Source organism: Balearica regulorum, chromosome 7 (genome assembly GCF_011004875.1).
Source record: "Balearica regulorum gibbericeps isolate bBalReg1 chromosome 7, bBalReg1.pri, whole genome shotgun sequence".
NCBI lineage: Eukaryota > Metazoa > Chordata > Aves > Gruiformes > Gruidae > Balearica > Balearica regulorum.
Window position 1 is genome coordinate 27626343 of NC_046190.1, and position 282340 is coordinate 27908682.

General features: G+C 40.1%; 6 protein-coding genes and 1 long non-coding RNA gene across 13 annotated transcripts; 5 read left to right on the forward strand and 2 right to left on the reverse strand.

Annotated features, from left to right (window-relative positions):
• The first annotated feature begins 24234 nt into the window (after positions 1-24234).
• On the forward strand, positions 24235-33953 carry LOC142602503 (uncharacterized). The gene is made up of 5 exons (XR_012836246.1): positions 24235-24558; positions 24935-29242; positions 30700-30794; positions 32504-32615; positions 33778-33953. It is a non-coding gene; the product is annotated as an uncharacterized LOC142602503 (long non-coding RNA).
• A 3016-nt stretch (positions 33954-36969) lies between these two features.
• On the forward strand, positions 36970-65250 carry ANXA11 (annexin A11). 3 transcript variants are annotated; one of them, XM_075758658.1, is made up of 16 exons: positions 36994-37120; positions 47884-48008; positions 49937-49997; positions 51180-51292; positions 52671-53048; positions 53579-53666; positions 54053-54147; positions 54597-54710; positions 55854-55944; positions 56063-56142; positions 56279-56335; positions 57208-57301; positions 58052-58147; positions 60724-60782; positions 62360-62482; positions 64523-65250. In XM_075758658.1, exons 3-16 carry the CDS (start codon positions 49946-49948, stop codon positions 64580-64582), a joined length of 1500 nt encoding a protein of 499 aa, XP_075614773.1. In that variant the 5' UTR covers positions 36994-37120; positions 47884-48008; positions 49937-49945; the 3' UTR covers positions 64583-65250. The 3 variants fall into 3 exon arrangements, with proteins under 3 accessions (XP_075614771.1, XP_075614773.1, XP_075614772.1); XM_075758657.1 differs by lacking the exon at positions 47884-48008 and adding an exon at positions 39509-39578 and having other exon boundaries at positions 37005-37120; XM_075758656.1 differs by lacking the exon at positions 47884-48008 and having other exon boundaries at positions 36970-37120.
• A 945-nt stretch (positions 65251-66195) lies between these two features.
• Positions 66196-80095, reverse strand: PLAC9 (placenta associated 9). The gene is made up of 4 exons (XM_075758659.1): positions 79712-80095; positions 68869-68969; positions 67805-67925; positions 66196-66386 (listed from the first exon to the last, which is right to left on the reverse strand). Exons 1-4 carry the CDS (start codon positions 79767-79769, stop codon positions 66376-66378), a joined length of 291 nt encoding a protein of 96 aa, XP_075614774.1. The 5' UTR covers positions 79770-80095; the 3' UTR covers positions 66196-66375.
• A 13032-nt stretch (positions 80096-93127) lies between these two features.
• LOC104630806 (L-threonine ammonia-lyase) lies at positions 93128-127519 on the forward strand. 4 transcript variants are annotated; one of them, XM_075758654.1, is made up of 12 exons: positions 93572-93878; positions 98329-98355; positions 101635-101977; positions 106569-106685; positions 107581-107822; positions 112048-112213; positions 112690-112786; positions 113696-113771; positions 114465-114590; positions 115822-115989; positions 116302-116359; positions 124222-127519. In XM_075758654.1, exons 1-12 carry the CDS (start codon positions 93778-93780, stop codon positions 124318-124320), a joined length of 1620 nt encoding a protein of 539 aa, XP_075614769.1. In that variant the 5' UTR covers positions 93572-93777; the 3' UTR covers positions 124321-127519. The 4 variants fall into 4 exon arrangements, with proteins under 4 accessions (XP_075614770.1, XP_075614769.1, XP_010298782.2 ...); XM_075758653.1 differs by having other exon boundaries at positions 93574-94072; XM_075758655.1 differs by lacking the exons at positions 93572-93878; positions 98329-98355 and adding an exon at positions 93128-93494.
• A 4970-nt stretch (positions 127520-132489) lies between these two features.
• Positions 132490-139595, reverse strand: TMEM254 (transmembrane protein 254). The gene is made up of 4 exons (XM_075758660.1): positions 139217-139595; positions 137390-137493; positions 136248-136307; positions 132490-133927 (listed from the first exon to the last, which is right to left on the reverse strand). The coding sequence occupies exons 1-4, from the start codon at positions 139322-139324 to the stop codon at positions 133807-133809; spliced, it is 393 nt and encodes a 130-aa protein (XP_075614775.1). The 5' UTR covers positions 139325-139595; the 3' UTR covers positions 132490-133806.
• A 12644-nt stretch (positions 139596-152239) lies between these two features.
• LOC142602629 (uncharacterized) lies at positions 152240-155135 on the forward strand. Its single transcript, XM_075758662.1, has 2 exons — positions 152240-152692; positions 152793-155135. Exons 1-2 carry the CDS (start codon positions 152357-152359, stop codon positions 153732-153734), a joined length of 1278 nt encoding a protein of 425 aa, XP_075614777.1. The 5' UTR covers positions 152240-152356; the 3' UTR covers positions 153735-155135.
• A 2051-nt stretch (positions 155136-157186) lies between these two features.
• BMS1 (BMS1 ribosome biogenesis factor) lies at positions 157187-180791 on the forward strand. Of its 2 annotated transcripts, none has more exons than XM_075758663.1 (23): positions 157187-157310; positions 157814-158054; positions 158450-158640; positions 160123-160202; positions 161691-161879; positions 162378-162520; positions 163826-163947; positions 164639-164835; positions 165534-165670; positions 166230-167050; positions 168090-168191; positions 169321-169478; positions 170001-170082; positions 171066-171142; positions 172171-172353; positions 174042-174230; positions 174853-175033; positions 175543-175601; positions 176629-176751; positions 177704-177851; positions 178764-178939; positions 179405-179566; positions 180256-180791. In XM_075758663.1, exons 2-23 carry the CDS (start codon positions 157879-157881, stop codon positions 180490-180492), a joined length of 3933 nt encoding a protein of 1310 aa, XP_075614778.1. In that variant the 5' UTR covers positions 157187-157310; positions 157814-157878; the 3' UTR covers positions 180493-180791. The 2 variants fall into 2 exon arrangements, with proteins under 2 accessions (XP_075614778.1, XP_075614779.1); XM_075758664.1 differs by lacking the exon at positions 157187-157310 and adding an exon at positions 157604-157721.
• The last annotated feature ends 101549 nt before the right edge of the window (positions 180792-282340 follow it).

A 282340-nucleotide genomic window follows, 5' to 3' on the forward strand; every position in this document is an offset into this window, starting at 1 on the left:
TGTGTAAGCGCTCTTCAAGTTATGAGAAGGCATTTCAGCAGAGTTGTAAACTGTAAAAGTACATCTGCACGCAGCACTTCTGAGTTATGGACGTTACAGCCACTTGTGCTTGCTATGTAGGTACAGTGGTTCTGCTGCCAGCAATGAAACATAGCATAAACCAAATTTTGTGAAAGTGAGTCTAGGAAATGCGTGTGCTGTTACACCACATTTTTGCACCTATCTAAAGGCTCAGCTGCAACCTAGTGCTCAGGTACAAAAGTCAAAATTACTGTTTTCTTCCTCTAAGCTACTCTTCCTCCTATAGCTTTGACATAGAAAGTTCTGGAAATGGATCATTATGAATTTATAGCTCATTTATATGTAGAATTTTGGTAAATATATACCATATGCAGTAATGATTTGCTGTGGGTAGTGTGTGAAGCGCAATTCCTGCAAGGCTGCCTCAAACCACCAAGGAGTAGTTGGTGTAACAGATCATCTTGGATCACGCGGGTTTTGCACCTGGCCAGTTTACAGTTTCAGGTCTTGGGGCCTCCTCACTTGCTCTATGTTAAGATGTCAGTGCATTGTGGAGTAATTGCATGAAAGATACCCTGGATATGAGTAGTTGTGTGAGAAATACTGGTTTGATTTTTTTGCATTGTGTTGCAAAGCTTTCTGCAGACTCTTCAGCTGCAGCACAGGCTTCTGAAGTATTCTGTTATTTCAGTGTTAAAAGGCACTAGCTCCTTGCCTGTACTTCTGATCTAAAAGGTCAGCATCCCTGTCCAAAACAGTAGCTGAGGCATCTCATCCTTTTTACTGAGCTCATTCTAGCCCTTTTCTCTTGCTTGACCCAGGAATCTAAGAGAGGGAGTCCAAGGAAGACAGCAGAGCAGCAGCGGTGAGGGAGAGGAGAAGCGGGTGCAGGGGCAGCCTCTCTGCCTTACCTGGAAGTGTCCACATTGAAACCACTGCTGCTGCTGGCTTCACCAGCCAGAGAAATGGCAGGTGAGAGGGGAGGCCCAGGGAGTTACTGTCACCTGGGAATTCTTCTAACCTGCCTTATGCTGTAGGAGACACTTTACTGAGGGCATTTCTTAAATATCCTCAGTGCTTTGTAAGTGCCTACCAACTGAAGAAGATAGGTGCTGTCTATGAAGCCCTTAAAGACCTTGGTGTTAAAGCATGCTATTAAAGTACTCAAAAACTGCCCAAGGAGGGGAAGGATGACTCTTAAAAAAAAAAAAAAAAGTGGAAGGTTTCATTTGTACCTTTTTGTGTGTGCCTTTACTGCTTATAGTATCTCTGCCCATCTGCTTCTGTCATTAAATCCCTTGGTACAGCAAGCTCTGGGAGCCAGATAATAGTGTCTACTGGTCTGCCACTTCTCTGTGCTTCCCTGGGAACTCCACCAGATTCTTTCTTCCAATAACTATAAACTCTCTGAGTTTGCTTGCTGAGGTACAAGGCTTTGAGAAAATAAGAGTTAGAGCAATTGCAAAAACCGGAAACGAATGACAGAGATAAAGATAAATGAAATGATGATTAGTGGATGGCACAGGTCATAGTGGCTCATAGGAGATGAAGAGGACAAGAGGGGACTGGTGGAACCTGTGAACAGAGTGGCTGTGGTGGGATTGGAAGCTGGTATTGTATCTATAGTTTGCTTTTGGTTAATGTAATGGGTTATTTGACCACTTTTTGTGGAAGTACTGATAGTCCTCAAGTCAGCTCAGGTCTGGAAGCTATATTTTATTCGAGGTTTGGGAATCTGCTTGCACCACAGCTGTCACAGAGAATATTGCTACCACCTGCTTCAACCTTGCACACTCACTGATTTCTTCTTAATGCCTTCTTTGCATACACACTATTATCTGTAGGTTTGCTTTTTCTGTTTTATCCCCGCTGTCCATTAGGCTAGATAACAGAATGAGTATTTCATCTGTTTGTGAGTATATACATCATATCCATTCTGAGTTGCCAAGTTGATTCTGGAGCGGGCATTTCTCTTAGTTAGCACTAACCCTGCTGCAGGAAAGCTTGTTTCCTAGTTACTTTGTGTTGATACACTCTTTATATCAGAACTGGAAACTCTCCAAGGAGGATTTAGGTAGTTCTTTACATCAAAGAACTGCAGATGCCTGAAGACAAGAGATGTTTATTTTCATGTCCCAAAACCTGGACCTCTGTCTCACATGAGAGCTCAATTCTTGCCTCGGTCAGCACACCTCACATGCCTATGAAATTCTCCAGGATCATCTAGAACTTGTCTTTGGGTATCACCTGGTTTTGAGTCGTCTGATGCAGGCAATATGGTGACAGTAAGTACCGATCCATTTATAGCTCCGGACAGGAAGAAGCTGTCACCATCCCATCAAGGGCCTTAAAGTCATCAGCTTTTATAACAGATTCGTGGTGCATAGGTTTTGGATCAGATTTAGTACATCACTTCTGGTGCATGGTTTTATGACAACTATGATATTGGTGCAGGCATTAATATGGACTAAGCTACCCTAGTAAAAAAAAACTTTCCATATACATATGTTTATCAATTATAGAGAAAAATCATGGTGATATTACATAAATTGTCACTGCTGATCACATTAAAATCTGTCCTCTTCCTTTTTTAAGCCAGGTTGTTTTTTCACCTCAATTAATACAATTGCCAAACATCATTCTTTCTCACATATATGTCTTGTTAGTAAACTCACTATAGTCCAGTCTCTACGTACTGTAGTCCAATTGCTCAACAAGAAAAATAAAAGATTCACAAGGGAAAAAAGTGCTGTTCTAAAGCCTGTGTAAAAACAGAGTTCTTGGTATAGAGTTGCTTGTCCCTGATCAAATTCACATTCACATTAGCTCTGTTTAATTCAACCAAAAGCAAAATGTGAACTTCTAGCAAGACGTGTTTTCTTTGCTTCTTCAATACAATCCTAAATAAGAAAGATGAAGTTGTAGTGGAGATTACAGTAAATAAACAAACTGGAATAGTATAGGCATTCATGCTTTAGGGAAGAAATATACTCCACTCTTTGGTGTAAAACTGCAATATTTTGAGCCAGAATGGTATACTCTTCTGGAAATTTTTTCTTGCATGCTAACCTGAAACTTTATTTTTTTACTCTCCATGTTGGTCTAGACACTACTGCAGACCAATGAACCTCCTAAGTTAAGCCTGGTACCAGTCCAAAAGTACTGATCTGACCCTTTCCCATTTAGTGAGGCAAGTAGCTGCTTCTTGTATAAAGGGCTGAACAAGCCTACTAGTGTCTCTGTCTTAAAATAGGTGTTAATTTGAAGGTGTGAACATGTACCACCTGGTCCTGTGAGGATGGGATTAGCCAAGGGTATCATTAACACTAATAACTTGTTGAATGAAAAGTAAAAATGAAAGCTGAGGAAGTCTGCAAGGGTGTAATTGCTCCAAAATTAACCTTCCAGTGTTTCTATCTTATGGAATGTCATATTTGCTAGGAAATGTGAAGACCCAATGAACAGATGATATGTTTTCTGATGAACTAGTGAAAAAAGTGTGGAGTTTACTTCCTCACTTTTAATATTGATTGCACCTTGGTTTTTTTCACTTGTCTTAGCCCAGGTTGTAGGCCAGGGCCAGCTACAGAAACAAATTCTCCAGCTGACATGTGTCCATCTCGCAGTTTCTGCCACAATGTCCTTGTAAACCTCTGAGTGAAAAACACTCATCTCCATCAAGCCTGTCAGAGGCACTCCTTAAAAGTACGTCAAAACTGAATTGCTAGGTAAATAAGGACATTGAGAAATGGGTGGATGTCCCGGTATGGACATCCCTAATGTTCACCTTACAAACCATAGAAAAAGGTCTTGCATGTTTTTACACATGAAAATATAAAGGAAAGTATAGAAAATCACATTTTAAATCTTTTTTTGTGATGGCTTCCCTCTACGCTGGTTGTCTTTTATGCCTCCAGGTGGAACATCTTGCAGGAAGGTGGCTTCAGCCCACCAGCACAAATGCCATACCAGTGATGTCAAAGGTACTGCGTGTTCCTGCCATTGCCAAATTCCAGCTTTGCTAATGGCACAGTTATGTATTGTGTTCACCAAAAATATTTTTCCCATCCCTGAGCAAAGATTTTAATAAATGAATGCTACAGCGTAATTTATTGGTTCTGGGGAGAAATACAACAGTACTTGAGCAACCTGAACTATTTTTGTTAAATTCTTTTTGAATTGGTAAAAATTCTCATAGAAAGTACTCTGTCTTCGTTGACAATCTTTGCATAGAAAAACCTAAATTAAAATCAAATGTGTTGAGTCTGTGGGTCCCAAAAACCAGCTAGATTTTTCCAAAAAGCAAAAAAGGTGAATTTTTATTTAGTATTTATTTATTTCACATGTGTGGAATATGCAGTTTGCTACCACTTCTAGAACATATGAAATTATTGAACCTTTCCTCTGTATCTGTAGCTTGTTTTTACTTAGTTGTTGATGTATTTTGAATGAAGGACGTGGTGGTGAGTGGGAGTTCAACTGCTGTTAAATGGTCTGTGTTCATCTCTCCTTTCTTGGGTTCAAAGAAAAGGAGAATTAAAAAAAAAAAGCTTAAAATCTTAGAAATGGGTTATTATTTACTGTTTTAAGAATTAGGGCTCTGTCAAGCACAGATTACTTCTGAAGCAAATTCTGTTTTTTCTGGCCTGAAAGTAGGGGTGCAGGGTGTTGTCCCTTGTTAGTGAGAACTAGAGGGGTCCAGAGCAGCCATAGGTTCTGCTGAAAAAAGTTCATGTTCTGCTTCATTGCTGATGTAATATTATACATGCTAGTCATTTTGCCTCTGGTGTAAGCATGTGTATTGTGACTATATTCATATCAAAATATAGCGAAGTGGGGATGACAAATGGTAACATCCACACTGAGGCACAGCACGAGAAGGGATCATGCTTTTCAGTCAGATTATTTCTAGGTCATGAGTGACTTGAATGAAGATGTCAGTATCCTGCATCTGTTTTCCTATCTTGCCAGATGTCTTGAGGTGAGATAAGAGGATTCATGCAGCTAGAAAAAATCCTACTTATCTGTATTTTGATTTTTGCGTGTCAGCAGAAAAATATCAGGCATCCCTTGGCAAACCAACTGCTACCAAAAAGTTTCACTTCACTTAAACTTACCTATATGTAGTAAAGAATATAACAATATATTAGAAAATAATACCCCTTTGTTTAACTTCTCTTAAACTTTTCCCCATGATGAACTGAAAATATGACTGTGCTGCAAATATTGCCAAACTTATGATTCTTTTACAAATCTTTTGAGAAGAACTGGCAATGACGACTAATATTGCCAGTAAGATGTTGTGGTTTGGCTTTGATTTGTGGTTAACTGTGGCTGGGGTGTCAGCTGGAGGTGCAATTTGGTGAAGCACTTCCAAAATAATAATTCATTTTTGGTTGTAGTTGGACAGTCTGAACTGGGTTCAGATTTGGTTCAATTCTCTTTTTTTAAAATACCTTTATCTTGTACTGTTTCTGCACTTCAAAGATTCTCTTGTTGTCTCCACGATCGTAGTTATGTGATTTTAATTCTTTCATAAAGAATGGCTCTAGAAGGCCAGTAAATAAATAATTCATGCTATGCCCCCTAAAGATCTGTTTTCTGGATAGCTTGAAGACTGTATGTTAGCAGGAGGCTTGGGTTACATTGGGACGTTTTTAAACTGACAGTCACACTTTTAACATGAATAATTGCTTTTGATCATAATAGCAGCTAGTCTGCAAGGACTAATAAATTCCACTGAGTTACCCAGAGATATAGCTTAGTCTCCTTGGAATCTATAATGCATTTTTAATCGGACTATTATGGCTCTGTGGTACCTGCATATTCCATTGAAAGCTTGAAAACCATTCAGTTATAACTCAGTAGAAATTGAAAGAGTCATATATCCTGCCTGGGTTTCCTAAACTTATATTTTTGGCTTGTGGTAATTCCCAGAGATTGGGGGAAAGGCCTCATTCTTTTCAACCTGCTTCTCTAATCATCCACTTTTCCTTACTGAATTCTTCTTTATCAGTAAACTTTTCTTTCCCTTTCTTGGCCTGTAACAGTTTGGGTGCTGATTGTTTTGAAAGTCTGTTTGGGGAAGTAACAGTCCAACCCAAGTGGTGGATAGCATATAGAGGTATTTATGCATGAGTGAGGACTGTGGCCTCATAGCAGTGATGATTTTTTAATTTTTTTTTTAAAGGATGATCAATGAACCTGGCATCCACACTCTACTTGTTTCAGGTTTTTTCTCCTTAGGGCAAGATCTAGTCTTGCCGTTTAGACCAAATATCCCTTCAGCAGTCAGACCATGTTTTAGCACAGATTTGTGTTTAAAGCATGCTGTGTGTGCTCCGAGATGTGAATATAAACAGAGCGAGGGAGAACAGCCCCAAGATTTATGACAGGAGCATGTTCCTGGTCTGGACTAAAACGTTGATGTAGATGTTCTCTAGGTGAGCCTACTGGACTGCTGAGCATGAACTAGACTGTTCCTCTGGCTTTCTTCCTTGCTCTTGAGGAAGATGAAGTATACTTCTATTTCTTCTATGCTGGTTTCAGGACTCAAAGCAAATTCCTGCCTTTCCCCCTTCCATCCATTTAGGACGGATTATAGTATCATAGCAGTTCTTCATCTTGTGTGTGTTGGGTGGATTTTGTGGTTTTTTGGGGTTTTTTTCTCCCCAGTTACGTAGCTTTTCATGCTTTCTCCTCTGTGGAGGTGTGAAAGAAGGCTCTCAACTGAGCATTGCTGTTAGCAAGAGAGTTTCAAAATGGTAAGGTGTCCCTCCTGTGTTTTTGAAGGGCAAAGAATATTATATGAATGCTTGCCATATTGGCATTTCGGTAATCGCTACGTGTTTTCATGCTGTGATACCCTGAATAGTTTATTTTCACTCATACTTTTATATTTCTTCCATTATGTAGCCTATTTATCCTTTCTGAGGCTTCCAGAAGGATCGATGCCATGAATAGTGGCCCAATGTAGTTCTGATGATCCCTTATTTGCTTGGGATGGAATCAAAACTATGTATTATCTGACACAGGACACACACAGCCATCAAGTCAGGATTTTATCAGTGATGTGAGCCAAGTTTCAGCCAGCAGGGGAAGAAGAAAATGTCCCTATGTCACTCTCTTCAGGCTCTAAAAATAATGTTTTTCATTAATGACCCTCAGCTGAATGGTACTCCAGAATTACTAAGTACTTTATTGATAGTAAATAAGGGAGAGTGCATCCATTTGATAGGTGTTATTAAAGCCAACTCTGTAGGTATATAAACTTGGAGCAACTAAACAATTTGACTGTGGGTAACATGAACTCCCAGCAGGCAGAGCCAGCCAAAGCAGTGACCTCAAATTTCTTATTCCAACCACTAACCCGCATAGCAGGGATTCAATGTGTGTGCTTTAACAGCAGGTACTCTGGAAATACATCCCCTCTCTTGGAAAAATGTTCTGCATTTGGGATGCAAAGTCCTATCCTGCGTTCTCCTCTGAAACAAGAACAATGTTCAGTGGAAAAAAAAAAAACCAACCAACCCCTAGCCAGCTAGCCCGCTTCTGAAATTTATTTGTCCCACTGTATTTCATCCTCTTTAAAGGGCTGACTAAAATCAGGACACTTGAAGAGTATTTCTCCTTTATTTCATCGTCTTGTTTACCTTTGAGCTAGTTTCTGCCTTTTTCTAATGAGCTGACTTGGCTGCTAAAGCTGCTGGCATCCCCCGGGGCCCGGGAGCAAGGCGGCCGTCTGAACCCTTCCCTTTACTCTGCTTTGCAACATGAATTTCAGGGGAATGGTTTCCACTGTTTATTGGAACTGGGATTAAGAGTGGCTGTGTTTTGAGTGACAGACACTACTGGGGAACTGTAAAAGCCTTCATTTCACTTACTCCTTTCTTTTCACACTGCTCAGACAGCGTTGTAAATTTGCACCACTATTAAGAGTGAGAACAACCCCACTGCAAAGCAGTGACTTTAAAGAACCTGGCTGCCTTTTGGCACCTAGGCATTCAGGCTGGGATAGGCTTAAAACTTTAAGCCCACTCACTGCCTATGGAATACTTGTGGAAAACAAAAATAATGCTTTTCCTGTTCTTCCCAGGACCGGCTACATCTGTTACAGTCACTTCACTGCACAATGTCATCTAACGCTGATATCCCTTCAAGCTAAACTGATCACCAAGTGAAGGCAATGGAAACCCAAACTTTCAGCGGTGGCTTTGGATCTCTGCAGTAATCTGGGTTTGTTTGGCCACGTGTATGTTTGTGGCTTTTAAGTGTCTGCCCAGGCCCTGAAGTTTCAAGCCCAAGCTAGTAATTTATTACAAGCTTTGCACTTCAAACATTTTTTTTCACTTAAAGTTCTACTGTTACTGTCCAACTTCTGCTCATGCAGTAATGTAGGTACAGGCTAAACTGGGATATTGGTATTTCTGGAGGATATTGTTTAGAATGAAAACAAAACGAAACCTGACAAAAAGCCCTAGTTTGTGGCGAGTCCTCTGTTTGCAAACCATTTTTGCTACATCTTACCTGGAATATCTCCAGCTCCCTTTTTTCCACTGGCTGGTCATGACAGATTCCCAGAACTAATAAGCCACCCTTTCTTCTAACAAGAGGGAAGGCTCTGGGTCTGCCATAATTGCTCCTAGCATCCTGGCTCTACCTGGAGTGCTTCCATCTCCTGGAAGGAGTCCGGTGTCTGCTCTGCAAACCACAGTGCATAGCTTTGGTTGTTAAAAATACTAAAGATTTACTTTCTCAAATATACCGGTATTAAAGTTGAAGACTTAACAGTTCCTACTGGTATATAAAACAGAGTTATTTGGTTTTGACTTTATACTTGATGCCCATTAGCATTTTGATTAAGAAATTATATTTTACAATCATTTCTTTAATAACCCTAAGCTCTGCCTTTTTGCCTAATAGCATTTTAAGTATTTATAGTGTATATCAATACAGCATGACACAGAATGTACTTTTCCTCTTGATCTCCCTTGTTCTTCTCTTTAGATGAGAGTTGTTTTGTGTATTTATTTACCCTGACAGATCTGGTATAAGTATTTCCAGATTTGTATTTGCATTTTTTTGGGTTTGGTTTTTAAGAACAATAGCAATTTTGAAATCCCAGGCAAAAGTGCTGGGTAGTTGAAAAGCTTGTTGTAATTTTATAGCAGAGAAAAACTGCCAGCTTTTCTCTCAAACCAGGAGTTTGAAAAATGTGAATGTGTAAGTTACAAAAGGTATTAGATTTATTGCCTCCACAACCAGCATACTTCTGTGTGGCTGAAGAAGGTACAGCAGTGTGTGGCTGCAGTTCTGAGGGGTCCCTGCTGACCTGGCTGTTCTCCATCTCCTCTCTGCTTATCCTCCTTACTTTTGGTAAACTCACTGAACTTCTGATAACCCTGTATATCCATCCAAGCATGGGAAATGGTTTCAGGCACTTGGTCTCAAAAATCTCTTTCTCTGAAAGATGATAGGTAACTCTGAGAACATATTATATCATTACCACTAGTTGCAGGCTAGATGTGACCCAATTACCTGGCTCACAAGTTCAGAGGCATTGGTCTTATTAAATGTCATTGTGTTTTGCTTTGGCTTTTTTTAAATGGTACAGACCAAAATGAAAAACAAAATTTAGTAAGCTGTCATTGCTTTTATATGCTGTTTCACTAAAGCGTTGAATTTGTTTAATTTTCATATTTGCTCTCTTTGATTTAACTGCCGCCTGCTATGTTGTTGTCAGCATCTTCATTGCTGTAGGAGACTTCTGGCCGCGTGGTGTACACGCTGTAGCTGATGGGAGCCTGATCGTGCGGGGCACGCGTGCGGTGTGAACCCATCTGCCTGCACAGGCCATTCAGGATGCTTGCTATTTTTCTGTCAGCTGGGTGTGAGTCATCACTTGCACATAGTTTCTGCTGAGAAGCCTTGGGAGGGAGAGAATGGAACCGAAATGCACTTTTTGTCAATACTCTGCATATTTGTATGAACTCCTATGCATTTACGTCCTCAGAAAAACTCTCAGTGATCTGCATTGCCAACAAAGCCAGCTGTATATAATGAATAGCCAATCCTTGTAATATACTGCTCTCACATGATCTACAGTGTAAAAATCATTTGTAGGAAGGACTTGCCAAATAACTTTTGAGAAATTAATCAATCTGCAAAAAACTATGACAAAACTTAAAAAATGAAGATTGGAGTAAATGACTGAGTTTTCCTTTGGAAATCCTTTCTTTCAGAACACTTGAATTTCCTGACTCTCTTGTGCTGCTTTCCAATCTCTAATAACTGTAACAATAATATAATTCATAAACAGAGATTTGGTTATTACAGTATTCATTTTTCTTCATCTGTGGAAGAATAGATTTTAGTTTTATATTATTTCTCCCCTAGCAGGAATATGCATGCATGTCTCTGTTTACATGCATGTGTGCTCACAGCTATTTATTTTCCTTGTTAATATTTGAGACAGCTCTTCACAATGCCTTGTGAAAAAGCACATGAATGCTATTGTTAACTTATTAGCATTGTCAAATTGTTGAGGGAGGGAACAGATTTTCTTTAAAGAAGCCACACAGCTTTGAGCAGTTGATTCTTTTTATCTTAATGTTGGACTATGCTGTCCTTAATAACTTTTTACTAGTTTCCCACTGAAACGTTTATGATTATTATAAAGGAATGATTTATTATAGACTACAGTTAACTATAATTTTTCAAGTATTGTATGCTATAAATCTTTGAATTGACTGAAGGTATATACTCTGACAAACTTTCTCCAAACAGACATCTCTACCTGATGCTTTCCGCCCCCTTTTTTTCTCTTTCTGGTTCCCCCCCCCTTTTACAATTTATAAATGAAAAATTTCAAACAGCTGCTAAATTTTAATGTGCATTGTTAGGATAGGTTTGGTTTTTTTTTTTAAATTGTGTTAATTCCTTTCTCTAAAAACTTGTATTTTCCTCTGCTTTTGAAGTAGCATATTTTGAAATACCTGAGTTTGCTGCCTCCTACTTCAGGCTATACCTGGCTTAAGGATAAAGTGAGAATCACTCAGGCTTTATCCAGCAGAAATTATTAAAATTAGCAATTGCAAATTTCTTTGTTTTCAGGCTTAAAAAGTGGCTATTGGAATGGTGCCTGCTAGTTATAATGGGCTGTGGGGTTTTTTCATTTTTTTAGTAACTTATGATTAGGTCAGATTCTGTGGAAGTGATGTACAAATATGACCAGAAAAAAAAACAAAACAACTTTCTAATTTTTAACGGAAAAAAGAATATTTTACCATGGACAAATTTCTTTCATATTATTATTCTTTGACTCTTGTCCAATATCTGACACATCACATGAGATTTTTGAGATTTAGCTCAAGCTAGATTGTCTTGCAGAATTTGTCCAAACCCCCTTGCATTTGCTGTTAACTTGGGGATCTCTAGGGATACATAAGGGAATTCTTCATTCAGATGACTGTGCATGACCTTTTTTTTTTTTTTGTCTTGCTTTACTGTCTTGAAAATAGTCACTGGTTAAAGCTCCTCATTGCTACAAAAGCCTGAAATTTTAGCTATAGATTTGAAACATTGTTAAATTGCATAGCTGTTGAGATGAAGCAGATTAGTTTAGTTTAGCCTCTTGAGCATATCTGTCAATGGACACTATGTGTTGGTATAATAGTAAACCCATATATATCTATCCTTTGGCCGAGCATTGGCCACAATGCAGCTTATATAGACAGCAACACAGCATTTTTTTCCAATCAGTAAACCACAAACCTTAGTCCTACTCTTATAGGACCACATTTCCGCAGTCTGAAGAGAAAGGCATGTAATTCTAACAGTGTTTGTTACACAGCATCCACACAGCCATGTGACTGTACCTAATGAATGCATGGGCACTTGTGTTTTGGAGTTCTGACCACTTGTTTTTCTTAAAATATCAATTCTTAACCTTAGCTATGGTAGCAAATAATCAACTAATATTTGCATTTAAATAGTTTGGCCAAAAATACTGCATCTATTTCTACACCCCTATTAAACGCACTTGCAAAATATTTGCTAATGCAGTGTAATCCTCTTGTAATTACCTATTGGGACTTGCTGATGCGTTCTTTCTCTACAAAAGAAGAAATTTCTTTCTTACTTTTTAGTTTGCTGTAGAAATACAAATTACTTATGTTTGTAAGGAAAACAAGGGTGAGTATAGATCAGTAGCTATATGATGTGGAGAAGTGAATGTTGGTGTCAGTACGATGTACAACGGGCCTCTGATAAATGACAGTGCTCCTATACTGCTGCATTAAAAACAAAAATCCCTTTGCTGCTCTGCAGGATGTTTAAAGCATTGTGTGTTAGTAAAGCTTGCTGTTTTCAATGAGTTTCATATCAACACCAGAAAATATTTGACCTGAATTTGTTAGGTGTGCAGCAAAAGTCAGGCTTTGGGAATGCTATCTTATTTGTACCTTGGATAACTGATCTGCAGGGAAAGGGCCATGTGTACCTACCTCAGAAGACTGTTATAACTCTAGATGTGTTATTGTCTATAAAGAAATGTGAGATCTTGTGAAAACTCAGAGAGTGCTCCTACAACTCGTGTTTGGGCCATTTTTCCACTTTCTATTCAGTGCTCAAACTTCTCCCCTTCTTTGGGGAATGTGTTTTCACTGCTGCACCTGCCAGTCTTTTCTTTTTCATCCCAAAGAGCTTGGAAAACTAAGAAATTTTAAACCTTTTTACCTGCTGAAGTATCTTCTTGGAAATGAAACTTTGAAAAGTATGTTACTGCTTGGATTAAGAAGGGCTGCATTGTTGCTTAGAGAGCTCCCATAAATGCTGTGCTGAAGCATCTCATAACGAACAATGGATACCGGGAAAGAAATTAACAGTGATCCATTGATTTCTTACTACACTTCTGAACTGTTTGTCTGTTTCCAGCTTCTAAATAGTGAATCAATACACAGTAAAGTCTTCATCTTGAATAATAATTGCTGGTACATAGCAGCACATCTCGTGGTTAGGGCAATAGACAGGACTTGGGAAGAGCTGTATTCCTATTACTTGTTCAGCCACTGAACTACTCTATGGCCTTAGGAAAATCCCTTCACTCCTTGCTTTACACTTCCTTTGTCCATTTTCTTAGTTAGATTGTCTGGCCCTTTTAGCAAGGGACTATCCTTTGTTTGCTGTTTTGCCAAGCTCGGCACAAAGCCTGGCTGGATAGTCCAGTTACATCTACGTAGATCCATCTACCGTGTCCATTGCTGTTGTCCTGTATGTTAGTTTCTAAGATCAGAAATGATCATATCATGTAGTTTGGTGTTGATCGGATACATAAAGTTCACCATTCTCCTGCTTACCTTGATCTGTAGCTATTACACTCTCTTGCACTTTGTTTTACAATGAAGAGTAAAGTTATTAAGTGCCTTTATAGTTTAAATTTTCCTCCCTACCTTGAGGCTGGACACAGGGGGTTCAAATAAGGTCAGATGTTTGGGAAGACTAAACATAAAACCTGCCACTGAGAACATACCAGTTTTAAATCAACTTCATATCTACCGTGCCTAAAAGTCATATGCAAAATGCTGCTGTGCATTATCAGGCACACTGATAACAGTGTGACAGGTTTGGGGTGAAATAGGGCGGCTTTGTGGTATTCCTCTTTGGGTCAGAGTTATTGTCAATGAGCTTTAGCTATGCCATGTGGATTGCAAATACTTTTCTTTTAAAAGAACCAACCTGTCGGGGGGGGGGGGGGGGGGGGGGGGTCTTCTAATCTGCAGTACATGCAACAGGTATTTCTTAGCAGGATCATGAAAAGCAGGGTAATAGGTTTCCTTCACTGTTATATTGGTTGTAGTGCAGAGGAATAAGAGGGAAAAATTAATTGCTCTTTTAAATGTTTTCAAATTAATTCCTTGGCTTGACAAATGTTGCTGAAGTATTTTCATGGTGTTTGAAAAACATAGTCTATGGTGAAGAGCACAAAAAAGTAAAAGGTGTTCCTCGGAGGGGAGGGGAAGGTGAATCAAAAACTTCACCTGAAAAAGCTGTCCTGGTTTTGGCAAGGATAGAGTTAATTTTCTTCCTAGTAGCTGTATAGTGCTGTGGTTCGGATTTAGGATGAGAATAACATTGGTAACACACTGATGTTTTAGTTGTTGCCAAGCAGTCAAGGACTTTTCAGCTTCTCACGCTGCCCTGCCAATGAGAAGGATGGGGTTGCCCAAGCAGCTGGGAGGGGACACGGCCAGGACAGCTAACCCAAACTGGCCAACGGGATATTCCCTACCATATGATGTCATGTTTTGTATATAACTGGGGTTTGGCCAGCAGGCAGTGCAGCTCAGGAACTAGCTGGGCATTGGCTCCAGATGGTGAGTAATTGTGCTGTGCATCACTTGTTTCATATGTTCTTTTTTCATCATTATTATCATTGTCTTCCTTTTCTGTCCTATTAAATTGTCTTTATTTCAACCCATGAGTTTTACCTTTTTCGATTCTCTTGCCCATTGCACTGGGAGAAGGGGGGCAGTGAATGAATGGCTGTGTGGTTGTTTTAGCTGTCAGACAGGTTAAACCATGACAAAAGTCCTACTCTTCACAGAATTTAAAGCTGGCAGAGACTATGGAAATGTTTATTCTGACCAACTCTAGTATGCAAGCTATTGAATTTTGCCAAGAATTGTATAATCTTTGGCTAAAAAGATCTTCTTGATCTGAAAAACACCCTTGCAACAGGTAGGGCATCAGCTCCAGTTATTAAACACCCTCTGCATTAAAGGTAGCCTCAGCCACTGGTTATCAGTTCGATTTTTTTTTTTTTTTTTCCCTTCCTCCCCTCCCAGGTAAAGAGGGTTTTTTTTAATTACACAGTGCTTTCTTTCTATAGAGGTTCTCTTGTCCCGTAATCACATTGCCTTTTTATTTTGCTATATTAGTTTAAGGCCTTTTAGTACTAAGTAAAAAAAATAGTTCAAAAGCTTTTTTATTTTAATTTCTTAAGTGTTTCATTTCTGCTACCCTGCTCTCTCATTAAAACATGGATGTCAGCTGTACACGGTATTCCAGTTCACCTCGCCAATACCATATATAGAGGTAAATCACTTTTCCACTAAAATTCAGCACATCTACTCTTGATTGTATATCCAAGAAATTGGATTGCCTGGAGCACGTGGAAGGATCATGCTGGTTTCAAATTCCTTTTAATAGGAATTTGTCAGTCCAACCAAGTTCGTTGCTTTTGAGTATCAAAGCTTTGTATATCATTTTGGACTTGCAGGAATTTTTTTTATTTTTTAATTTTTTCTACAGATAATATAGTGGATTGGGGGAAACAGGGTTTTTTATTATTTGCCTTCTCAAAAAGACATCTTAAAGTAAAACTTGAAGTTAGTCTCTAGAATCTGAATCCTTTAACAACTTCCATATACTTCTCTTCCCTGTCTCTCTGTACCCTTAGTCTCAAAGCAGAGGACAGACCTCCATGTTACCAGTTTAAAGCCAGGTAGCAACAACAGTGCTGTATACCACACCTGCAAGTCATCCACGGAAAGACAGGAAGATGAATGATGTGCTTGCAGTTGTTAACTTTTGACTTTGTTATGTTTATGTTGAATCAAGACAACTCTTAGAGAATAAATTGACCAAATGATCACATACATGGGTAGCCTTCCTCCACTCCAGGTGGAAAGCAGCAGTTGGAAAGCGATAACGAAAGGCTCAGAGGGTAGAGCAGTAATATTCTACACCTTACGGGAAGATGTTATCAAATGTGCTCTCGCTTTTCAAGATGCTTCCACCTCACTCTACCTACTCCATTCCTCTCTTTGCATTTGGTGCATATTATGTTTCATGACAACTTAGCTAATGATCAATATGATTAGCTTGGTTCTTGCTCATATTTTGAGGTGGCTTCAGTTTCCATGCTTCTCCAATAAGACGGTTTTTACAAACTTATGTTTGAAACAAGGAAATGGGCTAGACTTTTCCAAGCCTCACTGTGTTGTTCTGTAGGTTTCTATTGGGAAAGTTCATCTATGCAATAATTACACTGCTAAAAACCATAAATGGAAAGAAAAGCAAGACTGGAGATATCAAGTGACTAATTTGGATAAAGTGTCTTAATAGCTTCAGGCTACAGGAAGATGATAGAATAATGAAGACTTTTTTTTTTTTTTTTTTTTAAATACTTGCTCCAGAAATTCCATTTTATCAGCTGAAAAAAGCAGGAACATCTTTTTGAACACTAAACAAACTAGACAGTGCAGGCTCGTATTGCAGTGCAGAAATTTAGGCCTTTAGCACTGTACTCTATTGATTTTTGGTAAAAAAAATTAGAATAGCAAGCTAGATACTATAAAGTTTCCTTTAAGGAGAAATTAGCATAAATTATCAAATGGCACTTAAAAATTTTCAAGCATTTTTATTCTTTTTGATATAATTTTTCATACTGCTTACACACAGAGTTCAACTATTTGATGTATATGAAGAAAAATATCAAGCAAAGCCTGCCTGTAAACGTTCCTGCTGCAACAGCATTCACTGCTGCTAACCGCCATAGGGTAACTATGCAAGTGTGCCCTGAGGTACTAGGCTGTGAGTTACTACTGTACATCCCAGCAGCCCTACTGGTGAGGTGGTTTTGGGGGGAAACCCTAGTGAAAGACTAGTTCAAATATCTCTGAGTGGATATTCATAGAAGCAGGACTTTGTCTAGCTCTTCTAACTGTTGGCTCTTAACAAATTATCAGAGGTAATTTGTTGATTTTTTGTTGAGTATTTAACTGGTTGGGACAGGAATACTGGAAAATGTAATGCAAGGGAAAAAACCACCACCACAGCTGTGCAAACAATGCTAAGATGTTCTTCATACCCTCTCCTCATTGATTTGCATCCCGCACCTTCCTTCATGTGGTCAGAGAACACAGTAAATTGTATATACTTGACATGCAGAAAATAGATACACTTGTAATGTGGATTGTTATGGGCATAACTTATTAACGATTGTTTAAAGAGCACACTGAGATGCATTCTGTTACAGGCCCTAGGGCATCAGCAATAGTTTGAGGGTCTGAGAGGATTCTAAACTATGATCAGCATGGCACATACCAGTAGGTGTATCTTCAACAGAGGAACTGCCACGGGGCTATTTTTAGTGTAGCTATCAGATGTCCTAGGGTGGAAAATTGCAGAGCTCTGTTCCAAAAGATCCTACAGAGCCAGACAGGATGACCTCAAAAATATAAGTAGATTTTTAAGACACTGTCAAGCATGTATACGTTCTCAGAAGGATGAAGGGCAGTTTTTGCTAGTTGTGCAGGATAAATTCTTTAAAATTTTTTCAGGGTTTGTTTCTTTTCCTCAAAGTTCATGGGCCCTAGTACTAATACCTTCTTAATTTATACCTGCACATGTAATCCTCTACCTATTTTAAACCTTGGCTGTCCAGACGGAGCTAGTACATTACTGCCACATAGAGTTCAGTGCCAGCTACTGTATGTTTTTTATAATAATTTACGCAGTCAATGGTAATCAAGAGTTCCTTACAAAGGACTGCTTTCACTAATCATGCAAATAAATGGATGCCATTTTTTCTTCTCTTATATGCACATTCCAACCAATAAAATATGATACTATCAGTCATGTGCAGCTAAGGCTGAAATAAGAACTCCAATAGCAGGTACATATGATAACTGCCACATTTGTTTGGAATATAGAATGCATATGCATTTACAAATGCATAGACGCCTACTCCATGTAACTACACCAAATTGCATACTACTGAAGAAGCATATGCTGAAGATTGTAATGAGAGAAGTAACTATGCTGCAAAGCATGGCATGTGGCTCCATGTTCTTAATTTTAGTAGTATCTAATCTCTCTGTGGCAGTAACACAGCAGCTCAGTTTCCACAGTCAGGTGTAACTTCTTGTTAAAGCCAGGCCTGATTACATGAGAGTAGAAAAAGCCTAAAGATGTTTCTTTGAAATTCCTTCCCAAACCAACACCAGCATATTCCAGAAAATACAACCAATGACATGGTACTGGAAGCAAGAGAATATTAAGTTCTGTTCTCAAATAAACTGTCATTTTTCTTCATTCCAAGCAGGCATTCTTACATGTACTTTTATATGTAAGAAAAAAGATTTGGTTTACTTTTGAAGTCATAGTTGTAACAATTGAGTGGCTGCATAATTGTAGTTCTGCATAGGAGTCTTAATAACTTAGTCATATTGTTTTCATGCAACAATTAATACAAATTTTATTTTAATCCAGGAAATAATTGAACAAAGCCTAGATATTGGTGACCGTCAGCAAAACATTACCTGAAAGTGTCTGTAGTCTGATATGTGCGCATCACGCTTCACCGAGTGAAGCTATTTCCTGGAGTTTACAGGTGGTAATCCATAAAGGGTGCTTGTAGGTTAGACTGTGGAGCATCTTAACTCCATTTCATACGTTACATTTTTTACTACTCATAGTATTAAAAGGGGTTATAGGATTGTAACTGTTTTATTGTCTATCTGGGCCCTCAAAATCATACGTTTTGATTGATGGTAATGTGATATCCCCATTTCCTGTTCAAAGTCTTTTACCGTGCTCCCCAGCTGGAATTTCTGGCTCTTTGCTGTTTCAGAGTGTTCTGTGTACAGTGATTGTTGGTATTTGTAAGTTTGCCGTTCCCTACCCTGAAGATTTTGTTGTTAAATGTTAGTGCTTTTCTGTTGCTTAATTTTCTTCCCTCTCTTTTGGCAGCTTTCCTCAGCTCTTGGCAGTTCCAGTTCTTCGTCCAAGCTATCCAGCAGGAGATATTCTTATTCTGGGTACATTTCTCAGAAAGGACAACTTTTGTTGCCTCTCACAGAAGCCTCATAGAAATCCACACAATGTTTTCTTTTCAACCAACAGCCTATGTAAATTTGTAGGATCCAAAGGAGTCTTCCTGCTATCAAACTGTATCAGAGGTGAAAGTCGTCTCTTTCACCTTACCCTCAACCTTTCATTACACACCATATTAAGCAGTTAATTATCAATTTATTGCAATTACATTGAGGACTGAGATTTTATTTAATTTTTTTTTACTGCCAAAAGTGCTGTGCCCCAGTCTTGAACTGCAGACATTAGATGGCCTGTTGAATTGAAACCTCAATGCTTGTGGAATTATTGCACATATAAAGTGGCTTTTGTACCTAACCAGTAATAGGATCAGAAGCTGTGTCAATTTAAACGATAACTTATTAAGGATAGGATTAGTAAGAGCTCACTTGATTTTGGGAGTGGAGTTAGAACCTTGCTCAAAATCCCACCTAAATCTCCCTGTGACTTCTCATTAGCTTGTCCTTGTTTTGTTGTGTCCAGCTGGTCATTCAGCAGAGGTAAAATTACCCACACTGAATTAGGCACTGAATTAGAGGTTGTGGTTTTTAAAGTTGGTAGTGCTTACTACTCCCTTGCAACTTTCAAGCTGCCTTACAAGCAGAAATGCATCGCAGTTATAGTAGCAGCTGCTATTTTCTCTTGTTTTAAGCATGCATTCTCTGCTGCCCTATTCCTATCGGTCTGCATATCCAGTTTCCAAGGGAGAGCTGTTAAAGGGTTATCTTGAGGGGAGATCTCCCCTACTTCACTGGGCCTTTCCTGACTAGAAATCCAAGTGGATTTTGAATGTAAACTTTCCTTAAAAACATCAGGAATTGTTTTGCAGAATATTTTGAAGCAAGTACTCTTACCCACAGAACTCAGCTTGGGTTTAGTGTGATTTGGCGACGTTAGTCTATTATTACCTATTAGACACTGGTATCTAATATGAATGCTAGATTGCTTTAAAAATAGTGTCTCATTATATATCAATAAAGAAGGTAAGTAACTCCTGTTAATAACTTGTATCTAGTAACCTGGCTGCACTACTAAAGCCTCTCGCCCCGCCCCCCAATCCTGGAAAAAAGATTTTAAAAATGAAGTTGCTCAACTCTTCTCTTTCTGATCATATAGGTAGAAGTGAGAGTCAAATTAGACACAGATGGTAAGTAAATGGTTTCTTAAGCTTCCACTACTAGGACCATAGAGTTTCAATTGATAAGATTCAAACAAATTTTTAAATCCTAGATTATAATAAATTTAGAGTTGAACTCAGGGTTAGAAGCAATAGATTGTAAATGCAAGGTATAGTGGGAGATAACACTGAACAAATGTTTATTCTGGTTTTTTAATCTCGTGTACATAGATGATCTATGGGTTTGTAAAAGCATGAATTGAAAGTACATCATGAGCCTACTGTAAAAGAAAACAGGAGCAGAATATTAGTAAAATATTCAGATAATACCAGATCGCGAGGAAACTGTAAAGGTTAGAATGGGCTGAGAAATAACTATGGAAACAAGATGCTTGAGTAAAAAAATGAACAAATTTGATTTCCCATGGATCATTGCAGCTTATATGCTGTCTTTCTTTTATGGAAGGATAGTTAGAAACTAAAAAATACAGGAGGGTGGCAATAATGTCATAGCTTAAATATGTTTTTAATGTCATAGCTTAAATATGTTTTTAATGTCATAGCTTAAATATGTTTATTCAATGTTCTGGCAATGAAATACATATGATGCAAGCTTGGGGTTGTAGGTGTAGAAGTCAGTGACCAAAACTGGTCATTGAATTGTTATTCAGTGCCCAGTTATTATATTTGGATAATACGGATGGACTAGAAAATATATGCAGAGTAAGGATTTAGCACTCAATTAGCACTTCATTAGTACATTAGTAGAGCCATGAACAGGGAATTTAGGTTTTTTCAAACCCTCAAAGAGTTGAAGTCTCTCTGCAGAGAATTCAAGGTAAATGCTGTCAAATACTTGACATACACAAACATTGGCGAGTGAAGTGAGTAATGAAAGGGTGGTACAATAGAGACTAGCAGGTTGTAGTCAGGAAAGGGAAACTTTTCTGCTCTGCTGAACTCTGTTAGACTGTAAAGATGGAGGCAGTGGAACCACTTTTTCAGATACAACAGTAGTTTGGCTGGAGCATGAGTAAACGTACAGTTGGGATCAGTCTTGTTTTGGCATGGAATGCAGCTAGATGAATCAATATTTCTTCCCCACTTCTAGCATCTATGATGTCACTCCTGTAAAAATATTTCATTATATCAGAGGAGAGATTTTAATCTATTTTTCTATATTTCCTCAGTGTACTGCAGGGGTGGAAAGTCACCGTGCTGAGCTGTCAGAGTGCTGAAGAGTAAAACCTTTCTTCACTATGCATCATAGGCAATGGCAGGCCATGATGTGGGCTGCGATGGTAATTAGGTTTTATAGCATGTGTATCTGTGGTCTTTTTACAACCTATTGCCAGAATGTACTATTTTAAGAGGTGAGCACGTGCCTGTTGAGGATTGATCTGAGCTCACCAGCTAGGGTCTTGCACGCTACCAAACAGCTGTCAGAACAGAGAATTCAGCTCCAGTCTTGTACTGAATTTCATGCAAGCGGCCCCTGCACCCTGTTTATGGATCTGCCGGCACAGAGCTCGCTGAGGGATTCAAGCAGGCATCAGGTTGCACCCTGTAGCTGTTTTTCATTGTGTGTGAAGTGAGATGGTCCATCTTTGAAGCTGGATACAGGCTGGTGGCTTACTGATTAAATACTCTGTTGCCAGGATCCTTGGAAATGCCAGAAAGAAATGATGATGCTTCTACGTATTTTCTTAAATTCTTGCTTTGATTCAATTTTCCAAACATTAAGTTTAGAGAAGAATGCTCTGCAGGATGATGCACTGGTTCTGGCTCAGCTTTGTCTATGTTCTCCTTTCCTGGTCGCAGGAGCAGGCAAGCCAGGTGCCTCCAATGCAGAGCTGCCTTTGGGGAGATAAAAATGCCAAAAAGCACTGTGAGGGAGGAGAGAGCAGCCTTTGGCCCAGTCCCTGAATGGCTGGGATGCCCAGCTGGCTGCAGGAGCTGCAGCTCCCACAAATGAAGGCTGCCTTCATCCCCTCCTGTCATGCTGTCCTACGTACTGCAAGAGTTTTCTCATAGGAAAGAGTTTTGTTACTTATGCATAACAATCCCAATTTTGGGGGCTATCAGATTCTATCAATTAGTCAAAAGTCCTGCCTTATAATTCAGTTTCATGTCCAGAGAACAGCTATATTTACAGATCATGTCCCACACTGGGACAAACCTGACAATTTTGGACAATTGTAAGATGCTCCAAAGATGCTCTGTGGCCAGATGACGACAGAAATGCATGTGAGGGATGGATCATCCTGGTTTGAACCGTGATACCAGCAGTCTTGGAAGAAGTGAGACCTGTGCTAAGTCTTCAGACGTAATTTCAGTGATACTTTGCTGATATAAACCATCTTAAAATCATAGCCCTCTCCTCTGCACCAGTTTCACAGATCACTATCAGGCCTTTCAGATGGATGTCTAAATTGCATCTCCACTCAAACTGATGAAAAAATCCCCCAAAACTGTCTTTCTCGCTGGTTGTTTCCTTTACGCTTCTCTTCATAATTTCCATGCTTTTGGTGTTGCCTTCTCTTTAAAAAGATCCTTTTAAAATACAACATGTTAACAGAAGAGTCTTGAAGATGTTGGTTCCTTTGAAAACACTACTTTATCTGCAATATAGCAGAGAAATGGAGTTATGGTAAATCAGTGAAGATGTTTGACTTCTAAATAACTTGGAACTTTGAGAAAATTGTATGGGGTGAGGAGCAGCTTGCTGTTTTGAGCACAGGTGAGGCAGTTTGTGGAAAAGAAATAGTGATGCTGGTTTTTAACAGCTGTTTCAGGAACTGCTGCCTGAGTACCTCTGGGTTCGTTAGAAAGGATGTGTCTATACCGAGTCTGTGGTAACTTCATATTACCAAACTCAACAAGTACTAGTGGACCTACTCTGACACAGTGAAAATCACTTTGACTAGAAAACGGACAAAAGACAAAACTAAAATCAGTTTAAATCCTGAGGTGGTCGCTCTTTGAATTCAACTTGTTTCAGCTGCAGGCCTGAGTTCAGGTTCTGAAGGACTCACTAAAAAGATGACAAAGGTTTCAGTCAAGAGTGCTTTCCTTTGGCTTTGTACTGTCTGACTCTGTTGCAATAGTACAGTAGTAAATCAGCTCAGGAGGCTTATACATACAGCTTGTCTCTGAAAAAGCTTACTGTGTTGTCATGTGCAAAACAGGAAATGTGTAATGGTATGAACCCCAGAGGAGCCGATCCAGGGCAAACTCTCCTGACCTTGCAGAAAACACATATACCCAAACCTTGTGGTGAAATGGGAAACATACAAGTTAACCACAGAAGTTAAGAAATATCCTTGTCTGCATTGTATTGCTTTGACGTGGAAAGTTTTTTACATAAGAAGCTGAGCAAGGAGTAACGCAGCCTGCAAGCTGATGCCACCATGCAACTCTCTTCATGTTGTTTTTCTTTTCAGAAGCAGTATCATACCCCAGTTTGTTTTCATTTTGCATGCAAAGTGGTATTTTGGAGTGAATGACATACTTCCAGATTTACACACTGTTAGATATTGTTGCTGGCCCCAAAGAGTAAGAAAAATGTAAATGCCAAGGAGGAAGAGACGTGATTCAAAATAACCTGAGCAGGCAAAAGCTAGATCATTAGTTAAAACTGAGTAGAGATTTAATTGAGAACAAATATTTTGCTCCAGAAATGATCTCTTCTGGACCAGACCAGTTCTCCACTCTATGTAATTTTGCACTGGTCAGAATGAACACAAGGCATTCTTAAAACCAAGTGACATTTCACTCTTGTCCTGCATAGGTATAACAATAGGATCCAAATCCTGTTTCTAGCAATATCTTAGGCCATGTTCCTTAAAATACAAGGCCAAGGTTTTATTTCATATTAAACTAAAATTAGGAGAGCAATACGCTATTTGAAACCCAAAAAACTACATTCTAGTTTTCATATAAACTAGTAGTTATAATTATTTTCAAAAAGCCTGGAAATAGATTTAAAGTTAGAAACCATGTAAACTTTGTAAGTTTAATATATTCCACCGATAAAGCCTACTACATACACGTGTGCTAAATATTTATGGATAGATGAGTACTAATATCTTCCTTTAAAGTTTTAGTTGTTTCAGTAGTGTGTGTCTTCACCTACTGATTGAAATAATATTACTTTAGCAGCCTTTCTGTTAAATACAATGCTGAAGTTATTCAGTGCAACATAAACATTTAGCTCTGCAGTTTAGTCTTTAAACACTTAAAAGGTTGGAATGTTTATCTAAAATGGCCAGACATCCAAAACTTGTGAAGCTGATCTGTTTGCAGTGTTAACAAGGAGTAGAAAATGAAGAGTTTTACTCATTTGAAAGTGAAGAAGAAAAAACAAATCCTCCTATTTGGCTCCCATCAACAATTTGGTTCTGTTTTGTTTCAGTTCTGAGTTTCCTTGGTGCTGGTTTGCCTGTCATGAAATGATTTCAGAAGAGACTTGGTTTGGATTAGGACTGCTGCTGAAATCTCAGTGTAAACCCAGGTCCCAATGAAAGGAGGGGAGGGGACTGATGCAGGTAATACTGCTTTTCTATTTTTATCTTTATTTTTTAAAAGGCTTTCTGTGATATGTCAAGCTGAAAAAAAATCTCAGAGGTTTAAGAGTTGCTTCATGAGCACTTAAGTCTTAACTGCCGTAAAAATGCCAATTTCTGTGAGAAGGAAGGGGCTACTGTAACATGATGTGACTATAACCTCATATTTTTGTCCTTACGATACTGCTAGTAAGTTACCACACCTCTAGGAAAGCAAACATGATTGCTTTCATTACTTAATATTTCCACAGAACTCTGCTAGCCCTAGCAATACATTGTAGTTGTAAAGAGTTTACTTTGGTGTAATAAGTATAAATGTTATTTCTGCTTATTTTTTGTCCTCCTTCAATGCACTAAGATGCTGAGTCCAAGCTAATCTGGAACATGATTCATATCATCATCTGATCAGCTCTTGAAATCCTCCCATCAAGTCAGAAGGGAACTGGATGCTTCACGTAGAGGGTAAGCAGCAGAAACAGTAATGATCCAAACAATGGCTCCAAAATACTAAATTAACATTTTGATAGCTCAAAAGAATGGTTTGTGTTGTGATGAAAGGGCAAGTGAAGTTGGGAATGTCTGACTATATATGAGTTAGTTTGGTTGTGATTAAAATTGCACAATATTTTAATGAAATTACAATGTAGAAGAAAGATGGTATTTTTTTAATTTTTATTTTTTCCAGACCACAGCAGGGGTTAACTGAGTAGCTGCTCTTCAATATGCTCCGACTACAACATCAGGAAAGAACTAAAACGAATTTTAAGGTTAAATATTGATTTGCCAACAGAGGGGAACTATATAGTTATCTGACATAATTCTTCTCAATGTGTTTAAAACTAATGACTCTTATAGAGGTTTCATAGCTGTGCCTATAGATATAATTGCTGTAATGACACCAACGGCCACTTGAATTCTCCAGTGCACTTCTAGTGATTGGATGGCTGATATTACCCCATGTTTTGAGCTGCTAAATACCCTGAGGTGACTTTATTTTGCAAACCTTTTTCATTCTTGCTATTAGTGCAATGATGGTTGCACAGCAGGGACACAGTCATTATTTGAAACCTCTGTGAATATTGACTTGGATAAAGTTTTGGTAGACAGTAAAAGGACTCCCTCTATTGGCAAATCTATGTGTAACTATAAGATAAAATAAGAATTATTGTGTGCATAACCTTGCTGGGATACTTGAATTATTTTGTGAAATCTCAGCAATTTTATTAACACAGTTGAGATTAAACAAACAAACTAAACCAACTAGCTACAATCTGCAAATGAACTGTAAACTTTGACACCTCTGTAATTCTGGTCTATTTACATCTGAGCATCACATACAATATTTTCTCTTAACACATTTTTCTTTCCCTGCTTTAGGATTAAATTAAAATTGAAGGAAGCAGGTAAGTCAGTGGCTCATTTTTGTGGGTGTTAAATATTTGTGGAGGTGAAATAGCACAACTATTTAAAGAAAAGACAAAAATGTCTTTCCCTGTTTCCAGGAGAGGGCTCTGACTCACCATGTAACGTATTTTAGTAAACTAAGGTCTAAATCTTACATGTTAGTATTGGCCTGTCTTTCCTTTGTGCTTTGAGCTACCTCAGATAATAGGTTTTGGTGATGGCAACTGCTGTGTAAAAAATCAACAAAGCTTTTTTTTCGTATTGCTCCTAAATATGAAAACGCAAGTCTAGTTCAGGATATAATGAGGCTCCCTTTCTTACGACTTCAATCAAAGGACGTTTGCAGGGCTTAAAGTAAGGGTGAAAGGTGCAAAACAACAAGCAAAAAAGCGTTGCAGGCCAACTGTAACCATCTAGGGCTGGCTGAGTTGGAGAGAGAAGGGAAAAGAGAAGACTGCCTTGTCAAGGTGAATTGCCATCACACCTGAGCCTGTATCTTTCACATGTTCCCCTGGCTCCATGTGCAGAGCTGTGGTGATAGGACACTGTTGGGATCCTGGGTGAAGCTGCCGAAGGGACCTGTGCGACACAGCATGGCCATCCAATGCTGTACGGCTGTGCTGCTCACTAGCCAGCAGGAGACTCTCGCTGCCTGCGATTTAAAGGCAAGGAAAGAAGTGTGTTCTCATTCAAAGTATCAGCTAAGTAGGCACGTTTGTTGGAAAAACTCTCTAACTTTAGATCTGAATTCACCCTCTTTCCTTTATAGAAATACTGCCTCGTTGCTGTCAATACCCAGAATGTAAAACTGATTTTATTCAGTTTCAGTTAAATACTGTGTCATCCAGCTCTCTCAGGATCTGGTCTGTAGTCTGTGGTTAGGGTGCTTACCTGGGAGACTGGGACACCTATGAAAGGCAATCTTTCACTGCTTGTTTTTCTTAATGGTTGCAGAATATTTGAGCAATCTTGGGTAAAAGATCATCTGTGCTAAAGATGGCTTGAATGACATGGTCTTCCATGAATGTGGGAAAAGCTCCTCAGCGAGTCAGGGCTGAGTCATGGGAAGATTATGCTACTTCTACGTATGAGACCTAGCTTATTTGTGTTCCAAGAGTTATGCCCCAAAGAAGTGTTTTGCCACAGCAGGACGCTGCTGCAGCTGGAGGCAAGTATTGAGGAAGTGCTGACCCGTATCATCACAGAGGTGATGGAGCCCCTTGGAGCCTGCTATGCATGGATGAACCCCACAGGCTTTCAATTCAATGATCAGAAGGTCTGTGAAGTTACACTTTTTAACTACAGTTTGAACTTTGTGTTTTGGTAGTCTTGGGAATTTTTTTATTAAGCCTTTCAATTTTGACTATTACAAAGAATTGTATATGTAGGATACTTATCCTTATGTAGTCCTCTTCGGTTTCATCCTGACACTGAGGATAGAGGAGTGATATTTATGTCTAATTTTAGGGAAGAAAATCTGAAGCACAGACAGGCTGAAGTCACACACTAGGCCTATAGTGAGCTAAAATTACCCAGATCTTGATGTTCACCAAGTAGTCATATTTTCAGCTCCATGATTGTTTTGTCATACTTAATGTATAAATAGCTATAGAGACTCCTTCCCCCACAACATTACCACACAAATGAGAGAAAGAGGAGCATGTAGTAGATGAGGGAATGGAAGGATAGTTCAATATATAGTGTATCCTAACGTAGGATTTAAAGGTGAGGAGAGAAGAGCAGAAGATACGGGAGAGTTTTCAGGTCTAGCAAATAGCACTCTAAAGGTGAAAAGCTGTGGATGCATGGCCCGACAGGAGCTGTAAGGTGTCAAAGCCAGAATCAAGTCTAAACAGAGCTTTGTGTGAGTGAGTGACTCCAAATCCCATCTTCTTTTTCTATTAGAAGTGCAAAGTGATGAGAAAGTAAGGAGGAGGTAATCATAAAAACATTGCTGTAAGACAAGAGTATGGAATAATTACATAGGAAGTAAGGGGATATAAGAATTGAGATATTTGTTTTCCACAACTGTTTCCCAAACTGTACAGTGTGACAGGTGCACCTGCTCTCAGTTTAACAGTACTTCGGTTCAGGCATCACCCACAAATAGGCCTGGCTGAAGGCAGCCTGGCTGCGCAAGCCTTGAGGAACTGTATCTTCTCAGGAACCTAAGGAATTTAGGTCACGTCTTATCTGGGGCTAACAGTACCAGGCTGAGCTGGGACTAGAGGAAACTGAAGCTGCTGCTACAGAGGCACACCTGCACGTACACCAAAGGGGAGATTGGCTACGAGTCAATCACTTCACGCTACAAATACCTGTTGCCCCCAGAGCCTGTTGAGCTCTCCTCATGGCAGCGGGCCCGCTGCACGGCGGTGATCTCCCCTTAAGCAGGGACGCTTCTTGGGCCTGCTCCGTGAGGTCAAGAGACTTCTTGCATGGCATCTGATATCTACAGTGAGGTGAGCAATGTTTTATATTAGATCTGAAGCACATTGTATACAAACTAGCTTAATTATTAGAAGTGTAGTTAGTAGAGTGTTTGATCACCATTTAATTATTGTTTAATAATTTAATCATAATTCAATCATTGTTTAATAAAACCTTTTGGTTAACCCCACAATGATGACTTCTCTTAATAATTCACCTGTGACATATGGAAATCAAGGTCAGTTAACAGGACAAAAGGTCACTTGCATGACTTCACGAAACACTGGCACTTTTCCTTTTGCTAGTAATTTGTTAATATTTGTGAGTAATAACCTTTTTCTTCTAAACCTCTAGAAATATGGAGTATGATGTCTGTAAACACAAGGATTGTCAAGTCTCTGATATCCTAGGTTAAGGTACTTGTAACAGCTTATGCTTTCTCAGTTTACATACAAGTTATAATGAAAGTCTTTGCTTAGTATTTTAACCTGTATTTGCAGTATGGAAAATCCCAAAGAAAACGGTGCTGCTTGAGTAATATGAAAAGCAGTGCAATACCTTGCTATTTAAAATAACTGAAAGACCAGTAGTAAAGAGCATGAATCTAATACAGGTTATTAGGGAACAGTGGCTGGGGTTACCCACTGCCAGCTTAGTACCAACCTCCTGCCCTGTGCCAGCTATAATGGAGTACAGGAAGTGCTAGAAAAACGTCTTCACTCGTATTTTGTTTATATTTTCTCAGAAATTCTGCTGCAAACCAAATAGTCTTCAATTGAAAATGCAAAGGACATGTTTCGAAATGTGCTGTTGAAATACAGTATACGGTTGGGTAAGTCTCTTCAGCTTCCTGTGAACCTATCAGAGAACCTTGCTTTTCTTCTGCCCAAGAGGAGGAAATCCTCTGCTCAACTACTGACCTGATTTGAAAACTCTCTGTGATACTGCTGAGCGTCGGATTGCCTGAGTTGCTTCACACTCCATCTCCTGGAAATGGGGGAGGAAAAAAAGGAAGGTATCTGTGTTTATGTCATATGAAGTTCCACTCAGAAATTTTGTGGGGCTGGAAAGTAATTTACAATGAAGAATTCAAAATGGTATTGCAAACTGCCACAGTTGGCACGTAGGGATAAATGGCTGATCTAGAAGCCATTCAGATGGGTTTCCCAGTCACCCAACTGAATTGTATTCGGAAGTACTTTAAAATACTAGCAAATATTTATCTATTTTCCCATATTGGGAGTTTAAACTCTGCAGGCGTAGGTGCAGTGTGCGTGCCAGGGCCAGCTCAGTCTGTTTCTGTGAGCTCCTTTTCCTGTTATCTATTACTTGGAATTAGATGTTAATTGGAGTTCAGAATTCAATTTTGTACAAGATACAACCCAAAGCAGAAGACCTAAACAAACTGTAGAAAATCTGACCTGCTAAGGGCTGAACTAGTGACTTCTATGAGTGTGTGTTGCAAGATGCCAGCCCACCAAAGTAAGCCGGGTTATGTCCACTAAGCAGTAAAACACAGCGCTGTTCAATTGTAATGCTTTAGGAGTTTAATGACAAGTTTGTGTTAATACAAAATGGAAACTAAAGCCCTTCCATCTGTTACTCCTTGATGAAACTGTTTATTTCAAAACTATATTCTGCCGCATGTGAATGGTAACGGTTTACATGCAAATGCATGCTCAACACTCCATAACTTGTATAGCCTGGAGCATAGAATTAGCTCTTATCTTAATTGGAATTAATTTTGTAACAGTGCAAGGTGTTCAGATAGACAGCCCCACAGATCAAAGCTCACAGCATGATTGTTTTGGGAAAAATGCAAAATACGTGCAAGAAAATTGTTTCAGCAAAAATCCTGTGTACTTAAGGTAGGTGCCCTTTGATAACGCAGTCTGTACAGTCCATCACAAGTTCTGGTTCAGTTTACGAAATGGCTGTATTATTGCATTCCTCAGCATACATCAAGTCAAGCCGTAGGCTGTATCACATATATTCCAGGCTAGGAGCAATGCAGAGTCATTAAACATTGCTGTCTCCCATTGCAACACGAATGCACTGGAAAAATGAAGCTGGACTGCAGAAATCAGTTCAGCTAAGCTTGCCTCCAAGCAATGGATTTTAAGCAGTAAAATTTTGTCAGGAGTGTAATACAGATCGAGGGTAATGCTACCTCTTAAATATCATCAAGCCTGATACACTAGCAGTACAAAGAACCTGTAGAGGAACAAGCAAGGGAAAGAAATACAGGTACATGATATTGTCTTACAGGTACATGATATTGTCTTGCAGGGATCTGGTTTAACTGAAGGCCCAGCTATGAAGAAGGAAAACAGGTGAATAGAAGAGTTGCAAACTGCATGACTTGGAAACCACATGCAAAAAAAGTAAGTATAAAACCTGTCCAGGTTTCAGCTGGGGTAGAGTTAATTTTCTTCCTAGTAGTGGATATAGTGCTGTGTTTTGGGTTTAGGATGAGAATAACGTTGATAACACACTGATATTTTGGTTGTTGCTAGGCAATGTTTACACTGTGTCAGGAACTTTCCAGCTTCTCACACTGTCCTGCCAGCAAGGAGGCTGGGGGTGCACAAGAAGCTGGGAGGGGACACAGCCAGGACAGCTGACCCCAACTGGCCAGTGGGATATTCCATACCATATGATGTCATGCTCAGTATATAACTGTGGGGAAGCTGGCCAGGGGTTTAGACTGTGACTTGGAAACTAGCTGGGCATCAGTGGTCTGTGGGTGGTCAGCAATCACTTGTTTTGTATATTCTGTCATCATTATTATTATTATCTTCCTTTTCTGTCCTATTGAACTGTCTTTATCTCAATCCATGAGTTTTAACTTCCCCCTTGCCCCGATCCTCTCCCCCCATCCCACTGTGGGAGGGGAGTGAGTGAACGACTGTGGGGTGGTTTTACCTGCTGGCTGGGTTAAACCACAACAAAACCTAAGGAATGCTGAGGAGTTGTAACAAAACTGAGGAAGGAAAATTAATGCTTTTTGTTGGCTAAAAGAGAGTGAAAGCATTTGGGAGACAAAGTCTCCATCAACTAACAGGACTGTAAAAAAGTGAACTATAACCCAGAATGACCGTGAGAATTCCCTTTCTCATAAGAGAGAGTTGACAAAGGATGTGTATTCGTTCCTCAGGGCTCAAAATCACCGTAGGCTGTATGTACGTGTATCTTCAGAGGATCTGAACCTGATCAAGTCCAAGCAGGAAGCCTCTGGGGTAACCTGGACCACTCAGATTCCAGGCTAGCACTCCCAAAAATGTACCACAGGCTGGCTGGTATGCTAGGTTCCTAGGCTGCCTGAAAGACAGTGTTACAATACTTGCAGAAATTTTTTTTTGGTAGTTTCTGCTTGTTTTTAGTGTGTAAACTCTCAGGTATTTTATCTTTGAATTTTCACCAATGGAATATTTTAGTGATGGAAATGAAATGCTGAAAAATGGATATGGAAAAAGGAAGAAGACAGCACCTGTGAAATCAGGGGTGCGGATGTTTTATTGAATTAACATACTAGTTTCCATCACTCGGTTTTGATTTGTGTGCTGTTATGGCACAAATCCACTTGGAAAAGTATGAAGTTGGAACTGAAGTTTGGAAGAGGCACTAGGAAAATGCAGTGCTTGCAGGAAATGCTGCTGTGATTTTGTGGGTTCTCCCACAAAGACTTCTCTGTTTGAATTGGTACCGAGTCAATATTGGCACAATGTCAGAAAGCAGTATGACCATACTTGAGATGATATGCAAACTCACACCTATCCCGACACCAAGGATTCTAGGTCTCATTTGCTGCTGTCTTACCCTAGCTGTGGCATGACTCTCCATGTGCACTTGGTTTGAAATCCTACTGAATTCCTATTTGAAATCCAGAATGACAGATGTTCATATGAGCAAAAGTAAACCTCAGTTCAAAATGCATACATAACACATGAGGTTTGGGGGCTCTATCCTTGCTAAATACCAGATCAGATATTAAAACCTTAAAGACTAAAAAAAAGAAAAATTAGATATGAAGCTGGTAGGCTTCCTGTAATTTTAACTGGAGAAAATATCATTGTTTTCCTCTCTGTATCAGCTGCACAGCATGGCTTCTGTGCTTACCTTAGGAACTGCGTGCTGGAGTGGCTCCAATTCCAGGCTGGCTTTAGGTTTCCTAAACTGAGCTGACTGAAAGCCAGTATTAAAATGTATGTATGTAATAGAACACACATATAATAAATATATGTAATATAGTATGTTGTGCTACATGTTTCTGCATACTTTTCCTCTTGTAAACTCTTAAGGAAGATGGCTGCAGTTATATTCTGCTCTAGAGAAGTAGTCAGGCAAATTGTGACTTAATTTTTACTTTACCAGTGAACTGTTTTAATGTACTTTTGATGTGAAATGTGTTACAAAGATATAGAGAAGAGTCCTAGTCGGAAGTCTTCAGGCTCTTATATCTACCTTCCTGGTAGGAATTCATGCTACGGCTAAGGTGATCTAACAAGGATCAAAGAAAGCCTGGCTGGAAGCGAAGGGTGGAGAGAATGGCCTTGTCCCTTTTTGGCAGGAGCTATACTGTGAACCTCTCTATGGGAGTATCAGATGTAATGCTGCTGAAGCTGAGCAGAAGTGGGCTTTTTATGGAGGGCCTGTTAACATCTCTATTTTAATAAACTCTAAAGGAAGCAATAATTTCATGTGCAAGTTATGTCTAGCTCTGTAACTTAAAAATTCACATATCCTCCCTTTGAAAATGCTTTCTATATTTAATGTAACTGTATATTTTTACGTTTGGGGTGACAATAATTAGCACTTTTCAGATTAAGCTTTGTCACTTGTTTGAACCAACCACCTATGAGGTATTATATAGAATTAAAGGAAAGAAATAGTGGGTTAAGGAATTACATAAATACATTGCTGGAGCTAGATCTTCATCCTTGCATAGAATACAAGAGAATGACTTCTTAGTAGTCAAGTTCACTTGTGAATGTTCGTTTGTGAGACTTATGACTACGTAACTGTACATACCCACAGAAATGGGAATATAGTAATATACCAAAACAGGTGACCTCTGTTTTTGTGGGGTTTTTTGGTGGTGGTAGGTTTTTTTAATCACGAGCCACTTCTTTATGAGGGACATATCAAAAGCATGACCAGTATTTACTATTGCACATGGGCATCCTGTTTGATATTTCGGAAACTGTTACATCTGTGCCATGTAATTCCTTCATGCATGTGTCTATGATATATGGTCCACATGAAACTATTATTATTTCTTCATGTACTTGTTCTTGTGATTCTCACCATCTCAGATTTTTGTCCAGGGATGTTGTAAAATTCAGTGGCTTTTATGATTTTTGTCAGGTTGAACAAAGGCAAGGACAAGGTTCACTGCTCTTTTCTGAAAAAAAGTGAGTGCCTTCTGTCATCTACTTTCTTCTTCAAGAATGGAGATATGTGTCTTCCTTCAGGAATGGAGACATGGGTGTCCTTCTCTCCGAGAGTGCCAGGAACCCCTTTCCCTGTGGAGGCGTGAGAGAAGCAGAGCAGGTAAGAACCCCACAGCCAGAGAACGTGGCGTTGAATGAATAATGAAGCCTTAATCGCAACATTCCTATTGCTAACAAAATTTCACCCAGTGCTTATTTCTTGTCTCAGAGGCAGTTTGGGAATTCAGAGTCCATCAAGATGCCTGTGGAAGTCAAAATTATTGTTTTGGGCTGCCTACGTTTCCAAGCAGGCTATACTATGTTGCTTACACTTGGATCACTTTTTAGGTTTTCATTTGTCTGTTTTCATAACCAGAATAACTACATATAAGCTGGGATTTTGATGTAACAGCGTAAATACTTTCATCGGAGGCACATGCACAGGCAAGTACAGGGATTTGATTTCTTCCTGACTTGGTTTCAGTGGAATCTCTTTTCCTGTTTTAAGGTCTCCAGTGTTCAAAATTCTACCCTTCTCTAACAAAATTATAAATAGTCTCACAGATACTCGTGCAAATTTACAGCTTGAATCAAAACCAATCTCTCTAACGAAAGACTTCATTTGTCTCGGGCTTATTACCTCAGCTTCACATGGATCTCCAAACAGTTCCCCTTATTCCACTGAAAGGGAAAGAAACTCACTGTAACCATTTACAAAGTGTTTTCAATATATTAAAAAGTTCTAATCTATCACTTAGTCATAAACATCTGTTTTTACAGAAAATTTTCCATTAATGGTGGTGTTATGCAACTTGGTGAATTTTTACTGATAAAACATGCTGCCAAAGCTACTATGCTATGATTATCTTTTTCTTTTGCTGACAAGACCATTTGCTGCCCATAAGAGCTTTTGCAGGAAGAGGGATTTGCTCCAGACAAAGCTCCAAAAGAGCGTGGGCTTGGAGGTTATCATTCCTGTGGAAAAATTTCCAGAAATTAAATATGTTAAGCAAATGCCTTGTTCCCTGACTGTCTGAAAATGGCAGCTAGTAAGGTTTCCATACAATAGTTTCCTTGTCAGAAAAATATTTCATGTGCTGCCATAGCTAGCCCAGTTTTCTGTTTATGAATGCAGTGTCAAAGGTGTGGGACTTCTATGAATCCATCTATTTATCCAGCCTCAGTGGCTAGAAGTGAGCCAAACATGGACTTTAGTTAAATCCATGGAACATTCTAATTGACTTCAAAGGGACCACAAACCGGGTCTGGAATAAATACTGGGCTGGTTGCAGCAGTACAAGTTTCCTCATACATCTCTTCCAGCCTGAGCATGATACTCAAAGGGCTTTTCTACATGAGAAAATAACAGCACTTAAGTTGCAGAAATACATTATTTTCCAAATCCTGCTGGAAGAAGCAACCATTTGTAGAGGTCACTGTGTCCTCATTGGATGGGAGTAACAGCTCCTCTGAATGGCTCCTAACCTGTTTCAGTCAAAATTACTCTGGCTAACACAGCTGTCCCGATAAAGCTTTAATGTGGCCACTTTTGGCTGGCATGAGCCAGGGAAGTTAATTCCCAAGAGGAGCTCTACCGACATGCTGAGAGCTTAGTGGTCCCCGGCTGCCTTTGTGTGTGAGGTACTCTGTGGGCACATCTTAATTTTTCCATCTGCCCGCACAGTGAGCATCAACTACACTCTGCATCAAAACCTGTGCTGATGTTTAGCTTTGCCTATTAATCAGAAATGTCTTTATCAGTGAGGCTTAAGATAGCTGGGAATAAACTTCTAATTTATGCTAAACCACAATAAGCCATTCTTAAATTGAAGTATTTGTGTTCACCTGCTTTGGACTACTTTGTTTAGCTTTCTCCTATGGGTGCAGCCTTGGCTTCTGTGGTCTGAGTTAAAATTTTGATGGGGGGGGGGGGGGGGATAAAAAAAGGAATTTATTTTCTTTAGTTCCATCACAGCTGTTGTATTTCAATAACTGGCCATGACGGTATGTTAAAGCTGTAGGGTGGAGAAAAAAAAAACAGCCCTTGCGCTGAAAGGAGTTGGTGAGTGAATAGGACGTATGCTTTAAGAATCATGAACACATCCATCAAAATTAGTTAAGTTCAAAATTGCCTGTTACAAAGCATACGTATTACGTATGAGGGAAGCAAGCGTAGGAAAGGAGGTTCTGAGACCCTATTCACAGCTGCAAAGAACAGTCCCCGCCCAAGTTGTATAATGGTGTGATTCAATCGGTAATGTTGACAAGTGTCTCGGCAGAAAAAAAAATAATTGGAAAATGCTAAACCTTCTTATTTTTCATTTTTATTATTTTGTTTTGTCTCTTTAAATGCTTCCATGTGAGCAACTTCACTCATCTTCAAAGAATGCATGTAGGAAAAAAGATGTTTAGTGATGCGTTTAGCTAGTACTGCTTGCACTAGGAAAGGTCAACATGAAAAGATATCTTTCCTCTAAACTTTTTGTGTAATTTTATTGAAGGAAATGTGTATTAGAGGCAACAAACCAGAGGAGTTTATACCCCACCTTGCCTGGAAAATATGTTTTGTGAATGTTTTATGAATTCCTGGTGAAAACAATCAGTTTCTGGTTTTAAAACTGATGTTACGCTGAACGCTTACAACCTTGGCTTGGACTGTAACTTCCTTGATTGGGTTTTCCTGCCTCCGTGTCACCCAGTCCCTCAGGAGACGATGCATCGCAGGCGAAAGCCCAGCCTGCCCACGTGATGGGTGGAGTCAGTTTTTTTCCCTGTTTGTTTTGGTTTTTATGAAACAGCCTTCTCCCTGGAAATCGCCTTTTTGTCAAACCTGTTTTGTGGAACCCGATGCTGTGGTTCCAGGCAGTAGCCGCCGAGGCTGCCCTGCCGAGGGCCTCCCCGGGCGGCGCAGGCTGCTCACAGCTGCCCCACCGGCCCTCTCGGGCCGGGTCCCCGCGGAACGCCGTCTCTCTCACGGCCGCGGCGCCGGGTCTGGGCCGCGACGGCGCCTCCCGCGGGCCGGGGCAGCTGCCGCAGCGGGCTGGGCGGACCGGGCCGGGGTCCCGCCGTAGCCGTTAGGTTTTCCACTGCCCGGGCTCGGCCGGCCTTTCCCCGCCCCCGGCCCTCCCTCGCACCGAGGCCGGCGGCGGGGCGGGCAGAAGGAGCCGCGGGTGCAGCGGCTCCTCCTCCTGCCGCTCCCGCCGGCCCCGCATCCGCCTTGCAGGGCGACTGAGCTGTCAGGAGGGGCGGTGGCTGCAGCGGCTCCTGGGGACCTGCGGGTAGGAGCGATCTCCGCGGTGGGACGGGAGAGGGGTGAGTGCCACCGTGTGCCGCGGGGCTGTGGGTCGGGCTGGTGTTCCCGGGTGGCGGGGAGCTTGTGTCCGCCGGGCCGGGGCGGCGGGGGCCGTGGCGTCCTCGGGGTGACAGACAGCGGCCCGGGGTGACAGGCTTCGGCTCCAGGGCTGCTGTGGGGGGAGGTCGGGGCCGCAGCAGCTTCGCGGTTTGTAGAAAGCTGCTCTTGTTTCTTAAGCAGATGAGGTGGTTTCAGAGGAAAATACATGTTTTGCTCTTGTAGTTGTAGTTCGGTACTGTATCCTCAGTTTATCTTGAACTTTTTTTTTGATACGTGCGATTAACAAGAGAAGGAAGCCTAAAATGGTAGTCTTGTTAGAACTGTTACACAATGCTTTTTTTTTTTTTAAACCAAACATCCCTTTCTACAGACTGCTTGCAGTGTACTTTACTTTTTCTAACACTACATGTACTTAAAGTGTTTGAAAATCAGAACTCTTTAAACTCTTGCTATAGCTTAGCCGTGTGTAAGATAGAAAACAGCATATTCAATTTTCAATATTCAGATATTTTCAGAAAATATTCAATATTTTAAATATTCAGAAAAGCAGAGTTCTTCCCTGTCCCCATCGTGCTTATGGAGAAGAGAGACTGGGCAGTGGGGAATATCTTCTTGGGATATTTTTTCCTCATTTATCAGGTTAATGGTAGTTCCTGGAATTCTCTTCCTGGTAAGGAGAAGCAGCTGAGGGCAAAACGTTCTGAAGGGAGCAACGGAAGCATGGAAAGCAGCTCAGCCAAAAATGGGGACAGATGCATTGGGGCAGAAAGACAGAGGCGAAGGTGTTCAGAGAAAACAGGCTGACAAGAGGGAAAAGAAAAGTGCTGGTGCGTGTTTTGATGAAGGAGCTGATTAGTATGTTTTTATGCTTCTAAAAGCCTGGCTGCTGTAGGAGGTGGGGAGTTCATCCCCTGAAAGCCCCCAGCACACAATATTTTCTGTTGGGTGAGTCAGTGCTCTGACTAGTGCTAGTGTATGGTTGCTATAAAGCTCGAGTGCATGACTGCTTTCCCTACAGCTTGGCTATTTCTGTAATTTCCTGGTTTTAGAGCTGCTGTAAGAGTCATGCGGACCACTCTCCTCCCACTGATGAAGCAGATAGCTTGTACTGGGCATTGCTTATTGCTTCCCATTTCATCTATGGCCTGGTCCCCACTGTATCTCTGCTGAATTTTTTTCCTGAAAGTGCCTCTGTAGCTACTCCTGTGATTCCCCCAGCACCATAGATGATACTGTGTACCATATATAATAAAGTTTCAGCAAGATTTTGAAGAGCCTAATGATTTTATGTCTATGTCAACAATGATATTTGTGTACCTTTCTCTTGCCTGACCTCAATATGAGGTTAGGAGCCAAAACATCTGTGAATCTGGACTTAAAATTTCTGGAGTTGTCATCACACTTCTTTAGTTTGTTCTCTGTAGTCCCAAGAAGTTTTGACTGGTCACACCGGAAATTGTGTGAAATGTCAAAAATCATTAAAAAATATAACCAAACCGTAGTGGGATGGAGCTATTTTATGGAGGCATTTATATAGTCAATACAGTATATTAAAGAAGAAAATTGTTAAGACTGTAGTGTTAGATAACAAGTTAAAACTCATAGTCCTATATACTGTCTGGTTTAAAGGCTACAGGAGATGCTGTTTCCCAGACCTCGAGCTAGTTTCAGAAGATGGAGCGTCCAGAGGGTCTGTTCAATAACATTGCATTAATCAGAGCTAAGGTAAAGCCTGGTTTAGTTCTGTGATAGTGATCGAGGGGATAAAAAAAAGGAAGCTATAGTTAAAGCAGAGATGTAATCAAAAATAGCAGATGGTTTAATGGTGGCTACAGAAATAGCAGAGCTTTTTAACAAATCAAAAGTTTCATTTCTTTTTAGCTAAGGCCCTGTGTAATCTTGCACAGAAACTTCTCTGTCAGCCTCGTATTGCAGTTAGAGGCTTCCCTTGAATTAAGTATACAGCAGAGTAACAGCACCAATGTATTTTTTTTTTTATTTCATACATTTATGTCTGCTACCTTGAAACATATGTTTCTTATTGGATACATTTTAAAATTATATTATATAAACTATTGGAAATAAGGACAGAGACTTGTCAGCTGTATGCAGTGACTTTTGGTTTGGGTTGCTTTTGAAGAACGTAGCAAAAGCCTTTTTTAAAAAAGGACTGTTTATGCTCCTGTAAGCAACACTTTCACCCATTTGAAACTGGAGTTGTCATGCACTGAAGGTGAGGTAGTCCCTTTGCTTTTGCTGTTGCTAGTTTATTTGAAAGCAGATGTGTTTGATGTAAATGCTGAATTTCCTTCAGGCAGTTCCCCGCGCTGGGAAGAATGTAATGCAGTACCACAAGTGGCAGATAAGTAAGCCAAAGGGCAGCAGTAAGTATTTACAGTGTATTATTCTATTGTTGCTCCATGTTTGTTACAGATTTTATCAGAGCTCACCACAAAATCTTGATAGGAGGTTAGATCCTGGCTGGGGCAAGCCTGGAGTCAGTTATGGGTCAGAGGGGGGACTTGGTGGTGTCCTTCTGAGAGACAATTTTATTATGTGCTGGTGATGACCAGGCAGCCAATCCTGCCTATGCTTAGCAGCTGTTTTTTTGTGTGCATGTGTGAAATTGTATCCATACTATTCAGGTGTCACACATGCCAAGTCTGGACCGGTGCTAATCATTAGATTGTAGGAACTTAGACTGAATAGGCTTCATGTGTTGTTTGTTTTTTTTTTTAAACAAACTTTTTTTAAAAAAACCTTAGAGAGTCCTGCTACCTGGTTGTTTCTTGTACAGTGCAGAGCATCATTGTGCTGTTCAATCAATAGCAATATTCTTTTTTTAAAATATGCAAAGAAACGAAAAGACGTCCTTCCCAGACATTGCTTCCATTTTTCCTTATGTGTTGACATTTTTGGTTTTGTTTTGGTTTTTTTTTGTTTTTTTCACTACAAAGTGTGGATGGGGTTTTTTTTTTTTGAGGGCATTGGGAGAGTGTCACCAGTAGGTCACTCTGTTCTAGCTTTAGCTCAGCTGTTGCCTCGAGGAAGCTTCAGTTTCCTTCCTTCCTTCTTTGGAGCCGTTAATTAGTATTCATTTCATCATTACAAGAGGTGGGCCTCTGATTCAGGCTTTTTGGATCCCAGCTTCTGGCAGGCTTAAGAACTATCAACGAAATTAATCCCATATTAAAGATCCAGATGAGTTTTAAATCTTCGCAAGGCCTCTGTGCTAAACCTTACTATTGCCATTCAGTCAATATGCATGTGAAGTGATACTCAATGGTGATTAATTTAGGAATCTAATCGCCATTGCCGAACACCTTACTAAGGTAAAAAAATATTTTAGATTTCTAATTTTGGCCTAGCAAGTTGCTGTAAATTAGATGCTAAAGTTGCCCAAAGCAGGCAGTGTGAATATCCCTTTTATTTTGGCTAGCGAGGACAAGTTTGGAAAATTGTGCTCGTTCTGTAAACATTGCACCTATCTATAGTGCAAATAACCAGTTACTTGCTGCACTTGACAGTGTTTTCCATATAAATATATCTTAAAAACATTCAGATTTAGGGGAAAAAAATGTTTCTTTTTCAGTAATAAGCTTTAAGGACTAAAGTTTGGTGATCCCACATACAGACTAGATTTGAAGGCCTTAGGCTTGCTTTCTTTTAACTTTGCTTGTTTACGGTTGCTGCAAAATACCTGGCTGTCTGGTTTATGACACTAAATTATTGTTTTTTTCTTGAGTAAGTCCATTCCTGTAAAGAATTAATCGATCAGCTGAAAAGGAGTATTTTGTTATAGTCAGGAATGATCAAAGGGTGTCTGTTAGCTCATTGATGAGTCATAATCTTCCTAGCATTGCTGGACAGCTGTGTGTGTAAGCCCTTCACTGTCTAGAAAGCATGAATGTGTCACCTTTAAGAAACAGTTGATGTATTTGCACACTCATAATTAGCTCTTTTTCAGCTGGGGAGTCCCAAGGCCGTCAGCCTGGCACAGAGCACGGAGGTTTTGTGCGCAGCATTAGGGTACATCCCTACAGCTTTTAACTAAGGTCCTGTAAGTGTGCCTTTCTTTGGGGAGGTTTCACTTGAACAGCTTGGTGTTATTTGGCTGCTTCTGCAGCCCAAACAATGTAGATGTAGGAAGTACTGGCAGAGCACCTCATGCAAAATTTTTGTCTGCCTTTTGTTCCTGTTGCCTTGCAGGGCCACTCCCTGGCTCTGCGCTTCAGGCTTGGGCACAGCAGCTAGTGACAAATCCGTGGGGTGAAATCAACAGCCAGGTATTTTTCTAGTAACTGTGTTTGAGTACTGAATGTTACACTATTGCTGTAGTCCTGTAGGATTTCCCACACGGACTGTACTTTGTAAAATGGAGTGATTAGTATTTACCTATTCTGACTTGCACTGATGATGTAAAAATTTCTTCTTATGGTAGAACTTAAAATAGATAATTATAAATCCCTGAGGCATTAGTCAGTTGAGAACATAATTCAGACTATTTTATAGCATGACTGTTTTTTACAACAAATTATTTCATATGACAAGTTCTGAGTTTGAAATAGAACAACCTCATTCTATTATTTCTTCAAACATCTCATAAACCTATTTTGGTATTATTTCTTGCTTGTTGTGTTGCAAAGAAAGTATCTTTATTTGTGTTGTCATATATGTTCTGACTGTCTGTTTTGCAAATATTCCAAAGAGAACATTGCAAGAGTGTACTACAAAAGGAAACACTTGGATCAGGGCAGAGTAGGAAACCAAAGTGAAGTTGGCCTCCTGGAATTAATTCATGCTCTTGCTGCACATGGATCTCAAGAGTCCATGCAGCTCCATTAAGTTCTTTGGGTTTTGTTGCCATGAGTATATGTGCAGGGACTGATACATAAAACCAAAGAGGTTTGTGATCTTCCCAGAAAAGTCGCAGATGCTGAATGAAACCATATGCTGGGGGAATAAATGTTTAGCTACATAGGCAGGATCTTCACGACGATGAAATGCTGCCGCTGAGTGGTAGCATTATACTACCTTTTTCCCCTCTCCCCCGTTGTCTGCTGTTTGGACCACTAAGACAAAGGTCGGTAAAACCAAGCATAGAAGTGTGTTTCTGTTCAACCACTTGCCATTTCTGTGTTTCAGTGCTGGTACGCAGTGTTACATAGCCATCTCCAGCAGTCCCAGCTCTGCCGGCAGCTGGAGTACGAGGTTGGCCTACTTGTCCGTTCAGAATTGACCCTCTGTGAAGGATGTGGGTCTTGAGTTGTCAAGGAAGTGTACCAGTGAGAGGAGAGTACATTTAAGTTGGTATGTGCTGGTCTCGTGATGGAGAGAAAGGGTCTGGTTATTGGAGCTTTTAGTCGCTGTTTGCTCCTGTGTATGGCAGATGCTGGTTGTTGTTACTAGTTGTTTAAAGAACTTTGTCATGAAGTCACCGAATTGCTTGTTACATCAGAATTATCCTTTGCAGGCTTCTGAGGTCTTACTCGAGTGTGGTGTCATTTTTGTTTTGTTTTTTCACTAGCCAATAAAAGCAAGCAATGAAAGGTACTAGTTGTAGGTTAGAGTGAGTCATCTGGGAAATTCCTTGTGGACAGATGACCTCAGAGGTCCCTTCTAACCAAAATTATTGTATGAAATACCAAATTTGTACTAGTGCAAGTACCATCAAAACAATTGTTTCAGTATCTTGGAGAATCTTACTTTGGTCATATATTCTCATGCATTTCTTTGTTGCAGGAAGTGTTTCTAATGCTGTTCAAAGGACTCTTCAAGTAGTGTTTAACAGTATAAAATATTTGAAGCAGGCTAATATTATACGTAATTTAAATTATGAGCAGTGGTTTTACAATTTAATTTCTTATTGCTAGAGGATTGAGAATTGCAATGTGAATATTTGTACTTTTGGCTAGAATCCATGACACAATTACCTCGTGTTGGCATCTCCTGCAGTGGTACAGCTGTAATGTCATGGTTTGTGCTTTTGTCACTGAAAATTATCAATTATTGATTTATGGATTATCAATTATATGAATGTTCTTATTTAACCTTTATACAGCTGGGTTGTGGCTTATGGGTCCATCTTCCCATTCAGCTGTTCTTTGTTGAACGTAGCATCTCTCTTCCCTTTTTGACTGAGGCTTGTCAGTGCTCCTGTTCTGATGCTTCCCCCACACACACTCTGCTTACCTCTGCAGGTCAAAAAAATGCTAGATTATCTTCCAATAAAGTATTTCTGTATTAATAATAAAGATATTATTGAATTAGAGGGATCATAAAAACGACAGTGTTCCTGACTCATAATACTGGCAAGGAATTCAAATTGATAGTTTTAAAAGGCCCCTTTTTTTAATCTGTTTCTGTTTCGCCATCTATTCAGACTTGTGGGTTTTGTTTTTTTCATGAAGCATCTTTTTGTAGGAAATGGAGGGTGTGTTGGTACTCTTTAAAGATACATTTTGCATGAGGAGCAGAAAAGGTTCCTAAAGGCAAGCTATGGGTGAGAAGTTCTGTGTAAAAGAGGTTTCCTGAGTTTGGCTGGCATGAACTCAGCTACGTTAAGCCTTGTTGGAAGGCGAACCCTTTCTATTAAATTAGTTTTTCCGTAGTGAACGGAAAGCCAGCCAGGGAGGTGCGTACACAGAAGGCTTAATGGAAAACCAAACTGCAGGGCTTTTTATCTGTCAGGATGAAGAACATTACACCTGGAATAGGAGAGAACAACTTCTATGCTGCAGTGCGTAAGTGAAAGATAAATCTTGCTCAGGCTGATAAACTGGTAACATGGCAGTTAGCTAGTATGATGCTGACTGTGGCTCGTCCTTGTCTTGCAAAAACACAGTGGAGGATGCCTCAGTTCACCTCTGATGAAATTCTGCAGCATATTTTAAGGTGATAAATTCTGCTCTGCTGGTTTCATAATCGGGGCTTAGTCTTGGAGCAGGTTCTGCTTTCTGCACAGAGGAGTTCTGTAATTTATAGCTTTAGGCAGCCTTTTGTACTACATCCTGGTAATTAACCTGGAGGAGGAGGAGAGGCCAAGGGTTTAACTTCACTTGCTGTTCCCTGGGAAACGGGCATAATTAAACAAATTATTTTGGACAAATATAGATCATGATCTTTTTATACTTTTTTGCCCTCAAATTATTGGACCTTGGCATAGCTGGAGCCTGAACAGCAGCCACTAAATAAATTCCAGGAATGGGCACAAATGCTGTTGCTGAGCTTATTTCTATTGCACCTTGAAACAGAAGTTTTCTGGCTGCCTTAATATTGTATTCTTTACTTCTGCCACCATTGTGTAATATGTATTTTTGTTATAAATATCTCCAGTTCTCGTTGTATTCTGCTGTGCTGGGGCTTAGGGGAGTGTATTTTCAAGATTCCCATTGAAAGTATATTATGGATTTAATCTCTTATGAACAGTACTGTTCCCTCTTAGCTTTGCCAAAGCAGCAGGAAAATGCTCGAGAGCATGAGCGGTTGATGGCCTACGCTGTGAAGCGAGATAGCGCTGTCTGCTGCAGGAGTAAAACCTCAGATCTTTATTTAGGGTTTTGGGGTGGACCTCTGCTGGGAATGGGGAGAGGACCTTAACAGTATTTGTTCTGTATGGTTTGATTGTTTGGATTTTTTTCCTCCTCTTATTGCACTGCTACTTTTATGGCTGAGCAAACACAGACCTTGCTGTTCCTGTGTCCTCCCACACAGTATTTGTATAGCAGGGTGGACTTTGGCATCTTCTGTTCCCTGGCCTATGTTGCCATTTTGTTGTCAGCAGATAAGTGCTGCTCATCGCTTAAAATTTGTGTGTGGATGTAGTGGAAGAAATCTGGGAAGATGGGCTTAGAAGATGAAATGGAGAGAAGGTTGTGGGAATGGTTGGAAAAGTTAATTTAGAGGCGTAAATATTTGCTAAGTTAGAGAAATGGCCAACAGAGACTCGATGAAGTACAGAAAAGCTGGTGATCAGGGAAGTTTTTGAATGTGAGAAGTCAGTGTGTTTGTGGATCTAGTTTGCCTGGAATCCTACCAGTACGGGAAAAATTCCCCTTGGAAAAGTCCTGCATAAATGCAGTGTTTGAAAGAAGCAAGTGGAATGTTTTTATATATAGTAACATTTTTTTCAGCTTGGTAATGAAGTTAGCCATTATTTCTCAACCTCAGCTTCAATTGCCAAAAGGCTCTCTTAATTATTTTGAATCTGAAAGGAACATTCTATGTGAGATTAAAAACAAATAACCCCACTAAGAAAAACAAGGACTATCCCATTGCTCCCTACTCTCCAACGCAAAAAAAATCCTAGGCCTTTTTGCCTTTAATTTGTACCTAAATCTTTATTGAAAGGTATCTTATATTTTTTTAGTGTCCTGTCGTTATTTTATTTACCTTGTGAAGCTAAAAATAAATAAATATATGGTTGCACATAGGGGGGAAAAAATACAACAATTTATTTCAATGCTGCATAATCCGTATATCAACAATGTACACTTTGACTAATAAGCATTATGCATGGAATCTGGATTGTGGTGGCTTTTTGAGTGACTTGAGTAATAATGATTCTTTTTTATTTTAGTACCATAGCTATGTTTTCTTATGTAAATCTAATTAATGATGTAGCAAGGCTCTGAAGTGCTAGGCTGCCTTCTCTTGATTTTTTTTTTAATTTTAATTTTTACTTTTGCTGACCGACCTCCCTCCCACGCACCCACAGCTGCCCAGAGGCAGTGGTGGAGCAGAGCGGGCAGCGGCTGGGGGGCTCCCCTGCCACCACGTACGCTGTCCCAACACGTGCCTGGGGCCTGGCAGCTCCCTGCAGCAGTCACGCACGCCCCTGTACGGGCTGTTAGGAGCGTGGTGAAGCGCCAGAGGAAGTTACCTGCTGTGGTGGGTTGACCCTGGCTGAGGGCCAGGTGCCCACCAGAGCCGCTCTATCACTCCTCTCTTTCATTAGACAGGGGAGAAATGGTACAATGGAAAAAAAACTTACGGGTCAAGATAAGGACAGGGAGAGATCATTCTCTAATTATCATCACGAGCAAAACAGACCGAACTTAGAGAGGGAATTCATCTTATTTATTACTAAGCAAAACAGAGTAGAGGAATGAGAAATAAAACCAAATCTTAAAAACACCTCCCCCCACCCCTCCCATCTTCCCGGGCCCAACTTCACTCCCGGCTTCAACCTCCGCCCCCCCCAGCGGCACAGGGGGACGGGGAGTGGGGGTTACGGTCAGTTCCTCACGCGGTGTTTCTGCTGCTTCTTCATCCTCGGGGGAGGACTCCTCTCATTGTTCCCACGCTGGAGCGTGGGGTCCCTCTCACGGGAGACAGTCCTTCATGGCCTTCTCCAACACGAGTCTCTCCCACGGGGTGCAGACCTTCAGGAGCAAACTGCTCCAGCGTGGGTCCCCCATGGGGTCACAAGTCCTGCCAGCAAACCTGCTCTGGCGTGGGCTCCTCTCTCCACGGATCCACAGGTCCTGCCAGGAGCTTGCTCCAGCATGGGCTTCCCACGGGGCCACAGCCTCCTTCAGGTGTCTCCACCTGCTCCGGCACGGGGTCCTCCACGGGCTGCAGGTGGAATCTCTACACCCCCTCATCCTCCCTCCATGGGCTGCAGGGGGACAGCCTGCTTCACCATGGTCTTCACCACGGGCTGCAGGGGAATCTTGCTCCAGCGCCTGGAGCACCTCCTCCCCCTCCTTCTTCACTGACCTTGGTGTCTGCAGATATTCTTACATCTTCCCACTCCTCTCTCTGGCTGCAAAAGCGCTCTCTAACTGTTTTTCTCTTTCTTAAATATGTTATCACAGAGGCGCTGATTGGCTTGGCCTTGGCCAGCGGCGGGTCCGTCTTGGAGCCGGCTGGCATTGGCTCTATCAGACACAGGAGAAGCTTCTAGCAGCTTCTCACAGAAGCCACCCCTGTAGCCCCCCTGCTACCAAAACCTTGCCACGCAAAACCAACACACCTGCTCTTTTGGCAGCGGAGGAGGAGAAAACGTGTTTTGCTTTTCAGCTCTCATCTGAAATGTTGAGGTTCTGCTTTTTGGCCTCATGGGCTTGGGGTGTTGACATTCCTTGTATGGGTAACAGCAGGCATTGCCTTCAGCAGTTATGACTCCCTCGGGGTAGCAATGTGTTGCAAGTGCTCTTTGGATGAGTTTTATAACCTGAAATTGCATCTACTTTATTGAAATGTTCAGCTTTATCAAGTTCTGTAAAGTTGCAGTGAAGTGCAGTGGCATTTTGATGATGTTGAGACTGGAACATTGTCTCTCTAGAGCACTGAAAAAGACCCCACGCAGCTGCTGCCATACCTTTATGCTCTTTATTTAGCATCAGTGAATATTCAAAAGTAAAAATCCATTATTTTGCTGAACTGCAGGGGTGACCATGAGACACCTTTTTCCAAGACTTAACTTCTAGCTTTAAAAAGGGACATAGGTAGGAACCAAATCTTAACATAGGGTATGCCTTGGGCACAGCTGGAAGAATACACTTGACCTCCCTGACGACTGCTGTGTGTGGAGTTTGTGCTCCCATGTGTATATTGCACGCTAATTGTATGCCGGATTTGGTGCTGTAGGTCTTATGCACTGTGTTTGCACGTGAAATGAAAAGTTACATAGAGCTTAGTCATTAGAGAAGTGCTTGTATAATCAAAAGCCTGTTGCCTTTTCAGCTGTAGGAGCCTTGATACTTAAGTTATTCCAAAACTCCTAGACAGCACTGCAGTGAAAGATCTTATTGGAAACCAAGGCTAAAGGCAATGTGGGAAGAACATTACCATGTTATGGGGAGCATCTTGTAAGCATCTGATACAATGTAAAAAATTTCTGTGAGCCTTTACCCTTCAGATGTAATCTGGTTATGAACGGTATCATGTTAGTTAGTCCATAGTCTGTTCTTACAATTGAATACGCAGAATTGGACCATGGTGGTTGTGGGTAGCTTCGACTTCCCTGGACCTTTCTTGAGGTTTAAATCTAGCCATGTGTGATTGACAGTTTATTCACTTAAGGCCTGATTCTATAAAATGTCACCAGGTTTCCCAGCTGTGTGTCCTGCTTGGTCTCCTCATGTGTGGAGCTGGGTGAATTGTTAACTCTGTTACACCCATCAGAAAAGGTGGTAATGGTGGGGTAATGGTTATACTGCTGGCTGACCCCATCTCGCACTTCTGTTGGTAGAGGGTTGGAGAATGATCAATAGGCACAGATGGAAGGGCAGTACTTAAATTTGCCTGCATGGAAATAAGATTTTTTTTCCAGTTAAAGGCATCCCTTGTAGATTTACTGGTAAACAGGCTTTTCCTAATGCTAAGAATCTGTGTTCACTTATTCGTTGAGTCTGTTAAACATTTTACACAATGGAGTGGAGATAGCGTAGGGCTATAACTTTTAGTCAGCTCTGTTTGTTGCAATTTTATAGAATCATAGAATGGTTTGGGTTGGAAGGGACCTTAAAGATCTTCTAGTTCCCACCCCCCTGCCGTGGGCAGGGACATCCTCCACTAGACCACGCTGCCCAAAGCCTCATCCAGCCTGGCCTTTTTGCTTGTTAATTTATCTCTATTTAAATGAGTAAATGCAGCATCAAGTCCAAAGAATTTTTAAATAAATTGAAGATTTCCTAATTGCATTTTCCTTTTCAAAAAAACAAAACAAATAACAAACTGTTTCTCCATTCCACTGTTGCTATGCAAAAGAGCCGTGCAAACCAGAAAGGGAAGTTAGCATGATTATGCAAAACAAAACCAGCACACACACACCCCCAACCCAAACCCAGAACAAAACTCCATAGCTGAAATCCAAAACATGGCAAAATAAGCCACGTGCAAAAGGCAGTGCTTTAGGGGAAAGCGGGGGAAAAGAAAGGAAGGGCCTACTGTTTGCACAGCAGGTCAAAAATAGACTGGGAAGTGTTACTTAAAAATAACCTTGAAAAAGTTAAGAGTGTGGATATTTTCTTCATCTAGAACGAGCTCCTTGAATTACTTTTACCATTCTTCCTCATAGTTGTTCTGTTTAAGGCTTTCCGTATTCTGGAAACTAATTTTCATTTTGTCTTTCATTTAGCTGTCCTTCCCTTCTGACCTCCACTTCTGGTTTGGACAGCTAATGCCTTTGTGCACTTCTGTGCTGACAGATGCACTATCAACTCTGAAAGATCCAATTTGTTCTAATGATCTTATCCTTTCAGTAAACCCTTCATATTTTATAGCAACGCTGTAAGCATGAAGTGTGTCCTTTCTGCTTGCTTACTCTGACCCTGCACTTTTGCAGACATTTGCATTGAAATGCCTTCCAACACTTCTCATACAATTATTCGCTTGAAAATGCGGTTTGTTTGTCAGATGATTTTCTACTCTTGATTAATAAGAGTGTTCTGTATAAGTTGCAAACTTCTGGAGACTTTAATAGTGCAATAAAGTACGCATTTTCAAGTATACATCCTTAACAACCTAATAGACAAAATGAGCAGTAAGTAGTAACTGAAATGAATAAGAAAAGTAGTCTGAGGAGTGACTGGACAACTGCTTAGATATCTGAACGTGTTTACTGGTCCAGCAAAAAGGAAATGGGAAGAGATTTCCTAGGGAAAAGCCTGTGCAACTTGTGCAGTTTATGTCTAAATTTTGGTAACTGGCTGCTGCAAACATGTTGCCTGTTAATTTTATGTAGTGTAATTAGTGAAACATTACAGAAAATAACTGTACCACGCATACTTTTCAGATCTTTGCAATGAGTTATCCTGGCTATCCCCCAGCGGGTGGATATCCACCAGCAGCCCCAGGTAAGTTGTTTAGATGAAGTAAACATTAAATGGCAGTGGTGGTCCTTTCTGGAGTGGAAAGGTGGCGTGGATGAAGAACAAGACTGCAGAGGGTTTTCTTGACTCACTCAAATTTTCTGTGCTCTCTTGTTAAGTCCTATTTTTATCTTGGCTGGGGATTCTGATTTATATAATGTGGGTGCTCTACCATGTGCTCATGTAAGGTCCATTTTCATTCATCTTGAATGAAGCACACAGCACTAGGAGGTGGTCATAATTTGACCAAAATCAATAAATGTCAAGGAACAGTGTCCTGTCAGTACTGAGTCTTGAAGGGAGCTGGTGAGAAAAATGAGTATGGGGAGGAATCAGTCACACAATTTAAAACTATATCCCACAAAAAAATTAGGGCTTTAATTGTGACATTATCCTTAATTCACTGTCCTTAGGCAGATGGTTGTAGAGGGCTATTGAAAAGGATATCGATTATAATAACACAAAGCTGATAAAATGTGTAACTACTGCCTGGTATCAGGGTGAACTTTATAGTTGTTGGTAATGAACTTCACAGTTGTTAGTACTATTGGTAGAAAGAGAGGACTCGAATCATATGAGTGTGGTGACATGTGGAGTTCGGCAAGCTAACTTGGGAAGGGGAAGCAGTGTATAGTGAGAAGCCAAACTAGCCTGGGAGGATAAATCTTGTTTCTTAGCAGAATATTCCGGCTGCGTTAGACTGCTGTGTGGACAAGATTGTACTGCTGTGTGCAGCCATGTTTTGCGACTTGGGTATTTGTGAATGTATTGTTGTGCTCTGTAGACATCTCTCAAATTAGCAGCCTATAAGAAATTAATAATATCTTCCTACTGGAACACCCAGACAACTTGGTAGTTTAAGAGAAGCTACTCTCTAGTCAAAATACGGTGTTTACAGGATTTAGTCTTGAGTGTTAACCTTCAAATATGTTTAGAGTTGTTTTAAATGAGAACTTATAGATCCAATGATAACTAATGTGATTAGAAATATCCAGTGAAGCTTCTCTTTATATCACAATTGCACTGCTACCCTGCACCTCGTCAGTTGATTATCCTTCTCCCAAACTACTAGTGTTGAACAGACATTACATTAGAAATGTAAAGTAGTAAGGAATAAGTTTAAAAAGGTGCCGTTTCTTGTTTCAGCACAGCTGTGTTTGATTTCAGGTAGCAGTCCTTGGGGTGGTGCTGCCTATCCACCTTCAAATCCACCTCCAATTGGTCTAGAAAACGTAGCTGGCTATGCTAATCAGTTCAATCCCAACTACATGGCTGGAATGGTGAGTTTGCTTTCATTTAATGTGTTTTACTTGGACTTTCTTAAGTACAAAGATGTGTTTCTGGCATTACCACTGAGTTTATCACTTGAGTTCTGGGCCTTTTATGTCTAGTCTGTTTAGGTGTTGAACATTCAATATCTTCTATTGAAGAAAACAGTTACTGCAAGCTATTCCTTATTTTAGGAAAAGAGACTGCTAGTTAAATTTTGATTTAAGAGCCTAACTTCAAAAGTCGTGGACGTAAAAGTAATATAACATGGCTTTTGCTGTGCAGAGCAATAGTGCAAGAGACGATTAACACTGAGTATCCACTGCTGATAGATTTACATTGACACACACAGTCCAGATTTTGCCTTTGACCTGGATTTTGACCAGTCTGAATAAGGAATAAAGTTGTGCAATTTTGAGGTATCAATGACCCCTTCCTGAAAAGAATATGGGATCAGCTGTCTCTTACAAGCACTGGTGTTCAACAGATGTCAGTAAAACCCTTTTACATTGAAGAAAATGCAGACATTTCCAATGTGACTTTTCTTTTTTTTTGCATAGAGTTAGAAGTGAGTGGCACTTCTGACAACTTAGTCTTCAGAAATCTGTTATGCTGCCTAACGAATGCACAGTTTGTAGGAGGGCATTTGCATTATAGATGCTTTTCTGAGGCAATGATTAAATGAGGTGATTTGGCAGCCAGCAGTCAAAATGAGCAACAAACTATCTAGGGTGCACATAGCAATATGCACAACAACTAGCTTCAGAGAACGCTGCAGCTGTCAAATGTCAGTTCTTCTGGTTCCTCTGTAGAAGAGGGTCTGAGTGTGTCACGTGGGAAGATGATGCTGCATGTGGAGTGGAGTATCTTTGTGGCAGTTTCTGCAGATGTCTTTGCAAATGTAGTCCAGGAACTCTTGCTAGTTGTAAACTACTAATGCATCTAGTGCATCGTACAACAGCTCATAGTAAATTCCTGCACTCAGATGATGCTGTGGTCATGTAAGGCAGCCATGGACAGAGAAGGGATAAGCATAGTTTTGTGTTTCTGGGATTAATTGCCATAAGTTTTAGAGCATGAACTGTGTGGCTATTGGCGTTCTTCCGTGCGAGTGGTGTGTAATGCTGGATGCAATGGCAGATATGTGTCTGTTGATTCTGCTTCTTGATGTATGGCAGCTGATGATTCCAGTAAAGCAAGAGTCAACCGAATACAGGGGGTTTTCTGTCTTGCTTGCTAGTAAGACATGATTATTGTAAAGTTCTTTTGCAGATGCAGAACTACCTATCTGTGTTGGTGGGGAGGGAAGTTGTATGGCGTTAAGCGCATTATTGAAACTCAACCATTTGTACACCTTCCTGTCTCTTGCTTTATTGGCTGTCATTGCAGGCATCCAACCTGGCAGGAACATTTGGAGGGACAAACATACCACAAGGCATGTATCCTTCCACACCTGGGGGTTATCCTCCAATCCCTCCAGGTGGCTTTGGGCAACCTGCATCAGGACAACAGCCCTCTTACGGAGGGTATCCTCCCCCTGGAGGAAATCCACCATCGGGAATGCCAGCTTACCCAGGATACCCAGGCGGCCCTGTGCCAGGCCAGCCCACACCACCACCTGGTCAGCAGCCTATGAACTATCCAGGACAACCACCAGCAACTTACCCAGGGCAGCAGCCCATGCCGAATTATCCACCAGGCCCAGCTGTGAATCCGTCTATGCCCTCCTACCCAGGAACTACAGGGCCTGTGGTCTCTCCTGTAACAGTAAGAGCATTCAGTGTTTTTGTTTTGAGATGTGACTGTGCATGTGTTCCTCTACGTTTTCATTGGGTATATAAGTGTTCAATTTTAGGCTCGGTTTAAAGAAAGTCATGAAAAGAATTTTGACTAGAGAGAGATGGATCCTTTCCAAATGCAAGCAATATAGGTTCATATGATTTGAAACAAATGCTGGTTTACCACATTATCCAAGAAGAAAGATTTGATGTGAATTCAAATATTATGAAATTTGCCTTTCCTAACTTAACAAAGTATTGCCAGTTGTATATACAGTTTCATCAAACTGTAATTAATTGGACAGCAGATTTAATATCAGTGAACCTTAGTGACCTTGCATTTTCTCATAATTTGGGTATAGAAATGAACAAATTGTTTCAGGTGGGGTTTTTTTGATTTTTAGATGTTACTTTTCTAACAAAAAAGAAAATGGTAGCAGTGGTTATCTTTTCTAAGTAGTAAAACACAGTCTTTCACTGATTAATGCTAATATGCAACTCAACTTGGTCTGATTTTAGCATGGAAACCGAGGCACAATCACCGATGCACCGGGATTTGACCCTCTGAAGGATGCAGAAGTCTTAAGGAAGGCCATGAAGGGATTCGGTGAGCAGTCTATAGATTTATATTTCAGTTAAAACTAGAGTTGCAGCTTTTATGCAGCAATGCCTTTCTCCATTGTTACATGTGTACTCAGTGGGCTAGTTCACATGTCGTTGCCCTTGGTTATCAGAAGAATTAGTGGAAGTGCAGGTAGGCATAAACAACATCATGAGTGTGGTATTTGGGTTGGGTTGGGGTTTTTTGTGTTCTTACTGTATTTGTGATTGGGAATGGAGCTTGAAGTTCTGTAGTCATATGCAAGAGGAGATACTGTAGATGGATTAAAGGCGTACGTATCCTTTGAATGGGTTTAGAAGAGAGAGGATCAAATGGGAACAGAAAGCTGAGTCTTCGCGTGCTTATTCTGTGGTGTCTGTGTGCATGTACAGGAACTGATGAGCAGGCGATTATCGATTGTCTTGGAAGTCGTTCAAACAAACAAAGGCAGCAGATCATCCTGTCCTTCAAAACAGCTTATGGAAAGGTAAATACATCATGAGAACAGAAGGAAGAAGAAATAGGAGCCTATGTTCCTTCACTAAGAATCAGAAGACTTAGTGTTTGGAAAAAAAGATTGGAAGTTGCTTAAGAGGAGGATGGTTCCCAAGTCACAACCTGTTCAGGGTTCTGCTTTTACTCAATCTTGATTTCTTCATGCAGTGTTTCAGATAAAACATATAAAGCAGTTTCTCTGCTAAATGGTTACTTTGACTCTTTGGTCTGTGCAGTCTATTTCATTGGGCATTAATTACCTAGATACACATGTTACATTATGCTGGTTTTAGTGTTGTTAAGTGGAATAGCTTCACTTTGAAGAGAAATTATTGATGCTTACGCACAAAGAATTCTAATTAAACTGCACAGTTTTGGTGCTTATATTTGTCAGTTTTGATCTTTATGCATTTTTTTTTCTTTGTTTTTACTTCTCATTAGGATTTGATCAAGGATCTCAAGTCTGAGCTATCAGGTAACTTTGAGAGGACAATCTTAGCAATGATGAAGACACCTGTCATGTTTGATGCTTATGAAATCAAGGAAGCTATAAAGGTTTGTGTAGGAGATAAAAATTTATAAGATAGAGGAAATATTTGAGCTGATAAAATTTTTGTTAGTCATTTAAAAACTTGAACTTACATGACCTCCTCTCCGTCCAGATACTCAACCCACTGTTTGACTGATGTGTACCCCATTTCTTGGAGGTATATGATAGTAAAATTGAGAAATGTTATTCCCCTAGGTTAAAGGTAAAGACTATTTAATAGGTTTTTGTGTTGTAACAAAAATATATTAATAAATACACCAAAAAAAAAGGCAGAAACTGAGTTCTAACAGTCTCTGAGGTTCATTTATTACATAGTCTTGAGTAAGCCACTGAGGCAGTTCTCTTCTAAGCCAGTCAGTGCATGGATCGCGTTTGTTTCTGGGTTTTTGCTTTGAGCTGTGATGGAACTGATTATATAAACCCACTTAATTTAGAGTTTCTAGTGACTTTACACTCAGTGCTCAAGAATAGTTCAGAAAACTAGGTTCATGAAGATTTTGGGTAGGGTGTACCTTCTTTTAATCTTTTCCCCCACCAAAAAGTGTATTTTCCTAGCCCATGCTAAACCTTTTCTAAAATACTGTGGAAGTATTGTATACTTTCACTTTAAAGCAATCAGACTATTTTATAAACACGTAGTTTTTTAAAATAAAAACTGATCAAACATTTGTATTTCAAGACAATGTTTAAATTAAGGTGAAATAAATATTTCCATTACTGAGTCAGTACGTATATTACACGTTCTTTGCCTGCAATTTTAAAGTAGCTAGGAGGAAGAATAATATTAGCTGTATTGTAATTGTAACTGCTATTTATTAGTGAAAGTTACATATTATAATTAACAATTTCATCTTTAACGGTAGAAAAAATTGATTCTTAAAATGTCTAAAATCTGGTGTGAAGGATGGCACTTTAAAATGAAATTCTGTCTTCATAGTTATTTTAGTTATGTGTTCAATTTGTATCTTTAATACGTATCTCTGTCTTGAAAACATTATAAGTAGCATTTAAACTACTTTGACTTCTATGACAAGATTATATGCTGAATTGTATTTTGTTATACAATTTTATTACATTTCTTTTATACTAGGCTGTAGAAGTAAGATGAGAATCTGAAGAGTGTGTTTTCTCCTTATGCTTTGTTTCAGGGCGTTGGCACAGATGAAAACTGTCTCATTGAAATCTTAGCTTCTCGCAGTAATCAGCATATTCAGGAACTCAACAGGGTCTATAAAGCAGGTTAGCTTTGTTACGGTTCCATCAAAATTGTCTTCCTTTTCTTCCTTAATCACTGACTGACAATATGAATTTATGAAATGAGCAAGGTTGTATGTGATGGACTGTGTCTCTCTTCCAGAATTTAAGAAAACTCTGGAGGAAGCAATAAAAAGTGACACATCTGGACACTTTCAGAGGCTTTTAATTTCACTTTCTCAGGTACTTGCACGCTGAGATTTTGGAGCTTGGATTTTGTGTGTATGTTTGTAGTTTTTTAAAACAAACAAACAAAACCCCAAAAGCAGACAAACAAAACCTCCACCAGTAACACATTTGTACCTTCAAATTCTTTCAGGGAAACAGAGATGAAAGCACAACTGTTGACATGTCTCTTGTCCAAAAAGATGTGCAGGTCAGTAGAAATTCTTCCATCATATCTAAGTATAGTCAACTCAACAGGCTGGAATTTGACTGTGTGGTTTCTGCTTACTCTTAGTTTTGGACACCTTATGACTTTTCCTGATGTAGTGCTTATGTTTCACGGGATGGAATTGATACGAAAAGCCCTGACAGAGCATTACAGCCATGTAACTCCATTACAGAGATGAAGCTCTTGGGAATAGAGTCCATAGGGGGTTTTTTTGTCTCTTATTCTGTCAGCTGTCTGGCTTTTCCAGGTGTTGGGTGACTCCACCATCCTGCTTATTAAGGGAATGCTCCAAAGAGATTTGAGGTGATACGTAGGTGGATTAAATTTTAATCTACTCAACACCTGGATTTTGGCAGCAAATAGGGCACTTAGGGCAAGAGTTAACTAGGTCCATTATGTTTTTGTGTGTGTTCCATTTCACCACATAGCAAAGAGAAAACCCTGGATCGTTTTAGCCCACTATCATATAAATAGTAATATAATTAGCTTTCCACATAGTATACCTTAGCAAAAAGGCATGAATGTCCCAGAACATACCTAGAGAGCCAAACGTAAGCCCTGTTAGGAAGAACAGTTTTCAGGTACTTCTAAAACAATTTTCCCCCCTTTAGTAATCTGGAGCTTTTGTGTTTGAGCACTTATGCATCAGTAAGCTAGGAAGACTGCAAGCATAGCAGATTGTAGGAAGCTTAGAACTAGTTGCTGTTTGTTTCTTGCTCCTATTTTCCAGCAGTACATAGACGAAGAAATAAGTATAAAAGGAGGAGAGGCTGTAAGGAAGCAGATTTGTAACTCAGATTTTCAGCCTGACTGCTTTTCTGAGTACTGAAGTGTGAATTCCTTTCTGTGTTTAGGAGCTATATGCAGCTGGAGAGAACCGTCTAGGAACCGATGAATCCAAATTCAATGCCATTCTGTGTGCAAGAAGCAGGGCCCACCTTCAAGCAGGTAATGGTGTCCTCTACATAAACAGTAACTTGATTCTGTTGTATGTAATGATAAAAATGTACAACACTGCTCTGTGCCTGAATTTCCGCCCTCTGTAAAACGAGTGTAACGATACCTCAATGAAAAGCAGAGTGAATTCTGCTGAGGGAAAGGGCATACAGGAGCTGCGTGTTATGATCACCTTTCTTAAATATCAGAGCAGGCAGAGGTCATACTTGTTCAAATGTTTCTCTGATGAAACAATTGAAAAACTAGAATTGTTGCAATTTTGCATACTTGTGTGTGCACAAGACATTTGCAATCCTTCCCTTCCCCTTTTACTTTCTGGTGATTTGGTGTTACATCAGTCTATAGTGGGCGGAAGTGTTTTACTAACTACATGGAACTTGTGCAGTGTGCTCCATATGGAGAGGAAAGGGATGGGTGTGTATGTGAGAACCTGAATGTTTTCTTAATTTTATTGACACCAAAGCTTTCCTAGAAGAATTTTCACTATTTCCCTTACAGTGGTTTCTTGGCTTAGCCCTTTAAAAATAAGGACAGAACTAGACAAGCTAGAAGGAGCATGATGACATATAAATGGGACAATATGGTTAATAACATAATATTAGTCTTTGAGATGTTAAAACTTGTGTGAGTATACTGTAATATCAAATTGAGAAGTGCGATTGAAATGAGGCCATCCAGCGTGCACCAGTGCCACCTCTTTTTGTGAGGCTGACTCCTGAAATCTTTCTCTTCCATTAACAGTTTTCAGCGAGTACCAGAGGATGTGCAACCGGGACATTGAAAAAAGCATATGTCGTGAAATGTCTGGAGACCTGGAAAAGGGCATGCTGGCAGTAGGTATGTGTTGTCTTAGCAAGTTCATTCCTGGTATTCCACTGCAACTGACTGAGATGGTGGCATCTGGGACTCCAGCTAAGGATGATGTTCTTAGTTAATAATTCCAGTTTTCTGCTTTTTATGTTGAGCTTTCTGTGAAGTCACTTGTGGTTAGTAAAGCAGGGAACTTAATTCACCTCAAAATGACAGATGAAGCTTTTGCTTCAGGCAGCTGCAGAATTTAAATTTCACATGTTAAAATGGAGAGAGAATTATTAACTCTACTTGGCATTGTTTTAAGAAGTGATAAGAACTTGTACCAACCACTGAGTCAGTGAGGATGGAATATTTGGCACAGCTTTGGAAATCAAGCAAAATACAGGCATTAAACCTCTAATTAGTTATCTCAACCTGTTTTTAGTAGAAAGAAAACTTAAATTTGATTACGAAGGGATTATTTTTTCCACGTTTCCTGTGGTTACAGCTTTGCTAAGTCTTTAAGTGCCTCCAGTACTTCTGAAGAATAAAGATTCTTACCTCAATTCTAGTATTGTCCGTTTGGAGATAGTCATTAGTTTCTATGAGGTTGGGACAAGACCTCAAATTGTGCAGTAGTTCTATTTGGAATGTTTTGTTCTAGATAAAATTGTCAGCCTCTTTATCTCTGTTGTCTTTTGTCTCTCATCTGTTAGACAAGACTGCTTCTTTACATCTCCATTTCTTTTTCTGTTTATTACTGTGAATTTACTCTGGTATCTAGAGCTGCCACTTTAAAAGTGTTGTTCCTTGGTTTTTAATATGGTAGTACTAGAAAAGTGATGTAACAAAAAAAACCCCAGAAAAACTCCTACTGAAATAAATAGGAAAATGTACTTTGCATCACTTGGAAACAAGATGGGAAAGGACATTTGGCTCAGCTGCAACAGCTTTTTTTTTTTTATGGAAGTTTCTAACAAAATCTTGCAAAATAGGTATCAATTTTAAAAGCCTCATTTTTTCACTCCTGTCCTGTGCATAGGTGAACTATGTAACTATCGTTCTTAGTCTTCTTGGCCAAGCTGTCACTATGGTGGCCTTGTAATGACTGAAATGGGGTCCAGCTCTGTTGATGTGATACATTTCCAGGATTCAGAATTTGTCACTTCAAATAGTATTGCTAGAAAGCCAAACTTGGGGAAAAGAAATATTTCCCAGTGTTTGTAGAAAAAGATTGCCTCGGTAAAGAAACTATACTGTCAGAGTTTGGAAATCCTTTGATTTCATGGAGCTTTGCTGTCACTTGACAGGTCTCCATGTAGATACAGATTCAGAATTGGGACTGTAGCTTGCAAATAAGTCAGCAGCCTTTTGAACAAGAATTGTCTTAAATATTCACTGAATAACTCCTTTATTGAATAGATTTTGGGTTGGTGTTTTTTATTTATATATGTGTATATATATGTATATACATACATATATATATCAGTCAGTGGTGCTAGCGTTATTTGTTCTGTGAACCTTATTTTCAGGAAAAAAAATTTCTAATTGAAAATATTTAATTTTGCTTTCTTTAAAGCTTTCTGGATTGTACAACTGGTAACTTATAATAACATCTTCAAACATCTTAAAGTGCAAGTGTGTTGTTTTAGCTAAATATAGTGATGAAGAAACATGCATTTCATTCATCATTTGTTTTTGAATTGTATTATACATATCATTGACAATTGTGTGTGATGAACTGCTATCTCTCATCTACATTTTCCTATTCAGAAAAGTACTTCTTCCTGTATAGAATGTGTGTTGCTGTGACATACGTATTTAGGTTTACTCCTTTTGTTCTGATTTTATGTGATTGCTTTTGATACCTTTTTGTGCAGTAAAATATAAGTCAGGTGTGGTTTGTGTTCTGTGTAGTTTGACACAGATTGCATGATTGTTTACTTGTATGTATGGTTTTTAATGCTGATGAGTGATGAGGGATTCTTTCGTTATCCTGATTAACATGACAGTAATTTGATTTAGATTTTGCTCTTTCAGATTTCTAATGAACTGTGCTAATTAAATATAAAATCCAGTCATTACTAAATGATCATATCAAGAATTTTTCAGGAGTCCTGGTGAACTTTGTGGCCAAAAAAAAAAAGTGTAACTAAAGTAAGGGTGAAGCTTCTATCACAGGTGGCTTCCCAACTTGTATTAGGGTGGGACTTCAGTTTGTCATACCTTGCAGATGCATGGCCTAAAAATTCTTAAGTTAGGAAAAAGTCAGGAGCACCACTAAGTATGTGTTTCTTCAAGCCTTCTGCCCCCTACTTACCCCTCTTTTCTTCTCATAAGCAAGAGTCTGGTCGTTAGACTTTAAAGATTCATTATGGCTGCTTCATGCTTGATGGTTTCTAGTGACTGAAAAGTTTGCTTTGAGCCATGAAGTGTAGTAGGTTCTTTATTGCAGTTCCTGTTTGGATTAAAAAATCACTTCAGCGACTAACTGAAGGGGTGGAAACTGCCTTGTATCAAGTATATCTTTATGTAAAAACATAGGGTCAGCTCAAAAAATGACTCTGAGTTCTGACTGAGGATGAATACCTGATTTCTTTAATACTGTTTCTTTTTTGCAGTTAAGTGCCTGAAGAACACGCCGGCTTTTTTTGCAGAGAGATTGCAGAAAGCTATGAAGGTAGGTGCCTGTGACACAATACAGAAACTTACAGTGTTTTGATGTGGGTTTGTTGTTGGTTTTTTTTGTACAGCTCATTGGAATGAATTGTTCAGCTGAAGGTATTGTGTTTTTCAGTAGGCTACCAAAATGCAGTCGTCATTATGCAAGGAAAATTAGCTGGAAAAACCTAGCTAATTTGATCCGCTTAGAGATGCATACAACCCTACCTTAAGCAAAGGAAGTCTTCACTTGGTATAACACAGATGTGCTTAAGACTCATTGAAATTTTAGGCTCAGTTTTAGGGAGTTTTTAATGTTTTCATAAATGGCTTGGATGTAGGACTAGAAGGTGGTGTGAGCAAGTTTGCGGATGACACCAAATTGGGAGGAGCTGTTGATTCCGTCAAGGGTGGAGAGGCCTTGCAGAGAGATCTGGACAGATGGGAGAACTGGGCAATCACCAACCTCATGAGGTTTAACAAGGGCAAGTGCCAGATTCTGCACCTGAGAAGGGGCAACCCTGGCTATACATACAGGCTGGGCGATGAGATGCTGGAGACCAGCCATGCTGAAAGGGACTTGGGGGTCTTGGTCGACAGCAAGTTGAACATGAGTCAACAGTGTGCCCAGGCTGCCAGGAAGGCCAACCGTACCCTGGGGTGCTTCAAGCACGGCATTGCTAGCCGGTCTAGGGAAGTGATTGTCCCACTCTACACTGCGCTGGTGTGGCCTCACCTCGAGTACTGCGTGCAGTTTTGGGCGCCACAGTACAAAAAGGACATAAAACTATTGGAGAGTGTCCAAAGGAGGGCAACAAAGATGGTGAAGGGTCTAGAGGGGAAGACATATGAAGAGAGGCTGAAGTCCCTTGGTTTGTTTAGCCTAGAGAAGGGGAGACTGAGGGGAGACCTCATTGAGGCCTACAACTTCCTCACGAGGGGGAGCGAAGGGGCAGGCGCTGATCTCCTCCCTCTGGTGACCAGTGATAGAACCCGAGGGAATGGAATGAAGCTATGACAGGGGAGGTTTAGGTTGGATATCAGGAAAAGGCTCTTCACTGAGAGGGTGGTCGGGCACTGGAACAGGGTCCCCAGGGAAGCGGTCACAGCACCGAGCTTGTCTGAGTTCAAGAAGCGTCTGGATAACGCTCTCAGTCATGTGCTCTGATTCGGCTGGTTCTGTGTGGAGCCAGGAGTTGGACTCGATGATCCTTATGGGTCCCTTCCAACTCAGGACATTCTATGATTTTATTAAAAAAAAAAAAGATGTCTTTTAAGAAGGGAGATCAAGCTGAAGTAACTAAATAGGCCATTAAACTCACCAAACTTTCCTGATCCCCTGTCCCTCTGACAACCCTCCCCCCCTTTTTTTTTCCTAACTGTTCTTTTACAGAGAAATGACTGTTGTTGTCCTACCAGTAAATTTAATTTATTAAAGCATGATAGGCCAAATTTTGTTCAAGCTTATTGATGTTAATGGGGTTATGCTGGTAAATGGTCGGCGGTTGAGGGGTAATGATTTATTTTACTAGTGCTGTATCATCCAGCATTTCCACACGTTATTAATACATTGTATTGTTGTTTTGTTTGATTCAGGGAGCGGGAACGAAAGACAGAACTCTGATTCGAATCATGGTATCACGCAGCGAGGTTGACCTGCTGGACATACGTGCAGAATACAAGCGGATGTATGGCAGATCCCTCTACACAGATATCACTGTAAGACTTGAAGATTTTATCTTCCCTGCTGTGACATCCTTTCTGCTTTCAGTTGCCATGTCATCCTTTCATGACATGGATCCTTACTTAGCAGAAGCTTTTTCCAAGTGTCTAACTGTGGAGTGAAGATGTGCTTCTACTACAGTAGTTATATACCCTGCAACCACCAATGTGTGAGTAAAAAACAGTGAGACATTGGTGGAAAAGCTGGCTGTCATATTTTTTTTCTTTTTTTGTCTTTTTTCGTCTTTTTTTGTCCTTTTTTCGTCTTTTTTTGTCCTTTTTTCGTCTTTTTTTGTCCTTTTTTCGTCCCCTCCTTTTGATCTAGCATTAAAATAATTTTACTGTTCAGAAACCTGTTTAATGGGCTGAACAACTAACGGTTGGACTTGATGATCTTAAAGGTCTTTTCCAACCAGAACAATTCTATGATTTTAAAACTTGGTTTCAGTAAATAGGAGGCATGCATGTGCACAGTTACGTGCATGTCAACTCTACTTCTTATGTTCTTATGTCCTTGGAAAGAAAGTTCTTAATTATTTTTTTTTTTTTTTTGGTTTGTTCTTTTCAGCACATATGTGTATTGTGCTTTACACCTGCACAGGATTTATCCTGATCTTTGAGGTGTGTCTTTGTCACTAATGTAATAATTTTGATCTGGACAAAACAGTTTTCAGTCATACCTGAAGATGAAGGACGAGATAGATGCAGTAGCTGAAACTGTTCTGTGAAAAGGCTTGGCAAGCCTCATCAACCAGAACTAGTTAATGAGCAGCTCCCAGGGAACTCATAAGAGCACCAGGCAAAACTCGGCTAGCAAGGCCTTTTGTGATTAATTGCTGCTGTTCATGAAATCTTTTCATCTTTTCAGTGCATGTTTGTGTGTGCATCCATACTGACTTTCACTGCCCACAACATGAGAGAGATGTTTTCTAATTGTGGAAAAAAAACCCCCTTAGATCCTTTGATATCAGGGCATTGTTTTTAATGTTTGAACATAATAAAGAGTAAACTTTTACTTGCTGCCCCTGGAAAAATGTCCACGTTGACTGCAAGGAAAAAGACTTCTGCATTAGTTTTTCCATATTTTCATACCTTTTGCTGGAAGACAGCTTTTCTGTAAGAGGTATTTTATTCAACTGTTCCCAGGTAAGTAGTTGAACCAGTATACCAAATTTGGTTTGCTAAAGAAATATATTCTCTACGGACACTTTCGGTTCCAATTATGGAAGGAGCAATTTTTACTGCTGTCCTGGATTTGGCTGCAATAGGGTTAATTTTTCCCCTAGTAGCTGGTATAATGCTGTGTTTTGGATTTAGTATGAGAATAATGTTGATAACACACTGATATTTTGGTTGTTGCTAAGTAGTGCTTACTTAGTCAAGGAATTTTCAGCTTCTCATGCCCTGCCAGCGAGAAAGCTGGAGGTGCACTAAAAACTGGGAGGGAGTACAGCCAGAACAGCTGACCCAAACTGGCCAAAGGGATGTTCTATACCATATGACATCATGCTCAGCGTATAAACTGGGGCAGGGGAGGGAGTTGGCCGGGGGAGTATGGGTGCTGCACAGGGACTGGCTGGGCATCAGTTGGCAGGTGGTGAGCAATTGTTTTTCGTTTGTATCACTTGTTTTTCTTGGGTTTTATTTCTCTCTCTTTTTGTTATTTTCCTTTTCATTACAAGTTGTCATTATTTTATTTCAATTATTAAACTGTTTTTATCTCAACTTATGAATTTACTCACTTTTACCCTTCCGATTCTCTCCCCCATCCCACCAGGGGGCAAGGGGGAGTGAGCAAGCAGCTGTGTAGTGCTTAGTTGCCAGCTGGGGTTAAACCATGATAACTGTGTACTTCTATTAGAGTGATTTCTAATTATTACTTTTTTTTTTTTTTTTTTTGAGGTTAACATCTGCTTTCTTTCAGCCCTGGCTTCATATGTTTTGGCTGTTAATGTCATGTTTAGAATGCTTACACCTCTTTTTCCTCTATTTCAAAGCACAAGTCTTCAACTTTTCTTTTTCTGGATTTCTTTCCAGGGTGATACCTCAGGAGATTACCGGAAAATCCTACTCAAGTTGTGTGGTGGAAATGACTAAATGGAGCATTGAGCTTTTCTTAGAAAAGCTGCTATTTTCATGTTTTTGCTTTAAAGCATCATTTTTCTCCAGAAGTAAATATGTAATGACCTGTTTCCCCTAAAGCAATTAAAATTTTAAAGATAATATTGCATATATCTAGAGTTCAAAAATAGTAGGTAATAAATGCCAAAAAAATATAAATATCAAGCTTATGTGCCATCTGCTCAGGATTCTATGTAGTACTCTCAGCAATCCATGAATGACAGGTCATTATTTCTTTTCTGCTTATATTATGCTGAAATAATGTTTGTTTTGTGGAACAAAAATCACAGTTGTATGATTTAAGATTTTGTTTTTGTATAAACATTACGTGACATATTAATGCAAGTTTTTTGTTGTATGCAGAGTTGGTTTCATGCTGTCCTGCTCCCTGATATGTGGACAGAACAGTCTTGAGTTTTTGTGTCTAGTTAAGACTATCTTAAAGAAGTTTTGTCAAGTTCTGTTTTCTTTCCTTGATTGTTTTTAAGGAAGATGCGTTCCACATTTCTCACTAGGGCGACTGTCACAAGGCAGTAGTAACATTGACGGTAGTAAAGATTCTATAGTTAATATTTTAAGGTTTTGGATTGTGCCTTAAATACATGTATGTAAGAAGAGATTATGAAATTAAAGCTATCTTCTAACTCTTTGCAGATTATGCTTTTTTGGTGTTCGTGTAGATTTACATGTGAGTGATGACTCAGTTTATTATGTAATCTAGTTTTTCCATAGAAGTTCTCTGCTTGAATCAACAGAATTATTCAGAAATGGTTGTGTGGGCAAGAGTTTGAGACTTGTGTGCTCTTGATGAGCACTTGTTTGTACTTGATATGTGTAATTTGTAGTTATTTCTCAGTATTTTCATTTTGCATGTTGTAATTTCTCTGGCTCTTGGAACTCTGAATTTTTATTCTCTGCTGGCATTCTCTTCAGCTTGTCATTCTCAATGTAGAAACAAGTAAAGGAAAAAAATACAAGGAAAGGAAGAGGGTTTGGAGCTAGGACAGTGAAAATAGACTGCTTGTTAATCAAGAATGTGCAAACTCCTGCTCTTATTTCACGCATGCTCTCTCCATTCTGTGAAGGTCAGGCAGGTCCTTTTTCCTAGAAGAAGTTGTGTTGCTGTTTGTCATGGAAGAAAATGAGGGTCGATGTTGGAGTTAATTCTGGGTTGCATTGCCACTATGGCAAGGGAGAAGAGGGTAAAGATGTCAGAATAAGGTGGCTGTGCATCCAAATGACAAATGCTGACTAGTCCCAGTTCTGACTAGGATGTGCAGATAAGGATGCCTGTTTCAGTCAGTGGCAGCAACGTGACTATGTCCAAAGCCAGACTACTCCATATACCCATTTTTGTCTGACAATCTAAGCATATGTTGAGAGGAAATTGCAGCTGAAGGTTTATCTTCATTGATTTACACCGATAGCAAGAATTCACTTCTTTGCCAGGGAAGGAGTGAGCTTTTGAATTAAGGGAAGTTTGTTAGCTGTGCTTTAGTCCTGGACCCCACCTGATCTTGTTTTCTTACTGAGAGTGCTGTATTTGAAATGCAGTTCTGATTAAAGATTTAAAATACAAAGCTTTGAAATAGTGTCTAAAAGCAAATACCTTTTTATTATAAAGCACGGGAACAGCAAAGGCAAACTACAGCTGAGGATTGATCATCCCTGCTCAAATTTTGGAAACACAAGCTTATTAAATGAACAAAAGTGCAACTTTTTATGACAACCATACTGTTATATTCAGATGTCTTCTGTCTTCGCAGTGCTCAGCTGGTATCTGTATAGAGAAAAGTTGATGTAATTATTTTTTGTTATAGGATCAGGATCGTTTAAAACATGAATCCTGCTACTTTGAAGTGGGGAGTTGTCACTTTGATGCACCAAATCACAGAAGGAAGGTCCTAGAGCTCTGCAATTCTTGAGCCATTTGGCAGTGGTTGCAAGCTCCATCTGAGTAGTACTTACTATAGAAGGACTGCAAATGTGCAAGGTTGACTTGGGATTTCTGTTTTAAATTCACTGTAACACTTTCTGGAATACTTTTTAAAATAAGTTATTGTTGCAGGGGAATAACTTAATTGTTATCTGTTACCCTCACAGAAAATTGGAAATTTTAAGGAGTAACAAAGTTGGTGAGGACATACTAGTCATGGTGACCAGATCCATACAGACAACTGCAAGAACTAAAAACCAACATCAACTCTACTGCTGTCTACTTCAAGCCCATCTTCTGTCATATAAGTGCACTATAGTATGCACATGTGTATGTAAATAAACAAACAAAAACCCAACACTGACAAAACTCACTTGATAAACATGTCTGTGGATGCTCATACCTTTTGACAGGAGGTTTATTTTCCACCAGGAGTGTTTCTCACCTTGTTAAATGCATTATTGTTATTTGGGCAGAAAATGAAGAGGACGGAGCATTATAAGAAGCTGTGTAGAACAGGTGGACTCGTCCAAGTAATTTCTGTTGTGGTTTAATTTATTCCAAAAACATCCAGGAGCATATCTTGTGTGAGGGGCTTGCATGTCAAAATTGGATTTAAGATATCAAAATGGTAATACTTTCAATACCTTTTTTTTGTATTTTGTTGCTCTCTTTTGTTTTATTTGTCACACATGAATCTGAAGAATCACAGGGTCTTAGAACTGAAAAAGACCTTGACATTGCTTAGTCAATCCTGCTGTTCTAAGGTGTGATGTTTGTTTAATGTTTCCAGTGCTGGGGAAACTGCAGTCGTATAATTTCAGTGGTTCACTATCCTTGTAAGAAAGCTTTGCGTTGTGTTTTGCTTGAGTCTTTCTTGTTGCACTATTTCCTTTTCTATTCACTTTTGCAATGGGGAGGAAAACACAGCTTTCATCTTTGTGGCAGCCTTACTTGTTCTGGTGGGCTACTTGGATGTTCTTTAGACCAGACATCTCCAACTTCACAACCTTTCTGTGTAGCTCACATATCTAGCTCCTTGGCTGGGGTTTTGTGTGGTGGGGTTTTTTTTCCCTTTTTCTTCCTCCTCCTCCTCTTTAGTGGTTGTGAAACTTGGTGTTCAAAACTGCACCTGGTATTTCATTTGAGGCCTTACCTGCACTGAAGGGATTCCTTCACATCTTGGGGGGAGAAAAGAAGGCATATTTGGTGATAACACATGCAACACTTTTCAACTAGGTTATAGCCCACTAGTTACTTACCATCCAAAATGTCTATAAGTGGGGTTCCTGGAGCGATGGGGATATTAGATGTTGTTTCACTGATGATGTTGAGGAGTGACTTGACTTCTGATTCCAGATGCTCCACTGTTTTTATTACCTTCTAATAAAAACAAAGGAGGCAAATGGAGAAAGGGGTTAGTCAAAAGGTCAAGTGGAAGGAATTATACCAAATGTGTTAGCGGAAGTGCAAATCTAATATCCCATAATGCTAACAGCTAACAATTTATGTTGCGCAGTACAGACTTAAATATTTCTTGTGTTATGCTGGCCTCTAGTGGCACGGCGTATTAAAACTTTATTTCACAAGAGTTAAATTACAGCACCTCTGTCTAAAGAATCACCCATAATTTGACTTCTTAGAGGGAGCTTTGCATTAATTTGTTTTTAGTTCTTTCTCATTTCTGAGCCACCATCATATCCAAGAAAAGAATCTGCACAGGTGATGGATGATGAGCTTGATGGGGTGGAATGAAGAGGGCTGGAACTAGAGCAGGAGAGAAGTAACATTGCCATTTGAGAACCAATAGCATGCAGTTTGGCAACTACTCAGCTGGAAATAGTTAATACTGGACATGTATCTTGTGAGCGCTTAAGACACCAGGGAATAAAATTAAAACTCTGCAGCTTTCCTAGAGTCCCAGTCACAGAATTCATTTAGCTCTGGAGTGTCTGCAGGAGCGAGCAGAAACTTCTCCATCAGTCTTGGAGTTACCTGCAGAATTCACATCTAGCCATGAGCAGATGTGAAACTTTACAAATATCAGTTTTGAGATTGCTATATTAAAGGCACAGTTATAAACATTTTAGAAAAGGCTGATATGTTACTGGTTAATCAGTTGTTTGGAGTTCATCAAGATAATGTTTCTGGTAATAATCTCTTTATGGATGGTTACAAACCATGACATCTGAAAAAAAATAGACCTTGAAGAGAATAAAATCAAGAAGGGACAGTGTCTAGAAACATCATTCTTTTTTTTTTCTTTGGTCAAAAGGATGAGGGCAGAGGTCTAGTATAGCCCAGGTGCCAGCGCAATAGTTCTTACCTCTTCAATAATATCTAAGCGTTCATGGATCGTATCATGTTCGTTACACCAGCTTCCTCTTCCCAAACTTCCAGGTAACACACTGACAGGGTCTGCAGCAGCTGGAAAAACAACCACAGTTAATTAGCAGGAGCTTTTTAATAGCAGTCCTTACCTTTCTCACTTCTGAAGTGGTACTTTGCATGCTAAACAGCATTGCTTATGAAACCAAATGTAGGAGTCCCAGGTAGAAATTGAACCCCTCTCCTAATAACTACAGCTGTACCCCAGTGCTGTGAATGTCTCCTTGCCTGTACACATTGTCAAAGTTGTTTGGAACAAGGTGTTTTTTCTTGCCAAGGGTACTTTTTTGGGGGGTGTGTGTGTTTTACACAACCTGTTTTTTTTCTACCTGTGTAGGGTAAGTTTGTAGCTCTGTCTCTACAACTATAAAACCTAAGCGGTGGGAAGATCTGCCTTACACATCAGTTCCTCTTAGATGTTCTTCAGAAGCAGCTGGTACGGTAAAGCTTTGAAGAGCAGCTAAGTTTGTCCCCTTATGCCCTGAATGGATACCGGCTGGTGATTCCACTGTGTCAGAAACTTGTCCATAACAGTCTGATTTTGCAACGGGAAGGCAAGCAATGAAAGTGTGTACAGCTGATGCCTTTTGCTGACCAAGTCACTTGTATATTGTGATATATATAAAGTTGCTTATCTCTGTCAGTTATCTGTCTTTATCTCTCAGTACTCATGAGCTCTTGCTCTTTGAACATTTATTCTGCTGGCTCTACTCCATGAAAGGTCAGTACCTGCTGGTGCCGATGCTTTAACTTTTGTGCAACATTCAGCAACATTTAGATTTGAATGTGTGCGCACAGAACAGCAGCAGAGTGTTTTAAACCCCACTAAAGTGATAACGTATCCTGCTCCGTGTTGGTGAAGTTAGGTCTTGTTTGAGGCCTGAAGAAGCTACAGTAAGAAACCAGCAGTAACTCATTCTGTTGTTGTTTGATTAAAACAGAGGAAACTAAGCTTGTGTCATAATGAACAGTAAGAAACATAAGAAGAACAACTAGTTCTGTCTTTAGTACTATTGTGTGAGAGCAGTGACTTGGGACTGTTGCAGTGCTCCATCACAAGTCTGTGCCAGGATTTCTGGAGGTGTAGGTATTGGATGATGGAAAACACAGGTCAGTAGGAATTGTAGCCACTGCAGTTGTATGGGATGAGAGGTGTACTCTGACTTGGAATGGTATCCTTGAAATTGAGGGGTGGAGGGTGGGGAGGAGGAGAAGATTGAAATGTGATCTGATGTATTAGATATGGCATTATTTAGAAATTTGTTTAGCAGAGCTTAAGAGAGAATTTTTGGTTTATTTGTAATAAGGCTTTGATTTGGGTTTTTTGGTGCATTGACCACGAGGTGGTGCTGTTAGGACAGAATCCCAAAGAATTAACCTGCCTGTTTACAGCAGAGTGCTGTCATGTGGCAGGTACTTAACGCTAGCTGCTTTGCAGTTGCCCTTTTTTTCCCCCTTTGTTGCTGCTAGTGGTGTTTTAGGAGTGTCGTTACCTTGGAACTTAGTGGTCAAGTGACCAAGCTATTTCTCAAAATTTTTGCTTATTTACATGTTTTTTCCAGTATGGATGGAACAATATGGAGATACTGAAATTCTGTGTCAGAAATGGAGGTTACAGCCTAGCAGTCAGTCTTTCTCTACAAACCTTGTCTTTCCTAATAATAGGATAATAGCAAAGGAAGCTCTATTTTACTCTCAGAGATTAATAAAATTTCCACCTTTCCAATATTCCCAGCTCTAGCTCTCAGCGTCAGGCCTGATGGCCTGATCCAGTTGTATACTGAACTGCCGCCCATTGTGCTGGAGAGAGGACCAAGGGCAAGCAGAAGGCATGGAGTGAGGTAACTGCAGATGGGTTGGTGACTGCTGAGAACTTTGCTAGATCTAACTACAAACAAACTGAGAAAGAGACAGTAGAACTCATTAGGGTGGACTAAGAGCAAATGGAAGAATTTAAGAATCCCCCAGGAGGTTATTTTTCACTGTACTACCTTAGCTGTGGATGGTTGGTTCACAAGGTTGGATGGAAAGTTTGGGTGATGGCCAGCGCCAGTTGTATGTGGTTGTTAAAGGAGCTTTTGGCCAGCCATAAGTTACATGCCAAGTTTGTTTAGGTTTGTTGTTCCTTAGAAATGCAAAATGCAAGGGAGTTAATGTTGGCTAGCTCAAGTTAGTGTTGGCCACTTCTCTTTCTCTGATCATGTATCTTACACCATGCTGATCCATTAAAGAAAGCCCAGAGCTGTGCTGTAGGAGAAGCAGTAGTAGCTGTCTGTCCTGTCCAAATCAGCCTCTGACCCAGAGACTCTTTGGCCTTTCCAAACTGCCTAACAGCATGGTGGGCATGCCATTGACACTGTGCGGGGCCTCCTTTCACCTTTTCCTGATACAGCACCTTAAATCCTCAAAGTGACTCTTTGAAGCAGAAATGACATAAGGTCTTACCCAAAACACCACTTTAATAACTCCTTTAGCTTAGCCCTTTTGTGTGAAAGAGGATTCTGGCACAAACCTCAGCATCGTGCTGGCTGCTGCTCTAGGCAGGTGTACGTAGGTGGGGAAGTTAGATATGATAGATGACTGTTACTTGTTCAAAGCAAAGTATGCTGAGATAGGTATGTATAGCCAATGTAAAGTTGTTGCATCTTACTGTGAGGTTAGCAAAACACTGCACAGCTTTGTGTGCGTGTGCATGTCTAGAGAACTAGGTAAAGGGGTTGCTGTGAAGTGCAGGGCTCAGTAGCACTCAGTCCTTTGGGGCAGTTTGTTTCTCTCTTCTGACACAGAGACAGCTTTCTGGCACTCAGAGCACATTGCTGCTTTATAAACTGTAATGGCCGTACTGAAGGAGGAGGAGGTGTCTCCTTCCAGTTTGATAGGACTGCAAGATGTTACCCAGAACCACAGGGCTAATGCAGTGCCTAAAAAATCTGACAAATGGTCCAAGCCTAAGTGACTCAGGAAGCATCTGATAGTCGTTGTTAGTGAGTGATAAGAGTTAGTAGAAACCAAAGCATGTTTAGTCCCTAGAGCTCGCAGTATGGGGTCGGCTGAGGGCTGACTTAGCAGAAACCCTCTCAGCCAGGGCCTGCCAGTCTGCACCTGGTTAGCAGCTTTCACACCGGAGCAGAGGTGGTCTTGCACTTGTGAGTGCCCCTTCACCACCACGCCGGAACAGGCTACTTCAGGTGGGCGGTTGCCGCTGCTGGCTGGGCAGCCTGTGCTTTGGTCAGCATAGTTTCCTTCTGTTTTCTGAGCCTTAGCTCGAGGCTTTGGCTGCTAAAACCCTGACCGTTATTTTGCTGTCTGGCTTTAGCTCTTATCCTGCAGCCTTTATCTCCACGATGGGCTGTTCACGGGACACAGCTGGTCCCTTGTAAATACGGCACGTATCTGGGTCGCTATGGTCAGACAATCCACCTGAAGCAATAATTTCTGTGTGCTCAAAGAGAATCATGTGTTGCTTATGAGCGCTGCCATACTCTGTATTGCAGTTGGTGAAAGCAAATGACACGGTCTGCCTTTGGCACTGATCTTCTCCAGCAGCATCTCCACCTCACGTAACAGTAGCAGTCACCTTGTAAAGGGAGTGAAGAATGGAAGGCTGCAAGCCATGTAACAAAACACTAATGGCCTTTTAGGATCCTTCCATGTACTTGCTCTCTTGATGCCAAAGAAACATTTTAAAAATGTAAGTTAGAATTTTTTCTTACCTATGTGTCAAAGCACATGCAAAAATGCAGAAAACTTTGATAGTAAATTTTAAAGCCAACAGCTTTTAAAAGTAAACTGTTCTTTGTATGCTGTATAAATTACATACTGAAAATGTGTGGGTATTTGCACCTTCTGACGGCTTAAGCAAGTGTGTGGGAGGCATATTTCAATGTCTTGAATATCTCATTTGAAACTTAATGGATTACTTCAGGCAGATATTTGTTGTAATGTTTCAGTAAGGCAGAGAGACCATTACCTTTTCAGTTAATTTCCCATCTGCAAATTCCCACCTGATGCTTCCTGCAGGTTCAATTCTTGAAGTCCATTCTGTCTCATATATAGGTGGTTATTTTCCATCAAGAATCAGAACTCTCTTGTTCAAGATAGAAAAAATGACCTGTGCCTTTTGTCCTCTAAGTCCTCTGTGCTGCATTGATGGTGCTCATAAAGCTGGGTAGTTAACTACGCTGTGCTGCGATACAGACACCACCAGATGGAGCAGGAAAATGGAGCAGCTCTGAGTTGGTTGTTAATAAGGATATGTTTAATAGAAGAATAGACTTAATGTTGAAAGAAGTAGCATGATGAAGAGTAAAGGTCTATGTATCACTGTCAGCCTGACTGTACAAAACTTGATCTTATAGCAGGGGATAGAGCAATGAAGTAAGAATTAAAACAACCTTAGCAAACAGGTGAAGAGCAAAGGCCTTAGTTTTAGAATGCCTCTCAGTTAAGCTCCTCTGCCTCCGGTACATTGGATATACTCCCCCAACCCCCCAAGATGTTGCTGCTTCTACACGCTCCTTGGATTTTGTCTATCCAGATGCTGTTAAATGGTTCATTTTTATCATCCAAGTAGTTGCTAATGTTAATCATCAGAAGAAACCTGAGCAACTGTCTCTTCACTGTCATTTGCTGCTGTTACTAAGACTGACAGAACTGAAGTACGTGATCACACAGATCTGGCAGGTCTTTATAAGTATGCTTCCTAAAGATGCGTTGCTGGTCAAGTGAAGTTACAGGCTTGATGCAGAAATTACTGGGTTGGGTTCTTTGGTGTGTGTTATGGAGAAGGCCAAGCTGAGTGACCATAATGTTCCCTATTGGTCTTAAAGCCTATAAAATTCCTTTTGCATTATTCTGTGACCAGTGTGGTTTTGAAAGTTAACTGAGCATTCATGTTGTGCTCAGTAGGGAGAGAGGGGTAGAACAAAGCAGGCCACTACTCAAATGAAAGACAAGCGAGACTGAAACAGGAACCAGAAGGCAAATAAGGAAGCCTGAAATCATGTGATAGAACAAGGGGAATAAAGGAGAACATCTATAACTCTTCAAGAAAGCATACTATGCTGTGTTTTGTTTGCACTGCCTTAGGTTTAGCAGTATCATTTTATTCCTGGAGCGTATAACGCAAGGTGGCCAGATAGCTTTTAATGAGAAAATGAAGGGAGTAGTAATGGATTTATGTTCCAATAGGAAAAAGGTCATGAACTTGAGGAACCTGGTGAACCCCTTAACCAATTTGGGAAGAATGCAACAGACCTCTGAAGGGACTTGCTGATCCTTGCTTAAGTTATTCCTTGTCTAAATATAAGTGTAGGACTGCACTTTAATGTGCGTATATAACTTTGAAGTGTTTACACTTCACAGTTTACAAAAGTGTGTGGTGAAGTTGACTTGCAGCTGAATACAGGAAAGCTTCCATTGTGTTGAACCTGAACTGATACTAATACTATCAATATTAGTGGTTTGAGACCTAAGACCATGCTAAGCCAAGACTGTTAGCCATATTTAATTTGGGGGGGCTGTTCTTAAAGGCACCAAACTTAGTTTTCAGTTATTTCCCTTAATTACGTTGGCATCCTTAGATACGGAAGTACTGGATTAACTTTCTGTACCACTTTCACTTTCACCAGCATGCCCAAATTGATTTTAAGCTATATTATATATAACTTAATCCATATCAAATTTTAATGTTATGATGCTAAAGATAACTGATTTGCATAGAACATGTTGTATTGGAAATGCTTCTTAATATGCAGATTGTCTTCAAATTCTTACGTGTTCAGGAGCATATCTTTAAGCGGACGTAGAGCATTTTCCAGGCTGTAATCCATAAAATGCTGCCTAAAGCTTAACTGTGATTTAGGTACCTCTGAACCTCTTTTTAGAGTTTATAGCTGCTTAAAGATAAGGGAATTCTTGCCTTTAGTGATTGCAATAAAGACTGCTGGAATTGTAATAAATATGTAAAATTTCTTAGCTTCTTATATACTGTCATAGGTTACTATGCTTTACATTGGAGGCAACTGTAAGGGTTTGCTTATATATACATAGAAATATATATGTGTGTGTGTACATATATATATATGTACACACACCTTTATTAGGCTCTAGCTTTTATGGCAGAACGACACTGCAAATTCCATACAGGGGAAATGCGGAATATCCAAAGTGGGAGATGGAAGATAAGCACAATGTATTAGATGGGGAATTGACAGTAGAAAGGTCTTCTGAAATTTGTGGGGTGCGGGAGAATTGGTTTGGTTTGGGGTTTTTTAAAATCACTTCAAGAAGGTACGCTGAAAGTTTTTAATGATTAGGGATTAATCTGTAATCTATACATTCACTGTATACTTCAACTGCTACCTGAATGCCAAGCCTTGGAAAGATTTCAAAGTTGGAACAAAATCCAAGGGCTTCCTCTGGTATCTGAGATTCATGAACCTCTAATAATAACGGAAACATCCCAAAATAACTTTCTTCCATTAAATTAATTCTTTTTTAATTATTCATTTTAGAAGCTAAATAACCATATCAGAAAGTCAAGTTCCAAACTTGCAGACCTGGTTCATACTCTGTTTATCAAGATGTAGAATACGCCACTATAAATATAATTTCAGATCCTAGATCAGTTAAGATTGAACTTAATTCTTTTTTCTCTGAAGGAGGAGGACTAAAGAGGAAACGTCACGCCTTGGGGCATGTGTTGCATTAGTGAAGGTGTTCTCACTTCTCTAACTTGTCTGTGCCATCAACCTACATACGAGATGTCACGTTGTGATGTGTTCTGGTCCCAGTGTGCCTCACTTGTGCTTGTGAAATATGCAAAATCAGAAATGGGACTTGATAGAAATTGTTCCTGACTAGGAGATGGCTGCCACGTATTTCTGTGTAAAACTGCTTCACTTGGAGGCAGGGTTTGGTATTGTGATCTGTGTCATTCCCACTTCACAAGGGAGCTTCAGCCCTTGCTTACCCAGCAGCGGAGACTGAGAGGGAGTGCACAAGGCCAGGGGTGGTTCATGCTGCCAGTGGGCACTCATTTTTTCAGGCATGACAAAATCTGGGGCCTCTGCTATGGCTGTCCGCAAAATTACTACTTGAAAAACCACTTTGCTGCTGTGTTACCATATTTGTGATTGTAAGAAGCACTTAAGTTTGGTATATTTTCATTCAAAGGAAGGAAGTTGCTAATAAAATGTTCCTGTGAGGCAGCTGTTAACTTGGAACAAGTTTCCGGCATGCTGGTCTTCTGAACTAGCACCCAGGGAATATCCTCTTGTGCTTGCTGCTGCAATGGAAAATGACTACAAGGAATTGGACTGATAAGAGATGTGAGCTACATAATTTGCAGGTAGGTTCTCTAATTCATGCTGTAACTTACGATGGGGTACCCTGATGCTTTGGGCTGTAAACAAAAGTTTCCCTTTATTATGTATTTATTTCTCTGTAAATACATATTTATTTTGGAAATTAAGGCAAAGTGTTAGGAAAATTATAGCTAGTAGCTGTATAGGACATACTTGTGTGCGGAGAAGGGGATGAGCTGTTTTAGAAAGAAGAGGAGCCGTGTTGGAGGCACGTGAAGAGTAAGTTGTGTAGAATGAGTGAGCTTAAGGCTGGTTTGAGAATGGAGGTGGTGAGATACATGAGTATTTGATGTCATCATCAATCTGAGGGTGACCACTGGTATCTGAGGGTAAAGAGTTTTTCAGTTTTATGAGGACATAGCTTCTGGTCTGTGTTTAGTAATAAGAGCTACAGTCACGGGAGTGGGTGAGGTGAGTCTGACTTATTAGTCAGCTCTGTGGTTGTGTAGTTTGCATATGAGTAAGTTATGGTAGTAGAAAGAAATATGATAGTACAATGAAAGACTATCCTTGTAGTTTTTTTCTAAGACTTCAACAAGCCTAAGAACTTGCTTAAGATATATTTTACTCTGGCAGACGCTTCATGTGTTCTGCAACAACTCAGGAAGTAGAACAGTGATATATTTATGTGTGTGTATATATATACACGTACATACATACTAGATCCTGGCATTCATGGCCAAGACTCACAACTGCTTCAACCAGAGCAGATCAGCTGCATTTACAAATACAGTCACATCCTGCAGATGAACAGTAGGAGTCCTATATTTCTAAACCCCTGACGTTTTTGGAGTTGGGTATTAACCTTAACACATGGAGATTGCAAAATCCAGAGAACTTAATAAATTCCTTTTGACTAACTATAACAAAAGGTAGGGATTTAAAGATGGATAAAATCTGTAAAAAGGCTCACTTCTATACAGAACCCCATCTTCAGATGCCTCATGGTCTTAAGAAACACATCTACATCTGGGTACACTTTGTTGTGACAAACTTTTTCTCCTTCCTCGTGGGAGCTCAGAGATGAGCGTTTGCAAAGACTGTAATCCTTGCACTGGAGACAATGACACCGGTAGGTTTCTGTAAGGACAGAAAATACCGATGACATGGGGCATGGGTTAAACCACTAATAGTTTATTAGTAGAGAAATATGTGTCACAGTCTGGTTTAAGATGGAACATCTCTCATAAATTTTGACTGTGGATTTAATTTTAAAGTGCAGTAGTTTAATCTCCTGGAGGCAAAACGCTGCTCTGTGAGAATGCAAATGGTCAATTTTGGGCAAAAGAAAGCTGTTCTCAAAGGATTTTTTTTTTTCTGTCTTGTTTCTAGGCAGTGATCTAGCTTATAGTTCTTCTCAGCTTTGATATGGCAAGTGCATGTCAGAGGATCTAAAATATTCTGACAAGTCACAATATGTTAGTTGAATGAAGAAAAACATTCTTACACTTGGTTTACTTTAGCTTGTAGATAAAATGGAGGAAATGTCAGCTGTTTATAAACAAATTGTGCCACAGTGTGGAGTACTGAGCAGCAATGCCTGCACTGGAGCTCTCCTGTCACTGTGTCCCTAGCAGCACGCTACTATTTGGTTTGCTCAGTATTTGGTCAGTGGGACCAGCCTGCTCGCCAGGTACTTGTTTACCTGAGGACTCCAGATCACCTCTCTGCCATGCATAAACATGCAGCAAAGACTTTGCTGTTGGGGTGCTGCACCCCTCAGAACAATTTGCCTGGAGGTTTTTGTAAGAATGGAAACGTGTTTAAATGGAGCAGGTATTGAATGCCCCAGTGCTCCAGGCTACGTTGTATGCTACGTTTGAGCAGCACCCCACGAACTAACCCAGCAACAGCAAAGAACTAGAAACTGCGTCGATTAGGCAGGAGCATGTGGTTGCATCCAGAAGGGCTCCCACGCCAGCCTCTCCTGAGCTGTTTGAAGGCTGAGCAATATGAATATGAGATTGTTCAAATTAATGGCTGAATTAAAACATAAATTCTACTTTGGCCAATGCTGGACCATTTTTAAGAGGAATCCATGGCAGTTGGGAGGGAGGATCGGTAAGGAAATTGGAAATTAAATTCCCTGACTCAAAAGGTAGCAAAGAGAAAGTGCGGATGTCTTTTTCAAGCCTGTGACAGACACAAAATTTCCCATCTTACATAAAGTACACCATTGAGACAGTGAAAATTATTCCCTGAGTAGCTACCACCTGGCATGACACTGGATACTAGTCTGCACTACAGTTATTATTCAAGTACTATTCTGTTTAGCTGAATTTTATCTGAGTTTACTAATGATTTCAGCTTAAAAACATACTTTTGGGGGAATAAACAAAAACATTCTTCCTGCCTTTTTCTTTCTTCTTGAATTTCACAAAATTTTTTGAGAAGCTCGCAAAACTTGCAAGAGGATAGTGAGTGCTGTGGAGTGAAAACAGGTTAGAGTGCCCTTGCTGCGGTATTGGTATTTCAGTTCATCACTGATAAACATGGGTGGGAGGGAGTCAGGGCAAGGAAGAGCGACCAGGGGGCTGAAAGGACTAACAGTTTTTCAGGCAATGTTTTGCTTGTAATGGAAACTTACTACCCTGCCACGAAATACAAATATTGTGTGTTGTCAAGAAGTAAGAGCAGAGGGGAAAATAAAGCTGGGCCTCAGCTAGCAGAAAACACGTAATACAAACAGGCTGGGAAGCCAGGTTTGTGGCTACACGGGGACTATAAACCCTTCAACTAGCCAAATGGAATAGCTTTCAGTCATGCTTTCAGTCACACTGTCAGCTACAAAGTGATTACAGGTTATTCCAGCACTAATCTGTTGTTAATGAAAGTAAAATTCAGATGCCAGCTTATCAGATGTTCTCTGTTTATGCTTCGTACTCCCAAGGCATTTGGAGAAGGTGTTACGTGCCTCAAAATCTCAGGAGTAAGTAATCCAAAGCAGAAGAGAAAAAAAATGCGGTGCCGTTACCAGCAAATCTGAAAAAGAAGGTTTTGAATAAAGGAAAATTTCTATTCACCTTGAACTTCAATCTCACTTCTGAGTGAATTAATGTGTATGTTAATAAGGCTGCCAGAACAGTAATTATAAAAATGCAGGGCACTGGCTGCAGCACCTGAATGCAGTTCTAAATTTCTGAAAATACACTGATCGTATCTCCCGTGAGAAGTGAAAAATCTCTACCAAAGCAATATGCCTCCAGGATGAACTTTAATAGCACAAAAATGGAGTTCTTCCTGTTAAAAACAATATTCCCACAGAATTTTGATACATACCTGTGTCACCTTCATATAAACCCCATAGAGTAAGCAATTCTTTACCTCCCCCTCCCACCTCATGCAAAGGCTTTGACCATGCTAGAGTTAAGCTATAGTTTATAGTTCCTGCTTTGTAAGCTTGGAATCACTTACCTAAAAGATCTTGCTCCTGCAGGACTAAAACAAACACCAGCGCCCAAAGGAAAAGCATGGCTTCAGCCTCTCCAAGCTCTGCCGTAGTCCTGGTGGAGAGCCCTGCAGCCTCCCTCCCCGGCTTTGCATCCACTCCGCCGTCCAGCCGTTCGTGCTGAGGTTTAGCCAGAGTTAGGAGGAAATATGCCCAGGCTGAGCCAAGATTCTTGAGCTGTTCTCTTCTGCTTCCCTCCTTTTAAAAAACACCCTTCCAGCTCCACACAAAGTCCAGTTACCCAGGCAAGCTGGCAGTGGTCCAAGCTCCCCAAAGTTTTTTTTTTTTTTTTTTACCCTTGTATTTATTTACACAGACTACAACTGGAATGTGCTGAAGACCTTTGGATCCTATAAATACAGCAAGTGGGGCAAGAAAAGGAAGGGAGAACGGAGGAGGAAGGGGTGCTGGGATGTTTCTTTCCCTGTAGGATTTCATCTAGGGCGGGGAAAGCAGGAACGCTGGAAAACACAGTATCTTTAGATCTTGTGAGCTTACAGGGCTTTTTCCATTATTTCTTCATTTTGAAGACTGCAGAAACATCTTTCTTGGGCAGTACAAAGCGTGGCAGTGTTGTGGGAGGTGGTAACTGTCTGTGGTTCTCCTATGATACCATCCAAACAGAAAGCTCCTGCGGAGCCGTCTGAGCTCTTTTCAGTTTGGCAGGTTTTTGGAATAGGTTAGACTTGGTAACATCACATGCAAAAAAATGTGCTGCTACTGGTATTCTGACAACGTGTAATTTTTAGCAAGATCTTAATTAAATGTTAATTGTTTGTCTTGAGGATTTATGGGTGCTGACTGGTAAGTGTCAATCTTTGATCCCACTAGACTGGTGTTCAAAAACTTAAGCTATCTCCTTCCTGGTATTGTTCCTCATATTTGAGTTACCTATTTTCAAACTATTGCCAATAAAAGGTGAAAGGCCATTAAGATGTCCTACTTAATCCTAATGTCCAGGATAAACAGTGTTTCTAGCTGTTGAAAATAATAACCTGCAAACTAGAACAGATTTTCTTAGTCTTTACCACCTCTCTAGCAGTCAGAAAATCAAGTTCTTTGAATAAGATATCTGAAAGTGAGCCTGCAGAGATGCTGTCGTAGAGTTCATAGTACAATCATCCTCAGTGACTTCCAAATCCAGTTAGATTGTAAGATCAATTACAAGGCAAAATAGCCTCAGTAATCAGAGGTTCTGTGATTGGAATTTAGCTGGTAACTTTGAGGCACTGAGCAGAACAGGGCGCAGAACAGCCTCGGTGTATGTTGAGCTCTCAGGGCTGGGGCTGGTAAGCTAACATTTCTACAAAATAAAAATTAATCCGGCCATGAGAATTAGAGTGGTGCTGTTTTTCTGGGTGTTTTGGCTTAAATCACAACGTAGGAATACTGCAACGTTTACATATTCTTTTTTCAGAACAAACCTGATATTCCTGCTGAAAAATTACATAAACTTTAATTTTGCTATAAACAGGTCTTTAGAGAGGAACTGTGACAAGTTGCTGACGTGGTAGGCTATGATTTTTGAAGTGACAGATTATCTGCCTGTTGTCTGTGCTTTGGAGAGAGGAGACTGAGAGGCAGAAGAATATTTATGAATAGTTGGCTGCTGTTTTCTGAATGCGTTTGTCCTTTACCTTTGTACTTGCTTAAGCAGGATCACCTCCCCAAAGGGAGCTTGTTCGTGGATGCTTTTCTGCATGCTCTCTGCCGTCCTCTATACCACTCTTGAAAAAACAACACTCATTGAATCAGTTTTCCCTTCAACACGCTACAAAAAATAACACAATTTCTATTCCAGACCACCTCTGCTGAGGTCACTCATCCCCGTTACAGCACGTTTCCTCAAGGTTCCTCCTGAATTACTCTCAGGCTCCTGGAACGGTTTGGTCACTCCAAGGCACTTGCTTCTTATTTTTACATATTGCGTTATGTTTGACCATATTGAGGTGCTGGTCTGATAGCCATGGGGAACTAAACAAAATAGTGAGGGTTTTCTCTACTGTCCTAGTCCAGGCGTTGTTTCTGTAATGAGATAGAAGCTTTTTCCACTGCAGGGAAATGCAGCCAGAAAGAATACTTCTGCCAAGTGGGATTCTGGTTTTCAGTAGGACTACCTGTCCTGAGAATGTTGATGATCTTTATTAATTACCTAAGGTGACTTTTGGTATTTGTAAATGCTCAGAATGAAGCTACAGATGAAGACAACTTAACTAGCAACATGAAGTAGAAAAATCCAGGGTGTGTGACAGAAATCATTACGTTGCACAGTAGATTTTTCAGTGCAAGACAGAAGATTTGAGAGCAGCAGAAAGAATATGATACAAACCTATTTGTCTTCTGAAAAGTTAGTTGGTAACTGATTACCACCAGAGAAAGCATTCTTCAGCACATTCATCTTGGAAATGTTCACATATGAGAATATAATGAGATCATATGAGTATAGGCTTGCACAAAATCCAGCTGTTGAGATGTTCCCAAGATACCAGCAGCCAAAAAAAGCATACCAGTGAACAGGGATGTGAATTTTTGCCAGCAGGCAGTCTGGTGAAAGGGAGAGCAAACATAAGGATTAAGTCTATTTTGGAAGTGGGGTTTTTTTGTATAGTCTTTCTGTATCTCTTTCTTGGGCTAGTCAAATGCTTGGCAAAAGCAATAAATAAGTGCACAGTGATCCCACTGAGCGCATAGAGAAAGGAAACAGAATAAACAAAGGGCATATGTCGGCAGAGGACATATGTGCCATGTGAAAAAGATCATACTGTCATTGGGCACAAAATCCTGCAGCGTGGGCTGACAGAGGATATAGCTGAGCATACACTTGTCAAAAATTGGAGTGCACTGTACTGCAGTCCCTTGGGACTTTAAGTGGGATAGAGAGAAAACGAAGTGGAAATTACTTCAGGGAACAAAAATATGGTTGAAAACCTGCCTTCGTAGCGAGGGGAAAGCACCTTACACTGAGGAAAAGGAAATGAAAGAGAGTAATCTCTGTCCTGGATTTAACACTGATGGATGATGAAATCAGTGCAAGGACCTGTGTCCTACCTACCTGCCCCTGGGAGAAGATTTGTGTCCATTAGGGACTGTGGAGATTCCTTGGGCTCTTGTCCCAAGCTTACTATGTGCTAGCTGCTTACAATCAGTTCTTGCTACGTGGAGGCTGTTGAACACCTGATGTAAAATGAGGCTTGGTTTATGATCCTTTTAGAAGAGGTCAATTATTTTCGCTCTCTTAATTTACTCAGTTTCTGGCTGCTGAGTTGGATAGATGTGGAAGCAAAATTTTATTACCTGGAGAGGTTGATTTGCACAGAGCAGGTATGCAGCTTTTGGACTGCTAAGGGAAGCAGAAGCTTGCTCTGCAACCAGTACATATATTTGGTGAACAGATGAAAGGCTTCTTGCAGTGGTGATTTCCCCAGAATGAAGTGGGTGTTGCCATTTAAAGCTTTTGATAGTAGCCACTCTAAGCACCACATCTCTAGCAGTCTCCACTGAGCCTCCATGTCTCTGTTGTTCGTGGGACAACCTCACTTGGTGTTACAGGTCTTGTGAGCTGCGACCTTCAATGTGTGAATACCTTTAGGTTCTGTGCCAGTGCAATCTCCTTTCCATTCTGTTATATATCAACTTATGCTACTGTTTATTATCTTGATTTGCAAGGGACATCAAAAAGTGTGACAGTCTCCTGCTATTGTCATAAAGGCATAATCTTTGACACTGTTAAAAAAAAATGTATCGCATGGTTGATGGTATGAGGTACCATCAAGATCAGCTCTGTGTCTAATTGTACCCTCCCTGAAGAAGTTAACAAATGTATGTGTCACAGAGCAGACAACTCTGGTCCAGCCTTCTTCAAAACAATGCATTTTGTACTACGCCTAAAGCCAACGGTGAGTCAGCTACAGGAATTGACTCTCGTGTGTCATCTTGGTGCCAACACACTAGGCTGGATTCTGTTTGCCAGCATTAGGTAACCATCTGATGGCTTCGGGCTGTTTTGCATCCGTGGCTTCAGCTTCCTGAGCAATCATCTGCGAGGAAACTGAATTGGAAAACTGAAGGAGAAGGTGGGTCACGTGGAATATTAGCGAATGATGATGTTTGGTTTGTATTTTTAACTGGTTGTTAGATCCTTTTATTTAACAGATTTCATGCATTTTGTGAAGCCTGGCCATGCCTCAGAAACCCCTATGAACGTATGCGATGTGCCTGCCCATTTTAGAGCAAGGAAAACTTTGTCCTAGCGAAGCTGGATTAACTATATTCCCAGCTAAATTAGTGACTCAGGAATAGACTCTTGACTCCCAGTCTTGTATTGCACACACGGTGATCTATGTCCTGTATTTTCTATTACAGAAGACAGTGTCCCTTTGCTGTTATAGCTTTACGTCCACCCATTTGAGTCACATAAAAAAGTGAAATAGATCTGTGAGTCCATGGCAGATAACATTCTAGAAAATACGACTCACGGCGGAAGTACTTGATTATTCCCAAATTAGAATTACTCAGCTAGTGTCTGTAGCAGGTCAATATTGCAAACCACACTAACTAAATGAGATAATTACTTGAAACTGGACCAACATTTTCATTCTGTGAAGTATTACTCAGCTAATATCTGAGAAGCTATTCGCCTGTTGAATAGCACCTTGCTGAACACGAGTCATGACAAACAGCAGTAAAGCAGAGGTCTGTGTTACTTCATGTCTGTGTACCTTTCTCCATTAGGCAATGCATCAGCCTTGCCTATGAAGCATTTGAATATAGGTAATATTTACCATATGAGGGACTTGTGAAGTGGAGATATCTAATGAAACAGAGAAACAGTTGGAAATAAATCCAATTTCGATTACTAGTCAGCCTATTCTCCTTTCCTCTTAACTACCCCAGGGTCACAGACAGACACAAGGGAAAGAATGACTTGCCAGAGACAGAACCCAAGCTAATCACTCCACTGCCATTCCTCTGAAAATGTATGGTACTGTGGTGGGTTGACCCTGGCTGGAGGTCAGGTGCCCACCAAAGCTGCTCTATCACTCCCCTCCTTCACTAGGCAGGGGAGAGAAAGTATAACGAAAAGCTTATGGGTCGAGATAAGGACAGGGAGAGATCACTCACTAATTATCGTCACGAGCAAAACAGACCGAACTTAGAGAGGGAATTCATCTCGTTTATTACCAAGCAAAACAGAGTAGAGGAATGAGAAATAAAACCAAATCTTAAAACACCTCCCCCCACCCCTCCCATCTTCCCGGGCTCAACTTCACTCCCGGCTTCAACCTCCGCCCCGCTCAGCGGCACAGGGGGACGGGGAGTGGGGGTTACGGTCAGTTCCTCACGCGGTGTTTCTGCCGCTTCTTCATCCTCAGGGGGAGGACTCCTCTCATCGTTCCCCTGCTCCAGCATGGAGTCTCTCCCATGGGCTACAGTCCTTCACAAACTGCTCCAACACGAGTCTCTCCCACGGGGTGCAGACCTTCAGGAGCAAACTGCTCCAGCGTGGGGTCCCCCACGGGGTCACAAGTCCTGCCAGCAAAGCTGCTCTGGCGTGGGCTCCTCTCTCCACGGATCCACAGGTCCTGCCAGGAGCCTGCTCCAGCGTGGGCTTCCCACGGGGCCACAGCCTCCTTCAGGTGTCTCCACCTGCTCCGGCGTGGGGTCCTCCACGGGCTGCAGGTGGAATCTCTACACCCCCTCATCCTTCCTCCATGGGCTGCAGGGGGACAGCCTGCTTCACCATGGTCTTCACCACGGGCTGCAGGGGAATCTTGCTCCGGCGCCTGGAGCACCTCCTGCCCCTCCTTCTGGACTGACCTTGGTGTCTGCAGAGTTTCTTACATCTTCTCACTCCTCTCTCTGGCCGCAAAAACTCTCTCTCTCTAACTGTTTTTTTCTTCTTAAATATGTTATCACAGAGGTGCTGATTGGCTTGGCCTTGGCCAGCGGCGGGTCTGTCTTGGAGCCGGCTGGCATTGGCTCTATCAGACACAGGGGAAGCTTCTAGCAGCTTCTTACAGAAGCCACCCCTGTAGCCCCCCTGCTACCAAAACCTTGCCATGCAAACCCAACACAGGTACATGTATTATTTTAAAGCCAATGTAGTAAAAATCCCAGGTTAAGACTCCTTTTAAAATACGTATGTCGGAGGAAATAGAATATTGTAGCAGGATGGTAGTAGTTCCTTTGTTATTACAGATCCCTCACATCTTTAGCTGTACTTTTCCTTGAAGCATGCTTCCGACACATGCTTCTAGGCAGAGACTGAACAAGAACGCGTATGAGCTCTTTCATCCTACTGCCTGCGTAGTTAATCACACGGTGGATCCTGTCCAACAAGATTCCGCAACGGTACAGCTAGCTATTGCTGTATGGTGCTGGCTTCTCACTTTAATTCCAGCTGCAAAACTGCATTAAAAGACAACTTAAATACTTTCATAATGCCACTATTTAATACGAGAATTTGTGGTAGTTGCCACAGGGAAATTTTGTAATCATGAATGGGAAGAGAAGCGCCCATGAACAATTTTTTTACTAAAAGTTGATCCAAGGCACGAAAAACCTTGTGAGAGTATGAACAAATTAATAGATTAACAAGATTAGCATGCGCCACAAGCTCTGGAGGCAGGGTATTAATTCAGATTGTTACAAAACAGATGTGGAGTCTGGATTCTTGTCCTCCGCCCTTTATTTTGAATTTTTTTCTAATGAGATCCTTGAAGTGTGACCAGTTCCATATGTCTTGAGGAAGTGGATGATGGTTAACCTGCTATTAGTTTGCTGCATCTGCATGGATATTGTAGTTAGCGTTAAGGATTAAACAAATTAGAACAAGAATTATCACCTGCAACAAAGTCCTTGCAGGAAATCAGGATAGCATGGGTGCTGTTTCTAACACTAGATTTTAGGACATCCTACCTTGCTTTAAGAGATCAGTTGGCTCTAAGTATATTAAACTATCTGTAACAATACTCTATCCAGATGTAGTAAAATGCTTTAAATTATCTGTCCCAACTGTTCTTTAATTCAGACACACCACTGGAACTCATAGTACAAATAACAGAAATATTATTTCTTAATTCAGATATTCATCTATGTCATTTTGTATTTTTATTTCTGTAAGTGCTTTCTGTTTTTTCCTTCTTGGATACTACTTTTCACCATCTACACAATAACGAAAGGATAATTTTCTGTTTCACAGCGGTGACTATCTAAGATCTCTTTTAATTAACATGGAGAAATGAGGAAATAGAAGATTAGAGGATGAAAAACCTGGAAGGGGAACGGAGAGCTCATTGTATGTGTTCAAGGAATAAGAAGCATCACAAGTGAGGATAGAGAAGTCATGTGAATCATCAGGATGCTATAAATAATTCTGAGGTAATCTCTTTTCTTTAAACTATCGTTGGGAAAGTGAATTAGGAGAAGCTGATAGGACAAGAGCCTGTGGTTTGAATTTAGAAGAAGAAATTACACCAGTCTAGGGCGCAGAAAGTGTTCTAAGATAGTAAAACCAGGAAGCAACCACTGGGAGGGACTTGATTGCACAGCCTTGATGGAGTTGGTGGAAAGAGAGCGTAGGACCGTGCAGAGGCGAGACGAGGCGAGGCAGTCAGGAGCAGCCCCACGGAAGGGCAGGGCAAGGAGCACAGGGATCTGGCTGGCTCACGCAGGTAAACATCACCTGGCAGCGAGGGAACTGCCTCGTGGGGGGCTGGTGAGGTGATCTATTTCTGTCTGCGTGGCCACCAGGTTACCCCAGGAGGTGCTCCATCTCCCGCCCCCTATTCGGTGCAGGCGGATCCTTTGTTTTGCTCTTCCCACTACCGCACTTGACAAAGCTGAGGGCCAGGCTGGGTACAGCCGGGGTGAGCTGATCTCCAGCTCAGCGTGAACTGCAACCGAGAGTTCAGCGTTTTAATCAGACGCAGCAGGAGGGGAAGGAAGAGGATTTAGATCAATGAGAGTCTAGGTCAAAGTAACAGACCCTGAACTGTTACGTACTTGACCTTGAGCGTGCTTAGGCTGGTGGGGAAGCAGAGGTGTTCACATAAGTGTTGATGCTGAGAGGGGCTTGTGTGTGGCATCCCGGCAAAGCATTTATTTACATTCAGCAGAAACCATCATCTCATTTTCACTGCTGTTAGATATCTAAGCAGTGACATGTCAAACATCTTCAACAGCTTTTTAAGCCTCTGAAAGCATCACGTAATAGTGATCTACAGACTGCAGCAAATCAGAATACCTTTGAGAGTAAGTCTGTTAAAAAAAGCACTAATTGCGTTTCAGCTCACCTTCACTTGCCTCTTGAATGCTCGGTGAGCTTTGTTAGTGAAAATAAAGTTAATTACTGTAGCAGCACTTTGAAATTACACGGTGCCGTTGTGATGTTCTAATGCCGTTTGAAATAGCGGAAGGTGAAGCTGCCGATCACAGTCGCCGTGCTCCGTGCAGACAAACGTACATATTTTCAGGGATTCACTGTATGGACTTCAGCCAGTGCACTTTTTCTCTAATGTGAACACAACTGCGTGACCAATGCTTTGGAAGCAGAAGGACAAAAAGCCTGGAGTAAGTGATAACATAAGGTATCTCATGTTACCCAAAGATACCTAGATACGGTCTTTGCTAATTAATATTTTGTGAGGTGGATGCGAATGGATTATTGGATACTTTCATGCATCTGCAATGTTAATTTACTGCCTCTGCATGTATTAAAATGTTATCCTACAACTTGAAATTGAGATAAACAGGATATCACAGAGCTAAATATCCCCAATAGCAACACAAAATGTTTTGCTGGTTCTTATCAGTTATTTAGTCTCAATAATAGAGTGTGCACATTTTTTGTAGCAGCAAAGCACAAGTTTTGCGCTGGAGTTCCTGGTTTGCCTAGCTGTTGAAATGTATTGGTTCAGCATCTTAGAATTAGACCTCTTATGGATATAAATATTATTTTGAGGAGATAATTTTTGGACCTCTAATGTAAAGTTTTGCTCTCTGTCTTGAGAAATTTCTCACCCTTTCTGCAAAATGTTTAGCTGATGAGCAGATACAGTCTGTCCCATGTAGTAACTTTCCACAAAGCACACCCAGGCTTCCCTCTAGCCTCTTGTGCCAGCCAGTATGTTCTTTGAATTGATGTCTGTCCTTTCTTTCAGCCACTAAAAAATACAGCTTGAGGAAGCTAGATCCATTTCTACTGATTTCTGTCTACCTCATCAGTCTTTTCTTAGCTCCCTAAAGATAACAAACGTGATGTTTCACTACCATGGCTCACCTGCTATCTGACAAATAGAAACACTGGGGGCTGAAACTCTGGTCTACTTTATAAATATTGATTTATGCAGAAACTGAAATGCAAGTTAAATTTGTGTGCTAAATTAGAAGGAAATGTGAAACTTTTTGGTGTGTATTCTTTTTTTTTTTAATGGCGATTCTTTTTAAATTGCCTGTATTTATTTATCCATACCAACTATTACAGTGGTTTACCACCACCTTTGCATTGATACATTGCATAATCCTAAATTATCATTTTGGTTTTCTGTGTTGCTACTCTCTGAACAACTTTTATTGTTTTTCTTGGTTTAACTGCAGACTGTCTCCACCCTCTTTCCTTCTGCAACTGATCAAGTTCTGCAAAGAATTCTCCGCTTTGGATAGACTATCACTTCCCACCCGTGCTGTTCTCACTGAGGTTGGAAATGTTATTAATTTTATTCAGTGTGGGGAAAAACTTGGCTAACTCTTTAAAACCATCTTTCAAGTCCTGTAGTTCAATAAAGTCTTTATTTACAATGGTAATAACTATTTTTCCCAGTGTTGCCCAAACTGAGTTTTTTCTGGTTGCAAAAGAAGGAAGCACTGTTTGCCATGTTCATGGTAAAATGGTCCTATTTTATTTTTCAGTTTGGGGGAAAAAGCAGCATAACCTTGTTTAGACGGTTTTTTAGGAAAAGCAGCAGCTGTTACTTGCTATGTTATGCTATCTTTTAATGGCTCTTGTGCCAGGGACTGAGGACAGCAGGCAGGCAGTCATGTACAACCTGCTGAGTGCATTCTGAGACTTGGATTTTCCACTTCTTTCCAGTCCTAATCCTTGATCTTACGTACTAGTACATGAGCACTGAATTTCAATGCTGTCCCTTGGTTAAAGTGGTTCGTTTTCTTTTCTTTGGACTCCAAATTACCTAAGTACAAGATGATAATATTGTATGGTGATGTGGATAAGCAGACTTCTCAAGAATTGCCTTTTCAGATGTATACAGTGCCCCTGATAGAGGCTGGTTTTACTGAGGTCTCAGTTAGGCACGCCTAAAGCCGTGCAGATGTGAATGATGATTTCCTTGCACAAACACAAAAACTGTGAGTGGTGGCAGTATGGAAGGTGTAAATGAAACCTTCAGAAAGCTATACAGCACTGAGGCTCTGGCTTTCTTCCCTTAGGACCCACCAAAGAGCAGCTGGGAGGAGGTAAGAAACTCTGGATTTGAAATGTCATCTGGGGAAGACCTGTAACTTAGCGTCGTCCTTGGCAGTTACAGGGCAGTTGTGTTGGGTTTCACTTGACCATATCAGCAATGTAATTACATCTTACTTGTCCCTCTCCCTTTCGTATAAAAGGAAAAAGTCAAAGATGAAAGGTAGTTTTTCCTTCCTGCAGTAGTTGTGGTGTTTTTCGAAGCACTGTGAACAGGTTTGGAAGTGGCTACGTTAAATTATTCCACGTCATGGTTTAAGAGAAGTGGGAAAATGGATATTTGAAGAGTTTGGCTTGTTTGGAAGTTAGAAAATGGGCCTCCAAATAGGCTATAGCTCAGATCAAATCAATGCAAAAGGCACAGAAAAGTCAACCCCATCGTATCCCAGGACAGCTACTTTGTTGTTCATGCGTGAATTATTTGGTTAGTCTGATGGTCCATATTTTCAAATCGTCAGGCAGTTAGTGGATCATTCCCTAGATACTTAGATAACTTGTTCATTTTCCATGTGTTTTGGTCTGCTGTAGTGATTGGCCTGATCCTATTAAAGATGAATAAATATAATGAAAATAATGTATTTCATTCTGTTAGCTAAGAGGCATTTGGCTTTTCAAAGCTAAGAGCCAAGAGTGAGATTATATGTGAAAGGTTTGCAGGATCAGTTATTAAAAGGCAATGCACTAGAGAAGTTTTTTGCTGAGTAAGTGCAAAACCAGAGAGAAATTAGGGCATCCTGGGAATTTCAAGTGCAGCAGACAACAACCCCTTGCAGACAGTCAGTTTTGAGGCACGCAGTCTGAAAAAGGAATTGACAGAAGACGGTATCAGGGAAATCACTAATAGGATGTAGCCTTTATAGCCAACCAGTTCAGATACATAACTGGTCTACAGAGACCAGCGTGCTTTTTGATGTGAATGAAGTAGATGGCACCGTAGGTAACGGGGTGGGTTGCCTTAGATCCATTGGATCCCAGCGCCTGACTAGATGCTCCCGGTGGCAGTGGGAAGGAGGCTGTGGGACACCCTGCTGCTGTGACTTTTGCTGTTTGCATCCACCTTGTCAGGCATAAAGGTCCTCTAAGAATCACAGCGCTCTACTTGGAAAAAATGTCTGAAAAGGCAATGAAATCAGGAAGGAGCTATACGCCCCATCATACCGTTTTTGTAATAGCTGTTAAACTACAGGTTAATCTAGTTCAAATGTATTAAACCTTGAATCAAAAAGTATAAAATATGTACTTAATTTTTTCCACAGAGTAAGTATTTTGATGTGAGACTGCCCCTAAAAAATGTCATTTACAGGGGTATTGCCTTCTGCTGGAGTGTTCTGGTTCTTGGACAGCAGATATGCCAATTTCTGCTAATAACTGCATTAGTAAAGACAAAGAAATAAATAAGAATTTCATGGAGAAGGGTATTAGGAAAAAGTAGGAGACAAAATTAACTTTCTAGATGAAGGTGGCTGAATTATTTAAAGGATTCAAGCAACAACAGAGAGAGATGTCTTAGAGAAGACACACAGATACTAAAAAACCAGTGTCTGTGAAAGGTTACGAAATACAATTGCTCTAGAAAGAGAAAGCAGGGCTGCTGTAGGACCGTCCTCTCTGTGTGCGCAGATAGTGAAGGTGGATATGTGAAGCGGCGGACAAAACGTTAAGAAGCTTTTAAGGACAATGAAGTTTGACAGGCAAGAATGAAAGGAAGACTATCTAATAATAGTGTGTGTTTAACCGTTTATCTCTCATTAAGGAAATAAGCAGCTCAGAAAATGGTCATAGTTAACTTACAGCAATTAACAGTGATGCAGTACCTTCTAAGACACTGCACAGTCAGCGTTTCCAGCACACGCTTAGGTAAGGGCTTTGAATGAATGTTTGACGTGGGTCTAAATCTACAGCAGAAACTTCCAAATATCCTTTTCCACTAGTAGGCTGCTTGTTTGGGAGAGTTTTAGGAGCACAGCAATTAAACGCTTCATGTACTTCTGTCCTGAAATAGCTTGGTAAATTTGTTTCCAACTGCTTGGCCAAATTGTCCCAAAAATCCTTTTACTGGTTTTGTGTGGTCTACAAGTGCCTATCACAGATCAGGGCCTCATTTTGTGGGGAGCTGAATTCATACCAAGACTTGAGCGTGGTGATCTGGACTCCCAGACGCCCAAAAGCTAGTCATTGCGATTTTCACTGCTTTTAATTTCCTGTTCCTGCCCACCATTCCACTTCAAATGTGTTATGAGCAAACTAAAAACTCCACCCGCCTTCTCTCTGTGCTTCAAGGCATCGGTGAAGTTGGCCTGACCTTCACTGGGTCTCAGAGCTGCAAGTGCTGGCAGCAGCTGACTGCCTTTCCGTCCCTTCACTTCTGGCAGCAGCGTGCTGCTGGGTTGTAGCCACGTGTAGCACGTGTCACCTCCGCAACCTGCACATCCGCTGCCTGGAAGGGGAAGGGTAAAGGGGGTTTGGGTGGGGGAGACAGGAAAAACTGGCGAATCTGGAGTTTCATCTGTACTGATGAAGTCGGGGGAGCACGGACCTGTTTGCCATGCCAGTCTAGGGAAGGCTCCACCAGCACGGCTCAGAGTTTCCTAGAGATCCCAGAAGACTATTTGATCATTTATTCTGAGTCTCCCGTATAAAGGAGTTTACAGTATTTCTCACAGTACTCTGTGGGGAGGGTTAGGTCACAGTTTGCGTTAGATTTTATGATGTGCCTGTTCGATGTCTTGGAGGTTAAGATTTTGTATTTTTTGCAGAAAGCAGAGGGTACTGAGAGACCACTGATACCTGGAAAGGGACACCTGGTCAGTCCCGAGCAGCCTGAGCCTGTGCTCCATCATTCTGTATTCCAGAAGACAGGAACCACAGAAGGACCCTATCCCCACTGCACAGCCATCCTGCGTCTGGAAATCTGGCACTGCCTTTGCTAATGCTCCCTTAGGGCAGTGAAGAACAGATTTAGATGGGGTTTTTAATATCTGTTGCTGCAGTCTTTTCCCTAGATTATCTTTTCTATCTGTATGATCTGGATCTCTGTTTTTCTGCTACAAGGACTCATACCAAGAAAACATCCGAACAAAGTAATCGGTCTCCTCTGCGCCTCGGTCACGAAGACCCGTGTCCCTTGGTGTGCTGCCTTAAAAGATCCCTGCAGGTGACTCAACCGTAACAAAAAAGGTATCCCTTTCTTCCTGCTTCTGCCGACCCAAGTTCATGCCGTCAAATCGTGGGCCCTACAGCAGGTCTAGATCATGCTCCACAGCTAAGCAGTAAGTAACTAAAGCTTCAAGTGTCCTGCTAACAGAGTGTCACCCAAGCATAATCCAGGCCCTGACTCAAATTGACAAGGACAGGTTGGCCTCTGAAATAATCTCTTTAAATAGCAGCCCCATCTCTCTCAAAGGCACTGCCCTCCCCTAGCCAGCGCTGGAGAGCTGCTTACAGCACGTCGCCCGCTATTTCTCACCCAGGCATTGCAGGGCTGGCACTTCTGACAGGCAAGTGTGTCCCCTGCCCACAGTCTCCCAGCTTTGCTTTGCAGCAGGAATTACAATGAATTTTGCAGCACAGTTTCTCTACTCCAGGGTGTTAAAAAACAGAAGTCCCAGGGACCACGCCAGGGAAGATGAAGACTACGATCCTTTCTGGCAAAGGTTGGAGACTATTGCTGTCTGACGTAGAGCTAGAGTGCTCCTTTCTCCCCCTCAGGGGTCATGGTCAGCCCTCGGGGTCCGCCCAGGGCCAGGCCCATGGACATGACAACCCCTGGACCCCTCCTGCCTCCTTATGGTGTCGTAGTTGGAGTTTTGCTTCACCTCGTTGTTTATTTAGTCGCTGTGCTGTATAGGTAATGCTTTCTTTTTCTTTTTCTTTTTCTTTTTCTTTTTCTTTTTCTTTTTCTTTTCCTTACTTTCTAGAGAAAAAAAAAAAGGAATTTGTTTGTAGTTTTCTGATATCTCCCAGGGTTCTGTGGTTCAGTTGCTCTTGGGGTCATCCACTGGGAACAGTGGAGCTGTGAGTACTTTAAGCCCACGAAGTTCAGCTTTTTCACTTCTTCCTGAGTTATGGCGTTAGAAATAACCCTAGACAGGCCAATGAACTGCTGAAAATGTATCTTGGGATAGCCTGTATCAGATCCTGCTATTACAGATGTTGTGTGGTTGTCTTTGTTCTGGTATGGTCGTCTCGAATTCCTGTTTTCCAGCATGGATGGTGCAGAGGGAATTTAGGAGCTATCTAGTGCCACTGCGCAGCACCAGCTGGGGGGTGTGCACCCATGTGGCATGGTTGTGTTTGCACAGCCTCACTCTTAACCTTTTCCACAGTTGTTTTCTCCCCCAATGTCATTATCTGGACACCACTATCAAGAGCACAACCTGGTGTTGCTAGATGTGGTATAAACAAGGGTCAATTCTCATTTCCTTCATCCTGCCAATTGTCGCAGATGTTGGTAATATTTAAAACATAAATTATTTCAGTGGGCTTAATGTTGTTAATAAACCCTCATGGAATACCAAAAGGGAAAACACAATCCCAGTTCTGCATTGAAAAAATGGCCCGCCCAAAGTCACACCTGATGTGATGTGTTCGGCAGAGAATGGAGAATCTTAAACCAGTCCTTTCATCACAGGACTGCTTTTTCCTCTCATTTGGGTTGTGTTATTTGTTCTTATTGCAGGTGAATTATGGAGATGTGTTAATCACCAGAAAACCTCTACATTCAGAATAGATTTAACTTTGAGGGGAAAAAAGTTTAATTACCTGAAGAGTTTTAATTGCCAAACTGTACGCAGTGTTTAATAGTGATCATCTGACATTCACAGCTGTGAATGTCGTGTAAGAAGTGCTTAGAGGGATGGGTCTGTTTGAGGGACACTTGGAAGATGTTGAAGCAGAGGTAGCCAAGAGAGGTGACCTTCTGAGTTCTTGCTTTCAGATTTCTTTCCTCATGTTATCTATTTAGCAGCTGACACCTCATTGCTATTGCCAGAAGTAAGCAATGGCATTTCAGTAGTGTGTCTGGAAGATGAGCAACGGATTATGACCACAGATGAAGGCAGATATAGTACTAGGCTCAGGCTCTGGTAAATCTGAATTACTGAAAGTAAGGAGGTATTTTATCAGAAGTGATAACACAGCTTGGTTGTTCCCTGCATGAACCTGAGCTTTCTTTGCACTTGGTGCTGGTATAACTTCTACAGTTTTGTCAGACCTGTCTATGGTGAGTAGAGTTATAAATGCCTACCCGATCTCAAGGCTTGGTTCCTAGGTACCTATCTATGCTGGATGATCACAGTGCATACATCCCCTAACATTTGTGTCGTACAGGCTAGTGACTAAGCCCTGATCTCTTCATCTTTAAGACAGTCTGATAAGCAGCCCTGCTGTGAACTTCCTGCAGGAGTCTTAGGCAAGTCACTCGATCTGTCTGTGCCCCAGTTTCTACCAATAAAGTTGAGCTAGTATTTACTGAATTTGTCTTTCTGTTTAGGGGAAAATACTGGTGTTTCCTATGTGATTTAGGAACAATTACTTTGCGTAGGATTTGGGATCTAAAAGTCATAGATGCATTTAAGTTTCCATCCTCCAGTTGCTGCTGGTTGGGGTGATACAGTCTCTGACGGGTGTTTCTAAGTACTAATATTATACAAAATAACGATAATTTGAGAAAGTAATGTTTGAGCACAGTATTGTCTTTGGCCTGGTTTAACGGTATTATCCAAGAGAGATGTAGCACGTTCCTTCCCCATACCTGTGGGAGTTTACTTGTCACCCTGTAGTCCTGCGGAGGACGCTCAGACACTATACTGTGCAGTAACCCAGGATTACTATCAATGAAGGTGACATCTGTTATGATGCTTCTTGTCATTTGTATCTCAGCAAGCCTCAATTTTTCAATCATTTCTCTTTCAAAAAGAGCCGCTTGCTCAAGCTGCTGAGATGCTTTTAAGAACTGCTGCTATTGCAGCATTTGGGCGTGTTTGACGGGGGTTGGGGGTGGGGGTGCAGAAGAGGACTGGGTGGGGTCAGACAGAATTTTGCAAAAGTAGGGATTTATGCTGCCAAAAGGAGTTGGGATGGAACAGGAGTGTTTAGGAGCTATTGGGAAAGGGGATTGCAACAAACGGGGAAGGTGTCAGAGGGATGTGGAAGGCTCAGGCATCCAGAAGGGTCAGAGGCAACGGGGCTGGGAACATGGAATAAGATGGATAAATGGAGCTGGGGAGGTTCTGGGTAAAAGAGGGGTTTGGATGAGGGAAAGGGCCCTCTCTGTCATATCCTGGGATTACCTCTTTCTCACTCCTTGAGAGGAGATTCCAGCCCTGGTCACATCTCAGTCATAAGCCAAGCAGACTGCTACCTGCAGCAGGCTGCTCCCCCTGCCCTACCCTCCCAGTACATGACCCACCTCTGCTCAACACTTTGAGAGACGAGGTAGGAGTGACCTTAAAGGGGTCACTTTTTGCTGTAATAAGTATTCCTAACTTGCAGGCATAAGATCTGAGCCTCTTTACCCCGAAAGCAGATGGCAAGTACATCTAAAACTGTACCATACCAATATCTGTGGCTCAGTGTGCTCTGGGAAGATGTTCAGGGAGCCTGAAGATGGTGGCAGCATATAGATACGGGCTTATCAAACCCCTTCCCCTAAAACATTAAAAAAGAATGAAATAAAAAATCCACATATAGAGAACATGTGCATATGTGTGCAGATGAGTTAATTGCAGGCTAGCCCCCATTCATTCGGATGGTTTGAAGTGGTTTTCAAGCTTAACGTGACCAATTTGCACTATGCTGCTGATCCGTCCAAGTTAGGCGTTGGACTGTGAAATTCTTGTCCTGGTGTACACCTATAAGGATGCTAAAATACTCCACAGAACTCGTACCATGCTGTCGGTACCTCTTCGTGGTGAGTGTGTACCAGTGTGAATGCAGATGATAAAAACTGCTGTAGAAATGACAAAGAAATGCTGCGTTTTCAGTCTTATACTAAAATGTCTTTGTTTCCTTTTGTGGCACTTGAATTTCCATGTGTGAAGCAGCACAGTAACATGGGAATGTCTGTCCATAATTCCAACTTCATTTCTGCCTCAAAACGCGTTGTTGTGACTCATTTTGTAAGAAGTGTAAAAGCTGCCGAATGGGCCAAATGCTGACGTTGGGTACGCCTGCAAATCAAAATGGCAACGCTGGGTCAGACCAAAGAGCAGTCTACCTCTGTGGCTGGTAACAGGAACTTGGAGAAGAATAAAAGCCACCTAAGATGCTTTCTCTCATACCCTTTTGTGGAGACTGCCAAGTGTGTGCTTAGGGGCTTCCTGAATCACAGATTGCTTCTTGAATGATGTGGTCGCTGTTAGACCTACTTCTGTATAGTTGCACTTTTTTTTAGGAACTCATTTATACCATTGTCCTTCATAAAATCCTGTGGCAATGAGTTCTGCGAGTTAATTATTTTCTGTCCGATACTTTCATATGAACTCTCACTAACATTATTACTGGGAAAAATGGCAATTAATCCTTCCCAGTTTGCTATTTCCTGGACACCTGTGACTCTGCGTATTTTTTTCACTCCTTCAGTGTTAGAAGCTGAAGAGATCCTGTATATCAGTTTAATCTGTTTAGTCTGTTTCATGGCTCGCGAGGAAGCCAATCTGTGTGTGCATCACCTGACAGGGATACGCAATGGTCCCATCATTGCAGGATAACTGCGTGGGCATTTCTTTCTCCTTGTAACAAAGGCAACAGTTGTGGTCTCTAGGTATAGTATGCACTACTACTGCATTTTATCTTCCTCACGTTATTTTTGTTGCTTTTTATTAATTTCTTAGTTTATTAAGATTACTATTTTTCTGAAGTTGTTTTCCCCAGTGCTATTTAACTTGATGAAAATAATCAGTGTATTCAAAAAAACAAATTGGAAACAGAAAAATTATTCATTCTGAGTTGTTGTTTTTTATCATTTTAAGAGTACATTTCATTGCATTGGCTTTGAGACTTTAAACTATGTAAAGCTATCTGCTTAAACAAATGATATTTTTTCCAGTTCCTTAATTATTCATGGAATGTCTGCATATGGATCTTCTCTTTTATTTTTTGCAGTTATGCTGAGCAGCTGTTCTTGAAAAAGTAGGTTTATAAACAGTTTTTTCATGTTTGCTTTTACTAATCACTTTAAAGGTAAAATGTCGTAATTTATAACCATATAACAAAGCTTGCCAGCTGGATATTTGTTTTATGACTAGAAATAAACAGACTTTTTTTAATAAAACTTTCTTAACAAACTCCAAAAAAGGAAAAACAATCCATTTGAAAGGAGCAATGTTTTCTAATGCTGGGGTTTGTATTTATATTGGCTCAGCTTTTCATCTGGTGGGCATGATGGCTAGAGCAGGGGCCATACTTTGTTACTGTGCATGAGATGTCACGTGCTGTCTTTTTGTGAGTGCTTGCATGCTTTGCTGCCTGCTTTGACTGTTCCTGCAAAAGAAATTCACACTGAGGAGAGAAATGCATCTGACCCAACAGGGTTGTTGATTGCCTCTCTGTGATGGATTGTCAAACCTAAACCCACAGTTTACCTTGGGAGTTTGAGGGCTCTCCGTGGGTCTGTGGCACACAGAGAGGGGTTCAATAGGGAAAAGTGTCGTTCACTAATGTAAACTAAAAATATGTACATAGAAGGAGAATAAAAATTTGTCTGAAATAAATATACACGATCCATATATATATAATAGCATGGTGATATTTCTTTGGTTATGAAGTTGCTGACCTTTCACATGCAAATGGATGATAGTTTTCATATTAAATGTGGAGATGGTAATGTTTTAGATGTGCTTTAAACCTATCTCAAGGTTTATATGTGTGAAAAACCCACACATATTTTACATCTGTTTTGACTTTTGTTCTTTTTTTCCAATGGTCAGAAGGTGTTGTCTCCATCAGGGTCCTGAGCAGATATTCACTGTTCGTGAGAGCACTGCTGCAGATCAAGGACTGAGAATATGATATACTTCCCTCCTTTGTTCTGAGCGGGGGGGGGGGAGAAAAGAAAGAAATGCCAAGAGTGGGGCCAAAAATCAGTATCCCATTTTGTTTTTTCTATTTGCAGATAAGAAAATATTTAATGGCACTAGTGTGGTGGGGTGTTCCCCTGTAGTTTGTACTTTTCAGCAGAATCCTGGTTCATCAATGGACTTTTTGTGGTCATTTTTAGCTGGGATTTTTATGGCTTTTTGTAGTTGATTGCAATAGATGTAAGGAAAAAGTGTGACTTTATCTCCTATCTCAAATACCAGTCAGTAAAAAAATGTTTTGACTTAGAAAAATTACAAGTTTTTGATCTACCTGTATATGTTACTATACACATGCCCTTTTAACCCATTGCCAATGTAAGAAATATCATTCATTCCCAATGCTTGCTAAACATCTTAAATAATATATTTAGAAATAAGATGTATATGTTCTTCTCTTTTTGAGGTGGTTATGGGCAGCTGTGATATGGAAAATGTGTTGGGTTGTGGTGAGGGTTGTTTTTTGGGAGGGAGGAGAGTAGGGAATGAACTCGTAACAGAGATGTGGCCTCTTGGATGATGATAGCTGTTTACGCAACAGTCCTGTTTGGTTCCCAGAGCCATGGGCTGTGCCGTGACAAGTTCACAGGGAGGCAGTCTGATCTGATTCTCATCTTGGCATTAAGCTAACTAAAATGCATGAGAACTAACACTGGAATCTTAACATCTTCATGAAGTGTTTCAACTCGCTAACCTCAAAAGAGCAGAAATGCAGAAAAGTATGGAATAGAGCTACTTGATAAGCTGTTTAATTTGAAAACAGAATGCCTGCTGTTCGGTGTATCAACTTTAAGGTATGATATTGGGAAAATATTTTAAATCATAAGTGTCAACATAAACAAGTTACAAATGTGTAAATTATTTATCTTAGAAAATTAGTGTTGAACTCCTTAATTTTGGAGAGAGAAGACCTTGCTACAAAAGCTGTCCTTTTTTCATCTCCTGTGAGAATAGCCAGAATGACTGATGCTACTGGTGTATCACTTGATTCACATAACAAAACCTCTTGTGCTGCCCGTATTGTTATGTGAAGTCCTTAGTGGAACAACTGGATATGTAATAGGAAGCAGAGCCACTGGCACAGATTATGGGACCACAAAGAAAAATGGATAACACTGCCAAAAACAGCTGTTTCTAAGTATTTCTAAATTCTTTTTGGAAATTATTACAATGCTTATTATAGTGGTGATCACTGCTGTAAAACTAGAGTGACATTTTCTTTAGCCAACCCTGCTGATGAATAACTGCATAACTTAAATCCAAATTATTTTATGAAAATGGTAAATATTTTTGTTGGAGATGATACTGAAGTCTCTGATGTAATTTAACATGTATATCTTTTAGAAAACTCTTTCTTCCAAATAGATTAATATCAAGTCCTTCATGTAGGAAGGGGCTTATACCATCTGTGTAATCATAGCCACAGACTGGGGTGGTATCAGCTCTTTTACAAATTACTCGTCTTCTGCTTAATGTTTTTTTCCCTCCACATTACTCTCCAAATTCCACGAATTCCTAGATGTTTTGCATTTATTTGTAGTAGGACTGCAAAATCCTCCACTGTAGTTATATCACCCCTTGTGAGCTCCTGAACAATGTGGACCACAGAGTAAGCGAGTCTAAGGTAGGAATACCACCAAATCTTTGTAGCAAAGTGTTGTCTCCCCAAAGTTCCTTGGGGAAGGGGGTTTGTGTGGCATCACACTGTCACCTTATCTACAGGTGGCTTTACCTATGAAGTGTTAACTCGCAGATCAGGAGACGTAGTTCTTTAGCTCTGTAGTAGGATATAGTCGTTATCCCTTATCAAAGTAATTTCCTTCCAGTCACGAGGCAGTTGATGACTGTCAAGAGTATCCTCTGCAAGTATGCAAGAGCAGAGAAGCAGACTTGTTGTGTACAACGTAATGACATTTGTTACTGCTATTAATAGTATAAGGGAATGCTCTGCAGCAGCTATTTGCCTTTTTTGAAAAACATGGAGTTGCATACAGCAAATACAATTCCAGTAAGCCCTGAACTGGGATCATTGCCGAATGAGTACTGAGGAAGGTCTGACTACCCAGGCAGCATGGATTTTATCTTTCTTATTTTCTCGGGTATGACCGTTGCCCGGTTTGTCCCCATGTCAGGTTATTTGTGGCTTTTCTAAAAGGTGGCTGGTTACAGTAGTTTTCAGTCCACCTACAAGACAGGTAATAGGACAGTTAATAATTCAGTCTGTCTATTTGAGGCTTGCAAAGAGCAACTGAGATGTGCATCCTTCTTAAATTCTTAAATGTCAAGCCTTTAATCATCCAAGCTTTCCTAACAAGTTTCTTTTATTTGTTTTTAGGGATGACAATAAAATCAAGAAACAAGATGCACCAGCACTTTGTGATCTTCACTGTTGCAAGGATGGGCCAATAAGAAATGGCCTTATTGGGCAGAAGCCACCCTCTATCAACCCTGAGAGACTGAAAGATTTTGGTGAGGAGGATTACCTGAACGGGGATGTGAAGACCTGGGAAATGAAGATAGTGAGCCGTAATGAGGAGTTACTCAGGGATGCCCTTTCCCGCATCCCTCAGTCAAGCAGTAGGACCAGCCTGTCAAGCAGTAACAAGCTGATTCGATTTGAAGATATTAGTGCAGCAGCTTTCAAAATCCAGTGCGGTGTTCAGAAAACCCCCTGCATGGTAGGGAATCTTTATGGCTTTGCATTCTCTCAATGTTTCATTTCTTTTCTTTTGTTTTCTTTATGATAGTTGATCAGAAGTGAAGGAAGAGTATGTGTGAGTTGCAGCAGATAGATCTGTGTAAGATGACTCATGTTCATATTAGTTGTTGTTAACTGTCAATAATAATTTTCTTCTTACCTGTTTACACTAACCTAAATCCTCAAAGATTGCAGTGACCTGTAAACAAAGGATAAACCACATTAGGCATAGACTTAATGCATTGTGGTATTATGCTCCTGGTGAAAAACTCTTGCTACAAGGAACCCGAGTTGGAGACGGCAGACTATCGGTGTTTGGGTAAGCAGTCTTGTGGGAGGGTCTGGTGTTGAAGGTACAGATTTTCCTTCCTAGCCTGGCCAACCTGGCAAGGCTGCATATGTTCCACAACCAGGTTGTTCTGCCACGTGTGTCCTCAACCAAATGAGGACGTTAAGATATATACACACACATATACGCACCTATTGATCAGTCTAGGTATTAGAATGACTGAGACACTCCCATAAACATACAAGCATTTGCTGAAGCATGAGAGAAGTACAGCTATTTAATTTGTAGTGTATTTCTACTGTTGGGAGCTCTTCATGAAGGCTACTGTAGGCACTCTGTGGCTCATCTCCTCTTTTTCCTTCAGTGGGTGAAAAGACTGTCTTTGCCAAATGGCAATTCACAGCAGCAGTCCCAAGTCATGCTATCTATTGCTGACCTGGGGCACCCCACGAGCCTCGCCGGCTGTGGATTGTCCTTCTGGCCTGCACAGGGAAAGGACCTCGGGGTCTGAGCCACTGAGTTAACAGTCCCTGGAGCAAAGTGGTTGGGTCTGCAAGGTGCAGCAGTTCTCCTGGTTCCCAGATGGTGCCTGCTGATCCAGAGACATCATAATTACTTTCATTGGGTTTTTGTGGGGGTTTTTTGTTTGTTTGGTTAGTTTGGTTTTGATTTTTGTTTTTTTCACTTAAGAGTACCCAAAATAAGGACAGCTGTGTTTTTTGTAGCATACGGCTGAAGAAGTGTGTATTGTGCCAAAGGGCGTGATACAAGACTGTTTGGGGCTGCATGGTGGCACAAAAAAATTGCAGGGTAGCGTTGGCTGGAGTGCAGGGAGTAAAGCTGGATGTATTTTGCATTCATGCTCTGCCTGTTCAGAGTGACTGGGGAGTAAACCATCCTGCAAGCTGTACCTGGATTTCCGTTCAGAGTGGAAAAGTTGGCTTGCTTGGGAAGGCAGTGGGGGGAGTGAACAAACACATGTGCAGTATGGGTGGTCGAGGGGGCCAGGGCCTGGGTGAACAGAGGGAGCGTACCAAACTCTGCACATTGCATCGTGTGACACCAAAACTCTTAGACTGTCACGCTTGAGAGCACAGACGGTGCTCTGGACATAAGTGTCAATCTTATGCTTTTGTGGAGAGACTGTCCCAGGAAGAGGCGACTTGCATTTATATTGCAGGTAGCGAGCACTGCACTTCTTCGTATTTGACATCTCTGGTCGTATTCGTTAGATGAGTTCAACCTTGCTGTACAAAGGTTGGTCTATGGGCAGGGAGAGTGAGAGTGTCACAACTTAATTCGGAAAGCAGAACGAGCTAGCTCTGTACCCTTTTGTAGCCTGGATCATCCTTTCCCTGCAGCTCAGGGCATCGGGCAGTTCTGCCAGACAGTTACAGAATACTGCCTCTGTACGTCTGCCAGCGTGAGACTGCAGGAGCCCTGTCCACGTGGGTCATTGGAGGACCTCGTTCACACCTTCAGCTCAGACGGATCAGACCGACAGCTCAAAACTAGTAAAGTCCACTTTAGCCCCATCCCCTGAAGCATTTACTTGCTCCCAAGGTATGGCTCCCACTCTGAAAATCAACCAGCCAACACATCCTAATGCAGGAAAAGGGGAGACTGCCCCAGAGTCCATCTTTTGCTCCTGTGGGCATCTGTGTAATTCAAAACTTTTTGTAAACTGCTCCTGCTCCTGCTCACAAGTAGTTAAGGTCTCTTTGGCCAATTCACACCATTTGTTCTCAGGCAGCTTTGCCCCTCAACTTGAATACTTCTTTTCTCTTGGGTGTCCCAGGCACATTTATGCAACATGATTGTATCCCCTTTCTGCATTTACTGTGCCAAGCTAAACAGCCTAACTTTCTTTAGTCTCTTTTTATGAGCTATGCTTTTGGGATGCTCAGAATAGTGGAAAACCTTAAATCCCTACTTGTTTTAGTGTGAAAATAGCCCGTGACCGTGTTGCTATTCAAAGTAATGTTCCCGCAGAAGTCGTTAGTATATATTTCATGCACTGATTCAAAAGGAAAGTATTGAAAGCACAGAGTGGTGTCAAGAAAAACACAGATAACCTTTATTTTAACTCATCACTGAGCGGTAACAGCCCCTTTCAGGGACATTTTTTTGGATTAAAAAAGCAACTGTGACTACAACCCATTCACTTAATTGAATGGAGGAACACAGGGTGATTCCTAATCTGCAGGTAAAACCATGGATGGAGCGTCCTGAATCCTTATGCAAGACTTTGCCTGGAGCTGAGATAGGGCATTGTGAATGATTGTAGCAGATGGTATAGAGGTAGTGAGTATAGGAAAACAAAGAATTAGCATTAAATTGGACACTTGGTTTGGTTACTGATGTAGGAACTTTAAGGGTTGTGTTGTGTTAGCTTTGTGGATGCCACATGGAGGCTGTGCTGGGTGTTGTACATTAGACACAGTATCTGCAGTCCTTAGATCACAGTGACAAAAGGCAAAAGTTTCAGGCTGATTCAATGACTCTTACAAGGTCAGGCATCAGGTCAGTACAGCTGAAAATAGCACTGACACCTCCTTTGTTAGAAGTAGTTGCTATATTTAGGCTACATGAAAAAAAGCCTCAGTTAAAGGAGGAAGAAAAGGGTAGCCTAAAGAGTTAAAATACAGAGTATCAAAATTAAAGAAAAATAATAATAATCTGAAGTATGCCACCTCTGTGGTAGAGAGTGACTTAATTACACATATTTTTATATTTAGGAGACTTAGCAACTTTATTAAGTCACAGGATTCACCTCCTTAAATCCTTTTTCTCATTGTTCACTCTAGAATCCAAGATTCTCTCCAAAAACAAAAATTATAAAACTAGTATGGTATGTGAAGAACCAGTATTTCTTGTCTAGTGTTCTTGTTCTGTTTTGCATAGACATTCTCCATAGATCAGGCTGTTTAGGATAGAAACTATTATCCTACTAGTGTACTAAGCACTTTCCATTTTTTTTAATTCTGCAGCCAGATTTGCAAAGGAGCAGCAAGTGGTAGCTCCTGTTGCAGGATTTTCAGAAGCAATGTAGAGAATCTGGCCCCACCTATGGGTGAAGAACTTGCTTGTAAATCCACTAAAAAGCCTTGAAACATTCCTCTGAAATATTTAGTTGAATTGTATACCTTAAAGCAAGTATCTGTTTCAGATATATTTAGTTTATATAAATTCACTTTGAGAAGTCCCACAGTCTGAAAAATGTCAGTACGTATTACTATGCACAGTATACACAGTATGCATGACACTGCCAGATACTTTTTGAGGTAAATATTTAGAATACATTGTCATACTGTCTTTTAATCTATCTCTCTTTGTTACTTATAAATGAGGGCTTGATCCCCTAGATCCCCAGGTCCTCATTTGCTTTGGCAGCCAAGGGAAGAAATAGAGCCAATTACGAAATAGAGACGCAGTAAGCCTGGGGAGGGAACTGGAACCCACAGGCTTACTGCAGCTCTATTTCGTATGTTATCTTGTTTAAAACTCACATTTTAGGAAATTAATACGGCAATGCATGCTGCGTCTTACTATAAAAAAATGATAAAGGTTTGCCATTTTTAAAAAAAAGAAGTAAAAACATCATGCACTTGGACACTGTATCACCTATACTATGCTTGCTAATTCCTCTCAGCTCAGGGATCCTTTCTGTTCCAAACACTGAGCGTTTTCAAACAGCTGCTGCTTACACTTGCCATCCTGGGAAATATTTTTTATTATTTCCATCATTCTTCAAGTAAGAAATGTCTTTACTAATGTCGTACTGGCCTTAGGAGGCAAAGTGGACAATATTCAGTAGTGAATCAGTGGCAGAAACCATAGCAAAGTCAGAACGAGACTCAAGGAGGAATTTTCTAACTGCTTTTCTATCTATTGGGAGATGACCTTATTTTTTCAGTATTTGATATCCAGTTTTGGCAAGTGCTAAAATATCAAACCATAGGGTGTTTTTTTAAATAATTGAAAATACTTATTTTAATATCTTGATTTGAACAGTAAGACCAAAACAAGTGCTATTTCAGAATTCATAATGGCATGGGGTACACATTTCGCTGCTGCAAGTTTCAAAATGACTTCCATAAACCAGAAGAATCTGGTAGGTAACAACAGACTGTCATGTGTTTCTAAAGAAATAGATTATGAAATTTACTTTTTGGAGCTCATACATAACAGTTGAATGCATGCTTCACCAGGGAGCTGATGGGATGTGGAAGACTTTTCTTAATTTTAGATACATCCTCATGATACTATTTCTGTACTCCAGTATTCTAGGCTATCCAAGCAGTATGGAATGGACATCTACCTAAAGAAAGAGTTCCTCCAGTACACAGGGTCTGTGAAGGAACGAGGTGTACTTTATCTTCTGACATCGTTGCCTCAGGTATGACAAAATGTCAACATTCAAAAAGAAATAGATTAGGTCTTCACAAAAATGGAGCAGAATTAAAGATAATTTTACCTGTAATGTCCATGGAATCGCAGTGTTTCTTGCCTTTTGAACCACTGTGCTGAACAACATAGATAAGTCTGCAAGTATCTGAATGTAAAATACTTTATCTCTTTATGCTGGTGAAGTGCTTAAAAATATTTGAAAGAAAAGCTTGCAAAATGTAAACATCAGCATTTTTCTGTGGCATTTAGATGAAAGTGTTGGTATGCATGTTACAATTCTGACATGTTGAAACCATCAAACTTGGAGTGATGATGAAATCGAGTTACAATGGTGATGAAAAAGATCTAGATCACCAATTGATTTTGAAATTAATTTCAGTATCATTACATGAATAGCTTGTTTATCATTTGTCATAGGAGGTTAATGAGTCTCTGCAGCAATAGTAATTGTAATTAGCGTGATACAGCAGCCCCAAAACAGTGGTTACTCCTGCACTTTTGTAATAATATGAATAAATCCTTCTGCTAAAGGGAAACCTGAAATGAAATGAAATAATTTCAGGCAGACAGGGAAGAGGGACCAGATATTGGCTCTGAGGGGCCAGATATCAGCTTTTCTGGGATCAGCTGGAGTTTTGCAACTAATTCCAGTGGAACAAGAACGTAACCCAGACAAGTGCAGGAACAGAGATTGATCTTGTGCTGTCTTAGCTCTGTGTATAAGTCCTGAGATCACACCAGGCATGCATATGCTGGATCATAATATCATAATATGATCAGCTAGTAGAGGAAAAGGAGGAAGTCAGACCATTAGAATGATCTAGGATCATATGGGACAACTTTGTGATGCTATGTAATGTGCAATAAACAACCCTGTTTTTTAGGATCAGCAAAGAAAGGGGGTGATCGTGGCTTCGGACAGTAACTTTTCCATGGCTGTTGCTTACCACGCCTCAGAGCTCCGTATTCCAGTATTTGTCATCATGTCAACCAGCACGTCCCCGGCCAGAGTGAAAACATGCCGTGAGTACGGTGCCATGGTTATATCCTATGGCACTACAGCTAAGGATTCCCAGACGCACGCAAGAAGGTTGGCACAGGAGAATGGTTACCTCTACCTTGAAGAGTAAGTTGAAAGTCAGGCTGATTAGAAAGATTAGATTAAATACTTGCACAGCTCTGCAAAAACAATTAGCTTCATTAAAAATTGATCACAAGTCATCAAAATGTTCCCATTACCTGGGGTGTGGACAGTTACATATTCCCAGGCACAAATCACAAATCTTTCTGTAGCGGTTGGGGATTGAAACCAAAATGAAGCACACCTCTTTTCCCCCAAATTAGGCAAACTTCCTATATGAAAAAAAATATATATATTAGGAATTATATGGGCTAGTATGAACACTTTATGAACCCTGTCAGTAAGCATTAAGGCTAACGTTCATTTTTGGTCTCTCTGGACTCAGGTGGGTAAAAGCTAATCTTTAATGCAAAGGCTTCAGTGGCATAGTGTAGAGCAAGAGAAGGCTAATGCTGTAAAATTTTCGCTGTAAAATATCTGGTGTGACTGACAAAACAGTGATTCTGCCTTGAAAAAAGATGATTAAGAGGCTACTGCACACATATATTTGAAGTAGCTAAAGATGAGTATACATTTAATTTTGAACTATTTGACATCATTGAACAAACCCGATTTAGTAAAAACATGATTAGAATAAGATCAGACAGGCAAAAATATTCAGAACTGATCTGTTTCCCCCTTTTTTCCCCCTTTTTCTCTGCAGTCTCTTCCACTGTTCCCTTCCCTTTTCTGTTTTGTTTTGGTTTGTTTTTCCTTACCTTTTTGCAAGTAAGATTTCCAAAAGCACGGAGGGGTGAATCATTAGCATGTGGTAGCTGGCGGTCCCTCTGATGCACTGACCTGGAATGTTATTCTCCCTCCTCATTCCTGCCTCTGTGCAGGCTTTATCCACCAGTTCCTGTTTGTTTGGCAACTACTGCAGTGAGTGCCCGTTCCCCTTTGGGTCCTAGGCTCTGCTGCAGTAAACATAGGAATAATGAGTAATGTTGCTTGGAAAGAGGATCCCAGAATGAGCAAAATGGAGAAAGTCCTCACTTCTTTCCCAGCTGATTTATTGGGAAGGCAATATTAAAAACGGTACTCTTCAACTGCAGGGTTAGCTCTGCCGACAGCAAGTGACCCACAGGGCTGGTCGGTGTGCGCACACAACCTTGTCCCAGACTGAGGCTTTCAAAGAAATGCAAAGGAATGAGATGTCCTAGATCCCACTGAATTTCAAACTCATTTAGACCCTCTTTGAAAACCACAGCTTTCCATAACCTTGTGGTTTCCGAATTTCTGTCAGCCATTTTTTGATAGAAGTGTTAACTCCCAGCTGGCTTGCATCAGCTATCACGTTTGTATGTAAGAACTAAATAATTTTATTGTAATTTCATGTTTAATCTTCCTCTCCTCCCCAAATAATTATTTTTGTTACATAAGGTAGGTATTCTGGTTCATGAAGCTCCAGGGACAATGCACGTGAACGACTTTGGCATCTCGCATTGAGGAACTCTAAATATCTGCGTTACCATTAATAATACCAAAGCACTCTGATTTATTATATTTCAGGTTACAAGAAACAGAGTTATTCAGTCTGTTACTGTGTTTAATTAAAACCTCACAGATGCAATTCTTCACACTTTAGAGAAGAAAAAAAAAAAAAAAAATCCCACTACAATTGTGAGCCTTTTCATAATGGGATGCACAAACCGTATTTTTGTTGGGTGTAGGCTGGGAGAGCTTTCCCAGAGAGATGTATGCATATGTGGATAGCCAGTCTTCCTCGATGTGTGTCTGACACACATTCATCATGGCTCGCCAAAGCTGTCTGTAAAACACCAGCTGATCTCCTGTGCTTCAGAATGGAACTTCTGAAATGGCATTTTATTTCAGTTTAATTCTAGCTTGCATAAAATCCCAAGCAATTTGGGGTCTGGATCTCCTTAACCAACAGTTCAGTCTTTCCTTCCTGAAGTAGGTATTACCTGACTGTCTTGGGTTTTACCTGCACAGCCAACATCCTGTAGCTGGGTACGTCAATGTCAGCTCTTCCATTTCTTAAATGCAATTAAAATACTGTGTTATGAAAATGATCGTGCACGAGTTCAATTAGAGGAAGGAAACTTTTTATTCAAATGCAACTTCCTGTGACATTCCAGGAAGGAAATGTGATTTTTCATGTTGGAATTCAATCACGAGGTCTGTCATTGCTGCTTAGGTAACATGGGATTTTTAACTATAGATGTTCAGGACCTCATTATAAACACAATGCAAAGATTACCAAATAGTAACACAGTACCTCTGGGATGATGTGACAAAGATTGATTTGTGAATCAGAGAGGTAAGAATGCTACAGATTGAATTACACACCTTCCTTCCTTGAGAGTCCAGTTTTTTCTTGTGTAACTCCATACCCTGATCCTCGTTCGTTTGTGATTTGGTTAGTCTGTTACTCTAGGAAGGACAGCTGAGAGCTTTCAAGCCCTTTATTTGGAGAACAGGGGAACAGAGCCTGCTAGCTGCCATGTCAAAATTTCACTGGGAAACCAAAGCCTGACATCATTGATTGCTGATGTATCACATATTTCAGAAGGCAAATGGCCAGATTTCTAGCTATGACTCAAAACTGCTTATTTAAATCTACAGTCTTTAGATTTATCTGCCCTTTTCTTTGTTTTTCCTTCTATGGCATATGATACTGAGATATGTTTGCTTTCACAAAGCAAAAGTAATCAGTCACACTGCAAATAAAATAACCCATTTTATTATAAAAAGCTGAAGGCTGAAAGTGAACTGATATTCTAACTGGATGTTAGCAAGGAAAACATAATTATCTGAAACATTCATTCAAACTGTTAATAAATGTCCATGCCTGGAGCAGTCTCCTTTGGACAGAAATTTCAGTTGTTAGAGAAGTTTTACTTGTAAATCACATATCCCAGGTCCTGATTCATTTCTGCAGGTCCCTGTAGTTTCCCACGTACCCATGACAGGGGTAACTCCACAAACTCAGTTCTGAATCTTATTTGTGAATAAGACCCCAGAAGAATTGTTCAGGAGACCAGGGATATATTTTGTCACATATAAGGATGAGGGGAGACCTCCTTCAGTATCTTGATAAAGACAATAAATTCAAGGGTTCGGTTAGCCATCCCACTATGATTTCTTGCCTTCATCTTTAGTTGTGCTGCAGGAGTGAAAGTTCCTTCCTCCCATCCTTTCTTGTGCAGTTATATAGACTCTCACCCTGAGGAATTTGCTGTGTTTTGCTGTATGTGAGGTAACCTCTCAAGAGGGCCTTGGTCTCCACCTTGCAGGGATTCTGTGCTCCTCTGCTGAGCCTCTCTGTGCATGTCTAACAGTAATAAAAGCATAGCTTCCTAGTACCCCAGCAACCCAAGTCAAGTAAATCAAGTGAGGTCATTGATCTATAATTCTGTTTGTGTGTCTGTTTGCCAGAAAAAGCAGAACATACGGGCATACAGAGATCTTGTATTTTTCATTCATATATATCATTCTGCATTTACATCATTGCTAACTTTGAAATAAAACACTAAGCAGCGTTTGGAAATAGATCCAAGTCAATTGCATGACTGTACAGTGGACTTTTCTTCAGTCTTTTGACTCTGTTTGTCCCTATTCTGTTCATTAAATTGCCTTTGCTTGAAAGTGTTTTACCAGCGAGTATTTTGGCTCAACTAAATGCTTCTCCTACCCTTCCAGAGTCTCCAGAGTAATGTGAAGGTATCAGATATTGGCCCTGGACTGTGGAAAGACTTAACTCTGTTAGCAATCTGTTTGGTATTTGTGAGGTTGAACGCAGTGCTTAAATTTCATGAAAATTCCCATTTATCACAAACACTAAAAACCGCTCGTAAATGCAGAGAAGGAGATCTCCTTCCGAGACTGCTTTTAGTTTGGGCTGCCACATTTAAAATTTAGGAAGCACAAGGTAGTGATGGCAATGGAAAAATTACCTGTCTTACCAGCTCTGTAAACACCTGATACTGCTAATAACAGAGATACGTACTCTTTGCCCTGAAGGTTATTTGGGAGGTTTGTCAATGGCACAAGTTTTCTCCCAGTAGGTAACGCCACACTTGACACAGCACGCGATGGTCTGTCTGATGGCAGCGTCCTGTTGTATCGCCTCCTGCCCTCAAGCTGGTGATTTACTCTCATGCTTATCTTTTTCTGCTGAACGATGTCTTTAAAGTAGTAGAGTGAACTATTATTGTGTTGACAACTGTGAACCCTGCTGAGCTGTGCCTTTCCTTCCTTCCCGCAGGGAGGACAGTGCTGTCTACCTGTCGGGCCTGGGAACCGTGGGGCTGGAGCTCTACGAGCAGGTGCCAAAGCTGGACGCAGTGATTTTCCCTGCGGGAGGCCACTGTGGCTTGCTGGCGGGGTCGGCTGCTGCACTCAAACACCTCAACCCGCACATTTCTGTAATTGTGAGTTTCCTTTCACCTATGAAGTACTGCATTTTGATGGCTTTCATCACAGCTGTTTGCAAAAGGCACTGGTCTCTAATGATAACACTGCACTGGTATCTAGTGGTACGCTGGCAGAAGCTGCAAATGCTGGGGACAGGATATCTGATCTTGTGGGCTTCACCTAGGAGAAGAGCTACTGAGAGCCTGGGAAGCCTCCTGTCTGTTGGCTGCTTAGGTGGATTTAAGAAAAAATGTAGGAAGACTCTTCCAAAGCAAATGAAATCCAGTTCTGTGTTTTGAAATAATGTCTTACTGGAAAATTTTGGTCCCAAATAAACTACAGGATAAATTTAGTGGTAACACAGTTGTATGCAATTTGCAATTAATTGCTAATTCTAAGAGGAAACATTGTGTAGCTTTTTGGGTGTCCACTTTGGTGGTGACTTCTGTTATAACTGGATCAATAAAAAAGTAACAACACTTGTTTTCCCCAGGGGGTTGAATCTGAAAGTTTCCCTGTATTGCAACAATCCTTAAAGGCTGGCCACCCAATTGAAGACCAGGCTTGCAGCAATCATCATTTTTACGGAGGTAAAGAAAATAGATTATTCTTTTGGAGGTAAAATCAAGGGTTTCATTGACTTCTCCAACCATATTCTTTTCTCATTACTTCAGTTCAAACATATTTTAAATGAAACCTCTAATGAGTCAGAATTTAATTCATGCTGGAAGAGCAACTTCTGACACATTTCCACCACCACCCTGGAGTACAGTACTGGTTCCAGTGCATGTGAAGTGTTCCAATGCATAGAAATATGAGAGTATTTATCTGATGATTGTGCTCACAAGCGGCATCTTAACCGGTGAAGTCAACGGGAAAACTCTCGCGTAAAAGACTGGTTTGTGAATAGGCAGGAAAATGACGTGCTTTAAATATTTACTCTCAAAACTGATCTTGGAACAACAGCATTTATAAACAATACAGTTGTTTCCACATCATTTGTTCAAAAAACCTCAGCTGTTAAGCAATTTAAGAATCTACTGTTTACCTGATGCTCAAATCTCTGGAAGCTGTGGGTTAGATGGGAGTTTTATAAACCAACAACTTCTTAACTCTCTCGGTAAGCTCTGCCTATCTCTGCCCTCCTTTGCTAACTGTCCTGTTGGAGCTAACAAACCCAGTGCCACAATTGGTTCTTCTCTTCTTCAAGGCTCGTTGAACAGTGAAAAGCGCTGGGCTGCAGAGTCACTCTTGCAGTGTAACTATGCCAGTGAAGAATCATAATTTTCTTAAAGGAGCCCAAAATGGCAAAATATTCCTGGGACATTTGGTCTTTTGGTACCAAATGCATTTTTGTCATATAAAAAAATCAAGCAACTTAAGATTGTATAACAGCAGTGTGCTGCACTAATTAAGGGCACTAAACAGTCAGGACTCTAAAAAGTGTTGAACTTGTCTAAAGCATCCAGATTCATATTTTTGTCTTTTGAAATCTGCAGATGTGAGCGGGCTTTGCTTTGGCAGCAATTCTTTGCAGCTGACTGGGAAACTTGTGGATAAAGTTGTTGCTGTGAGGTAGGTGAAGAAAAGCAGTGAAATGAATAATACTCAGTGACCATGAAAAATGTGCTGTACCACCAGGGTATGGTGGTTCTTCATGTGCAATGGAGAGCGGGTTGGCAAGAGTTGCCATCATGCACATGCTGTGAGAGTGTGGTGGTGGTGAGGTGCCTTTCCTTCCAAGCGGGGCGCTGAGGACACTGAACCCCGTCCCACGTGTCACAGAATCATAGAATGTCTCAAGTTGGAAGACATGCATAAAGGATCATTGAGCCCAACTCCCTGCTCATCACAGGACTACCTAAAACTAAATCATATGACTAAAAGCATTGTCCAGACTGACCTCTTTGGCCAAAACTTCACCTGCTGCTAGTACCTGGTCATGCTCTGGGTGTAAGCTTGTCCTTGTTGTGTTCTACAACACTTGAAGGCAGCCTTTGACAAAACTCTTCTAAATCTTCGCAGAAAGGCCAAGTTGGCAGAATATGCTTAACGCTGGGATTTAGCTAGCAGAATGGTTCTAGTAAAAAATGCCATCTTGTCTTTCAGTTAATTACAAGACTGAGATAGCAGCACAGCTTTCTGTAACATCACCTTGGGGTTGTATGTATGCACCTGGGAGGATGGAAGGAATCCAGTTATATGCAAATGTATTATCCTCTGCTTTTGGTAGCTCGTTTTGTTTTGACACAACTCTTTTGCCTTCAGGGAGGAGGACATCCTCGTTTCAATGCTGAGATTGCTGGAGTATGAGCGAGCCACGGTTGATGCAGAAGGGGCCATTGGACTTGCAGCATTAGTTGCAGGGAAGCTGCCCGAGCTGAAGGGTAAAAGGTATGGCAGCTATTGCAACAGGGAACTGTGCCAAAAGCATGGGGTTGAGTTCCTTGCTCCCAGGAAACAGATAGAAGATACTTGTTTTATGAGTGACGAGGCAGTTCCTGCCCCTGAACTGGCAATGGGCTTATCTGCAGCATCTACTTCAGGCTGAAGGGACCACTCACAGGTCAGAAGACCATCTTGAACAAGACAAATGTCAGCCTGGAGACCCGACAAATTGTTATTTTCCTGTATTCTCAAATGGTTGGGGGAAAGGCAGTCACACACAGCTCCACAAGGCATGGTCACATCTGACAGGAGAGCATCCTGATCTTGTTAGTCTGTTGTCTTCTCTTGTTCCACTTGTGGAAACCAGCCCTGTCTGTGGTGCGACAGGAGCTAGGCTGTCTCCTGCAGCTGCTCAGTGACACCTGCTTCCCGGCCCAGAGAACTGCCCAGACAGGCGATGGGATTACCCTTGTGCTTATCATTAAACGTGTGGGTAAGTGCCTTCTTGCATCTGGGCTTGAGTACTCGGTACTTAAGCAGATTGAGCCTTGGCTCAGGACATAGCCCAGAATTTATTTAAATACATGGACTCCAGACAAAATAAAATTTTCAATGTACAGCATCGTATGCTAAAATGCTGCTGAGGCAGTTCTTCAGACGAAGCTGACAGAGTACATACGGAGCAGCAACACATTCCAATTCAGTACAGCTCAAATAAGAGGCAAAATGGAAAGGTTTGAGCTTAAAGGCATCGGGGTTGACTCTGCAGAGAGACAACTATCCTGGGCTAACCATGTGCCTTTTCGCTTGCTCTTCAAACATTTCTGTCCTCATTTTGCAGGGTTGAGATGGATTTAGCTAACGATTACAGAAAGCTGTGAACATACATGTTATCTAGCCATTAAGAGGCCGAGGCTCAGAATTTCCGGGGGAAAATGATGTCATATTTTAAAAATCTGAAACAGACCTAGAATGCTCCAGCTAATTATCTCTAACAGGACTAAAATATCCAGCAAATTCCAGTTTCAGACCAACCAATGCAGCCAGCTTCTAGGTTCCCGCTGCCTGCCCACAGTTGATGCTGAGAGCCGGGAGCCCCTCTGACGTGTAATACCTATTTATCAAAGGGCGGACCTAGCAGATCTGAAGCTGATATTGAATATAATGTCTGTTATTTACAGTTTCTTTGCACGCACAAGTGCTAATCAAAAATCCTGGTTTTTCTCTCTGTTTTCAGAGTGGCCATTGTTATATGCAGTGGAAACCTGGAGCTACATTTGCTGCAACAGTGCATAGCTCGTGCCCTGACCCTCGATAACAGAGTGTGCAGATTTTCCCTTGTGCTTTCTGACAGCCCAGGAGACATTTCAAAGCTACTGGAGATTTTAGCTCGGGAAGAAGCAAGGTAAATCAGACTAGTAGTAAGGAAAAACAACCACAGAATAGCACAAGGATTGTTAAAGATTTGGACATGTTTCCAAATGTCCTCTGAAGGCAAGTCTGTAAGTAACTAAGTAATCAAAGGGGTTTTCTTGTTATATTTCAGAAAAAGCTTTTATTGCCTTCATCTTTCTTCCAAGGTGCAAGCACCTTTGCAGCATAGAACACATCTCGTACGGAAAGCAGCAAAGATGACTATTGTCCAAACGCTTACAGAAACTATTTCAGAATGACAAACGATTGTTGTGATCTGTAACTTATCCCTTATTTGATCTAGAGTTTTGGATATCAAACAAGAACGCACGTTTGTGACATCTGAGCTCTTCACTGTTGAGGTAAGATGAGACGCAGTTTCAGTTTCTCTAGTAGTACTGGCCTCCCCTAGTTTATTCTGTTTTCCTATGTCTCTATATAACTATGTTGAAGTCCAGTGGTGTGTGCACAGTGATTTGAGGAGCAGTGTGATAATGTCTTCTGTCTTCTACAGCATCTTGCCTCACCAAACACTTAGCAGGCACATAAATAAAATAGGACCTGTTTTACCTGCTATTGTGACACTGTGGGTGAAACACTCCAGCTGTTACTATTGCAAACCTCCTTCCGTGCGTGGTGGTGTGCCGGAGGTGGTGAGCAAGCTGCAGCATCCGTCCAGAACCTGAAGAGCCAGCTGTGGAGGCTGGCTGTAATTATCCGAGATCAATTTGCCTTAAAGCAATGTGGAGAACACCCTGACTCTTAAGGAATCCTTGTTTTTAACTACGGCCTCAGTTTTGTACCTTATCCACAAAGAGCACAGAGTAAAATCATTATTCCTTTGTTAAGTATTTGATAAAGTAACAGTGAGGAGGTGTTATCAGTTAATGGCCTCTCTTAAAAGGATTGTTTGTCTCTGGGCACATCTCTTACTTCAACTGGTTTGGCAAAGGTGTGGTTCCACCGATTTCATGCTACAGCTGTCTGAGTCCAACTTGACTTAGTTTGTGAAATCAGAGGTGGAAGTCACATTAAGGATCTCTGCTAAACAGGCTTATAACTGGAATTCAGTAATGCTCTTGAGTAAGCAAGGTCTTCCATTTTGGCATTTACATCTCATTTCCCACCTGGATGCAAAAACCTGCTCAGTATTTTCACTTGTGGATCTAAAGAATAGCTTAGATTAAAGACGGCTATCGCAAAGGACTACAGCAAATGTAGTCACAAATGTCTTTCAGAAGATATGTCTTTCAGAACATATATCATATGTTCACATATGTCATGATATTATCAGTTTTCTCAAGCATCTAGGCCTACCTGCACAGGGTAGACAAATCCCTCTGATTCAGTGATTAACTTACCTCTGAAAAAACTTTTTACTGAAGGCTAGATTCAGCAAACCCTGTAACTCTTCTAGAGTTTTCAGTGTGATTTTTATGAAAAAAAGGCTTGTAATTTTTATTAACACTACTAAGTAAATTAGAGAAAATCCACCCTCTTAGTTTTGATTGGGAATGTTAGAATAATTTCCCATTGCTCTTGCAACCTCTCCCAATGAGGCAATTTTATCAGAATCTGTAGTAAATACAGTCCCTGGATGAAACAGTGCCATGTGCTGTTGCCTGCACTTTAAACAGGCTGTATTTTCACTGACTAGCCACTTCAAGAATCTGACAGTGTTGTACTACAAGAGGGTTGAAGGGAGGAATTTGCGTTCCTGAATAATTTAATTGGATGTTGGATTTGCATGATGGCTTTTAATCAGCCTGGGAGAGGCTATCGGATAATTAGATGTGAAGTACAAAGTAGTGATCCAATTTTATAGACCTCAGTGGCTTTGGAGGCAGCTCTGTCTGGTGACACCTAGTGAATCAAGAAGCTTTTCTTTGAAAACTAAAACAAGGGTAATCAAAAAGGGTAGAATATTGAATTTATCTTTAAGCATTGAAATGAATTTGCTCTAACTGGATATAAAGAAAAGTACATGTTTTCATAGTAAAGCTAATACGTGTGTGGGAGGTTTTGCTTTTTTCTTTGTTGCTTGTAAGGGTTAAAGCAAAACATTTCAAGCATTTTCTACTAAAGCAGACCTGCAAAGAACTTTGTATCATTTTCGTCAGTGTAAATCACAGCATGTTAAATTAAGCAGGCATTTAAATCTGGATCAAGAACAAAAATTATCGCATGTTGAACTGGTGGTAATAATAAGAAAGGCATAGGAGCTATACCCACTCTGCTTTACCTTTAGTCCATACTTTTGACTGTGGATATAGATGAAACGTTTGACAGAACAGAGCAGTAAGTGTAGCGGCTTATCTGAAGCACTAAATCAGTCCTGCCAAGGTTGTCATCTCAGTACTTAATCATCTTTTTAGATTTACCCCTTCCTTTCTAAAGGAGAGAAACTTGGCTTCTAGTCACTGCTTGTCAGGAAGAGGGAGCATTTTTCTTCCCTCTAGTGAAATGCTGTGCTGGGTTAGTGTTTACTCATCTGGTGCACGCTTGGAACACTCCATGGGAAGATCCTTGCTGATAGTCTGATTGTGTGGAGTAGTAAGGACTTTTTAAAAGGAAGCTTTATGTTCAAACTACATTTCTGGAAAAATAACTTTTGGAACATTTTGCTGGCAAAAAGATGAGATTTTTTTTTTTAATTAAAAACCAATATTATGGCTACATTGTATTCTGCTGATTCTTAATGAAGTGCCTTGTGCAGTGGAGTTGGCTGGTCACGTTGGAACAATGTGGGAGTTTCTTTTGGATGCTGCCTGCTCATACCTCCAGTTTAGATTCTCTTTCCCTGCGGCTTATACTGGATTTCTGTCTTGCAGAGGACTACACCCTAATTCATTCTTACCTGAGCAGTTAGGAAATGGTTTCCAAAGTCCCAATATTGAAATAGAGAACTCTTAGCAAATCCTACAAATAACCAGTCTGGCAGGCTTCACATTTCACAGCTATTGAAGCAGGTTAGATGACCAGGAATATCTAGACAGAAATAAAGATCAGAGCTAAGGAAAAACTCATCTAGTATCACCAGCCAACTAGATCTAGAGATCTAAAGGATTACTCAGTTTGTGGGAGGAAGTTACAACTTGCTTCTGTGAACTTTCCCTATTCTTTACCAGTAATATTCCTCAGATTCAATGTGGGACAATTTATCACTTAAATTGCTTCCACCTGTAAACCTCTTTATAAGCATTTAAATCCCTTTAATTTCTTCTTATTATCAACTCAGAAGTCAATGAGCAAAATCAAGAAGCCGAATTAGTAAGGTAAGATCTATCTTTGCTATGAAGCCATGCAAGGCTCTGTGACAGAGCAGCAGCTTGCCTGCTTAATTTTTGTCTGCTATTTGGACTCGGGCAACTCAGCTGGAAAAAAAAAGTGTCTTTGAGGTCATCAAATTTCTCGAAGAGTCTTCTCACTACTGAAACTGCAGCATGATCAGACTGGCAGGTACAGAAGGGTCCTGGAACAGAGCAGCGAGGGCCTGCAAGGTCTTGAGGTGCTCCAGCAGCTTTACAGAGAAGCAGCTGTGGTGGCAGTTTTCCCTCTGACCTCAGTCCTGTATGACGTTGTGGAGTGTCTGGTCTGTTCCCTTCAGACCTCTTGGGAGCTTCACTCTGCTGTGGTTTCAAATAACTCAGAAGAGACCAGTTGTAAAAAGAACATCCATCACGTTACTTCTCCATCTGACTGTGCAACAAAATACTAATTCATGAATCAAATGTTGCTTTTCTTTACGATAACATTGCACGTTGTCCCAGCGGTCCTGGGTTTCCTGTCTCACTTTGTGTAGTGTAATGCCTGTTTTTTCCATACAGATTATTCGCCTCAGGCCAGAACTCCTTAAATTATTTTAGTCTGCTCTGATCAATTTGAGTAAGTTCCTTTGGGCCAGCTTGCATTTTATAAAAGACCAGAGGAGAATATTTTGGATTAGTGTTCCCAGTTGCCAACATGTTCCGTATTATTGTCCTGTGAAGAGAATATAGAGGAGCACACAGCTGTCCGGGTACAGGAAGGATGCTATCATTCCTAAAGCATTTCCTGCATGACCTGGGCAAGGCACTGTTTCCATGCTTCAGTTCCCCATCTGCAAAATGGAGATACTTGGAGTGGGAAGTTCAGCGATACATTTCCTCTGAGGCTCTCCAGAAGAATTTGGTTATTTTCTTTCGTGGCATTCCACAGCAGACTAACGTGGTACAAAACAGCCTGACCCAGTTGTAGAAATAAGAACCTGAGTCCAGGGAGGCTGAGAGTTGACCTCTTGGATTATTATCTGACTTAGGTAATGTGACAGTAACTTGCTCGTGCTCACTGACCCGAAGGCAAGAGTATGCTGAAAGATAAGGGCTCAGGTTGCACAACCGAGTGTCAGCCGTGGCAGCTGTTGCGCTCTTTATCAAGCATTGCGCTGACCTTGGGGACTATCTGGCAGCTGATCCCCAAACCATAAGCTGAAGTGCTGTTGTCAAATAAGCTATAACGTACAGTAACCTACACTGGGTGTTTATGGAATAAGTCAGTAAATTGCCCAGTTGTTAATTTTTTTTAATAGAAATGAAAAGCCTTGCTTTATTTATAGAACTGAAAGCAGTATATATAAATAAAGTTTTCATTTCTAACTCCAGCGATTTTTGTGCAAACAAACCTATACTGTTGCTGAGCGAGGTGTATCATGAATATTAAGTTACATGAATCCTCCGAGACCAAGAGCTTAGAAGAAGGTGGTGAATATGGTTTGTAGGCTTAAAGGAGTGGGATACAAAGGTTCAATGGATGAGTCGGGGACATAAGGAATTGCACTAGCTGGTTATGATCTATCTTTACGTGGAGCCTGGAAAAGCACAAAATACTGAAATATGTTGCTCGAGCAATGCTACTCACATTTCCTCTGCTCTCTAGCACTGGCTCGGCATGTCCACCCAATCTCTTTATTTGCACACACAACCTACAGATATCAGGCATCAGGGAGTTGAGCGGCACACCAAATTAATTTTTAATATCTAGAAAAATATAATCTAAAAGGCGCAAAGTGCCCACATGTAAGACTTGCAGTTAAGGAGGACCAGAGGTGCCCACCCTGTTGCCTAAATTATTCAGCACAGAACTTTGCAAATTTCCTCCTTTTGTGAAGTTAGGAACTGTCCTCCCTTTGAAATGGAATTAATTTCTATGAATATTTTAATTTATGCATCTGCATTTTGGTGTTGCACAGAGTAATAACTTGTGATCAATTTTTCCTTTATCTTTTTTTCTGCCTTTGTCCTGCTCCCTTGATTATTTCTAGTTATTAAATAAAACCCACAAGACATCAATATTCAGTGAAGACTGTTCTGTCTTCCATTACTTGAAGGCCTGCTATAAAAAAGCCCCAACAAGCTAATTAAACCCTTAGGCTGGAATCAATCTTTAGATTACTTGCCACAGAGAGCGGAACTCTAAATGCAGTAAAAGATCTGTCTGGCTGATTTTAAGTCTTATAGGAGCAGATAATATTTTTATTTTTTTTTTAATCCAGCAAGGATGTAATATGCAGAAGAAAAATGCGTGAAATTTACTCTGGTGGTGGTGGTTTTTGTGGGATTTTTTTTTTTGATACACAGAAAGGAAAGATCTACTGTGCAAACATGGTCCTGCAGCCAGTGAGCGCTCTGCTGGATCCAAAAGCCTACATCCAGTACTGAGGGCTTATGGGTTTGAAACAACTCACGACAACTAGAGAAGACTTTAAATTTATCTTGTCTGGAGTATAAGAAACATCAGGCAATAGATTTTGTCATTTGTTCTTAAATAAGACCGGTTTGGAGCACTTACTCTTAGTTCATCAGTAGGTACGCAACCTCCTGTAGCTAGTAGTAGCTAGGTGACTATTCATCCTAGATAAATATAATCCTCACATACCTCCCCATGAATATGAGGATTGCCCTGTTGGACACTCATGTAAATCGTACTTCCCAGGGAGAGCGAACGAGAGAGAGGAGTTCTGCGAAGGTAAAACCACAGCGTACATCAGCTTAACCTGAGCAAGAAAGCAAATTCTTGCCTTCCTTGCTGTTCAGATCTGCTCTCAAGTGTAGTGTGATTCTCTCTACACTTTTGATGAGGGTAAAAAAAACCCAAAAAACAATCATCAAGTGAATTTCTGAAGTGGTTTATTATTGCTGCTGCTGCTGTTATTACTTTTATCATACTCTGCAGCATGTTAATGGCCGTATCGCATGTTGGATGGTGTGCATGCACAGAACAAAAAGACAGTGTTTATCCACACCGTTTGCAAGCTCTCTGGCTCCAATCTATCCAAGTCTGTCTGGCTTCAATCATAAGCAGAAAGAAAAGGGCGGAGAGGAGGACAGTTAGCTCTGTAAATCAAAACGCTTTCCCATGCTCGCTCCCAGGGCAGAGCAGCTGCTTGCTGCCAAATATTCGAAGCTGAACCTGGCAAGTCCAGACTGGTTCCAAGTGCAGCAATTGATTTGCTCAGGACAAAACAGGCATGACTGCTGTGGAAGGGGAAAAAGTTTGCTTTTTTTAATTACAGACTCAGTGAGAGATGAGTATGTGCTCTTGAAGATATGACTTGCAAAGCTTTAGGGATTTTGTGTAAGCCATGGAATGGATAATGGGTATGTGGTACTTTGGTGCCTAGATATTCTTTAGATACTTTTCCCAGTCTTTGTGTTCTCTCCTCTTCCCTCATTATTAATTATCTTCTATGACTGTCCTTCTCGAGACCCAATCCCACTTTTTCAGAGGTGAAAGAAATTAGCATCTGTGTTCCAAGGAACCAAACAAGAATAGAACTATGTTCAGGGTAAGAGGTGAAGAATTATGGGAACAGATCAGAAATGTAGCTTGTTTCATGATGGATATTTAAGAAGCTACGGCCAGTTTTCTGATTAAGTGAGCTCATGGCTGTTTAGAATAACCTGGAGTAAGTGTTTTATCTTCTCATTCAATAGTTTTTCTAAAGGTTTATTGTTATTTTAAGCTCATTCCCGGAAAGATGAATTCACAAAGTTCTTATTTAGAAATGTCCTCATAAACATATTTGAGTAGAGACAATTTTATTTTTTGCCTTGTTGCTTTCTGTAAAGGATGCAGCTCTGACAGGAACATTATACAGCGCATCTGTCTCTAGCAGTCCACCTTAAGGTTACCATGACCAGTTTTTACTCTATTCTCTGTAGATCTGCCTGTTACAATAAACTCTGTTGTTGCACCGTGACTCATCTTGGATCCTTTCCTCGCTAGATTTCCATGTTTCTGTGAGGTCTTTTTTTCCACGTGGCACTTTCAACATCAGTGATAATTCCAGCAGGAGGTCAGTGGTGATGGAAGTTAGTGGTCTAAAATTGCGAAGTATAATTTTCCTTCTGCACCTTCACATTGGTGCCTCACCTTTGGTAGAGCCCAGACTGTCAAACGATGCAGTAGAGATGTGAGTATGTAGAAAAGAGGGATTAAAGAAGAATTGAAAAAAATACATTGCAGTTATTGTCTTCAGTAGCTGCATGACAGGATTGTCAATAATACTTGTGGAGGCAAGCGAAGAATAAAAACTATCGAGATTAGGTCTGCCTGGGTTTAGTTTGACTTAGCAGCAGAAAAACCATAACAGAAAACAAGAAGTGAATCAATGAGCAAACAAAAACTCAGAGTTAAAATAAGAAGGTGTGTGAGTAGATGAAACCAGCCAGAAGACTGCAGAGATTATAAAGGATCAGGGGGATAACTCCATGAGAGGGAAGAGGAGGAGAATATAAAAAGCTTGAAGGATGGAACAAAGACTGCCTGGAAACAGGGGAAATGGGGTGAGGCAGGAGCCAGAGCTGGGTGAGGTGGCAGCCGCGCCACGTACATACCCCACGGAATGGAGAAGAGAAGCTGCTAACAGATGACTTCAGGGAGGCGAACAGCAGATAAGTACTTGCCCAGGAGCCAGCAGAGGATCAGTCAATCTTCTGCAGACTTTGAAGGCAATACAAAGTAGGGCTGTTGGAAGGTTTTAAGACCACGCAGAAGGGCTGGAAGAGTCCCAGATGTCTGCAATGTCAGTTCTCTTACCTGCATAAACAGGGGGTGCGAGGTCCAGAGTTTTTACGTTCTGAACTGATCATTTTGCTTTTATGAGTGTATTTTAGGATTTCGTTGGAAGCGCCTTTGTCTGAGATTGCTGCCATGCTGTTAGAAACGTTCCTAATTCTTTTCCCAGGTCACCTGCACCGTGGAGACCAGAGACAAGATCCACACAGCCCAGCTGAGGAATGCGCTCCTGGAACGCTACCCCACAGCCGCCTGGACGGAGCGGTGATGGGCACAGCATGAGGGAAAGGGCCGAGGTCCCCTGACAAGTATTTTACGGAGCCCTAATCTTGAGGCATTCAGAACAAATATTATCTTTTGAAGCTGAACAGTTAGCGACTAGTTTCAGGATGTTTATTTCCTGCTCAGAATGTAGTGAATGTCCTTGGGAATAAAGTTAAATTCAAGACTTTAGCTTAGCTAAGGGAAACTTCTAGTCTCTGCTGGTGTTGGAATTCAATAACTCATTACCAGCTGGCTGTCTGGATTTTGGCTAGTATGTAGGATCCAATGGCGTTCAGTAAATAAACAGGGAGAAGGCATTTTTCTTTACATCTGAATGTAGACCTCTCAAAGGTCTTATGATTTTGATGCCCCTAGTTCAAGTAGTGCAGCTCCTTCTGCTGGACTTTGCCATACTACTAGTATAGTGATTTTCCATGTCCAAGCCAGAAGCAGTTCTCCATTTGCTGAATCTGCTTCAGGAGATATATACGTGGGTGTGGGTCTGACCACACTTCTGCTCTGATCTTTGCTATCATGTGAGGAAAAATTATGCTAATAAAATATGATTTAAACACAACACCACCACAAACCCCTTGGAAGATAAAAGCCAATACTGTATTCTTTTTTTTCCAAGGGAAAATGATCCTTTTTATAAAGTAAGGTTCCAAAAGATGTTGCAGCAATAAAAAAAAAAATTAAAAAAGGATTCTGAATATCATTAGATCTCATGCAGAACACAAATGTAATTCTTCCCTCTACTTTTGAGGACTCGGTATAAAAAGCAGCATATAAAATGGCTTGTGTTTCTTTATAAAAAGGGGTCTCTCCACCCATGTGAATTTTGTAATTAGCATTCCAGTGATCATCTTAGTCTTCCTAAACCAGACTCTATCCACCTCACCGGACAGATTAAGTACATGGTTAAGAGTGAAATATATTTAAAGACCACATGTTAATAGCCAAAGGCAGTGCCAGCAGAAAAGGAAGCCTAAGTCTCAGGCACATGGCTAATGCAATTAACAAAGAACACATTGACCTAAATACCATTTTCATCACTACAGGCAGAGACCAGCTAATAAGGTAACAGAGTGGGATGGCAAGAAATATAAGAGAAATTCAGGCCCGCTTCTGAGGGTGTGTACAATAGTCACCTCTCCACTTGTGCAAAATTCAATTTAAGGCCAGCTGCAACAGAGCCAATATATACCATTCCACTTGCTTAAATTTAACCGGAATTGACCCAAATTTGGGGTATAGGTACGTTAATGAGAGGTCTTAATCCTGCCTCTAGCATATCAAGTTGATAATTAAGTATATGAAATAAATATTATGTATTTAGCAGTGCCCTAGCAAAGCTGAGCTGAAAATCCAGCAAGGTCAGAGCGAGCGTCTCCACAGGCTGTGTGGGATCAAATCCTTCCAGTTCCCACGTGCAGAGCTGGGTGAGCTCTTGCTAGCTGTCCATGAAAACCAGCTTTTACTATAGCTTTTTTGGGGAGAAAGATGCCCATAGTGATGCTCCTTTGTTTTCTTATTACGATTTATAATTTGAGCTTCATCTTTAGTCCTCCCCTGCAATTAGGAGTGGGCTTGCTGGTACGTCTCCGTTGCTGGTGCTGCAGTGGGAAACTTTTGTCTCTCCAGCACAATGAAGAAGTCCCATGTGGAAGAGAAGATGCCCTGGGGTAGACGAAAGCTTTCTCTGCCCTCTTTTAACTCTAGTCCAGGTGTAGGCTGGGAAGGGCATCATCCAGAGAGTTAGAGCAACCTAAACAGAGGGTCCCTACGGACTAAAAAGAAGGAACTGCATATCCAGTCTTACGCAGATCTCATCTGTATTGTGTCTGCTGCATATGGATATCCAGCTATATCTGTAACTCAACTTGTGCCTGCAAGGTGGGATGAAGAGGGCAGCATTCTGGCTGTCTCTGCAGTATTTTTTTCTAGGAAATAGTTTGTTCGTTCCTTCTTATTGTGGCTCGTGAAGGAACAGGGGTAGGAAAGAGACCCTCACAAATGGACAAATAATAGAAGTTCACTGATTTGGTCTGTTTTTTGAAGGACCACATTGGTCTGCATATGGAACTAAAAGTTATTGATGCCCCAATGGTTAGTTTCTTTCCCTTCTTGCCATCCAGAATGATGGGTATAGGGCTTGGACTCCAGAACATGTCCTGTAAATCACAGCCTGCCAGACACAGCTCCTTTCTTCATGGTCAGAAATGTTTAAGAAATGCATATAGAAATATGTGATGACAGACTATATACTGTGTATGTGCTACTTCCATTGAAAGAAGCAATGAATCACATCATCAAAGAGCAGATTTGGTGATGTAAAACCACTATAAATAAGGGTTTAATTATCCTCTCATCTCTTTTGGCAAAATCTATGTGAGAAGAAAATGGGATTTTATAACCAATGTTCTCAGTAGTGGCCAACAGCTTCTGCTGTCTGAGTCCTTGGTTTATCATCCTGCATTATCCTGGACTTTATTTTTTTAGATGCTCAGAGCATCTAACTTTTTTTCTAATCAGTGGAAACGGCATTTAGCAAGTCTTCACAAAACTGGGGCAAGAGAGGTAGCAGATAGAGCAACCAAAAATCAATGAACTCAAAATCACTGTAGGATTTTGAAAATGTGTTTTGAGGGAGGGGGAGAAGGAAAAAATAATGATAATAAAATGATGTCTAGAAGTTACTTACAATGTCAACCATGATATATGCAGTTTGGTTTTGTTTTTTATTGTATTAAGTATAACATAAACTGTAAATCGCTCTTCAGTGGTAAACGCTTTATATGTGAACATGATACTAGAGTTGATTTCCATACTATATTGCTTTTATATGAGTCCATTTGCTTTAAAGCTAAGCAGAAATACTTCCAAGGGAAAAAAACCTCTCCAAAATTAAACATTTAAATGAATGTATGCAATGGAAAAGAAACTGAAATATCTGTGCTGCTAACCATTTTGCATTATGAACTATAATAGGATTATGGCATTTCAAAGATCTAATAATGTGTTTTTAAGTGTTTCATTTAAAGAAGTATTTTTACATAGAGTGTTCTGATATACCTTGAAAAAAATAACTTTAATGATTATGTAAAAATTTCACAAATTGTTAAATCAGCAAAATGTAAATCTAAGCATTGTATTTATTTGAAAAATAATTAAAATTATGCTATGCCACCTCCGCAATGAAAGATTTATCATTCTCTCATATGATACTGATAGCAGCCTTCCATTAAAAATTCAGAGTTCATTTTTTTTTTCCTTTCTCTCTCATTGACATTGACACAAAATCCTTGTGCCCATCGAGCTCTGGGCTGCCGGGTGGGTGACTGCGGAGCAGCGCGGCTGGGTGAGCTCCTCTCGTTCCTGGCACAGAAAGAGATTCTGTTACATGGCCTGCGCCGGGTGCGAACGCCACCTTGCTTGTACCTGGCTGTGTTCCTGGGCACTGTGCAGAGGTATCCTGGGCTGGGCTTGCGTGCGTGAAGTGAGGCCGTGATATCTGGTGAATGGGATCGCAGAGATACTCATCACAAATATCGTGAACTTTGGTAAACCGATGCTTTGATTTCAGTGTGCAGCAGACTCCACCAGCTAAAGTGCATGTTCGTGTCTCCAGTGGAAGAGGATGCTTTGACCCAGGTAATTTCACTAGAGCTAAGCTACTTAGCCTTGGGAGCAGTCCTGTGAATACAAGGTTTGTCAAGGACAGGGCGCAACTTCTTCCTAGGCCTATCTTTCATTGAAACAAAATCTCTTCCCACATTGATTCCTTAATTTGTTCACCCAGGTCCTATTAGCTCTGGATTAATATCTAAAGCTCTGCCAGTATGTGCTTTCATAGCATCAGGAAAAGTTCACCTCCCCATGCAGGTGGCGTGTCCTCACAAGTAGCACCTTGTCATCTAGCCTACTACTGAAGATTTAGAATTGTGTCTTCCTCCTTCCCATCCCCAAATGCAGTCGGTGTGTTTGACATGCTGCATCAAACTTTTGTTAGATCCCGACCTAGGCCTGTGGTTTAGTGGTTGGATAAGAAAACTGCAAGACTCCAGGGCTGGGCTGTAATTCCTGCCAGTCGTCGATTTGATGGTCTCAGTTCTCCTGTCACCTTCTTTGCTGTTTGTTTAAGTAGTCTGCTATGTATAGGACATTGAAGTTTGCAGTTTCTTTCTATTACAAACCTTTACTTTCATCTGCTCCAAACTATTTGCTACATCCCAAAGGAGGGGGAGTCCTGCTGAACATCATGCCCTCCTGAGCTGATGAATTTCCCATTGTTCAAAAGCACTTTATTTATTTAAAGTAAAGCTGCAGCAAAAATTGGTGGCTGTGGTTGGAAAGCATTCTAATAAAATCTGAATGTTTTGAAGTGAATCAATAATGATCATAGGTAACAACAGGATCCCTAAACCCACACAACCTGTCTCTCGGAGAGAAAGAAGAGCTGGGCAAGTCTTTAAGGGGCAGAGCCAGACCAACCACACCTGAGTGGCATCTGCAGGAGGGATTTGAGGGGCTTGCCCTGGCCCTAGGTGGGGAAGGGTTGGCTGGTGAGGGGTTTCAGCTGTGCTGGTGCCTGAAAGCTCTTCTAGATGCAGGTACTCTTATTTGCCTTTTATTTCTTTTCTTTGCAACTGTGAACCTTTTAATCTTTCATGCTTCATGAAATTTGTGAAAAAGTGTGTTGTTTGCTTGTGGTTTTTTTCTGCTGATAAGAAGTCTGGAGTGTCTTTAGGAGATTTTAAGTTTTGTGGTTTCTAAGCTTGGTAAATTCATCTCCCTGTCTATTGCCTCAAGAGGCACCTAAGAGGTTTTGTTTTGAGAGAACAGTCTTGAAGAATGCTGGTAAATGATACGATGGTATTCCTTATAGCTCTTTCCTCCTCTCCCCTCCTTCTTCCCAGTCGTGCACGTGCCAGAGTTATGCCTGGAGTTGCAGGGACCTTGTGAGCTCTAGTACAGCTCGTGGATTGCGCCACATCGCTGCCTCTCCTCTGGAGAGCAAAGGTTAAGGTAACGTTGAGCAGTTTTTCTTTCTTCTTGCTTTCAACAAACAGTGACATTTCTTGAGCTGCTCATGTAGGCCTTGCAGACAGGCACCAGTCTGAATAAACATGTTGCTGACAAGGTAAACTGAATGTATAGGTTGTTGGCCATATGCTAAAAGTTTTCATTAAACCCTCAATAAGTAGAGTTATTAAAAAAACCCTCCAGAAAAATCTCTTTATTGTGTACGTGGAGATCACCTCCTGGGAGGAAGGGGCATAAAAATGTATGTGTTTGTAATTAACAAGTGAAAAAGTAAAGGATTTTTTTAAACTGCATAGCCCTGTAAATAGTGAAGTGAGACTGACGGACTCATTAACAAGGGCTCATATACAACAGTAGCATAACTGAAAAATGTGATTTGATGCTTCCCTCTTTATTCAAACATGAGGTATAAATAAAGAAGGAACATATAATTCAGATTCTCTCATTCATGGAAACATTACTGCATTAGTTAGCTTTTTCTTTGCAAAGGTCATTTGCCTGGAAGCCTTAAAATCAGTAAGCTTTCTGTAATGTATAAATTTGTTTGCTGTAACATGTTCCTCTAAAATCTACTGCATTTCTGTGGAAGGTCTGTAATTTCTGCCTGTCTTCCTCAGTGATCTTACCAGAATGCCCACAAGCAGCAGACTCTAGGACTTCAAAGACCTTGCCTATAGTGGTCAAGCTTCCTGCAGACTCTCCGACAATGGCCAGGGAGGCCATTCCCCACTTCTAACTGGGCTCTCTTGCCATCCAGGAGACCAGCTGCCCAGCCCCAGGGCAAAGTAAACCTCCATAGTGAACCACCGCTTGGCTATTTTCCAAAGGCTGGCCCAGTTGACTCTTGTGCTTCGAAAAATCTAGGTCAGCACTAAAGAGAGGCAAAGCAAGACAACATACTGTGAGTCTGAGAGAGGTTTTTCATCGCCCCCTTGCAGAAATGTGCTACAGCCCTTAAGGCTTTAGAAAGAGTTCTCAGAAACAGATGGGAGGTATCTCATTGCCTCTGTTCAGGCTCAGCAAAGTTTCTGAGCTGATGCTAGGCTCTCATCAACAGAGCTTGATTTGAGCAGTGATTTGCCAAACATGCTGAGCTGGATTACTTGGCTGGATTACATGCTGAGCTTTAATTTAAGAAGTACATTACACTAATTTCCACATACACCATAAATTATGATTTAAAGGTGAAAATGGATCTGGGTAGTTTCTTTGTGTTTTGTCCTGCAGCAAAGTTACCAAGCAATCACAGCATAAAAGTGCTGTTGTAAGTGATGTGGTTATTTGTGGCATGTATGAAATTATTTCTTTTGATCACCAGTGCAGGTCAAATAAATAATGCCTTATTTTTGTATATGTCTAGAAAAGACAGGCACTGTTGTTTTAAATGTTCTTGACATCTACTTTACACTATTAGCATAAAACATACCCAGTTTTGCACATAGGCTTTCACAGGAAGGTTTTTTTCTCCTTATGTTTTCAATTTGAAATGGATGACTAAACAGTATTTATTTTTCCTCAGTACTGCTAACAGCCTGGTTGGCAGAAATACCCATCCTGAAAAACCTTTCTTGATGTCAGCTTAGCTTTCTTGATGATATACCTTTGTATAGTCGTGTTCTGTAATGGTAAAAGCCCTTCTGTAAGTTTCATTTGTTTTTTCTTTTGGTGGGAAGTAATATTTTGAAATATTTTACAGTGAAGCACTAGCATTTGCAAGCGTTTTCTTTTGGCAGGCCGGGTGGGTCGGGTGTCGACGTGGAGATGGCTGGATGCTCAGCCTAGCCTTTGAGCTGCCGTAAGAGCACGAAGAATGCTTCTGTTGCTTTCCCCTCTTGTTGTGGAAAGGGTATTTTGATTGCAGCGGAAAGAATTGCTCTGCGTGATCATGAGTAAGCCTTTATTGTTGCTGTTGGGATAGCCTGGAGAAATGCTTGTGCCTGGTCTAACTGGCGCTGGTTATGAAGAGCCTGTTACAGCCACCAACTTCTGTCTCTTCATGGGCTTAGTGAGTTGCTGACCTGGATTCAGGCTTCTGCGGGCTTTTTGTAACTAGGAATTTTGTAAAGCATTATGGTAAATCTTGCTGCAATGTTAGGGACACTATAAACAAATATTCAGAAATGGTATATCAATATTGTTTTGAATCTTGTCATTCTGCAAGTTTCTTTATTTTCTTTGAGGCTATTTTACATTAAAAGCTAGTTAACATTGCTTATCCTGTGCTTCTTGGATTTTGATTTGGGGATCTCATGGGCTTCAAAACCACTAGAAACCATGCTGCCCACAGCTCCGGGACAGAGGCTGAGAGTAAATTTTTTTTTTTTTTTTAAAGTGGAAAAACTGAACTGTTGCCAAGCAAGGATAGGGCAGAAAAAAATGTTTGAAGGTAGATGAATACAATGTAGTTGCATTTCTAAAAAGTTTGATAAGCAATGCCTAGCAACCTCCAAACAGAGGTCATTTGCAGTTCCACTGATGGAAAGTGAACAGTGGCAAACAAGAACAGGTAAAAATGCCTATTAAGAAGAAAAAAGTCCTTTACCACCTTTCCTAAGTCTTTAACTAGCCTTGGCATTATTGTTACACCTTTTCCTCTATACAGGAACATTAGCATGAAAATGTTGAACGAAAGTTATTCCTCATATCCCTTCACATTCTTAAGTTAATGGTCACTAAGTACTCAGCTAGAATTTGTCTTGAAACACAAAGTATTATACCTGTACATGTTTTAGTGCCATGGAGGTTGGTTTTGGGGTTTTTTTTTTTGGTAAAGACAAGTCACATGAATACCTTGCCCTGTTAGAAATACTAGACTTCTGTGGGACTCACTGTGAAAACCATACAGCTAGCTGATCCTATATATTCCAAGTGTGAATACTGATACTGGTGTAAAGATGATGCCTATATATTTTTGTGTAGGCATTTATTTCCAGAATAAATTTAAAAGAAAAAGAACGTCTTCACTTTTTTTAAAAATCTTTATTCCAGGGTCACAGACTAAGATAGAAGGTTACACAGTAAAACATAGCTTGGGCTCTTGATGTTCCTGTTGGATTTCTAGCCACTAAACATGAATTTCTACTTCTCTACAAAATGTTAATGTTATCAGTTTGCCATTTTAAAAAAAAAAAAAAAAAAAAAACAAAAACCCACCCATCCACCATTTCAAACCCTTGAGTTCTCCATGCTTTTAGTACCTACTGAAAAGCAAAAGCTTTACGTACTTGTGCTTGAATAAGACTTCTCCATCAGAAGTGTTACAGGCTGTAGGTACTGCACAAGGCGTAAGTTTGTTACTGCCTTGTGGAGCTCATCTTTAGAGGAAGAACAACCTTTTCTTGTCCTTTCTTCCAGAACAGTAGCACCACATGTGGCATGGTAAAACCTCTCCCCACACCATAGTTAGTACTTTAAATAGTTATTACTTTTAAAAGTGCTAAACCAAGACAGGCTAAATTGTTGTCCAATGTTCAAAAGTGAAAGCCAACACGATAAAAGGCTCACTATGCATACAGGAATACTCTGAGGGGGGCTTTAATGGTCTCTTAACCAGAGATTTCAGGACATCAGCATCTGGGAAACAGTGGTGTATGTTTACTTACTGCATCTAATTTCATTCTAAAATGTAACATTTTCAGCTAGGTTTTAGAATGCTAATTGATTATTTTTTTTCTTGGATAATAAATTACTTTTTGAAAAAACTGCCCTCAAAGCTATAGGATTACTACTTTATGCTATACCAACTCAAAGATTAAAATCCTCATTCAAAAGATGAGGTCATGCTGCATGAAATTTAAGGCACACATATTAAACCAAGTTAAAGTGCTTTATGTATCCGAGCTCATCACTGCACCTCAACCTGAACTGAGACCTGTTCTTCTTAATGTGCCTGCAGCAATAAGTGGTGTGTCCTTTGTGGAAAACAGTAAGTTGGCAAAACAAAGTAGAAAGATCAGGCTCTAACAACAAAAACAAAGCCAGTAAAACATCCTGTAGAGAAAATATAGGTAAACTTATACCCTATTACAAAATAGGTGCAAGTTGCCTTGTGGGTGTAAATTAACTCCCTGTTGCAGAGGAAAATTCTTCCACGTGACAAGGTAATTATCAACCACTACTACCAGCAGTCAGGGACTTCTCAATGGCAATCAGAGGATACAGTTTATGTCAAAAACTGCAGAGGAGCAACTTCTGGCTTCTCGTATAATAAATGGGATTAAACTTTGGTAGTGCCAAGACTGAAGGGCTGAATTTCTACTGAACTATCCACAGGGCCCTGTGAATTTTAATTGTTTTGTTTAGTAACAGGAGAGTTACTTGGGTAGAAGGGCACTGCATCATGTAGCAGGAATGTAATTTAGCTAATTACAGCACCTAGACATGTGAGGATATTTTCTGAAAAATGAGGATGAAAAATGTGAGAAGCGACTTCTTTCACTATCTTCTAGTAGTGCTTCTTGGCTGAAGGTTTGTAAGACACCAGAAGACCAAAGGAAGCATACCCAAATAAAAGTGTCTGAACGAACCATTGAAATTGAATTGCCGGGTCAGTGATTCCTTTAGATCTGTAACATTAACAAAAGTATAAAATGTATCAAAAAACTTATCTTACAGACTATACTGTGATACTTATAAAGTAAGTTTAGTATTTCTTCCCATCCTTGATACATCAGACTTGATTAGAACATTTGAACTTAGCATCATTAATTTCAGTCTACTGAGACTCATTTCCTGTACTAACTAAACATACCTGTTCTTGTGATTTTAGTGGATTTTAAACTATCTATGGAACAAAGGTTCTTTTGGAGATTTCATGCATACAATTTCCTCAATAAACTATAAATTGCAATCTCAGTCTATGCTATTTGAAATTACTTATCCTAGAAGTTTATGTACAAAGAACCAAGAAATTAGAGTAGCTTAATACTAATCTTAATCCACAAGTCTGTATATAACTTCTTGTTGACTACAGTCACTGAAGGCAGACTGTATGCTAGCAAGGCAAAGAGGCCTGACAAATACTGTGCGATGCAGGATGGAGAAGCACTGTTACCTGAATTTGTGGCTAGAAAAATACATGTACAGGGGGCTGAAGACACCTGACTTGATTTATAAAGCAGACACCTTCCTACGTCAGTTAGTTTTAACTCAGCATATGTGAATTTTTCTGTATATTACAGAAAACGTCACTTTTTCCTCCACTTCATTGTTGTTGAGAAATACTACTGAATTTTTCAGTGAAAATAACCAGTATAAACGTGATAGCAAAACCAACAGATTTCACATTTCCAGTAAACAATTATGTCAAGCATAACTGTGCTCCAACTCATTAGTTTACAAGGGAGCTCCCTCTACTGATCTTTGCTAGAACAGTTCAGCTGTTAATTGTTCCATAGCCCCTACACATACAGAACAATTGTGCAGCAAGTGTTGATTAACACAACATTTCTTAATGTTCATTCTTCAATTGTCTTGCCAAACCTTTTGTTTTTTTGTTTGTTTTTAATAATCCCAGCTGCAGTGTTTCCAAATGAGTGCAGAAACTGGAAAGCTAGGGCTTACGAAATTTACCTGGTTATGTAAAGCAAGCTTACTTGAATAGACCATATGAAGAAACACAGGCCAACAGCTAATGACAGTACTACTACTGATTAACCAATTTTTATCTGCTTCCTCACACCTCCTTTGTGATTTTCGTAACTAGACATCATTTTCACATCAGTAAAAAGTACATGGTGTTTCGTGCTCATAGTAAAGTACAGCTGTTTAGCAACCTACAGAAGTATGCCTGAAGAAATGACGATGAGCAGGCAATCTATGCTCTCTCTTTCTACGGGCTTTAACAGTACTCGAAAACTTCATTACTTAACTTGATTACAATACACCCATTTGGTACATTCACTGGTAATCAAGTTCCTTAAGCCCATAAACCTATCTATCTACAGAATCAGAGTTAAAGTTCTAACTTTAAAGCTGCATAATTTAAAACTGGAGCCTGATAACAAACTGGAGCCTGTTTGTTAGTAATAAACAAATTTATTACTAACTCCCATTCTGAAGGCAGAAAATGTTCATCCGTATTCTATTATCACCTTAAATAGCTTTCCATGGAACAAAATCCCTTTGCTTCCAAGAGAGGTTACCTGAGAAGCCTGTGACAGACAGCTGTGAACCAAACTAAATGAAGTGGAAAATGACCATTTTTGCAATGGCAGACTGGCCATCTAGTCTGTAGAGCATGAAAACCAGTATCTATGTTCTTCTGAATTATTACAAACAAAATTCAAAAGAAGGACAGTGTGTTTGGACAAGCAAACCTTTCCAAATAATTTGTTATTCTAACATAAGACTTAGTTGGCCTTACTTTTCTAGTCTGATTAGTCAAAGTGTTTTATCCCACAAACCTGCAGATACAAGTAGATCTTAAACAGTCCCACATGGCAGTGTCCAATTGTATTCTCACAATATGGATGCAATCATTGACACAGGTAATCAGCAGTTCCAAAATTCTGATGAGGTAAGATCTGATGAAGTTATCAGACTATTTCACACTATCTATTGTTCCCTGTGCTTCCTAAGGCACAATGTTACCCAGTGAGCAGTGAGCTCGGAAGCAGGCAGACAAGCTCTGGCAAACCTTGCTGCCTCCAGTTCAGCGAGTTGCCACCCCTTGCTTTTAACACGCTGTACAACAGTAACCACTAGCAGAATTGGCAGTAACCTCTTGCGGAGGGTAGCAAACGATCACTGCAACAAGAATTTTATCAGTATCATCTGAACTAACATGGCTGCTGAGAAACACCAAAACTAGCCTGCAGCTTATGTCACTTCTATCAGAAATCCTTGTCAGAGAATCTCTGTTGGGGGAGGGAAGGATCAACTTACTGGCATAACTTAACGCTGTAGAAGGCTTCTACTACATGAATCAACCAGGATACCCAGAACCTAATAAAAAGAAAACATATTTTGTTGAAAAATTAGGGAGAAGACTGTTGTATCCAAGATGCATTATGTAGAGAATGTGAAACTAGAAGCACAGTAGTGACATCTCACTTTAACCTAGAAAGTGAGGTGTGCTTATCTTGGGGAGGTGGTGGTGGGGGAAGTGTAGTATTAAAAGCCCACTAAAGTGGACTAAAGTCCACTGAGAAAATTAGAGGAACTGTAATTCATGCAATATGCCTGGACCTGCCATTTCAAGAACCCACTGCATATTTCTAAAGCTTTCAGCACCTAGATTAAGCCAAAAAGCCAAATGCTTAGGGAAAGCAGTACAAGTTCATAGTTAAACATGCAAAATCTATCATTTTACTTACACAAGTATTTTTAGTGGTCCTAATGAGTTACTGAAGTTTTTATAGGTTTAGTTTAAGGAAAACAACCATGTGTACAGGTTCAGAATATATAATATGACTTGATTAGTCAAACTTGGTCTAGAAATTGTCATGCAGAAATATAGATCTGGTCACAGAGAAGTATTTTCCAGCTTTTTTGTTAATTAAAATAACAAAAACTAAGTTTTGTAATCCAGCAAAACTTAACACTATGCAATTTCTTCAGCAGGTTATTTCTCACATGGACAGGATCATGATAAGTGAGTAGCAGGGTAGAAGATGTTCTTTAATGGAAGCTGAGGGGAAAAAAGACTCCGAAAGAGAGCATTAGACTACTCGAGTAACAATTGTGACTAAAGAACCACTTTTAGGAGGTGTTACAAATCTATGTTTACATATGGACTAATGTGTCCAAAAGTAGCATCTTGATTGTTTTTTTTCCTTTCTCACTATAACATCACAGGTGCCAAATGCTAATTTGAATGTTTAAACTTTTGCACTGGTCTTAGCCTGTCTGGTTTTCTACATACTTATTACTCCATACCCTTAGTTGTAATGAGCTTGAAAAGAGAGCTCTTTAAATGTAATTAACAACCGGGTTACAGGAAAGCTTGTTAACACAGACTAAGCAGAAGAGTCAGAGAGACACAACAGGAGAGATATAAAACAATTATACAGTCAAATATAACTTACCCATAGCATACCCATTTGTGGTGGTTTTCCACTAAATAATTAAGGAAGGTACCAAATATTCCCAAATAACTATATGGTATAGTTGAAGGCCAAAGTGTTACCCACTTAAAAAAAAAAGAAAAAAAAAAAAAAAATTAGCTTACTTCAAGGTAGAATTACTATCAATTTAACCTTCAAATTAGCTTCCTTTTGCTCCCCCCACTCCCCATGTCTGTTGAACACTGTCTAGGGCTCATCTATTATTAGTATTTCAATTCTTTTATTCCATTAACCTTGTCTAAGATCCATATTCTTCAACAAGACCACTAGCCTTCTAAAGCATTCAAACCTATGAAATGTCTTTTCCTTGACATATGAGATACCAAGGTGATAAACTGTTTAAGGTTGCTATCTGTGTACCAAGAGTGCATCTGCACATCATTAAGTGGCGTTTAAGTTGTAAGCTCATTACCTATTACACATGGTAGCAGCAAACCCCACATTGTCTCTGTCCTGAAGAAGTTAATCTGATGCAACTGACCTGAAGAATTCAAACAACGACTAGACTGAGAAGGAGGAATAACTATCTATAACCAGGGGATCGGTCTTTCTTCTTCTTTTGTCCCTTAAAAAAGAAAATGTCAGATTTTCTTCTATTTTGAACAGGGCACAAAGGTAATTGAGCACGAAGCCCAAGACCAAAGATGCACATGGTGTTCGGGTATCTTTCCTGTCACTGAGTTGTCCTCAGTGTTTATCACTGTCTACCTTTACTTTACCAAGCTGTGGAGGAGAAGCAGGGAGTCGGTGAGCTCTGCGCTTTAGAGTCCGTTGGGGATGTAAGATAAACACTAAGCCGGGCCAAAGATCACACTGGCTTATCTCTCCTCTGGTATCGATGCTGCAGTTTGTAACTATACGTAAATTTGGCTGTGCCAGGGATGTGGCAAGGTGACGGATTTAAACAGGGAACTTGCTTAAAGCTCATCCTGTTTCTTGAAGCAGTCCAAAAGCTGTTTTCTGAGCTGTTTGGCCTACCTTGACTGTCATTTTTTCAGTGGTGGTTCTTATGTGTAGAAAATCCATGCAAACAGAAGAAAAACTACAACATGTGGAAGTCAATGGATGACCTTCATAAACTTGTCAGATATATCAAAACTGTCATTAATCTCCCCACTCTGGTAATCTGATCCGTCTTAGCTTACATCCCTTTTAAGAAATTAAGACAAGATAGTGACTGAAGTAGTCTGTTTTCCAACAACGTTACCAGTTAATATAGTTTGTAACTAAAGTCATCACTTGTAAATGCACCTTACTTATTGCTCTAACCCATGGCTGTCCTACACCGAGTTTTATTGACGCACAACGTCTTTTCAATTTTGTGAGTGCTGAAGACGCTTTCACAGGCTGCCTGCAATGCAAACTCACACAAGGTACAGCACTTGGGGGGTTGTCGTCATACCCGGAGACGCAGCGTGCCCTCAGTGCCGCAGCCTTGCATCACTTTCGAATCCCATTCGAGTATTTTAATTCTTTTTATTATTTTTTCCTCTGAGCTTCCTTCACGGGGCTGCGTTCAGCTCCCCCGCGAGCTGACCTGGCCACAGCACCGCTTTTAGTTTCTCCCGGTGTATTTCAGAAAGTGCCGTTTCCACGGACACCGGGACTATTAACGAAGCCTGTTCCCCAAACCCCGCAGCTTCCGAGCTAGCTGTGGCACCAGCCAGCCCACGGAGGGACCGATCCGGCCCCTGACTCTCGTATCTCCAGCCCCGGAGGTGGCGGGGAGCTGCTGCAGGCCCGCGGGGTCCCGCCGCCCCCGTCCCGCGCCCACCCGCCGCTCCTTACGCCGAGGACGATCATGCCGAAGGTGATGGCGATCATCCAGATGAGCCGGGAGCGCTGGAAGTGGCAGCTGCCATCGCGGAGCCGCTCCGCGCCCGTCACCGCCGACATCCCGCCGAGGCCGCCGCCAACCGCCGCTCTGCGCCCCGCGTGCCGTCGCCGCCGCTAAGGCCACCGCGCGGGGGGGGCGGGGCCGGGCCGGGGCCGCCCCGTCGGTGAGGGGCCGGCGGTGCCACTACGCTTGGTGGGGGTGTGCGTGCGTGCGTGCGTGCGTGTGTATGTGTGTGCGTGTGTGTGTGTGCAGCGGCCCCGTCCACACCTGGGCGGGCCGGCGGATGCCCCCGGGTGCGGCGGCCATTAGCAGGGGCAGCAGCGCCCCGTCACTTCCTTCCGGCGAGCCTACCCACGGCCGCCTCTCCCCGCCGCGGTATGCGGCCCGTCCCGGTCGCGGCTGCCGGCTGTGGAAGGTAGTGTCGTGCAGGTCTCCGGTCAGGAAGGCGGCCATCCCCCGAGGGCAGCCCTGCCCCTGGAGCAGGAGGGGGAGAACCGCAGCTTAGGAAACGCGGTTATGAAACTACAGATGAAGTACACCGATTTGTCTTAGGGATGGAGAGAAAGCAGAACGTGTAGCAAATCGGACAGTTACAACAGACGTAGGTCGACGTGCACGGCGTGCTCCGCGGCACCCTTGGCGCCCGGGCAGGCGCTGGCCTCACCGCTGCGTGCGGCCCGCAGCTCCGCGCACCTCCCCGGGCCGCCCCTCGCGTCTCATCCCGGAGCTGACCGGTGCGTGGTTAGGCCGAGGGTGCTCCCTTGTGGCGCGACTGCTAAATGGTCACAAAGGCGGGGAAAGGAGGTTGCGAGGCGTATCCTGCGGGGCGCCAGCGGCCCCGGGAAGGTGCAGAGGACTCTGTCTGGCGCAGGTGTGCACAGTGTCGGTGACACGGCCCACCTGTGGGTTACACATCGGCAGTAGTTCTCGCCCCTGGGCTAAAATCAACAGGTAGCGGCGTTTCTATCACTGAGCGGTTCAGTCTTTGGGAGGACAGGGCATCCAAAGGGCTGAGGAGCCAGAAGGTCCCAGCTGAGCTGGGGAAGGCTGGGCCTGCACACGTCGTGCCCTCGGGTGACCCTCAACTTCAGGCAGAACTAAAAGAGGAGCTTGAGGGGTCTGAGTTAATTTCTCCTGTGTTTATGAGATTTAACTGGGTATGAAGCACGTTGAGATCCATGCTATATATTAAATGTATTATTTGAACTACTGGTAAAAAATAAATATCAATATGCATATATACAATGCTATATTATAAACGTGTATATATGAGACATTCCTAGAATACTACATAATATCTTCCCTTTTGAAAACTACTGACTGACTTAAAGCATATTAAATCCAGCATTTTCTACTCTATGCCACTGGGGGCTTTGGACTCGGTGACGAGCTTGTGCGAAGAAGTCACTAGGGCCTTGGGAAAGGTCCCCGCGGACAGAAATGTTGGGGGAGGTATCTCATGCTTTCCTTAGAGCTTTGCTACCTGTTTGCTTGACAGTCACTTTGACAGAGTAGAGGATAAATAGTGTGAGAAATGTTGACTGTGCTGTTGTCTCTCCTTGCCTGAAGGCTAAATACAGCTGCTCTTCTAACTGTGGGTTAATGACATGCCTGTAAAGCTGTTTTCTTCAACAGCTGATGCAGCAAGTCCTGACATTTTACTAGCTTGAGCACTGTGTTGCAGAAAAGGGTCTTTATAGAGGGGATTGACTTTATCTGTGGTTGGGTTGGTTTTGTTCTGTCCCGAGACTGTTCTGTTTCCCTGTCTCTCTATTTCATTCTCAGCTATTCCTGCCCAAAGCACTGTGCTTCTTTGCTGAGGTGTTCTGTGGAGATTACAGGAGAGTTTGGTAAGAAATTCCTGCAGTGGTAAAACTCTTGCTGGAAGACCGTCTATAAAAACCATCGCAGCTGACCACATAGAGTACCATCTGCGTGATACAGTCGCCTGGGTTGCTTTGATGATGCAGGGGAAAAGTGTGCGTGGCTCTACCTACAACGTCTTGCTATCTGGCAGAAATTTCTAAAATTCAACCTATTTTTTGTAGCCCATTCCTTAATTTCTTGCTCTTCAGAGCATTTTATGCAAATTGTTTCTGCCTGCCTGTAAGTCCATGTCCAGAGGTTGTGCTGAGATCCTGAGAAAGCCCGAGCTTTGTGATGGAAGTGCCTAGGACTGCCCCACACAGGGAGAACTTCTAAGGGCATAAATAAAGCACTTTTATTACAATGTAAACAAAAAGCAAATGACTTTTTAAAGGATGGCTGTGCTGCTGCGCAGAGTTGACTGGAGAGGGCAGTCAAGTACACAGGAAAGAAACGGGCTGTCAGCAACCCGGTGCTTCTGGAGCAGAAGGGTGTTGTTGGGAGCAGAAAGGTGTTGCGCTCTCAGTCGTGGGGTGTGTGACCCGCAGCTGGGGACAAGGAGTCAAACCCTTCCTCTTCCTCACACATCTCTGCTGCTTGTGCATCTCTGTGGACATTTGCTTTGTTAGACTGGCTTTGGTGGCCAAAAGCAGCCAGGTGAGGTCAGAGGTGGTGTCATGTTGTCCTTTTTGCCACATTCCAGTGAAGACTGCCCACACTGTTGTCACCTTGGGCAGAAGAGGGGTAGCTGGCTTACTCATCTTTGGCCAACAATAATTGATTTACCTTTTCATTAACATTAAGCGATATTCTTCTTGGCCCAGATAGACTGTGGTCACAAAACCAGCTAGCCCAGCATGTGGCCCACCAGAAGGGGCCAGTGTTCATGTGTGACAGCAGCCCCCACTCACTGCCAGCTCTGGTGACACAGGTAGCTCTGCCAGCCCTGGGCATCTCCGCTGCCTCGGGCTTGGAAGTGAAATAGTGAAGACAACTCCCTCCTCAGCCCGTTTGGGTGGGTGGACTTTCAGTGGTTCTATTTCTAATCCAGGGCACTGTCTTTAACCTGACTTTTTGAAAAAGGCTGCTTCTCTTGACAGAGAGAGGAGTCTTTGGAGTATTTAAGAAGCTGAATGCAGTTCCAGTTTTCATAATTTAAAGCCAGAAGTCCTGTAGCATCATCTAGTCTGGCCAGCACAGGCCATTAAATATTACCCTTTTTCTCTCAAATGAGCTCAGTAACTTGCACTTACTTAAAGCATACTTTTCAAGGGGCATTTTATCTTATTTTGAAGATGTCAAAAGACAGAGAATCCGCTGCTTTCAATTAGACTTTCTTGTGTTTCTAAGGTGGTGTTAATATGTACCTAGGAACTAATTTTGAGGGAGTAATTTTCCAGAGTCTAGCTGAAAAGCTTGCTCTATCATATTTTACAAAATGTTTGCATTTATGTCTTTGTATTTTGGACCGATAGGTTAGCTACCTTTGTGGCTTCAACACTACACACCAAAATATCACGAAGGCTGAGTGCAGCCAACCAGTTCGAGCAGCTCTGGCCATGCTTACTAGAAGTCAGGTTTAGATTTATAGTTTGGAACACGTATCTCTGTTGTGACAGGATTAACACAGCTCCATGTTCTTTCTCAGGCCTTTCCTATCCTAGAGAACATGCAGATATTGGTAGCTAGCAATCAGCACAGCTGCCATCACGATGACAGGGCTCTGTAAGCATTTGAAGATGAGCTAATCCAGCTTTACCCTGCTTCAGGCTGCACAGATTGCTAAACTGAATCTATTTTTATAGTATTCAAGGCCATAGAAAAGAGAGGGAAAGCATAATCCTAAAACCAAGATGGAAATAAAACAAAGCATGTTCCCTCATAATTGTGTACAAACATTTCTTTTTCTTTCACTTGCATCACTTGGTTTAGATTTCAAATTAGGTTGGTAATTAAAGCCACAAGTACTTTTTAAGAATCTAAGACCAAAAGAGAAGTTTCTTATGAGATAAGCAGGTTAGGTTACTAACCATATAGTAACATGAAAATGGGACGTATGATCCTCTTTGGGATTTCAAAGATAACTACATTAGTTTTAAAAAGGTGGTTTTTTTTTTTTTTTATGAAATTGTATCCGTAGGGTCCTGAAGTCTTCCTAGTGACTGAGTATGTAAACTGAGATGAGTTAGTTCTGCTGAAAACAATAAAATGGGCCTGTGCATTCTTCCTGCCTAATCCCTGAGACATAGCTGGCTCATTTCACACAGTTTATATGAGTATATTGCCACCTTAGGTTTTTCAAATACTAAAGTTTCTGTTGTACCTAGCAGTGGAGAAAACTAGTTCCCCCTTCAGCTTAGAAACATTTGCTATCTCTAACTTAGAGATATTGACTATCTCACTTTCATCGGGAAGTACAAAGGGTATTTGCCAGGTAGTCTGCCTCTTTTGTTTGGTGTTCTTGGTAGATGCCAGAGACAAGATAGAGAACATGTTAGCTCTTCTGTGTCTTTTAAAATTCTTTTAAGGAAAAAAAAAGGGGGGGGGGAGTTTAGTCTAATTCAGACCAACCTTTATGGCGTGAGTCATCTTACTGGAGTCGGTGATGTGACTTGTGTAAACAGCAACTTTCTGTATAAGTAAGGATTAAGGGATTGGGCTTCTTTTAGGAAGTTACTTGGAAATGAACTGCAGCCCACTTTAAACTGGATTTGAAGCTGGTATGAAAGAGATGAGATGCATTCAGTGAAAGTTACCTAAAGAGTTGGAATTATCAATAAAACATTTTTAATCAGGGTTAAATGACACAAAGCTGTAATGAAACTATTGCAAGCAATATCTGATTCCTAATGTAACTAGTTAACATGTGACTGTTCCTCTGTCATTTTTAATTTTTAATGGGGAGTTAAAAATTATTTCACTGTAATCTTCTAGTTCTAAAACAAGAGAAGCTAAGGAAAAGTACAATCTTTAAAAACATTTCATGTTGCAGTATGACAAGCATTACATTTTTGAGGTTATGGTCAAAATTTTCAGCAGATTCTCGTACTTACAAAAAAATATAAAAATTAATGAGATGCGCATAAGAAGAAACAATATAGGGTATAGTACTTCTGTGTGTTGTTGTAAAGAATATCCTTTGTGACTTGAAAATAAACAAACCTTTGCATATATCTCTGCTGTATCCTTCTCATAGGTAAATAGATTCCGTGGATGTTTGATAACACTAATTCTCTTCTATCAAATTTTTTAACACAGTTTGGAGCATAATTCAAGTCTTGGAAATTGTCAGCTATAAAGGTCCCAGCCAAATACTTTATTCTCTGCGAAGATTAAGAACTAAGTAATACCTATAAGCTATAAAGATATGATTCTCTTGTTGATTTCACTAAAAATTCAGTTTGTGCGTTTTAGGGATGAATTTATGTCAGAGTTCTATATGCTCATCCTAACACTATCACTGTGGGGTTTTTTTCTGTTTTTTTTAGAAAGGAGCAGAAAGGTGAAACAGACTTTTTTTCATTATGCACTTCAGCCAACATGGCATTAACAAGCCTTTCTAAATAGACAGCCAAAGCTTACCAGTCTGAAGTCCAGGTTGCACAGACAGCTTCAGTTTTGATCGCAGTTGTGTATTTTACAGTTCTGTATTTGTTTTTACTGATGTCTGCTGGAAGTCAATAACTTTAGTCCTACTAAAAATATTTTGGGAACATCTCTGATGACTGTCTTTTATTGTGTGAGGTAGCTTTAAAAAATTAAAGGGTAACACCATCCATTTGAAGTCTCAGTTTATAAGAGTTGGATTTATGCTACAAGTGTTTGGTGGAATTTTTTTAATTGGATATATGCTACAGGTATTTGACAGCATTTTTTAAAGCTATATGAGCAAAAAAGTATTTTATGTCATTTGGGGAGGCTACTTAATAATACTGAATGTTCCTTGCAAAGATTAATTACATGTGACCAGATAGCTTTGTTCGTATTGGTCATGCTGGAAAAACCTGAGTAGTTTAGACTGTTCAAAACTGTATTACATACAGGTAAGGGGCCATGCCTCTGCATACCAGCATCCTACAGCATTACAGACTGAGTGGTTAAAGGAGGCTGAAGGAGCAAACCAGCAAACCATCAGCATTCTGATGCCTTGTTTTGTCCCTTAACCGCTTGATGTGTGTGTATTTTAATACATAGTAGTTAGTATCTGATCTCACTTCTTGTTTCTCTCTGAAGGAATTCCTAACTCTTTATTTCTGCTTCCTATTTTGAAATACACTGCCATGGGTTGCGAAGTTCTTCACATGTGTGGCAGTAAACACAGGAGTGCAGTGTTGGGAAAAGGGAAAGGTTTCCAATTAGTTCACTGTTCTTGAGGGTCTGTTGGGACCAGCTAATGCATTTTTATCGTGTTTCTCAGTTAATGAACAAGTCATGTCAATTGGCACAAGTTTCTAGCTCCTACGTGTCTGGAATAGGAATATTGTGATGGAAAAGCTAACTGTAGTACAAAAAAGCCAGCACAGACCTAGCAAAGAAATGGGGTCACTAGTGGATGGGTGGGAAGCACATTTCATTACAACCATGTGGGTGGGGATGTTACTTGGGAGATGAGAAGGAATAGGACTGACAAGGGAGCTTAGAGCAATAGTTCTTTGAACAGGGAGGAGAAGACTCCAGACAACTTGTCTCCAGTCCCAGCAGACTAGCCTTAAGGCCAAATTCACTCATCTTTAGGCGACTAGTTATCGTAATCAAGTTCGGCAGACTATGATGTTGTGATTTGTAGTATTTCTATAGTATCACATGGGTGTGTTTGTATTCTGCCAGCACAAGAAAAAGATATAGTCCTCGTCCTAAAACATCTGCAGTTCAGAGGTCTGATCCTCTCAGGTGCTAAGAGTCCACAAGTGTTTCTGGAGCTGATCAGTCGTAGAGCATCGGCCAGTTACACAAACAGCACGGGTGAGGACGATTACAGGCAGTCCTTACAAAGGAAAGGAGACAGGGAAGGAGACGGCAGGGAGTATGAGGGAAAAGATTACCATAAAGCAATGCAAACTGTGAACCTGAGTGTACTGGGCATGAAGTACTGCTGCATTTAAATGAAACGGTAATTATCTTGGTGGTGCTGGAACAAGCGAGGGCTTGCCAGACTGACTGCACTAGTAATCCTCTGGGGGTCCAGGCTGGACTGCAGGAGGATATTTTATACACAATTTTTGGATGTTCCTTGAAGCAGGATTTTAGTGAACACAGGTTTGCTACCACATGGGTTCCTGTGTGACTTTTCAACTCAGTGTTCAAAGGGGTACAAGAATACCAATAATCTATGCATTAGGCTTATTAAAAGTGGAAATCCTACTCCAGCCCATTCCTGCACTGGTGCAGACTCTGCTTTGCTGATCTGCCCTTCCCTGTGGTCATGCTAACTCTTTGCAGGCTCAGGCTCAGCCTGTCCAAATTCTAGACTGGTGTTCTGTGTGGCTGTTTGAGGCAGATCACCCCACAGAAGAGAGATTTCCTCCACCAGAGCAGGAGACATTGTATTAATATGAGAGTGGGAGCACTAATCACTACCTTCCCAGCAAGTCTGTGCTTTCCTACATCCATCTCCCAAGATGTTTTTCTACTGCCCACAAGAAAAATGAATGGTGTTGGGTACTCTCAGGCTACCATTTAATAAAAGACATAGAATTTGCAAATGTTTTGACTTCAGTTTTACCTGGGGTCTTATTTTCTTTAAAAGTTAAGGGCAGTCTTCTCTTTGAAGGGGATGACAGTTTCTTTCAAGGTTCTCATGGGACTCAAAAACTCACCAGTAGGCAGTGTAATGACAGTACAAGTAAGGAATCATTTTCAGGTTCAGACAGATGACCATTACAACTCAGAAATTATATCCTGGAGTTTGAGAGATAGTTCTATGAGAACGCCAACTCAGTGATGTTCAAAAAAGCAAAACAAACATTAGGCATTACTAAGAAAGCAATGGAAAAAAATAATTATTATCACCATAATAATTCTTAAAACACCATGATTCATTTACATCTTAAATAGGGAGTCATTCTAGTCTTTCTATCTCAAGAAGAACACAGTAGAATTGGACCAAATTCTGAAAAGGGCAAAAAAGGCATGGAGCAGTTACCATAGGGTGAGTAACTGTGGACCAGCTACGGTGAATACAATGGGATTCTTCAGTGTGGAAAAGAGGTGGCTGAAAGGGGAAAGTGATGGGGGTCAATGAAATAATGGGCAGCATGAACCGCTGGAACCAGCGGAGGTCATTTCACATTCTTGTGTGGGAGGCAGTGAGCCTCAAGTGATTCTAGCAGGCAACATGTTAAGAACAAATAAAAATAAGTGCTATTTCATCTAACACATAGTTACGCTGTGAAAGTCCTAGTCAGAGGATGTTTTGGAAGCTAAAACTTTACATAGGTTCAAAAAAAGACTGAATACATTCACAAAATAGAAGCATATTGTGTTTTCTGTATACTTAGAAACTCTCATCCACCTCAGGAAGTCTCTAGGCTGAAAATATACTGGGTAAAAGTACCAGTACGTCACTAACTGAGCTGGCTATAGATACCTACATTTCCTAGACAGTATCCATTTTTGGCCATTGCTGAAGAGTTAAATATCAGGCTAGACAGACATTCGGTCTTAGCAGGTATGGCCTTTTCTTTACAGTTACCCCAGATTTCATATACTTACAATCAGTGCCATGAATTATTTCAGCGGTTAAATGTAAGTAAATAATAAGTGTAAGATTATTCAACTGGCCTAATGTCTCTTTTGCCTTGAAATCTACTGGTTTAATGGGAAACTGAGTCAGAGCAAGACTTAATGGTTTGTGTTATTTTCAGCAATGTTGTTTTCCTCCACCATCGGGTGTTAGAAACAACATTCATTTCAAGTAGGAAAAAAGGCTAGAGCAATGCTTTGGCACAAGGAAGGGATTTACTGTAAGGGAAAGCTCAGTGGTGTGGGTGACAGCTCTCAAAACCCAGTTCCGGACTGGGAAATGAATGTTCTTAGAAAGCAAGGGTTATCATAAGTTTTGCCCTCTTTTTGCTCAAGGTGAAAATGTGCCTCCACCCTGCTTGCCCTGATACATCAGGGAAGTGTGCATGTCTAGCCATTGAATTATTTTCAAAACAAGACAGGCTGCTTTAAGTGCTCCTTTCCCTGAAGAGTGGGTGAAACCACAACCATCACTTGGCTGCTCGTGTTCTTTGGAGGGTTCCTGGGCGCATCTGGCTATGACAGGGCTGTGCATAGGGAGAAGTCTTTGTGGAGGAGAATCCATGTTGTTTTGCCGAATTCCACAGTTTTACATTTGAACATGAAATCTCTTTGCAATTCTCCAGGGTTGCTTTGTAGCATTTTTATTTCAGTGATGTAATAGCTGCCTTTTACTGCCAAGCCCATAATTAAAGCAGTGTTGACTGGTAAGTAATGGGCTGCAAAAAGTGTACCAAAAGATAATTAAAGGTGCACTCCTGATAAGCAGGGCATGAGCATCCTTTTTATGAGGTGTTAATGTCTGAAGACCAACTAGTGAAATTGATCTTGCCTCCTTCAGGATGAAAGTTCTACGTAAACATCAATAGCATTGTACTGCCCTAGAAAAGGTTTGATGTAGGGATTTCTAGAAGGCTGTGCTTGTCCTAAGACTCCCCAAGCAGGCGCCTGGTGACAGAGCCTGTGCTGCACTGGATAATTCGGCATCCCATTCATGCTAGCATGATTTTGGGGTCACCTTTGCTTCTCCTAACACTAGGGCTGCTCTGGAGGGAGAGAGGAGAGGAGCTCCCCATGCCATGGTCTGGACTAGGATAGATGCAAACCTTTTTTCAGAGCCATTTTAAAGAGCACTGTGGCTAGTCTCTGTCTAATAACTGTGTAGCCTCTCCTAAATATCATTTACATGCACATGCTCTCCCTCGTCATCGTGTCCTCCCCCCCCCCCCCCCCCATTTTCAGCATATTCTACGTGTGACTTGTATTCCTCTATGGATGCACTTATACCACAACTCTGGCATAAAGGGGCATTGGCAGAAGACACAGCGGATTTCCGCATTTGGAACCTACTGAAATCTATAGCAAAATTCCGTGGATTTAGGTGGGAGCCTGAAGACAGTCTATGAACTGAAGAGATGCTGATTTTGTTAAGCATGTCAGGTTTTGTATTCCTGCTTCTTTCCCCACACTCTTCCCGTTACCCTCTTTCAATTCAGTTGACATCTGTTTTTATAGTGCTTTGTGAAACGAACCAAAAACACAGGGAAGAAAAAAAATACTATTATTTCCCCTGATACAGTTCAGAAAAGAGATGGGGGAGCTCACAAACAGTTGTTTTGATTATGACTGACATGCAACAGCATGATGATGCCAAGGAAACACGAGCAGCAAGGGCTGGTCAGTGTTGTTGCCTGGATTAGGGTATGGTCAAACTAACTGTAGCAGAAATTAGCTCTTACACTAGGGCAAGTCCATACGTCTCCGCAGAAGAGGGGGAAGAGGAGGGGGAAGCAAAGATTGCCATCTTCTTTCCTGGAATCTCACTTCAAAACTGGCAATCTAAGTCTCTATCAATTAGCATTGCAAAGAAAATCTCTGAAAATGAAGGGTGTAAAGAGGCTGCCTGGCAGAGTGCCTGAAACAATAACTCCGGGAAGTGTGAACTGCTCTCTCCATAGCCAGAGGATGTTAACAAAAGCCTGGTCTATTTGACCTCCCTAGTAGTGATGGACAGTCACTATTAGCAAGTAGTGCAAGTTGGTGCAAGCCTCCACTGACTCCTCCTTATCTCTTCTGCACTGGCTGTGGCTACAAGGTGTATATGTGTGTGTAGGAGGGGGGGTGGTTTCCCTCTCCTTTTGAGCTCAGTATTGCAGGCTGCCTGCAGGGTCAGCTTTGTGTTGTAGTTATTCCTATGAGATGATGTTTTCTGCCATGAAAATTGGAAATCCAGAAAGAAAAATGACAGCATTTGTTCCCCGTGCCCAGGCTGAATGAGTAAGCTCTCTTTGTACCCTATAAGTATCCTTGGTATCCTTGATCCAGTTTATTATGCGCCCCATGGACAGTTGTACTGGAATTGTAGGGAGATGGAAAGGTCATATGCAATTCCATACTTTCTTATGCCAGTTTAAATTGGGGCTCCCCAACTCTCTTTTACCCTCTGCTCCTGTGCACCCCCATCCTATGTTGGTGCTTGAACTAACCTCGCCAAAAACTAACCTGGCCAAACCCCAAAGTGATCAGTTTTTTGGAAGGAGCAGCTCTGTGAGTTGGCTCATTTGCTAGTCAAGCGCGCACTGAAGGTGGCAAGCCCAGGACTGTGTGCGAAGCTATATGGGGGCTTAAAGGCAGGTAGAATTGTACCCTGCGTGCTTAGAACAAGAAGGAATAGCTGAAGCTGGATTTGCTATAGACAAGACTGTCAATAAAACTATGCCACCAAGCTTTATATGTCTGTTTATTTTGTCCGAGCCTTCATCCACCCTTCTCTACGTATGTATCTGAATATTAAAAGTGAACTAAAATTGAAGGACTAGCAGCACACCTTGACTGTAGTTAGAACTGGTGAACCACTTGCCACCTGGCTGCTTTTTTACCTTTTCCCACAGGAAAATTCTTGCTTAAATACAGATTTCGTTTACATGGACTGGAAAAACTCCAAACTATCCTGGAGCTCCGGGGGAGAAAAGAAATCTTGTGGGATGCATCTGTGCTATGACAGTCCAGGCTTATGGGAATGCTACGATAGAAGGAAGGGAAGGAGTACTGAAAAATTGCTTCAAGCTATCGTCTACATGCTGCTGTCATCCCTCTGAAATTTTCACTGCCTTCATGTGTTTCCGCTTGAAAACATTATTTAGGTCAAGTGGTTTCTGAGGGCATTTACCTTGCCTTATGGACAGAGTTGCTAAAGGAATCCAGTCTCTGGACTGCCAGACTCACAGGGGCTGACTGTTGCCCCTGTCTGGAAGGACATTCATTTTTGTTGCGAACCACTGTGGTGGTGTGTGTAATGTTAAAACCTTCGCCCAGCTCAACCCAAAAGTGGCTGTGTTGATGGTGGACGCACTGGTCCCTGCAGAGTGCAAATAGTGTGTAACATCTTGCAGATTTTGTCCCCGTACCCTTTAGCTTCAGAGCAAGCTGGAGCAGGTCCCAAGTCTGAAAAATGAATGGGGACATGTTGAGATGAAAAACACATGAAGTAATGATGCCGTTGTTCTTGAACACCTTCAATGATACCCATTAATGATGGCCTCATTTGACAAATTATTACATTGACTAATTGATTTGCTGCTGTTCTAATCCTGTTCTAACATCTAATCCTTTTCAGCATTGCAACTGTTGCTCCCTGTGAGCCCTTCTGTCACTCTTGGCTCTCTTAAATAATATTTTTGGCCTCTCTTTTGGATTAATATGTTGGTCATGATTTCACCTTGGGCTGAAAGCACAGACCTTGCTTGTTCTGTACATGACTTGGATGCGTAGAGCTGTCTGGAGGAAAAAAAGCAGCCATAGGAAGGAAAAGGTTGTACTGAGCTCTTCAGCACACGCTCGGGAGGGAGACTGCTCTTTCTCGCCAGGTGACCACAGAGTGTGCTGGGGAAGGCTTTGTCCTTTACCGTCAATGGTGGGGTTTGATGCAATGTCTAGTAAAGGCACCAGCGTTTTATTTACTGCAGCTAAGTTAATGAGAAATGTCCCACGGATGGGAACAGGAGTGGGGTAACACAATGGGGAAGACAAGGACCCGTCACCCGGGTGCACCAAGAGCTGGGATGGTTTCCCTTCAGGAGAAGGGCGGTGTGGACACCTCCCCGCATCCGGGGGAGTCCCGGGCCTGCGGTGCAGAGAAGGGGAGCCTTCTCAGAGGGCCAAACTGAAGGTGAAAGATAACTTCATTAAATTATCCACCCTCCATTTGAATTAAAGAAAGGTGGATGGGTTGGTGGCGGCGGCGGGGGCTTCGCTGGGAGACGCTTTGGCTCCTTCAATGGGGTGAGACATCATTATGTGTATTTTGGTGATGGGATGACAATGGAGGTGTGGGAGACAGCTCTGAGTCACCCTCGGAGGCCCGGCGGCCCCGGCCCCATTGGCGGGGCCGGCCCGGGCGGGTGGGGGTCGCTAACGGCCGGGGCGGAGGCCTCATAAGGCGAGGAGCGGCCTGTGCCGCCCCACCGTCCGCAGACCTCGGCCGTATGGAGCTCGCCAGCCTCCCCCCGAGCCCCGGCCCCGATGGTAAGCCTCCCCGGGGTGCGGCGGGGGCCGGGGAGGGCAGGGCGGGTTGGCGGCGGTGGGCTGGAGGAGCCCGGCTCGGTGCGGCACTCGCTGACTCCCCTCTCCCCGCAGGCGAGGCCCGGACGCGCCCCGCTGTCCGCAGCGCGGGGCGAGAGGGCGGCCGGCGGAAGCGGACCACCTTCAGCAAGGCCCAGCTGGAGCTGCTGGTCCGCGCCTTCGAGAAGGAGCCCTACCCCGGCATCGCTCTGCGGGAGCAGCTCTCTGGCCTCATCGATATCCCCGAGTCCAGGATCCAGGTGAGAGGGGCGGGCGGGCGGCAGGGCGGCTTCCCCCGGTCGGGCCGGGCCGGGCCGAGCCGAGGCGGGGGCGGTCGCTCAGTCTCTGGTGGCCTCGCAGGTCTGGTTTCAGAACAGGAGGGCCCGGCAGCTGAACCACAGGAAGAGCGAAGCCGCCGCCTACCCCAAGCCGGCCTGTGGCAAGCAAAAGCCGACCCGCTGCGGCGGCGGCTGCCAGGAGAAGTCCCGGACGACGCAGGGTCTTGGGCCAGACCGGAGCTTCCTCCATCTGCAGCCTGGCCTACCGGGAGGGAACCAGGGTTTCCCCGGTCAGCCGTCGCCCTACTCCGGGCAGCTGTACTCGAGGCTCGATACTCACTTCAGGAGCTTGGATAACGCTTCTGGACCCCCAGGTCAGACCCCAGCTCACTTTGGTTTGGACTGCGTGGGAAAAGGGGTCCCACTCGGTGTGGGAAGCGTGGGGAGTCCCCCCAAGCTCTCGCTCCCTGTGCAGCAGGCGCAGGAATATCCATACCTGAAGAAATCTTTCTCTGAAAGCTACTACTCTGATGCACATGTTTTCCAGTCTTGTATAGAAGATCACCAGTACCTGGCAGCTAAAGAGAACATGTATAGGAAGCCTGTCTTAAACTACTTAAATGCTAACCAGGGCCTGGGGAATGAGAACTATTTGTATATCAAGTCCAACACTTCTCCCTTTGGGAAGGGCTCCACTTTTAATTATGGTGAAGGGGAATCTAAGCTTGAGCTTGAGCAGATGAGGCACAGTCCACCTCTGGCTGCAGCTAGTCACGGTAGTCCTCCTTTGGTACTTCCAAAAAACGAAGGGGAGTATCAAGGGACACATGCTGCTCCAGCCCCATCGTATGGGCAGCAGCTGCTGGAGACAGTAAATGACTATGACCCTCTTTGGCTGGGTGTGAGAAATGAAATTTTGGGAGCTGGGTTAGATCCACTGTTTGAGCAAAATGGGGAGCAAGGTGGGCCAAAAAGTTACCTTTTTGGTGGCCAGACTTCAACCTGTCATTTGGGTCACACATGAAACTGTGACGGTGGGTCTGCTTGCTTGATAAAAAATTAATGCAATTTTTTTTGTTCCATTGGCAGTGTTGTCCAAAGTGGCTTAAGGCTTTGCAGGTCTAAGTGTGGAGTGCTTGCTCTGAGGGGAAGGAAGATAAGCAAAGTTAGCAAGGGGTACAGGAGAATAACCTGCTGAATGTGTGCTGCCTCCCTACCCTGTCCTACGGGAACTGTCACCAAGCTGCTCACAGTATTCCTGCATGCGTTTGGTTATTGGCAGCCTCAAGTTAACTTGCATGTGCAGGCTGATCTTCACAAATGTGTCAGTACTGAAGATTTAGTCCATGTTCAGTCTGTGCTGGATTAATTCAGCCAGGAGGCTTGGGACTACGGCACTGGTTTTGTGCCCCCACCACATTGGGTTTTGTTTCTATTCTGCTCAGAATTCTCTTTCTTTAACTTAAGAAATCTGTAGAAAACAGACTTATTTATAGCTTTTAGTGGAGAAAGCATTAATGCGAGAGGGGTACAAGCACGGGAAAAGCAGCCTTGGTGGTGGCAGGGGATGGCTCACTGGGTGTGTCTGTGTTTTAGGTGTGTTCCTGATAGACAACACTGCTGGTCTTTTCGTATAGTGTTTTCATTGAAAAATGACCACATGTGTAGCCTTTTAAAAGGCAATATTTTTGTGATTTCCTTTTGTATGGTATTTTTTAAATTCTTTTTTTTTCTTCCCAAATTGTAGTTTTCTATTTGCCAAAAGAAGGTTTTCTACTTGGGTGATAATGAACTTTTAGAACTGCACTCACAGAAAAATATAATTGTATTCCATCTTTGCACTTCGCACATTGAGCCTGTCTTTAGACTTCAAGATCCATGGCCGGTCTGGAAGATCACTGTAATCATGGAAGTGTTCTTCATGTGTATCTCTGGAGAGCTGCCATGGTTGTGTATTAAAGCAGTATCGAGCCTAGAATGTTGAAAACTATAAATGAATATCCTTTTTTGTGTTTAAAATGTGGCTCTGGAATATTTTAAATACTCCTAGATTTTAATACATGTTATTAACTTAATTACTTTGTTTATAGAACAAAACAAATATAATAAAAATGAAACTTAAACACAGACTGTTATTTTATTAATAAAGTTGGTATCTCTGTGAAGAACCCGTCTATTAAGCTGTGTACACAAAAAGTCCAGAAAATTAGTCCTGACTTTTGGTGGTGATTTTGAGCTGTGGCTGTGAAGTCAGTTGTCTTGACCTGAAGAACTGGAACACACTCACGTATTACAGAAGAACTGTAGCTTCAGACAATAGCTGCAAGGCACTTGGAACACAAAAAGTTGTATCTGAGAGCTAAGTACAAGGTGATGATTGTATTTATGATTGTATATGTGACTCCTTTAATAAACTTTTAAAAAACTCTCCTGAAAGACTTATTTCTCTATTTACATATACCTTCTCCCTCATAAGCCCTACTTAATGAGAAGTGAGACTTGTTCTCAGATACAGAACAAGAATAATAACTTAACCTATGAAAAAGACAAGAATGGTATTCAAAAGACTGTAGCAAAACAGCTTTACTTCATAAAAAGTGAGTTGAAGAGGAAAAAGGACATTTGAAAGAATAAGCATGCCCTACTGAACCAACAACGATGTGGGCTGTTGGCTCCTCCCTGGAGTCGGTGGCCCCCTGTCAGGCAGCACCTGGTCTTCCCATGGTATCTCCCCTGCTGATGGCAATGTAGGGCAAGGGCACCCCGACCTCATAGGGGTCTGGGGGAAATAACGAGGGTCGCTGTTACACATTTTCTGAAGTGAGCCAGGTCTCTGCAGTGCGTCCAGCTGTTTGCCTTTCTCCCTCCCTTGCCACCCAGTTCTGCCAGAGCTCAGAAGGCCGCATCGAGGCAGCTGTGCTAGGCATTTGGTATTGAGCTGTCCCTCCTGGCTGCTCTAATGATAGCAGGCATTATAACCCCTTCATCTGCTCTGGGGAACATGCTCCCCTTATTGGCAAACCCACATTTCCAATGCTGAAGTGGAATACACTCTGAATGCTTCTTGTGAGCAAGTCCAAGAAAAAAAAAAAAATCATTCTCCCATCACAGAGCTACCTACTGCTCAGGGTAGAGCTTTTCTGTAAGTTACTGATTTTGTTACAAGCTGCTTTTAACAGGTCTACCTAGCATATATTTCACAAATAAAAATCTGCACAGAGCAGGCGGATACAACACTCTCTTGTGACATTTCTGTGCACTTTCACTCCTTGCTATGAGGTGGAGAATGCCAGAACACAATTTACGTGCTTATTCAACACATAGGAGTTAACTTTCACGGCAATGGTACTAGTAGCTTCCCCTGGACTTGCATGACAAAGGCATCTCTGCTGTGATACGAGTAGGTGACGCTGAGGAAGAGGTGGGGCAGGCACCAAGTGTTCAGTATTGGACTACTCTTCTACTGCCTGTAAAATGCTCCCGATTATAGAAGAAAGGAGGATTTTGCATGCTGAATATTGAAAACGCTGTTTTCTTCCACGTAACTTGTCAGAGATAGCGAGGATCCAAATTTTCCAATGTGTCTCATAATCAGGCTGGCCTACCCCATTGCTAGGGGTCTTGAGTTCCTCATTTTGTGGGAGCCGGCAAAGCGCATTCCCCTCTTCCTGGCCACCTCCTCCAGCAGCAGGACAGGGACAGCCACGGCCCCTGCAGCAGCCAGTCCCGCCTGGGAGGCAGGATCTGGCCAGCATCACAGATAGCGGTTCATGACCTGGACACCTCTTTAGCAGCTCTGCTCCTCCCCATTCCTGGGCATAAGGCAAATCACCCCCGAGAAGAGGGCTCTCCGCTTAATTAAGCAGGGCCTGTACCTATAAATAACTTCAGGAGGACTTGCCTTAAGGTGTAGGCACAGGGTTGAGATAAACAACTACTTCTCACTTCTTGCCTACAGTACCTTGACTCCTGCATGCCTAGTCATGTCCTGATGGGGTGGTGGACCTGGTATCTGAAAACAGACCCCGTCTCAGTACTTACTGTCCGAGTTCATAGCACTGGAAAGCCCTTCATAGATTTTTACCCTCGGACTTGTTTGCCTGCTCATAGTCCTTGGAAATTATTTCTTTTTTAAAAAAAGATCTTTTTCAGATGGATTTCTGGGGCCACAGCAGCCAGTTCGCACGGGGAGAGCCCCGAGGGCTGCGCGGCAGCTGGCGGGAACCCCCGAGCCCTCAGGGGCCGTCAGCCCTCGCCGGGCCGCGGGGGCCGCACGTCTCCTCAGCCCCCGGTGCTGTGGGGCAAGCACCGCCGGACAGCTACCGCGAACCTTCGCAGCACTTGCTAGGAAGTTGTTTATTCACAAATCAGGCGCAGCTACGGGCCGGTTCTCGGTGTCCAGCCCGGCGGTGCCGGACCGCGGCGGCGCGCCTAACCCCGCTGCGGGAGCGGGCAGCTCGGGATGCCGCCGTGTGCGCCGGCAATAGGGCTCCGCCGCAGCCGCTTCTCCCGGAACTCTGGGCGCAGCCGCTGTTTCCGGGGGGTCGCTACAGCGGGCCGGGCGGTGCGGACACGCGGGCCGCGCGGCGCGGCGGGACAGGTGGGTGGCGGCCGGTGGGAGCAGCCCCGCGGGAGGCCGCTCTCCCTCTCCCCCTCCTCAGGGGCCGTGGGGCCGGCCCGCGGCCTGCCCGGCAGCTCCCTGCCGCGGTGGAAGTCGGCTTTGGCCGGAGTAAAGCAGCGCCCCCCCTCTCCCCGCCCCGCGCCGGCCCGCACCGCCGCTGCGTGTGAGGGGCCCGCACCGCCGGGAGCGGACTGCCGCCTGCCCGGGGACCTGCGTCCTGCCGGGCACGGAGCCGGACCTGGGCCGAGCCCTGCGGCCGTGAGGGCGAGAGCGTGGTGCCCGGCGCGCAGGGCCTGGGGACTGCCAGGAGTGCTGCTTTACCTCGGCGGGCTTCGGCGCTTGTCGTGTGCGTCCAGGCAGGATGTAAATTAGCTGGTTTTTTCCGAGATGGTTAAGTAATGTTTACATAGTGCTGCTGTTCTCTCACGGATATCCTGCATGCATATGCGATATGCACTAACTCCATTTTCTTCGTATGCCAGGTGCGCGCAGTATCACGCAGGCAATCTATGTCATTTCGATTGTGAACAATTGTTGAAAGAGTAAGATGGAGGAAAAAGAGAAGAAAAAGCATCGTGCAAAGCATAGCGGGCCAAAGGCAGAGAAAAAAAGGAAACGTTACCTCAATGATCTAGGAATAGGAGACGAGGAGAATGCGCGGAAGAGAAACCCCAAAGCCTTTACGGTCCAGTCCGCTGTGCGGATGGCCAGAACTTTCCATAGGTAAGAAACGGGAATTGGTTATAGAAAACGCAAGATCGGCTGGATGGATAGGTGTTGGCTGGGGTTCCTTTCCTACTTTGTGTAGAATTATACATAACGTAATTTTCACTGGTGTGCTCACATAGCTTTCATCATTCACCAGGTCATGTTAGAGTTTATGTGTGTGTCAGAAGTGTGAGGCTTTCTGCATCTGTGTTACGTGGTACAGCTGTGTTGGTCTTAATGGAAAAAATGTGTATAGCTCCTTAGACTTGGTTGGAGTTCCACATACATGTTAGTATCTGGGCTCTTGGTGAACCTTTGTATCCAAGCTTTTGCAAATACTGAAGACTTTCAAAGAATAAATGTTACTGGTTTTTAAGTTCTGTATTTATTTATTACAAATTTCTTCTCAGAACTCAGGATTTGAAGACTAAAAAACATCACATTCCTGTGGTTGACCGTACTCCTTTGGAGCCACCTCCTGTGGTGGTGGTTGTAGTCGGCCCTCCCAAGGTTGGGAAGAGCACCTTAATAAAATGTCTCATTAAGAACTTCACAAGGCAAAAACTGGTTGAAATCCGAGGTCCTGTAACAATTGTTTCAGGTGAGAACAAATATAAAAGAAATGGAAATGCTTGTTTTGCACTCCTTATTTGTCTTGCTTTCTGAGCTAGGACATGTTCATTAATTTTTGGTCATTTTTAAGTAATCATTTGGTTGTGTTACCAGGCATGCTTATTAACAGTAAAAGAATAGTGAGATTTAGGTTTCTGGGGGACTTGTCCCTCTAAGCTTGTTTTCTACCCTGCTGGGATCCCAGTTCTGGTGGTGGTGGGGTTTTGTTTTTGTTTTTCCTGTCTGGCTTTTTTCCAGTTTTTTCTACCTCCCTAAACTTTTTCCAAATTTTTCTTTTCCACTGGGTTCTGTTCTGTCTTTTGAATTGTTTTTCTCTGGCTTCATCCTAACCTCTGCACATGTTTCCCATTCTTTCAGGTTCCCTGTCCTATAATCACGTCTTTGCCCTTTCTTTCTTAAGCCAAGAATTGATTTGGCTAGCCATTTCCAGTTATGTTTCTCCACCTCACCCCCTGGTCAGTTATTTTACCTTTTTGTTAAGTTTTCAGTCCCTGTTTCCACTTGTCTCAGTCTGTTCCCTTCATACTTTTCCCTGAATATTACTGGAGGAATCATTGAAATTCTAGGGGAAGCACAGTCCACAGCAGCTCAAGCTATCATTTTGTGAGGGAGATCTTGCTTGGACACAGACAACTCTGATGCAGGTAGACTCTTCATAAACTTTAACTAATAAATCTCCTTTTTGCAAGGAGTAATTGACAAATATGGGAAAGAAAAAATGGGAAGGAAAATTCATGTGTTAAATTGGTTTTACTTATTGATCTGCTGTGACTCAAGAGTTGAATTTTGCAGTTGATAACCTGAAGATAAAAAAAATGATAGCTGTTGTCTATTGTTTAAAATTGTTAATCCTGTTGTCTAAAGTTCAGGTAGCTAACTCAAGTTAGTCAAGCCACGTTAACTTTGGGTACTTTTTTCTCATTTGGATGCATGTTATAAATGTTTTTGATATGTAAATCTACTCTTTTTTTAAAAGCTAGAATAGTGTAGCTTTTCCTAATGATATCAAAAGAACAAAAATATGCGGTAAAATGAAATCCACAGTACTAGCTTTGGGGCACTAAAAGTAGTAGAGAGTTTTTTTCCCAAAGTAAAAAAAAACAACAAAAAAACCCCAAAAAACCAAAACCCAACAGGAAAAAAACCAAACACCTCCAAACTCTTTTTGCTATTAGTATCATTTTTGGAAAAATACCGAACAACTCCTTTGAAAACATGTACTCAACCTGGTAATTTTAAACCAAAAAGTTAAAATTTAGCAGAATTATAAATATTTGAAAATGGGTACTTCTACATTGGTGCATGTTGGATGATCTATAAGCTAGACAAGAATTTGAGGCCCAGATACTCTTTAGGAACTTCAGGAATGTGACCTGAAAAGAAAACAGTGGACTAAATAGTTTGCTCCCTCTGATTGAGTTTTTGATTCCTAATTCTGTTTTTTTTTCAGGTAAAAAACGCAGGCTAACTATTATTGAATGTGGGTGTGACATTAACACAATGATTGACCTGGCTAAAGTTGCTGATTTGGTAAGTTAACAATGGCACATGATTTCTACTGTAATTTCTATTGAAAATACTACTTTTGACTGGACTGCACTAATGTCTGATTTCTGTACCCATTGCTGTTGAAAGCAAAACTGGATAAGCTCAACAATAGACCTAATATTCTGGAACAACCCTTAGGACTCTTCTTATTCCAGGGGTGGGAGGAAATAAAGCGTGTGTGGTGGTGGGGGGGATGTGGAAGAAGGGAAATGCAACTGAACTTCATTACTAATGCAAGTGGTAAACTTTTAATGGACGATATTGTAACAAGCCAAGGTGATAAAGCGACTTTTTGTTAAGGGATTTGGTCAACCATGCAAAATCTGAAAATGTTTTTCAGTCAAGAAGTTTTCAACTAATGTATACATGTATTGGTTTACTGGTTGGTTTTGTCTGATGCATTCTGATGTCTCCGTCTTTGAAGATCGCTGTGTAGTAATACGATTGATTTAGTGGAGTGTGGTCACCATTGTAGTTTACTTGTGACTTCTGGTTCAGTGGATTATGTCAACGGATCTTGGGGACCCAATGCATGTTCCATTTGTCTATTTAGAATTTTACTTTTTGTGTGGATTTGGAGTATATTGTTCATAGCTGATTATGATTTGGGATCCTTATATAAATATTAACTATCTAAATACATGCATGCACTAATTCCGATACTGTGCTACTTGCATGTTTTCTACTTGATGAAGGGAGATGTATTAAAAAATACAAAATTTTTCTGTTAGTAGATGTGACAGATGTTTGAGATTCTGCATGCGCATGGTGATGCTGAAAATCTATTTGTTTTATTGTTAGGAGGCTGGGATTACTTAATCGCATGCAGATCTCTGTCATCAGCTCTCATGTGTTTTAAGTTCTTAATTGCTGAGGCCCTAGTATGACTTTGCTTCAATCTTCATGTGACTGTTGGGTGCTATTTTTCTGTGTCACTGCGTTTTAGGGATGCATAATGGTCATTGCAATGTGTGAAATAAGTTTGTCTGACTTTACCAAAAGACGTGGCCTTAGGGGCATTAGAGCATCCAAGACACAGATATAAAAATTCTGTTTTCTCAGATATTCTTGCAAATATTGGAAGATAGTCAATTTTGCGTATTTTAAATTGACCAAGTAAACACCTCTTCAGACCTTATTATGATAGTGTATGTTATTGCATTCATAGAGCAGCTTTATTCTTCTATAGTTTTTTTCAGAAACAAGCAGCAAATCAAATCTATATAAAGGAGATTTGATTGGAAGAAGAGTTTTGATTTCCTAAGCCCTACTAACTTCTAAAGCAGCTAAGTTCCATTCTTTACTCAAACAGCCAAAGTTGATCTTTGGGTTATATGAAAATAAAGAACAAACCTTTTTGTAAGATTTTGGTTCCCAAGAAGCTTATGACTTTAAAGGCGTGGTCTTTGAAATTAGCTCATGTGGGCACCGTGGTATTGCTGTAATGAAAGGCTGATGTTGTGTTTTCAGGTTCTAATGCTTATTGATGCCAGCTTTGGATTTGAGATGGAAACATTTGAATTCCTGAATATTTGTCAGGTACATGGCTTTCCCAAAATTATGGGAGTTCTTACCCACTTGGATACCTTCAAGAACAACAAACAATTAAAGAAGACTAAAAAGAAGTTAAAGCACAGATTCTGGACTGAAGTGTATCCGGTATGATATTCAACATTCATTTTTTCATATGTTTTGCATTATGGAAGCTAAATTAAAAGTGGGACAATACTTAAGTATTTATTATGTTCTTCGATGTTTCAAATAATACTATAAATGGACAATGCTGATGATGTATCAGATTATGTAATCTTTCTTCTGTTTGCTAAAATATTTGCGTGATTATTCTCTGTCTCAGCGTGATGAGCTACTAAACGTGATACTAGTAAAAAGGTCTGTTATGCAGGCGCTATGCAAGGAGGATCTGCTTGTAGGTCTCAGAGACAAATTAACCTTTGTACGAGGTTTTCTGGATGTGAATTGTTTTCCCTTAAAATTTAGGGGGCAATTTTCATGTTGAAGTAAACTAGTTTGATCTTTTGGAACCAACTGTAACCTGCAATTTCCAATTATGATTTACAAATTAGAATTGCATTACTTTTTAGTTCTGTAGGTATTAAATTGATGTTTAATGTTTTTATGTCTTTGTAATGTGTTTAGGGTGCTAAGCTGTTTTATCTCTCTGGGATGGTTCACGGAGAATATCAAAAGCAAGAAATTCACAATTTGGGGCGTTTTATCTCAGTTATGAAATTCCGACCTCTTACTTGGCAAACATCTCACCCGTATGTTCTCGTGGACAGGTGTGTGCTTTTCTCTCTGTTTTTCTATCTCAGCATAGATAGCACCTTGCTGTTTAAAAAAAACCTCTACTGTTAGAGCCAGGCAGCTCTATCTGTGAATGGGTATTTAGTGTTATCTAGATGGCTTTGGGGAAATGAAAGCATACTCCTCAGGTTTGTGCTAATAACTTTAGCTGTTTGGTTTTCACTTGCATCGGATCATGTAGATAGGCCTTTGGTATATTGTAAATACTTTTGAAACACAGAAAAAAAAATTTAAATCATCCTGCTTGTTGATGATTATATTGAATTATATTGAAAAGAAACAGCATTCCAGTGATTTAACAGCAGCTGGTGAATTAGTCCTCTGAGTTCCCTGGAACATCCCTTCTGCTCCATCCTCAGGTATAGCATTTGATACACAGTCTCTTTGGAATGTGAAAGTAATCTCAATGGTGGCTGTGCCTACTTGAAAAAGTACCTCACCTTCCATATTTTATTGGCAGAATGCTTACAGTTATGACTAAACTCCCACAAGAATGCAAGGTGTCTGGAACAAGGCTTTTTCAAAGCTCTAATTCTTTAGAAAAAATTGTCAGAGAAGTAGATAAACATAATGAGAAGTCCTGCAAAATACACAAAGCAGAGAGGAAAAATGAGAAAAAAACCCCTGTAGTCTTTCAGTACCATTGTTTTAAGTTGCTATAACTGTTGCAATTATTTTTGGTTGTTGGGGTGGCAGCCAGAACTTGTGTCCCATCCTCTTCCTTGGCTGTGTGTTTGTGTTGCCTGCCTTGTGCAGTGTAGAAAAGGGCTCTGGAAGGAGTTTCCCCCTCATCTGCCTGTCTTTTCCTCTGCCCTTTCCTTTTGTGTTGCTCACCGCCGTTATTAGGGAAAGGAAGGTATTGTGTGGCTGCAGGGAATTGTCTTTCAGCTGTCATAGGGCTGTTACTCTGTTTTCACTCTAATGGCAAAATTGATATAAGGAGGGTTGTGTGTAGCAAGTGTATAAACAGTAATTAAAATGTGCTAAGAAAGCAGTACATGTCTAGTGAAATGTCAGTAAGTCTTCTGGAAATATATTCTTGAACATCATTATACAAGTTTTGAAATACGATTTTAAAATATTTTTGAAAGATCTTTTTTTCCATGGATTTTTTTTTCTTATGATCATTCTGTTTTGATTATTAGAGTCTGCAGAACATGCAGTGGCAGCAGTGATGCCACAATCCTCTTTTCTTAAATAACCTTTTTTCAAAAGTTACCATTAGAAATGCTGGATATTCAAATTTTTTTTTTTTTTTTTTTTTTTTTAATCTTGGGTAGAATGGAAGAGTTGACAAATCCAGAAGATGTTCGAATCAATCCCAAATGTGACAGGAAGGTATCACTTTATGGATATTTGAGAGGAGCACACCTAAAAAGCAAAAGTCAAGTTCATATGCCAGGTAATATATCAGATTCTTAAAACTGTTTTTGTACTGATCTATGGACAACAACGTAGGTGTTGCTGTTTTTATTGTGGAATGATTTATAGCTTTAAATTGTATGTCATAAAATAGATTTTTCATCTTTGTAAATACATGCTATGCTTTTGGAAATTACTCGTCATAATACATGTTTTTGTAAGACTAAATCCTTGTTAATAGTTTTAATTGTGCCATTTTGTTGCAGTATCTTAAGTTTTTCAAAGGTATTTTGCTTTAAAAGGTTCTTCAGGTGCAAAACATAGCAGCTGTAATAGTGACAAGTAAATTTGGCTTATGCAAAATTTCTCATATCCATTGAATAAATTTAATATTTTAAGTGAATGATTTAAAAGCTTGAATTCAGAAATATTTTAATAATACCTACTCAGAAAAGTGAGTTGCTAGTTTTCTCATTTAAAAAAAAGCAAACAAACCCAAAGCTTTGCAATATTCTGGTGAGCTTAGGTGTACTTCTCTAAGTTGAGTGGTAAGGCAGAAGAACTGGATGTTTGATACAGAGCTTGCTGTTTATGAATCCCTGAATGCTGCAATTATTTTTTGTATGTTTATTTTGGGGTTGTTTTTTCTTTTGTAATCTCTTCGTGGTGAATTGTACAAATTTCAGAATCAAAACTTTGTGAAAACCTTATTGCTTCCCTTGTCACCCCAGGTGTAGGAGACTTTACTGTGAGTGATGTGAGTTTCCTACCAGACCCCTGTGCTCTACCTGAACAGCAGAAGAAGCGTTCTTTAAATGAGAAAGAGAAACTAGTCTATGCCCCTCTTTCAGGAGTTGGGGGCATTGTGTATGATAAAGATGCTGTTTATATTGACCTTGGTGGAAGCCATGCTCATCAAAAAGAAGAGGTAAGGAAATGCTGGTTATTTGAATTCTTGCAAAATGCAGTTTTTTATCCTTAGAGTCAAAATAAGTGTTTAAAAATAAGCTGCTTTAAAATAATCAATCCTTATATATCCATAGTGAGTAATTCCTTTTTCTGCCCTAGTGATTCCTGGGGAGGGATACTGTGCAAAACATTTGAAGGATCAGTTAATAATAATTAACTAAAGTTAGTTTCATAAACTTTCCAAAAATGGCCTTATAACAGATTTATAAAAACTGTTGGTACTGGGACATTATAGCTCCTGTTTTGCAGGGCAGGGTGATTGTGGAAAAACACAGGATTTGACTGATCAAGGGGAGAGGGGGAAAACATTACATACAAACATTGAATTCAGCTGTTTTCCCCTGTATTGTGCTAAATGTTAAATACATTTAGGTCTATGATAATGTGTGCTTACTGATACTTACTGCAGTGGTTGCATACTGTGAAGGAGGCTCTCTTTCATTTTTCTTGGGTTAATATTGTATGCATTCTTGAAATGTGAAGAGGGGAAGGGAGACCTTGTTATTCTGAGAAAATGTTTACTTAAAATGCTTTGGAATTTTTTCTTGCATATGGATATTTCTACTGTTTTAGGCAGATGAATGACTGTTAGCTGGTTCATTAGACATTTGTTTATGCATTTTAATTGAAAAATAAAAAAAAATCTTGACTTTCCAGGAGGAAGTGAGACCAAATAACGAACTAGTTCAGAGCCTCATCTCCACGCATTCAGCCATTGATGTTAAGATGGCATCAAGCAAGGTCTCTCTCTTCATGGACTCTAGACCCCTAGGTTCAGAAGATGTAGGACAAGAGTAAGTTTTGAATGCTGAGCAGTGTTTAAGCATGAATGAATTTCTAATTTCAGGCCCTAATTTAGGAAAAATTCTCAATAGAGCACAGTTAGTAGAATGGCTTATTGCCTAATTCTTCCTCTTCTGAGACTACTCATACGCCATGTGTGTATTTTGAGATCGGAATAGTTAATATTAGAGAAGATTTGCAAGCAGTATAGTCTTGTCTTCCAGGAATTGCTTGCTGGTATAGCCGTAAGTAACATATTTCTGTTTTTCTTCAGAGTTTTGGAGAATGGCAGTTATAATCTTCAATAAAATTCACTGTATAACCTATTTTCATGCCGTGGAAAATGAAGACATTTCTTGGAATTATTTATGGCTATAACATAGAGTGTATTCTTGAATTAAGAGGTATTCCATACTTAAAGAACTCCATTGCCTTTTTAATGTTCTCCACAATCTTGCTCTGTTTGAAAAAAAAAAAAAAAAATTAAATATTAACATGAAGCTTCATTGTTTCACTGAAATTTTCTTGTACTTGATCATTTTACCCTAAATGTGATCTTTGGGAAAACAGGTTTGTGATGCCAAAAGAAGAGAGACAGGTTGATTTGAAGACTGGAAGAGTACGTCGGAAGGCATTATTTGAAGAAGAGGAGAAAGAAAATGACGATGCAGTAAGTGATGAGGAAGACGACCAAGAAGAAGAAGAAGAAGAAGCTATGTCTGAGGATGGGAGCGATGGCGATGATGAAGATGATGCTGAGGAAGAAGGTGACAGAGAGCTGCTAGGGGAAGAGGTGGCTCTTGGGAGAGCCAAACGCCTGAAAACAGAGATGGCTAGAGAGGAAACTATGAATGAACTGCCAGCATTTGCAGACAGTGATGATGATCTTGAGATGAGTTCTGAAGGAGAAGGAAGAACTGCCCTGGAAGAGAACAAGATGGAGGAGGATGATGAGGAGGAGGATGATGATGAGCAAAGGACTTACGAAAATGAAAGCTCAGATAGTGAATTTGAGGCTGCAAGCAAGACAGTTGCTGAATCCAAGCAGTACGAAATAAATAGTGAAGATGCAGAAATGAGATCACAAGTCTTAGATCACGGTCTGAAAAGAAAAGCAGTGCTCACTACAGATTCAGGAAACTGCACAGCAGAAGAGGCATCAGAATCTGAGGCTGAAAACTCTTCCCTCGATGAGGGCGATGATGAAGAAGGATCACATGATGAAGATGCAAATAGGAAGGGATTTCAGCACACTCAAGCAAAGAAAGCTGATAGTATTAGACAGACTAAACTTAAAGCTCTAGAAGCTGAGGATGATGATGACGTGGAGAATCTACTGAGAGAGGAAGAGGAGTATGAAGAAAAAATAGATTTTTCTACTGATACAACAGGTAGACTATAAAAGTTTAAAAATGTTACTGTCCATTTTTAATTGGGTTCATTGTTAAATGATATTATAATTAGTAAATATTATATAATGTTGCCCCTCCAATATATATCTAGTTTTTCAGTGGCAAGCTTTAAGTTAGGAAACCTGGGATTACCTGCTGTTAAGCCTTTGATTTGCAATGCAGTATTCAGGTCTCAGGTTTCCTTCCTCTAAAATGGAGGTGATTCATTTTATAAACTTCATTGATTCTGCATACGTATCTCTTTAATCTTTATGGCTATGTGTGTAAACCAAATTATGATGCTCTAATATATTTGGAAAGAATAAAACATTCTTGGGGAAATGTTACTAAAATGTATTAACTACTCACTGAGCACTAGAACAGGTTGCCCAGACAAGTTGTGGAATCTCCATCCTTGGAGACATTCAAAAGCTGTCTGGACATGGTGCCAGGCAACCTGCTCTAGGTGACCCTGCTTGAGCAGTGGGGCTGGACAAGATAACCTCCAGAAATCCCTTCCAACCTGAACCATTCTGTGAGTTTGAGAAGATGACCTGTATCATCATGAAAATAATCAAATCTGTTATTATTGCTAATAATCTCTTAAAATTTTGTCCTAAAATAAGAACTAATCAGAAAAATTTGGATATCAGGAAGAGGTTCTTCACTGAGAGGGTGGTCGGGCACTGGAACAGGCTCCCCAGGGAAGTGGTCACAGCACCGAGCTTGACTGAGTTCAAGAAGCGTCTGGATAACACTCTCAGTCATGTGCTCTGATTTGGCTGGTTCTGTGTGGAGCCAGGAGTTGGACTCGATGATCTTTATGGGTCCCTTCCAACTCAGGATAATCTAAAAAATCAATGATATAATGTTAGCCACAATTTATGTTTCTTTGTATGTATGGAGTATGAAAAAAAGAAACTGGGTTGTGTCTGTGCTTCTTAAGCCTGTTGCTGTCATGTCCTTATTGAAATTACTTGTGTAGCTCCTAACTCTTGTTCTTTTTTGGAGTTAGAATGCAAATTTTTGCCTTTTTCAGGTGCACTTAAGTGGAAAGAGGACCTTACACAGAAGGCAGCTGAAGCCTTTCTAAGACAGCAACGTTCAACCCCCAATCTTCGTAAACTCATCTATGGAACAGGTACAAATCTGGAAATTTGTACTGTCTTAATATATGGTAGCTTTTTAGCTGTTAACAGGTTTGCAAGTCTGCATCTTTGAGCACTGTCTTTTGGTGGGAGGCTTGAGAAGAGTTAATTGACTTTTTTTAATTGCTGATACTCACTTTCACTACTAAAGACAGTTTTTATTTTGAGGTCATTTTCCAGACTACTTGATTGTTGTTCATGTTTTCTGGTACAACTATTTCCTTCCAAACATTTAAAGTTCGATCATTTATATAATTACCTGGTAGATATTACACAAATCCGTTGTGGTAATCGATGTTCATAAAGGGATGTTATTTGTTGGCTGTTTCAGGAATTTCTGTATCACAGTGACTGAGAGTGGAACATTCTCTTAAACATGATTTAGTATTATCATGTCTTTAATAAGGGTGTTTATCAAGAAAAAAAAGCTAGCTCACTTAAAAGGAAGAGAAAATTGCTATTTATGTAATTTGTCCTGTTTAATTCACAACTTTTCCTGTAGCTGTCTGAGCGTACAAACCTCATTATGCAGAAACTCTGCAGAACACGATGAGAATTTGGCTTTTATAAACCTTCCACAGTGCAGGAGCGGGAAGATTTGCTGACAGATTCTGAAGTCCAGTATTCTTGATTTACAGACTAGCTCAATGTAGTTTGTCTTCACGGATTGTTTTGGTATTGTTTCTACTTATGGTATTGAATGAACATCCTGTGTTTACTTATATTGGGCAATATTTTTTCAGGTGATTCCAGTTATGCAAATAGAACCAGATTTCAGGTTGTTCAAAAAAATTTGAACTATGTGAAATTTGTGAAATAAATTATATGTTTCTGTATGGAACAACTAACCATACAACTGAAGTTCACTATGATCACAGTGTATAGTATCTCCCTGATTGCTGCTCACCTTATTTTGTCCTTGTTGAGGGTATTAATTTAGCTATTACACTGGATCAGTGTACCTTTTTCTTCAGTCTTTTCTATTTAAAGCTATTTTTAGTTTGCATCTTTTTTCCTTAAACTACTGCAGGTATTATGAAACATAAGGCAGAAGACAGGTTGTTAGTAAATGTAATCCATGTACTGTGGGGGAAATAATCACAGCTTGTATGTTTCATTTAGCTGTCGAGGATGAGGACCATGAGAGTGAGGATGCAGGTGATGAACTTGGAGGTTTGTTTCATGTCAGCCGTCCAGACAAAGCATCCAAACAGAAGGCTAATGCTCTTGACTGTTCCAAATTTCCGATAGAAAAGCCGCAAGATTGGGATTTAGAAGAGGTAATACCACTGGATAATTGCTTCTGCATATCCTATACTGGTTGTGTCCTGACTGTGTCTCATAAAGTGCTGCTGAGTTGTCAGTGAAACAGAGCTATGGGAGCTACGGCCAGTGTCATATCTTCTGCTCCTTGCTGTCGTTAGAAGTATTTACTAGCTAACAGATTCCAAGGTCTGTTCTTACAGGAATGGAAAGTTAGAATAAGTCAATTTAATGCTTAGCTCTCTTGACTGTTTGGTGGATCATGGTTTGCTATTTATTTACCAAAAAGTAAAAAGCAGAGGAATCACAAGTGAAAATAGGATGTAGGGTAGAGACCTTGTTGGTGTTAAGACCTTTGGGCAAGAGTTGAGATGGTTTCACGTTCCTGCTTTTGCTGAGGCATTGTGTAGTTTTGATTATGATGTCTTGATGTGGAGCTGTGCATGAGAATATCAGATTCTCTCTGATGGAGGAGTGGGAAACGTTTCTGTTGATGACAAGCTGTAACTGTACAAGGCACTGACACTGTTATTTTGCAGGTTGTGAGCAGTATTCGAGACTGCTTTGTTACTGGAAGGTGGGAAGATGATAAAGATGCAGCAAAGTTGTTGGAGGAAGATGGTATGTTTAAGACTTCTAAAATGATTCATGTATACAGGATTTTTAAGAAAAACATGACTTTGTACTTACATATGTAAAATGTTTTGCATTAGTGATAGACTTGCAAATTTTTTCAAACTATTACAGAAAGTATTATACAGATGCTAATATAATTAAACAATTGCTGTAATTTTCTGTACAAACAGTATGCAAGTAGCACATTCTGAAAACATACTCTGAAAAATAGGATATATAATTTAAATATGGAAATGGAGTCCTTGTTCAACACTTGGCCATGCCAACTTTGACTTATGTATCCAAGTTTAGCTATTCATCCTCTATATATGGTTTATTCTTTTGGATAGGCTTGGTAGAAATAAGCAGAATTAATTCTTTTTTAATGGGAAGATAAACGGGTCATTCATGTTTGGCTGAAAAGTGAGATCTATCTTCAGATGTTTTGGAGGTGTTGTTTTTGTTTGTTTTTAAATTAGGAAATAGAAAATTTTAATAATAGGGCTGTATCTTGTATGCAAAATGATTGTGGTTTGACAGGCTTCTGTAAGCATTTGTTTTTAACTTAAAACTTGTCTATTTACATTTTTTATTAATATTATTTTTTAAATTAAAGTTAGGAGCTTGATTACTCTGCTGGTGTCTTGTGCCATTAGAGTTCGAACTAATGTGCTGTGTGGTCCTTTGGAATGATCTAAACTTTATTTACATTTGTGAAATCCTAAAGTCAAAGATACTGAAAGGAAAAAGGAGGAGCCATTGGAGTTCAGCTGAGAATTTTCAGCTGAAACTAGAGAGAGGGCAGAACAGACTTATAAAACTGTTGATGGGAAGAAAAAATATTTGGGCTGAAACTAATTACAAAGCAGTACCAAGAAATACACAATACTGAAAATAGGAGAAATTGTATGGAACAATACCACAGAATAGTTAACTGCAATACAACAGAACGGTTAACGGTCAGGTATTTTGGGTGCTTATTCTTGCAGAAGAACTGTATGGAGATTTTGAAGACCTTGAAACCGGTGTTGTGCACAAAGGAAAGCCTGCTGCTGAAGGAGATGAGGTCTGACCTGTATTTCTGTGCTCTTCAGCAACATACATGCACATGAGTTTCTGATCAAGTGATAGGCATCCCATGTAATATATTTAATTTTCATGAATCAATAGGAAAGAAATCAGTGGCAACAAGGAAGAAAAGGTTATATGTGTTATGAACTTTGGGACCTATAAATATCTAGAACGGCATGGTTTTAGTCTCAAACTGAATTGTTTAATTATGTAGGAGAAGTCATCTCACTTATTTAGCAGTAGATGTCAGGCTTAATCAAGAGCTGGAGGATCTGGAGGTATGAGACAAGTATTTTAAACCAAATGTGATCATAACTGTTTGTACTATGTCACTTCATCTGATGCAGAAGATTAGAGAGCTCTGTTTAAACACAGCAAATCGTGGAAACTGACACAGTTTCCTAGTCATTCCTCATATCTGCAGAAAAGAGGCTGGTGGAAGCAATTTAATGCTGTGACTTGGATATCTTCCAAGAACAGAGCTACAGTTGTCTGTGACAATACAGATTGAAAAATCACTTTTTTTTCGGACTTAGCAACTTGATGGCTTTGCATTTCATTATAAAATTGAGCATAACAGCATAATTTTGGCAGTTTTCAAATGGTCTGTGAACAAACTATCCTCTCTGACCTCTAGAGCGCTGCCTTCCAGCGCCGTATTACTCAATGCTACCAACAGTTTGGGGTTTTTTTCCCTCTTTTATTATGCCTGCTTATTTTAGCTGTAGAATAACAGATAGATCAGTTCTGGGATGCGTTCCCTGACAGTAAAATAAATGTTAAGTCAAGAAGTTTTCTCAGGGAAAAGGGTTATGATTAGGTCATGAAATGTTTTGGTCATTGCTGAAATTAGATCTTCTTGTATGAATAACTTACTAATTTCTGTCTAAAATGGAAATATTTTTAAAGTGTCTAATAATTTGCTTTATGTAAAAACATTACTTAATATATATTAAATTGTTAATCAGAATAGGTTGTTTTCAATGAACTGTTTTACATGTTTGATAACTTACTGTTGTTTAGTCTGGAAGTGAAGATGACGAGGAAGATGGAAAAATGTCCAAACCAGAACCGGAGGAGGAGGAAAAGAAAAAGGAGCGCATGGACAAGAAACGCAAACTGAAGGAAATGTTTAATGCAGAGTATGATGAAGGGGATGCCACGTACTTTGATGATCTTAAAGAAGAAATGCATAAACAAGCACAGGTACAAGCTGTTAACTTGGCAATTTGTCTGGCTGTATGTCTTCAACAGTAACCCACAGATTTTGCCCAAAGGTTTTTATCTGGAGACACACGTGACATTCTGGAGCTGCTTCAGAGAGTGCACACAAAGAAATACGTACTTGCAATTTTTTTTATGGTTGAACTTTTTGATTCCATTAGCTGGAAAGGAAAACAAGCCAAACAACTGAAAGCTTAATTTAAATTGATTTAAGTAGTTAACCATATACTAAATCACTGACTAAGTTAGGATGTGTCATCTGAACTTTATCTACTTTAAAGTTTTTAACAGTTATCCATTTGTCCTGTAGTGGTGGAACTAGCATGACAGGTCTCAAAAAAAACCCCCAAAACATGAGAGAGAAGGTTCCCCTCCAGGAGGGGGAGGGGGCGTGGGGGGAGGGTTCTTTTTATGTGTAGGAAGGTGAAAATCTTTCTCATACTAATTTATGTCAAATATTTACCTGGTACTATTTTTAGTGTGATTTTTTCAGTGTTATTAAGGGATAAGTAAGTTCTGTGTGGCAGTCTTTGCATCAAACTGTCAAGTTATTTTGAGGGGAAAAAACATTGATGACCATTGCTCTGTAGATGTGGTAGGAGTCTTCAGGGTAACTGTATCTGGATTTGGAGCTGTTGATTTTGTTCCAGGCCTTGTTTTTTTAGATAAAATCTTGTAAGCTTAAAAGCAGCTTCTTTCTTTGGCTGATGTGGAAGAGCATTTCTAAGAACTTCAGTGTCTTCTCTTCTGACACAATCTTGCCCTAAATAGTCACTAAATTAATCATTACCTTCTTGCATTAGCCTCTGTCATAAGTGATCATATGAGCTCTGATATGCTGATGTACTTACTAAGAGTACTTAAAGCATAAAGAAGGACTTTCCAATAAAAGAATACGAGACAATTTACAGCTGTTTCACTTGAGATCTGTTACAGAAATATGTATCAGCAATACTCCTACTGCAGGATGGGAGGGCAAGGATCTAAAACTGGGGATGTGGAAAGGCTTCTAGAGAAATAAACTCAGACCAGAAGATTTGTGCCGTATCTCAGTACCTTGAGAAATGAAATAAATAATTAGTTTGCTTAAACATGGCATCTTATAGGTAGCTGAACATCAGGAGCTAGAACAGGAAGGTGAGGCTTGTGTTGTTCACAAGGATATCTTGTTAAATATTTACACAATATCTACATTCCTATGGAACAGAAGAGCTTTAAAAGACCCTTTTGATGATATACAGTGTGAGGATACACAGAAATATTTTTAAGCTGCTGAGTAAGATGGGAGCCTGGCCTCCTCATAAAATGACACCTTAAAGATCAGGATGTTAACTTTAAAAGGGCTCCTAAATCAAAACCGTACTTTTGACAGTTTTATCTTTAAAATCCAAAGTCACCATTATGGAAGGTACATCAGAAGTCACTCATCATTTGCTTCTCTTGGGTACTGTCTTTCAAGTAGACTAACAGGCCCACTTGGGATTTCAAATTGGAAGGGATTCATGGTGGCAGAGATCTTGCTCTCAATAAAAAGTCACAAAACTTATCAGATCTTTCCTGAAAGATTTATATAAATGTTAGCATGTTTTAAATAGAACTGACACCTCATGAACAAGTTGTTAATACTTGAATTTTGTAAAACACATGGTGACTTTCTCTTTTTCACATAGCTTAACCGAGCAGAATTTGAAGATCAAGATGATGAGACCAGAGTGCAGTATGAAGGCTTTCGGCCTGGGATGTATGTTCGAATAGAGATTGAGAATGTCCCATGTGAATTTGTCCTGAATTTTGACCCTCATTATCCTATTATCCTGGGTGGTTTAGGCAACAGCGAAGGAAATGTCGGATACGTACAGGTATGTAGCCAAATCTGTGAGTGCAATTTGTATCGGTACAGGTGTGCTTCAGAATGTCTGGAGTTATGATTTATTTTCTGTTTTTGTGAAAAACACAGTAAACACAGACAGAAACCTTTGTCTATGTCTCTTGAATAGGGGATTTTTCTTTTGACACAATTAACTCCACAGTAGCAGACACTGGATTTTTACAGGCTTAATTGGATAACTGGAAGAAGTTACTGTTGCTTAGTGTTCATCTTGAGAGATGTCTTGGGACCAAAGTCTGATATTGTGATTGCTAAGTTACAAACAGAAATTGTGCCCTGAAGTTCACGGTCTGTGGACAAGGGTCTACAGAAAAGTTACTAACATATATATATATATATATGTAAAATTTTATTTTTTTCAATATAATACTTATGCATACAAACATGACACCAAAGTGAGTGAAATATTGATTAGCTTTATCTTTCCAGCCAACCTAGTGTTAATGAGAATGTTCAAAGATATAAAGCTTACTGAATAAAAAATGCTAGTGTGGATGGAAGTTGCTTTCAATCATTCCTGAAAATTAAGGCTTGAATTTCAGAATTGATGTTATTATCCTGCAATAGCATTGTTCATTCTTTCTTCTAATTAGTTGCGCCTGAAGAAGCACCGATGGTATAAGAAGATACTCAAGACACGTGATCCTGTAATCCTCTCATTAGGGTGGAGGCGATTTCAGACTATCCCCATGTTCTACATTGAAGATCACAATGGGCGGCATAGGCTTCTGAAGTATACACCACAACACATGCATTGTGGAGCAACTTTTTGGGGTGAGGGTGGTCTGGAGTTACTATCTTGTATCACTTACTCATTATAAACTCCTCAAGCTTTACAGGATGTATCGGGAAATAAATCCAGTAGTTTTTAGAATGAGAAGTCTTTAAAAACTTGTGTTCCCCATGGAATATAAAATAACACCAAATAGTATGGGAAAACAGGAAATTGCCTGTTGTTTGTGAATTATTTGGCTTTTAATCAAATTCTGAGCTTTCTACTAGGTTGTATCATTTCAGAGAAGAATCTGATTTGGCTGTGTGCAGAGAGACACTTGTACATATTATGGGTCTAGCCCTGCAAATGCTTCTATACAGGAGTAACTTTTCTTAACATTTTCTTTAATTTTTGTGGGGATATATATATGAGTAATGGGTTGAATGCTTTAAACTTTAATTTTATTCATGGAGAATATTTGGCATGTGTTACTTTCTGACTTTAAATAGAGGCTAGATTTTGTGTAGTAAAGCTGGTTCATAAATTTTTAAATTTAATTTTCTTGTAGGGCCCATCACCCCTCAGGGGACGGGATTTTTGGCAGTTCAATCTGTCAGTGGCACAACGGTAGGTTCGTTACACAAAATGTTGATTACCTCTTTCCATGAGTGTTTGTATGAAATATATAGATTTGGGGAGGAAGGTTTACATATGGTAAAGCAGTGGTGTTGCAGGAACTGAGAAAGTAGGTGGACTCAAGCTTTTCAAAGGTGTATTGTGATGAGATAGGAAACTGGATGGAGGCTTTTGGTTTTTTTTTTTTTTTAAACAATTTTCATTTGCTACACTAAGAATGACAAATATTGCTTTATTTTCTGTGGAAGGATTCATACCTATTGATTTTCAGATACTAAGTATTCAGAGAACTTTCAAAACCTTTTTACTGGATGAAAAGCTGGTGTTCCTGTTGAAAAAGTTTGCCCTCCATGTGATTTCTCTGCATCTTGTTAGAATGTTTGTGGATATCTGAATTAATTTAAGTAGTGTTAATGCAGTATTTATCAAATATGATCTTCGTTGCATATATATTACCCAAAGGTGGATTTATGTTTACGTTCAACATATAACAAAAGCGCTGCATGACGTTATAATGAGCACGACAGTCATCAGAGTGGTGATTATTATCTCCTTCTTAAAATACACTTGTTTCAGTCCTATTGCACAGTCATCTTGTTAAATGTGTCAAAAGGTTATTTTCGTCATGTGTCCCTAGCATAATATCGTGACTTACAGACTTACTCCACTTATAGTGGAGTGCGCAAAGCACTTCTCCTTTGAGACTTTCTGTCTGAGTAAGATTCTGTTTCATAAAGAGAACACAGTGAGGTAGATAACAAGGACTCTTAGATTGCTTCCAAGGTAATTAGAATGGCAGTTCTGAAAATCTCATTAGTGAATGGTAGGAATGTTATGTCAGCAGCACCTCAACTAGTCTGTGCAAAGTCAGTTTGCATTTGTCATGCTGCTGTATTCTTGTAAAGGTTATAAATTCTGAACTCAAACTCTAAAAACCAGTGAAATTGTTTCAGCGAAATGGTTTCTTCACCATTTGGTAAATATACATTCAGCAGTGTCTTTCATCTCTCTGTTTCAGCCTGATTTCCGGATTGCTGCGACAGGAGTTGTGCTTGATTTAGATAAATCCATAACTATTGTAAAGAAATTAAAACTGACTGGTTTTCCATTCAAAATTTTTAAGAACACTTCTTTTATTAAGGTAGGTATGTAGGTATGTATACTGTAAAACCACACGTACTGATGGTAGGAAGGAATGCTGCTTGGGGGTTTTTGAGCTCTTTTCAGTGTGGGCTCTGAAGGTACTGCTTATTAGCCAATGAATATGAATTACAGTTAACCAGACAAAAATTCTGGAACAGTCTCCTGGCTCACATTCAATGTAATTTTTATTATAACCCCCCCCCCCCGCCTTCTTCCTCAAACCCACTGATTAGCTTCCTGCTTCTCATCATGGCAGACACCTCTGGAGAACGTGAACCTGTCCCTGGTGCCATTCAGGCAGTTTGATCCCACTGAATTTTAGCTCTGGGATCAAAGATGACTTCTAGCAGTGCTTAAGACGTCACAATTACAGTTACAAAAGTGTTTGGGGCAGGAAGTGTTGCAGAAGTGAATGTTCATTGACCTTAGTTGGGCTTTCAGGTTATTTTGCATTTGGGGCAGTAAGCAACTAAGCACTGATGCCAACAGTGAAGCACTCAAGTGTTCGCACTAAGCACAGAATTTTTCCTGACTTCCTTGTGATTTATGAAAGAAGCACAAACCTTGGAGAGCTGTGTTGTATTAGAGTCTCACGACCAGTGACTTAAGGCAGCTTCCTTGCTTTTAAGGTGTGTTATGTTCCAGCAAATGACTTTAAAAGAGAACTGGGCAGATTCTCCTAAATATGTTCTAGTTTAGTATTTTAAATGTTTATATTTAATGCTAAGAAGCCTTGCCTGTGCTATATGACTCTTAAGCAGATTACTTTTAGTAGTAATCTACGGCTCAGTAGATTTTTGGTATGATCAGCGCTCTTAGTATAAAGACAATGTTATGTTCTTCCTATTCATAAGGTATGCTTGTGGGAATTACTTACGTTTTTGTGGCCTACATAGGTCACAGAGAGAGACCTAGCATCTTGAATGATGGTGGGTAATTTACACTTTCAGGGGATGTTTAACTCTCAGTTGGAAGTGGCTAAATTTGAAGGTGCAGCGATTCGTACTGTGAGTGGTATCCGAGGACAGATCAAAAAGGCCCTCCGGACCCCAGTAGGTGCTTTCAGGGCAACATTTGAAGACAAGTTGCTGATGAGTGGTAAGTTGCGCTTTCCATCTAAGTTATCACACAACTTTCATCCTGCTTCACAGATTGAAAAGCCGTGTCTCAGAATCTCTGGAATCTGATAATTGAGATGTGAATTCAAAGAGCATGAAATATCTGGTGACATGCAGAATGAAATTTTAAAAAAAGAGTACATTTTATGTTGGATTTCTTTGTTATAATCAGAAGTCATACAGTATGCAAATGGAAACGTTTGTCTTGGAGACGTATTTCTCTGAGTATTTTAAAATGTTTTACACAACATGGTATGCTTTTCTCCTCAAACGTGAAGATGAATTGTATTTAGTGGTACGAGTGCTAGAAGGACATTTTTCTGAGAAATCCAAAGAGTGGCATTGTAAGTCTAGTTAACTTTTTTTTTCCCTAACCTTTTGGGGATATTGTGCAGAGTATAGGGGTAAGTGATCTCCTGTGTTTGCTGAGCATCACTGTGACGTTGAGAACATGATTTTATGCTTATTTGGGTTTATATGACCTCTGTTTTCCTAAACCCATTGAAGTTATGGACAGTGCAAAATAAAAGCAAGTTAGTCCTTTTATAAAAATAGGCAGAGGAAAAGCAAATCGGTTTTCAGCAGTAGTAGAGGCACGGATACAGATACAAATTCTGTCGCTAGTTCTGTAATTGAATATGAATAATGACTAGGGTGGTATTCAGCTGGCTGCTCTTCAGGAATATATACTGTTTATGACTTTACGGGGTTTTGCAGAATCCAAGTGTACAAACAGTTACATTGCTTTTGTCTAATGTTGAAGGAGTTTAGTATATATACCAAATACACTGGTCTAGATGTTAATTATCTATTTTGTTCAGGCAATCTTTGCTTAGAGCGTGGATGTGATGAACTGTGTTGTGGAGTGAAGTAACATTTCCTTTTCTTTCAGATATTGTCTTTGTGAGGACTTGGTATCCAGTTTCTATCCCAACATTTTATAACCCCGTAACATCCTTGCTGAAGCCAGCAGGTGAGAAAGATAGTTGGAGTGGAATGAAGACAACAGGCCAGCTGAGGCATGAGCGAGGCATCAAACTGAAACAAAACAAAGATTCTCTCTATAAGGTATATTTGATATATCTTTTCTTTTTTGTTAAACTAGTGATCACAGTCAAATTTGCACTCTGCCTCAGACTTTTGCAGACCGAGAGTAGTGTAAATACGTGTTGATACATATGCATGTGTGACTTCGTATTTTTATCCACAAGGCATAATCTTTCCTGGCATGACACTGGAATAAAGCAGTGGAAAGCAGATTATAGTGGGTTAATGAGAGTTTATAAAGTAATTTGCATGGGAGAAGTGTTCCAAAAGCTTACTGACACTTCTGTCATAGTAAAATAGGGGTAAACATATCATTCACAGTTCAGTGCAAGGATGTCGGAGAAGGTTTTTTGAGTGTTTGGTGGGCTTGGGGGTTGTTTTTGTTTGTTTGTGATGTTTTGGGTTTTTTCCCCTGAAAGATGGAAAATAAAATAAAAGCTTTTTAAGATCATTAATCTTGTGTGTGTTCTATATCCACTCTTTTAGCCTATTGTGAGGGAGAAAAGGCATTTCAATAAGCTCCACATTCCTAAAGCACTGCAGAAGGCACTGCCTTTTAAGAACAAGCCTAAGAATCTTGAAAAGAAAGGCAAGACTCCAAAAGACCAGTGGAGACCAGCTGTTATCAGGGAGCCTCATGAAAAGAAGGTAATTAGCACTTATTCTGAAACACGGACTCCCGAAGAGTAAATGTGTTGCTTAGGCCATTTCTAACTATTCTTTTAGCACTTGAATCTACTGCTAGTGCTAGACACATGTATGCTCCTAGTAGAAAATTATCACCTGCAATTTGTTTTGTTCCTGTCTGGCATGTGGTACGTATATTGAACTGTTGCTGAGTGGACGGTGTCTATTTTTTTTAAACTAGTAGATCACTTGAAGCCTAAATACGAGTTTTGTCCTTGTCACAGCACTTACAAGCTATTTATTTGGGTGTAGTGCTCTCACATTATGGATGACTTAAATTGGTAGCCGTGGTCTTGTATTTGACTTGTCGTTGCTATGCATTATTAACAAAGACAGGACTCTGCTTCAAAAATTGAGAATTACAGAGCGCTTGCAAAGGCAACTGCTATTTAAGTGTTCGATAGTAGCATTTAGGCACAGCCTTTTAAATAGTATCTAACCAAAATCAGAGTTCACAAAAATTAAACCTTTGATTAACTTCCTAACAAGATAAATAATTAAACCATTTTAGAAATTGAGTAACAGGTGCAGAAATAATTAGGAACTTGTCTTGAATCTCTGATTCATTACATTGCTGTCTGCTGAGGTTAGACTGTTTCTTGCTCTCCAAAACCAAACTGTGTATATTGATTCTCTATGTTCTGTTTCAGATATCAGCCCTACTCAGTGCTTTGAGTACAGTGAATAATTACAAGATAAAGAAAGCCAAAGTAAAACATCGGGAACAGCTTAAAGAATATCTCAAAGTTAAGCAGAAGGAGGATGAACAGAAATTCAAGAGGCAAAAGGAGGCTAAGAAAAAAATCTATCGCATACTGGGACAAAGGGAGAAAAAGAGGCAGAAGTCAAGCTTGAAAGGATCTAGCAAGGGAGAGAAGAGTATGTAAAATTTCATCAGATCTCAGGCCAAATAAGGAAGTAGGGTAGCTGTGCAATTTTCTGTCGAAGAAACAAAAAGGCCTTGGACTACACTAGACGTGCATTCAAGATAAGAAAAAAAAATGCAAATATGACCTTATTCCTGCTCTTGAATACATTCAGCAATGTATATAAATAAGATGTAGAAGGATAAGATGGATTGTGGTTTTTCTACATGATATTCTGGAGGACTTTGTATTTCAGTATATTTCTATTAATACTGCACATTCTATCTAACCAATAAAGTATTTTAATGTCAATTACAGAATACTGTTTGTAAGTGTTTTGTTTTAGTACTAGTGGACTTGTGTGGGAAAAGGAACTCCTCTGGATGCCTCTGAAGGCGTTCCTGTGGTGGTGGTACTTTGAGCCATTGCCTAAATTTTGCCCTTGGCAAATCTTCTGTGAAAAGGCATGAAGATCAGTTGTTACTGGGGAGGAGTCTTGGATTCTCTAGCTTTGATGTAGTTGCTAGCAGGTGCCACTAGAGTAGCTCGCTCCTGTGCTTAGATCATCTGGTCCTGCATGAAAGCATCTCAGGTTTTTCACTTCTCACTAGATACTAAAGAGATCTTCAAAATAGTGTTCCATCCAGATCTTCTGTTACTTGACCAGTTTTGGCACACTGAGGCTGTCAGTAGATCTCTCAATGACTGCAACTTTCTGGGCAAGCAGTATCAGGCCCTTCCCAAATGTGTGTAACTACTTGGTGATTTTCTGTGAGGTAAGCACAGGTGAGGTAACTTGCTTCCTTTGGGAATGTCCTCTTATGTCCAGCCAGCTTGGTTTGATGATACGGTGTTAGATGAACGGAGAGGAGAGGTAGTAGATTGTTCCAGTCCTGTTAAATTGACGGAGAGTTGAAATCTTTCTTGGCGTGACAAGAGGTTTTGAACAATGATTCTGTTGGAAGAGCAGAGGAATTTATTTTTGTTATGCCATATATGGCATCAAATAGTTACTGTGATATATGTATTTTTAATACTTCATCTTTGAACAGGCAGTGGGTCAGATAACATCAGTAATTTCTAGGTCTCCTTCCTGAATGAGTTCATTCTTTATCAGCAAGCTAAAATTCATTATTATTACACTGTAGTAATATTTGCTATCTCGGATGGGAGATCCCGTGTGGGATCAGGCTGCCTGCCACAAAACCCCTCTGCTGAATGGGTTTGTAGACTTTTTTGGTGAACATGTAGCATTTCAGTAGTTTCTTAATTAATCTCATAATGTTCTGTGAACTGATAGTGAAATTCTAATGCATCCATCTTTGCCTATGTGATATTAGGCTGAAGCCTGACTCAAATTAATTTGTCAGTAATTTGCCCCCCCACCCCCCTGGTCAAATTCAGCTGAGGTCATGTGAATATGAAAACATGATTTATGTTTAAATAATTGAAGATTCTCTGCTGAATAGACAGCTGCTGCCTTCAGAAATTTACAACAAAGCTGTTGGCTTTTTTTGCCCCAGAGAGTGGTTCATAGTGGTCCACCGCGACTTTGTTCTGCAGGGTTTCTGTCATACTCCGCTAGGCTAGGTCTAATCTAAGCCATCAAGGAATTGTTTCCTGTTAATCCCACTTTTATGCTGTTGTGAGCAAACTTCCATCCTACGTGCTGCTGTTTGTGTCTTCCATGCATTTATGTGTGACAAATAGTACTTTGAGCACCTGAGAAGTTGCCACTGCAACACTTGACTTAAGGTTTCACAATCTGCTATTTATATGTAATGAAAAATAATTTCGATCTAGTTTGTTCATAATAGATCTGCCAAAGACAAAATGAGGAAATAGTGGACTTCAGTCTTGTTTTTGTTGTGGAAAAAACCACTCAGAGACCCAACCCAGCAAAAATGTTTCACTTGCAGAGATTATACAAGATATTAGTTCTGGATTATACTATTTTTTTGTGGTTGGGGTTTTTTTGTGTGGCTTTTTTTTTTTACTTTTTAGCCCTTTTCAAAGGGAGAGAAAATTCTGTAAATTTAACTGATTTTTTTTTTTTTTTATAAAAGCAGTTTAATATGCAGCAGGCTCTAGGTAGGAGCCAGTGTCTGTTGTGAGCCCTGCTAAAGGAAAGGCAGAGGTTTTGCAATCTCTTGCAGTGCCGTCTTTATTTTGGAAACTGCTGAGAGAGAATCAGTTCAGTGATGGTCCCAGCTGAGCCTGGCCCTGCTTTGGCCCCGGGGCACTGGGATGGAGGCTGTGGAAACCCGCTGCTCCAGTGTGAGGTGAGCAGTGCACAACATGGCAGTTGAAATCATTGCTGTTATTTGTCTGAAAATAACTGTACTACAGCCTTTGCAGAGCTGGGAGAGACGTTAATACTGAATGTGAGGAGAGCTACCAGAGTCCTGGTAATAAAAGCTACTTGTTTTTCGTCCAGAAAGATTAAATAAAACCTTGGGTTTAGTAGTAACAGCAACCTCTGATGTGCTTTTGGCCTGTTTTCAATATAGACTGTTCTAGTTTTGCTCCCTGCGATAAGCCAGGGCAGTGGTCAGTGCTGAGGTGGTGGTGCTGAACCGAGAGCTCACACCTCTGCGGTGCTGCCCCAGCACCCCTGTACTTTCCCAGACGGGGAAAGCAGCTGGCCTTGGAGAAAGCGAGGGCCTCACACTGCGTTAAGTCACCCCCAAAGTTACTTAAACTCCCAAATGCCTGCACCCTGTCCTCAGAAACCTGTTTCCCGCCACTGGGCCAGGCCTGTGGCTTGTGCTCTACCCTTGCCTGGGCCATGGGTGGAGAGGAGGCCAAAGCCTGCCCCGCATTCTCTGTCCCTTGCTGCTGCCTCCAGTGAAACAAAACCCAATATTTACTTCTCCTCATCAGCTGTAAACAAAGCCTGAGTTACTGGAGGGAATCTCTGGCAGCAGTCTTGCACTGGCAGGTGGCAGAACAAGGGCTGAACTGTTCTTATCATGGATAAACCTGGTCAGCACTGTGGGAGGTACAAATAATTAGCAGTCTCATTTGTGATTAAGCCCTAGGCAAACATGAAAACCTGTAACAAAAGCAAAGTCTTCTGTACAATGCTTTCCATGTTAAAGGGAAAAAAAATAAATTTGCTAGTTGTATGAGTCTTCCAGGTGGGGTAATGTAAAATGAACTGCATCCCACAGTATTTTACCTAAAGAGGATGCTAATTGCCCATGAGCAAGGGGAGTTCAACAGCAACGGTTCAGCCTATGACTTGGGAGAGAAACCGAAATTGCAAAGAAACAGGCCATATGTGGTTTTCAACTGGAACTAAAGACAGCTGAGATGTGAGGAGGTGATGGGTGTGATCAAGAGGGCAGCTGTGCTGCTGCTGATGGGGGTCTGTTACCCACAGTGCTGTCTGTGCAAAGGATTAGCAAAGGCTAATGCTAGATGAAGAGCAGCTGGGAGCTGGCTTTTTACATAAAACCCTTTCTAGGAAGCATAAAGCTAGATGATAAATATTTTCTGGTTTGGGTTAACTACCTGAATTTATTTTACAAGGATTAGACCTCATTCCTCCTAACCCTTAGTGTTGCTTCAGTATGATTTCAAGCTGGAATTGGTGCTCCACATACTAGAGCAGATGTGGTCTCGTGCCCTGTCCTAGAGGCTTGGTTGTGCAGTGGGTATCTGGCAAATACTCGCTCTGGCGGTTTGCAGAGTGTCTGTTGGGGCGTCCCATCCTCTGGCTCCAGTTGCTCATTGTGTGTTTGAGACTTCTCCCCACACGTTGTTGGGTCACCTTGTTCTTTACTTGTGGTCAAAAACTCCTCTCTGGATGACTTAAGAGGTGGTATAAAATACATGTGAAGGTAGCTGGCTGTACAGCTGTGGGAGGAGGTGGGAGTCATACCAGGGCTAGCTAGCTTTGAGAAAGTTATTTTATATCGTTTGCTATTTTAAAATGGAATTACGTCTTTGTAATGGTTTGCAAATAAAACCTCCATTCATGTTGTATTTCAGACTAATGTGATATTGCAGCATAGTTATTGGATACAATTGATATAATTAACTATGTTAGATTGTAAAAATACTTTTGTGCTGCGTGTAACGCTCAACGTTGCTTGCATATACAAAGCTAAGACCAGTCTTGACTTCATTGGTCAAACTAGGCTGTGTCTGTGCTAGGTGATGCAGCTAAATACAGAGGTCCTGTTTTTTTTTTCACAGCTGCTGTGGACCCACAGTTCTAAGTGAATTCATTGACAGCTGCACATGTCTGTTGCTGCTTCACATCAGGACTGTGACTTGTTCCTGGCCACCAACAAACTGTTTGCAAAGAGTCTCAGGATGTTGTAGCATTGACACAAACTAATGCAATTAGACATATTAGACACCGGTTTCTCTGCAACCAGTTTTAAACAGCCTCCTTGCTGTAGCTTTAAAGGTCACTCTTGATGGAGCCTCACATTTGCAAACACCGAGCTTAATTTGTTGTCTATTTTAATGTATTGTACTGAAGTTATTGGGTTTTGAGAACATAGGATCTATTAGGAAGCTTAATAGAGCAGCTCATTCCAATTATAAGAAATGTATTGGTGGAGAAAATGGAAATGCATGAAGATCAATGTATTAAGCAGTTGCCTGGATGGAGGAAACAGAGGAAATAGATTAAAATTAATTTTCTTTAGTACAAAAAGGATATTTGCTTCTATATAGTACTAAAAATGTTGCTTATATTGTAGGGGATGATAAAGCATTTCTATGCTGATAGTATAAAATCAGATAAAGAGCTATCTGCAACTTTTGCCTTCATCCATTTCTTTGTCCTCAAGATATTGCTGGGTATAGTTGGATTTGTTTTGCCTTTTTTTTTTTTTTTTCTTTTTCTCCTCCCTCTGGGTTATGTTTTCCTGTTTTGGAGGTTCTTAAATTCCTGCACTGGAATACTGTTGTACTGAAAACTTACTGGGCAGCGAGAAAACTTAGCAGTGAACCTGAGACGGGTCATCTGTGAAGATGGGGTCTGGAGCAACTGGATCTTTGGCTTTGAATTTCTGTTGCTAAAAGCCAAGTTTCCTAGGTGCAAACCCAGGGTTCCAGGCTATGGCCTAAGGACGTGGACATTTGGATAGTAATCTCAAGTGAATGCTGCCAGTTTCCTTCATCAGTGGTGTCTAAAGGAAAAAAAACAGAGGAGGTGCTTTTGATTCAGATCAATTCTCTGCTCCAGTTTGCCATGTGGTGCAACTCAGTGTGTCATCTGTTTTGGCAAAAACTCATGGGGAGGCAGAGGAGGGGGCAAATTCATTGACCCAGTTTTCACTTTTACTGCCTCATTAAACTGGCTGCAGCCGCTCATGCTCAGTGCAATCACCATTCACACACAGATGTTTGAAAAATGCTATTGTAATAATTTTTTACTTACTATTCAGGGCAGATTTCATAGGAACTATGAAACAAACTTATGATCCATAGAAATTAAATATTAAAAGTGAGTTGAACTATTTACAGTATCATTCATTTACTAATTTCACCTTTTGTGGTATAAACAGATTGCCATTTAAGCCTTATTTTAAATTATCTGTGGATAATATCTGTGAAGGAGTTCCCAAGATTTTTTCATGTAGGAGAAGATTATAGCCTGAATGTAAGCAAAACAAGGTAAAGACTGGCTCACTCAAAAGTTAACTGAAACACAAGTTGTATATTTGCAGTAGGTTTTTAATTTGAATTGTCTGAACAAATATTTTTCTTGTTTCCCCATGAGAAGAGCAGTTGATAGGACCTCGAGACAGAAGTCCCACCACCTTGTCGCAGGAAAGAGCTAAAAGAGTGATTACAAACCCGTTACTCTGCCTTACTGGAGCTCCTTCCATACGGATGGGGGAAGGGGTAAATCCACTGTGCCAGGGACAAAGGCTAGTAAGTGGATGCATTATAGTTGGGACTGAACTGAAGCATGCTGCTATTTTCCCTTTGGGATTTGCACCTAACCTGGCATTTCAGTGCATGAGGAAGAACATGGCTTTTGTGGCATGACAGAATTAAGTGATACAAAGAAAGATAGGTTAAAATAACATTACCTGTAGCTGAAAATCGCTTCAGTCTCATCAGGCCTGCTAAGATTGTCTCAGGTCTTCTCTTTCTCTGGTTTGGCTGTAAGATCCTAAGTTTCTTGCTTTTTTTATTGGTTTTGTTTTTGTTGTTTGGCTTTTGTTAAATAATATATATCTGATGCCAGACAAAACCACAACTATGTTATAGGAATTCTCCTTTATGAACAAGTTTTTAGCATGTGTTCATAGTGTTAAATGCTCTTTCAAAAATTAGCAAGAGAGGCTGCAAATCTTACAAGGCTGCAGACAGCTAAAGATTCAGAGGTCTTCAGATCACACAATAGTTTCTAGGGCACATTGTTCATTACGGACAGTAATCAACACAGGGAAAGAGATGGATTATTGAGAATCTTGATAGATGATTCTGTGATCTGACACTGGTCATAGCTTGAAAAGCAAGGTTGAGATCTTTATTCCTGAAAATATTAAAACCCTCACTTTGATGGGATTGCTTATATGATTTAAATTAAAACTACTTTTTTGGAAGAGAATTAATTAATTTCCAGCCTACTGGAATGTATGTATTTTAAAATTATTTTATCCAATTTTTCCTGCTTGTTCATCTGTTTCCAACATTCATTGTTTAAGTAATTTAAAAAAATCTAATTGTCAATAAGTTGTTTATCCCAGTGCTATATTAAGCAATTTAATTCACTTGGATTTACAAAAAGGCTTTTTACAAAGTTCATTACAAAACGCTCTTCAGGAAACAAACAGACCATGAGTTCAGTCCTTCTCCCCCCATGATACTCCATCTGTCTAGACTATATCTATTCTAGACACATAATAACCTTTGCTCACATCCAGGAAGGAGCAGACTTTCAAAAATTAGTCCCAGAGTTGAGCTGCATATGTTTTGGGGTAGTTTTATATTCTATAAGGTGTCCTTTCTGGCAATAATGCAGGGAAAACATATGTAGATGTGTCAGGAAGATTCCCATAACAATTTTGCTTTGCAGAATCCATTTACAAATGTTGGATGTTGTGCTACCATTGACCTTACTTGTATTGTAGCTTTTGGTTAATGGGGGCTGGTCCCTGAGGACAGGGTACCACATGCGTTTTGAGAGCTGTAATGTCTGCTAGGTCTTTTCTGTCTCTTGAGAGGTGGTCTCTGCAAACTCCACAAACACGAGCGCTTGGCTTAAAAAGCATCTTCCTAGAATGCAAACCTGATTTTTACAGCTTTAGCATCAGTCTTTAGGGAGGAACAGCAAACTGCTGAGACTTCCAGCACTGAGTTTTGTTTTGCCCCAGTTGGGACACAGTAAAAGTGTTTCCACCTGTTGGCTATTTGGCTGCCCCCTAGATGAGAGCTCTCCTCCCCCTGTCTTGCAGAGGTGGTGGCTGGCAGTAGTTTCCTTCTTGCTGACTGGCAGGAGCAAGGTCTGGTGAGGCCATAACTGACCTGAGACCTCTCAAAGCCTCAGCCCTGCTCTGACTTCTCCACCTTGTCTTGTACATGGGCAGTTATGAACCAGTTATGACCTGAGGGCTGTAAAGCAGATGCTGTGATAGCCCTGCTCGTGCCAGAGGCTTCACAACGTGCAACTGGCATTCAGGTGGCTAGTCTCACAGGGCTGGGACTCAGAGATGGAAAAAGATGGGATGTGCTTGTTGTGCTGTATACGAAGTTGAGGTGGGTTGGTTTTATTAATCTTTCTGGTGGAAGTTTTGCTCTTGCTGTTTATACTAGTAGCAGGATTTCTTTTCAATTCTAGCTGTTGCCAAAAGAGGGGAAGTAACTCTGTGAAGAGTTCAGCAGCAAATTAATTGCTTCTTCACCCATACGAGCAGAAGTCTGCAGGTGCCTGTCTCAGGCCATCATTCCTGATCCTTGTTAATAGTTCTGCCTGTGATAACTATGCTATAAAATATTGTTTTGCTGAGACACTAAGGAGTGCTATAGGGTTTTTATACTGTGGGAAACTGCAGTATTGCACAGGGGAAAGCCTTGATTTAGGACATGTGTCCATATGTGGGGGAAAAAAAAAGTGAGGGGAGCTAAAGGCCCGGCCTCAGAGAGTCATTGCTGCTTTGGGAGGGAAAGCCAAAGAACCAACTTTTCTCCTGAGAGTCAGGTTTTAATTTTGCCACTCACATCTTTGCTGGTGGTTCAGTTTTCCTTTCTGTAAACCTGCTGTTGGTATATGTCTGCATGCAAAAATCTGCATTGCTGCAACTCTGCCTTGCCTCGCTTATGCTCTTACAACGTGGGGCTGCAGGGCAGGAGATGCCATTCAGCTCTGTCGCTGCAGGTAGATGGTAATGAGGATGAGGCACCGATATGCACTGTGGTACTTGCCTGCTTCCACGTATGTTGTGAAGCTTCATGCATTTTTGCAAAGTGCTTTAGGAGCTGTGGATGAACGCCAGTCACTGTTGGAGGGGCAGCATGAATTAAGGCCATCATTGACCCACAAGTGGCATGGCCTAACTGTAATGGCGGACGTAGAAAGCATCAATCCTTGGGCAATACAGGCAAGCCTGGTCCTAAGCTGAAGCAATTCTAAGTTCAGATATTCGGAAGGTCCCACGGCGCTTTATAAACACTGTATGGCACTCTCCAAAATCTGGAAGCTCTGTCTCTTCTTGCTTTGAAGCCAAGAACACTTAGAGCTAATTCTCTCTTCTTTGCCCTTGCCATTCACCTCATTTACGGAGATGAAAGAAGTAAAAACAATTAGCTTACTGGGAAATTCTATTATGTGGAAGGGAGGTGGACGTTTGATCAATACTTGGGGGTTATGCTCTCAGCTGGAAGGACAGATTTTTGTCTCCCAGATGGAGTGATGCCTGTTCGTCCCAGAGGCTTTGCAAGTGGGAAAGATAGTGATCCAGCCTTTCACTTCTACAAAACTAAAAGATACCATTTTAATCTTCTCAAGTAGTGAACTGGAATATAGATTGGATATAATTCATCCTGTTGTTAAGGGGTAAAAGGGCTCATTAAGGAAATGTGCCCTTCATTTAACTATGCCTAATTGTATAAAGCAGAACCCGTCCCAGCCTCTTGCTCCCCCAGCCCAGAAGTGATTTCCCTTTGCCTGTTTCACAGTATCAAGTAACTTACTCCATTCAAATCCATAATATGTTCTCTGAGAGCCTTCCTTACTCCTTCACCTCGCTGACATGAACAGGGGCCTTGGACACACATCCGTGCTGTGGGCTGGAGTGTACCCTGAGCATGTGTGTCCAGCATGTCCTGCTGAGGGCAGCCTGTGTGCCTGGGGCTTCCGATGCGACTCTAAAGCAGCCCCTCTGGCAAAGCGGAGCGGGTGAAGCAGATCTGACTGCTCTTGAATGTTAATGTTCTTGTTGAAGCAAATGAGCATATGTTAGGAGAGGCAAGGATAAGTGGACTTTTGCCTTCAAAGCTACTGTTGCATGATTTGAATCAGTGTTTTTTCCTAACCACTACAGAAAAGTATTAGTTTATCTCATTTAAGGTTTGTTATTATGAAATGGCAGAGATGCCAGTATTTTAGGGTTCAAGGTTTAATTTCTAGTGAGAGAAGTGTTGATAAGCTTTAGAAAGGTATGGCTAATTTGCTGTAAACTTAAAAGCATAAACTAGCATTGTTAATGGTAGGGAATTCTTGCACCTCTGCTAATGCCCTCTAACATTCACTTATTATTTTCATGCCACTAGTTGCCTTTTGGAATGGATAATTTGCTATACTGAGTAAAACAATTAGTCTGCTGAGCCTCCTATTTTCCTTCCAGCCACAGCTAATGTGCAGAGTTAATATATTTTGCATTTTTATTCTACCTTCACTCTAAGAGTCTTGATGTTTTTTTACTCGTGTTAGTGTAAGAAGCCTTTAAGCTACTCTGATAGCAGAGAGATCATAAATTATCTTCTTTTGTCAAGGTGGGAAACAGAGCAATGGTATGACAATGTGCTTCAGTGTTCCTGGTACTGGATTTAGAACATTGTAGCTGTGAGACACAAAGCAGTAATTCCATATATCTTTATCCTATCAGTTAAAATGTGTTTTTAAAAAATTCATAATGATTTAACCTAATTAGAGCAGGTTTTATTGCAGTTTGCGTATCTTTTTTAATTTCCATTATACAACCAGACCTTCCATCAATCTTTTTTTACAAATCACCTCTAGCTTTCCTGTGCTTGTTTTGCCCAAGGAGTTCAGTTGGTGTGCCAGCCCCGCACCTCACACAGACAGGCTCTGTGTGTCCCTGGTAGTCCCTTGTCTCCCCTCTCTGTTGTTATGCTAGCTTGATGCCAGAAAATTTGCTAGGGCTCTGTGGTCTAGCAGATAAGACACAGGTTTTTCTTATTAAGGTGAGTGATAACTGATCTGCTACACCTTGTTTTGCAGGTGTTTCAGTATCAAAGCTGTTCAGTGTCAGGTGGCACAAGCTGGTCCATATAAAGGTTGAGCAGAGTTGTAAAAGCTGCTGTATGTGGAGGATGGTAGTGAGATCAGGTAAGTGAGAAGGTTCTTTTGCACTACTGATTTTCTAGTGTTGCTAGAAGTCTCCTTAGGAGCCACCGGCTAATGTAAATAAGAGGCTTTCTAGGCCAAGTGTGTTATGAATTTTGCATCAGTCTTGGCACTTGCTATGTGCGGTGTCAGGGGATGGGCAGGCTGGGCTGATTTTGTAGAGGGTGCTACTTGCTGAGCTTTGTGTCCTAGCATGGGGTCCAGCTGGCTGCATGTCCTGGGTGGGGGTGGCAAGGGCTGGAGCACCAGGTAGTGTGTGCTGTGTCCTTCTGAGTGCTCCTGGAGGGGCCTTGGGCAAGGTTTGCAGCCTCTGTTTTAGTTCAGCCTGCACCCCTGGAGCTTTTTGCTGTTAGTTTTTAAGAGGATAAATAGCCATGCAGAGCTGCCTGTGTGTAACAATAGTGGTAAACTGCTTCTGATAGAAGTGTGGCTTCTGTGGGGAAGCTGAGCGGGGTACTTGCATGATTCCCCTCTGCTCATCTATGTAGATCAGGCCTCTGACCTCTTCTGTTTTACAGCTGATAATTTCATTATTGGGTGGACTTACAAATTTACCTGTAGTTCAATACAGCAACATATAGGACCTTCCCCTGGGTAGTTTCTGGGGTAGAAAATTTGCTCACACTTAAGAAGTTCTATTTCTTGGTCAGATGATACAGCACGAGATGCCCTCAACTCAGCAAACAGCAGGGCTTGCTAAGGTGTGTGTGGGGCAGGTCTGGGTACGCTTTAGTTCATGGTCTGGCCCCAGCTGTGACCAGGGAACAGGGATGTGCTGTTGTGCAAACTGGCTCAACAGGGGTGGAAAGCAGGGTTATATTTATCTGTTGAGCTGTGAGGGTATGATGACTACTTTATTTTATTTTCTTTTTTTTTTGGGGGGGGGGGTTTGGGGGTTTTTTTGTTGTTGTTGAGAACTGATGCTCAATCCCGTATGCAGTGCAGTTATGGTAGCACTGAGGCAGTAAGAAGCTAATTTGAGCAGAAGCCTGCACACTGCTTTGGAGTGGGAGTGCTCATTGGGGATTGTCTCCAGGAGGAGTATAGCTGCTCTCAGTGAGCAGAATGGGCATGAGAAAGCAGTCCTGGTCTCAGAGCGAGTGCAGTGTTGGGAGCATTAGTCAATCAGCAGGCTAATGTGGTGTACAGTTTTTCCAGTGCTGAGATGCAAATAAAAGTCTGATCCAGCTGAGCACCTTTCTGCAAGGCTGTTTCTTGGAAATGTGGGTGACCTTGGAAACAGAAGGGCTCCCTCTCCAAGAGGGCTGCTCAGAAAGCCTTGCAGTATTGCAGAAGAGGCGTTTTTGCAATGCACCAGGTGGTAGGGATCAGTACAGGCTGGGATCAGTGCAATCTGGAATGCCAGGTGGCATGCCGAAGCCTGATGCCAGCACAGACTTGCTATCATTCTCATCATATAATTCATTGGTGATCTTGCTAATTTGAAATCTGATCTGTGTTTTATATTGTCTTAAATATGTTCTGCCAAATGAGCGGTAGTGTGAAAATACAGTATTAATTGTTAAGACACAGTTGAAGCCACAGTCAAAGTAAGTATGACTCACTTTAAAGTGTTTTTCACCTTTATTTCCCCTTCTCCCTCCCTGCTCACCCTACCACCCTTATCTTTGTGGAGCGACGCTTTAGGTAAGCACTAGGACTTTGGCATTGAGAACTCTGCAAAGGTACTGTTCAGGCTGCTGGAGCTGCTGGAATACTCTGAGTAGCAGATGAAGATTTTTTCATCACTGCTGCATTGCTGGTGCTCCAAATCTTTCCCTGGATGTACATAGTGACAGTTCACAGTGGGGCCAGGTTCAGTGACCTTTTGATGGGTCATCAGCGTGTGGTTTATTCTCACTTTTCACACAGTTGCAAAGCAAACACTGCTGGCACGGTTTGCATGTAAAACTGCACTGCAGATGAATCTGATATGATGGGACAGCTGTGGTTTGGAAGGATGTGTGTATGGCAGTCTCTAAAGCCAGGTAACTTCTTGAGTCTGGCTTGTGATACGGCAAAGCAAGGTGAGATATTTTAAATAGATGGAGTATTGTGCCTTCTCCTTGCTTTTGTATCTATTTTGGGGGAAAATAAATAGCTTGAAAAATGTGGGTTTATCTGTGGCAGAAGTAGCACTGAATAGAAACAGTGTGAAGGAAACAGTAGTGTTTGCAAGCTGTCGGAGAAGCTTGCCTCCTTATTGATCCTCTGGGTTAACAGAATGTGACAACCTATAGCAACAAAAGTGAACGAGCATGGAAGAATATACAAGGTCTCATTAAAAATTTATTAAGTTGAACTCAAACCTCAGAAGGGTATTTGCACTGGGATTTTTTTTTTTTCCTTAGCAGTGTTTCTAAACAATCTGGAGTGATTTAGGCTCCTACAATTGGAAATTTAATTTGGGGTCATCTTTAAATGAACTCTAAAAGCATTAGACTCTGTTTGGCCAGGATCTCTGCTTTGGGCCAAAGCCCAGCATGTCGTCTTCAAATCAATCCCAAGGTCCCTTTCCAGCCCAAGTTACTATTGATTTTTTTTTTCTTTTAACAAAAAGTCATCTCTATGGTGATCACATTATATATCTTTGTCAGTAAAACTGATTTCAGACTGGAGGAAGCTGCTGCATGAGGAAGCGCTGTGGCATGTGTTTGGCAGCAGCTGGTGTGTGTGCTCAGGTTGACTGGTGTCCTACTGGCAAGGCTGCATCTTGAGCTCACAAGGCTGCAGCTGCTTGGAAGTCATGCAGAAAGGAGCATGTATACATATTTTGGGCACCTGCCCGTCCCAATCTTGAGTCTTGGACACATGCTGTTTTACCTTTTGATTCGCTTTAGAAGTACAGTACGATCCCAGAGAAAAAGTGCTGCAATTTGGTGGGTTTTGCTTCTGATAAGCTGGTGCATATCGGAGGTGCTGGGGTGTGTGTTTTGTCCCCTCTATAGTGACAGGCTGCAGCACAGGGCAGGATGTCTTACTCTCAACCCAGCTGTGGTTGTTCCTCTGTCGTATTTTGACAGAAGTCTCGTTTGATTCATTTGCAAGTGTTTTTGTCAGAAAGAGTAAATATGAACTGACAAAGAGCATTTTAATACCATGCTGAAGGTAGTAGTGCACACAAAGTATTCCCTTTTGAGAATTGCCATTCATAATCAAGAAGTTCATACAAAGCAACACACAGTGAGGGTGTGGGGTTTTTTTTGTCATCACATTTCAAGCCTCTCTTACTAAGGTCATGTTGTTGTGCATGCATCATATCTTAAATTGTTATTGGATAGACTTTGTTTCTTTCCATACTTTAAAATGATAAGTGGGTCCTACACACATAGTTTTAACTAAATTGAGGTCATTAAACTGGTGCTACCCTGCATGCAGGTGATCTCAGTGCTTCTGTTCAAGGGCTGAAGTTTAGCAAGCACATTGCATCATGGTGTAATGGCATGTATATTATACTATTAATAATGCTTCACAGATGTGCCTTTCTCTCCAGTAAGCTCTTCACTTTTACAAATGGCAAGATAGTACTAGCGCAGCAAGACACAAGCAGTGTCTTGATGTAATATTTAAAGATAGAGAACGCAGAATAGTTCTATAAGGTTAGAAGACTAAAGGTATTTGAGTAGTATGAGGTTTTATAGGCTTAATTAAAATTTGTAAAGCAACACTTTTTTTTTTTTAGGTGAAAAATACTCCTTTTTAGTGTAAGTTGTCATGGGAGTCCGATGGAAAATAACTGTAAATAAGGGACTGATGTGAATATAGTTTGAGCTAAGGCATATAAAATAAGAGATTTATTCTAAAAATAAAGGCCAGGTGGCAATAGAAGGCAGAGCAATGATGCCCTGTGTGCTACTAACTTAGCACAGTTACCAGTAATTACCACATCCTTAAATGACCATATTGTATTCAGTAGTGTCAGTAAGGTCAATTCACAGTCATAGGATAAAAGGGAACACTCCAATAGCTCTTAATGTGCATCAAAATGAGAAGATTGATATTGACAAGGTGACCTCAGCTCCAAAGGGGCAGTTTGTTTTGAATGCCTGTAGTTTTTCTTGCTTATGACTGACAACCTCAATGGTACAACTATTTTCTTCCTTTCTGTGTTTTTTTTTTCTTAAAGGAGCACCACAGTTCATGCTAGCTATTTCAAATAACACAGCGATAGTATGAGTAAGTAAAGACTAGTAAGATTTTCTGTAAAAGTTGCTGTACCCCAGTGCCCAATGTCCCCCAAGTGCCCTTTGATTGTTCTCTGAATGACCCCAGCTCTGTGTTAATATCTGGCATGCAGTTCCGCAATTAAAATGTGTGGCCTGACATCAGTTCCGAATTTGTCTTTCCTTCAATTTTTCACGTCGACCCAATTCATTCTTTTGTCCTCTTAACCTTCTCTGTGTCAGATAACTGTGTGTTTTATTCTTCAGTTGCCATCAGTGGGAAGTTTGCATGCAATTTACTTTTTCAATTCTGATCTTTTTCTTTTTTTACATTGAGTTTTATACTGAAAAGGATTTTAATATTCTGTAAAACTTGGAACCATTCATGCTCTTCTACTCAAAAAATAGCTTAATCTGCCCCCCCCCCCCCCCCCCCCCGTAAAGTGATTGGAATGGTATGTGCTGTAAAATTTTTGGAAGAACAACTGCATGTTCTTCTTGGCCTGAAGAACACCCAAGTGCATGCAAATTTGTAAGCTTAGTTAACTAAACATAGGTTTTGAAGACAATTCTCTGATTATGTCAGGTGATGAAGAGTTTAGGCTTTTGGTGAGCACTGTTACTGTCAGCAGAAAGTATTTTATATAAAACCAGCAAATATTTGCAGAATTTGACTGTTTTACAGTATGAGCTATGGAGCTAATTATGGCTTGAATAATCAATGCAAGTGTTCCGAGACGTGGAGGAGAAATAAAAGTTATGAAGTGCAGTAAACTTGTGAGAAAACAGGTTTCAGTAGAGGGCTCTTTAACCTAAGCTTCCTTTGAGGTTAAGAGTACTGATACTGCATTTCTTTCTGCAGAATATGGTGCTGCAACTGTAGAAAGTGATATAACTGGATAAAACACATTGCACAAACAGAATGGCACCCACAACCCTCTTTCTAAGCTTGTTGGTTTGGTAAAATGCAGCATGAAAAATACATTGTAAGAATTAAGGGCAAGTATTTCTGAGGAGGCCAAGTTGTTTGTGGTCAGAGGTTCCTTTTTTCTTTTTTTTTTTTTTCCTTCTGAAGGTTTGTTTTACAAATATAGCGCAGCTCTGAAGCAATTTCTTATGCAGAAATTGCTGATTTGCCTTAGATGAATGGATGGCAAAGGGATGCTTGTAAGGAGGAAAATTTAGAAATATGGCTGCAGGAGCAGTAACTGCTCAGAGATGGGAAACGTGAGGAGGTGTCTTGGTGGACCTGGAGCTGGGAGAGCAGGCAGACTCCAGGTCCTTCTTCTGTTTCACTGGTTGAGGCCCCCTTCTCCACACCAAACCTTTGGCAATCCCTGGGCAGCAGCACAGGGTGCCTGATGCCTCTTTCCTGAGTGTTGGGGCAGGAATGATGCCTGATGTGGCATGTAAAGTAGTAAGGAAAAGCTGTGGCTTGTGTTTATTCCTTCATCAGTACCTGTGTTGCACGTTCAGCTCTGTTTCCAAGTCCATAAAAATTTGGAATAAATATTGTAACTAGTAAATGGCAGACACATGTAACTCTCTTGTTTTGGTATATAATAATAATGTGGGGTGGTTTTTTTTTTATATTTATGAAATACTTTGCCTTATTAAAGTGTTTACATCAGGAGGAAGGATGTCCTTTTTCAACTAACTTTTCCTGTCTTCTCTGATTTTCTATTAGTCAAATCACTGGCATATTTGGGGTGAAAAAAAGGAAACAAAACTTAACCAAGAAAAAAAACCCCTGAGACTTTGACCAACTTCTAAAAATAAGTTCATAAACCATGCATTTGTAATAAGTTTACATTGATTTTTTTTTTTCTTAGGTATTAAGATTTATCCTCCCTAGAGTGCAATAAATCTGAGGTGGAAACAGGCCAGTGTATGTTCATCTGTTGCCTCTTGGGAAATAGGGTTTGCAGAGTGATGGCTGGCCTGGAGACTCGCACTGTCAGCCTGAACTTCTCCTTCAGAAAAAGTTTAAGGTTTATTTGTGATGGCTACGTTTTTGGTCTTTAGACCAGTAAACCCATTTGGCATTTTGTGAGGCTCAGCCCTATTTGGTGAGAGATGGTATAGTACTTATGAAGCTGCACATCCTGACTGGCAACAAGCATGCGTACGTATGTATACGTGTCTTGCTGTGACCAGGGTGTGCAGCCAAACGGCTTCAGAGCAGGTTAAGAAGCGTGAGAGCAGAACCGTGGAGGAAATCAGGTTGGGGACTCCAGAGTGAGCCACCTGCTCAGTGCAGTAGAAGAGACGTATTTTTGTCAAATAGTTCGAGAAATGGCTCTGAGTTCAGTGATGGGTTTTGGCTGAGTGGGTTGATGCTGCTGAGCCCAGTCACACTGCATGCTATCTCCATTTGAAGGAACGTCCTTTCGTAGTCACGTGGGCTGTATAGGTTTGCTAAAATATTTCTTTGAGTTGATCACTGTTAAAAAGCGTTGTTTTGACCTCAACACCCTTCATTGTCACTGTTGCAAATTTAATTTGGACATTGAAGCACTTTGCTTCCCTGTGTCCCAGGCTTCAGTGAACTCCTGTTCTGCTCTCTGGCATTTGAGCAAAGCTCTGGGTAAGCGCCTGCTGGGCTTGCCTGGGAAGACTGTTTCTGCATAGCTAGCTGAAAACCTTGACCACTTTTATATGTTCCTTAAAAAGAGCTTGAGAGCTGGATTGCAGTTTGTTTATTATGGGTTGTTATTTTGCTAGATGTTTGAACTGTTTTAAGTGTTCTCTATCTTCCTAAACTATCTCAATTACAAATGATGTAGTACAGCTAAAATCTATGGCTTGTTACAGGACAGAGTGTTAGACATATATGCTATTTACTCATGCTGGTGATAACACATAAGTTCTGTTAAAACTGTTTACCCTTATCAGTATTTCAACAATGAAAAGAAATGATGATGTCGGGTCTCGTCTCCTGTTAGGAAATCTCCTGTTTAAAGTGCAGGAAAAGGGCCACAAGAGGCAAAGGGTATGTATTTTTCAGAGCAGCAGTTAAGTAATTGCTACATTCTTACTGTAATCCCAGGCTGCTTTCTTAAACTGTGATCTGAGGGCAGAGGAGTGGTATGACAAGTCAAGTGGCCGCTTCAGTTAAGTGCCTTTCTGCCCTTTGTGTTAAGAAAGGGGGAAATCTTGTTGATATCTTTCAGTTTTTCAACTTTCATCTTGAATTGGTAGCTGAAGTCCTGAATGTCTGTTCCCCTGCTACCCTGCAAGTGGGAGCAGTAGGCTGGTGCTGTCACTGGATGCACACGCAGTAAGCAAGCAGCACAGTTTTGCTTGTTACTGCACCAAACTTCTAACCTCCTGTCAGGACACTGCTGACAACAACGAGGACCCGACTTGAATTTTAGGGGTCACTAACAAATGCTGGTTTAAGCTCCCACCCAGAAAAAGTTAAGCTAATTGCCCTTGTGTTGAACAAGCTACTCTTTGCCACGTAATGTAATAAAGCAGTACTTTATTGAAGGGAGGAAAGAGGAGGACATCAGGGAGGAAATTGGGTTTGTACACACTTAAACAGACTATTTCTTTCTGCAGACACTGCTATTATGTGACACTCCCCTCTCTGGTGCCCAGGGAGGCGTCGGGCAGTTGCTGCTCATCTAGCAGCAGGGACTGCTGGCAGCCCAGGATACCTGGGGTCTCCTCAGCCACTGCTGCACATGGGGCAGTGCCAAGAGAAGTTACCCTCTGCTCTGCAGTCCACAGAGTGTGCAGAGCTCTTGCCTGCCGCAGAAAGACTGTCATGGGTCTTTTTGTAGTTCCTGTTTCCTGGTGCTGTGAATCAGCCCTCCTCAAGACAATAAGAGAAGTCAGGCTGCTGTCTTTCTATGAGATGGAAATGTATCGTGACCTGCCGGGCACTGAGAAGTAGATCTAGAAATGATCTTTGCAGAAGTTATATTACTAGTAATTTATATTTTTGGATAATACTAGGTTTTCTTTAGCGGGTGCGTGAGCCAGGTGGTGTTACTCCGTGACGTGTAACTTTACACATTGAGCTTTGTTGCTGCTTTGTTTTGTGTACTTGTGAAGCGTGAAACCAGAGCATCTACCTGTTGAAGCATGTCCCTGGTAAGGTGGATTAAAGTGCAAAAGGGGCTGACTGAAGTAATTTTTTTATTCTGTGCTCTGGGAAGGAAACTCATGGTACAAAAGAACGTGTGGTAGTTGTGAAGAATGGTCAAAGGCAGGAAGGGCAGCTGAGCCTGGCTTATGCCACAGACAAGCCCTTGGGGGTCTCCTGGCTGTGCCTGGCTTCCACAACATTCACTCTCGGTGGCTTCTAGCACTGTACCAGGATACTATGAGTTTTACTGATTATGGGGCGTGATTCATATTAGTTTTATTTTTACTGGAGAAGTGGTAGAGATTTATTTAATTCTTGCAAATACTACTGAAGTAAAATAGGACTGGAGACTGTCCATGGTCTAAAACATGCTTGTGCTTACACTGAAGGTGGTAGAAAGCACATGTGATCCATGAGTTCTAGCTTTTTTTTTTTTTTTCCCTTCTTATTGAGACAGGAGGTATAAACTTTCTGGTTTGTTAGAAAAGCCAAGACTGATTTCTTTGTAGAAAATTCATGCATATATAAGCAGTGTACTTGAACTACATTTCCTACACTTTGGAAGTGTTGATGCTGATGATGTGTCTCTAGAGGAGAAGGCTTCAGATCATGAGGTTTTTGCCTTTGTTCTTAGGGTGCCCAGAGCTAACCTGTACTGAGTGTGTGTGCTGTCACAGTGCTGAGACACCCAGCTTTGAGTTGTGCTCTCCAATTCATAGGCTGTCGCTCTCTGAGGCCATTCCTGACCACTGAGGGTATGCTGTATGCCTCTGTGACCTCAAAACAGCATCGTTCACCTTTTTCTGCATAGCAAAGTTGGAGCTGAGAAATGCTGTGTGGGATTTTGTTTTGGTTTGCCTTTTTATTTTCACTATGGCAAACTGGATACCACACATGACCACTGTGGTGATTGCCTGCTAATTCAGCTAAATGTCATGTAAAACAGGGGATGAAGAATTCATGTTGTAACCAACTCTTTGATTATCAATTCTTTAGCTCCGTAAATATATGTGGAAGGGGGAAAGAGAGAGCAAACTTATGTCATACATCTACACTGCTAACTTGCAGATCAATAGGAAAGAGAAACTTCTATTCAATTGAATTCTCCCTAACAGAGGTTATTGCAAATATCCTACATTTCTTAGTCTGTACAACCTGATTTCATGATGTGGCACAGTAGGAACCTGGCTGTTGGTTTCTCCTGCCTTTTTTTTTTTTGTTTATTTGCAGCAAATGAGGTTAATGTATCCTAATACTTAGGGGCAGCTTTCTGAAAACTATTAGATACAATAACTTTTGAATTGTAATTCTAGGTATATACTGAAAATTATAGTAATTGTCTAAAGTTTGTAGCTGGGGTATTTTCCTTTGATTTTCAAAAGACACCTGAGATTTCCTTTTTGAACTTATGTTTCAAAACTGATAAAACTGAGGGTTTTTTCTTGCTGCAGTGTTAATTTCATTTATGAAGAAAGCAGAGATATCAAATATCAGCCTGACCTAGAGAAAATACTGACATTAGAACTAGAAACTTTTCTGGTTAAGGTGCAGGATGAGAACAGAAATCTCTTGCCCAGGGTGCACTGAGAGCTTAGAGGCAGCTTGAGGCTAATGCGAAGAGACAGGTTGTCTGGGTTAATACCAACTGGGGAAAGGCTCTGCAAAACCAGAAGGGAAGAGAATGCAGAATGTCTTTCTAAATTTTGATGGGCTTTGGGGATCTAGTGTCTGTTTTATAACATATAGCAAAGTGATTGATAGTCTTGTAATAAGAGAGTATTATAGAGCATTAATAATCCTTTCCCCCTTCCAAACTTTAAGCCATCCATGTTGCTTTCAGAAGGCAAGATATGACCTGTTGCATGTACAATTTGTTATACTTCACTAGTTTCCTTAAATATGCCTGATGTTGTGACCAGCAAAGTCCTAGACAGTTTGCTGACTTTATTGGACTTGTGGTGTTAAAATGTTTGATGATTTTTAGGTTTTTCTTATTTATTTTTTAAAAATGTCACTAGTCCAGTTTATTCTGCAGTACTGAACATTGGATATTTTGTGTTGCTTTGAATTGGTCTTAAAAGGGATGTAAGAGACACCTCAGATCTTTTGAAAAGACTGAGTAGAAGGAGATGGTAGTTGCTGCTTGTCATTATTCTTTGTGAAGGATTAAACAGAAAGTGGACAACCTAAGCCATCAGCCACGAGGCCACTGAAACAGCACCAGGTGAAGAAGGCTTCATAGGGAAGCCTTCTTCCCTATGAAGAAAAGGGAAATGCCTGGAAATAGGATGATCTGGATCCTACTCCTTGCCCTCACCATACTGACCAAGCAATCCTGCCTCTTGGATCTCTTTATCTCTTGCTGTCTGCCTGTTCATTTTTTTTCTCCTCACTGTGCATGCATGTGGCACTGTCCTGGTTTCCACCGAGGTAGAATTAATTTTCTTCGTGGTAGCTAGTATGCATTTTGGATTTGTGCTGAAAACAGTGTTGATAACACAGGGATGCTTTTGTTACTGCTGAGCAGTGATTACACAGAGCTGAGACCTTTTCTGCTTCTCCCACCACCCCACCATTGGGGTGGCTGAGGGTGCACAAGGAGTTGGGAGGGGACACAGCCAGGACAGCTGACCCCAACCAACCAAAGGGATATTCCATACCATATGATGTCATGCTCAGCAGATAAGAGGCTGGGTGAAGAAGAAGGAAGGGATGTGGGCATTCTGAGTGATGGTGTTTGTCTTCCCGAGTCACTGTTACACCTGATGGAGCCCTGCTTTCTTGGAGATGGCTGAAAACCTGCCTGCCCATGGGCAGTGCTGAATGAATCCTTTGTTTGCATGTGCAGCTTTTGTTGTCCCTGTTCAACTGTCTTTATCTCAACCAATGAGTCTTCTTGCTTTCATGCTTCCAGTTCTCTCCCGTCCCGCTGGGGGGGAGTGAGCGGGTGGCTGCGTGGTGCTTAGTTGCCGCCTGGGGTTAAATTGTGACAGACACCCAGCAAATCGGTTCCTGGGGTTTTGTCTTCTCTTTGCACTTTATCTTTTCAGAAAGGCTGAGACATCTTCTGTCTCATTTGCTACTAAACTGAAAGCAACGTAAAATGGCTAACAGTACTATGTGAGTATTGCATTACAAGATCTTTCAGCTACCAATTACTTGTAGTGCAGAAATTATTAAGTAAAACCGATCTGCCTGAGGTCACAAAGCCAGGAATAGAGCACATCTATCCTGACTCCCAGTCCAGTGATACAGCTGTTAATTCACACAATTTCTACTTGAGTTCATTAAAAATCTTCTCCCACAGCTCTGCCTTCCTCAGCAGCCAAAATTTCTCTTTTTAATAGAAGAAAGGAGCTTCCTTTGGGATCGTAATGCTCCCCCACGGTGAAAGAACTTATCCAGCTGAGAGAATGGGCTACCTTTTGAAGTACTGTTAGCCCTTTCTGACCTGAGAAATGAGAGGGGAACTGAACTTGTAGATAGAAGCTTGGAAAGCATGTCTAATACAGTCAGGGCCTGTGTGCTAGACACTTTTCATGTCTGAATGCTGCAGATAATGTGTTTTAAAAGTTCTCTGCAATGAAAACTTGATTTATCATAACAAGGAAGATGTCCACTCCCCCTCTTAAGCGTCTTAAGTAGAACTACAGAATGGGAAGATGAGTCAGGTGTGGTGTGTGTGGTTTTGGTGGTATTTTTATTTTGTTTGTATCTTGTTTTTGTGGTGTGGGGTTTTTTATTTACTTATTTTAGAGGAGTAGATTTTGGGGACAGCAGGGACCATTATGATCTAATCTGCTGTAGAAGTTAGAGATGCAGAGCTTAATCCTGTGATTTGTTCATTGAGCCTATAATGTGTGATTGAGCATATTTTTTAGGTAGATATCCATTCTTGATATATTTAAATTAGTCCCATATGAGGACTAACTCAACTTTTCACATGCCGAGTTGTTCTAACTCTTAAATACTAGCTTTAATGCTAATGGCTAAGAAATGGAGATGTACCTTCAGAAGAGAGCAGACATATATCATCACGACCAATATGCTCAGAACATAAGTGAGCATGCTGTTTGGTAACAAACTGGATTATACTTATATCTTGCTTCAGATAATGCATGAGTTCAGAACAACTTAAATTAGAGTTCCACGATACTAATTTACTTCCATGCTTGCAATACTTCAAAAAATCATTTTGGGGAGAGTTGGGGCTATTGAGAAGTTGTTTCAGCATATATTGTTATTTGCAAAAGACAAATCCTGTATGTTTCTGGATGAAGCCCTATGTATGTTTTAAAAATGGTGGTTTAAGACCTCTTTTTTTAGTGTAACATTAGCTCTACAACTGACTTATAATGGAAATTGGTTCATATATTCAGCTTGATTCTGGATCATCTTAAACCACTTTGGAAACATGACTTCAGTTTTATATTCTGTAGCCTTTTCCAAAGCTTTATTTTTAACAGTGAAAAATGACCAGTTACGTGTAACAAAATCTTATGTAGATGCTCCCCCCCCCCCCCCCCCCCGATCAAATAGTTTTGCAGGTTTGTTATTAGTTTTTTTTTGAAGAGGTTTTAAAATGTTTTGTTTTCTATGAGTTAATGCTTTGAAAAAGCTACTATAGAAACTGAGTGTTACAAGCTAAAACTAAATAAATAACCAGGGCTTTCTGCTGTCAGATTTAAGTCAATATTGCAGTATGGCATATACACAAACATCACAAGTGCTTGTAGTTGAATGTGGCCAAGAAGTGGGAGAAAGGAAAGGGGAAAGAAAAGTAAATCCCCTCATTATTCCTGCAGATGTTTGAGCTATTGGAGACAATAGTACTTTAACAGACTGTTCTTCCCCTCTGTTCCAGGAGCAATGCCAGCGCTTGCAGGAACAGGAAACTTGGCAGTCACAGATGTGTCTCTATTAGCACGCTGTGTCTCTCAAACTTTGTCTCACCTACCTCAGAGAGCGGCAGAATGCGGGAGTTTCTCAGAATCGAGGGACTCTGGGTGCCCTAGAAATTAGCTTGACTTAGTGATGTGTATTTGTGGGTGTTGCTGCTGCTCCTCCTCAAGGCATTCCTCACTATATGATGTAAAATGTCAATGGTTAGTGATGTAAAAGATTAACTAAAGGTAACTGTCAAAAGTCTAAAGCCTGTCTTTTCCAGGTGCCTTTAACTCAGAGACTATGAACTGCACAGAAATTGGCATACAATTGCCAGTGATACTCATGTCTCTCTTCAACCTTTTTTTTTTTTTTTTCCCCTGGTCCCCTTGCTAGTGACAAGTGTGGGGGTTTGATTTTTTATTTTTTTTTTTTTAATTTTTAAATTATATCTTCAAATCTCATACCCAATTTTTAAGGGAGTAACAGAGTTCACAGTATGTGATGGGCTCTTCACAGAACCTGTAGAAATCGAGCCCAAATCAAGATCAAGCGCAAAATTCGTATTTCCCTCTGATAGTTATTTCAACTGCCTAGATGAAGGACACAAACCTGTGTTTAACTTCAGGCATAGGATTTAAATTAAGCATATGCTTTGTGCATATGCTGAAGTAGAATCATACAAGAATGGTGCCAGAGTAAGTTCTGTTGAGCATGTGTATGCGTAAATGTATAGACATGACAAAACTGTCAGTTTATTGATGATTGCAATATAACATGAAGATTGTGTTCTGCCTTCCTGGAACAATGTTAGTCAAAGGAATTGGTAAGGGAAAGGATATGCATTTGGACATTCATAATATTGTTGCACTAACTATAACTTCTGATAGGGCATCATATCTGCACTTTACCAACTTATTTTAAGACAGCAATGATCAAATTTAACAGTGATATTATCTAATGAATGGGAAGTCCTGCTCTGGACTTTTAAACACACATTTTTCTCTATATATGTGTATATATCCTCTGTGTGTGAGTATAGGCATATATATATGTGCATGTGTCTATATATCAGAACATTTTTCATATATATGTTTTTATTTCTATATTAACTCAATACTGCTTCACTATTTTTTCTTTAAAATTTGTCTTATGAAGCAGAATGGCATTTTGATTTTTACAAAAGGATATTCCTTTAAAAGGTCATCTTCACGTAGGCTGCCAAGATATATATTGCTGGCACGTTTTGCTTGTGTTTGATTTTCATATATCTGTATATATTATATATAAAAATTATATAAAACAATATCTATATAATTACTTGCAAAGAGTGAGTGAGATTTATATAGCAATGTATCACAGATCTTGTCAGTGAAAAGGAGTGAGATGATCCCGCCTCCAACTGTGACACTAATCTTTTCAGGAATGGAACTGTCAGTCACTCATGGCTTCCTCCTGTGTAATTGTGTCAAAGAGTTTGTATCCCATTTAATTTCTGGCAATGAAAGAATGAAGACTTAGTTTTTCTATAAATACATATGAATTAAAAAAGAAACAGGCTGACTTACGAGGATTCTTTTCTGCTTTTCTTCTTATCCTTCTTATTCTTCCTTGAAATATTTAGAGACCCCTATCAATCTGTGTTCTGAGGTATTAAATATTGGACATCCGTAAATAGAGAACACTCTAAGCCTCAGAACTGCTCAAAAAGAAAATAACCATATGGACAATGTCATTATTCTTATTTTATAGATAAAAAACCTGTAGCTGAAGGATTATGAATTTACCTAAGGTTGTTAGAGTCTCCTGGTTGAGTCCGGAACTAAATGCAGGTCTTGTGTGTGTCCTGTTCTAACATCTGAAGTATGAAACCATGCTTACTTTAACTCACTGTTCACCTACAGGTACAATATATTGTTGTTCAAGTAAGATTTGTGTGTGTGTACTGTTTTTAATGCTGTATGGTAATATGTTGGGAAAGGCACATTGGAAAATGTGTGCGTGGGGGGAGGAAGAAGAGAGGTACCTCTGTCTGTTGTAATGATACAGCATCTAGGATGATGTGCATTACTTGGAAAAAGAATCCATTAAGAGCAGCAAGCTTGAAAGCCAAAACAAATGACAGGATACGTGAAGGATTAGTTGAATGGAGCATCTGTTATTAATACTGAACAATGTTTTTTGAAAATGAATGTGAATCATTAGCACAGTGGTGAGAATTAACGTTAGTGCTTTTCCATGAAAGAGAGTATGAATGAGATTCGTGCTTTTCTTTATTTAGAAGCAATGTTTTCATTTCTTGCTTTATCTGAAGTCTGAACGCAAATTCAATTCTAAGTGAAGTGATGCCTGGAACACTGGCTCTTTCTGATCCCCTGGAGGAAAGCACGTCTGGTGCGGCATAGCAGATTACTTCTTTTAGGGGAAGTTAACTATATGCTTGATCAAGGAGAGGCAGGCTGGCTAATGCTCATCTATTGAGTGGTAAGCAATGGAAAATTAGCAAGAAACTGTGGCACGTTTTGAGGGCTTTATTGATTTGATTTCCTCGCAGAACTGATTTCTCCATGAAAGCAATCTACCTGCTCTCAGGACCCAAGGCATATACACTGATGCCTAATTGAGTCTGGCAGTCATGATAAATGCAGATTTTTCTTGGGTGGCACCAAAGAACAAGTGCACCATAATCTCCTCCTTGCTCTTTTTTCTGTCTTTTTTAAAAAACATTTCATTTTTTGGTTATTGCTGCTTTTCTGTAGCAGACTGGGATTTGAAGGATTTCTAGAGTACTTTTCTTCAAAATCTGCAGTAACAATCTATTCCTTTTTTGTTAGGACTTGCTTGGCAGTTGACAGCAACTGTTGTGAATGTCACTGTTTATAACTGTGGTGAACATTAAAGGCTGAGTACATTTTATACTGAGGTCTGTGCAGTTTTCCCTTGACTACAAACACAAGTTTACCAACATAGATCATGCACAGAAAGGTTCAAGCTTGGCTGTACACTGCAGAGATGTTAGTTGCTACAGCCTGTACTCAGATGATGGTTTTGTGCAACTTTATAGCAGCAGCTTTCATGGAAGGATCATAGACCGCAATGATTAAGCATATTTTATAAGTATACTTGAGTATTATTTATAAATATAAACTGTACTATATATTGAATACACTGCAATACCTCTAGCCTTTACATCTGTTTTGGACATGCAGTGAGGGTGAAAGGATCTATCTTGGCAGGAACACCAGAGATTGGCTTCCATTTCTTATTGCGTCAGGAAGCTTGTGTTCCTCCCTCCCTCTCTTCCTCAGCTCTCTTTAGTCTGTAAACTGGCACCGAGGAGGAAAAGTACCTTTCTGTGCGCTAGTACAGAGGAAGGAGCGTCAGGAATTTATCTGGCTTACAACATAAGACTTCTTTGCTAAAAAGATGACAAATAAAAAAAAGCATCTTCCTGCTTGACTTTATGCCTTGCGTTATTGAAATGCATTTGTAGATCATGTATTTTGCTCAAGTCTCCAGCTGTCCTTCTGTGAAGTGAGCAGCAATTTGAACTTGTTAACTTGCAAGTGGAAAGGTCACTTCTCTGTTTCTGATTAGATGGCAGGTAAATGGGAAAGATGGATTGTTGATATGCAACAGGAAAGACCAAGTGGCACGTCTTTAGCCGCTTGTAGGCAGGCGGTTGTATATGCAGAGCTACTGACTAGATTGCCTGGGTTTAGGGATATTGCTTCGGATTCTTGCAACGTGGCGAATTCTTAGTTGCATTGAAGTCCCTAGCTATATGAACATAAATGAGTTTGAGATTTTACTTAAGAAAATTAATTCAAATGCTTTTAAGTCATGTTAGTATGAATAACTACATAGGAAATAAAATGTTCTTTTTCTTCATAATCTAAAAATTCTTTTCTGAATACAGAAAATGCTAACATAAAGGATTAAATTTAAAGGCTTGTAAAGAACTTCTGAGGTTCTGTCTTTCCAATACTTCATTCTAACTAGTATCTGGCTAATTGAAACTCTAGTGGACAAATTACTTGCAAAAATCTGTCATGATTCATATTGATATTTTCTTTTCCAGAAAGAGCAAGGATGGAAGAACTGTGGGCTTTGTACATGTGAATCGGTTAGTTTGTATGGAAACTTGCTTACTTGTGCTGTCAAATTTTCTGATGATACCTAGCCAGTTTCAGACTATGTAATGTGGCACTAGTTGGCTGGAGTACAGGAACAAGCAACACTCAAATAAACTAAAGCTGAAATGAGATGAGCTGCAGGTTCTTCTCTTCCATTAATTATTGGGCTTTAATATCAGCCATGTTATAGACAGTCCTCTTCCACCCACTAAAGTATCTTAGCTTCAATTATAAAATAATAGTGGAATATCTGCAAATATTTTTGATTTTAAGGCTGCAGAATCCTCATCCATGGGACAATCTGTAGTAATTTCCAACCAAAAATGGAATAGCTTTGAGGTAATCTCAGCCAGCATCTGCCTAGCTGCTGCTAGGCTTTCTGGTGTGGTGTGTGCCAGCAGGGGCCACCATCCTCCTCCGCAAGCAGGACCGAGAGGGATGGTAACTCAGTGGTGGGAAAAACACTTGCTTCCTCAGGTTTCCAAAGTGCACTTCGGAGGAGGACAGTCTGCAGGAGCATGGGCTGTCCTCTCCACGGTATGGAGAGTGAAGAGCAGAGTGGCAGGAATGTGTTTCTGACAGGTTTCTGTAGTCACTGGCTGTCTTGTGACAAGGTGTGGGGCTCAGGTTACCCTGGTGCCTCAGGTCCTGAGTTAGACTTTTGGTGAACCTTGCCCAGAAGTTCAAGAGTGGGTTTTTAAGAATTGATTCTAAGAAAACAAACACCTCTTCTTTCATTTGGTATACATGTGTGCTAAATCTCCCCCCAAAACTGTGGGTGAGTTTTGGTAATAATCCTTGGGGTCTTGACTGGGAATAGTTTTATCTTCATATGATGCCATCCATGCCCAGAGACACCGCTTGCTCGTCTGTAGCAGCACTACTGACTCTGCTTGGGGATGCTCTCCCTTCCAGCAGCTCTCTGTTCCCAGGATCAGGATCGCCTCACGCAATCCTGTGGCAGTCTCTCTGATATACCCAGCCGCTAATTCAGTGTCAAGTGGCTGTGCAGCCAGGGAGCCAGCGCATTTGCACACCTTGTTTCACATGTCCTAACACAGCTAGATTAATGGGATGGTTTGGAAGGTTTGTCCATTAATTGTCCAAGTTGCTTCTTATCTGAGTAATTTGGGGATATTACTTGATAGACTTTAGATGGAGGTATGCGTAAGCACTCTAATAGTTAAAACCTATCGACTCAAGTCTAGATAAGTGTATTGCACCTATGAATAGATTTTTCTTAAGGAAAAGCACTAAAGTTTTCTGGTGTTCTGTAGAGCAGAGGAACATGCTGTAGAAGAAAATTAGAGGCTTTTCTAGCACAATTGTGTTACACTTGGTCCTTTTTGAAGGGGAGACTGTGTAACCAATCTTTCAAAATGAAAGTCATTGCTGATGTTTGCCTAATGTCCCATTTTTGTCCCCCCACTCATGATTTGTTTGGGGTTTTTGACCCTGTTTACAGGGCTTGTTCCTGTAAATCCTTCTGTTTCCACTGACTTCACTAGGATACCCTGTATGAGGGCTTTGCAGAATTGTACTCTTTGTATCTGTTGAATTATAAATGAAGCAAGTTGAAAATAGCATTTGTGCTTTTAAGCATTTCTCACACACTAGTTTTTCCCTTTGGCTACTACTTGTGGTTAATTTTGCCACCAATTAAGAATTAAATGCAGGCAGCTATTATCAGCTCACAGAAAGAGGGATGTACAAGCTGATTATTTCAGGATACATATAACGGTTCAGCTAGTGCACTCTTGTTATGCATTGTATGTGTTTTACATTGCGATGTCTAGAACTAAGTTATTATAAAGATATGTAAAAGAAGGACTAATATTATGTCTCAAAGAACTCTCTATGTAAGGGTGTGTGTGTTACTTTTCTAACTTCTCCATGTTGTTCTGTTGTCCAGCATTTATAATTTTGAAATCTTAAGAAGTGTTTCTCTGTGAATTCAACTTTTTTTTCTTTCTGAATATGTTTAAGGTGCAGATAAACCCAGTTTATTTAGCTTTTGATACGTGGGCTGTAAAGCCCATGTGGATCAGGCAAAATATTTTTAGCACTGTGTCAATTGTGATTGAATGTTGAAGGAGTAAGGATTTGTTACTTGTTAGGTGCATAAATATTTTGAATCAGCAGGACAATGTACATTTTGAATTAATCTAAGCCAATTTACTATTCCTATTTACTATTACCATTTTCAAGCAAAACCATAAAAGCTTCTTTTTAAGTAACACATGGAGAAAGCAGTTAAGTGTGCTTATGGAAGATTTTTGTGAGGCAAACTCAGTACTTTCCCAGCTGGGATCTGCTTTCAAAATATAAATTTATCAGAGACACACAGAAAAGCATTTCTGGTTTGACAGCAGTAGCAAGCAGGGGGTCTCAGACCATTTGCTGGTGAACAAGATTACATATCATAAAGCTGTCATGAGTTGGCACTAATTTGACAGTTTGTTGGCTCAAGAGACTCCAGCACTGTGAATGCAGGGGATAGAAATGTCTCTGTGATGCCATGAGGTTCATGTGGAGGGCATTGATGAATGGCAGACAAATTGGATTCTTAAGTAAAGTTGTCTTGTGCTGGGGGTGGGGAGAGCATGTTAAACCTGACAAATTTTGGTTGTAAAATGTGTAATGGAAGACAATGGGAGGCTGAAGATTCCTTAAAAGTTGAAATATCTGGGTGGTTGTTATTCTGTATCTCTTTGGTGTGCCAATTTTAAGTATTTTAATCTTTAATACTGCTTATTCTCTCCCACTTTACAAAACTGTTTTGCTTGGAGTCTTTTATACCAGTCAGAACTTATTAGCCATAAGCTAATAATTTTTGGGCAATATGCAGGCTACTTTTTGTGTCTCAGAACAAATGGAGAGAGTGAGTGTGTGCCTGGGGAAAAAAGCACAGGAACAGAGATTAAGGAGACTCTTCTGGGAAACAGGCGACTGGCTAGATGACGGGGGGATAAATGGGGGGGGGGGGGGGGGGGGGGGAGGGGAAGAAATGTTCATGGATAAACCATTCAAAAACAAAACTTTTTTTTGTTAGAAACATTTTTCAAGGAATATCAATAGAATATTTCAAAAGCCATTTTACCATGTCTTCCTGTCCATTAATGAAATTATCACTAAAACATTGACTAATGTATTTGTTGCACTTTACCTCAAAGTGCTTCATTCACGTTACTCTTGGGCTTATTTTCAGCCTTGCTTACTAATCCATATGGAATACTAGGAATATTCCATGTGAATTTCTTTTTTTTTTTTTTTTTTTTCAGGTGCATACAGAACTGGAGTTTATTTTTGAAAACAAAAAACCCCAAACTAGCTCAGAATTATTCTATAGCTTCTGTGTACCTTAGCTGAAGTTATTCATATGATATTTTCACAGAGAATATTTTCTTTGACTTTTACACACTTGAAATTTCATGTAGTATAAGCTTACTATGGTTGCAGACAAATTTCTCAAGCAATGGGGATATGTCACAGTTTGGTCATTTGGTCATTTTTCTTTGCATGTACTTATTCTTTAGTTAGTTGTTCAGCCAGACAAGAAATGAAACTATCTGTTTTTAAAGAGCTGGTATTTGTATTCTTCTCACTGTCCTCATGTTGTGCTCTTTTGTACATAATTTGCCTACAACCATTGGGCAAATAATCAGTCTGCTCTGCTTTGTTGTCTGCTCTAAATTAAATATTGACCAGATGTGCTGGTTTAACAGCATAAACTTCCTCTAAGAACAACACAAACTTGTTTGTAGACTAAAACTCACTCTCACATAAACTAAGGCACCTATATAAAGTGTAATAACATATATGGACTTAGGCACAAGTCCTTCATGTACACTCTAAGCAAAGTTTGGTATGCAATATAATTCTCAGCAAAGGCATATACTTGGGTTTCTGAGTTGTTCTAGTGTCCGTGTCATGATAGAATACTTATTTTAATCTCTTAGAGAATTAGATAGAAATACATTGCTGACATATTTCAAGGTCAATGATTGTGCTCACTTTCAAACACAGTCAGTGTGAGCAACTGAATTTCTATAGTAACCACTCTTGAAATAACATATGGATTTATCTAACTGGAGCAAATGGAAAAATTGCTGAGTGACTGGAGAGGTCTAATGCAGATTCAGTGAAAGTTCACCTCTGCTGAAGCTGCTGAATCTTCTCTCCAAAATTGCATATAAAATCAAGACTCTGAGGCTTGTAATCCAGAAAATATGAACGTACCTTAATAAAATGCATTTAATCAGGTTTAGCAGTAAGATAAATTGCCCAGTTTTATCTGTCCATATCTTTACATAATAAAATGGAGAGTACCTAGGCTAGTCTAAGGAAACCAAGCCTTGGGCATAGTTGTTAGGACCTCTCTATTGTTAGTATCTGGTAGAAGACTGCTTTTCAAAGTGTTGAGGAGCTACATGTCTCTATGTTAGGTGAAAGTCTCAGCCTGACACTTGGATCAGAAGGAAACCTTCAGCCCAGGCACATGCGTGGGGGGGCTGCCTCTGTTCTGCAGGAAAGATATATGCAGTTATTGATTTTTCTATTGCTTTCAGTGTCTGATGTGCTGCAGTGAGGAACACAAAAAGGGCGATTGTTTGTGCCTGTTCAGTGCCTGAGAAAATCTGTGTCTAAGGTGCATCGAGTTGCTACCAAGATTAAGAAATAATGGAAGTTAAAAATCAATATTTTGCTTAATTTAAATTCCCCCAACTTCCTCTGAATCACTAAAGCGAATGAAGGGACCACTCCCACCAGGAGTGTTGCTCGCTTTAACTTTTCTCATTAGTCTTTGCTGGGTGCTCGATTTAGATAACCACGAGGTGAAGTTAGCAGTTACAATACACCTATTTAATGCCATAGGCATTCATTTATGATTCGATGTGTGTAATTAATTATTAGAAAAAAAGCTAACATGTAACCTGTATTTTGAGGCATTTATACTCCTTCCAAAGTAAAGGAAAAACATAAAATGAGAACTGACTCTTTCTGTTCTCACTGGAGACAGACAGACCTAATCTTAAAAACCTTGATTCAAGTGTCTCTAGGTTTAAACTTGAACAACAAAATCTCAAGCCTATAATAATAAGACAGTTCAGGACTATCGGCTCCAAGAGAAAGGACAAAAGTTGTTATATAAACTTTTCCAAGAGAGTCCTGAAAAAAATAGGAGATTGAATTTTAGTCATGCTACAGGATGTCTTGGGCCAAAATTATTTCAATAACAAAAATCACTGGTTATGGGAAGTGAAACAATAGGTGTAAAATACTAAAGGTAGGCTGCTGCTTATTTGCCAATATACTTATATCTCATTGTTTGTCTATGTTGCAACATAGCTGAGCTCCAAATGAAAAAACACAGTAGTTTCTAGGTGACAGCGTAAGTACACATGGCCACATGCTGACAATTGGTCACTTGGTAGTAATAGGATGGGAATGACACTCTGTGGAAAATGCCCTATTAGTTAGTTAAATGTTGTGAGCCATAAAAAATAAGACAGAACAAGCTATTGTAGACAATGCATGGGGAGTGACCTTCCTTTGGAAACAATTAGAGGATAAAAGTCATCTTTACTCCTGAAAGGTGCAGAGCTGGGATCAGGGGCGTTTGCCACCTTCACAAGCCTGGCTTTGGGCTCTAACTTCTGCAGGACAGCAGCTGCGCAACCAGACACTGAAACTGCTTCCAGGTAGAGGTGGTTGTTTTAACACCATCTGTTTGGACAAGTATCTGGATCAGGAGCTGAAGTAGGACTGTCACAGCTGGGTGTGGTGAACTGGTTCCTGAACTGGTAAAACACTCCTGCCTGGACAGCCTAGCTGGATATCTTTAACTGGGACAAAATGTACAAGAACCTATCAAAGAAGGAGCAGACCCATAGCACTCTGAGGAGATGCCTGAAAGTCAATATACAAGCTTGAATATCCAGTTTTGAAAGCTGCCCCTGTCTTAGGAGTGGGTGTACAGGTCCCAACTCCAGTGCCTTTATGAGAGGAGAGACACAAGTTACCGAGAACAAATAAGAGATAGAGATTCAACAACACATTGCTTTGCCCTTTCTTTTCCTACTTGGAAAATTTATAGTCCTAGCCTTTCCGTGCAAACTTAGACACGAGACCTTGGTTCCTCAGCAAGACACACAAAATTCAATAGATGGAGATGGCTGCCTACTGAGCTACTCTATGAAGGGAGTTAGTAAGTCAGATAAGCTGCACAAATGTACACTAAAACTGATTTCCATCCCAGAAGCTGCACAACCCATTTGGATTTTGTAACTGGGAATCCTTTTGCCAATACTGTAGTGATTTTTTTTCCTTTTAAAACAAAGCACCAAGTTATTTAACGGTCTTCTATTGTGGAAGAGGAGGTGGGTTACTAGTGTTGTCCTCTTTCCTTCTGTCTGGTGAGGGCTTGGCCCCTGTTCTCACTGGAGTTGTGCCTTGTCTGACTGGAGGCTGTTTTGCGTGGCAGTATTATCCATCTCTCCTGTTGAAGTTGGTCTGTTTCCTAGGGACTCTTGGGATTCACACAGAATGGAAAAGGAATGGGAGGAATGTCATGTGCTGTAGGAGGAAATGTGTCCTTGTGGCGATGACTTAAAAAAATCACTTCTAAATATAAAGCGTTCAGAACAAGAGCTTTTTTTTTCCTGGGTGGGTGCTGTCTTTACTAGGATATCCTATAAAAGAATAAATGAGCCATGTCACTGGGGTTGAAATTGCTACATAAACCTTACTTATGGAGTTAAACTTTTTCAGTGTACTGTGGGAATGCCTGCTAGACCCACCCCCTCAGCTGAAATATGTGGAAGTACTTTGCTTTATGTTTGTTAACAAGACACAGATGTGAAGTTCTGGATTCCTCAGCCTTCCTCACCTGCCTGACATGGATATGCAGAATCCAACCTCTAAGCAGATGGGGAATCTGAAATGTTGAAAACTAACATGTTGGAGGAATTTAGGTAGTAAGTCAACATAGGTTTTGAAGATAGAATTTTGGCTTAAGTTCCTACATTCCAGTAACTCCTACTTTCAACACAAAAATCCTGCATGGATCTTGGACTTGGTTTGTTTTGTACTTCATTTTTCTGTGTGTGAAAAGGACATGAATGATTAGTAGTATTATGCAAATAGTAGTAGTATGCAGATTTCCTGGTGGTCACAGCAATGAAAAAAGGAAGCTGTGATAAAATTCTTCAGCCAAATTGTTCATGCTTAAATGATGGAAAAGAGAAGACTTAAAATGTTATCTATAACAGCAAATCTTTGCAAGGCCTTCCATACAATAGGGAAAGGTTGACTGTTACACCTATCTACCCCAAACCAAATATGAAGTCATAGAACAACAGTAGTAACAATACATCATTTGGGCCAACTGGTGACTTGCACCACAACTTCAAATTATATTTGTAACCTGGTTCTTTTGAATCGGTTATTGAGTAAAATCTTCACGGGCTCTGAGATGCAGCCAGTGCTTAGTAGAAGCAGGGAATTATGCCATTATTACAAAAAATGCATGGGTGGGGCATCGAGAGGAAGCAATTTTGTCTAATCTACTGGTTATATTCTCATCCACTTCTCAGTAAGTAAACAGGCAGCTCACCTCCCCCAGCCCTTGCTTTTTGTAGTTAGTCAGCTCCACTTACATCTGTGCTTGGTGTTATTAAGAGTCTGTTATGGATGTTATCTCCTCTTAGGCTGCACAGGATCAAATCTCGAAAGTTCAAGGCGTTCCATCTGCCTTCTATTAATTATCACTTTTATTCCTTATGATTCTGCTTCCTTCTAAGGGAATTTTTTTTATATTGCTTCTAAAGGACAATTTCCTATAGTAAGATATGTAAGCATAAGGCATGTATTGATCTTTTCATGACCTTTTCTAGTAATAACATGTAAGATGTACTGCTACCTTTAAAGAACAGAGTGCATCTTCTCGACATTGTGGAAGATTAAATATTGCAGTACTAAATGTGTAGTTCATTTAAAGGCATCTAAATACTCTTTATAGCACTTAAGAACTTTAGACAAAGATCCAGAGGGCAGAAAATAAAGGAAACATCATAAATTTGGAAGAACCCCCTCCAAAAAAAAAAAAAAGAAAGAAAATTTCAAAAAACCCCTCAAAACCCAAAACTGCAACCAAGCATGCACCCTTCCCCAAAAAAAAAAAAAAAAAAAAAGCCACAAACCCCCAAAACCCAGCAACCCCACCCCACAAACAAACTGAAAATATGAATATTTCAAGATTGTTTGGAAGACTTGCATAAAACAAAAAGCCCCAGGAAATAAACTTGTGTGTCCTGTTCTATGAGACATTGTGCTACATCCCGTCATTTATAACACAGTTTTAAATAAGTGTGTTTGCCAATAAAATCTAACAGTAATGATGTTAGTAAATAATAATGGTAATAAGTGTAGTAGGGTTACAAATACTATGCTTCTGTACAGTGTTCTGCCAAAAAAATACATGCATATTTTTACTTATTATTCACATTTCTCTCATAAGAAAACCAGCCACAGGCAAGGGAAGTGTTTTGCTTGGCAGATTAATGTCATTCTCAAAGTCTGCTGGGTTGCAGTTTGGGGTGCTCTGTAAAGGCAGTACTATCCTTTCTCTGTCACCTCTGTCCACACCTAATTATTTCATTTCCGTTACTGATGGCTTCCTTGTGCTGATGTTAAACTGTGTATGGTACATGGTGAGACAACTGCAGGCTTACTACACAATTGGAAGCCACCTGTGGAAAGCTGAAGGGCATGTCCGTGCTGTGGCTTTGCTGGTGTGCGCTGTCGTGTATTGGCAATGCACCAGAGCTAGGTTAAAACTGCTGTGTTGTTGCAGGAGCACTGTATTTGCCCTAGAAAACCTGGTATGAAAACCTGAGCACACTCCCCAGCAATTATTGTCCCAACTTCCTTGCTTCAGCAGCTACACAGCTAGTCTTTCTGCTTGGATTTGTTAATTCCACTCACACTAGCATTGTAGACACAGCTAGGCAGAAGTGAACAGTAGATTTAAGCGTTGTAATTCTCCTGCGTGTCTGTTCTTCCCTGCTCTTTCTCTTTGCACCTGGTTTCTGTCTCTTACCAGCCTAATGGATGTATTAAAAACACAGAGCAATGAGCCAGCAGGAGGCAGGTCTGGACTTTATTTTTGAGTTTTCTGTGAAAACTCAAATCTCCATATGCACAGGAAAGGACAGCGCCTTGAGAAGAGGAAATCTCTAGACACAACTTGTATTCTACTGCATTACTTCTAATCACACCCTGCAATGTGTTAAGCCCTCAGAAAGCCAAGTATCATCTTACTCAGACTTGCATCTGGTTTCTCTTCAGGTTATTGAACAGAAAAATACTCAAAATCTTCAGATGGTGGAATACATATCTCTCTAGCCTCAGCACTTCAAGCTTCCTCTGGAAATAAACTAGGGAGAGCTGTCTCAGTGAACAGACCCACTGCACAATAGTCACTGCTAAAGATATAGATCTAATTAGGATGTAGTCTTAATTAGAATGCATTGGAAAAGCTGACCATATGGTGATAAAGATGGACAAATTGTAAAACCTTCTTGCCTAGTGTAGAAAAGTACACTTTTTTTTTAATTATTTTAACAATCTTTAGGGATTCCTGGCTGCCAAAGACCTTTTTTGATTAGAATCCTAAGTACCACATCTTAAAGCTGAGGATACACAGCACTTGGGAACACAGTGGCCTGTGCCTGACCTAGAATAGATGTGCTCGGTAACAAAGCAAAGCCGAGGAAATTGTAGAAACCTTTGTTTTTGTTTTGTTTCTAAGAGATGCTGTAACTGGCTGCACTTAATAACACAGAACCTGGAACCAGTTTAGGGAGAATCTTGATAAAGCCACCCCCCACGCTCCCCATGCGCATGTAAATAATTAAAACAAAAACATTTTAAAGGTAATTTTGGAATACTAATTTTTAGTTATTCTGCACCTGCCACTCCCCTTCATCTTTTAATATGAATTGTTTATTTTGGACAGTCACAGCTCCTGTGTGTATATTCACGTTCACAGATGTTGCTTTGCTTTGCTTTTCCTAAAGGAGAAATACCAGTGCAGTATGAAACCTTGATTAATGTCAGGATTAATGCCCAAGGATTCCTAGAAATGGTTGTTTGCTTTACCTGTTTTAGGATGAGCCCTGTTTTTCTTGGGACACAGCTATAACTAGTCCAATAAAAAATAATAACTAGAAATACAGAGAGAGGAATTACAGTATTTCACATCTGCCACTAGAGAGCTAGAAACAACTTCAGACAGACCTACTTTGTCACAGCAGCTGCCTGCTGGCTGTTAGCTTTGAAGATACTCTTGTTACAGAAAATGTGGGTAACTGTCCTGAGACTGAGTTCATTTACGGTACTCATTAAACTGCCATAGAAAATGCACTGTGGAGGCTATTAGACGGGAGACTCCCACCCAGAAGGGTTATGTCAGAACTTCTGCTTGGACTTCTTGACCTCAAAGGATAGAAAAGAGCAATGAAAGTGATTCCCAGTGTTCGTTTTTTGTATTATTCTTAGTATCTTTCAGTTATAGAGATAATTTTTCTGGTTCTAAAGATGATGATGCATCAGAGGAAGCTTTAGATTATTGCTTAAGTTACACTCGTAGTCTGTATGTGAAATAATGGTATTTTAATCAGCATAATTTTACAGACAAGTAAAATGAAGGGCTGAAGGTCAGGCGACGTGCCCCATCAGCATGCCCAGGATCCCTACGGAATAGCTGTGAGATAAGCGCAACTGATTGCTGGAGACTTGCAAGCAAGTACCCAGGCACTTGCAGGTGTCTAGTATGATTTGCTTGTTTCCCCCCTACCTCCCCTTCTTTCAGCATGTTAACTCTTAATTAGGTATTTGATGCAACTACCAAAGCAATAATTTCCCATGATTTGTTATAGGTTTTGGGATATTTTATATGAATATCTAATATTTGTATGCAGTGAAGATAAATCAACCAGTAAACTTTATAAAATAGTCTTTAGGTGTTCTTCTGCATTATTAGTAGCGCTTTTTAAAAAAAGTAATGTTAATTAATTTGCTCTGCCTTTAGACTTACTAGACTAGTGACTAGAATTATCATTTTCTTTCACTTTGGTAGACTATTTCACTTTGATTCTCCTGGACTAGTACAAGGCTTACCTGTCTTGCTTTGCATTCCCTAGTGACACGTTTAATGGAAAAGACAATATAGCCTAAGCATTTATATTTTGAAAAATAATTCTCCCTGTTTATTTTCTTCTGAAACAATCATAAAGATGACTGAACTACTTGAGTTTCCTTCTGTAATAAATGAAGAAAAATAAATACCTGATAAAGACTGACCCAAATTCATCTATTTGTAACTCACTTCATTGACATTACTTCGGGGATGATGGTGTCCCTAGAAATCTACATGCAAGTTAGGTTACTGAATTTTAGCTAATATATTCTCTATAAACCTGTATTAGTTTTGTTTCAAATATCTGCTTTAATAAAATTTTTATTAATTATTAAATATAGACTAGCATTTAATATGTGTCTGTTTAACCACTTGATTATTCATCTTAATGCCAGACATGTTTCTAAAAATCCTTTCTAATGTCATTGCTGAAACTCTAGCCAAGAACAGACAGTATCAGCCTTTTGACTAAAGTCTGAGTCTCCTTCAAAGGTTTCTTTTCTCTTGCCAAAAAATGTGGAAAATATAGGATGACAATAATTCAAAAACTTCTGTGGTCTAGATAGCTTAGACAAACATTTCATTTGTAATGCAGACAGGCTAGCTGATGCACAGTTAATCTTGTTTGGGGACATGAGCTGTTGCTTGTGTTTTGGCTTTCTGTAAGTGCTTATACACTTTCTTCCTTTGCTCTGCTCTGGATTATGTTCTCACCTTCCAGCAGTCTTCACTTGCTTTATACTCACTGATCCTTTTCTTCTTTAATAGATCTGTGAATAAATGGAGAATGGTGAATAAGCAAATGTGAGTTTCTGGAGAAGGGATCTGTACTGTGAATGTGTACATACATACTGTGGGGTAGGTTATCCATAGCACGTGGGCATGGATAACTTCCAGGTAAGGCTAGTTGAGCGTGGAATAGTGCAGACCCGTGATCTGACATTAACAGTCTGCTTTGAATGTTGAAGTTAGTAGGTACTAAAAAAAAGCATTAGATTGCTTTGAAGGCTTCCTGTTTTTCCTGCACATCCTTAACTGAGTTTAAAGGGCTTCTACTAAGGGCTAAATTCAGTTGTATGATTCTGTTTTGTTTTTCATTTGCAAACTTAAGATACTCCTAACTCAGAAAACAAGCAGGTAGGTAATGATGAGTCTTGTTATTATTCCCTTTGCCAGGCACACAATCCAGAGCTAATTTCTGCCAAGCCAAATGGTTTTTTCAGGAACATAGGTCCTGTGTTCAGCAGTTTTACTTAGATTAATTTAAAGCATATTGTCAATTACAGCTAGCTTGACTGAGTCAAGTGTTTTATCCCATCCTTTTCCTTGCACGCCTCTCAGTTCCTCCCCAGGGCTCCCCTGTTAAAACAAACAAACAAAAAACTCCAAAACACCCTTTTGTCTCAAGTTCACTTCTTGTACCTTAGTGAAGATGCAAGAAAACATTGCTTTTTGTGTTTTTCTTACATGTTGCAGAAGCTGTTTTTTCCAGGAGGAAACTGAGCTAGCTTTAAAAGACCAGGAAACTGCTGCTTCCGGTAATGGAGTCGTAGTTTGGTGAGAGGAGTTGGTTAATGGAAATGATCTGTCTCGGCTCCATCAACCTTTCCATTATGAAAACTTTTTATTAAATGCTTGTAATATTGATTGAGAGTAAATATTGGGTCTCTGTTTGCCAATTCGATGCAAGGCTGCAGCACGGGATTTCTCCTGCAGCATGCAATTAACAAGAAAACTTGAGCTCCTTTTCAATTATTTTAACCTGCCAGTCTCTGATTCACCACACTGAACTTCAAATTACCTTGCCTCTCTAAAATTTAAGTGAAGATAAACAAGCTCCTGTCTGAAAAATTTCAATAATTCTCTTAAAGCTTAGAACACCCTTTTTGGTACCACTGATTTTCCTTTTACCCCTGGGGACAAAACAAGTGATGGTGCAATGATTTCAACAAGAGAGGTTCCCAGTCCCACTTGAAATTCAAAGCTACTCTAAATGCCTTCTGGAAGATGACAGACCTGATATCAGATGCCAAAGAGTCCCATATTTTAAAAAAAGGAAAGGGTGTGAAGGAAAACAAGATGGAGAATACTGTGCTTTAAAAGGGACCTCACAAGATTTTAGCCTTTTCCTTATGAAGTTGAGAAACCTGAGAAAAAGGGCTGTGCAAAGTGTGCTGTAGGGGGAGAGGAGAGAGGTTTTTCATGGGTTTTGGAGATGCTAGCATGCTAATTAATGCATTCTGTAGTTTTCCTATGTGCATTCGAAACAAGGAGAATTGGGTATAATTTGTATTGAAATTCTAGTTATTCCATTTACCGCTTAACTGTGTGTAGGGGAGTAATGACTATCAAGTCTAGTATGGTTGCAGATCTGCCAGATGATTTTTAGACGCTCATTTGTTGACTGAAAATAAATAAATGAAGCCTATTTTGGGGGGGAAGGGAGTAGTTAGATGTGAAACTTCTCACAAGAAAGGGATTGTTTTGAACTTCCGATTTTTCAAAACACTTTTAATAGTTGAAATATTTTCCCCACATTCAATTACTTTTAAATGTGTCTAGTTTTATATTCATAAAATATATTCATATATTCAGTGATTCATATTGAAGTATTTCAAAACATAGGTTACTTCTAGATATGTTTAAACAGATCGAACCTAAATGGTACAGAGCAATTCTAGTTCCTTTCTTATATTTTTGTTTCCAATTTCTCAAAATTTAACTCTTCTGATTTGATCATAAGCACATTCTGCCCCGCCCCCCTCCTTCAGTTTTCATGAGACAGGACTAGTAATTTTCAGCTGACCTAATTTACTATTTTTTTTGATAAGGTTAGTGTCTGCAGCCATCTCAGCTGGTCCACAAAAAAATCACAAGTATGCATATATCATAAACATGCTCATAAGTATGTATACATGTCCAGTAAGTTATTAGTAGAGCTCATCATGTGATGAAAGAGATTAATTCCAATAACTAAATTTATGGAAACTATTCACAAATAGAAAATTGGAGTATTATTCAATAACCCACAGAGTTGGTTGAAAAATGAAAGCTTTTCTCAGGAAAAACTTATTTGACAACACCACAGGCATATAGATCAACTCTGTTGTTGGTGAATATTAAGAATTAGAGCTGAATTAATATGATAAAGAGTTTGAGGGAACTACTTGTTTTCCAAGGGTACTGTGTATTGACTATTGCCCTACTGACCTGTTCCATGGCAGGAAAAATGAGTGATCATTTGCAGTAAAATATGGTGAAAATACCTGCAGTCCTCCTGTTCAATTTCACTCGGCCTTCTCAGTAAGACTGCTTTCATGGTACATTAATTCTGAACTTAATTGAATGCTGTCATCTGTGTGCCATTTCACTGCAGGGATTGAGCCTGAAAAAAAAGAAGAGCTTTAGTTGATGGAGTAAGGGAACATGTTGGCAATTTCTTTTTGAAATGAAGAAGTATGCTTCTTTAACAAATACACCCACATGCTACCTGATCAGACTAATTGTGAAAGTTAAAGTAAAAGCAACTAAAATTATCTTTTATTGCTAATTCAGCTATGCCATTAAACTCTCCAAGTATTAACACGTATTATATGTAAAAAGTATTTGAAAGGCACATTTCTCTGAATTTCTAGCTACTGTTGTATGTCTTTTTCATATCCTAATTGCAGGAATTAGGTTGTCAGTAACAGAGTAACACATATATAAACATGAGCGTTTTGGGGCATGAATTGTTGGGTTTGTTTTGGTTTTATTTCCTGCGGTTTGCCACTTTTTCTTTCTTTCTTGATCCTGAGAATATTTAACCTGAATATATATAGGTGGGTGTATGTATATACAGATATTCTTTTTGAGTGTTGAGAAGGCTTCAGGGTAACTTTAGACAATGGTTCCTAAACAAATTTTTGAGAGCTGCTGTGGAGCTCATGGCAGAAATGATTCCTGTTGTACCTGGTATACTCAGTCACCTAGGGGAGCACTCTGTTCACGTGATGTGATCTGCCAACTCGTGTTTGGGAAGTAGGAAGCATTTTTACTACCTTAGCTTAGCAGGTGCAAGCATGTGTAAGCCTGTGAAAAGTGGCAGACTGTTGCTTCTGTGCTACTGCAAACTTGAAAGGAGTTATTTAAACTATACTGAGGTCATGGTGAAAGTCCCCTTGTGTAATGCAGGAGTGACAGCTAGCACCTTGCTTTGCCCTCCTGGAAAAACTGTCTGTATATACAGCATGTTACAGGGATCAACATATTGATTGATAAGGCTTTTTTACTGTTGTCTTATTAAGGCAAAAAGGAACTTTCAGCAATGATCTCACACTTGCTAAAGGTCAGAGATTGTTGTCTATGTTAAAAAAGGCATTTTGATTACAAAATTCATTAAATTCATTGTTAGACACATTAGTTAATAAATTGGCAAATTGTGCTCTCGATACAGATAAGCACGTTAATGCCATTATTTTGTTTTGCTAGAATAGACTGAAATTTAACAATTCGTTATTGTTTGTAACTATTTAAAAAGCTGTGCATTCCAACAATATGCTAATGTGCCTTTTTAAAGGTAACTTTTCTTTAAGTAAAATTATCCCGTGATGTTTATCTGTTGCTTAGTTTATTATCATTTTATAAGATGAGCCACCTAATCATGATTTAAACGCGTATCTCGCATATGTGGAACTAGAGAATATTTTCACTGAAGTTCCTATGTTTAATGCGCTTATTCTAGTATATGAGACTGGAGATTCTGAAAAAGTTTTGTTCTGAACAAGTACATAATATTCCATCTGATAGTATAGATGTGTTTTCGCAGGGAGATTCATTTTGACATATGTACACATTATAACCCCTGTACTTGAAACCACGTTTTGTTCCTTATAAACATGATATCCAATGAAGCCATTTGACACTGGCCTTTTCTGAGTTGCAGTCATTTATTAAGCAACTATTCTATTGCGAGCTCTGTGCTTTGTTAAATGTTATGTTTTCTTCCGGTGTTGAAATATTACACCTAGTTAATTCTATCTTTATCAGCTTCCATCAGTAGATGCTTTATGGGTATACCTGGAAAAGAATGTTTGTATACAATTAAATGCGTTCTTTACAGGTGCTATAGTTACTGTAATAGAGAACAAGCCTGGCAATATAAACCTTCTTTAAATATTTTTTATTTTACATGGACTTTCTCTTAGTACAGTATCAACGAAATCTTTTTATATGCTTCTAATACAATTTACTACCAGTATCTTCCCCCCCCCCCCCCCCCCCCCCCCCGAATCTATTTAGGCTTGCACCATCAGTATGCAATATTTGGTATATTCTGTCTGCTTCTCTCCCGTTCTGCAGTTGTCCTTGATACTAGCTGTTGTGTATTTTCACTTAGAGTTTGCAGCCCAAACTTTTGGCTGATGGGTGGTATTTATGGTCCTTCTTATGCTAATAAGGAAATATTTCATAATCAATCAAGTACAGCATTTGAGGTCAGAATCCATAGTTCTGTTCCTTTCTGTACTTATTCAGTTACTTCCAAGCTCCTTTCCTTTGCTTGAAACAAAACTGCCACTGACATTATTTCTTGGCTGCCTTCTATGAAGACAGACCCTAACTCCAAAGACTTGGAATGTGTCACTGTCGCTAAACTGGAGTCCAGCCTGAAATCAATCTCAGTGACAAAAGCAGAGTTTCTATCTGCAAGTTTCATTTTCTTGTGAGCAAAATTTAGAAAGAGAGTGGCTGAAAATTCATCATTGTAGAGCAGAGTTTAGTTCCAGAAAGAAAAGAATTATTTCTGTTTCAATTCCAGCTGGAATTTTCAGCAGAAATGTAACTGTCCCTCTTACTTATGCGAACAGTATCTCCCAGAATAGATTCTGCCAGCCCTTTTTAGGGATTGCAAGTTTTATAGACTTGGAATAGGTAAATTTTCCTTTCATTTGTACCCAGCAGAGCAGAAAATGCTGTAAAGCCATTGAATTAACAGGTTATATAACAGCCTTTGTATGCTTCTTAAACTTTGTTCTCATCCACCGTCATTGAGCATTGCCCACTTTGTGATTTCTATACTCCCGATGGACGTACACTTTAACCCAGGAGCTTGTAACAGAGAATCCTTAACTGGTAAGATTCATGATACTCTCAAAGAAACAAAAGAAAACAAAACAACACACCTCTTTTTTTTTTTTTTTTTTTTTTTTTTTTTTGTGGGGGGTGGGATGAGGGCATTGAGGATAATTGTGGTTTTGAGGGCGTTCTGAGTTCTGGACTACAAACACTCGTATGGTAGTAAAAAGAGCTTACTGAGTTGAAAAAAAGGAGACATCGGGTTATGCGTAGTAGGAGTGCCCAGGGAGGCATTTTTGGCTTTTATTGTAAGGGAAAAATAAAATACTGATACAGAAATGCACCAGGAAACTGAGGTTAATAGAAATTTTGTAATATGCTTTTGTGAAGTTTGGGTGCTTTTTTACTATTGAGAGAGACAGACAGGAGGTTTGCAAATACTGGTACCTGGGGTATTAGATCTAAAAGCTCTGTGCTCATTTCCCTTGCTATGAAGAATGTGAACCAGGTGTTTCTTGGTTTCCTTGACTTCTCTTCAGTTCTCAGATTCTCATCTTTTCTGATTATGGCTAGGAATGCTGTTGTGTTAGATGTGTGATATTTACTTACTATGTTGGAGGAGGAACATACTATTTATTCTAGTATGACAATTGTCTTTCAATTACATACCTCATGGACAAATCCTACTTTGGGCCAAAGCTCTATTGTATTAGAAAAGGTAGGAGCAACCAGTGTTGTCATGAAGAACAGGTTGTGTAAGCAGGAGGATACAAGTAGCAAGATGAGAATGGGGGAATACACGCGTACAATAAAATGTTACTGGTTAACGACACAGGTTGCGGTCTCATTTACGTTGCCTTAAGGCAAGACTGACTGGCTGCTCAGTTAACAAGCTGAAGAATATCCACCAGAGCCTGGGGCAATCGGCCTGTTGGAGACATTATCTGAAGGACAAATGGGTGGAAGGGTGGCAGAGCACATCCAGAGAAGTGTGCCACCTGAGACTATTTTCAGAGCGGTGTCTAAGTAATACTTTTCGAATAGGACAATGGACTTCTGTAATTCACTCAAATTTGGGTGAGAGAATTTAGGAATAAATGTTTGTAGATAGTTGAGACTCTTCAGATTCCTGTGCTTAAATCAGCTTTAGGGTTAAATGTCTTCTTCATGCACAGCATACGCAATTGTAACACTTGCACAGATATGGTGCCTTGAAATCTCTCAAATAGGTTGTCCGTATGTCAGCATCTCCTTTTCAAAGCTTAAGGAATTAAATGGTGATAGTTGACCCTTTGTTTTACATATTAGATAGGCTCCTGCTCAACTACTGGTACAATACAGCAATGGACAAGGTTCTCAGTTAAGACCTGGTTATTTTAAAAGTCCTCTGTGTGAATTACACAGTTATGCACGCTTTTATTTTTCATGTGGTATTACACACATGCTGAATCTGGCTGTATCACTGGAAACAATTGGCACATGCTGATGCCTTCTTCCCCTTCTCCCCTTTCCTCCTTCTGGGTTGATTTTTTTAGGTATTTGTCTCTAGACAAACTTATTTTCTGATAGGTCAACTTGCTGTGTACCTTCACAGTGCAGAAGAGAGCTCTCTGTACTTGATCTCTTTACTTTGTTAAACAGCAGCATTAGTCACAGTAAAGAAACATAAATCCTATAAATGAATGTATTTAGAGTTTGAATAATATCTCTTCCCTTTCATGTGTATTTCCTACAGAAACATATGGATATTGTATTAGTGTGTCTATATTGCTGACTTTATAACACAATCTAATGACAACTTCTATGGCTGGGATTGTTCTGGGTTATTTGTTTCTGCACAAATGTCACTTTAAGGCACAGAGAGCTTTCTTACAAAGGTATTGGGTCCATTGCATTTCCATGTAAAAATTTCTCTTATCAGTTCTCTCCAAACAGATTGTTAAACAATCCTGGAAAAGGATTGTTTAGAGACAATCCTGGGGGGGAGGGGGAAGTCAATAAAATGTTAACCAAACTCCAAACCCTGCCTCTTGCAGCCTTTAGTGGGTGGAATTGATAGTAACTGTTGAAATCTACTGGAAGATTAATCATTTCTACTTTCTGTAGCAAAGGGGATCAGATACTGTGGGATGAACAGCACTGCCAGATTCCATGTAGGTGTTTGCAGATAACACAAAAGAGTGATAATCTGGAGATGTAGGGGTTACTGGCTTTAAAGTAGTTGTATTATAGGTCTTCTATTCCATTTTCTACAAGGACTGTGAAATAAAAAGCATTCAACTAGCTTGCTGCTTATAAACACATCTGATGGAGTCTTCCCGTAGCAAAATGAGATAAAAGCAGATGAAACTTATCTGGGAGGAGGGGAAGGCTGCAGAATTATGGTTGACTAGGCATCACTGATAAATCAGCTTTTGGGAACCGAGGGGAAGAGGAGGACTCAAACACTATGTGGATAATTTTATCCTAATGGCCTGAAGGTCAGATGCTGTATATGGCAGTAATTAAAATATTATGTTACAATTCTGAGAATGGCAATCTGTTTTTCTAATCAATAAACAGTGTCAAACAGCTGAAGAGCTGCAAGTTACAATTCCCTGATCACATGTATGGGGCTATTACATTGCAACTGCATAGTTAATCAATTGACTAACATCTGTGAAATGTCTCTTCTGTTAGATGCTGGGAGATTTTCTTTGTTGGATAAATTCCTGAATAAGACTGAATGCTGGTAAGCTTCAGTAAGGCTTTGAAAAGTGCTAATACAGTTTCTGTTTTTACCAGTTGTTCAACTCTGATTTCCAAGTGGCTGAATTTGTGCCATTTTCTTGAGGCCAGTGTTGTGTGGGAGGGGATCTGGATTCTTCCAGGACAGGTACACACCGGCATAGGGAAGGAGAAGAAAATTATATTATTCAAATGACTTTGTGGCCTTTTTTTCATCAAGGCTATGGCCAAGAAAAACTCTCAGTTGTATTACTGGATATTACTCAGGAAGAAAACTTTGTGGCTCAGCAATCAATGTTTTTTAAAATACAGTGCTGGAGGGATTAACCTTCCAACATGCTCTCCTGAACAAACTGAAAGAATAATCCTCCCTAGATTCACTAATTAAGGTATTTACATTGTAGTTGCTGAATTGTTCTAAAGGGCATTTATATTCTCAGGTTGAATTATCTGAAGTTAATCAAAATATTTCATGGTAAACAGTCAGTTCTTATGGTATGGCTGCTGGCTGGCAGAAGGTCAATTAGAGTGTGAAAATTGGATAGAGATATCTGTTAAGGATGTTTGTAGCTCTGCTTCCCACAAAAATCAGAATACACAATGGATCTAAAATAGATGCAGGAAAAGATCATGGACAAAGTATCTGAGAAATTAGCAAGGAATTGCATTAGGAAATAAAAAAACCCACCCCAAAATAAATTGGTATTTACAGAAAAATAAGTTACGTCTTTCTGCCCATGAATCTGGCAGATGAACTAAGATGCCTTGAGGGGATGGGTACTGCTTGGATGAAGCAGGCATTTTAGGAGCATGAGGAATGCCAGAAAACCAACAGCATCCTGTGACAGCTGGATCGTAAAGTGCCTTGAGTGAAAGGTGCTGTCTACAAGGCCATTAGGATGCTTTTTGGAAATGGAAAACGCCGTTTGGTTGAGACTATGTAGGAGCTAAATTCTAGGCTGTAAGAAAGTTTATTTGCAGAGTAGTAGCATAGATCTTCAGATCGAGGTAAGGTGGTGGTGGTGATCACGTGGGTATCAGATAGGCAGGAAAATCTAACCAACTCCTTGCAGTAGGGCACTTCATCTGTGCTTATCCCATAAACCAGCCAAATGAAGCAACTGAGAAGGGTGGAAGCGCCAGGAAACTTTATGGCCCTTCGCAGCAATGGCTTCCTCGAGCGCTTCCCCCTGCAGCCAGAGGGAGAGGAGGCTGCTCTCGGCTCTGTGCCTCTGCAATGACTTTTAGACCGAAGTAGCAGTGGTCATAGTGAATTAACTTAGGATGGCAACGCTGGCAGAAGGATGCCAAGATAGAGAAGTTGGGGCTCTGTTGAGCAAGGGCCCACTGGTGGGCTGCTGGCCTGGCCTTGGCCTGTCTCCAGGGAGGTGCTGAGGCCTGGGGCTGCCCTGCTCCCCGGTTGGGGTGGTGGGACAGGTGCTGCCCTGCCAGCCTGGGGAGCTTCAGCCCCAGGGAGCTGCTGGCCCCGCTGGTGACCAGGGCTGTGTTAAGGAAAGTGGCTGGGGAGGCTGGGATGTGTCAGCACGGTTATGTGAGAAGGGGCTATGGGAGAAGGACAAAGCAGGTGTGGGAGCTCTTTGAGGAGCAACGCACCGACTGGAGCCATAGAAACTACTGTGGGGGGATGCAGGGCCCATGCTGCTAACTCCAACGTTTTGTAGAGGATCGCATTCAATCTGATGGTTTAATCTGCTGTGTAAGTACTGGGATTAGCAGGTTTCTTAAATGTTTTTGGTGGACAGCTGTTCTCCACTGCTGAAGACAAAATATGCACTCGGCTCCAGCTCATTTGCAGCAGTGGGGCTAAACCTCCTCCAGAGCAAACATCTAGTCCGAGATCAGAGGGAAAGCCCGAACTGCAGCAGGCTCTTCTGCTGCTCCTCAATACCAATTCGGGCAATACTAGTAATTGCTTTTAGCGACGATTGGCTTTACACAGAGGAAATAGCTCAACAGAAAATATCACCTGACTGAAACTTATAAGCTTGGGAAATAGATTTTATCGCTAAATTAGAGCAAAGGGCTTTTTAGATCTATTTGTAATTAGCTCAGCAGCATATTGTCCTTGTACTCTAGTGGTTTTTATTTCAGACTCATAAGAACATCTTGTATTCAGTTTTTAATTAAATTAACCAATATATTATATTTATTTTGAAACCAGCTCAACAGCTGCAAGGTATCTGTGAACATTTTGGACAGAATCTAAGCATGGTACAGTACCACTATGAACTCCAGAGGGGATTGCTTCATGGTTGGCATTTAAAGCCCTTTCTTATAATCTGGCTATGCTGGATGGGGCTACAATACATAATCCAGTTGAGATAGCTAACTGTGAGATGAATAAACTTGAAAAGTCAAACCATAAAGACAACATGGGATCTGAGGCTATATTTGTTCTTAAAAAGTGGGTGCCTCTTCAAGGTTGATGGCCTTTTTTGAACTGCCTTTTATAGATCATCTGAACAGTATTTATTTTGCCCTGTACACTAGGACAGAGTTGAGTGAGTGAATTTTGTAGTTGACAGTCCTGCCAAAACTGATGTCCTGATGATTTTCTGTTTGGAAGAGGTGCAATTACCTTCATCTTCTGGCAGCTGTGGCACTTCAAAAGATGAAAACAAAATGAAACAAGAAACCAAGGAGTGATTGTGCAGGCTGGCACAGAAGATACAAGGTGGGAGTTCATTCCCTCAAACTTTCTTTGCCACTTTGGAAAATCATTTAGGCCTGATTCTCAAAAGAGCTAAGAGCCTGAGCCCCCATGACTTTAGTAATCAATGATCCTTATGCTCCTAGATACTTTCAGAGTTGGACTTTAGTCTCTCCTTGTGTTTGTTCCTCACCTTATCTTACTGGGTTGTTGTTAACTGCTCAAAGGACTCTGGGGCACTATGATGATCAAGGAAAAGATGCTAATGGTACAAGAAAACTAACCTCACTTACCATATCCTGTCCCATCATTAATTGCACACGGAAGCACTTTTTGTTCATTTTGTGGGTATCTTCTGTCTATATAGTGCGTGTTGTATGTGTATACTTTTCAGAGTTCATTTACATTTTGGGGAGCAGCATACTATATATTTTTAAACTGTTTCTTAGAATAACTTGACTTCCATCAAACCATGTTTCTATTAGGATTTAATTAACGTATGAATGCTTGAAATCTGATCTGATACATTTCTGCAGGCATTCACAAAGAGAAAAACCCCTGATACTGGTCTTTTAAGATTCAATCAGATGCGCCTCAAAATGAATGACATCTTGTCTTTTAGTGCACCTCCAGTACTCCTTAAGTGATTAGACAAAAGAATATTAAGGAGATGGCATTATTGCTGGAAATGGCCTTAATAGAATGAAATATTGTTTTGATTTATTTTTTTAATGTGGAAAAAACTTTTTTTTCTTTTTCCTCTGGAAGACTGTGTATTGAGTTAAAGCAATGCCGCAAGTCTTGGTAGTTTTTCTTTGGAATACAGAGTGTGTACCGGTTAATCAAGGTCAGCTTCAAGAAGCAAAGTGAAGTCTGTCAAAGGCAATATTTATGAATGGACTCTCACTCTGCTGTAATTGAAATTAATGTTGAGTCATTCTTTCCAGTAACTTCATGAGCAGACAAATTTCAGTTGACAGAAGGATAAAAAGGTCTGAATGTAGGCTCTCCAAGAGATAGCTCAAAATGTGGCCAGCGTTATATATCACTTCCTGAAATGATAATGCAAATGCTAATTGATCTAGAGATGCTCCTGGAAGTCATGTAGCAAGAGCATGTCTTCATTTTTATCAGTAACTGCTATTTGCAGATAGTGAGACAAGGAGAGTAGGTGGACAAGTTAAGGATACTTATTTTGAGGTTAGAGTGTACTTCCCATTACAGTATGCGGTAGCTGTATTATCTTCATATAAAAGGTTAAAGCTATGGTTAGATATGATCTGTGATAGGTTTTATAATGTGTTATCTACTTTTTCTTGTTATGCTCAGTTACTAATTCACAGTATTTAGTCATATTCTGTGGGATCTATTTGCAGTAGATCTCAGCAAAACATCTGTGCTCCAGTGGGACAAAACAGATCATAAAGGATTAGGAAATCCAAAGGAATGGAACATAAAACATTTTGGTCATAGAAATAATTCAAAGGAGAAGAATGATTAATTTGGATGCATTTTAACCTGTTTAAAGTCTCAATATTCTGTGATCGTGTGTTCAGAGCTTAATTTTGGGCGTATTAGTCTAAAATAATCTGAACACCTTGTGACAGCTTTCTATTCTAGATGGTGCAGAACCATTATAAAAAGTAGAGCCTGCATAAAATAAGTAAAGGAGAAAATGAGATAACTGCTGAAAACTTAAAGATACTTGGTGGAGTGTTTTTTTGGGAGGAGGCTGGGGGTTTTTTTTGAGGGGGAGGGGGGGTTGGGTGGGTGTTTTTTTTTTTTTTTTTTAGCTAGTAGAAATTCTAGACAGTTAGGTTTGAAAATTAGTAAGCTTATATTGTTAACTGGAGCTAACTTTAAGTGATTGAAAAAGTGATTTCTATTAAGAAACAACAATAATGCTCTAGAACTATCTTTTCCTAATCTCTGAGGCATGGACTAAACTGAAAATTTGTATTCATTAAGGCATTGGTATGAAGCATACTGGGTAAACAGATGCTAGTCAAATAAATGCAATCATTCTGAAATATCTTGAAGTTCAACTTTGTTTTCAATTCCTTTAATTTTTTTTTTGTCAACCGGTGTTTTTCATCAGTGGGGTTTCTGGATTTGTTTGGAGTTTTCTAAGAAATATTTCTTATTATATTTTCAGTTTTATTGAATGTCCTTTTGTTCCTGAACAAATGCTATGAAACACATAGACTAATATTTGCAGAATATTAGTTACTTTGACTAGGGCATGCTAGAGATTTGTTGAAGCAGCATGAGGACTTAACATTAGGAGACCATAATAACATTTTTCCATTCCACGGAATTTGATATTCCAGTCTTATTTTCTTATTTAGAATATTGCTTGCTTTGCTTCTTGATAATCTTTGGATACAGAAGAAAGTTTTGTGCTGAGCTATCTAATCTGCTGTTATGTCTCTCTTCCTGGGTGTTAAATGAATGTAGAAGCCAGTAAGGTACCTGGAACTGGTGTTCTCCTCTCAGTTCTGGCAGTTGGGCATGCATCTGTGGTACGTTTTGTCTGCTATTTTCTTAGAAGCCTCTTGTTAATCTTTTTGAGCTCCTTGAGGCTTTTCTGATTTAAACTTTGTGTCCTCTGCTTACTCCTGTGGTTCACAATAAAATATCACCACTGTTGCTTGGCTGTGATTTAACCATTTATTTTCTCCTTGGTTTTCTGCCACTGGTAACAGTACACTACTAGTTATCCTGTAACTATCTAATTATCTTTAGAATGCTTGTTGATGAATAATCTTCTAACTTGATCCGTTATTTCTGGTACGCCCTAACATTCTTTGAGGAGCGCTGTTCCTTTTATGGGTTGACATGTGTGTCTACCTCATGATCTTACTTTGTGATGTCCTCCTCTAACAAAGGAGGACCATCTGGATGGTGTGTCTGTTTCTCTCTATTTCTTGGGTCTTTTTATGTAGTTTCTTTGAAATTTGGTGCTAGATGGATGCAAAATGCAACTGTGCCAAGGGCAATTTGTGTAGGTAAAGTTTATGTCTGTGCTGAGAGATGGTATAAGTTAGCACGTTTTATAGCTCTGGAAAAGAACTTGCCTTCGGATGCTATGTAGTGTGGACAGACTGAAACAAATTATCTTATATGGGAGTAGTCTGACTGTCATGGTAGTGGCTGTGGTTTTTTTTTTTGTTTGTTTCCCCCCCCCTTTAAGTTAAATTGAATCAAAATATGTAATTTAAAGTATAGTTTTTTGCAGGTTTGTCTCTTCCTTATAGAAACTCAGGTTCTTAAACTAATACATAGAGAATGACAAGGCAGAATATTATGCTGTCATGTCTCTGACAACTATTTATACATATTATTATTTCAAAAGCATACCTCTTCCTATAAATTCCTCAAAGGGAATATTTGGTTACAACCAGCACTGTGTAGATTTTAGGCTTACAATAATTCACTTTTTAAAAAAAAAGTAATATATCTAGAAAAAAGATACAAATAATATATTCTACTTTTCCTGTACCTTGTGTTATCAAATATCTTGCAAATTAAATTCTATAGATGAAGTAGGAAGCATGCTTTTAGGCATTAGTAAGAATCATGTCAACCAAAGGGGTAAGAACCTTGCTTATTAGCTGTGGAATAGACACTGGACACACAGACTAATTTCTAAGCAAACTAGACAATTGCATGTGCACTTATGTCCTGCCAATGCTGTGCAATTTTCTTCTGAAATGGCATTACTAATTTATCGTAGCATTGTTTTCATTAGCATGTAGGCATCCACTGTAGAATTTAGCCAGTACATCAATTTGCTGAAACAGAAGATTTTGGGCCGGTTGGATGTCACAAACTTAAAATTTTATAGTGTGAGTCAGGACCATAAATGAATAATATTTTTAATTTGCAGTGAGTAACGTAAACTCCAAACAACTGTTTGGAGATTTTAAACTAACTTTTTTTTTTAATGTGGAATTTTTTGAAGGGGTTGAAGGAGGTATGGTAACTTAGTCATATTTTCAAAGCTCATTGTAAATATGTATTTCCAGTGACATGCAAGTTTTGATCTGCTCTATATGGGTAGAATATGTATAAATTAGTAGTTTAAGTAGCAAGATTATCACATGGTACCTCAATAACTGAGTGTATATATTTGCAATGAGTGGTATATTTGGACATATCTTTATTAGTTAAGAATAAGGGGTTATATGTTTGCCTGTGCTGTCATTGCCTATGGCTGCGTGTGACGCGTGAGCTGCCTGACAGCCCCTGCTTTGCTTGGGCTGCATAGTAATTTGATGTTCGCTAAGTGTTCTGCTCTGCGTGAGGGACTAGTTATCTGTCATTCTCCCTTGGGGAATCCAACTATCAATGCAAAGCCAAAAGCACTCCAGAAGCAGAGGATGTGTGAGCCTCGGTTGAATGCACTATTAGAAACCTTTTTATCTGGTGGGAAGTGACTCAAGGAACAGTAGTAAACTTCAAATATAAACCCGAGTGTGCAGCTTTGTATTTGACTTCAGCATTTTCTGAATCCCGGATCAGGACATACATTGTAAGAGACATGAATCTGAACAAAAATAAATCTGAACACTTCATTTCCCCACTTTACTTTTAAGTGAATGCAAGTCAATTCTAGGAATAAGTGATCAACAGCTATTTTCAGGTGGGGGACGGGAATGGTGAAGTTATGCAGGACTTGCTATTTAAATCCAAAGCTGTCTTTGGAGGCTTATGCTTATTGTGAGGCACATAGTTTACTGAGCTGCGTACCATACCTGCCCGTCAGCTGTGCTATTGTCCATAATAGCTCCTTTGCTCTGTTGCCGTACAAAGGCTATTCCGGGTACAAGTACTGTATGACTTGCTCAGCTGCACTAACGCGACCTTTGTCTGTATGAGTGCAGAAGCTCCCTATATCAGAGGCATACATCAATTTTCATTTCCACATTTTATTAGAGCTGCAGGTGCAGTTCTTTCCATCTGAAAATGTTTTGCTGCCAATTTTCACAGCGTGTCTTCTTGGGGCAGCTGAAATCTGGGATCTGTACCAAGTATTAGCCAGGCCGATGCTGCCCTATCTCAAGTCATGAATTTGTTCCCATCTGAATTGAGCAAAAAAGGGACCATGAATGACATGAAAACTGCATTACTGTCCAACTAGCTGGGCATGATTAGCTACCTTGGTGGCCGTAAAAGCACATCTCACGCAGAGCATAAGCAAAGGAGAATTACAGCCTTTCAAAAAAATGTTGGCAATAGCTATAAACATCTATTTTAATAAGAACATGGTCCTATTATTAATCAAAACATGTAATAATAGAACGGTTTTAGCAGAACTGAGGGTTACAATTTTACTCTTTGCTAAGCCCACCTTCATAAGCAGTGATTCAGAAATTTCTTTTTGCTGTTACCAAAGAAATAGTTGGCCAAGGCTGGGTGTATGAATTGCTGTAATGCTGGACAGATGTAACCTCAGAAGGTAGTTTTCTGTCGATATCTGGTATAACTGTGGCCTTCTGCTGAGCAGTATTTTTTCCTATTATTCGTTCCTTCTGTCCCCTTTTGTCAGATTTAGTGACTGTATATCCCTGGTGTGATTTAATTTTGCCACTGAGTGGAGTTCAGCTGGGCCGCTATGTCGAAACACCTTTTGCTGAGGCTAGTGTGCTCCTGCAATTTCCTTCATAAACTCTGATGCTGGAGCAGTTAAGTCTAGCTTCAAGGAGGCTTTCTTGTTGTTTCATTGTTATTTTTTTGGTGGGCTAGTATCTGACAGATCAGCTTTCTGTTGAACAGATTTGCTTTCTGGCTACTTGATTGTCAAATCTGATGCAAGAGAAGCAGCAGGTGGTCAGAAAAAAGGGGTCCAGGCTCTTTCTGCGGTGGCCTGTAGGTCCCTCAGATTGAGCCTAACAGGAAACTGTGACCTCAGATATATCAATTTGATTGCTATGGGATAGTCTAGCTAACTGCATTGGGATTTCTGTTTTATTCAAATATTGGAATTTCAGAGTTGACTTTTTCATGAGATTGATGCGGTTTCAAGAGCCAGAGCAGATGATGACAACTTTGGCTACCATTTTTCAAACCTTAGAAAACAATCCTTTTGGATCTTTCACTGGTGAGAATCTGCACTTCTCACAAATCTTACTTTATCCAAATTGATCTGCTCTGAAATGAAGGAATAGGACAATTTTGCAGTAATCTTTTCACTTAGATACTGGTGGCAGAGTGAAACCTAGTTGCATCTGATTGTAGTGTTGTTTTGCAAGGGAAAGCTCAGCATGTGCTTAGCCTTAAGCATTTTTTTTCTTTTATTGCCATATTCTATGCTGTAGACTTATATAGATTTTGATGATAAAAATTTACATATTAAGGGACTAAACATCCTTCTTAAATAAAAATTGCTATTTAAAAGGTATGAAAGCATCCAGTGATTAATGTTCCCTGCTTTGTTACAATTAGCTATTTTCTATATAATCATGGATATGAAATCTTGTTGCCTCAGTTCATAATTTGAAAAATGGTGATTTTCTTTCCCTAACTGCAGAAATTGCCATACTGAATGCAGTAAAATTGTGAGGATGTTTGTCAAGTGACATATATGATTTCTGATGTGTAAGTGGGCCTTAGGTTTTTGTTATAGTAGAAAATATTAGGAGAAAGGTTTGTATAATCAGTCTTTATTGTCTTTTCACAGCCTTATGGTAATTAAGGGTGGATTTATGGATTGTGTGTGAATTTTCACTGTATAACAAAAATACGTTCTGATATCATGTAATTTGGATTGAAAAGAGCTGTTTTGCCCGTTTTCTTGTGGTTCTCTATCCTACCTATTTATTTGTTTCTTAGGTCTTGCACGTTTACTGACTATGCGTTTGCACTTCTCTATTGCCTTAGGCACTATGTGTTCACCTACAAAGTGCAAAGTAGCTGTAGAACATTCCTACTTAGATCTGGAGGACCTATGGCCCACTCAGCACAAATACAAAGGATTGCATCAATGCTCAAAACCTACTGTTGTCCAGTATTCAGTGGTGATGCCATGCCTCACATTGCATGGTGTGGAAAGGGGAAGTTTCTTCAATAATGTGTTATTATTTCTGTTGGTGTAGCACAGGGATTTGCTTCAGCTTTGACTACAGAAATGAAAGAAAGGAAAGCCCAGTTTGAGGAACTGTATGCGCTCAAGATCCTTGTTTAAATCTGCCACTTCTCATTAAGCCAACTGCATGACAATCAGTAGCGAATGACAAAGAAATTCATTGCCATACTGTCTATCACTATGGACTTTGCCAGAAGTTATTTGTCTCTTAACTGCCTAATAATTTATAAAAGGCAATAAAGCTGTGTTGGAGAACTCTATGGGTGTGCTGCATTATAGTTCCATGCTAGACATGACTTAATCCATTTGTCGTACGGGAGCGCTGTTATGGTACAATACCCAAGTAGCTGCTACGACATATGTAAGCACCTACATGATGTGGTGCAGTATAATTATAATACGTAACTTCTGGAAGCATCTGTGCAGTTATATACTGAACTAAGGTCCAGCCTTCATCCCCAGCTTTTACAAAGTTCAATTGTTGGCACTGCAAGGGTTAAAAATCAGAATCTCAGCGATTCGGTGATGGTATTGCGCTTGGGTGGAAACGGTGGTATTACCCTTCAGCTTGCTGGCTACCGTGTGCTTTCATGTGCGATTTTAGCTTTGCTGAAAGTTGTCCAGTGACGTTATGTGTGGTTGTGCATGATACAGTTGAGGAACAGACATTGCTTCTTGGCTGAGCTCACTAGCAATAAAACTCTGCAGCTGATGGGCTTTGTCCCCAGCCTGCAGAGACAGGAAATAGTTGCATATGGTGTTCTGGAATAATAATAAAATGAGACCCTGAATTTATAAATGAACAAAGTCCAAAGCACCCACAAAACTCTTAAAGAGAAATAGCAGTGTTGGGCTCAGGTCAAAAAAAAAAAAAATAAATTAGATGATAATGTATTTGGTGAGATCTTCCGAAGTGTGTGTGGTGGTGGTCTTGTTTGCTGCCTAGCAACAAGGCCAGCTTTAAGAGTAGAAAAGTATGTGCCTGCCTAATCTATCAAGAATAACTCTCTACCAGAAAAAATAATTATAATCCTTAGTAATAATTTATTAATAGACATGAATTATTGTAAGAAATTGCTTTCTGCTAAAATGGGTAAATTGACAAATGATGAAGCCTATACAGAGAGAGTAGCAAAAAGTTTACCTTATTTTCTAATGAAGGCAAGAAAAATTGCCTGGAAGCGTGCAGGTCCCATATTGAGTAGGGTTCATATACTACCATAACACATGTGAGCTAGATGCAACTCTACCTCTGAATGTGGAAGGTGTTTTTTTAATGATGTGTTTAAATCACAGGTTACATGAATAGATGGAAATCATAAATAAATAAATAAATGGAAATCATCTAGTCTAGTACTTCAGCACTTTTTCCACAAGAGTGCAGGGTTATTATGTCCCTGGATATTCAGGTTAGAAGATCCAAAACTAAAATATTGCTTGGTCTTACAGATGCACTTACTGCTTATCATGCTGTATTCTTTTTTTCATGTCATTAGAGGTAGGAGAAGGTTTTTACTGAATGTATTAGTAATTCCCTGTGTGCAGTTCCATATTTCAGTTCCTGGAATTCTCTCACAACAGAAATGGTCCCATTTCTGAGTTTTCAAGCTGCAGCTACATCTGTCAGATGGAGCCAAATACTAGGATTTGTGTTAAGTCCTGTGGTATCTTCTAAAATTTTCCTCATGAGTCAGTCCGACATAAGTTTTATAGTAAGCTCATAATTTAGGCAGCTAAGCATTGATATGGGTGGCTAACTGCAGGTGTTCACATCTGACTGTGTTGGCAATGAAAAAGAATACTGTCTGTTTTTAAGCATACTTGTTTTCCAGGCTGTGCTGTACAGAAGAGAGCTGCCGCTTATTCCAATGCAAATGCTTCCTTTCCTTTTTTAATCATGTAAATACAATAGCAGGAAAACCTATAAACTGCACTTCTTATTTCCACACATTTTTTCAGTGGTAAATTCAACACTGCAGTATTGCTGCAAGTAGACAGAAGGCTTTTCCTGATAACAGATGGGGAGGATCTTGACCTATCCTTTGTCAAATATCATGTGAGTCAGGCTACCTGATTGCTGTCAGGCTGCGTGCCTGGGTGGGCGCCAGGGTGGTCAGGTAGGGTATAACAATAGCCATTCATCACGCCCAGCCTGTCTCTCCCCTCCGTCACTAAGATAAAATGATCTAATATAATCAACTCCACAGGGAGACACAAGGCTTGCTGGTGTTTTGTTCTTGGAGGAGAACCTTGTAAAGAACAAACACACACATCTACAAATAGGCCAGGAAACTTCCCACAACATTTCCAATGCGGTAACTGATAGCAGTCATATTCATTGACTAAATTGCTTTGGGGCTCTTCTGCGGCTTTTTGCCTCCCTCTGTAGAGGTGGTGTCGGGCAAAAAAAAAAGTAGGGGTGGGTGTTTGTTTGTTTACTTATTGTGGTATTTCTGCTGCAACAGATAACGATGTGGCAATGAGAATGGTGCCACGTGGCTTCTGCTATCGATGGTGACAGAAATGAACAGAAACAGGGCAGGTAACAGGGAAACTATGCAAGATAATAATGGCCTAGACTAATCCTAGGAAAGATTACTGTGTGGATTAAATAGACTCTAGATACTTTCCTCTGTGGTGTTTCTGGCAATTTTTTCATTAGGTGTTAGCTGCCTCTTATGTTCACTTTGCACATGCGTGGTTTTGTTTCCTAAAGTTTTTTGGTTAAGAACTGTGTTAGCTCATGGGGACTTGCAGCACCCATGTACGGTTCATGTGTGTAAGGGCCCATGTCCAGTCAGTCTAACAGGAATCTGCATTTATCTGAAATGAGGAGGATTAATGTAACCACACCTTATCTCAGTAGTCATAGTTTGATGTCCAGAAGCCCTGAACGGTCCCACAGGCCTTATCCTACTATGTAAGCAATTTTTTTTCATAGAGAGAAAAGCTGCCATGAAGGATTTATAATCCATGCAGACAAAGGAAAGAATGAATTATCTTCCATGTTTTACATACTGTGAACATGGGACTGTCAGGTTTAGTGAATTCAGCACCAGTGGTTTAAGATGTTACCCCTCCTCAGCTGTCTGCCATATGGGTGAATACCACACGGTAGCCTGGATGGCAAAAAGGGATTTTTCTACTTTGAGTGGTGGAACACATAAGTATTGTTGTCTGAGGACTCCTAATTAGCTATGTATGGAAATGAGAGTAGGAAAAGAACGCTCTCCATCCTGTATTTTTATTAGTAAAACACGTATGAACTCTGTTCTATTTTTTTCTTCCAAATACAATTTTTTTTTTTATTTTATACCAAATTTCATCTTCATACTGACAAAATAAAACAGGACTAAATTTGGTTCATTTAAGATAGTGCATAGACGATAGTGCCTTGTACTGTAGCTTTTTTTTTAAAAATGAAAACATTCAGAAAGCAAATAAAGCATTTCCATATGAGAAGTGTATATGCTGGCCACATATGTCAGCGTGGTTTCTTTAGCTTCTGTGGAGCTTTGACCATTTAGGCCATCCAAGAAGTGGATGCAAATCTTTATATTTTTTTTCTTCTTTTTTTCTTCCATTTTGAAAAGGAGCGGGAACCACATGGTAGGGATCAAACAACTGAATGTTTGCTGCATCTAAATTTAATTTCCAAGGCTTCGACTGCAAATCTTATCTCTTCATAATGTTTTAATAAATTCAAGGATTTTAAGGCCACTGGGTACCACTGCAATAATCTGTTATAATTGAGCTGCCAGATAATTTTATCTACGTCAAGTCCATAATTTCTAATTTTGTTCGGCTCTAGGCTTGTTCCTGGTGAAATTTAAGAAAAAGTTGCCCTTGATTTTGGAATGTCATCTGGATGAGAGGTTATAGACCTGGGCCTTACTTTCACTCTGTAGAGCAATAAAAGTACTGAATATGTCTGAAAGTGCTTTATGCTTCCTCTGTTTCTGTTAGTTTTGTTGTACTTTAATACCCAGATCGTATGTGTAACAACATACATATGGGGTGGGGAGAGAAGGATAAAAATAATTTTTGGCTAAGTAAACTCTGAATAACCCCTCTTCATATGTAGAAAACAATCATTTGAGAACTTGCTTCTTCATCAGTAAAACATGTTAATAAAACATTTTCTATGTTGACATGAAAGGATTTAAAATGTAAGGTGTAACGAAAACTAATAGGATATTTATTTCCAATATTTAGTCAAAGCCTGAATATTTTATACTATTTTAATTTTCAAATGTTTAAACTGAAGTAAATTAAGCCTTGAAACAGTGCTTCTGTTGAGCTGGGCTTCATTGACTTAGAGAGCACAAAGGCATTGATTTGCTTACATTTTTCTCAGGTGCAAAAGGAAAAATCCCACTTTCCTGCTTCCCAGCCACTTTTCCTGCTGACAGTCTGCAGTTCACTGCCCTCTTAAGCTGTTTATTTTCAAACTAGGTTATTTTATTAGCTTTGCAGCACTTTTCAACCCCACAAATAGCTGTGTTGGTGCAGATGGGGTTAGCGAAGGGACAGGTGAGGTTTGGCCACTGCCACTTGCGCGGTCAAGGGTATTGGAACTGCCATGGGAGTGGTGGTGGGGCCAAGGTGAGCCCCACAGTCTGCCAGGAGAGAGCATCTCCCCACTGCCTCATAGAAAGTCAGTTAAGGCTGGTGTGTTTTTAGCAAATGTGCATAGATCGGTATTTTCCACTGAGGTATTGTGCAGACGCTGACAAATACAGTACAACTGACTTAGGTAATTGTATTAATGAAAGCTGGAGTACAGCTGGTTTAGCTATTGAGGTCCCTTTCAGCAATGCACATTGTAAGGGTTGGTTCAGTTCAAGTGGGCCATATGGAAGGCTTAACTTTATTCTTTCTGCTGGAAAAAATAATAGGAATTCTTGTTCTACGAAATCCTCACTTATGTTCTGCTGATGTTTTCCTGTGCTTAGTACTTCCCGTACTATCAAATACCAGACCTATAAAATACTTACTGTCACAATTACAAAGGCTGAGTTATGTATTGGAATGCTATTTATTCGAAGATTTTAAACTTGCTGCTTCTAGATTTTTTATTCACTTTCTGCAGTACTAAACCAACATTAGAACTGCATATTGTAGAAGGCGAAGCAATTTTGGCAAAAAAATTCTGTTAGATAGTCTGCTTATACAGGGCTTGGTATCCTTAGTAGCTCTAATGGCACGTTGCTGTGGATGTACGGGGGGAGATGACTTCCACTGCGGGAAGTCTGATGTTCCTCAGTGTCTCTGCAGTAGGATGGTTCTATCTGGCTGCGATGGGCAGACCACACCATTGTTTTTTTGCCAATGAGAGCTTATAGAGCTAAATTCAGTCCTACAGGAAACAGCCGTAACTTCTTCACTGAAAGAGTTGGTTGATTTTTGCCTGATAACATCTAGTCTGAATCTGGCCTCTTGTGATATAATGAACTTTGAGGTAGAAACAGGAAAGGCATTTCAGACAAAATGTCTGAGCTGACCCTCTAACCTGAACAAGAGTGATAAATAAATAATTTATTACATCATTTTAAAAATTGTGGGTTTAATAAAATGTTTTCTCAAAGGTTTGGAAATATTTGCATAACTTTTAGCATACTTCTACCAATTTATACCATAGCCTCTTTGTTCTAGGGTTTGATATTAGGAAAAGAATACTTGTGAGATAGTTAGGAGGGAGTCCAATTTTGTAGTTTAAATCTTGTTAGAAGTTGTCAATACAGACGAGTGGTTCAGATTCAGAAACTGATATATGCTTGACCTTTCTGGGCCTGTGCCAGATAAATTCTCCTTATTCCTGCAAGATTAATATATTAATATCTCTAACTGGGTTGAGTGCTGATAGTGAGGACTGTCTATAAAAGAGAGTAGAGAGGGGCAGAAGATGTTTCATAGCCACTGCTGCATTGCTGTAGGATGGATTATGCTGTGCAGGTGCTGTGGGCTGCTCGGTATTGCTGATAGGCTGGGGAACAGCTCCAGCTCATCGGCAGGCCTGGAGCTTCCCAGGAGGAAGGTGCAGGTAAGATGGAGCTAGAGGCGACGCAAACAGGCACAGATGGCAAGGAGGGAAAATCCTGTGAGGTATTAAAGAGGGGAGAAAAAACCCAAACCAATCATAGTGAATGTAGCCAGACGTTAAGACAGTGTCTACAGAGGTGGTAGTTTCCATCCACGGAGATACTCAGAACTCCACCGAACAGGAGCCTTTTCCAATCTAAATTACTCTCTGATTCTGCATTTCAGATGGCTGACTTTCATGACAAGAATTTTTTTTTTTTCTCTCTCCTCATGGTGCTAGCCTGGTCATATGGGAAATCTTTGATACCTTACTGCCTGCATTTGGTGGGCATTGCAAATAGTTTCAAGCAAAAGAGGAAAAACATGCATTTTCGTACATATACATAATTATATGTAGTTATATAATAAGTATTTAAATTGGGAGCTTATTTTCACCAAACCAATGCTAAAGACAAGACAAAAAAGTCCTGAGTACTCAGTTTGATCAGATTATTAGCCTTTTATTTTAGGTAGGCCTTGTGTATCTCTCAAGCTGTTCAGCAGCTGGTGTGCGTGCAAAAATACATCATATTCAGGATGAGATTTACTGCATTGCGCATTTTGGACAACTTTGGATATGCCATGCTTCTTGTTTGTGATAAATCATGTTTCATAGACGTACTGGTTGGAAAGAAAAGGAGAAAGAGGTAATGAGAACAACAGGATGTGAGCGTTGAGGTAATTTTTAAACTATGAGGCAGTCTGAATTTAATTCATAATGTTCGTTCTCACCATTCCATAAGAAAAATGGATCACAGTTATGATCTGGTTTGAAATGGGCTTTAGTTGATCAGGTGGATATAATGATATAAAACTGAAATAAAGAAAGTGATAACATTCATCAAGAGAAGAAGGAATTGAGTTTACGGGGAATGCAGTCTGCCCTCTAGCTCAGGCACTTAATCTCGAAAGGCATTTTTTTAATGTGGTGTGATTGCTAATATGAGTCACAACAGCATCCATTATTAACTTTGGAAACTGTAAAAGATGCATGAAATTCAAATCCAGATGCAGAATGGTCAAGAATTCTGATTCATTCTTCTATTTAAGAAACATAGTAAATACCACTGGTAAACCTTGGATGTCGGATCAGACTTTATCTCAACAAGTCTGGTGTGTTGATTCTGATCCAATTTCAGCACAAATAAATGAGCAAACTATATACATTTTGAGATGGCACTGATTGTAAACCCACAGTCTTGTATGTTTTTAAATGAAACTCATTCAATGAAAGCACGATCTAGAAATTAAGGGCATACCATATCCCATTATGAGATATTTCTTTTTTCTGCTTTAGTGCATGACATCTGTGAAGGGGTTAACACACATAGAGCTACTGCTCATGGGCTGAAGGTGTCCTTGGGGCAGAAATGGTTCAAGGGGGAGTGATGATTTGCCAGTGTGAGCTTTTGATGATGCGGTGCTTTTAACATAATATCTTTTTGGAGGGTTTTGGCAGAGGATTCTCTTGTGACACCTGACAGCGCATGAGTTCTCTCCCTCCTGCTGGCAAGTGCTGTTTCACTCACACTTAGTCAAATTAATGTCTTCCATTTAATACAGTGAGCTGGTTTTCTAATTCCTCTGTTGAAGTCTTTAATACTAGTACTGTAAACAGTAGACAAAATTTAAAATTTGTCCCAAGGACTGATTTGAAAACCAAAATAGGGACAAACAAAGGTGAAAGATGACCATTCTGACCATTTGCACTTTTTTCCTGTACCAACGGTAACTTCACGCAGGACACTGCATCTTCTTGTCTTTTCATTCACTAGTGCAGCACTGTGGCCAGTGTTTGCTTGTGCGTGTGTCACAAAGTTCCTTACTAACACTGATGTGCTGTGCAGACGTATTTGAGTTCAAACATAATTATTATCTTCTTTCATGGCAAAAACACAACAGTTTCCAGTTACTGCTTACAAATACCAAAGCACAGCAGAGGCTGAAATTTACTTTAGGAATCATTTCCATTATCAATGAATCATCTTTTTTTTTTTTTTTAATTAGATGAGAAAGGCAGGCATGCCAAGTCCCAGTGCACTAGCATATTACAGAAAACTTGTAATAAAGATGTGTACTTTTCCACTGAAGTACTTGGTGAATCTCTTTGCAGAACAGATTACCCAATTATTGAAAATATCATAGCCAATGAATTCCAACTTTTTCATCATATATTAAGTGATTAAACTTCTCAAATTCCATCTAGAGCAGTTCCTGACTTTTTTTCTAAATGAAATTTTAAAATCATATATTATTTCAGTCTGGAAAAGAAATAATGGAAAATGTGATCAGAAATGACGTTGTGTGCACTGCATGTCAGATACAAATCCCACTGTAATAATCAATAATAATAAAATATTTGGTGTAGAAGTGTGACATCTACCATTCCTTACGTAACAAGACTCCCAGTAACCCCTGTCATGATAGGTGGACCCAAGTTTAAACAAGAGCCAAATCACAGCCAAATAGCCTTTATTTTCTAGGGAGTACAGCTTTTGTCTGTAAAGATGTCTGAATAATAAACCACAAGTTTATGGACTTCTATTTACTTTTCAGCTGTGAATAAAGAGGCTTGCTTAATGAAAAATTGGTCAGTCTTCAGTTTAGCAGCAACAAGGAATGGAAAAAATCACAACTTAAAAGCAGAGTTTTATTTGCTTTAATAATAAATAAACTCACAGCAAGTGGAATTAAGTCATTGAGGAAACATGGAGAAAGTTTAAGGGCAGGCTAAAGAAAGAAGTTTCAGATTGTGTAAGGTACAAGCTATTTTACTATTAATAGGATTTTACATGAATGTCATAAACATCTAACACTTTTCAAATGATAACAGTAATGTAATGTGATTTCATCTAGTCCTTGTCCATGCACTCTATGCATTATTACATATGCCTAATTTCCATGCCAGTTACTGTAGGAATTATGCTTGTTCAGTTCCTTGGCCCTCCAGCTACAGCACAATACTATAATACGCTATATGCTCTGCTCTTAGAGATGGTATTTTAGTTGAATAGAAATGAACAGCATTTCTAATAGGACATGTAGGAATTCTCTTACTTTGGATCATGTGATCTGAGTAAATATATGGGCCAGGAAAATAAACACAATTTTTGTCTTTTACCTCGTTGTGTAAACTGTTAGAGTCCTTCCTGGTCCTCTTAAGTGACCAATGTCATATACTTGTCCAGCAGGTGCTAAGGTTAGCTATGATCTCTGAAATGATACTGCCTTTTGCTTTCTGTTTGCGTGAATTGCCAGGATCTCTCAGGAAAATAAATGTCTAAAAATTTCCCATACAAATTTTGAGTCAAAACAAATCTCTAGAATATCTGAAAACTAATAATTTTTTTCCTCTATCTATTCCCCTGCATCTGGCTACATGTTCCCTCCTTTGTGCTAGAAACAATGTGTGTGTGTGGCCACATGGTCAGCTGGATTACAAAACCCATCCAGATTAACTAAAAGAAAAAAGCTAAGAAAAAAATTCAACTGCACTGTGGGTCTTCAGGTGGTCTAGCTAAGTAGAAAGCTGAAGCTTGGGACTTGCTTTTGGCGCATTATCTCAGATAGTCTATCGCAGCCTCAGGATCTTGTAGTGGAGGCTGATTGACCTTATTGAGGTGTTTTTCTTGAAGATGAAATTTTGTGTATTTCAAAAGAGTTGAAATCACCACAAGTAGATTAGGGCAGAACAGATTGGTTCATCTAAATCAGTTTTTTTTCTGGATTATACAACTAACCTCATTTGAAATGACTAAATGATTTAGAAAATGTAAAGGTCGAATTCCCAATAACGTTCTCTTTTGCAACACATTCTTTTCACTTTACCATAAAAACTCCCAACAACCTCCTCCCCAAATGGTCCAAGTCTAAGATGGGATGAAGAAGGCATTAGACAAAATTACTCTGCAGAGCACAAGCTCATCTTTTTCTTCCTTTGGAAGTCACCCAGCCAATCTTGCTCTCCAGTGTTTCCATGCTTCGTCACAAAGCCTGGCTGCTGTGTGTGCTGTCAGCTGAGCCCCAGTGGTTGATGTGCCTCCACCACTGTCACGAGTCCTCCCAGCGCTGGTGGGCGATTCCAGCCACACACTGATGTGAATTTTTGGGAATTCCCTGTTTGCGCTACTTGTCCATTATTATTTATGCACGTTATTTATACTACTTTATGGACATTCTGTGTATTGTTTGTTAAGTACCCCTTTAGAACATATAAATAAACTTTTTAATATGTTTGTTTAAACTACTTGTTTACTAAGTTAAAAATTCTGACTGGCCCATGTGGAGAGATCCTGGCTATTTAACTGAGTCTCTAGATTCCTCATTAGAGCTGATGACTTTTCAGCTGCTAAAGCAAGGGAAACCTCAGGATAAATATTTTTTTCTTGAAGTTGATAAGTTGTATTGCAGTATCAGCTTGGATAGTGAATATTTTCAGGTTAGCAAAATTGAAGGCAAGGTGAAATATTAGGATTAATCATAATATATAGTAGCCTTCTGACTTGGATTTGGAACAAGTGGGACTAGCAGGAAGGTAGATATTATCTATTTCTCTTTTTGTCTGGCTCATGTGCCCTGCACCGTGTCTATCCCCTCACGTCTATCCACTTTTCAGGGTAAAATCTCACCTCCGGATTTAAAGTGGAGTGGTTGCACATTCCAGCTATGCCAAAATAATTTCAAGAGACAATGATTTATTTCAAATCAGCAAGATTTTCTTCCCTTCCTCCTTCTGCCCCTGTTGTGGTTTAAACCCAGCTGGCAACTGAACAAACGTTTTAGTGCTAGTTCTTGTACATGTAGTTTCTTGAATATGAGCAGCTTATTTATTATGAGTCCTACTTTTCTAGGTCATCAATATTTCATGATAATTTTCTTGAGGAACTAAAACTAAATCTTTGGAAAAATTCAGGCTTTGTTAAGACATAGTGAAGAAATTTACTTACAGTAAGATTTCTCAAGGATAGAGGCTAGAAAACTGAACAAGAGGGGTCATGACTAGATTCTCAACTTTGACCTGGGCAAGGTGCTTCTGTTCCTCTATCTACAGAAATACCAGACTTCATCTCTGAAGTGTTTTGTGACATCCTTGAAAAATGCTCAGTGAGGACCAGGTATCATTATTTCCATAATTTTTAGGTTATACAAATCTTGTCAAATGGGAATAGTACTGACCTTACCTCTAGAGGGTCTATGAAGATTAATATGTCCTCTCTTCTTTGTATCCTTCTTCGGGAAAGGTTCTATGCAAGAGCAACATGTTGTTATTGTCCTAATGTATCAGAAATCTCTAAGGCTTTATTGTCAGCAAGCCTTGGGGACCTGTGCGTCCCTTATTGCCAAAGCAGAATAGCAGTTGGTTACCAACTCCCTGAAAACTCCTGAAACCTTCTGCCTTTGTTATTTTTACTCCAAATTTTTTGTTGTTTAGTATATTAGAAAACATGATGTAGGGGAGAGAATTTGTGGGATTTTTAGCTGCATGTCTGAGGTACAGTAGATCCATAGTGAGGATGGTATTGCATTTACTTTAACTGCTAGTTTTCCGTACGGACACATGCACATTGGCTTAAGTCTGTTTTATATCTATTCAGCTTGTACCTGCTAAATTGGAGAAAGCAAAGCCCCCTACAAATACTAAATATGGATAAGAGAAAATAAGCCATGAATTTGTTCTATTAATGGGCTCCACATGTTCTTAGATCTGTCTTCACATTTCATCTATTTCTTTCCCTAATCAGCAATTTGAGAATTGTACAGCAAATTAGGAGAAGAGCTTTCAATAACCATAACGAAACATGAAACAATTATGACAATGAGGTGCCTTTGAATCCCCTCAGATTCAGAAAGAATGGGAGAAAACTAATTTCCTGAAGACTTTTCCCAATCGTTCTGCATCATCTCTGCTAAACCTTGCTCCTATTCCCATAGGATGACTTCCCCAGTCAGCACATCTGCAGAAGTGCATGGTTACTATGCTGTGCTACAGCCCAGAGCACCTTCAGCTGTGACTTCTACTTCATCTCACCCAATTTAACTACCTCCAACTACAGAAGGCTAATAATGAGCAGGTTGCCATAAGTTTTTAAAGAAATAGCAGGAAACATCTTAATGCAACTGTCAGTCTGTGCACGTACTGTAGGCGCTTGCTCTCTCTGATAGCCTGGAGCTTAAAAGCACTGTTCTTTGCCAAGGAAGAGGCGGCTATCTTCAATCTGGCATCTGAAAATGACAAAGAGATCTATCAAACAGAATTAGGAGCACAGATCCTTCCTGTTCTGTTTAGCTTTGTAATTCAATCTGAGTCAAACCAGAGGCCTGGCCTGAGGAGAAGTGCTCCTTCAAATCTAATGAAGCAGTCCTCCGATTTACCATCATGCAAACATTAATATGTAAACTTCCTATGTATATAAAAGATATAAAGGCATATTGTATGTGACAGGAGTTATTTGTCAAGGTATGCTAATTCTGAAGATCTCCTTCTACTGGATTCTTCTTCGTGCTCTCTATAGGCTTCCACAGACACCTTTTCGTGTCATTTCCATGCTGCTCCAGAGATCCTGACTGAATTTCCAGCCTATGCCTAGGTATATTCCTGAAAAGAGACTTAGAAGTGTCAGAGAAAGTTTGTGAAAAACTTCTCTGAGCTGCCAGTAGCCTGAAGTTTGCTTATGACTTCATCGATTTTTGTCACGACTGTTCTGTTTATATGCTTTTGTCTGGGGAACTTAATGTTTTCTGTGCTATCCTGAATATGGCCTGTGATAAGACTATCCAAATGTTCTGCTGTTTAATATTTTTTATGTGCTCCCAGCTTGATAAGATACTCTGAAATCACAATGGCAACATGTAGTCCATGAGACATGCTAGGTAAAGATGTAAGAGAATGTGTGCTTGAAGGAGAAACTCCAAATTCTCCAACTCTGCATAACATTTCTACCACGTTCTATTCTTCTTCCTGGAATGTTGGTTCATACCTGCTGTGCAGTGCTGGTATAATTGTGAATGTGTTTATGCTACGTATTTCCTTAGAGAGTAGAGGTACTATTATTGGGATAGAGCATTTAATAGTTTCCCCTAAAATGACTCATGCAAAAAATCATTGACTAGGGATATCTTCATCCGACTTTAGTTGCTTTATTATTCATTCTATCTTGCTTCCACCCTTGTTTGTGTCATGCCTGATGTCTTGATTGTAAGTTCTCCAGTAGAAGCTATGTTGTTTATCTGTTTAGCACATCACAGAAGGAAGCTAACTTCTGTTGGGTTTTCTGGGTGAGACTTTTAAAAACATTGAAATCCTTCTGAAGAGTAGTTTTGAGCCTTTATATTCTGTGAATTTTTACACATTGTCATTTTTACTATCAAAAGTAGCATGTTTCTTTTGTTACAGTTCAGGATCTGGTAAAAGATAACTGAGGAACAGAAGCTTAAACGTGAATGACTTCCTCCTGTGGATCTATTTAGAAAGTAAAACTTTTTATCAGGGCTTTTGGGTTTGTATCCATTTACTACACAAGAGAGTTTTAAAGATGAAGACATATAAAAAGTCATGAAAGATACAGAAACATTCCTAAATGTTCTGTAGCAACATAGAGGACAGCATGACAAATAATGTAGTAGAAATGCTTTAAAAAAAAAAAAAAGTTGTGTATACCTTCTAAAAAGGGGGATCATTTGGCTGAAATCTCAGGCTGGTAGAATTTAGTCATGCATTCTTAAAAGGAATACCATTTAATTGTTTGTTTTCCACTGAAGTTCAGTATCGGCACACAGCCTTAAAAACAAACTCAGATCTCAGTCTTTGGGCCGTTTTAGTTTGAGAATCAAACTTTGCTGTGGGGATTTTTTACAAAAACTAAGTTCAGGCTATCTTGCCTGAGGCATGTATTCCATTTCCTACTTCAACCTCTGCTAGTTTCCAAACTCCTTGGGAAATAATGAAAACTGTGTTTCTGCTCGGAATGAAACTGGACAGAGGAAAATAGCAGAAGCAATGAAGTCTAGCATACTAGTGCATTCATTTAGTGCAAACTTTTGTACTTCTTTAGTTTACCTGTGGCAGTCTTCAGCAACTTCACTTGTTTCATCTAGCATAAGAACTGTTAAAAACTATGACACACAAATGAGGTAATGTGAGTTAGTTTAATTTCTTTAGTAGAGAACACAGATAGCAGTGGAATATTCCTTATCATCTGCGATGGGGGGAAATGCTGGGATTCTCTTTTTTACCCACATATCATTTGCCAAGTAATTCTCCAGTAATTCAGGAGTTGGCAGCAATGAAAGGCTGCAGCAGGAGCAGCATGGTGCTCTGACATCTGGATGACTCCAACATAGGCAGCAGGCCAGTAAAGGCCAACTGCGTTGCAAAAGTGACCTGATCACTCTCCTGAATGAGAACAGCAGGCTGTTCTTTCCTCTCTAGATGACTACCACCATGGTCCGATATACAAACCGCTCCACATGCCTTTGCATCCCCAGTTTTCTTCTGTGCTGCTCATGCCTGTATAGTCATGTGCTGACCAAGCCACCCAGAAGTTTGGGATCTTTGGGGCTGTGCTGACTTTCCATCTAATTCTTTTGCTCAGGTCTATTTGCCTGACTCTTGGAAATGGAGTGAGAGATAGCAGCTAAAAAGAAAACTGTTTAACCCTTATTCTGTGTTGGAGCTGTCTTTGGAGATTGCTTTTGCAATTTGAAGTAAATGTTGGAGTGCTGCGGTATTTGGCTCTGCATTTTCTAGCGGTTACTCTATGGAGTGTGCATGTATACAGGTCACTTCTTCCTCACAGGTGCGGAAGGCAGCAGAGCTGTGATTGCACTGGAACTATGATTTGCATTATCAAAACACTGCACAAGGAATCACAGCTCACTTCCTTTTGCTTCCTTGGCTGGATTAGATCTCTTAGGTTTTTTGTGTTCTATAGTGTTTATGCCAGGAACTATTTCTTCTTAGGTTTCTACATATGCCTGACATGCAAATCTTGCTCAATGAGACCTGCATGTCAACAGTAGGTTCTAAGCATGCACATGTTTTAAAAGAAATTGTAATTGGGGGTGATATGTCCCCAGCGCAACAGCCTGCAACCCAGCTTTGAGGTGGATAACCCTTATTAGCAAATCTGGAATATTCTTAGTGTAGCCATCTTCAGTGCTGTTGGCACTTTCATTCCTTATTGCAGTTGAAACCAACAATTGTAAAAGACCCAGACTGGAAGAATTACTTAATTGACCCAAAGCCCAGAAGTTTTCTGTTTGTAGTTAGAGATAGGCTGTTTCACTGTTTGAACACTTTTATCATTATGAGAAAGGTAGACACAAGTTGGAAAAACTATGTAACAGAATAAGACTGCTCAGGGTACAAGCAGCAGATAAGAGAGAGAGGCTTTTCTCTGTCAGTAGATGAAGTGTCATCATCACTGAAAACAGTGGCAGCGTTAGCAGTGCAACGCTGCTCTCAATCTTGGGCAACGTGCAGAGCACTATGTTAACTTCTTTCTTTTGGACACGACAGAGCAACTGTTTCAGGGAAAAAAACCCTAAACCTTTTATCCTCTTGTAGCCTTGGGCTAGGACATGTATGCCTATTAGGTGGGAATGATTTATATCTAAATAGCAACTGTTCGTTGGCAGTGAGGTCTTTGGTGTTTTTGATTTTTTTCTGATGTTCATATGAAAACTGGCATTTTTTTTTTTTCTCCTCTTCAAGTGCTTGTAACTTGTCTGTATTTGGGGGATTTTTCTTACATGTAAACACAAAACACAGGCTCTGTTCTGCCAAAGTTCAAGTTCCTGCAGAATAAGGGATAACAAAATTCAGTAAGGTTCCCAGATTCCTGTAAAACATGGACAAAACCATTGTGTTTCTCAATAACCTTGCTCCTGGAAGGGTTGAACTTTCAACAAGAATTGTTGAAGGCAGACATCAGTATGCAATATTCATCCCAGGTGGCAAAGGTATAAAAAGCCTGAAACTAGGGGTCATATAATAGGAAGTATTGAGCAACCTTAATAATAGGTGGTGCTATCAGACTTGCCTATAAATAATCCATGTTGTCAGGAAACTAATGGATATTCTGCATTCAACATTCCTATAAGAGTCAAGAGTAAGTGGTTCACCAGATTTTCATTATTGATGTGTCTGCAGCTTTGTTTAAATATTATGCCTGCATTTGGGGCAGGGAAAAGCTATAAGAATCCTTTCACCACTGGTGCTCTGTGACAGCCACCTTGCATTGCACAAACAGCTGAAATCCTCTGAGTACATTTTCAGAACAGCAGTTGCCACAGCTTAGGGAACACATGTAATAAAAATGGTTCAAAACTTTTTGAGAATAAAGGTTCTCCACAAAAGATTGAGAGAATTGATATTTATTTCAAAAAAATAATTAAAAAAAAAAAGTAGGTGTGGATTTTGCAATTAAAATAGTTTTTTAAAATGCAGGGCGAGTTTCTACCACTTGCTGGCAGAGGGGGCTATCTGTCCATGGTTAGCAGAACATCCTCCAGGCAGGAAACCCAGCAGGGGAGCTGAAGTCACTCCCAACAGTGAGTGAGTGTGGTGCACAGGGCAAGGGAGTGAGAAACACATGACCTAAAAGCGTTTCACTGATTTTGATGGGAATAACGGATGCCCTTCTCTAGGACCTAACGCGGGAAAAAATATGTGACTTCTTGGACCACTAAAGATGTTTCCTAGTATTTTTTTTGTGCAAAATATTTGTTAAATACCAATGTAACAGGATAGCATTGCAAACTAACAGAAAGCGTTAAGGTGTAAGGTTTCAGCCATTTTGAAAGGGTAAACAGGAGGTATACATGAGAATTTTTTCTCCATGATATTAATCTGTTTTTAAGGCAGTTGCCTGTAGACTTTGGTAGACTTATTTGATTTTTCAGGCCTATTCTTGAAGAATGCTGGTAAGGACAATTTGAAAGCAAAAAACCCCCAGATTCAGCTTTAAAGATTCTAACAGGAGTGAATGGTACATCAATGAAACTGGATTAGAATACTCATTGAACAGTCAGAAGTTTGTCAGAAGAATGCTGTGGAAAGTGAAAATGTTAATTTGATATATACCTCTGTTACTTTGGAAATACATAATAAAAAAAGAGTATTTTTAAGCAGCAAAAATAAACATATGCTAAGATGTCTAGATAACGAGAGAATAGAGGTGAAACTTGCCATAAACAACCCTAACTTGGTAAAAAACCTTTGTGGCTAGCAAGTATTCTCATTCAAATACAGTATTTTTTTGGACTTTCCTGTCCATGCATGCACTCCTCTTAAATAAGCTAGTTGAGTCTGAATCTAAGACTGAAAAGAAATACTAACACCTTCTGTTAGGAAGTAAAGTGGTCAAAGAGACTTTAAGTGCCCTTCTGAAGACTTAGGTGAGATTTGCCTGTGCCAAGCGCATCCTGGCTGTGCTGCGGCACTGGAGTGCTCAGCATGAGCCAGTTGCCCAAATATTTTCCTTTCGGATATTTCTTCCTCTGCTGCTCATACGTGATCTACCTAGGCTCCAGTGTGCAGAATACTGTAGTCACAGCAGGGGTGATGTAATTAGGCTGTTCTTGGCTAGCGACTGGAGTACTGCAGTTTGAAAATAATCACTATTGAATTTACGTAGGGTTCACATTTCGGAAGTAAGATACAAGATCTGTACGTTCAAATACACTGTCTGTATTTCTTCTACATGGGTTGTAGGCTCCCCTTTTCCTGCCCCACATGTCTACGTTAACTAAAGGCTACAGGGAAACCCACATAATTAAAAGGCACTGAGGTCATGAGCTGGTTATGAGGCAATTTAGGTTTCTTGTGCAGGCCTGCTGGGTCGATGGAGCTACAAGTCTGCTTTCGATAGGAACAATGATCTTCTATTGTAAAACATGAAGGAGAAAAACATGATTTAGGAAAGTCTAGAGCCTCACTGATACTTAATTGGATTTTCAGAGATTTATATAGCATTCTGTTTCACTTCAGGATACACAGGGTTGATTCTGGCACTACTGGAATATTGCATCTGAGATGTATCACAGTTAAAGTAGCATCCCAGTTTAAAATAATATCTGAGTAAACATTTACTGAACTGAGAAGCTAAACTGTGGAAAATACTGCTTGAAAAGCTGCTCATTGCTATGAAATATGACTAGAAAAAAGACAATTTCCTGAAATTTTATTTAGCTTCACATCTCTGTGGTTCTCAACAGTCCCAGAAGGAGTATGTGCTTGGTGAGTGTCAGCTGGCTTTAGGGTATGAGCGTGTATGGTATGGCAGATTTTACTTGCCTACCTGAGCTAGGACCTGTACTTCTCATATAATCAATATGTGGTTTTCATCAATCTCTAGAAGCTCTACTGATTATGTAGGCAACCTAAGCTGTATTTTATCTATATATCTATGCTGTAATGAGTGAAATACCATGAGTAACTACATCTGTGTTTTTGCACAAGATCAGTATTTATAAACTCCACTTTCCTCATTTCTCCTTTATTTTGGAATTCACTGTGAAGCTTCATTTTGGTATGAAACCAGGCTCAGAAGTCATGAAGAAGTTAAGAAGGCCTGAGGGTTGTTTAACTCTTGTAGTGCTCTGTTCTGTCCAGCTCCCCTCTTTTGTTGTTCAAGGGCAATAAGTGGCCTTTGTGTAACTTAGGACATGGCACAAAGACGTCTTAATGTTCCCATTCTTAGGGTGATGCAGCGTGTGCTGCCAATAGGAGAAACCTGACATTTTGCTTGGACTGTTTTCTAATTGATAAGCAAGTCCTGTTTCATAGATGTATGGGAGCAGATCCTTTATTTCTTTATTTCAACCAATAGTCCAGCATGATTAGACACAATCTCTTGTACAACCTTAGGACAGATTAAAATTAATGGCGTAAAAGACGTGTTTTCAGGGAATGTCACGTATCCATCAGAGAAGGGAGATGGTATTTGCCAATTGCAGAAAAGTTAACTACTACATTTTTTAAAGGTATTTTTTTAGATTTTATGCCCTTAGGTGATCTTTTATACTTATATTATGACAAACCTAAAACTATTTTTTAAAATTATTGGTGATATAGTACTAATCAATAGAATTAGAAGGTGCTTCAAGGTTTGGTGTTGAGTCCAGGTGCAAAGTGTCAGTGGAGCAGAAGGAGAGCTGCTTTGGCTGTGCTCTTCTGGGTCACAGCGTCTCCAGGTGAATATTCTGGATCCTCAGGGTAGCTTTCAGCCTCATGGGGAAACACTCATGTGTTGGAGTTCTGGTGTGGTGGGGTTTGGTTTTTTTGGTACAAGATAGATCTTTATTGTGAAAAGTAAACATTTTGTGAAGAATATGTTTTCTGAAAAATTAAATATAGGAGAGGCTTGAGTGCCTCCTATTTATTTATTTATTTATTTATTTTAAGCTTCTAGGGTCATGTGCTTTGTAACCAGCAAACTCCTGCTGTGCACTGAGCTGGGCTGCCATGAAAATCAGGGTGTGACAGGGCTGTTCAGCGTGGGAATGCCATGCTGCTCTGGGACCTCACAGTTGGGAGGTGCTGGCACTGACTGGCTGAAACAGCTGTGCACCTGCTTCTGATGCTCATTGTCCAAGATTTGTATCACTTTTCTACCCTAATCTTGCTACTAAGATGTTAAAAAATGTGGTAATGCCCTTTGAGATTAATAATTATATCAATTTTTGCCATTTAGCAAACATATGACCCACTGCTACTTCCAGTGGAGTTCAGTGTCTTTTAGCGTGTGTGCATCCAAAAGCTTATATAAAGTCAGTTGCCCAGAGAAAAATTACGTAGGACTTGAATATGGGCCATAACTTTAATTTTCATATAACTTTACATGTTTTAACAACTTATTTCATCTTTTGTTAATATATTTTAAGAGTGTTTGGTATCAGAATCAGTGAAAACTATTGTTTCCTTTTTTTTTTTTTTCTTCAATATGGAAAGGCAATTCAGATTTTAGGCAGTGTATTCTTATTACAAAAACCAAAACTTTGGTCCTTTCCAAATAAAAATAAATAGCTGAAAGAAAGGAAGGGCTGACTATCTGGAAGGTGAAATTGCATCTCAGGTTTAATTTTTTTAGTTATCAAGGAACCAAATGAGATCAGAGCTTCAGCATTGTTATTACTGATATCCTTTCTGCTTAAATTTCTTTTATTCAAGATTTATATTCTTCCATTTCAATTTTTTTACTTTACCTCAATGAACAATGAGTGAAAAACTAATTAATATGAAGCCAATCAACTCTGACTTGTTGAACTATTTCTTGAGGGCTGAATCTGAAGCTTAACCTAGCATGTGAATCTCAACCTAACGACATGTCATGTGACATATATGCCATGATTAATTTTCTTTCATTTTTTTCTGCATAAGATGCGTTTATCAATCCATAGCTCAACTGCTTATATTAATGTTTTCTTGAGAGTCAAATGCCACTCACTTATGACAGGCTGTGAATCATGGATCCATGATTCTGTTTAATGCAGCCTAGTAAAGGAAAAAGCAGCAAGCACTGTATAAGCAGCTGATGCAACTTGAAGTAGCGTTACATGGAGTGGTGATGTCCCGATGCTCCTGAATTCTAATAGGCTTCTTCCTGCATCTCTGTATGAGGTTAGAGTCCATCGATCTGTTTCTCATTTAATTAACATCTGAATTCTTCTGCAGGTGCAGGATTTGTTTTGATGTACTCCCTTGATCTTGACCCATATCTGAATAATTGAGGATTGTGTAGAATCTTTTATAAATGAGCTAATCATTATACATTAAAACCTATTAGAGTCAATTTGTTTAATTCCCAGTAGAGCTAGTAAAGTCCTTATCTGTGTCAAAATCCTCACAACAAAAGGACTGGCTGTAGGAAAGAAGATAAGCTTCCCCCTCCCTTGCCCCCCTCCTGACAGTACTTTTAAAGGATCTCTTATGCAAAGGGTTTGTGTGGAATTAGTTCTGAGACCAGGTGTCAGACTTGTCAATAACTAGCTAAGTGTCAATAGGTTGGGTGTGGGGGGTTTTTTTAATGCTTTAAATGAGGCGTGGTAAATATTGATATGAGGGTGCTAATGGCAAAATGATTGTTAAAGCATCTTTGCCAATATTTACAACTCTGTGAGCATTAGTCCAGCAAAATTAGAGTATGTAAAATCTATAGCAGCACCGGTACAGTCAGTGCTCCACATGTAACCCTGTTTTCAGAAGACATTGGACCTACCGTGCACCCACAGATTGGGTCTACAAAGTGATACTATCTTTTCTGAATCCCTTATGTGCAGGGCACAATGTTAGCATGTAGATCAACAAACTGTGATTTGTTTGGCACTGTTTAACACAGGAATCGGAAATGATGCTGTAAGATAGCATGCAAAAATTATGTCTAATTTTTTATGACATTTGTTGTTTAAAAAAAAGACACCCAAGGGAGGATTAGCATGCCTATCATCTTGAACTAACCAGTTGGGAAGTGAAGATTTATGATATGATAACTTTTGTTGTCTGAAAACTTGGAAGTAAAGAGTTAAGGTTCCTGGATTTTAGCAAAACATTATGGTTTACAGGGATTCAGATTTTCATGAGTTGTTAGAGAAGATGTAGATTAAGTAAATACAGGATTTCATGTAATTGATTGTTTCTTATGAAATTTGGCCCGCTTATCTCATAGTACTCTTGACCAGGTTAACGTTGCAGGTCATTGAAGGGCACATTACTTTTTGTTTAGCTTCAGTGTGAAATGAAGAGCATATGAGATCCAAAGTACAACAGACTCTTCTTTTTCATACTTAATATTGAGGTTATGAGAGGCGAGTAGCAAAATGGTCACCTGCACTAGCATCATAAGTGTGTCATGATCTGCTTGCAACCACTGGAGCTCTTCACGTAACAGGATGTAAGTTTAAGTCAAGGTATGGTCACAGGACTTCTAGCGAGTGGATGGAGTAGCAAAGCCTGACAAGACAGATGCAGTTTGCTGGTGCTTACCACTAAATCTGCCCTAAAAGTAACCCTTGAGACAGTGGTCTTTCCAAACATGCCCTCTACCAATCCCAGTAGTTTTCAGTGCAGTTCTAGCAAACTTGTTGCCTTTATGATACTTAAGAAAAGGTGCAATAAGATGTAGACTATTTACAGTTTACCTGATTTTGCTACTTCCCCCCCTTCAATAGTTGGGAACTCTTAACTAGCATCCAAACTTATTTTATGCTACATATGGTCCCTCTGGCAGTTTCAGAGCTACAAGTAGAGACTACTTCCAGTTTTTCAGATAAGTTCAATTGATAGATATTTGCACACAGTACCTAGTCATTTCTCATGTTTTAAAAGTGCCTGCACGTTCAAATGGCAGCTCAGCATTGCATTTAAAGCTGTGCTTACAATCATTCATGGGGTATGGAGAAGTAGAAATCACGTTACGGTATGGGATTTTACATAATAAGTAGAAAACAAATTTGGAGTTCTACTTTGTTATTTTGTTTTGGGTTTTTTTTTTTTTAGTGCAATGTGAAGTAGTTATTAAAGAATGGGTTATCAGAGTATATTCTTGCAAATGGTAACTGATTAACTTTTTATGAGAGAGGATGTTTTCTTTTGCAATATCCAGAACATACATCAGTAATATACATAGTTGGTTGGATGCAGATTTCAAGTGCAAATGTTTCTGCCAGTAACCTCAACCCATATACGAAGGAACTAAATTTGTTGAATGAGATTGGGGTCATTTAGCCTGTGCACTAATTTATTTCTTGTCCATTGCTAGGCAGATGCTGCCAAGTACAGTGCGTCAGATTACATGGTGAGAACATGATATGTTTTATCGATGTCTGCCTGCCACATCTATTCCACATAATGTTTTTGGCTGCTTTCAAACTGAAGTTCCTAAGAGAGACGAGAGAGTCTGGTGCTCTCATCTTCCTCACCGGTAACCTTTTTTGTTGCATATTTATAAAAAATATTCTTTAAATAAAACCAGACTTTCTCATTAATAGCAAGCATACAACTTTATTTATATTCTAATCCTTTGATAGTAATTAGCCTTGGGCAAAGTTGGAATTTTATAACCTCACTTTCACCAGATAAATGAGTCTTACTGGGATGATGTAAAACAGATTGCCGTTTGGTTTAAGGTGTGAGAGATTATATATTTTTCACTTATTGAAGCAGACAGTGAAGTAAATAATAGGAAGGTCACCTGGATTTAAAAGCATATGCAAGTTGCAGCAAGGCTAATTTTCAGAAAATTATTTTTATCTTTATCAAGGTAGGAAGAAACTAGAGCACTCACTCACTTCGGCTCTCTTGTTTTTCTGTATTTATTAAGCTAAAACCTCTGTGACTTATATGATGGTTTAAGAGAAAATAGGTGATATAATCTTTGGCGCAAGGACTCTTCAGGATTCACTACATAATTCCTGTTTATTAGCACTATGATGCTATAAACCATCTATAAAGATAGTGCCCAGTAAATACTTCTCAGCAGTGGGAGAGCAGCCTTCACAAAGAATATTTGTCACAGCTTTGATGATAGAATCGTTTAGGTTGGAAAAGACCTTTAAGATCATCAACTCCAACCGTTAACCTAACACTGCCAAGTCCACCACCACACCATGTCCCTAAGCACCACATCTACGTGTCTCTTAAATACCTCCAGGGATGGTGACTCCACCACCTCTCTGGGCAGCCTGTTCCAACGATTGATAACCCTTTCAGTGAAGAAATTTTTCCTACTATCCAATCGAAACCTCCCCTGGCGCAACTTGAGACCATGTCCTCTTGTCCTACCACTTGCTACCTGGGAGAAGAGACCCAACACCTGCCTCACTACAACCTCCTGTCAGGTAATTGTAGAGAGCGATAAGGTCTCCCCTCAGCCTCCTTTTCTTCAGGCTAAGCAACCCCAGTTCCCTCAGCCGGGAACTTGTCATAGAAGGAGATCAGGTTGGTCAAGCAGGACCTGCCTTTCATAAACCCCTGCTGACTGGGCCTGATCACCTAGCTGATTGAACCTCCAGCCAACTGGGACCTCCCTGGTTAGGCAGGACTGCTGATAAATGATGGAAAGTGGCTTGATGAGCACTTCTACCAGCTCCCTTGGTACCCTTGGGTGGATCCCATCTGGCCAGATAGATTTGTGTGTGTCTAAGTGGTGTACAGGTCACTAACCATTTCCCCTTGGATTATGGGGGCTTCATTCTACTCCCCATCCCTGTCTTCCAGCTCAGGGGGCTGGGTACCTGGAGAACAACTGGTCTTACTATTAAAGACTGAGGCAAAGAAGGCATTAAGTACTTCAGCCTTTTCCTCATCCTTTGTCACTACGCTTCCCCACCGCATCCAATAAAGGGTGGCGATTCTCCTTAGTCCTCCTTTTGTTGCTAATGTTTTCATAGAAACAGTTTTTATTGTCTTTTATGGCAGTAGCTAGATTAAGTTCTAGTTGGGCTTTGGCCCTTCTAATTTTCTCCCTGCATAACTTCATGATATCCTGGTAGTTCTCCTGAGTTGCTTGCCCCTTCTTCTAGAGGCCATAAACTCTCCTTTTTTTCCTGAGTTGCAGCCAAAGCTCTCTGTTCAGCCAGGCAGGTGGTCTTCCCCACCAGCTCATCTTTTGGCACACGGGGACAGCCTGCTCCTGCATCTTTAAGATTTCCTTCTTGAAGAATGACCAGCCTTCTTGGACTCCTTTGCCCTTCAGGACTGCCTCCCAAGGGACTCTGTCAACCAGGCTCCTGAACAGGCCAAAGTCTGCCCTCCAGAAGTCCAAGGTAGCAGTTCTGCTGACCCCCCTCCTCCAAGAATTGAAAACTCTATCATTGCGTGATTGCTATGCCCAAGATGGCCTCCAACTGTCATACCACCCACAAGTCTTTCTCTGTTCATGAACAACAGGTTCAGTGGGATGCCTTCCTCAGTTGGCTCACTCACCAGCTGTTAGGAAGTTATCTTCCACATGCTCCAGGAACTTCTTAGACTGTATTTCTTGTACTGTATTTCCAGCAGACATCTAGTAAATTGATGTCCCCCATGAGAACAAGGGTTAGCGGTTGTGAGACTGCTCCCAGCTGCTTATAAAATATTTCATCTGCCTCTTCATCCTGGCTGAGTGGTCTATAACAGACTCCTACCATGATATCTGCCTTGTTGGTCTTCCTCTTGATTCTTACCCATAAACACTCAACTGTATTGTCAAGCTCTAGACAGTCAAAACACTCCCTAACATACAGGGCCACCTCACTGGCCTCTCCTTCCTCACCTAACCTTTCTGAAGAGTTTACAGCCATCCATTGCAGCACTCCGGTCATGCGAGTCAAACCACCGTGTTTCTGTGATGGCAGTTATATCATAGTTTTCCTGCTGCACAGTGGCTTCCAGCTCTTCCTGTCTGTTGCCCATGCTGCGTGCATTGGTGTAGATACACTTTAGCTGGGCTACTGATCCAGCCACCTTTTTTGCGGGGGGAAGTCCAGGCCTGCAGACATACCCTCTCTTTACAGGAGAAGAGACAATTGTGCAACATATGCATTGCGATGGAGCTGGATTCCGTCTGTGCACAGAGTATCACAGATCAAGCATCGCAGAGCAGTTGCTCTAATTCATGTTGAGTTTATGGAGGTCAGCCTGTGACTGAGAATCAGAGGATTTGTCCTGACTTTGCACCTTTCCTGTGTTCTCAGCCAGAAGTGGAGCAGAGAAAAATTGCATCTACATTAACTGTAGAAGAATTTTCTGAAGCTGTCCTAGAGGGCACTAAATCAGCTGTGCTATCGATTTTGTAGAAAAGACAGCTGCAGAGCAGATGTAAGGACTTTAATAAGCAAAATCATTAGCTTTAAGCTTGAGATCATTTAAACTTCTTTGTTATGTACTCAAACAGATGAGCAAAGTGAATTATCTAATGAGTTAACTTAAATATCTGTTTTGTGTTATTCTGGAAAGATCTGAACAGGAAGGTGGGCAGGTCAGTATAGTGCGCAGTTGGTTGGATTAGCTCAGTAAAAATTTGGTCCCATCATTCTGTCCATCCCAGTTGGAGGAGATGAGAGAAGGGATGGCTCAGAATAACTATAATCCAATGTCTCAACTCTGTCGTGTTGCTGGTTATAAAAGTGAGGTGCAAACAGTATTTACTAAGTCTTTAATTCCTTTCTGCATTTTGTGCTGTATCAAAGTGGTGTTATTTCTTTTTACACTAACAGTATTTTCAATAGCTACTTATGTTTTAAATTAATAAAAATTAAAGCCCTCCCATAATATTATTTGTTGGAAGCCCTGCTTCCTTGTGTATCTTAGCATCTAGGCTTAAAGGAAATAAATGAGCTAGGTAAATAGACTGGAATTTTCCAAATGTGTGTCACAGAACTGGCTTCACTATCAGAAGATGATGGCTAATTATGACTACAACACAGACAATAATGAGGAAATTATTTCACCCTCTATTCACTCTCAAAACAGAGACTTTTTCTCAAAATAATGTTTTCCATCTGTTTTGAGATTTCATCAAGCTGCTGGATTGGGGAAACAGAAGCAAGAAGTTTGATATCTTTGCAGTTTGATGCTCTCATTGTAATGTGAAATGTGCGGAGAGTGTATTGTGTTAGGCTGAGGAAACCAATAGAATATACAGTACACTCAGCTTGTAGGCTATAGTGGGAATAAATGTTTCTGGCTTGTGTTCTTGTATGGGATATATGTTTTAAGGGGGTGAAAGGGAGAGCAGGACAACTTTCAAAAATGAGGATTTTGTATTAAACTGCTACATACTAATCTTCCTCTGTACTTTGGTAGAACTTGCAGAGATACAGAAAGTACTTTTTTGAAAACCTTTTGTTACAAGTTGACTTGTGTGGTTCCTTTAATACATAGAAAATATCTGGGAACTTTTGGACACTGACAGGTATGGTGCAAAACATGTGGTTGTTCTTTGTGGATTAGAGGATGGCTCTATACTAGACAGCAGATAAGAATGTTCATGCTTGTAAAAAAAGTTTAAAATTTTTTCAAATACACGTGTCTTCAAAATAGTGATTATTAACAATTAGTAACATTAAATCCTATGCAGAAAATAACTTTTTGATGAGTACTTTTAGAGAGCAAAGTGTATGGAGAGGATCAGTGAAATGGATGTATCTATTAGAATTTTCATCTGAAACACATCTTACGTGGACAAAGTATCCCAGATGTCTGGATAGGCATGGTATTGCATTGTATATCAAGACGAAGTCATAGATATTGCATTGTATATCAAGATTGAAATGCCCATGTACTTAGAGAAATGTCTTGTAGCCACCCACAGCATTTCAGGCTTCTGTGACCTTATTACCATTTCTCTCCTCATGAAAGCTGGTGATGAAAGTGCACTCAATAGATCTCTTACCATTATCCAGCCTGTTTCCTGTGATCTTCTTAAAAGAGTTAAGGAGAATTCCTAGCTGGGAAATGAATCTTAGGGTTAATGCAGTCTATCTTATCTCACATCCCACTGGGAGAATAGGCTTTCTGTAATTCAGCTGCAGGTTATCCCTTCTTCGTGTAGACAAGATGGATGGGGAGATAGAGCTGCTCATTAAAAAAATGACGGGGATTGTTTTTTGGAAGACAAGAAAAAATTTGATTCCAGTTGGGGGCACATGAGCAGAAAGGTTTGGCTGTAACAAATGGGACATTTTTAGAAATGATGGTTTTTTATTTAAAGTAATAGATTCAGAGAAATATGGAATCCACATTATTGAAAGTGATAAAACCATGTTGTCAGGGTCTGAATGTAAAACCAGGTTCCGCCTCATCCCCCAGTCATTACATCTGTTAGCTATCTCCTGATTAAATAAAAGCTCTTTTAGATTTAGTAACTTTGCTCTGGATATTGTGGCATCACTGTGCATGTAATGGTTTTAATAAATTTCATTTATAGAACTAAACAGAAAAGCAATCACAGGCAGAGAGGGCTCTGGCTGTAATATGTTAACTCTTTGGAAACCCATTGTCAGCCAGCTTACATATTGAACCTTACCTACAGCACTACAGACAACTGCAAATAATTAATGTGGTTTTAGTTTAGGTTTTTTTAAATTGAAATATATAAAGTAACACTACAGTTGATCATACACAATTCTGCTTGCTTTCCCTTTACAACTGCGGCAAGAGTAGATAATTTTTAATAAAGGCAGAATCTCTTATGGAAGGTAAATTTACAGAAAAATATTAATCCAAATCTTGTCCTTTTTTCCAAAATTCTCAAAGGAAGAATCAGATGTATAAAATTTTTGAAAGATAAGGAAGGACCATATAATAGTAGGCCTATACCTTAGATTTTGGACCTGACCTAGAGCTGACTATAAGCCTATAGGTTTTAAACATCTGTGTTTTAATTTATTTTCAGGTATGAAAACAAGGCTCTAGATCAAATAAACACATTTTTTGGTAGTAAAAGGCAATTTTTGTGTGATCCTAGTGAATGGTTGTTAAGTCCACTTTGAGTAAATCTACAGAGGATATGTACTGTGCTAACTTTCAGCTGCTTTGGCTCTAAACTCAGACTGAAACAGGACAGATATGTAAGTCTGGAGGTTGCCAGTTCAAATTCTTCATGTTGGCCAAAGGCTTAGTGTCATGTGTGTGTGGAACAAATTATATTATTATATATTGTGTGTGCTGCAGATAGAAGGGAATATATCTACTAGAGCAGAACCATTGTTTTAAGAGGAGCTTCATCATTTTGTGACAGCAGGAAATTGCAGGGTATCAGTAACTTTTATTCATAGGTGTCATTCTGTGCTGACTTTGTATAGCAATAGGACTGGGAACGGCCCTGGGATCAGGCCCATTCTGTGTGTGTCAAAACCCCAACAATCCTATCTGATTGTTCCTTCAAAAACTTTGGAGAGGGAAAAACCAAAAATTATTTAGTGATTATTGTTAGGGAATATGAAAAGAGAAAGCAATTGGAGTGTGTGTAAGAGACTTTGGTGTTCTTTCTTTTTTTCCTCTCAGGTTCAAGAAACAGGATCTGCACAAAAAAGATCTTCGTTCTTACATCTTCTCCATGTACACTTCCTCTTTGCCTTCCTTTGTGTGTTGTGTTTTCGGGGAGAAGAGCATACTGCTTTAAAATAAAATCTACCTCAGAGATTTGAAAGGGAATTTTACCCTTGAATAGTTTGATTATGTTCATGGATAGCATTGATTGCTTTGGACTTGGACACAAAATCTGTACTCAGGCCAAACCCTTTTCTGTGTTACCATGGGACAATAATGCGATAATGAAGCTTAAGTGCTGCATGGTATCTCCACTGGGAATGATGAAAACTCTATACTTACTTTCGTTATCACTGCTGTATTACACCTTCCTTCCACTGATGACAACAGCTAATTGTGTTGCTTCCTTGCATTTAGTTAAGCTGTTGGCATGTACTGGTGAGATGGTAGGCTCAAAATGACCCTGCAACGTGACACAGCTTCTGGGAGAGTTCTCCAGTGGGAACTGTGCTGATTGAATTATAATCTTAGGGAATGAATAATTTTTTTCCCAAATGAGAGGAGCACCGTGTTCAGCGAAAAGTTAACTCTCTGCTGAGATTGCTCTCTTTGTACATCACTTTTGATGAAAGAGATAAAAACGGGCATGAGAAACAGATAAGCCAGGTGCCTTTCCATTGACATCTATGAGCTTTGGGTTAAATCTAAGCATCGGAGTGTGACTCAACTTTAGGGAGGGGGTTTGGGGACAAAAAGCAACAGAAATCAGAAGACAGATATACTTTATCCTCTGTGTGGTCAGTTTTAAATTCCTTGCACCTGCTATCTTCTCAGGGCTCCTAGAATGCTAAAATACATTGCTTAACAGCCTAATTCACTTTGTGAGTTTGGAAGTTGTCCTGTTATCTTTTTAAGAACAGTAGGTTAAGTGTGTTTTACTGAATTATGCACTAGAAAATGGCATTTTTTTTTCTACTCTAATCAAGGTCAGTGTTGGAGGTGATTACCTCATTTATTTTTGTTGCTTCAAAATTCTTTATTATTTAGAAATCTAGTATGTACAATTAAAGATCTCACTTTTCCCACTTTTTGGAAGAAGATATGTCTTGGACTCTATAATTTTCATATTAGAGTAAAAACATGAGAAAACAATGATTGATTAAGAAGAGAAAAAAAATTATCTCTTTCCACAGTTTGTGTTATATCGATCAAAGCTTCATTTATCCTTCCAATGGTTTACCTTTTAAGTCAAAGGTAATTTTGCTGCTGCTTCTGTGGCAAAACAGGTCCTTTTATGGCAAATCTGACTGAAAGCTCACCAAGCTGTAAGGTTTGACTAGGAGATAAGATTATCTAAAGTAGTGCTTCATGGATTAGATGCTTTGGCAAATATGTGCTGTTTTTACGATTTCCGTTACTTTTCATGTTGCTCTTCCAGTTAGTTCTAAATCGAGCATTCAAGATAATTTTTAGCTTTCAGTTCTTTCATGTAGGTAATATTCTACAAATACGTAATGAAAACTGCACTGTTGGAGGGGTGTTACCGTCTACAGTTGTTGGTTTTTCTCTCTTCCTCTTAGTGGCAAGGAATTGGAAGCAGCAGTAAATAACCAGTGACTGCTCTGGCTTTCAGGAACCCAGAGAGAGCGCTACGGAGACATTATCACAACTGTGAGGGACAGTCAGGAGAGTTATCTGAAGGAGAGTTTCTTTGCACAGTGGATCTCCTCTGACTTCCACTTCTGTAGGTGCCAAGCTACTGCTATAAAGCCTGGAAATTACTCCAGTGACTGCAACGGCTGTAAGGGCTCAGGCTGGGCAAATGCAGTCCAGAGGCTGTATTCATAGTTGTGGATTTTGTGTCTGGATAAAAGATGATTAAAAAGTCGGTGGAAGAGCCTACTCTCTGAATTTGCACTCAGTTGTTATCTGCAGGGCATGCGCAGCTCTATAAAATCCAGCAATAAGGCCTTTAATTAACAATTTTGTATGTATGTGAATAAACCAAAGATGCTTTCAGAAAGTGGCGGATAGAGGCATGGGGGAAAGGAATGGAAAAAGAACAGAGTGCGCATGCAAAGATTCTGTAGCAAGTCACAGTACTTCGGATGCCTAGATATGAATTGACTTGAATTTAGTCTGAAAGTGGAGAGACAGTCTTTGACCTTTTCAGCTGTTTCAAATGGAGTTGCGCTGTGACAGGGGCGTCCAGAAAAGATTAGCTGTGGCAAAGAGACATGCTTTGCCTATGGGCAGGGTCAACAGGCCAGCAAAGTCAGCCCAAAGCTTGTCAAGACTGATTACATGTCAAAAACGGCTCTTGGGTGCTATTTATTGCACCTTTTAAACAGTATTTTATGGTGTGTGTTTCTTGTACTAATAGTACACAGAGCAACAAGGTTGGTTGTGAAGTGTTCCATGATACTGTTATACTAACAAGGGTAATAAAAGCTTTGAATCAAGGATGCTAATTGTTTTGTGGGAGAAAACATCAGTGAAGCAAAATCTCGTGTGTTGATGTTTTTTCTGGATCAGCACTAAGTTAGGAAAGAAATTATTAGCACTTTAAAAAAATTTCTTTTCCTTTTTGTGATTCCTCCTCTTCTGTTCTCGTAGCCTCCCCTTGTCAGTGCTGTCTAGGTACTGTAGTGTTATTTCACTTTGTCCAGGAGGACTGTTAATTTTTTAAGTCACCCAAGAATGGATTGAACTGGCAGGTTCAATTCAACAGAATAAAATTGTTTTGTATGTTTTTGATATTCTGAATGGGTTTGGATTTTGCTAAATGCAATGAAGTAATGCATTATAAAATAATGCAATGAAACTAAACCTAGCAGAGATTAAAGTTTGGTCCTGAAAGTTTGGAGTCAATGCATAAATCAACCACAGTATATTTTTTTAGTGTCCTACATTAGGGGTCTTCCATAAAATTATGACCATGTTGCAAAGTCTTCACAGGTTTGAAAGACATTCTAGTGCTGAGCTGCGGGTGAGTAAAAATCCCACTGCCAACAAAGAGCTGAAACTGATCGTATACACTTGGTGAGTTATAGCAGGTCTAGAGCTAGGGTCCTGCTGCCCTTGATTGATATCTGTTCTTCTAAAGGCTCAATCAGATTAAGAAGGTAACATACATACTATAGACTTCCCTTACATTTCTCTTCTGTATGACAAATGGCTGTTTTTATTGTGCTACTGTTTATGAAATAGAGATAGTATTCTTGGAAATGAACAAAGGAGTTAGGCCATCCAATATTATGCGCTAGTCTGAGCTGCCAGTAGATCTGTATTAAGTAAGGTAAAACCTTACATTTACATGTAAGGTAAAAAATTCAGAGCCTTCTGGTTAATGTGTTTGCAGTAGGTGTATTTGCTTCATCAGAATTGCTCTGACAGAAAAATTGTTAACATCCAAGTTGAATAATTATTTAAGAATAGATGTAAACAGTTTCTGTATAGAAGGATTTAAGTTTTTAGTCAATCAGAAATTGAACGTGAATCAGCAATGCCATGCTTTTGTGAAGATAGGAAACACTGAACAGAGACTTATAAACAGATGAATAATCTACATGACACACGATATAGTCTTGCCCTGCTCAGCATTGCTAAGGCATCAGCAGAGAACTATGTTCATTTGTGGCCCACTGTTTCAAGAAAATGTGGCCTGATTGAAAATGCAGAGGAGAGTGGTGGTGTAAATAAGAAACCTATTGAGAAATTAGAATTAGAAGTCCTTAGGCTATGGAGCCACATGATAGCAGCCCCCAGAGGTGTAGAAAGGCTACCACGAATAATTTTTCTCCATGTTTGGGGGGACAGGAAATGAGGGAGTTACACATCAAAGAAAATCTGGGTTGAAATTTGGGAAAAGCTCTCTGAAGGTGGTGATAATAAAGCTCTGGCCTGTGAAGCCTCTGTTGTTTTGGGTGCTCTTGAAATAGATTAGAGAAACAATAGGGAGGATAGAGGAATGAGGTGAGAGACTTCACAGCTTTTTCTAATAATGAGCAGCTCTAGTACTGACTACAGAAGCACAACTGACTCTGGAATATAAGTTTAATTTATCAAATGTAGCCGATGATTATTCAAATATTCCATTCTCATTTATTTTAGTAGACTCAAGAACTTTGAAATTATTTCCCCAGGTTTTGTGCATCTTTGAACTAAATTATGCAGCTATGAGGCATTTAGCTTGCGATGGAAGGGAGACCACTGCTTGTACAATTATAGCTGCTACTTGTTCACTGGGATTTATTTACCCTTTAATTACAATACCGTTTCCATCTAGAAACCTTTTTTTCTTTGATGTTATCTATTTCTGTTGTCTGTTTTATGGAGGAGTTAAAGGTAATGAAGACATGATGCAATGCAGAGTAAGCCTTACTATGATACTTCACACTGCTCATCAGATTCTTCTGGTATTATTGGAGTCATCCATGTATTTAAGGCTAATGTATGTTTTATGCGAGTGAACATTTTTATAGTTCTTAGAGAGCTACCATTTCTCCATGTCTCTGTATACCAAGGTGGCTACGCTCTTCATTTGTGTGTGTTGTCTGTGATGATAGGAGAAACTGGAAGAATAGAATTAACATAAAAACTTGGAGCATTTACTTGGATTTTATAGAAGTGCTAAAATGAATATGAGAGTAGATTATAAAGCCTGTTCTGAGAGTGTTGCCAGTGCTACTGAGAAGACCTGTGAGAAGATATTTTCATTTGCTTAGTGTGCAAGTGAAGGAACAAGAAGGTAGTGCTAAGAGGGGGTAGTCTAGATCTGATCCTGTAATTCATAAAAGAAACAAATAAAAAACTTTTTGATCGGAAGAAATTTTTTTTTTGTGGTGGGGGTAAAAAAGAAGTTAGCACAACCCACCTCTTAATTCCCCTTCTAAGGGCTTGCAGAGAATTCAAGTGTTTATTACTCTGTTCTGGGTGTGTCTCTGCAAATGCTGGCTTTCTTTCCTTCTGGTTGTAAATTGTTTCCAGTGCATAACATTTGTCCGAGTGTCTATTATTTAAGCTAAGTCAGTGAGTTGCCATCATGTGGTATTTTCTATTGTTTAACAGGAAAAGTTTAAATGTTATCTGATTAATTTAAAAAATGATAAAAGTTTACATGAACTTTTACAGTCTGACTGAAATTCACTTTGGATGAGTGAATTCCACACTCCCCTTGTGGACATGCTGACTGCCTCCTGCGTCATGCTATCTCCTCCAGCCTGCTGGCTGAGCTGCTCCAGTGAGCATCCTCTACTGCGAGATGACTTCAGGTAGCAGAAATGGGCTAAACATTCCAAGGTAGTGTACTGACCTTAGCAGAAGCAGGGTAGGGACCAGTCAGCAGCACTAGTAGACTGTGGTCAGGGGACTCCTTGAAGACCATAGCTATAGATGGAAGAAAATGCTTTTATGGGGTTGTATCCTTCCCCTTTCACCCTGATTTCCTGATATAGTTCAGAGACAGGATTTGAAAATCCTAAAAGCTTCCTAAACCAGATTTTTAAGAACTGCCCTCTAACTTTCTGCCCAAGGAGTTTTGTTGCTTGTTTTTTCGCTTAATAGGAATGCAGTACCCTCTTGCCAGCTCCAGCTGAGGAACTTGTGCTCCTGAGCTTTGTGCTTGAAGGCATCAACATTCAGTTTGTCAGCAACTTGATCTAGTTTTACAATAACATCAAACATAATATGTTTTCTTAATATCTCAAAGCAGCATTAGTTTCTCTGCATATAAGCACTTGGTTATTTATATCTGAATTAATTAGCATGTCAGGTGACAGGAAGATGATAAAGACCAATTGACTCAGGCACACAGGCTGTACTCATTTCTCAAGCAATTGTAGCAAACATCTACGTTGACTTCTACCTGATCTAGGAGTTCACAGGAAATCCCAAATGTAAGATATCAGTATGTCTATACGTGTTTGTTCCTTGAAATTGCTCTCTCTGGCTGCTGTGAAGCTTCCAAGAAGCAGGTTTTGCATTGCAGAAGCTATTGCTTCTGTGTTACTTACCACACTTAGTGGCTATGAGCTCCTTAAGGAAACTTGTAAAGCTACTGCACTTACTGGCTCTGCTTCATTTCCCAGCTGCCTCCTGCGGGAACGTAGCTCAGAGGCTCTGGGGGAGAAAGCTGATAGCTGGCTATGCGGTGAAGAGTTGAAGAAAGCTTTAAGGAATTGGAGAAGTTCAGGTGGAAAAAGGCAGTGTACCCAGTAACTTCACAGTTGTGTTTTTATTCTGTCAAGCGTTTATCACTTTCTTGAACTGTCATGAATTAGAATTTGGATGTTTTGAATGAACAGGACAGGTTGTAGTGCACAATCACAGCATGCAGAGAGCAGTTAGGATCAAATATCTTATACCATGATTGGCATCTTGTGCTTTCTATCCAGCATTTTTGCAAATTGGCTTTTATTCAAATGAAGGATGGGAAGCCTATTTCTGGAGAAATCCTGCAATAAAATGCCGCTACGTTCCTGCATTGTCTTTATACCATGTAATGCTTAAAGATATTCATAGTCATGTAACCCAGTGAGGGGGATAACCAGTAATCTCTTCAGGTCTTGGAAGTTTAGAATCACTGTTACTTACTTCTAGCTAATAGCTTTAATAACAAATGTCAGTATTTGTTAGATAAGCCAAAACAAGAGACTGTATGACAAAGATTTACTCCATGCTAAAAAGTAAAAAAAAAAAAAAAAAAAAAAAAAAAGTAACATGTCATTCACATTCCCTTTAAAGTGTACTCAGAATATTCCTAAGAGTGTTGATTTTCTTTTAATTATTTAACAGTTAGAAAAATTATTGTTCCTGAAGATATTTAGACCAGGATCCAAGTGAACATGACAACACAGGAAAAACAGATGATGATAACTCTTATTTCCATTTTAGTGATACAACCTGAAGAAAATGCAACATTGGTAAGCAAGAAATATCCTTACGTGTGAGTACAGCTTCAGTTTGTCTGTACCATATACTTTTATAGTAGCTTTATATCTGTTTGAATTAGGCTAATAACACTGGCTATTTGCAAAACACCAAAAACTGTTACGGATCTGTCCAAGCAGGGTACAGGAAGGCCTTCTTAGCACGAGAGAAATATGGGTACAAAGAACTCTTTTTAACTTAAATGTGTACAAAAATATTGCAATAATATAGCCCATATAATGTAAACCAATTAAAAGTACAGAAAAAATGTAAATACATCTATAATTTATCCTACTTAAGAATGATAAAGCATTTTCAAACTTAGCTATGATTCAGAAAACCTCTACACAGTAAATAAAACTTATCCTGTGATCCCTTCAGTTTCAGCTGTAATACAGCTTACCAAACTACCGTTTTCTTTGTGCTCTTTGAAAATTTCTGAGAAGTTATGCAACATCTTTGACAGAAGATGAAATGCTCTTATACAAATACTGTGGTGCTTTACAAATACTTCCTCTTTCCACCCCACCCTTCGAAATCTGGTAAAGTTTTAGCATTGCTGTGATAGAATATTAATTTTTCTAGGGAGTAAATTTGATTTTCTTTCTATGTGAATGACCTTGTGGCGAATCTAAATAAAAGGAAGTGGAACATGGATCTAATTAGCCATCATTTTTTTTTTTAGTATTTGATCCAAAATATCAGCATTTACTTTGCTGTTTAATAATAAAAGGTAAAAGCAAACGATTCAGTGTAAATCCAGATATGAGTTCAGGGCAGGGTTGATCAATGTGAATGGTTTGAAAGGTGCTGTCAGATGCTTCTTAATGGGGGACACAATTGTTGGAAAGATCAAAGTGTAGCTGAATTTATTTGGCTTTCAATATGGGGTAGTATTTCAGATAGAAACACCTAATTGGTAGTATACAGTAAAAGTGACACAGTAAAAATGTCTGGCCTGTGTGTTAATTGCTCTGTCTGAATTAATACAGCCATATTATTTATTGGAATACGGTAATCAAACCAGCTGCTGACTGCTACAAAGGGGGGCCATTTCAATTAACAGGCATTGCTCCCAAAGGGACACTAAGGAGAAGTAAGCAATAGATGTATGCAGGTATTCAGGGAAGAAACTGTAAATGAGAGAACGGCTCATTCTTGCACCTGATCGAGGTGTGAAAGGACTTATGCTTCGTGGCCAGTTTCAGTGATCTTTAGGGTGGTTTCTTGTATCCTTTGTTGCACAGTTTACTACGATTTCTTGTTGGCAGGTGGTCCATTAGTATTAGCAGCAGATGTCTTTACTTCCTTGTGGGTAGAAATCTAATGCAATAAAGCCTAATCAATCTTGGTTCATCCTTATTACAACAGGAGCTTGGATTCACTCTCTTAGTCTCTCAGAGTAGGGAAGTGAATTTCCATCTTCTATTGCTTGGCCTGTAATGTTTGGACAGCGGTGCATGCTGCATGTCTCAGGTTTGAGGTGATTCTCATTTACATCCACATTTACATATTGAGTGGGTTAGAGTGAGAGGAGGAGTACTGTGTGCAGGGCCTTCCCCAAGGGCGGGAGGCTCATTTGCTCTGTATTCCTTCCCTTTCCCACTGAAAATTTCTAAAACGCAAGAAAATTCTTGATCCACCTGAATCTATGTTACTGGATGAATTTTTAATCTTCTAAATAAGTGAAGAAAATAACCCTACAGTTTTCTGAGGCCAACATGAGGTACTCTTTATCAATGTAACTGAAAAAAACCCTCATGTACAAACTGTTGCCTCAAAGATGTGATTGTTCATAGCAGCATATATATCTACACCATCAGAGTTTCTTCCTTCCCTTTTGTTTTATGTTTCTGTAATACGGTCCTTGGGAGACTGAATTGCCTTCGTAGGTAGTGCTTGAACAGTTTTATGTGTCCCTTCCCCCCCCCCCCCCCCCCCCCCCAAAAAAATTTATTTTTAATTTCTTTAATATGTTGTTTCAGTATCGGGATTTTCAGGACTCTCTTGGCCTGAGTGTGCCATCCCTGAGCGATGTATTTGTGCAGCCTGATGTTCTTAGTTTAAATCAAATATTTTACCCAAAATATTTTTATTGTAATGAAATATCCTGTATTGTCAGTCTCTGTTTTATTTGGTTTAGGGGTTTTGCATGAGGAAAAGTTAAAGGAAAATGCAAAACAAAACAAACCCAGCACACACAACTCAAATTACTAATTTCCCTATCTAAATGAAGAATGTAAAATATCATCATACAAAAGTCCAAAATCATTATATCATGGTAGTGGTTCGTAGGTATCTTGACCAAGAGACACATAGCTATGATGAAAAGTAGACCTCTGACCTTAAAGCATATCATGTTGCTGAAAAAAAGGTGATATTATAGAATAGACTTCAGAGAATAGATGACAGACATTTTTGGAGGCTGAAGTTGAAATTGAGTATAAATTATGGAAACAAGCATTTTAGAACTGAAAAAAACCCCACAAGAATCTGTTTGCAAAGCTTCCATTTTCTATAAAGACACTAAATCCATATGTTTGGTCTAAAAGCATGTGAAGGCAGTAATCTAAATATAGAAACAATTTTTGTAGGTAGAGTCAGCATCTTGACTCTTATTGCAATGTTACTTTTAAATGTATGTGCGCTTATTTTGTGGATATAAATTATGTTGCAATGTTATACTAGGTTCTTTCTGTTCCTTCTACAATGGAAAGCTGGCCCAAAGCTGAGGCTTTCTGAGGCTATAGTACTGCAAACAAATTCTTGACGTAATGAAGCCGTACTAGAGTGTGGTTAAGTCCATACATACATATGTGTATGTTATCAGTATACAAAATCCTTGTTCAAGACAGAATGCCCAGTGATGAGGAAGGTGGGACAAGGCTAATTTATAGAATGCCTCTTGTTGCCCTTAAGAGTACCAGTGGTGGGACTGTGGGTGGAGGTTGACTGGAGTTTCTTTTGCAATTTTTCCCCATTATAGGCTTTACCTTGGTTCAAAAGATTAAGTATCCATCCATTTGACTCTTGTAAATCACATAACTCGTTAGTAAAATAAGCTTTTCCAAGGAACTGTCATTTTTTAGCTACTAAAATATTGGTAAATTTAGGCATACAAGAAATTATTTGTTTGATAGAATATCATCTTTGTTAATATTGTTTATCCCTGTGTTTTTCCAGTGTGTTAAATGTGATAGAATTCACAGATGCTTGTATTTTCTATTTAAAAGAAGATAAGCTTTAATTATGAGTCAGTTAAAAGTAGAATCCTTTGGCAATACAGATTTTTTTCTGAGTGAGTTCAAATATCAAATGCAGTCTGGAACAGCATGCAGTAGGCTTAAGAGCATCTTTATCATGATGAAATTCAATTTGAACTGTTCCTTATCAGGCTTCACTTGATTGTTTTCCTGTAATTTCTTCAAACCTTGCAATCAATCAAATCAATGGCTTAAAAAATTCAACAAAGTAGTATTTGAGTCATCAAAATATTATCATGAATTTGGAACAGAAGAGGAGCCATTTAGAAACTTTGGACTGGATGGATGAAATGTCCTACTTTTCTGCTGAATTGGACCTGAATAGAGTGGGCCTAAATAGCTGCATTAAAGCACTGATTGGTTGGAAAACAATGATATTGTTGGATGCAAGGCCTTGGTTTGGCAAAATAGTTAAGAACTTGAAGTCAAGTGAGTCTGGTATTAGGAAATTTTGATTTGCTGGTCTGTTGTTGCAGAGCTGGGGAGAAGCTGATACTTAATTCTAAAAAAAAAAAAAAAAAGTTTCTTGATTAAAAGGGAATGGAAAAACATCATAAAACAAAAAACCAACATAATAAAGCAGACATATCAACATGTCACTATGCTGTCTATGTTAGTGTTAAGAGCAATTGACAGAGTCCAACAGTTTTATCATATTAGTATTTGCTGTAAGTTGAATTTTATCCTTAAACTAATAGTAGTGCTAATGAATTCAGCATATGGAAGAATAATAATCCTGTGGTTTTGTTATACAGCCCTCCCAATTTCTAATTTCAATTTATCAATCTGGAAATAATAATAATAAAAAAAGGCAAAATTGAGGGTGTGGGGGGTTTGTTTTTTTAATGTTAGGCTTTTGAGTTGAGAGATTGGAGTTACGTTTGCTTTTGAGTTGAGAGATTGGAGTTACGTTTTCAGTTTTCTGGACAGACAGGAAGACTTAAAATAGCCTTTAAAAAAAAAAGCTTCACCTCTTGCAAGAGTTTTTGTAACATGACTTCAGGATCTAAGACTTTAAAGCACTTTACAGTGGTGGTAAGCTAGGTGGAAGCTTGCAAGAGGCTTGTATTATAAATTTTTTGGGGGTAGAAAAAAAATATTGATTTATCATATCAAATACTGTATTCCTTAAAGCTGAAATCGTGTTTTCATGTTGTTATCACTGGGTTCTGCTCAGCTGTCTTGTAATCTGTGACAAAACTCTATATAGCTACCATCTATTTCTCAAAACCAGGTGACAAACTTCTTGGGGTTTCAAAATACTCATATAAATTGATCTTACAGTGTGTGGAACTAAGTAGGTGATTAGCAGAGGAAGAGAAAATAAAGTATTAAAATGTTTGGTGGCTTGAAATATCTTGGAAACTTAGCTTTTATGGACAGACATATGTTTTTTCTGCCAATTTTCTCTTTACAAATTACTAGTATTCTGATTGCATGAAAGTGCTACAGTAGTTACTAAGATAACTTAGAAGGTCATCTGTAGAAATAGTCCTGGATTTTTACATACATTTGTATATTTTAGAGAGTTGGTGTCTTTTTATGATTCCTCTTAGGCTAATTATTCTCATTAGCTTTTGCAATTAGCTGAAGAATAATGGCTTTTCCTTAATGGAGATTTTCTTCTTACTCTGATTTAACCCTCTTCTTTTGAATCTATTTTTTCCTCAAAATGGGGTGTACAATAAAATACCAATATAAGGATTACCTATGCCAGTGCATTTCACAAATATATCAGCACATGAAGGAATGGTTATTGTTATATATTCGGAATTTTATTTGCTCAGAAAGCAAAAAAACCCTGTGTTAGTTTGCAATAAATTAGCAATAGATTTATAGGTGTGTTTTAATGATAAAAACATAGACCCTTAAGAATTTTGGCTGGAAAGAATAATTGGTCTACTTAGGAGCTAGGAGAAGGTGATCTGTCTGCATAATTTCTTTTGCAATTCACTTGCTGCCAAGAACAAGAAAAATGTCCTTTTCTCTATTGTAACAGTGTTTAAGTAGACTCTGGGAGTCTCTGAAGTTTCTACCTTGGAAAGTATAGCCTACTAGAGAGAAGGGAGTGTTTCAACCTTTGTTTCTTCTGTTCTGTGTTATAGAGACAATTTTCATTCAGCTAGAGGAAAGTTGCTAGTGCTGTGTAAAACCCAGACATTTTAAACTAAAACTTTCATCTTCTAGAATTCTTGTAAGCGTAGAAGTAAGCCTTAAAAACTTGGTTATTTTTCCTCACATGTGAAGAGGTATTCTTTGACTGTGTCAATGAGAAATTTTAAATCTCTCTTGTGAAACTTGCTCAATAGAGTATCTGCTCATGTCTAGGTTTTTGGGTGGGTTTTGGTGGTGGTTTTTCTTTTTTTTTTCTTTTTTCTTTCTTTGTTTCTGGCAAATAAATCCAACTATATTACCATGAAGGAATTCAAGCTTTAATAATGATCCAAAAGGAATCCTCCCTGGTTGTCCTCAGAAGGCCTGACTTTTCCCTTAACAACCTGCAGGACTATTCAGATGGTAGTAGTTCTAAGTGGATGAGGGCTGGTTATATATTTATTTATTAAAAAAAAAAAAAAAAAAGAAAAAAAGTTTCCTGAATGTCATAATGTTAATTATGGGAAAAGTATGTTTTACTTCTCTGGATCAAATGGAGAGATTTGTACAAGGTGACCAAAGTTCGGCTTAGAGTTGAAGAAGTCCCTGCATTTGGGCAATTTGCTACCCTTGGAAGGGAGCACACTTAAATGTCTGATCTGTAGGCAGGCAAAGTTGGGTTTTATGAGTCCCACTCCACCAACTACTGTATATATTTCACAGGATTTTGCCCTTCTTCCTGAATACTTTGAAAATAGTAACAGTATTTCACTAATAGTGTGGCAGAATGTTATGGCATGCACACACACACACAAAAACCCCAGTAGATTCCCCCCCCCCCCCATCCAGGTTTAAAGAGAGTTTGCATCAGATAAGCAGGGGAATTTTGCCTATGGATGATTTTTTATTCCTGCTGCTATGTAACAATGTGTGGGAGCAGAATGGCAAAAGTGGGTAGTGACTCCTTCTGTCTTGGCTATCAAGTGTTGTGACACTATGACTATCCTGCCGTAATGACTGCATGCTGGATCTCTTTCCGCTTTCTGCCTGTGCTGAGACTTGGTCGTAGACTCTCCTCGCCCGTTTCCCTATTCCTTGACTTACACTGCATACACTATATCGTCTTCAAAATGCGTTCCCTGTGCTAGAGCCCCTCTTTTCTCCTGTGTGGCTGCAAGGTATTCCCCTAGTCCCTAGGTACACGAGCCTGGGTATGCTAGGTCTGCTGTACTTTATCACATTTATTGGCAATGCCAAAAATCAGTTTTCACCATCACAGAGGCAAAAAGGCGGATGTGTCTTCTGCCTCTTCAAATGCTTCATGGAATGAGGTGGAAAAATGGCAGAGCATTGTGGAGAAATGCATTCTTGTTGCCAGTATCGTGGATGTTGCTATAGCACAGTGGTAAGTGCCTAGAAATTATATCAGTTTCATTTGGTGTTGCACACATTTAGAATTACGATATTGTATTTTTCGTATGTTGAGCCATACCTGAATGATTTTGGTTCTTTGCTCTCTCTTCACCAGTCCTGCCCAACAGTAATTAAGCTGCAGTGGGCCTTTCCAAAGGCAGGAGAGTTTAAATACCAGTAATTTGATCTGCCCTGTTTACTGATCTCTGCTGTTAGCTGAGTTGAAAGCGAAATGTTTTAATTAGAACGATTGGCAATAAGTTGGTATAATGCCATAATTTGCACTGGGCCTCTTCTAGAAAATTACTTAACCTCTGCCTCTGTTGCTAAGGCAACTAATGGACATAATTGTAACTGGGTGTACGTAGACAGCAAGTGGAGGGCCTAAAGATTTTTAAATTGCTGGGGTATGAGGATGCTAAAAGATTAAAATGTGATATTAGTAAAATATATTCAAAAGTCTCTTCTCTACGTTATGTTCAATCTTCACATGTTATCTGCTGGTACTGTTTCATGTTTCAAAACCTTCCAGTTTGGACTCTAAAACTTTATGACATCATAGTTACTCAAGTTCATTAATGCAGTAGTGTATGTATAATAACTTGTGATATAATCTGGAAATGGCAATGGCTATTCTACTGGGACTCAGAATAATGTGTTTGAAGGAATCTTATCACCAATCTATACTGAATCAGCAAAGAGTTAAGAATTAGATCATACATTATAAAGTATCCTGAATTGCATTTTTAGACAAAAAAACATGATATCCACTTTTTTCCTCCTTCACTTGCTGAATCTTAAGGTTCATAACGAACCTGGGCCCTACGATAAAATGGGGTATTTTTCTGAAAGAGATGTAAGAGTTCTGAAGAGGGCTTAATAGGTGCCCTTGACATGATGCCTGTCACCGCTGCCCATGTGGAATTTGGTGGGATCTTTTAAATAACATTTAGACTCTACACTTTCTAATTTGTACTGTTTTCCCTCAGTGAGAGGAACATAAAATTGAACATTTAATATGTTGTTTCTCTGTTGGAAAATATTCAGAACTAGAGTCCAAAGAAATTACAATTCTTACTGAGAAGAAGGAAAGGGTGTACTTTACTCTATGCACTTTCCTACTGACCTGATCCATCTCTAACATTTATGCTCTTAAAGATGAAAATAAACAGAATGTAATCATACAGCATGACAGTGCAAAATGCTGGTCTCAGAAGTGTAGACTTAAGCTTGAGCAATCACCTGTATGGAGCTAAGGATTCAGCCATTTGAGGCCTTCCTCCTACAGCACCTTGTTTACCTTTCCTGTAGGTGTGCAATGTACCCTGAAGGCCAAGGCTGTGGAGAATAGGGAAGTGGCAGAATGAGTAGAACTTAGCTGTAGGAAAAGAGGTGCCTGAAACAGCAAAACAGTCTAATTTGCTTGACTTGTAAAATGCCACTATATCAGAAAAGGAAGGTTGCATTCTCATGGTGGAGATTTTAATAGATTCTGCACCTTTCTGGCTTTTTTCCTCTTTCTATTCCCCCATTCCCACCT

What these genes read in the sequence shown, in the direction of transcription:
- ANXA11 (XM_075758656.1), top strand. Translation starts at nt 49,946, where the DNA reads ATGAGTTATCCTGGCTATCCCCCAGCGGGTGGATATCCACCAGCAGCC. An exon ending in AAAGGGCATGCTGGCAGTAG is followed by an intron (nt 58,148 to 60,723) that starts GTATGTGTTGTC and finishes TCTTTTTTGCAG; the next exon opens with TTAAGTGCCTGAAGAACACG. An exon ending in CCCTCTACACAGATATCACT is followed by an intron (nt 62,483 to 64,522) that starts GTAAGACTTGAA and finishes ATTTCTTTCCAG; the next exon opens with GGTGATACCTCAGGAGATTA.
- PLAC9 (XM_075758659.1), bottom strand. Translation starts at nt 79,769, where the DNA reads ATGCTTTTCCTTTGGGCGCTGGTGTTTGTTTTAGTCCTGCAGGAGCAA. An exon ending in GCAGGAGCAAGATCTTTTAG is followed by an intron (nt 68,970 to 79,711) that starts GTAAGTGATTCC and finishes TTGTTTTTCCAG; the next exon opens with CTGCTGCAGACCCTGTCAGT. An exon ending in GCTTAGATATTATTGAAGAG is followed by an intron (nt 67,926 to 68,868) that starts GTAAGAACTATT and finishes TGTTTTTATTAG; the next exon opens with AAGGTAATAAAAACAGTGGA.
- LOC104630806 (XM_075758653.1), top strand. Translation starts at nt 93,939, where the DNA reads ATGGTCAGCCCTCGGGGTCCGCCCAGGGCCAGGCCCATGGACATGACA. An exon ending in TTAGTCGCTGTGCTGTATAG is followed by an intron (nt 94,073 to 98,328) that starts GTAATGCTTTCT and finishes TATTTTTTGCAG; the next exon opens with TTATGCTGAGCAGCTGTTCT. An exon ending in CCCGAGCTGAAGGGTAAAAG is followed by an intron (nt 114,591 to 115,821) that starts GTATGGCAGCTA and finishes CTCTGTTTTCAG; the next exon opens with AGTGGCCATTGTTATATGCA.
- TMEM254 (XM_075758660.1), bottom strand. Translation starts at nt 139,324, where the DNA reads ATGTCGGCGGTGACGGGCGCGGAGCGGCTCCGCGATGGCAGCTGCCAC. An exon ending in CACAAATGGGTATGCTATGG is followed by an intron (nt 136,308 to 137,389) that starts GTAAGTTATATT and finishes TCTTTTTATTAG; the next exon opens with GTTCTGGGTATCCTGGTTGA. An exon ending in TACAGCGTTAAGTTATGCCA is followed by an intron (nt 133,928 to 136,247) that starts GTAAGTTGATCC and finishes TTAATGTTACAG; the next exon opens with ATCTAAAGGAATCACTGACC.
- LOC142602629 (XM_075758662.1), top strand. Translation starts at nt 152,357, where the DNA reads ATGGAGCTCGCCAGCCTCCCCCCGAGCCCCGGCCCCGATGGTAAGCCT. An exon ending in TCCCCGAGTCCAGGATCCAG is followed by an intron (nt 152,693 to 152,792) that starts GTGAGAGGGGCG and finishes GTGGCCTCGCAG; the next exon opens with GTCTGGTTTCAGAACAGGAG.
- BMS1 (XM_075758663.1), top strand. Translation starts at nt 157,879, where the DNA reads ATGGAGGAAAAAGAGAAGAAAAAGCATCGTGCAAAGCATAGCGGGCCA. An exon ending in ATGCTCATCAAAAAGAAGAG is followed by an intron (nt 164,836 to 165,533) that starts GTAAGGAAATGC and finishes TTGACTTTCCAG; the next exon opens with GAGGAAGTGAGACCAAATAA. An exon ending in CTGCTGCTGAAGGAGATGAG is followed by an intron (nt 171,143 to 172,170) that starts GTCTGACCTGTA and finishes ACTGTTGTTTAG; the next exon opens with TCTGGAAGTGAAGATGACGA.